Genomic DNA, 288,358 nt, shown 5'->3' on the forward strand with positions numbered 1-288,358 from the left:
GATTTAATTTATATAGAAATTTTGATTTTTTTTTGCTTTAAATAGACAATAAATTGCCCATTCTCCATTTGCCCGCCTAATTTCATAATCTGTTTAATATTGAATTCTTTATTGCGATTGTATCAGAAATATTAAATTATCAAAGAAAAGTGTATGTATTGCATCTTAAGTTAATATCTATCCTTTGTAAGCTTTATATATCTGTTACATTCTTTAAAAAACTGTAGTAATATATACATACATATATATATATATATATATATATATATATATATATATATATATAAATAGACTTAAAAATAATTCTCGTAAATATGGAAATTAAAATTATATTATTTTCATAAATTTTACGTAATAAAGGGCATCCGCAAATTTTTTTTCAGAGAAGACATAAGTCAGATTGATTGAAATATATGCTTTAATATATGTTTTAATATTTATACATCTTTTAGTATTAATATATAGAAGCATTATGATTGTTTTTTTTTTCATTTTCCAGAGGGGGCATGTGCCCCTCCTTGCCCTCCCTTGCGGACGCCCATGCACATAAATATAACTTATAATAGAAGCACGAAATTATCCTAAAAATTTAAAATTCTGTTACATGTGACGTTGCATCGATTGCGCACAAAATTCAGTGCATAACATTATTAATTATTCAATAAAACTCGATCGGGCAGCAAAGCTTCATAAATCAACGGAACATAAATCTACAGGGACGAAATGCAATTTCTATCTAGCCTCGATATCGATGTGACGTATGTCGCATTGTTAGCGTGATGTAATGGTGCAATGTATTGCATATACAACTGCAGTTCTCTAATAAGTGCGATATGTATACGAAAACAGAGATATTTTATACAATTGCTGTTATGTGTTAGTATAATATAAAATATTCATGCAACGTTTGCCTACACAAATACCGCTCGACTATTTATATAGAAACTATATAAAATTATATTCTGAACAAAGATCGTTAACTTTTCAGTTTATTCGTTTATTAAATAATAAAAAATTTAATAATAATTTGATTAATTTTTTCAACAATAAAATAATTGAAGAAATGAAAAGACAAACGCTTTTATTTTAAAGTAATGTTATGTAAAAAAATATATGTTATACTTGAAGCTATTTTTACTACAATTCACAATTGTAGCTATTTTAATGTTATCTCGAAAGAGAAAACAGATATCTCTCCTGTTTCTCTCTCTCTCGTTTAAACTTCACCTCAGAAGAATTTCTCTAATTTCAGTTATCAAGTAACGAGAAACTGATACTGTTCATCTCATTCCTGAGAACATACGATGTATCCTGCGAATTGTTCCCGGGTATACTGTGTCGCAAAGCATATAACTGTTGATCTCATATAGCGTCATATTTGAGAATTTCCATCCGAAAACTTCAAATATCACTTTTGTTAACTCGCCTGAATAAGGAAAGGATGATATGGCAAGTGGTGTTACATACAATGATAATAATAATAAGTTAGCAATACTTACTTTTCAATGGAGATACCAATGAAAAAGAGGAGATGACAAAGCAATTAAAAGACGAGTAGAAATGAATAAAGTAAAGAAAAAATAATTTTGATAGCTGATTTTGTCAATAACTGCTACTTTTCCAACTGATATGATCTGGAATTTTTTCAAGAAATTCTTATTAATATATTTCTCTTTTTATGTTTTTCTAATAGTTGTCTACTTCATTCCTCTTTCTTATTTCTTTTAGAGATTACTTTCTGTCGTTTGATCTCTCCGCAATTGATTGCCAAAACAAAAAAAAAAGAAAAAAAATGGCAATAATACACGACATTGCTTTCTTTTTTTCTCCCTCCTTTTCATTTCTCATATAATATGCGATATAAGATATCGAGCCGAATCACATGTATAGCATTGTAACCATTCAAGGAGATGTAAGCTTTATATACGATCAGATGCGGTAGCAATTTATTTCCTTCCACCGCTGCCGTTACCCTACATCCTTTCGAATGCAACTTCCCCCCGAATGAGAAGGCTTATTCAAACAAAATAAATATCATATATAGCATAATTAATTCGTACAATATTTACAGATATCGTGGTATTCGCATAATTGAGGTAAAAATTAATAATTTTTTTTTGGATATGAAAATAGAAAAAATATTTGACGAGAGCAATAATGAATCATTTAATGGAATTCAAATAATTACTCGGCTTATCAATTTTTTACGATTTGCTTGAATATTAACAATATATATTGGCCACACAATATTAAAAGTTAATTCATTCAAATTTTTAAAAACAATATATGTATTTTATATTTCTTGAAACATTAAATAAAATAGATTATGCATTAATGCAGAACTGAAATGTCGCACAAAACAATTTTTAATATCTTTTTAAAAGAAAATATTGAAGAAAATATATTAATATATATTTATATTATTAATTTTTCCTGCGGTTAAAAAATATAATAATTTTAAATTTATTATATTTAAATTTATAATTTAATAAACATGTAATAAATTTTTAATTAAATTTATTATTAATTTATTCATACTTGGAAAAATATTTATTAAATTTATTAAATTTTTAATTATTAAACACTTTTAAACGTGAATACTCTCTTAAATAGAAAGAAAAAAGAAATTTTTATATTATTGTGAATATATCTAATAATTATATCACGTTTTTTTTTCGGATGAATAACTTTGAAACAGGTCAATGAATCCAAATGAAATTTTGCACAAATGCTCGCTTGTTTTGTTAATAAATATAAAAAAATATACTAGCAATATTTCTTCCTTTGAACCCAATTTGTCAATAATGTCCTGCAACGTACGATTTTTCACAACATCAAATATAAAACATAATTTTCAAACCTCGCAGCATATATAATAATATAGCGATTTCTGTGTGTGCGCGCATTTAAACATATGTATGTATACATATTTCGCATATGCAGATCGCGTGTCCAGGAGGGGAAAAGCTGGGCACGGATCGTAACAGCTTGCCTAAATTCCATCTAAATTCAAAACAGGCTTGAAATTACCACACAGGCGCGCAGGAGATCCTCGACGCTTGCGACAAGCAACGGTTCTAGCTGGCTAGACATGTCGGGTCAAAGGCAAACAGGAACATCCGTTCACCGTTTTTTAAATACCTCCCTTTCTCTCTCGTGTGCGCGAAGCTCATCCGATATGATACAGCAATATGTATGGCAGCATCCCCCGTGGTCGGAAAAAAAATAAGTTGCTTCTTCTATGCAGAGAAAAAGGCGCCGGTGTCGCTTACTCATATGACGCGACGGACGTTTAATTAAATTGCGAGACTGTATATTTAAGCGGAACGGAACGTAATATTAAATACGCATAATATAGAACGCTATCAAAAAGACACTGTGTTAAATATTTCTGTTTTATGATGAAATTATGAGTTTCATAAAAAAAAAGCATAAGAGCTCGATAGAATTGAATTTTCGCTACCAAAGAACACAGCAAATCATCATCCCTTTGGAATTATAAGTAATAATGACAAAGCTTCTTTGCATATCGAGTTTCAAAGATACAAATCTAAAGAAAAGTCTCGCGATTTAGTCATCGAAATATTTGAATTGTTAATAATGTCTAACAGAGTTGCAAAGGAGTTTAACATTCAAGTCCGGTGTCAAGATGTCTTCACACATAATATTTTGGTTAATATTTAGCAATTTCTTTTTTTACGGTTACATTAAAAATAAATTATCTTTCCTAAAGAAAATCAGAGTCTGTCGTTAATGATTATATCACATTCGGAAACATCGTGTGGTGTTTTTTTTTTTTTGCGATGCCATTTTTTTTATTAAATGAGATTATTCTGACTTCAAGATTATTTTTACTTATTCCATCATATCATTGTTATAAATTTTTTATTTACGTAATATTTACATATTCTTCTTTTTAATTAATAAATATTGGTATAAGCAGTCTTACTACTTAGACGACACAAAAATTGAAAATGAAAAAAAAAGATTGATCATTAAACCGATCGAATCAAGTGCAAAGAATTTTTTTTTTTTTATTTCGAGAAAATAATTTCACATAGGAAAATTATAATGAAGATCTCAAAATGATACTTGTAAGATTTTGTTCGCTTTTTTATGTAACTCTGTTAAATATTCTCACATTATTCGTACTTAACGCAGTTGGTTTAGTATATTGTAATTTATTTTTACCAATACTTTTAATTATATTACCTTTGCGCATTATATTACCCTTGCGCACATAGAATTATACATTCCGTTATCACACGCTATAAATCTGAAGAAAATAATAAATTCATTACGTGCCAATGCAATGACTAAGTATATTTAATCTCTAATATATATATATATATATATATATATATATATATATATATATATATATATATATATATAAAAAATCAAAAGTTGAAATTCTAATACAAATATATCACATGATATTCATATATTCTGCTATGGTGTATATATATATATTCATCAATGACGAATACTGTATATCAGAAGCATGATCACTCATAATTAAAGTACAATATTTAAAATCATCGTTACGCGAGAATTGTACAAAATCACCGTGATAGTCATTACGATTCTTGATGATTCAGATGATTAACCATTTCCGGATAATTCAATATAATAGCTGTTTTGTCGAATAAAGTTTCGACAGATGTCTTGCAAATCAAATTGCTTATGATAAAATTCCTCATCAGTGTTACTTGCCAGAGTAATACAGTATGAGTGCTTGCTCATGTAATTAGTATATAGTAAAAGTCAAGAAATTTGTTTTCTGCAGTGTTTAATTAAAGAAATATAAAATTCTATAAACGAGATACACGAGTTTGATTTTTTTATGAAAAGACTACAACACTTTGTTTAAAAATTCTATTATCAAATGTCAAAACTATTGGGTTGAAACGAGTTCCTTCCGATAAAAAGAAAACAGATTTTTTTTATTCAATATTATAATTTTTAAGTGAAAAATATTTAAAATTGATTAATTAGATTTTTGTCCCAATAGAAAAAAATTTGCCATTAATTAATATCACGGGAAGTCTTTGGCATATTTTGTATAATAACCGATTTATGTATAAATCTTTAAACATTAAAATATAGAAACTGTGGCAATAATAATAATAATAATAAAAATAATAATAATAATCGATGGTAATGTCAATCCTCATATATTATTGGCCAAATATTAATAATAATGGATAACATTTCAATGTATCCACACAGTTCCAACTGCATCACAAATATTCACAAAATGTAATATTATACGATATTATATATATATATTTTTTTTTAGCAACTTGAAGATTTCCTCTTTACATGCTGTATATCTCCGATCATTTATAGAAATTTGATATAATTATAATTTATTCCGACGAGATACACAGAGAGCAATGTATTTAAGCAATGTATTATCGATGCGCTATTTCTAATAATGATATAAAGAATTAAAATTCAAAATATTTTAGCGATCAAATATAATACTTGATTCAACTTCACATATCGCAAAAGCAGTAAGAAATTAAAACAAGAATATCTGAAGTAAATCTTAAACAGCTAATCTTTCTTCTGTACAGTAGTACTGTAGCTATTTGCTATTCGCAAACTCAAATAAAGTAATACAGTTAATGTTTGTGTACCCAGATCTCTCTACATATATAGATTTATAATAATATTCACGTTATCTATCACGAGTTTTACTAATTAAAAGTTTACAATGGTACAGCGCGTACCGTTTTATACCTGCCTAAATGATATAGCAATATTTTTCTCTGCTATAGGTCACATTCCTTGTGATTGTACTTTTAAAAGATTTTATTATATTAACATATTATAACGAAATTTTAAATATAATTCCAAGTAAATACTTAAACTACTTTACTTATATATTTCTCGTCGTCGGTTCTTAAAAAGTTATATTTTTTAATTATCATCCGCGTCATCGTCATCGTCGGATATATACTTCTTAGTAACTCTCTTTCTACGACCGCCTCTTCCCTCGCCTTTTCTTCCTTTAAGTTTAATTTTCATTCTTACACTAGAATCTGCGTCTGAGCCTTCTTCGCCATCTGCGTGAGAAAAAGAAGATTAAAAAAAAATAGCATCCCGTCATTTAAATTTTAGCTTTTTTTCGTTAAACGATTACACGATGCAAGCAAATATAGATAAAGCATATATATATATACACACACACACACACACACGCACACGCACACGCACACACACACACACACACACACACATACACACATACCTTTATCATCTCCGTCGGAATTATTACCCTCCTCCTCAAGGCGCTGACGTGCATTTGTAAAAACGGATTGCAATACTATTGAATCTTCGTGAATCAAAGATGCTTCTTCGTTATAAATTTGAGCATTCTTACAAAGTTGCATAAAATCCTTCTCAAGCTCGTCTAAATCAGCATACTTGAGAAAATAAAATTATCAAATTATATATGCGTGTTTAATACAAATATATAGGAAGGAATATAATATGTAAAATATACTTACTTTGCCTTCCTCGATTTTTTGTAACAATTTATTAATAGTCAAAGGTTTCTTAATGATTTCGTAATAATCCGGTAATTCTCTTCGAGAGGGTAATTTCATAAAAGGTTCACTCAATAATCGGCCATCACTGCTATCTGTATAATTAACGACCAAGGTAATTAATTTCTTCATAGCTCGTTTCATTTTAGGATCGACCAAAGAACTGCCTCCTCTTCGTTTCTTCGGCATAGGCTCGTCGTCCTCCTCGCCTTTCTTTTTTCGTTTTCGGGTTTTTTTCTTCTTTTTATCGTCTTCCTCTTCTTCTTCGTACTCGGCGCCATCATCATCGATCGCCTTCAACCATTCTTTTTCGGTTAAACTGTCCGTATAATCAACTTCTTTACGTTGCCTCGAACCTCTTCCGAGAAATCTGTCTTCATCTTCTTCGTAGGTCCATCTTTCAACCTCGTCGTCATCCTTCACTAGCCAATCAGGCAGCTCAGCTTCCTCCAATAACCGTGATTTGCGATTTGGACCCAATTTGGCCTCCTCGCGTCGTCGTTCCAAATCTAATTTCTGGAATATCTCGAATTCACCTTCCGTCCTAGCGATCATTTGATTCACTGTCTCGTCGTCGGGCACTTCGTTTTCCTCTTCATCATCAGCGTCATCTTGATGTAAAATACTCTGAAGGAACTGCTGTCGTTCCGATCCGGTGGACTTCTGATCGAACATACCAGCTTGAATAACTTTCTCGTCCATATTTAACTTATATCTGGCCGCTGCTAATATTCGCTCTTCGACAGAATTGACAGTCATTAATCGGAGCACGCGCACTTCGTTCTTCTGTCCAATTCTGTGCGCTCTGTCTTGAGCTTGCAAATCCTACAAATGAACATTATATTATTTTCAAATTTAATATCACGTTAATCAGCATTATATTTTATACACTAATATCATGTACCTGATGTGGATTCCAATCGGAATCGAAGATGATGACTGTATCGGCAGCTTGAAGATTCAAACCTAGACCACCTGCACGTGTAGATAATAAGAAAAGAAAGTATTCCGATCCGGGATCGTTGAATTTTTTTAACAGATCTCCTCTGTCCTCTGCCTTTGTTGTGCCGTCCAGTCGCAGATACATAAATCCACGCCAACTCAGATAATCTTCCATAATTGTCATTAATTGAGTCATTTGACAAAACAGTAATACTCTATGATTCGTAGCCTTCAGTTTGGGAAGAATACGATCGAGAAGTTCGAATTTTCCAGATGCACGGTATAAATCGGGGCTGATGACAAATTAAGAAATTTAATAAATATTTAAAAAATATATGAAATAAAAAAATACAACATAATACAAAATAATATATAATATGAAATAATAATATAATAATATAATATAAAATAAATCAAAATATTTAATATTAAACAACTAAGTACATAAATATTTTATCTTTATATACAAAATCCTCTAAAAAACTATCAAGATAATAATTACCCAGTAATAACACCAGAGCCTTGTGTGCCTACGTGTTCGCAATATTTCTCTTCAATAGCTTGAAACATAAATGGATGATTGCATAATTTTCTCAGCTGTACGATTGTATTCATAAGAGCCTTGGCACCGCCCTTTCCTTGTTTTCCCTTTTCCGATCCGTCGGTTAGCAATACACCTTTACTCTGCATATGTCTGCGGCACAAAAAGAGAATTTAAGCGGGGAGCACACACTTTTGTATAAGCGCATAATTATAAGCATAAGGAAATTGATTGGTTCATTTCCTTATGCATATATTTGTGGACCAATTAATTTCTTTATGCTTATGGTTATGCGCTTATGCAAAAGTAGGTGCTCCCCGCTTTACGCTTGTATATTACATTTACACCTCATAAGCTTCATAATATTAGAAGCCACACAGACACCATAAATTAACGTACTTGTAAAGAACTTTTTGTAAGCCAGACATGTCACATTTGATGATGTATTCCACTTTATCGGGTAACTGTGACTCTACCTCTTTCTTCAAGCGTCTTAACAAGAAAGGTCGCAAGACTTTGTGCAAACGGCGAATAATCAAAATAGTTTCCTCTTCATTGAGTTCCACCTGTGTAACAACATAGTGACAGCATAATATTAGATAAAAATATATTTTAAAAACATTGAAAATATTTTACTTCATACAAAGTACTTGCCTTCTCGCCGGTGGTCGCGAAAGGAGCATTGAACCATTGCTCGAACGTACTGCAGGATTTGAAGATCGAAGGTAATAAGAAATTCAAAAGAGCCCACAGTTCTGGCAGTTTGTTTTGCAATGGTGTGCCGGTTAATAACAATCGATGAGGGGCTAAGTAATGCGTATTTAACACTTGAGTAAGTTTGCAATGATGATTCTTCATCCTATGTCCTTCGTCGATAATCATATATTTCCATTGCAATTTCGCTAATACACCCTTATCTTTTATAACATATTCATAAGTTGTTAATAGAACATTAAATTTTGTGGCTCGCATCTGAGATTGTATAGCTCTTCTGCCAGCCGGAGAACCTTTATACGACACCACGACAACACTCGGTGCCCACTTTTCAAATTCGAGAACCCAATTCGATAACGTTCTAGAAACAATGCATTGAACATGTGATAGAAAAATAGTTCTCGTAACAATCAGCTTTAAAATATAGAGAGAACTTACGATAATGGAACAATGATAAGGAATGGACCATTGACTTTCTTCTTTTCCATAAGATATGTTACCAGAGCAATGGTCTGAATTGTTTTACCGAGACCCATCTCGTCTGCCAAAATGCCATTTAAATTATTATTAAATAGCGAAACTAACCATTCCAATCCCTAGAACCATTAATTAAACTCTTTTATTTATAGAGAAAATGCAATAAGCAATATAATCACGAAATTAAAATCGAAATGAGTAAAATACCTTGATTTGATATTCTTTTAGTTTTCCATTCACCATAATACTTGCTTGTTCCGTAACTACTTCGTGCACAGTATGAGCAATACTGTAGTATGTCTGTTCCTCTGTTTTATATTCATCATCTTCCACCTTTGCCTTGTGTATTGTCTTTTTTACTTTTTCTTCTTCAGAATCACCCGTAGACTTATCCTTGCCTATAATTCGCATTTCATAAATAAAGTTAGCAAAAAATATGTGAAAGAAGTTTCCAAGAATGAAAAACTTACTATCAGATTTATCCTCACTCTCATCTTCATCATCTTCTTCATCATCTTCACTTTCTGATTCAATTGGTTCCCATCCAGGATGTGCCTCCAAGAAGGCTGACAATTGACTCATCAATGGTGCTTCATCGCCTGTTAATGTGCGACCTGTGGCTGTATCTATTACTCCGACACGAGTATCATCATTGGCATTACCGTCTTCAGCATTCTCACCATCTTGTAGTTTTTTCTTCTTTTGCTATCATACATAAAGTTTCATTATTATTACAATTTATTCGTTATATAATAGTAGTTATATTTTTAAAGAGTACATACATGTGAAAAGCATTTATGTTACCTTCTTACGCTTTTGTTCCTCAACTTGTTTCCTCTTTTGCTCTATTTTGTGTTGTTTAACCATTTCCGTGAGATTGCTGATATACTCGTCCGTTTGAGATAGCAAGAAAGCTAAACGTTTATCTTTCTTCTGATCAATTAATTTTCTATACCCCTCTTCATCTTCCGCCATAAGGCGACGCATACGCTCCTTCTCAATGCGTTCCTGTTCTTTCTTCTGTTCCCGTTCAGCATTTGCATGATAATTGAGCACTGCCTTGTTAAGTCTAGCCAACTTTGCGACATTGTTGCGATGGAATTCTTTGAAATCTTTGCCATGTTGCAGCACGGAACTAAGAAATTCCTATAAACGTACGTACGTATCACGCATATATTCATTCATTGATAATAGGGTTAATCATTTGGGTTATATCATATTGATAATCTTTCGGAGATTTTATATAATTTAAATATGAATAAACTTACTTGATGTTTTTGTCTTCGTTTACGTTCTGCTTCCAATTTCTGTTGCTTCTCTAATTTCTCGGTGGCTCTAGCTTCGCGCAATCCTTGCCGTTTCGTACGTTTATAAGCTTTCACATTCACTGCGGTTTCTAAGGTAGTGTCTTTTCGGGTACACGCTATTATCTACGAGATACAAATTAAACGAAAATTTAAAAAGAATGTAAGTAAAAATTCCTCTCAATTTTACACATAAAATGACAAATCTATATATAGATACCTCTGTTCTTAATTGCCTTTGGAAATTCAGTACTCTAAGCATACGCAGTTCGATTTGAGCTTGTATACGAAGATCTTCTGGCATATTTGTTGGTAGATTGCTAAGTTGCTCCATTCTAAGCGATATACGAGCTGCTACTCTGTTTATCAAGCGTAATGTATATTTAGTAATATTTAGTAGATATTTAAGTATAGTTTATTGTCATTATTATTTATACTTTGCTGATAAATATGTAGTGTAATAGCCATATAATAAGTCATATGTTCCTTATATAATACAAGTTCGCCTCTATACCTGTTTTCTCGTTCTTGCAATATTAACAATGGATCTAATCCAACGGGTTTTGCCACGCTCGTCACTCTGTTGGTTTTAGTGCCAGGCTGAGGTTGCTGCTGTTGCTGTTGCGGCGTTTGGCAACCGGGTCTAGGAGTAGGACCTGCGGGACCAATAACATTCGGACCTGGTATTTGTGGCCCAGCTGTTGTAGCAGGGCCTTGAGACGGATCTATAGGGCGTTGACCCATCCCTGGAGGAGGAGGAGCGCCACCTATCCAAATCCGTCTTAAATCAGGATCATTCTACCCTATACTTTTGTAAATACCACAATCACATTCATCTTTTATTTTTCTTACATAATCTACAAATATTAAGCATTAATCTAATTAATAAGCGTAATCTTTTTATAATTGCACATTCTCATATATAATAAATTGAGAATTCAAGTTAATGCGACAAATATATCTTCAATAATGCAACACGAATTTAAAAGCGCTTGAAATAAAATATTGATATAGAAGCATCGTACACGAATATCTAGTACATTACGAGTCGACAGAAAATACACAAAGCATAGCTCACATTAATACTTTATGTGTATATACTTTTATAATCTTAAAGGCATACAGTATATATAAAAATAAAAGCAAATAGATGTAAAATAAGATGTAAAAAAGAAATAACATATCAACTAAAAAGATTCTATTTCAAATAAGCAAAACAAACTTGTGTGGCAGAAAGCGATACAAAAGATAGAGTAGTCACCCAGAACGCATAAGTTTATATGGAGATACTTATGAAAACTTACCCTGCGCAGCTACTGCAACTTGTTGAGGTACTGGCTGATTTCTTGCCAGAAATCTGTATGCCATTATTTGAGCTCTGCAAATGTAAATTGAAAAAGCGAAATTTTAAAAATACTATACATAAAGAAAATATTTATATTCATTATTTTAGTAAACTTGTTAAAAACATCTTTATAAAAAATGTCTACACAAAGCAAAATTATAAATATATAACAGTATATAACTGCCTAAAACACTTTTATTTTACAAAATTAAAACACTATGTGCAAAGATATCCATATAATTTTTATCATCATATTTCCTTCATATACGTAAATCTTTGTCATCATATTTCTATCCAATTCATATTGACCTTTATATTTTTTTCCTTAATTCTATAGTCATCAAGACTTTCTTTATATTTAATAAACAAGTGTTTATACGACCAAACTGGCAATTTATTGTTTGATTATTATATCACGACGTTTCGACCATATGGTTTTGGTCCTTATCAAGTAAAAGTTATAATTAAAAAGTAGAAAGAGAAAAATCGAAATGTCAAACTGACATTGTGTCAACCACTATGTTTGGAATACTGAGATCAACATAGTTGATCTCTATGTTGATCTCAGTATTCCAAACATAGTGGTTGACACAATGTCAGTTTGACATTTCGATTTTTCTCTTTCTACTTTTTAATTATAACTTTCACTTGATAAGGACCAAAACCATATGGTCGAAACGTCGTGATATAATAATCAAACAATAAATTGCCAGTTTGGTCGTATAAACACTTGTTTATTAATTTATTTACTGGCGACATTTTTAAAATTAAACATAATAATTTCTTTATATTATTATAAACTATTAATGTGCATGTGATATTTAATTATTAAGACATTCACATACCGTAATTGCTGTAATTGCGATGAACTAAAGGGTTGTTTCTCAATGCCACTGCCTTGACGAGCTCTTAAAGCTAACAATTGAGAATACCGTGGATCTTCTTGTAGTCCCTTTTCTTCCATAGAATCAATCGCTTTTTGAAGCGCATTCAGATTCTCTTGTCCTGGAGGTCCTGAAGGTCCAGTAGGGCCAATTTGTCCACTCCCAGTTTGACTCATCTGATTTACCGGAGCACCTGATCCTATTGGTGCCGTGGTACCAAGAACTTGACCTTGATTTTGATTACCGGGACCTATTTGCGTGGTAGGAGGTTGATTGGTCGGACCGTTTGGACCCATTTGTCCACTCACGTTTATATGACTGATTTGATTATTTGGACCGCATGGTCCCATTTGACTATTCAGTCCGCCAGGCCCCATTTGATTGCTAGGAGCATTCGGACCCATTTGAGCACCCGGACCTCCTTGCATCATTTGTCCTTGACCAGATGGAATTTGTCCTCCTGGTCCCATTTGACCAGCGGGGCTGCTTCCTGGTCCCATCTGTCCACCAGGTCCGCTTCCTGGTCCCATTTGACTTCCGGGCACATTACCGGCATGTCCCATTTGTCCGCTGCCTGGTCCCATTTGCCCTCCGGGACCACTTCCGGGTGTCATTTGGCCTGGTCCGCTACCGGCATTCATTTGCACACCGGGACCGTTTCCTAATCCCATCTGTCCTCCAGAACCGCTTCCAGGGCCAGTTGCGCCCAATTGTCCTCCGGGACCGCTGTTTGAAGTTATTTGTCCACCAGGTCCACTGGCTACACCTACGCTGGTAGGTCCATTAGGTCCACTCGTCGGACCCATAGATACCGGTCCACTATTTGTCATTGGCACGTTTCCTGGACTACTTCCCGGACCCATCTGACCAAGACTATTCGGTCCCATTTGACTGACAGGACCACCTCCTGATCCCATTTGTACACCTGGACCGCCAGGTCCCATTTGATTATTTGGCGCACCTGGTACAATTTGGTTGCCTGGTGTGGCAGGTCCCATTTGATTACCTGGTCCACCAGGTCCCATCTGTCCGCCTGGTGCATTCATACTCATCTGTCCAGGTGGTCCGCTCATACTCATCTGCGTAAGTCCGTTCGGGCCCATCTGCGACGGTCCATTATGACCCATTTGTCCAGGTCCATTTGGCCCAATTTGTCCTGTCGATACTACGGGACCCATCGGTCCGCTAGGCCCCATTTGCGCTTGGCTGATAGGTATCATCTGATTCGGACCACCCGGACCCATTTGATTCGGACCACCTGGACCTATATTGTGACCAGCGGGACCACTCGCGGACATCTGACCAGGAGCACCTGGACCCATGTGACTTCCTGGGCCACTTGCATTCATATGCGCGGACACTGGCGGACCGCTCGCGTTCATATGACTTGGAATTGGAGGACCGACATTCATATGACCACCCGATCCAGGAGGTCCACTAGTGTTCATGTGACCCGGTCCAGAAGGACCGCTAGCATTCATGTGTCCTGATCCAGGTCCGCTGGCGTTCATATGTCCTGATACTGGAGGTCCTGCACCGCTCATGTGTCCCGGTCCGGGCGGACCGCCGGTAGTCATATGACCTGGTGGGCCGCTTGCGTTCATATGACTTGGAGGTCCACCCATATGCCCTGGCCCAGAGCCTCCCATCTGCGAGCTTTGAGGGCCTCCGGTGCCCATCTGTCCGCTACCTGGACCCATTTGCCCTGGTCCACTCTGTCCCATATGAGGACCACTGGGAGGACCTCCACCTTGTACCATGTGAGACGGACCCATTTGCCCAGGACCTCCTGGACCCATTTGTCCGGGGCCACCCGGTCCCATCTGTCCAGGACCTGCAGGACCCAATTGACCAGGTCCACCAGGTCCCATTTGTCCGGGTCCACCGGGACCCATCTGTCCAGGTCCATTAGAACCCATTTGATTCGGACCAGCTTGCATCATGTGTGATCCGCTTTGTGGTCCGTTCGGGCCCATTTGACCGGGCACCATTGGTCCTCCGGGACCCTGCTGAGAAGTAGGTACTTGCCCGACTGGACCTTGATTCTGTAAAAAAGAAAAGAAAATTTCGCATAAGTCATAATATTTTAAAGTAAAAAATATTAAAAAGTAAATTTCAATTAACTAATTTATACAAAATTTTCTTTAATGTTAAATATCGTAATATATTCTAAATTTGAATTGATGAAACATATGAGATACGTATAAAAAATATTGTTGACAAAAAAAAACTAAAAATAAAAGTATCATGAAGATAATAATAATTAAATTTTGTTTAAATTACTTCAGTGTTACAAAAACTTCCAAAAACGCGACAATAAAACCAACATGTGTTCATCGCACGTTATGATGGCAATATCCTGCGACACGATGATAGCGATAATTTTTAGCAGTGACAATCGGTAACGATCAGCGAGACAATTTCGTGGCGCTGATAAAAGATGTACCGAGAAGCACGTGGACAGATGTAAGAGAAACAGTATGCAAGGATCCGGATACACGAGCTTGGACATTTAACTAAGGCATGCTTTTTTTACTACAATCAGACTGAGCAAGCAAATCCAGACATCCAGGTCTCGTTCACGCCATTGAGCGTGCGATGTCACGTTGTTGGAGCATGTTCCACCGGTACCAACTCCAATTATCGTGGGAGACAATAACTAAGAGCGAAGCAGTTAATATCCTTTAATGCTTTGTCTGCTATAGTTTGCGCAACAAGCTTGCAGTAATACAAGAATGCCTTGTTAAAAATATCAAAAGATCTTTCGTCAAATCTTCCCAACACATTTTTCGATTTTTGATACAACTTTTTTTTTCTCTCTCTAAAATTTCTTCCACGCGTTATAATTTTCTTATTTTTAATGCCCCTCGCCGCTATAATAATAATAGAAACATATTTTGATCGTTTAAAAGTCGTTTAAAAATCGATATTAAGGCATTAACACACATATGTTTTTAATAGATATATGAAGATTTAAATATACAGTCATATAAAGTATTTTCAATTTGTAAAAATGTTATCATAACGTGCCATCTTTTATTTTAAGATGATAATTATTTTTTCTTTTTCCTTAGTTTCAATCAAATATTTGTCCATACAATTTAATCAATGCATATTTGCTCCGACATTACAGCCAGATCAACCTTTCTTGCTGCATTATGTCCACTGCAATATAAAAATATGATGTGTAATAAAAATAAAAAAAAACATTGTCTATCTACTCGAATGATTTTTATAATATGATAAATTTGACATTTAAATGCAATGTAGCGTGAAAAGTTTAGAAAAAGCAAAATTATCAATGTAACGGAATAATTTCAAAATGTTATGCAACGCGCTTTTCTATACAATTGAGAAAACAGAAAATCACTTGTATAGACAATCATTTTGTATAGAAATCGCGCTAAATAAATCGTACCTTGATTTAAAGCTTAAATTATTAATTAAGAAAGAAATACGTGACGTCATTAGGCTGAACTTCTCTATGACAAGACAGCGATAGGGACTTCGAGTCCTTGCCAATACGACACATTACAGAGAGCATGGAAAAAAACTCGAGAGTATCCAATATTTCTATTAAGAGTCGAGTAGATGCAAACTTATAGTGGAGGGGATGACGATCGTGCCATAAGAACGCTCCCGCGATCCAGACGGTATTTTAACTGGAGCGATACATTTCGCGGTACATTATTTGCAAACTTGTTGAAGAAGCTGGATATCGTGCAAATTCGAAAAAAATCGTGAAGATGACGACTCGAGAGGAACTCGATTACTGCTACGAATTCGTCTTGGATCTCATCATAGAATCTGGAAAGGTATATACATATACATATATATATATATATATATATATATATATATATATATATAAAACACACAATACTGATAATATTGTAATAATATAAGACAATACAGAACATTTTGATCGTTCGGGCTAATATCTGCTAATATATCTGCCAACAATTGTTTACTTGTACAAAAGCTCTATTGTTTGGTATAGAGCAAAATAATAAGAAAATGCACTGGAATTTTAAGGATTAAAATATTCGCTATCAATATAAATTTAAAAATTCGATAAAGAAGAACAAATTAGAATCGTGTGCTTCTTTAAAATTGGCACTTTATTTTTAAAACCTGGAAGTTTTATCAACATTTACATTCTATTTACATCCAATAATAATTCTATAGTTCTTGATAGGTTTTATAAAAAAAAAGTTCCGTCGATTTTGTTAAAAAAAAAAACATACCCGAAAGAAATGTTAACTACACATAGCATATTACTTTAAAAAAAAAGTCACTTAAACGATAGAATTCTATAGTTCTGAAAGAATTCTATAATTCCTGATATGTTTTAATAGCTCCAACCTTTAAATATTTTTAAATAATTCTTTAATCTTAGCGCTGGCACCAAAATATTTTATTTCATTACCTATTTTTGTAAAAATGAAACATTGCGTAATAACACACGCGTAACGTTATTTTTCTCAGGTGATACGTGATGCTTTCCAAGAATCTAAAAAAATTGAAACAAAAGCTGGCGATTGGGATTTAGTGACGCAGTACGACCGAAAAATCGAAGCGATTCTAATCGATAATCTAGCAAAAAGATTTCCTACACATAAGTAAATTATCAATTTTTAAAAATAGATTAAATTTTTTCAATATGCATTTCTTATATAAAGTACATATAAATAAATAAAAAGTTATTATTTAGAAAAATATACTTTCTTACATATATAAATTATATATATAATAGCATTACAATATGCATATATATTACATACATACAAGTATAAACAATATATGCATCCAAAAAAATTTTGACAGTTTTATCGGCGAGGAAACAGTGTCACATTCCAATTTTCTGCCGGAGCTTACAAACGCGCCTACGTGGATCATCGATCCGATCGACGGTACAACGAATTTTGTACATTCTTTCCCACACACCTGCATATCAATCGCATTAGCTGTGAATAAGGAACTGGAGATTGGAATAGTTTATAATCCCGTTTTAGAGCAGTTGTTCACCGGCAGACGAGGCCATGGAGCATTCCTCAATACAAAACCGATCAAGAGCTCAAATGTGGAAGGTAAAAAATCTTTTTCTTTTGTTCTAGATCATTTCTGCTTTTCTTTCCATCGTTTCGCGAACTCTCGGAATTCTAATGTCTGTGTCATCAATCAAATAATTTATTAATAACGCGTACGTAATGTATGTATCGCGCATGTTCTTTGATGTAAGATAATTTAATGTATATTTTTAATTTGCGACTCATTTGTGATAAACAATATTCCGATTTTTCCAGAACTCGAGCATTCCTTGCTATGCTTGGAGGCCTCGTACGCGACTATCGAGGATATTCGCGATATCATCTTGGGAAGATTGGAAGCTTTCGTCTCGATAGCGCATGGAATAAGGACTATGGGTTCGGCGGCTTTAACATTATGTCATGTAGCTATGGGAGCTGTCGAGGGTTATCATTCTGACAATCTGATGCCGTGGGACGTAGCCGCGGGTGTTCTTATCATCAGGGAAGCTGGCGGTGTAGTGATAGATACAAATGGTAAAGATTATCTCTCCGATATAAAATTTATAAGCATAAGAAAACGAGTATTTTTTCTCGTTCCTTGTTTAGGTGGAGAGTTCAACGTTATGTCACCGAAAGTTTTAGCAGTTGGTAATTACAGACTAGCGAGAGAACTCGTGAAATTAATAAAACACGCAGATCTCAAAACCCACCAAAGAAGCCTGTTGTTGCAAGCAACGAAATAATGTTCCTACATATATTAAAGACAAGTCTTGGAATAACTATATCATTTACAAGAATATGTTTTATATTTAATATTATTTAAAATTATTGAAACATTTATATATATATATATGTAATTGTTGTATAAGATATATTATCGTAGTGAATTGTGTGTATACGTATTAATATTAGATAACTATACTACATATATAAATTATAAATTAATTGTGTAGACAAATATATGTATATATATATATATATATATATATATATATATATATATATGTATTGAATTTAATTGTATATACAAAGCATCTTCTGGTTTAAACATTTTCAAATTGGACGCATCGTGTCTATAAAGTCAACAGAGTCTTACGTAATTTTGTTTATTTTCCATTCGCTGATAACATTGCTAATTCTTCTCACTAAAGTTACGATGCACGAATATCTCATTGTAAGATACGACGTGTCATGATATGAAAATGCTAAACCTAGAAGTGAAGATGTTCTTGACGCTTCTTATAGTGTATAGCATCAATTATTAAAAAAAAAAAAACAAATAAATAAATGAAAAAAATGAAAAAGAATGAGAGAGATCGCACATTTTTTTCTCTTTTTATATAATCCACCAAACTTCAAGAGCTTTCAGAGAGTGTTTTATAAACCTCAAAAAATTGGTTTTATGACAGTTTGCTCCACGTGCGAAAGAAAATTTGCGCAAGAGGCATGTATATTAGTTTTTCCACATGTTAAAATTTGCTTATTTGCGCAATTTGCGCAATCTTATATTACTTAGAGAGATAACGGATAATACAAGATATGCCTTCTATGCTTGGTCAGTCGTACCGACAAATCTTTCAACGTCAGCTATTATGTCGAGTGATTTGGATATCGCAAAGTGCTACAAGTTCGTGAAGGAACTCACACTACAAGCTGGTAAGGTGAGATACAATAAGTCAAGCATTTCGACAATAAAATTAAATAATAACATTTAATAATAAAATTAAATAATAAAATTTGTAACGTATCAATGAGTTTTCGAAAATTTTGACTTGAATAATAATTCTTCCACCTAAGGGAAGTGTCTTACTGATAACGCTCGCCTCGTATTTAGAAATTCTGCGAGCAAAATATTTAATATATTCGGATTTAAAAATTTATCAAATTTTTATTTATTTATTTTTTTATATTAATCGTAATCTCCTCTCGTTGTTTTTCTGCTTCTCTTTCTTTTTTTCTACATATATTAATTATATTATTTATATAGATAATCAAGAGTGCTTTCGAGTCTGAAAAGATTGTTGTATATAAGAAACAAGGAGACTGGGACTTAGTAACCGATATTGATTACAAAATTGAGAAAATGTTTATTGATAGTTTGTCCACGGAATTTCCAGATCACAAGTGAGTTGCTATAATATCATGCATTATTAAATAATGAAATTTCAATCTACCTAATGCAATTCAATCTAATATAATAATTATGTAATTATTCAGTACATTGTAAAATTTAAATTGGAAAATTTAGTTTAAATATAACATATATATTGCATGTCCCAAACGGTCCACACAAATTTTTGTTTAAATTTAATATAATATGACTATTTTAAATGATGACATTAATATTATGTTAATATTTCAAAATAAGTGCAAATTTTATAGTAATTAAAAAAAAAAACATATTTTTAATAACTTGAAAAATGTTATTGACGATCTGTAATCACTCTCATTCCTATTGTTGAAATCAATATTTTTTTCTATTAATTTTAACAGTTAAATCCTGTTATTAATAATACGGAACATATTTATTGTGTAATATTAAAAATTTGTCCACATTTTGTTATACACTTATTTATACTTATCACAGTTATACACTGTTTTACATTTTTTTTCATTTGCTTTAATAATTTAACATTTGAGTTTAATTAATACAACTACAATATGTTAAATTTAAATAAAGTTGAATGTGTTAAATATTTAACATATAAAACTTTTAACCGGCATATTTTTTAACAAGAAAACACAGATTTTCCAACAGTATATAATGCTGTATTGTGTATATATTCAAAATCATATTAAGCCTTACTAACGATTGAAATATTTCGCGCTTCAGAATTATCGCGGAGGAAACGGTAAATACGATGCAGGAAATGCCGGAATTGACGGATGCGCCGACCTGGTTTCTCGATCCGATCGATGGAACGGTCAATTTTGTACACAGGTTTCCACAGAACTGCATATCCATAGGTTTAACTGTCTGCAAAGAGCCCGTCCTAGGCATCATCTACAATCCCGTATTCTCGGAGCTGTATACCGCGATAAAAGGCCAGGGCGCGTTTCTAAATGGAAAACGGATTCACACTTCCAAAGTCACCGGTAACAAATAATATTAAACGGAAACGATCACCTGAGAGTGAGTACACTTAAACGTAACTAAAATATATATCAAAATTCTTTTATTTTTTTAAATAGTCTCTTAAATGTAGACTCTGGTTTACATTGTTGAAAAAAAATTTGATGTGTTCGAAACATTATTCTCATTGCTTCCAATTTTCGGTAGAATTGAAGAAAGCGCTGCAAGTGATCGAGCCAAAAATTATGCGAAGAGTATATAAAAAAAACATCTTTCTCGGCAGGATAGATGCTGTAGTCGAGGCCACGAGAGCGTAAATAAAATAATATATATATATATATACGATTGTGTATAATTTAATTATAACAATGATAAATTTATGCCTTTTTTTAAAAATATATATCGTCTCTAAATATATTTCGCATTGCGATATATATCTATTCGATTTAGTAATGATGTCGCGGTATATATATATATATCGATATACATATAATGTATAAAGCGTGAGATATTTAAAAAGAATTAAGATTATTGTTTATAGTAAAAGATACATATTTGTCTATTAAATTCAGAACCAGAAGTATGGGATCGGCCGCAATGAGTATGGCGTACGTAGCGCGGGGTGCAATAGATTGTGTCCAAATAGATGGTCTGCAATCCTGGGATGTCGCGGCGGGAATAGTTATCGTTCGCGAAGCGGGTGGAACAGTTATGGAGACAAAAAGTAAGAAAATCCGGATGAATAAACAAATATTCTGCTCTATATAACACTCATTTTCTTCCATAATATATAAATCATGAAAAAATCTTTCGAGAAATCTATTCCAAAACTCTAAGTTTTATTTGAGATATTTTAATGATCGACGGGATGAGTGATATAAACGAAACGACTCAAGCCGCGCAAAAAGAAAGCATCTTTAATATATTAACACAGTCGTTTCAAAGTTTCATAATAAGAGACTAATTATTTTAAACGAGCTGCGCGCTAAAAATTTTTAATCGGAATCAAGATTGCAATTTCATGCAGAGTCTTATTTAAGAAAAAAAGAAGACGCCGCGGAAGGATTTATGTGGCGCGCAATTAAAGCAGATTAATTATTACTATTATTTTCGCAGATGGTGTCTACAACATTATGAAGCCGAATACTATTGCAGCGTCCAACGAAATCTTGGCATGTGAAATGTCTAAATTAATCATCGAAACTGACTTAAATATACAAAAACAACAGCTTGAGAATCAGGCGCAATGCAAAAAAAAGACGAATCACGTTAAATGATTGAGAAGCTGAATATAAAGTAGGAGGCGTATCCTCTCACGCGGGAGGGAATGTATCTATCACGTAACACAAGGAAATTATTTATGAAAACCAATCTAAAGAGGTTTCCTACAAAAAGTCCTACTGACGCATTGGCAGCGTGCAACATATCAAACCGATTACTTTAACGTAAAAGATGTGTTATATCGTCGCTATATTGCGCAAAGAATAACATAATTTTTTCCAGTTTTCCTCTCGATCGAGAGATCTTTCTCTCGTCACTGTTTTAAATACACCTTACAACAATGATAAATTTATCCATCTGTCAAAAATATATCATCTTCAAATATATTTCGCAACAAAACAATACTTTTTTGCTCTCAACACATAATTTTTTTTTTTTTTTTCAATATAATCTTATATAAATTTAAAAATTCACAAATGTACATTTACATAATTAGGCGGCAACCTTGAATAATTATATGTGTTACACAAAACTATTTACTCTTATTACAGAAAAAGAAGAAAACCATAATGCAAATATGTAATATGCTATTATCGATATTACCGTTATTATTATTATCATTGTTAATATCATTGTAATTACTTAATTACTTAATACTGTTATTGTCTTCTTTTCTGTTATTTTCTTCTTTTTCTGTAATAAGAGTAAATAGTTTCGTTTATTATTCAAGGTTGCCTCCTACACAATATATGCCTCATTTTTCAATTCAGTTTTCAAATAAATAATTTTATTTATACATTCATGATATGTGTTTGTGTGCGATCAAAAAAATAATCTTTCTTAATTTAATATCGCGTTTTATAGATTATAAAGCATATAATTTGCGAACGAATACAATGATATTTATATATTTTAATAATTTCGCTCACTAAACACTGTAAATTATGTAAATGTACATTTGTGAATTTTTAAATTTACATAAGAATTTTAAATTTATATTGAAAAAAAAAAAATTATATCCTTTGTCGTTAATGTCGATATTGTCGTTATTCTCAATTAATATCTCAATTAATATCAATTATTCGTCTGCTTTTCTCTCTGCAAATATGATTGCGTAAGTACTTAATATTCTCTAATGATCAGCGCGATTATCAGTGTCTCTATTTATTCTAGTAATCGTGCTCTTTTACAAATAATATATTTTGCTCCCTCTCTGTAGTCAAAAATAAAATATTTTGTTTCTTATCGAATTTACATGTGTTATATTCAAATAAGCTTGTGTCGAATTTTTGTATAACTATAACAACAACTGTTTATTAGAACAACTCGATCAAAAGCGATAATAACGATAATAACGATGATGATGATCATAATTAGATTATATTTAAATTTTATATTTATTTATTAAATCACTTATTACAATAAAAAGCGCGCGTCAGGTTTATTCTAGTAAACAAAAAATCGTTGTATATGCCGTATGATGCATGTCAATAAAAAGTTATTTGTTAGAGAAAAAGAAAGCGATATTTGTGCGATAGATTCGGCAAACAAAAAAGCAAATAATTCAATAAACAACGAATATAGACGAATACGATCATCGAAAACCTATTGAATAATAACATTGAAAGATAGTTAAGATTAAGGTAACGAGCCCTGATAATATCAATGAAAAATATTAATCAACAACGCTGTATATTAATAGGAGAGACGCATAAGAAAACTAATATAACTGCAAATCGAGTCTATTCTTCTCTCAACATATTTTCTAAGAGACTTTTCGCTATCGTAAATATATAACTATAATCTCATCAATCAGAATGAGATATTAATTGGAAAAGTGTAAGCGTAAGCACAACAAATGTAATAAAGAATATACTTAGCAGCACGTAAATCTGAGCAATATATATTTTTTCTAATGCATTGAGAAATATTTTAAAAATTAAATAATATAATCAAATAGACACAAATATATTTCACGCGAAAAATATTGCGGAAATTATTAATAGAGTTATTATCGCGTTTTTAACACACAAGATTTGCATATCTAATTATGATTTTCATATTTATTGTCGCACCCAAGGCAACTGATCACGCCCATACATACACAACTATCTTAATTAAAATATTTCCCGAGATTGCTAGTCGAAAATTCAGAACATTATTAAAATTATGCAGATTTTAAACATTGTGAGAAATAAATCAGCAAGATAACATTACATCTTATTCCGTAAAACAGTCGCGTCGTAGAGATGTATCATGGCGGCAGGTGCATACAATTAAAAATAGCCGGAATACAGAATCAAGGTCTATCTCGGAGAATGGCATTACATTGTTATCTTGCAAAGTATACAAGGGAATCGTAGATACCTCACTCGCAATACGTCAGTAATATTTCATTTCGTTTCAGCCAGCAATCGCGAAAAAAAATTAATTACCAAGTATAATTACATTTACGCAATACAATTAAGGATATCTGGTAAGGTAAATTAGTCAAGTTTACTATCTGAGATTTGTCAAACGTTCGTTATCTCGTTGATAAGCAGTGACAAGTATGGAAATTTTAATAGCGCATTTCTGGACAGGAAGAGCGAGAAAAATCTTCGGCTCGTCAACTGTTAGCCGCGATCGTCGTCCTCGGATCATACCACCTACATAGGCACCTGTTTGATCGATCCAAAGTGAAAAACACGAGGTGCCGGTGCAGGCGATACAGTACTCACTCGAGCCTTTTCCCGATCAGATCGTAGCGGAACGACGCTCGCGTTCACCAGGTTGCATCAAGAGAGGAAATGGCGCGATACGCCGAGGACGTATACTACGAAACCGCCATCAAATTGGCACGCGAGGCTGCCCAGGTAAGCATACTCGATCTCATATCATCCTGAACGAGGATCCTCCCGCGAAAACAAACCAAAAATGCCACACCGAGATTAACGCGTCGGGAGATAATTTGCTTGGAAAAGCATTGCTCGACACAGACGCTCCTGCGTGTGTCGACTATATATTACACCTAAGGATAACGTGAACAGAAAATCAATATATGTCACAACATGAAATTCCTCGTAGATGACTTTCGGAAAAATATTTTACATGCCACAAAGCATATACATCAATAATCTTTCATCTATATTAATAAAATTTCTCTGAAATTAATTACTAATTTTCTATCGCATCACTCATATTTGTAATAAAATTTAAATAGAATAAATAATACATGTAATCATATTCTAGATGATCTTGATATTTTTTAAAATTGCATATCGATTGCAATCGGTATGTCTTACAATTGCAAAATTGATTTGTTAAAATCGGTATGTCTTACAATTGCAAAATTGATTTGTTAAAATTATGTTAAAAACATAAAAATTTATGTTTGTAAAATTGAAACATATCAAGTGCTATAATGTGCTATAAAAAAAGTGTTATCTTCATCATTTAGAAAATAAAAAAGTTTTAAATATCCTACAAAATTTAAATTAGTGAATCAAAAAAATTGTTAAGACACGAGTGTCTAATGAACGTGAGTGATTCGCGTTAAATTCGAAGAGTAATATCCTGATATCTGTAATGATATATATTTCTATTGTTGGGAACAATAATTTTTCCATGTTCGAAACTAGGTACGACGGAATTCGGACTAATTGTAAAATTGTAAATACTACAAATCAAGCACGATCGTCTCTGCACGCCATTTAAAAATGTATATTGTAGCGCGTTTACCTCGTAGATATCTTCGATGCTTTATACATCACGGCTATTTACGTTATCCTTCACAATCTCTTTTATTTACATATAGCGTTCAATATTTTTTAACGACCTGATATAATCCGCGTCAATCCTTAATAAATACAAAGTGTCAATTAAGATTCTTCGGAGTTCCATCAACGATTTCAAGCAAGTCGACGAGAAGCTGGGTAATTGGGATCTCGTCACCGAATACGATCGCAAAATAGAGGAAGTTATCATCGGCAAACTTAAATGCGCATTTCCGGATCACAGGTAACGTCTTTCGAGACGACTCGCATCGAGATGCGGAGATAATAATGTAAAAAAAAATAAAAGAATTAGCAATAACGTTTATCTCTCATTTACTATCAGATTTATCGCGGAGGAATCTACCGGCAAAGAGCTACCGGAATTGACTGATGTACCTACATGGATCATAGATCCCATCGATGGTACCACCAATTTCGTTCATGGATTTCCGCACACATGTGTGGTCATCGGTTTGGCCGTCAAAAAGCAAGTGGTTCTCGGTATCGTGTACAATCCCATTCTCGAGCAGCTGTTCACAGCTAGAAAAGGACGAGGCGCGTTCTTGAACGGGAAACCGATTCAAGTATCCAAAGTTCAAGGTAATCAATTCTTATCTCCGCAATTCACAATTTGACAAAAAATACAAACGCGAATAATAAAAGAAGATTTAAAAATTGTTATCTAAAGAAAATAAAATGAAAAATGTAAAATAAAATAGTTTCCCTACTTAGTACTGTTAAAAGAAAGAATGTACGAGATGATACACGATATCTTATTTCACAATAACAAAAGATCTTTCAGCTAGTCAGTTTCTCACGTCTAAGAAACGTGATTTTACAAAACAAAAGATAATTTTGCAGAATTAATACCGCGTGAAAGTAGGACGATCAATGCCCTTCAATATGACTACAAAAATAAAAAGAAAACGAAAAAGAATATCTAATGTCTTTTTACCTTCTATCTGTGGTGTGCGATGACAGATATCGATAGAACAATACTCGCTAATGATTGTGTCGCAATACATCAAGTATGTGGCAGCAATGATTCAGAAAGTATATAACTTGTAACTTGAAAAATTTGATGTCAAGGATAAAGTTAGAAAGCGCGTTTATTATAAATAAATATTAAATATTCTAATTCCACACGATATCGGTATTGGTAATTAATACTGTTTTTTTTTTCTCGTAGATTTGTCGAAAGCTCTAGTCTGCATGGAATCTGGCTTCATAAAGATAGACGATCTACGGGAAAAAATGATAGAAAGAATCCAGGACGTCATTAAAGTGGCTCAGGGGTAAGCTTCGATAATACGGAACGATATATATAATCTCTCGCACGTGTCTCGTAATTCGTTTTGCGTTTTCTCGCACTACTTGTTTCACCTTGAAGCATTCGTACTCTTGGCGTGGCAGCATTAACGTTGTGCTACATTGCGCTGGGGATCGTCGAGGCCTATTACATCGAAGGCCCCGGCATTTCGACATGGGACATAGCCGCGGCGTCGCTCATCATTTCAGAAGCGGGAGGAGTCGTCGTGGACCGCATAACAGGTTGCGATATAAAGTTATTATAAATCGTCATTCTTATTTTTGTAAAACTGAAACACATTTTGCAGAAAAAAAAAGAAAATAATATTTATTTGGAATGTAGATTGTGGTAACATAAAGTATTGCGCAGGTGACAGCTTTAATACGAAATTGATTTTTATATTGTTATCAATTTTGAAGATAAACCAAAAAAATCCCAAAAATTCCATTATTAATGTATACAATCACTATTTCAATCAACACGGCCTGTAATTATCGCTTATTTCGGCTTTCGTTACACTTCAATGGCTACTTCCTTTGTCTTTTTCTTATTTTAGGCGAACCAATCGACATCATGAAGCCAAGAGCGGTAGCTGCGTGCAACGATAAAATCGCCCGCGATGTCGTTAAGATCATTCGTGAGGCCGATCAACGGGTGGACATGAGGGCGAAATAATAATCTCAATAGTTTCAAAATATATATGTTTAGAGATTAAATGAAAACTCTGCTATGTCATTGAACTATGTGATCATAATATGCGTAAACTTTGTGTCACATTATAAATTAATAAAAAAAAAATAAATAAAAATTTTACCTTCCCAAAAGAGATATTCTTAACCAAATTAATGCTTGTTTAATTTATAGTTCATTGTTAGAGACGCAACTCAAGTTTGTGTCTTACAGAGATTGTTTCGATAGTATAAGATCGGAATCATATAACGCAAATTTGCGCAACAGTAGAGCGAATCAAATTAAGATTAAAATGATTGATTTCCTCAATTACGTTGTTGTGTAAACAGCTTATGAACTTATTGTCTTAATCGTAATAATCAATAAAAGATAGGAAATTGCATAATGCCAAAGCAATATATGGAATATTTTGAAATTATACCCGCAATTAAAAACGCATAGTAAGATGGTTTTATAATTCGTTTTTTTCCCGCCCCTTCCCACTTCTTATCGAAAACGACCACAAATCGTGTCTAAATGAGAATTTAAAGTGATGCCCGCAGGGAAATTCCATGCTCCAGGACTGTATCACCTAATTATATAATCGACAAATGCACAGGATAATGTAAAAACCGTGTTTACGAAATATTATACGTGGAAACTTGATAGAAATCCCAGAGACTCGCTTTAACGGTCATGCGTAATCAACTTAATAACGGTGTACATCTATCTCTTTGACGTCATATCACCGGTTTGTGTGCGGAATTTTTGCGATCATCGACTGAGATAAATTTCGGCCGTTTCTGCGTTTGACGCTCATTCATTCATCAGATCTGACACCGTTGACAGTCGGAGTCTTTCGCGGTCCGTGCGTCCTTCAGTCCGTCAGTACTCGAATACCGCGAACCGTACTAAGCGACCAGTTTGTTCACCGGCCAGGCAGAAACGTGATTGTGAGAAACATGTGCGAGGCAAATGACTTGGACGAATGTTATAAAGTCGCCGAAGAATTGGTTTTGTACGCAGGAAAGGTGCGTTATTAAGCGAAGAAAATGTAATGGCAAGAACGTTTCGTGATAGTGAGATCACTCAAGATAGAGTCACGAGTGCGAGATAATGAAATTGATTTTATTCAAAGTCTAGTTCAAAGATCTGCTTAGTAAATTTTTTTTAAACGCAGATTTTTTTTTTTTTTGCACATACGCTGTCAGATTGCGTTCATACAGTTAAAAATTTTTTTTTTTTAAGATCTATATTCAAAAAAATTTTATTAAACAAATATTAACAAATTTTAATTAAAACAAAATTATTATAATTTGTTGAATTAATTTATATCAATTTATTATTTAATAAATTTATTAGATTTCTAATCATATATTTCTATAATCAAAATATGTGAAAGTTCTTTTAATGATCAATTTGAACTTGACTTCTCCTTAATAAAAAATGTCACTAATAATTTTTACGTTATTATATTTATAAAAAAACATATTTGAAAAATGCTCTAAGAATATATATTTAGAAATGTATATTATAGAAAAACACTTCGTTCTTTACAGATAATAGAAGATAGCATCGACACTAGGAAGAGCGTCAAAAGTAAGGGGATCGACTGGGATCTTGTCACCGAATACGATCGCAAGATAGAGGACAAATTGATAAAACAATTGTCCGCGCGATTTCCATCGCACAAGTAAGTCATTGTAACTAATAGATGGTTTTAATGGAGTGACTATAATGAGACTTAATCTTTCAGATTTATTGCTGAAGAAACGGTAGCGAAAGAAGGTCGGTTACCGCAGCTGACCGACGATCCTACATGGATAATAGATCCGATAGACGGTACTACCAATTTTGTCCATCGTTTTCCGCACACATGCATCTCTTTAGCTTTGCTGGTGAACAAAAAGGCCGAAATCGGGATAATATATAATCCTCTCATGAGACAATTCTTCTTCGCGAGAAGACATTGCGGCGCCTTTCTCAATGGGAAGCCTATAAAAACGTCGAACGTGAGAGGTAAATTACTCAATGCACTTTTTATGTCAAAAACAGTTACGTATAATGGCATGTCTATTTTTATGTAATTCAGCATCTAAGAGCGTAGAAATATATGATAAGGAATATGTGATTTTCGCATATATTGCTATTACGTTGTATCCTTGCTGAAAAAAAAGTGTAAGAAATGCATAATTTTACGGTCCAGTGGAAGGTTATCTAATATCCATCGGATACCGCAGACTATATTATATGTACATCGGTTAATGTCATGTCCTTCAGTCAAAGTAATCTTTTTCAAATGTCAGATGTATTACGATTCCGTTCGTTTACTATGCCCAAATAATTAACTTTTCAAATAATTAACTTTCTTTAACTTACGTATGAAAGATACACTTTAAACATAAAAATATACAGGGTGTCCGGAGCCAATTGCATCGTCGTGTGCAGATAGAGCGAGTTAAATTGAGTAGGAAAGTTCTTTACCATTTTGTAATTTTCATAATTATTGAGATATTAATTAAAAAATATGGAACAATTCGCGTGAATATAATAACCGCACAATAAAAAGATATAAGGTGTGTGGTTGCTAGGGGCGAGAATCCATCTTATATCGCTCATACGTAACGTTGTCCCTTGTAGAAGATTCTTTCCAAAATTTTATTATGCGCCTAGCGACCGAAAACTTTTGGTTGCCTTTGGGCCGTTCTTTCTCGCCCCACGCTTATACTTTCGCGAATTGGTCGATCTTTTTTTATTAATTTCTTAACAATTATTACAAAAATCGCAAAACAATAAAGAATTTTCTTACTCAGTTTAAACTGCTCTATTTACACACGATGAATGATGTGATTGACTCCGGATACCCTGTATAATAAATGATATTTTGCAGATGTATCTCAATCGTTAGTGGCCATGGAACCGTGGCTTGCGAAAGATCCTCAATATTTAGCCAATGTGTACAGTAGAATGCACGCTCTAATACAAGGCACTCATGGGTACAATATATTTATATAAACAATATTAATTTAATATTAGAAATCTCTATCTCAGTTAATTAAAAAACTAAATAACAAATTTTCCCTAGAATACGATCATTAGGAACAGCAGCGCTCACATTGTGTTATGTAGCAATGGGAGCTGTGGAAGCGTATCATATCGAGAGTATAGATGCTTGGGATGTTGCAGCTGGGAAGCTAATAATTGAAGAAGCAGGCGGAGTTGTGATAGACACTGCTGGTAAATATCGCTTTCATCTTTTGCCCACACAAGAGAATCCTACACAAGCATCGCTAATTCAATACCCTTCAATCATTCTGACTGTGAAATATGTCAGATTTTATCTTATCATGTAATATAAAAATCTCCATTAAATAATAAAAATTTGCATTTACAGGGGGCGAACTAAATATAATGACACCCAAAGTTATAGCAGCGTGTAATCAACAAATTGCACAGCAGCTCGTGGATCTTTTCAAGAAAGCTGATTCTGAGATACTTAATAAAAACTTGTTGAATTAATCATATGCTCTTTTTCTGAGACACACATATGCAATGTATATATTATATAACTTACATCATATAATTGCGCATAAGTCTTGTATGTAGCTTAAAAAGACAGTCATACTAAATTATTAGATAGCTGCACTTTTATTTACTTGTATTAATCAAAAAAGTATACGTTAGAACTGAGAAATGTACACATATTTAGTATTTTTTTATGTATATGTTATACTTCTTTTATCTGATGTAATTATTATTTTGCAAAAAATAATAAATGTAACACATCAATAAATTACTATTAAAAATAATAAAATAAATATTGTTCACACAAGAAAAAGATCTAAATTATAAACCTTACTAATGCCATAACAACAAACACTTCTCTTTTCTTGTCTCATAATCTGTGTTTAGTATTTCAGGCATACATTATTGTAAATAAGAAATGCAACTATAAAAAAAAAAAAAAATGGTTTTTGATAAATCTATCCTACCTGTGGACCCATATTAGGTGGCATTTGCTGTGGATGAGGCGGATAATTCTGTTGCTGAGGTGGAGGCTGTTGTGGCGGTTGCGACATAGGTGGTCCTCCTGAGGGTATCTGTGGACCACCTTGATAACCCTGTGTTGGACTGTGAGGATGATGCTGTGGTGGTCCCATTGGACTGCCTTGCGCAGACGGAGAGGGTGCCTGTTGCGGAGGGCCCATCGGACTAGGGGCTTGCGGAGGTGGCATAGGCGATGACTGGGGCGAGGGGCTCGCCATATTATTATGCTCGAAGGATTCCAGTTTATTCAAGTAAGAAGATCACTATCTGAAAATTGAAATTAATGTTAGTATAAAAGTCTGTCGTGCCTTTGCTTTCTCTCGATACATTTGAGCAAAAATGAGAAACCTGATTTCACGCAATTATTCCTATTCTCTCACAGATGCGAGAAACAAACATATAATAACAACTTGGAATAGAGGCGCTTTTCTCTGCATCTCGACGAATTTATTCAGCTTCTTATCGAATGCTTTCGATTGCTTTTCGCATATCTGAAATCGGTCAAACACCTTCCCGTGGGGATAAATTTATTCGATATGTAAAATACATTCAAATCATATCGCACGGTATTCGAACCGTGTCGACCGAGAAGATCAGGAGAGAGGAGGGGAAGCTGTCAGGAATCATCTAATAACGAGTTATAAGAGATTTTTCGTGGATAATGCAAAGCCGAGAGAGAAATCAGACAACTAGACAGAGCCATTGCGGTTTCTCGTGCGTCTCTCTTGCAACGCTACTAGCCACCACTGAAATGATACCGATACTTTGCTCCCAGGACACGAGAGTCTTCTCGTACACATACCTTTACAAAGCTTCACGTTATCGCCGGATTCGCTCCCACGCGTGCCATTACACGCGCGCGCTGTCAAAAATTCACGCGGGAACCTGCAATTGCCCGCGAAAAAGCTACACGCTACACGACGATGCCGAACAATCCCGAGAGCAACACGCTATCGGCCATCTTTCCACTTTTTCGCTCGCCTCTCCGAACTTCCGGACTAATCCGGGAGTCGGATAGTCATCATCCAATCCGTCGGAGAGTGTGGCGCTCGCATCGCGTCACTTCCGCGATATGAGATACGAGATGCGAGAAGAATGAATTTTACTTGGCCCCGTAAAATTTTCGCGAGGAAAAATTACTCACAATTACAGTCAAATGTGGAATGTAAAATAAATATATGAAATGACAAATCTCCTTCGCGAAGGAGAGAAAACGCGAGGAATTGTTAGTTAAAGCGCACGATCGAAAAAAAATTAACGGGGAAGTTCCCTAATCGCGAATCATCGCGAATATATAGTTGGAAAGTTACTTCTGATGTAAATAAAATTGCAATATTTTACCCAGGATCACGGCAACGTGTTCGTAGTTTTAGTATACATTACAATCTTGACGTATCGCGTGTATTCGCGCATTGATTCTTCGATCAAGTACGTTTACGACACAACGACAACCTGCTTCCATCGCGAATAACAAAATGGCTCTAGCAAGTAAACTCTGTGGACTGTCGAGTCAATTGTTTAGAAGTAAAGTGTATTTTTACAGCGCAGTGAGATGCTATGCCGACAAACGTAAGTCATCGATATACTCGTGTACATTTATTTTCATCATAAAATAATATTTCGCCATGTGTATCGTTAAGAGTATCGATAAGAGGTTAAGTTACTGTTATTATGTAAGTAATTATATTACTATTATTTGAATTTCATTTCTCTCATCAGCGATGCCGTGGAATAAAATTTGGCAACCAAGGATATACTCGGAAAAGAATCATGATAAAATTGCTGAAAAGTATAATCTGCATCCAAAGGAATATAAACCTGCTCCCAAGGAAGAATGTATCGGTGATTATCCGGACATGCCAATGATAGGACCAGCTGCTAAAGATCCATACTATCCATATGACATACCAACCTACAAAAAAAATTATAAAGAGACGGTGAGTATACACGTATACAAAGAATTTCTAAAATCTTGCGTTTCATTATTTTATACATTTCTTTCTATTCTTCTGTTCAGGTGCATCATAAGTTTGAGTTAATGGGCGAAGATCGTTTTAGTTATGGTTACAAATATAGAATCGATTTACATCTAGCAACAGCGGTATTTTTCGCATTCATGATTACTCTCTTTACAATTTGCTATTTATTAGAGGACTATCCTACATTCACACCAGTGGTAAGCATTTCTATGGCTTTGAACAGTATTTAACATTTATAACTTTTCAATCCAATAATTTTTTATTTAACTAGATAGTTTAATTATAAAATATATTTCAGATGCAAAAGCAATATCCTCAGAAAGATAAAGTACATTATACATTTGAACCAGCAAATCCTAAGTAATATGATTAATCTCGAATAGATATAAGCTTATATGAAAAATAGAGCAGTGTTTGACGTTATATACATATGTATTGTAATATATGAATAGTTCTTATTACAACATATGCCTTTTTATTATAACAATATTCCTGTATAACAACTTTCCATTACTCGTTATAACTTTGATAAAAATTCATGATTCCTTTATCAGTAATATAGATTGATTCTTTTGTATTCTTTCTGTATATTTTTTTTAACAAAGATATAAACACATTGCAATAATTAATATACTATTAGGTTATTACATTCTTTTCTTGCAATTAAATCTAGATAATTCCTTAATAATGATCAAAACTACCAATATTTTTTAAAGTATAGATTCAAATTTGTAACTAAAAATTGAAGATAAAAATTTATAATAGAATTATACAAACTATATATATATATATATATATATATATATATATATATATATATATATATCTATTTTGTGAAAGCCTGCTTCAATTTTTCTCTGTAAATCAGAAGTAAGCATATTATGCATATAAATAGCTATATGAAGTCAATGAACATATAATCATTGTTGCAACGATTCTCTATACTCGCATTTTACTGAAGATGATAAGTATAGAGAAATCTGGCTTATGGTTATAAAACTGTGAAAGTACCATCGACTAACACATTTTTATTTCACTTCTTCGTACATTCATTACAAAAAAAGCAATAACATTAGTTCCAAAATTTTTATGCATACAAATCTTCAATGTATTCACATAATACATAATATAAACAAAAGAAGAAAAATATTTCATATATAAAAGATTGTGAGAGTGAGAACATTGATTGCATCGATATGGAAAAACTTCATATTCTTCATACAAATTGTACCATGACATACTTTACAGTGTGTATGTATATATGTAATTTAATATGGCCATACTAAAAATATATATAGATCGAGAATTAGGATGATAGGCTTATACAGAAAAAATTGTACAATTTAAATGCGTGAGCACGAATATATGTATATTTTTTACGTGTCGCTTGTGTGTTAAAACCTGTCACCACTATCGTTAATAAGTGTATTTAAGAAGGACGTCGAATACACAACACACTTATTAGTAATATATCATGTACTTACAAATGATTGATATGCTTAAGCAATTGTTTGCCTTCGTTATTTCCAATGATTCATACATATTTCATCGTAATGTTCACAATCGAAACATTTCGCAAGATCCCTATGAATGAAAGAAATACATATTTAATTGCCTTTTATATTTGCCTTTTCTTGCCGACGTCTAACAGTAAAATACATTTTTATATTTGCTTTGACAGAGATTTACGCGTATCGCACATTGCATAAATATATAAAGCGATGTAATGTTGTCAATCATTGAAAATAATTAAGAGAATCTGTATATTTCACACATATATGAATATCGCAGCATGTATATAATGTACATATTAATAAATTCCAAAGATTACACTCTTATATATTTGTCGCATGGCAATTGCGCAAAATATATTCGAATGGGATGAGTCCGAAGGAATTATTAAATGCAGCGAAATATTGCTTATTTTTCTTTTTATATTTAAAATATAAGCGTTTGCGGCGAAATATCGGTGTTATTTTCTGTAATACTTTATTTTTATATACCAAAAATCGAATTTTGTTAATTATTGACTAGAACTCTACACGGACACCAAACTATATACTAGACAAAAATTCAGATCTGTGCATCTTCTGTATATATCTTTTAAAAAATTATTTATTTCTCAAAAAGCATTAATTTTTAACTCAATTCCCATAATTGATTAATAATTTTTATTTCTCTTGAAATATTTTTATATTTGAATAAGCTGCAATTTATTAGTTTCTTTTAGTTTTTTCCGCATTGTGTATCTGTATAAAAAATTTGTGTATTACAATATTTCTTTGCTTTACTCAGTGATGCATAGCATATGTAATTAAATCAATATTATTTATGAAATCATTAAAAAATTATATACTTTAAATACGATATTTCTTTTAATATATTTCTCTTATTCATTTTCTCTTTCTTTCTCTTTTTATTCTTTATTGCCCTATACTAAAGTAGTGTCTTGAGTGGATATGTCATCTTTTTGTTGCTGTAGGAATAACTATTTTTACGTAACATAAATCGCACGACAAAACATCGGATACGCGTTTATTCTTTTATGTACGTGTGATACTTTCTAAATACTTACCGTAAAATCTATGTGTGTGTGTGTGTATGTATGTAGGTGAGAGAGAAAGAGTGCAAGTTACATATATGTATCTTTCGAGACAAAGAATTGGTAACACATCGATAGCGATTATAAGTTTTTTTTTTGGTATTCATCGGTCATTCGCTATAAATAAAATTTGTCGCGATGAACTAACACAATATATGCTTCTCCTATATTTTAGGAATTGATTTTTCATCGCATCTATGATGTAATGATTTTCTTACATCATGATCACATCCTCGCGTCAGTTTGTATGCTTCATTTCTCATCGTTTCGACGATACACGCAGAAGAAACATTAGTCCATTATATTCGGCGAGAGTTATTTGATTCTTCATTTTATTGAATCCTCGGCCACGTCTGACCGATAAAAAGGAAGCCCATGCGCGATGGGGCGAAATAATTTCGATACACGAGCCCATCTCTGAAATCTATGTTTGTTTTTAAAACTTCAAATATTTCGAGTGCCGGAATATATGTATATGTTTAAATATTGATAACATAGTTTGTTCCATCGTTAGACTAGATTAACAACATGTTTGTATGTGTGTGTATATATACAATGATAATAAATATACTATATGCGATTGATCTTATGAGGAAAGTGTACAAATAAACCTCGCCTTAGGGAGTATACGCAAATTACACGATATTACGCGTATTCAATTGTAACTTGATTAACAGCAATTGCTTTAGAGATTTTCCATTTTCCATTACAGAATATCCTTCTGGAAGCTAAGACATTCACAAGCAAAGACGATTAAAAAAAAAAAGAAATAAAAAAATACAGTTACATCAGTGTATGCCTATACTACTCAAGTATTAAGTGTAAGAAGAAAGCGATCGCGATAATTATAATTGCCTTCTTAGCGATTCAATTTCCTACATACTTGTAAAGCAGCGCTTAATTAATCTATGTAATCGGTAAGTCGAGTCTATTTTTTTCGTTGCACATTCAATGGATCATCTCACTCGTATTTTGGTATAATATAGTACTTAAAAATTATTTGCTTATATATTCGTTTATAATAAATATATATATATAAAGAAGAAATTCTGCCAATAGTCTAACAAAATTCTCGCGCAATTATAGAAATTATATGTGATATAATTCTGATGCAAATATGATAGTCTTGAGAAGGTCTTCACCTATTACCAGAATTTCCAAAAATATTGTACATAATATAAACAGTTGTATATCGCGACATTGGAAGATAAGGATATCGTTAAAAAAGCTTACATATGTAAAAATATATATAATAGCTGCCTCAAGAAATAATGTATATAGGTGTATCTGACTCGAAAATAAAATTAAAAAAAATAGATAAATTACAAGTTATAACTGAATTCACTTGTCATTTAATTCGCAATTAAATGGAAGATAGTATTAAAAAATCATATATATATATATATATATATATATATATATATATATATATATATATATATATACATGTGTGCTACATGTGACAATATGACAATGATATTTGATTGGCTTAAAAATTACTAACTCAATACAATGTGCTGTACAATTCACAATTATCGACATAATGATAGGTACACATAAATTCATGTAAAATCATGTATACAATTAAATTATTTACAGCATCAATAGATGTGTTCACTTATTTCTACATCAAGTAAATCAGTTGATGTTAGCTCTAGAATGGACAAAAACATAAGACACGCGCACATACTCGCTCGCACTTATTCTTGGTACATTAATCTAATATTTATGATATATCGAAGTAGTACTAATACTGTGTACTCTACTGCTGCTGCATATCTGTCTACTGCTGTATTGTGTGCGTAGCTAGTTGCGTTTCTCCAAGAAAGATTCTACAAATAATGCCTTTATATCATAAAAGTTTACGTAACATGAATACATAATTTTATCTATGCTGCATATTCATTAGCCAATTATATCACATTAGTTTTTCGTGAGGAATTTTTTTTTTTTTTTCACACACAGCTATCGCAAATCAGTATAATCAAGGATAAAGAGATCTACTCACAGTTTATATTTTTCTATCTAAATCCGTGTGGATACACAAAAGCAGGCATGTGAAAGCTTATTTTGATTTTAGAATCCAAACTATTGATATATTAACTTTTATAATTATATGGCAGCTTTGTAACTACTTTTTAAAATTTCACATATTTTATCCTGGCAATCAATTCTGGATTATTATTTTTATACCCGTGATTTGTACTAGAATGATACTGTCAATTTTTAACTTAATGTGTTTAGGCCTTTTTTTGGTTGCTGTAGGTATCACTTAATATTACAAATGGATACTACATGCGTACACATCGGGAAGTGTGAGAATCAACGATTCACGTTTTTACTTGAGGCTATTATTATACAAGTGAAGCATAATTCGTTCCAAATAATATATCGACGAAAGATTAATATAGACGGATCCATTCACTTGATTCATTCTTTAAGAAACGAGGCACGCAAACTGCTATATATTAATAAATTCACTATTATTACATGGCAACATCTTCCACTGTTATATCTAAGAATGAAGGCTGCGTCGTCGCATTAAATGTTAAAAAGAAATACACAAAGACACAATACATTCTTTTAATGGCGACAAAATTAATCCGACGATTCTTTTCTTTTACGGAATGTATTATAAAACAGATTAGTGCGTTTAATTTTCGAGAGGTTGTGATTTAATTGAAACAACTGCCTGAAACCAATGACATGTTATCAAGTTAAATTAAAGTCGTATTTAATTTTTTTGCTATGTAGTTTATATTACAGTCCTAAATAATGTAAGACTCTAGTTTATATTTGATTTACCAAATCACGCTAGATAATCATGCATGATAATGTGATTTACAGCTGAAAACTTGAATATCTATCAACAAGTTGCCAACAAAAAAAACTTTTCTTCTATCATCATATACAATAGTATATGTAACAGTTGCGCTCAGTCGTACCATGTGTCCCGATACGCGCGTACAGAGCGCTAACACGAGACTACAATGGCCCTACATTAATCAACGTAATTGGTGTTCATCCTTGTGTAATCAACAGTGTTCTGTTGACGCTCGAAATGTCATTTATCTACATAAATGTGTGGACGTTCACATACATCTAAATAAATTAAAAAAGAAAACGCGTACACATATACACTATACGTGTGTGTGTGTGTATATATATATATATATATATATATATATATATATATATATATATACATACAATTTGCTAGCAAAAGGCAAATAAATAAATTTTATCTTAAATGTACCTAAAACAGAATTAAAGATCGGGGTTTCTCTCATTAATTAATATTATCATAAACATCGTTACATATAATTGTAGTTAAGTATAAGTTGCTTATTTTCTCAGTGAATATGTTATGTATTGTATCAAACGTAAAGACTACATTGAAAATGCATGGGGATAGATATTGATTCACTTAACGTTTCGAAATTTTCTCCAAGTTTTGGCGTTTCGGTCTCCAATTGATTATATGCAAGTTGAAGTTAAACAAGACGTTAAGTTTATATATTGAATCTGATAAATATCGAATTTACGCGCGCATGTGTTTGAATATTAAACTTTTCATACAAGATTTAATAATATAATAAGATACAACCTCACAGAGGTTGTATCGAGACGGGATAAACTCGCTAACCCTTTCACTGCTTTTAGAGCATTGTAGAAGAAAATATCTTTCCCTTCCGCAAAAAAAGTACATACCCACGCATAAATATAAATCTTTTAATCCATTCGCATTTCAACCTTTCGACACACAGGCAGCGAAAGGGTTAGTTATATTCTAGTTTTGCGGCTGCGCTTTCTTGCCACCACGTGGTTTAATGCTTTCGGAAATCTGCCACATTGCCTCCTCACAGAGGAAATCACTAAAGTTGTTGAAAAACGTTATGATGCGTTCGTGCTTTTTGAAAGAATATGTGCTGTAAAATAATTACACAATTAAAGCATTAAAATTTATCATGTATCGTGTACATATTATGGATAAAACAAAAATGCTTACCCTTTCTTAAATCTTTTCATATTTTCAACAATATTAAATTGTTGCCATCTTTTCGAGAAATTTATAGTGCCATCTGGTAATAAATCGTTATTTCCAATATGCACAAACGTAAGATCTTGCAAAACAAGTCCGCTGAAATATATATATATATTTTTTGATAAGTAAAAAGGTATGAGATATTGTATTTTTGAGATGGAGGATAATAATAATAAATACTTGCGCTCTTACATATAAGGAATACATGGCGGCTGCGTTTCTGCCAGAGCTTGTCTATAGGCTCGGAAACTGCTAGAACTATCGATGAGAGCGCAATATTCCTTGAGACCTTCCGTAATATGTTTTTGCCATTCAAGTCTCCTAATAGGCGCACTGTCTAACGCAGATAATAACGCGAGATAGCTATTAAAATTATTAATTTTCCTAAGATGTTTCATGATTTTGATGAACTTTACGACATATTTCTCCCTATCTTTTGCCTCGTTTTCTAATCGGTGCTCCAATATCCGAGATCGCGCCCAATACGACATTTTATTAAAATGTTCGGTAAATCTTGTGAGATTCGGACTTCTCTCTTCGTTCTGTTCCTGCGCCCAGATCAGCACTTCCGGGATTTCTATTTTCATAAACAAATCGGCATCGAGTAACGTCATTTGTTCAGCAATCTGTTCGCTCTTAAAGTCCAACAGAGAAGCCTGTTTCGTTGTTACGCTTAGAGATGAAAGAATCGGTTGGGCTGCTTGTAACTGCTTGATAGTGTGCTTCTCTAAAATCTTAACTCGCAATGCTTTGGCCATTGTAAGATCTCCACTGCACACCAGTTGTTGTACAAATTCCATCAAAGTTTGCAGAAGAACGTCGTCAAGATCAGATATTCTGTTTAATAGAGAATGATATCAAATATTATATTCAGAAATACAAAAGTTTTAAAATGTCAATACGCTACACTTACGTTAAATCACTAACGACCCTAACTAATAAGGAGAATGCTTCACGCGCGGCTCTTTGTTTCACGACATCCGGAGAACATGAAAAACGTTGATGGCGTCTATGTAGTTTTCGAATTAGTTCTAATGGCTGCATGAAGGTTCTGTACGTCGTTAGAAACGCTTCTTGGTACAGGAAGTCTGCAAAAGATGTATATTGTTTTTATCGATTCATTCATTTTCATTATTAATCGCATCGTCAATGATCATCTATCAATTTATACGCGATTTTGTATATTGTATAATTATCAATATGATATTTATTCATTAAAAATATTATGTCAATTACCTGATTCTTTTTCATCTATGCAGCGTACAAAAAAAATATATATTTTTTTTTTATGTTTAGATATTTTTTTATTCTAATTTTTTTAATATTAATTCCAAACATTATGTTTAATAAATTAAAAAATATATACCGTGTTTATTTGCTTTCGTGGCGTGAATTAATAAAGCATCTGGATGTCCACCACGTATATCTGGGCCTTCTTCATCGGATTTTTTCAACACTAAGTATTTGTTAATATCTAATTCATCTAAAATACTATCATCTTGATCAATATCCCTTAGTTCGAGGGTATTTTCATCAACTGATATGGAAGAAAGAGCATTACTAGCAGGTCTAGACGATGATAATATTGTGTCCATAATGTTGTTATTCTGAAATAAAACGATTATGTTACGCGCATGCTTCGAATGCTAATCGTGATTTGTCCATAACGCAATATGAATTTATTACATTAATGTTTACCAATTTTACTGGAGTCGAAGGAGTAACATCTTTTTTTTCATGTGCGTACGTTGGCTCTTCCAACTTGAGAGGTGTCGATGTCACAAGAGGATCCGAGTTGTGAATACTTTGCATACTGATTGTGGGTTTTGGTGATATTGGTGGAGGTGTAGCATTTGATTTAATGGAACGAGATCTCTTTGGTGGTAATGCCGGGGGCAGACTAGAATTATTTGTTGTCTCTATCGAGCTCGGTGTAGTAGTCATAGAAAGACTAAAAAAAAAAACAGAAAATAAATTTTTGATCATCTTTATTTCTCTAATATTACTTACTAAAAATATCTGCATAATAAAAGTGAATAACGATATATAATAAGTATACATAAATTATGTATCACGATATACTTTGAACTATCATGTAGAGCAGTCACAGTACGCGTCACAAAGGAACATGATTGAGTTGTGGTGAGAGACATCTCGTGCTGCTGCCACTCTGCTTGCATCGAATTGTAAGCTGCTACAGAATGACGAGTACCGAGACCCGAGATGAAATCGTTATTACTGTGGGAGCAATTCCCAAACATCTCCATGTAAGCCATAACTGAAATATATGTACAAGTGTAGCTTTAGAATCTCATGGGAGAATATCGAAAGAATAATCTTTGTTACTATAAATTATTCTGAACAAAAACTAAATTTTTTAATGACATAATACAGTCGATGAATATAGCAAGCATGATGTATGCTGCAGTAAAATATTAAAGCGCACAATGTATGGATTGTATGGAAACACAAGAGAATGTGTATTTGTTATTTCGATAAGCCATATGTAAAAAATTAAAAACTCACTGGAATAAGAATGAAATCTTTTAAACAGCATCGTTCGTATCGCTGTATTACGCATTAACTATTGAGCTATTGCACAATGGGAATAAGTGCGAGTAGTAATTACAGGCTCATTAAATGTGTCAAGTAAGTTAAGAAGATTTCACACACTATCGATTCTTTCGTTTTTAGTCCGTTTGCCTCGATGCAATGATGAAAACTGAGTTTTAATTCTTGACAACCGATGAAGCATAAACCGACTCTCTATTAAAAAGGTCAAATTAATTAGAAAAAGATTGCAATGCCCACGTAAGCTCTGCTCTACTTTTCACTCATTTGTTTTATAAGCTGCAGAAAACCCACAGAATTTTTTCTATCATAACATAAAAAAATGATTTGATATATATTGGGGTTGTATGTTTTGTAATTACATAATAAAAAATTAATTTTTAATATAATAAGACGAATAAGTCAAATGTAGAAATAAGTAACAATATAAAGTAATCGTTATGATATACACATATATATATATCTTTTTTTATAATTAGTATAATATTTAACATCATATGTAAAATCTTTGTAATATTATTTATGATGCGAATTAAAAATAAATTACGAGTAAGCTGCTAGTATCAAAAATTCAAGCTCAAGTCAAACATAAAAGATTATATTCTAAAAATCTGCAATAAAAAAAAGGAAATATCAGAAAACATGCCGCAAGAAGCCTGGAATTTAAAATCTGATGTAAATATATGAAACATAAGACATTAACTTAGCGTATAAAAGTGTTCGCTGAAGGGAGGGAAAAGTAGTTGAATTATGTGGGCAGGATCCCACTTACCGGAGTATGCCACTGATTGGAACACTGGGGGATATACAAAACATTGTGTCAGTTTCATAATCTACTACGAAAATATATTTGTGTGGAAAAATGTCTATGCTATTATTTTCTTTAATATCTATGTGTACATTTAGACATAGTAAACTATAAATCGTACATGAATTTAAAAAACGTTATAATTGCTTTATGTCGTACTCGCGAGGAGTATTCGCTAAAGCAAAAAATCGCTCACAAAATTCACTAAAATAAACCGCTAAAAACTTTCTCAAAATTCATCTTAAAACTTGAGACAATAAGAGAGAAATAAAATGCCAACAAAATGTCAATATCGTTAGACATTTTATTGACTTCTTTCATCTCTCATCAACAACAATAATTCGCTAAAAGAATAACTTACTATGCCGCTTCTTTAATGGCAGAGGAGGTGGTTTGTTGGCGTCTGAACTATCCCCATTACTGGTGTGAAGAGTGCAAGTGGATAAATGCTCGTTTTCCGGTACATTGTCGTACTGCGACGGCTGCCGTTCCTTTCTTCGTTTGGATCGCTTCTCTGGCAATGCTGGAGGTACTCCGTTAGAATCGGATATAACTGTCGATTCCATTTCCTATGTGAATGAGGAATGTAAATCAAGTGACTGTATTGTTCAATGTACAAAGATTAAACAAAAAAAAAAAATGCAGTAACGAATGCAGTAACACCCACATTTACCAATTTCTCTAATAATGCTGGGTCCCCATTTCCAGACACGTTAGTCGTGCTAATAGTACTTTTCGAGCTGGTCATCGTCTTCTGTGCAAAAATAGAGCCGTTACTATCCGAGGATAATTTGGTTTGGGAGAACGACTGTTGCTGCTGTGCACTAAATGATTGAGAATTATAACTAATGCTGCTCTGTTGTGACGATCTTTTAGACGCGGTGGTGTAACTTTGGGATGAACTTCGTTGAGAATGCATTGAAACAAAGCCCGATTCCTGTGTTTGCGTAGACAATCGCTCCATCTTTCCTTCTATACCTAAAACAAAATAAATACGACTCAAGCTTATTCAGAATAATCTAAAGCAAAGCAAAAAAAGTGATAGAAATAATGCACAAATCAATACTTGTCAATGTTTCTTTACGAAAAAACATTTTGATATTTTTCCAACCGAAAGTAGACTCATGTGATATTATTTGATATATCAATGTTATGAAATAAAAGAGAAAAGAGCAAGATGCTTTGCTCGATCTTGCTGCGTCTTGACCGAAGATCTGTAAGATACTGTTTAATCATACGGCCAGAAGGTCGATGTCACCCACGCAATTTGTTCCACTAACTATTTTAAGAATTCTTGCATAATTTTAGATCTCGAATATATATTCCTTTGCGTTTTCAATATTTATAAATGTGTGCGTGTGTGAACTTTTTTATGACAGAAATATATGTGTAATTTTAATTGAACAATTTCGCCAATTTAGTAATTTTCTTTAATATTAACCATTTGTATAATGAAGAAAGTACACACCAGTGAATGGACTAAGCATTTCCTGAGGTGTTTGTTGACCTAACAACATAGTACTTGGTATGCTAGTTTCAGAACCATCCCAGCAATTACAGTTTGATGTACCATTCACTTGCATGCCTACAATGTGATACAGAATATATATTATATTATGTAATTAATTTAATACTCTTATATGTTAAATACAGACAAATAAATGCATAAATAAGCTCATTGTCAGTTTGATCAGTTTGAAGCTCAGCTACTTAAATATGCAATAATTTTCAGGATATATTTTCACTAATAATAATAGTTCTTCGTAAAAATAGCATATATTGATTATATATATGAATAGAAATGATATACTCTCTCTCTCTCTCTCTCTCTCTCTCTCTCTCTATATATATATATATATATATATATATATATATATATATATATATATATATATATTGTACAAAATTCTTGAAATACCTTTATAATTTATATTGAGCTTCACATTTTACACAGTTATTATTAACTGCGGTATATATAAAGCGTGAGAAAATTCTGGATTCATTCTTATCGCGGACTTTATTTTCGATATTAATAAAACATGTTGATTAATCGTCGATAGAAACACGTTTGTATGGTTCAGACAGACGTTTGATTGTAAACTCAACTCGATGAAAAGACCAAGACACGAGTAAAGCACCAAACTAATATGCTGAGTAAGTGTTGACCATGAAACATTCCTCTCACATGTGTGGCATGCATTCACAACGATTCTATCAGTAATTGAAATTAAAACGCAATCGCGAAGCATTACGATTGATAGTATATTAATAAAAATAGTGTTGCGCCTGTATTTGAATTGTTTTTTTATATTAAATAATAATACAATATTTTATCCATGTATAAAATATTAAAATAAATGTATGAAATATTAAAAATTATATTTAAACAATACACGAGAACCTTATTAAAAATAAAGTAAAATTATAATTCGAAATAAACATTACCTTGAATAGTAGCCATGAGGCTTAGGTCCATGCTGTCATTCAAAGACTCGTCATTTGGTCCCATTATAGCTCGAATCTCGTCCTCGTCTCGGGAATGATTCAGAGCTGAATCCAAACTGCCGGCGGACGCACTGAGAAGAGACGATGAATCCTCTGGAGATCGACTTCGAAGGGATACTCTATCAAGACTAGATGCCAAAAGACCTTCCGATTCGTCGAGAAGCTGTTGGGTTCTCGTTCTTCTTTTCGGCGGTAACGGAGGAGGTGTACCGGAAGAGCTGTTTTCCTCCGACAAACATACATTTGTTCTACAAGGGATCGTGCAGTTCTACGTTCAACCGCCGACAATGACAAGTGATTTATTATCCTCCTTTCTTATAACAAAAAACAACTATTACCTGTCGGGTAGAGGAGGTTTCGGCGGTGGACTAGAATCCTGCAAGATCGATTCAGAACTATGCGAACTACGAACCAAGCTACTACTCGCTGCTGTTTGCTCCAATATCTGGCGTTCTCTTGGTGTTAAAGGTATATCCGGCAGAGAGTTTCTTTGCGTTAATTCCGATCCATATCCGGAAGTTCTAACAAATTTAAGTTTTAATAAATTATTTTTTTTATATTATTTATATTTATAATTTCTATTACTGAATTTTTCTCAGGAAAAAAGAAAAACGTTTCAAGCACGACCCATATCGCGATATCACTTATAAGTCAACGCAGATGAAACTCTTCCAGTAGAATTCTCCCAATTTAGCCCTAATATTTTCATTTTTACATTTTAATGTTTACATTTTATTCCTCTATGATATTAAACAAAATATTTCATATATCATATATTTTATAATTGTCAATTATATAATTTTTTGATACATATCATCGTATATAAAAATTGATATAATTTGAAAATTATTTTACATTATCTTTCTATTAATGCATTAATAATTTATATCTATTCCAATATTCGCTCCTCGTATCTTGATTTTGGTGATGTAAAAGCATAGAAATTATTTTCTCTTTTCATTCGTTATTTCAAGGCATACCGCATTGAAATTCTATTTGTTTCATTGCTAAATTACCTATTATTATTCGCAACGGACGCGGGTTTCTGCTTGTTAGCAATCTTCTCGTGCGCCAGGGCCACTAAATTTTTCACCGCCTCCTCGACTAGTCCGATAACATGCGTCACGTTCTCGGTATCCAAAGCAGAGGATTGATCACCGTGCAGCAATACATCGTCGCAGAGTTTCAGCAATTGTGCTAACGCTTGGTATACCTGATTCGTAGCGGATCCCAATGTGGAGCTGCAACAATGCCAGAATAAAAGATTAGCGCCATAAAAAACATAAATTGATTCTGCTTCGCGCAATAATTTCAATCCAAATTATATATATATTACCTGTTCTCGTAGAGCAAATAAGACTTCAACGCGTTGTGTATCGTAGTAACGGTATCAAGGACGATCGTGCCATTCCCAGGCAGCATCTCGAGCTTCTTCTTGGAGACGACATCCCGAAAGTGGAGCAGCGCCAGCTGGACCTGTCGCACATGGATGTGTAGATCACGTAGGGGATTCTTATCCAGTGTATTGCCGGCATCGTTGCAGCCCGGGACGCTCTTATCCCGCGACGTTCGCGGTGACGAGGGCGAGGCGGCCCTCGTGCCCGTCCCGCTGCCTCCGCCAGCTCCGCCCCCACCCCCGCCACCGCCACCACCGCTACCGCTACCGGGAGAACGCATGTGAGAGAGCTTCTCCAGAAAGTCCTCCTTGAAGGAGCGCGCACGACGCGCTAATTTGCCGCCGCGTGCCTTCCCGCTGGAGCGCTCCTCGACCTCTGCATACAATAGAAAACACATTCGGAAAATTATAGAGAAAATCTCACTCTTATATTTTTAATTTTTATATCTTCTTAAACAGTTGAAAAACAGTTTTGTTTTTTTGTTATAAAAAAAATATGCCGATTAAAATTTTTGTGTTAAATATTTTACATATCATGTGTTAATTTAACAATTGTTACAAAGTTTAATGAAACTATGCAATGTATTACACAAAGACATGACAAAAATACAAAATATTATACTGAGCTTTATCACACGGGTGAAATTTTTAAAATCACTTATATGTATTTTATATTTTAAATGCAACTCTTTTTGTATTTTGCATTAGATATGCGTACATACGAATTAATGAATTCGCACATTATTTTGCTGTAATTCAATATACTACATTTGTGAAAATTTCTTACGGTAAACAACAATATTTTTATTATTGTAATTTTCTATATCTCTGTTTTAATTCGTACCATGCTTGTAAATGAATTTAATTCGGAGATGAAAGATAAAAAACTAGCATAGAGAGAATATTTTTCATTTATTTATTGTATTATTTCTCTCTTTTTTTTTTTAAATATGATACGCATACGTTTTTTCGCAGACTAAATGCAACGCATTTACAAATGGGATTAAAATCTTGCTCAAACTTTTTTCGATATACATAACTTGTCAATCTAGCGAGCTCTTAAAGCTTTTTAAAACTTTTTATGATATTATACGATGCGGGATGATTTTCATAATATCTACTACAACGAAAATTCCAAAAAATTTAAAAATCTTTTTAAGCAAAATCCTTAGATATAAAAAGTATATATCAACTACCTCCGTACCTACCATACTACTGAATGATTTTCTTAATCATTCTATTAAAAAAGCTTAAGCAAACTCTCCTATATTTTATTTATGTCATTTTTATTTAATCCTTTTCACATCTCCAATTACTCAACATGCCCATTTCTACATCTAATAAAATATTCCTTCTTGTTTATAAACACACGCACACGCACCTTTCTTGTTAATAACTTTTTAAGAAAGACCTGCTCCCTTTTAAAAACTCATACATTTCACTTTTATAATAATTTTGTTGATTATTGTCAAAAAAATTTGAGTTTTCGTTGGAATGGCACTTCTAGACATTTACCCAAAATAAATATAGAAACTTGCCACGTGTACACGACAACCGCATTCAACATGATCGTTTATCGTCGTAAGCGACACAACGGAAAAACAATCTTGTCCGCGGGACTTTTACGATGTACGGGCAATATTTTTCCGGGATAGATACTACCACATACATATGGAACTTTACCATGGGATGCAATTACACTGTCAACTCCTGCTGCACACCACATGCACACGCGACGAGCGTTGCATACCGCCAGGCGCGGCCGCTCCTCCTCAGCTTTTTTTCATCCGGGTGCTAAATGCCAGCCGTGCACTTGAATTAAAACGAAAACGGGCCGCACCCGCGCCCGGCAACCGGTGCACCGGACGTATAATGCATCTGCGGTGTTATGGAACTAGATCTAAGTACCAGGAAAACGTCCCCCCCCCACCCCCACCCCTCTCTTCTCCTCCTCTGGCAAGGGTACCCAACCTCATGCTTTTTTTTTGCCTGCCTCGCGAATCGACAATCAATAATACTCTCCTCTCCTCTCCCCTCTATCCCTACGTTATGCACATAGGATCGTAATGTAAGAGACTTTTAGCCTTTCTTCTGAAATTTATCTGGTGACCATGAAGTAGCTAATAAAAAATTAGCAGGAAGAAAATATAAGGAATATAATAAAATAGGAAATAGTATTCTGTATCAAATTGCTTACGGGAAGAAAAAAATCACAATATTTCGTTCGACAAAAAAAAAATAGTTAAAGATAGCGAGACAGTTATTTTCAAGCTAATGCTCTGCGTAAATAATCATCAATTTCTGAACAGCAGTGTTTATAATTATACACGATACATATATAGATTAAATATATATAGTTCTCAAAGTTCTCTCCCGAACTTCGATAACTTTCTTCGTCGGCATCGATATTGCGTTATCGATCGTCCGGTTTATTAAACAAACTATCGAGGCAATATTTTTTCACACTATCATCGTGCTCGATGCATCCCTATTTCGTAGGACGCCAAAAGTAATGGAAGCGATAAACATCGTCAGAATGAACTTTGTGAATTTATTACGCCGCATAAATTTCTCCTACAACTTGGTTGTTTCACGTCGCTTTCCTGAACAAAGGAGGCTTGCAAGAGACTCGAAAGTGCTTACGTGGAGATTACAAGGCGTCGTGAGTTTAAAAAAAAAAAGATTTCAGCGACCATAAAATGTTAAAAACGTATACCGCTCTAATAACTCTTTATTTTAAGAATATTTTGAATGTATAGTAATAGCAAAAGCTTCAAAATTAAAAAAAAAATATATATTTTTACACTGTTATACTGTTTGAAACATGAAATAAATAAATTTGGATTATAAAAAAATTAAAAATTGAAGTATCACAAAATAATATAGTTTTTAACGTTTTCGTAAAAGAAAATAGTTGTAATTAATATTTTTCCTAATTTATGACAAAAAAGTTTATCGTGAATATTCCCTGAAATTAAAAAATGCAAAAAAATTAAAAAAAAAAAATGAATAATTTACAGGAAGATTTTGGATTATATTATTTCAATAGATGAGCGGATTAAAATCAAGTTTTGCACAAATATTTATACTTTTGTCAATGTTGTTTTGACATATACATTTTTAAAGAAAGTGACTGTCAAAGGTATAATCAGCGAGATGCAGTTTAATGCACCCGCTGCCGTTGGCAAGTTCGCTGTCAAGGGAGATCAGTAGATACGCATACATATAGGCCGATAAATCAAGTTCTATTCACGAATCCAGCCTGAAATCTCAATCAGATGTAATTTGCACCAAAGGCACATTCGACAAGCCGATAGAGATAATGGAGATGAGAACACATAGAGAGGAGAGGAGAGGAGAGAAGAGAAGAGAGAGCTGGGAAAGGCGATGAAACATGCGGCAGACAAGAGAGATGCAAATTGCCATGATTGACTGTATTCGATTCCCGCATGCGTTATCCGTGGGAATACATAGGAGAAAACACGGTGTAAAATCGGCACGCGATGCGGTTATTTGCAAACCGCGACCGACAAAATTATTTTCATCCTATACAATGGGCGCTTATATGCGTCTGATATTGCAAAATATCAAATATCAAATCATACCAAATCGTTTCATATAGGGATAGCAAATCATCTGTCATCTATCATCTGTTATTTGTCATCTGTCTCTTCAGCGTCAAATTTTCCACAAAATATATATGTAATTAATGAGAAGATTTCTCACAATTAAAAATGATAATTTCACCAAACATGATAAAATCGCATGAAAAAAATCATCGATATAATATAGAAAATTCTACTGAATTCGAATAAAAAGAGATTTTTAGGATCAAAATATTATCCTCAAAAATAAAAACAAATAGGATTGACAAGTTAATCGCGTAATCCGATATGTACACGGCCAAGCTGTTGAACAGAAGGTCGGAGGACTCAAATTAATTAACCATTACGAGAGCTAATGATGTCCGTGCAAATGCTAATAGCGTCGAGATTCGCGTTTACACGATTCTGGCGGGAATACCGGATGAGATTTATATGAACATAGCATTAGCTCGGCCAGTAAACAACGGTAACTCGGATATAATTGTTTTATGGAAATCTCGCGGATCTGCATAGTGGCGTGCTATCCTTTCTCCGTTCATGGCGAATTAGCCAATGCACGTGTGTCTTAACTTAAGGTCCATTTATCCATTTTGCAATTACATCATGTTACAATTATTATATATGTATTGAAAATCATACGATACTTTTTCTACCAATATACGTGAAAATAACGCGTTTTTTTTTTTATACGACGTGTCACTCGTATTTGATATAGTACACTTGTAAAATGTTTTCGAATATTCCATTTTCGATTCTTGAATTAATAAATGTCTGTTGAAACTTTGATCAATTGTCGCAGAATCCATTTTCAATGGAAATGGTATTTTAAATTGCATTATTAAATCGTATCGATATAATGTATTTTAATGATGCAAAACAAGAAAGAAAGCACCTTTCATAGATCTGTTTTATGAAAATCAGAGTGTTCTCTAACATAAAAAAAGCTCGATTAATTTCAATGAAACATAAAATTCACTTAAATTACATACATTTTTATGATTATTTAGTAATAAAGAAAAATAAAAAAAAAATTATTGCAGCATTCTATAAACTTACTCTCTTAATCCTTTAGCTAAAAAAAAAATTGTATACATTTTTAATGTAAAAGTTCAACATGTAGTTGATGATATTCAACATGACTTTCTGCACATATAATATATATATGAAAAGTTTTAAGACGCGATTATATGATCGGATATTGAAATCATCTGCATCTGCTTCAAGGTACAATATATAGTTATTCCATAAGTCTGCCAACAATTTCGTGCATTACTCTCAGGGATGAACGATTCCGCGTTAACAGTTGCACTTTGCAAAAAAATGAGGAGCGCGTGCGATGGCCGGCTTTCGGCCGGATCCGTTGATTACACGCAAACGGTTCGTTAAAGCTTTTAATGATTCGTTCGTGAGATTCAACGGATGAGCGACGCGCAATCAAAGCGAATGAGAGGTTTTTTTTATATTTTTTATATTTTTTTTTTCTCTCTCTCGTGAATTTCAGTCAAGTCTCGATATTCGACCTTCGTCGGCGCGCACACTGAACAGTTCTCGAAATGTTTAATCTATCTATATTTAATCTGGTTACAAGCATATAAATTTCCGCTAACCGGAATAATGAGAAAAGTTTGATTAAATATGAGAAATGTCCAAAAAACGTCAGCTATTTAAGATCCCTCTACATGTAAAACAACAATATTTTATTTCAAATACCTACCATATAATTAAATAAAATTAGAAAATAAAGTTTAAGACTTATTAATTTCGATATACTCGTACATTTGATAAAAAAATTGTAGAGATTTCTCACTCTCTTCACGTAAATCCAACCAATATTTATTGCAATGATTAGATTCCGAGTCGCAATTTGCCGAAACGTAAGATTTTTATCGTCGTTTGTGTCAGTGCCAACAAAACTCAACTCGTAACTTGGCGCGAGAGAAATATGTGGACGGTAATCCGTCAAAACTGACAGTGGAATATTAAGAATCGGGTGAAAAAGTAATTTCCAGACGAGCGATTAAGAAAGTGCCGAACCCGATGAATGATTACTGACGTAATAAAAGACGAAAATTTCCCACTTTGCAGCGGGGAAAATTGATATTGCCGGAGCGGCAAGGGAGGCGAGGAAAATTGATATTAACTATCGAGGAGAGAGTGCAGGGGCATTAAAGGATTTCGCGTACGACGGACACACCTGCAGCGTGGAGGCCACTTCGCTCGAGCAAAGCTAATAATTGCCTCCCGAAAATTGATTATCCGCGAGTTCGTTAACGGCGGCGATAACGGCCGCTCTGTGAACTAATGGATCCCAGATTATTGATGGGAGCGGAATATAATCGTGATGGATCTACACGTTCGTAAAAAAAATTCAAGGAATAAGGACGATCTCGTCGATGAATGAGAAAACGTGGCTATAATGCGGCCCGAATTGCTAAAGCTAGCGATGTAATCCGCGGAAATACACACGCAGTATTAAACGAATTCAGCAAAATACAACATGAGAGTATAAACTCAAGATATTTAAATAAGTATACGGTAGAAAAATAAATTAAAAATATAATTAGATTAAAATTAGTTAATTTTGTTCTATAAAAAATTTATATATAATTCCCTTATTTACAATAAATAATATATTTATTGTAATAAAAGTATTATAATAATAAACTGATAATTATTTTATATACAAATTATAAATGTGTGTGTATAATTTATATTAATATATAATGATAATTATATGTAATTTGTGGATTGTCTACTTAAGAATAGTTATATGTTTGATTGGCAAGCTTATATCTATGACTGAAAAAAAGTACATAATTTATGTAATGTGTGTCATCTCATACAACAGACAACGTAATAGAATGCTGTTATCGCGGTTTGCGGTTATCGGTTGTGTGCCTAATGCGATTTTACAGCGAGTAGCACATTACACCTAATACGTATTTTACGGATGTCCGACCAAACGAAATCAGTGCTCGCGTCCTAATCCGACCGAAATGGCCTGGTAATTGTTGACGAAATCGATGATGCCATTATAGTAATAAATAAATATTTTGTAATATGTGAAAGAAATATATACGTGGCTGATACTGTGAATGTAAAAATTTACATAAGAATGTAGAAATTTACATAATTTAAGAGTAAATTTAAGATTGTCACTATATCTCTCAAAAAATTATCAAATATATTTGTTAAAATTTTATTTCATTTTTAATTCTCTTTATTCTATCTTTATTCTGTCTTTTCCCTCTCTCTCCCTCCCTCCCTCTCTCTTTTCTCATTTCCTTCTCATATATTACATATAATATTCTATCTATCAATTTTTTTATTCATAAACATTACAATTAATGTATAATTCAAATCGTATGCGATTTAAAAATAAAAATTGCGCAAGCGAGTAGTCACTTTGAAAGTATCTATTCTCTAGAGAAGGCACAGAGAGAATAGAAAGATATTTATATATTAAACTCGCATAACCGCCTTTAAACTTTTCATATATCGATTTTTTATTTTTTCCGTCCTTTACTTCTCTCGATGCGGCAATAAAATAGGTTCTTCTTTCATCCCTTTTTTTTTCTATCAGGTCTTTATTAAATTATCCTCCGATGAGTACCACTTCGACATGCCATTCAATTTTTTCCGGATATTGCGAGTGTTAACGTATATACTTCCGTATGCGCAAAGTCAGATTTCCGACATCCGGCCGATTAGAATGAATAGTTTGTGTATATACATATATGCATCCGAGGCGAGACCCGGGCGAATTAATTTTCCGGGAGTTACACGCGCGTGTATCTCCCGCAGAGCCCGCGCACGGCCGCGTTCCACGACACGACCCACCCCGAAATAACCACCGGGAGGTTGTTGCACTGTTCCGCGATATATGGACCGTGAATATACGTCCGCGGATTTCAAAAAAATGCGGTAGACGAGTCGAACAAGTCTTCTTTCGCAGCGTCTGTTTTGGCCGATATTTATGTAAAACACAATCCGATAAAATAACGCTCATGATGACCTTTTAATCCTACTAAACAATATTACGACTGTACGGAAACGAAATAGTTTGATATCGCAACTAAATATATGTATGCTGTAAAAAACAAAAAATTGACTAAAACTTCAGGTGCAAAGTGTGTGCAGCTTTTTTGCGGACGCACTGTCTGAAGTTTCAAATAGAAATAAAAAATATTTTTATAAATATAAATATATGTATAATGTATCGGGAGATATATTTGACAGATTATCATTAATTTCTCTATAATATTAGTCAATAATTAATATTTTTTTACTATTAAGAAAGATAAATTTAGACAAAGATGTAAAATAAAATAAAATTTTTTGAATATAGAATAGAACAATATAATTTCTGTATTACTTTAATGTAATTATTAAAATAACATTATTTTTTTTGCACGAAATATGATAAGAAATTTCTAAGATATGTTATCGGTCAAGTGATATATAAGAGCCAATGAACTATGATAAATTGAACATCGCGAAATATCGCTACAGGGAATCACGAAATCTCATCACGTACTCGGGATCATTATGCTATGCCACTAAGTACTTGCGTGTGAATCAGTTTTTAAAGTCCAGTCCTTGAGATAGAGAGCAACGATGAGGGATATGAAGGAGCATACCCGGAGTTTAAAGAGCTTTCGAAATAGCTTAAACACCGAAAGAGGATTATTCCAAGATGGTTGCTTCGGACAACGAACTAAATTTAGTAAGCGAGGCCGAAACCGGCAGCCAAAATACAACGAAACTCTGCGAAAGACTCGAACGAAGAAAGGATTTCTCGGTTTGGAAATAATTACGTCACGCTATTATTAAATAAATTGTAGATCGTAATAATTAGTGCTATATCATATATCGAATGATAAAATTGCTTACACAATAATAGTAAACATAGCTATCATTTAACAGATATATAAAAGAAATAAATTTATATAATAAAGAAAAAAAGATCTCATTTTTATTATTTGTACAAACCCAATAAAATATATATTTTATTGGAATCAAATCTTTATCGACACTGTAAAAAAATTGACTGAAACTTCAGACAAAATGTCTGCAGACACACTGTTTGTATTTTCAGACAGAGTGCTGTCTGAAATTTTCAGACACGTTCTTCTAAACTTTCTGAAAAACGATTCTGATAATTAAGATTGTCTAAAATTTTTTTCACACACCCAGAAAATTCAGACAAAAATGTGCCAAAGTTTTTTAGAAAATTTTTTTAAAAGTGAACCTTTCAATCGAATAGAAACTTCTCTTCTATCGTATCTCATATCGGAGGAATTCATATTTCTCTCACGTGCAAAGTAGATCTAACGATAAAATCTTCGCGGGCGCGTTCACGGTTAATTAACATTCGGCGAGCTAGCATCCCGAGAAGATAATGTGGAAATGCGCACTGATCGCCGCGCTTTCTCGAGAGTAGGCGACCATTTCGTGCATTTCGCTTGCGACGATGCAATTACGGGGCTTTAACGTCCGTGGAATACTGCGAGCCGTTTCCAGCTGGGAATTTCATGGTCCGACGATGATATTAGTGGGCACCGGTCGGTGTCGGCGGCAGGAGGGGGTGGTAATGTCGTTTCCCCCAAATTAAGAGGGAGACAATCGATGTTCGGTCGCACAGTCTCTCTTAATGGCCATCGTGCTCTTTCGGAACTTGCTAAAGCTACCGAAGATTTATCGGAAGCGTCGATAAAAATGTGACTCTTGATAAGAATCACGACATTTAATGCTTATTGCGGTTGTACACGCGAATGGGAAAGACTCGGCTATGAAATTAGATTTAATCTACTTTAATCTTAATTTAAAGAGCTCTGCAAAAAGAATATTCAATTATACAATATATGAGACGCAAGAGATAAATACATTTCCTCCGCGTGATATTATTTACAGAGTAAAAAATTATAAAAAATTTCTTACTTTATTGAAAGTTTAACAATTGGAACAAAGTATATTTTATTAGACTCTTGCCGCCTCCCCCTCCTTCCCAACAAATATCTCTGTCATATATTTTCTAATTCTTTATTAGTTTTCTCGCATCACATCTCTATCTATTTCATGTGTTTGAGTTTCGTAATTATATTTTTTTTACAATACATTTGTAAAAAGTAACATGTTTTTCTAGTTTAGATTAAAATCGATGAAACTACATTTGTTGCCGAATATTATTATCGCATCGATTCACGATTATTTCTCCTATTTTCTTCTTAAGATGTTAAATACGCTAGCAGTATCCTCAACAGGACAAGCTTTACTTTCGATCATCACAGAAAAGCCGGTAATGGAAAAGTAATTAAAGAAAAATAATGAAAGCCGCTTTGTGCGACTAGTTTCCGCGATGCGAGTTGTTCTCTGAACTTACGGCGCGAAATTTATTGTCACAAAATTAATTGCGAGTATGGTCTAATGGAAAAGTAAGAGTTTTAATGCGACAAACAATGAAATCAATTTAATTTATAGGACAAGTTCGCATAAGGCTAACGTCGAACTTCTGTGTGTGTGTGTTTCGGCGCGGAAAATCAAATTACGAGATCTCATAATAACGTATTACGGATAAAAGCGTGTCGAGAGATAGAGATAGAAAGAGAGAGAGAGAGAGACAGAGAGGGAGAAAGAGAGAGAAAGGCACCAAACAAGCATTTCGTGATGAAATTTATGCAAAATGTTCTATGGAAATATTTCAAGTAATTACGCTGATCAGTAACGAGGCAATGGATATTATCATAATTCGAGAACAAAGCTGATTTTAACGAGATGCGCAGCGCGATGCATCGTTGATCTCACTTCGTTATTAATATTTTCGAATTCGTCAGTCTTTTAAATTTAATTCGCATATCTATCTCGTTATAAGCACAGAGAGAACTGCGAGATCGGTCATATGCAGTATTTGCCATTCAGCGAATTATATTAGCTACAGTCGTAATGGTGCATTGCGTTTCATTCCATATTTTTTAAAATATCTGAAATACACTAAATATAAATCATGATACTTGAGAAACCGCAAAAAATCCGTTTCAACAAAAATTGTACCACTGTAAAAAATATATTCATTACGTACAAGTATAATTTATGTACTCGAAGAGTACTAGAAACGTCAAAAATAAAAATAAATTTCATATTTTGCAATATTTATTATATATATATATATATATATATATATATATATATTTTTTTTTTTTTTTCCTCCAAAATACTATAGATAAGACTTCGTGAAACAATTAAATTTTTTATTTGCCTAGAGCGTATTAAAAGAATAATTTCCATGTAGTAAAAATATTATAATAAAACATCTTTGGTTCATCTTACAGATTCGTAAGTGATATTATCATAGACGATTCTCATAAACATCAGGCATGGCGCCGTCTGGTTCGGGACAATCGATCGAAGCGATTCTGCAGAAACGAATCGCAAAAATGCGGAGCGGAGATGCTGCTCCGCGATGCGATAGAGAGAATTGATTTTCCAAGTGCGACGCGATTGCGAAAGCATCCGCCGATACTCGTTCCCGGGATGTAAACAGTAGATCCATTAAGGGTCCAGAGAGAGCTCAGTACCCTTACAGTGTTTGTGCACCGTTCGTTCTCTCGTCGAAAGAGAGTACGGCCTCAAACGAAGGACACAAGCGGATAAAGAGATACGAGATTCGACAGAGAGAATGGTAGTTTTCCTCTCTTCAAATATCGCCAATCAATATAGACACTCTCTCGACGGTGATATTGAATTTCTACTGGTATCGCGTTTAATGCAAATAACGAAAAGTACACCTCATAAAAAAGTTGAGCCCGTCATACAATTTTGTTAAATTAATTAGAGAGCATTCATACATATGTATTTTAATGTATTATATTATATATTAAATATATTGTATTATTAAAATATATTAGATATTTTAATTATTTAATTACAATCTATTAAAAAAGAATTTGTATTCCAGAATATATGAATAAACAAGAACGATGGTGAGGAAAAATAATCCTCTGGCTATATTGTTTTGTATTTTATATGAGATAGCTCTGCAATGAAACAATGGAATATTTGCGCGTAGTATTCTTTCCTAGACCAAAGGCAGCAGCCGGAAACGTTGGCTACGTCTCGTCAATATACTCGACACTAGAAACAGTGGGTTCATTAAAAGGCAAACTCAATCTCCGCGATATTGAAAGAGGCAAGAGACGGCTTGCTTCTCCAACGAGAAAGGAACTTGCCGTAACTTGAGAGAAATACCTAATAATGAGCCCCGTTTATGCGCATCTAGGTGACATGGGATACAACATCTCAAATTTTAATTACAAGCAAAAAAGATTTTCAAGTATGAAGGTAAAAAAATATACACTATATAAAGAGCTATTTTGTTGTTCATAATTAATATTAAAGACTCTAAATTTGAAATGGCAAAATAAAAGCGGATGTTTATGCAGATATTATCATATTGTAAATGCCGCACATTTCGTTATTTTAATATTAATATTAATAGAAATAAATATTATATGCAAATGTTTGTTAGTTATGATATTACAAATAATACATAAACTTAATTAGTTTATTATCAAGCATGATAACATTATAACACATTATTAAATATAAATGTTTAATATTTAATAAACATATATGAAAAAAATTTATTTCTTGACTTTCGTTTTATCATTCGCATTACTTTTTAAAGAAAGATATTTGATAACATTTAGTAAAGATATATTCACATATATGTTGTGCAAATATATAATTTTATAGATTCAAGAAAAATATTTTTCTCTCTCTTCGAAAACACGCTAATATCTCGCAGAAATATTTTCCAGCTGATGATTTATGTTAACGACGGTATCTATCTTTATCCGGCGACGCTCTTGGCATACCAAAGTCCCTTCGCCGTTCATGGATTTATGCATGTGTTAACGATTGACATAATAACGTGACACGTGTGCGAAACATGTGGTTTAGACGCAAGAGAGAGAGAGAGAGAGAGATCCCACCCATATACAAAACTACGATCCGAAAGCCGGTCGTTGGTTAACTTTCGAAAGGAAGCGATAACAGAACAAGGTCCTTAACGGCGGACTAAAAATAAAGTCAAGTGCGTAAAAGAATTTTAAATCGCGCGAATAGATGATTGATATCACTTCTAAGTAATTTTTTCATCATATGTTCAACGTGATTATTTTTCTAAAATTAAAAAAAAAAAAAAAAACAGGATATCTATACGTACTCAAATGTTGTAAAAAAATTCCCTGAAAATTCTCTGATCTTTCAAGTACTTTTGTTCAAAATTAGTTTCTCTGAAAACGAAATTATAAAACGGATTATTTTCCTTTCAATAATTTAGCGGCGTAATCTGAGACGACTTTAACAAGTACGCTTAAAATTAAACTTATAAAACTTGCGCGTCAAATTTTACTTTCTGTAATGATATGTAATGATTGTACAAATAATATCAAGATAAAACATACTCCGCGCGCGTATCAAGACTTCGTAGAGAGATTCAAAAGCTCAGGAATTAATTTTCTCGCTTAAGGTAGAACTTTTTAATTTGCATATCTGATGAATGCATTAATTAACTGCTTCGTTAGCCAACGTAACAGGCAGCATTACGGAAGCATAGACGATTTTTGAATAAGTTCTCGCAGTGAAACAATAATTATGATGTCCGAAAACAATCTGATAAAGTGCGGACAAAGTTTCGACGTACCTATAATACCTACAAAACGTATTCCATTAACGCGGAATAACTTTGAGCATTAGTTCGAGATCGTTCAATGAAGTGGCGGCAAATTTGCATATCTGATCTCCTCGCTTAATTAATTGCCATGTTGCACGATACACGTCACGTTTCGGTTAACGCAAAATCTGCGACGGTTTTAACATAATGAGATTTATCGCCTCCGGACAATGTCGTTTATACCCAACAAAGCATAACGTTGTGATCAAAAACTGCAAGCGGATTAATTTCTCAGATGCATGCACAAAATGAGCCGAAATTCTGCATATTAAATGATATAATGTGCCCATGAAGAAACTAACTAACGCGCAAAGTGAATATTTTCGAAAATATTAATGATGTAAAAAATGTATTAAGTATATGCTGATAATCTCACCTGTTTGTCATTAAGAATGATATATAAGTAACTAATGAAGGATTTAATGTCGCGGCTGACGCACAGAAATTACGAGCAACAAAGCGTTGAGTCAGATGCATTTGATATCTCGTTTTGTAACCTTGACAACGAAATTCACGTAATATATCGCTACATTTGCGCGAAAAGAGTTACAAAAATATCTACTCAGCTCGCCATTTTATTAAAATTAAGATTAAAGTTAATTTCATTCAAATTAAAATTAATTTTCATTAATATTTAATATTATCTGAAATTCTTGTTTACTAAATATGTCTCGGCAATGCGCGAGAGTAAACTGTAATTAGTTAAATATAAGTTAAATGTAATTCCGAGTTTTCATCATGAGAAAATTTTAAATACGGAAGTGATGATTTTAAACACGGGAGAAAGCGATATACTTATGAATAATAAAGTATTAAATTTAAAGACAGAAATAACGTGTCAAATTATTGGAATGACACACTAAAAGTAAAATTTCTTTCAATCAAATACATTTTGTTAATTTTAATATTTTTGTTACTTAAATAAATATATACTTGTTTCCTCAAAAATGTTTTGGTGTATTAAATAAATTATTATTTGCATGTAAAAATTATAATTTCTAAAATAATTTATTTCAAATTGTAATCTAAAAACACATTTATTTGGAAATGAAACATTATTACACGATAATATTTCAATAATATCTAGCCTACACAAGAAAGAGTAATGTTTCGGTAAGTGATATGTAAAATAATTTGTCAAATAAAACGTAACGTTGCAGCGGCGAATTTTATCGCGAAATAATGAGAAAGTAACAAAGTTCTGCCCGACAAAAGATACCCGCAAGTTTGTGGCAGCATAATCTACACACGAGGAAACCTATTGCTCGTCGCGAAGACAGATGTGACGCAAATCTCACTTGTCGCAAGTTAATTGGTTAATTAGCAGCGTCTTAAGTTGCGACGGCCGTGACAGTGGCTCGCCTCCGTCACTGTCTCCGCATCTTTGACGTACGTAACTTCGTAATCTATTCGACTCCTATTACGCCGGTGGTGGTGATATGTCAGCGGCGAGCCGAGAATAGTTTTCGTAAACACGTTGGAGCTCTCGTCACGTCTGACAAATTGGGGGGTGCACATCGGTGCGCGGGGATTATGCAAATAATGCGCGGATAAGAAAAACGTTTCTCGCGGAAACGCATCTCCCCCGACTACCGAGATAGGCAATACCATCTTTAGCCATGCATCATTCTTCGACGGGGCGGGAATAAAAACGTTAACATGCTCGATGACTTAAGCATGACCTTCGGTCATATACTGCTCATTGGATCGTCAAAACGCCCACTTTCGTGCACATGCGATGATATCATCTCTGAATTTCGCATTTCTTTCTCGTGCTCTCGATTTTATTGTATAATATACATATGAGATGGGGAGAGAGAGATTGTGCGAGATGTTGAGATGATGTCAACGATTGATTGACATAAGCAACTAGATTGACGAAATCAAAAATGTCTTTCTAGATTAAGCGCACTCCAAGCTTATGCAAATCTTTTTAAAAGAATTATTATTCCTTTACAGACAAATTATTATTCCTTTACTACGAAATTATTTGTAATAAAAAATAATTATGTGGATAATAATATATACGCGCAAAAAAAATTATTATTCATTATTAATTGTGATATAATAAAAAATATTATCATTATTACTATTATTACTATCATCATTATTATTATAATGCCTATGCATGATTTTGTATATAATAAGGAAGAAAATTTTATATATTTTATCAGTGACATTTTATATTTTTCTATATGATATATAGCGCAAATAATGTTAAATAATAGAAAAATAAAAAAATCAACTTTACGATAATAGAAAATGATTATCGCACAAATAATATCTGACGTGGCTGACTCATACTTAAATTACTAATTTCATCGTGTGTTCCTGAACTTTTTCTCGAACTTTTCGAAAACTGATGATATCATCGCAAGGAAACTTGTTTCCGACAACAAAGGGATCGATAGCGTAGTAGCGCATATCATGCTCTTCTCTTATACGTCAAACTTTTCTGCAGTAGCCGTGAAAACGGGTGTGTCGTCTCCTCGCGACTTTTACGATTCGCGGATGGAGAATTACATCGCGCTCGAGAAATGGTCGATGACTCACGGTCTTCATCTCGCGAATAATCTCGCATTAAAAGGAGAGGCTTCATTACACGCGATTCAAGGAATGACTGTGATTTATTGTTATGTAAGAAAAAAAAAAAAAAAATAGACGAACTCGGCGCATCTAACAATGTTTGGAGAACACGGTGCGTATCTACGCACATGTGTCACTTGCCTGTCACGAAGTTATTAATAAACGTCATCGCCGGCATTACGCAATTGATCTACGACTAACGTCGAAGAAGCCGGAGTATCCAGATCTGTCTCCGAGGTCCAAATACTTTGAATATCTAATATTTTTTTATTAAATTTTTATTAAATTTTCCAATATTTTTAATATGTATCCCACGGTAAAAAGATTTAATGATATCATCTAAAATTGAGATAAGAGACAGATCGTTAAGATCCATTGACAGTGATAACAGCCATATCACTTGTCTCTTCTCTTCTAATTTGCCTAAGCATTAGAACTGTGCATTGTCAGCGATTGCTGTTATACACGCGTTAATAATTATTTACCTGTAGAAAATATCTGAAATATTTGCGCTGTCTTAAAAAATTCTATAAATTAAAATGGATTGTTCTTTACCTATTTATAACTAGCGAAATCTGTCACTTCGCTCGTTCTGATCCTTCTTCTCGACGAGATGCTGTCACGTCTTACAGAAAACGTATAAAACGCATACTCGTGATACGAACAAAACACAATTCTAAACGCACACCAATTTAATCGAAAGATTAACGCGTAATTTTGATGTCGGATTTGCTTTACGATGATCCTTCCGCACAATTTCCGTCTCTTCGAGCCGGCGTCACATCGCGATCACGATTTTGCCAACCGCTTTCACTCGAGGAAACTCACTTTCGGACGTGCTCTGTTCGACAAAGCAACGACACCGGAGCGCGAAGATGGAGGAAGAGGAGGAAAAGGAGCGGCGCCGCGACGAACGTCCGGACCGCGTGGCGTGCGCGCATCGACTGCTAACTAACTTGGGACTTGGGACGGGCGCGAGCGGCGAGAGCTCCGAGTTCGGGGTTCGGGTGTGATCGCCCGTAATATCACTGTCTCTGTCGCTGCCGCGCCATCTCGCTCGCGCCCCCTTATCTGTGTACGCGCCTCTATATGCTATCTCTCTCTTACCCTCATCATCTTCTTCGCCACTCGCTCGCTCTTTCACGCTCGTCTCATACGTCAGTGTGGCTTCGTTCTTTCTTTCTGTTTTTCTCTCTCTCTCTCTCTCTCTTTTCTTTCCGTTCGTATTACTCAGTCAACATGTATCGACTATATCTTATGTTAGATCCACGTTAGACACAATTGGAAAATTCTCGTTAAAAAATGTGCCGGTTAAAATTTTTGTGTTTGAAATTTTGTGTTTGTGTTTAAATTGAAGCAATATGTAAAATATTTAACACATTCATGTGTTAATTTAACATATTGCTTCAATTTAAACCAAATTTTTTAACTGTGTATCTTTTTTCGGTGTCGCATTTAAAAGGAACACTACATAAATTTAGCTAATCTTAAAGATATTTAGAAATGAAAATAATCAATAACTAACGATATTTATTGTTTTTCAACTACATCTTGCTTATCTTCGGGTGTTTACTTCCAATGTATTGAAACGCTGTAATGGGAAGGGTGTTCCGTGTATACATATGTAGGTGCTCAAAATGACTATCCTATATTGGAATGCACGCTTGTAAATATTTTCATTTGGCTTTTACTTGTAGGATATGATGAAATCTACTGTTTAGAACGTCAAACAATTTAAGGTTTCCAGCAGGTCCAAAAAACACTTGGAAGATTTGAAAGCATTAAAAAATCAATATTAAAACGTTTACAAACATACATTCAGGTAAAGTGGACATTTCAAGAATTTTTTGTGAAGATAAGCAGATACAAATTGCTAAAATACAAAATTAACTTTAATAGAAACAAAACCAAATTAAACATGTTGTTTATATAAATTTTCTTTATTTTTAAGTATACTAAATCTATTCTTAAAATCCGATATATTAATCGAAACATTCTATATATATATATACGCATTTTTAATTTCTCTTATTTGTCGTACATCATTTTGTGAAAAAAAAATAAAGTTTTTTATTTCAACTGGCGCTTCTTAAAAACTGTATAGATTTCCGCTTTTTCTTCTTTACTTTTCTTTTGAATATCGATATCTTATTTTATTTGTCGTATATCGCTCGCTAGGACGCATCGCTGTTTTCGTAATTAAAAATACATTTTTCGGTAAAGTTGCAATACTTTGATCGATGTCCTTTGTTGAACGTGGTGGCGGGGATTAAATAAACGGAGCGGCAAAAACTGACGAAAATTTATAGCAATTTCGTGTCTGCACTCGAGCGCATGTCACTATGTCATCCTTAAAAGTTAGCGTTTCGAAGTCGCACCGCGGGTATTTTATTCAGAATGCAAGACCCAGCCGGCAAGCACGGTTTGTGTGACGATTTCACAAACTTCTCGGGTTCACTAGTTTCACCACCCACAGAATGGAAATCGAGAACATGACCCTCGCTTTTTTCACAAGCACCCCCCCCTCTCCTCTTTCTTGACATTCGATTCTCAAACGTCATTTTTCTATGTTCCTTTTTAGCTCGTTTCATTCAAAATGTATTCGAATAAAATATATACTTATCACAAAAAGAATAATCAAAATACACTCTCAGCAAATTTCTGTCAAATAATTTATGTCTTCCAATTACAGATTTAGCAAGCTTAAAAATGTGATTACTTTGCACACTGTTATTTTAAATTTTGTCATTCTTGTGTAATTAGAGAAGAATTATAAAGTATAAGAGTTTTTATGTGTGTGGTCTTTTTTATAATAAAAAATAATAAGTTATTGAAATACCACATATATACACAGACGCATAAATTATTTGCAAAATCATAAAAAAAATTATATTTTTTAGCAAAAACAACAATTTCTTCATATTTCCGTCGAAATTTTTCCGTTGAGATTTTTCTGACCAAACCTTTAAAGGACATTTGACCGTGAAATTTCGCTTTTATTTCGTTTCCGCGGAACGTCTCACGCTGTCAGTATGTGGGCAGAGAAACGGGTTTTCAAGAAACGTGCATACACATGTGTGACAGCATCAGACAAAAATGCAGAACAAATAAACACGTCGCTTTCTACACTCGTATTTATAACCAAATTTAGACAAAAATACTTATTATTATTAAATTTCGAAAAAAATATCGCAATGGCAAAACAGATAATTTTCGTGAAATTGATAAGAAAAATTAATATATTACACGTGTATCAAATCGCACTCTCTTAAACTGAATCAATAAAAATGTCACTGATTAAAACAGTGATACAATTAGTGTATTTCACTTGATTTTGAGTGAAAACATTTATGCTTTACTCTTTCGTTTTATGTTTCGCCAATTATGGCAATAAGATTTCATATAATATTCAAATTCAGAATTATATTTTTTTATTTTTAAGATATGATAAAAAAGTAGAAACTCTCACAACTTAGATTTTTTTAACAAAATATATTGCGATAAATTTATCTCATAAATAATATTATAGTATATATAAAAAAATGTACTTTAAAATATCACTGATCGAAACAACCATTACACCTAACTGATCCTTTTATTAGTTGCTATATTTATAACTGAAAGCACCACTTATCAATAATGATACACTTTCCATTCAGGAGAGAGTAATTCCCTGTGATTTATAATTTCATGAAATCGAGGATAAATCACGAAGGCTCGTTTCTTGTGTTTCGAGAGATTAAATCGAAATATTCAACGAAAAATTCTATAAAAATCTTATATCGCAACGCTCGCTCGAAATTACATACATTCACTCTATATTCAACTGTAAGCACAACTGTGAGTCACATAAAATGATAACAATTGAATATAATTGATAATAGTCGAAAAGGCCCACCTTTATACGATATGACAAAAATACCGTTCTTTTCCTATCTTCCTCTTCTCTGGAATATATTTTTACGTTATTTTTCCAACCGCTTCGTAATCTGGTGCAATCGTAAAATTCGGAAGAGTACGCTGAGCCAAGATCATAAAATCGCGATCCTATGCTCTTTCTGATTTAAGTCTTACGATGCACGATGCACCGTGGAATTCCGAGATTGTGTTCTTTTTCTTGCGATACGATGGACTGAGTGCCCATAAAACGACCAATATCCTGTCCCTGCCGTTATATTCTCTCTCTCTCTCTCTCTCTCTCTCTCTCTATCTATCTCCCTCTCTCTTACTTAGAATAGAATAGAAACTTTTAATAGAAACTTCTCTCTATGAAAGTTAGATAATGAAATTTATAGCTCGATAACAAGGCATAATCATTTGTGATACGAGAACGTATACTTCACTTTTAATTATTTTATATTCAAAACTACTACGTAATGATATCTGTTCCTTTTAGAAAAAAAAAATTAAGTAAAAATAAAGTTAATAAAGTATTCATATAATATTTACGTTTCTTATGTTTCAGAGTATAATAAAAATATAAATTATATGATACAGACACATCATATGAACAATTTATTTTTTTCTCGAGAAAGTATGTACCTCAAATTTCAATCTTATTTTATATTTGATAAAAAAATATCCCTAATACGTTAATTCTCTCTCTTTCTTTTTCTACTCCCGTTTACGGTCCACGATTTGCTAAATTGTTTTGCCTTGCACTGCTTTATTTCAGCTCTTCTTCACTTCATTTCAATTCTTATTCACGCACGTGTGAATAGACAAGATATTCCATAATACTGAAGGAAAATTGCCTCTTAATTAAGGGACCGCGGCCGATAGCGCGGTGTCGACCGGGTATAGAAGGGAGAAGCGAGAAGAAATTTGTGGTGGCTGCAATTTGCGTATTAATAGGATTCCACAAAGGCAACGGTGCCGCGACTTTAAGAGGTGATAAACGTATTTTACGGAGCGCTTTCTCCGGCGTAAATCGCAATTAACGGTAAAATGGGATGAGAAGAGGGGGAGGGGAGGGTGTTCCGCTGTTCGCGGTAGATACCTGCGTTTATACCTGTATCGCGCGACAGTAAATAAAAAGCTAATGGCCGCCCGCACGGATTATCATTTTCATTTTTGCCAGTCGCTATCGTGCGATGGAGCGCTCTCTCGCAAACGTTTAATAATACGAAAGCTCGTTTATAATAAATCTGATGCGTTATTTTTTTAAAAAGATTATGAAGAATATTTTAGAAACGATATATGCAAAAATAATTTATATTATTTCTGTTGCCAAGTGTATTGAAATAATATAATATAAATATACAGATTGTATTATTTAATATAAAATAACATAAATATATATTTCTATTAATATATTATCTTATTTTCAACAACGATCCTGTGTATTTATTACTGAATATTTTAATCAATCAATCAATAAAACCAATAGCTGTTTCAAATATAAATCAAATCGACACACACACACACACACACACACACACACACACACACACACACACACACACACACACACACACAGAGTTTTATATTTAAAAAAAAATTAAAACCAGTAGTACAACTATTACAATTTAAGAAGATGATTAAGATGTAAATCATATGTTTGATGTATAAAATATGGAAAAAATTTGCATCGACAAGAGTGGAGAAAATAATGAATCAAAGTGTGTTCACATAATTGATATTAAACTTTTAAATTGTCGGAAAGCGATAGAATGAGTTTATTGAGGATTAATTGACAGCGGTAAAGATAGAGAAAGAAATTTATGATTTTCTTCATTCTCTTTTCCTTAATATCCTTCATGGATTTATTCCATCTGGCCAATCATGCGGTGCAATATTCGTAATAAAGATCTCTCCATTTATTCGACTGAATTTTATTAGATAATCCGATTTCTCTGATTTAATCGTCAATGCTATTATCCAATATTTAAAAGTATTATGTCATTATGATGCGTGAGATATAAGTGACTTTTAGTAATAGAATTTATATATGTATTTTTGTGGTACCTCAAAAGAGCAAAAGACAAACAAAGGTAGAAAAGAAGACATCAAATGACAGTTGTGCAATAACAGTAATTTATTATTTGTTATTTGTAACATTAATTGTTCACATATCTTGGCAATAGCATTAGCTCATTTTACATTATTGATAATTATTGATAATGAATCAATAATATAACATTGATACATTTTTAATTTTTCGCGACTAGAGCATTAAGAAATTAAAATAAAGATCCTCGGCGATTTTTTTCGATTTGTGACCCTCTTGTTTTAAACGATTTATCTTCGAAGATAGAAAGAACGTAAATGATCGGCTGCAAGAGAAAAAAAAAGAACGGAATCGTAAAAGTTTTAATCGAAAAAGTTCTCCAACAATGCATCCTGACTGGTTTTTACAATAAGACCAATGCGACAGTCGCAGAACGCCGGCTGCGCGTTAAGCGTTTTATTATTCCGTGGAATAGCGAGATATTATTATTGATTGCTCTCTCCGGCATTGATCTTCGCTGTTTCGCTAGTATCTCTCGTAATGTCGCGTAGAAATAACCGGGATTTAATTTTTCCATTTATTCTACCTGCCAGATCTCCCATGCCGATCATTCCGCTATTAAAAAGATAAATAAAGCGTGCAAACAGCACTTTGTTATTTTCAGTATCTGTCTGGGAAAAAAAAAAACAGAGTTCAACGGTCGAAAAATGCGTATTCCCTACACTGTCGTTTCGCCGTTGAATAAATTGACAATCCCTTCTCGATTCGAGCGAAAAGGGACGAGATAAAAAACGTGAACGATCGAAATTATAAGGAACGAAGGAAGAGCGCGAAAGAGCTTCCTCGCACGTCGTTGCCGCGAATGGAAAAACGGTGACACATGACTCGGCGAGGAAAGTGTCGTCGTAAATCGATGTAACGAACATCGAAATCGGACAAGCGATAGTTGAAGGAAAAAAAAAAAAAAAAAAAGAAATCAAAGATAGACGGAAATATATAAGAAACTGTGATCCTGCCTTGGGACTTTTATCGATATATATATATATATATATATATATATATCACGAGCGATATTATACGTTTCCGATAAAAGCTCGACGTAAGGCGATATCGCTTCTCTTCCTTCTCTTCCTTTCTTGGCCCGTACCTGTTCTTGCTTCTTCCGAGCACGGAGATTTTCCTCGACGTCCCGAGCCGCGAGCTCGATAAGACGGCGAGAAGATATATATCGATATAATCTTCGGAGCCTCGTCACGTCAAAACTTTCGTCGGCTTCAAACGAGATAAGATCCATAGTCGCTCGAGCATGCCGGAAGACATACTGCGCATAAATGATCAAAGGAAAAAAGGAAAAGAAAAGAAAATATGCGAACGTCGAAATTACGCGCCACTCTCGCGTGATACCGGTGGTATTTTACCAGGGAAATCTTTAAGCCGACGTATAATATACAAATCGTATCTTTTAAACTCTATTACATTGAATTCGACAAATTTATGTGAAGTAAAAAAATAATGACACTTATACGAATGATATATTGAATATTTGCTGTAGAGACCCTGGTTATCGCAATTTTCAATGCGGAGCGACATAATTCATGAGTTCAACATGGCAACATTTGCATTTTGATGAATTTATCATGCTAATATATCATAAATTATCATAGTAATATAGACATATTTTCATGTATAACAAAGAGAAAATTCCACAAATTACTACGTAAATCTTCCGTTTACCGTGTATTCTTTAATAATAAATTTGAAAAAGATATATGCCGTTTTCGACATAAATCGTTTATAATTACAACGGAGTACGGGAGTACACGCCATAAAATGAAAAAGATCGAAGACAATTCGACAAAGAGCTTCAGATGACTTCGAGCAAAACATTCAAGTGAAAAGTCGAGTTCTTGTCTTGTATTGTTTTGCGTTGATTTTATTAACAATTTTTATTTAATATTAAATTGTTTAATTTAATACTCACTTGTATAATCTTCAATTTATTATAATATATATATATAAGATTTAAGATAATTATTATTATTTATATCTTTCGTTTATTTCCCCCAAAATCGCTATATATTAAATAGTGACTGTATAATATAGTAATTTTTTCTCATTTAATTTACATAAATATGGATATTTTAGCTTTTTTAAAAACCAATCTTGACTGAATATTAGTCTTGGTATTGTCTTGATAATTAAAAATCTTGTCTTCATCTTGTCTTGAACTTCGACAAGGCAATATCAAGATTATCGGAGAATCGTTTTTGTCTCAAGATACTATTGTTGCAAAAATGCATTCCGGAATACCTGAGACACGGAGAAACACCCCGGGCCAAAAGTTAAGAGACTCGAAATCTTTCTACGCTCTCTCTCTAACTCCGCCGCAATTTCCGAGTAACGATAATAAATGAGCTTGCAACAGCCTTCGATCGTACTAGTGTATTTCTTCGCTGGCGAAAGCCAGCGAGGTTTGTGATTAATGTTTATGTGCTTTCGCTTATGTGAATTCTGTCTCGCGGGGATAAGAAAAGAGAAATTGCTGATAATGGCGAGCAACAGTATACTGGGTTATCATCAATTATATGCAGGATAATGGAATGTAATAACTCTCGATTTCGATCGCAGTATCCAGAATAAATCGTACTTGTGATATAAAATAGATATGTTCAAAACACGTAAAATGTTATCTCGAGGAAAAACAATCGAGTCGAAAAAGAAATTACAACTGCATGTCGATTCTACGATGTCGACTTAATCGAGTCGATTGAAAAAATGGACATTATTGTCGACCGAAAGAGTTGGAGCTCGAGGAAGTCGTAACCATCGATTTTACTTGACTCGAAGTAACATTAATGGCATTCTACGTCGAATCTATGGCCACCGTTGAAGCCAGAAACTGTCTTACGATTGTCACGCTATAAGCTGCAATGTCGATTTAATCGAGTTATTGTACCAATCCGATTCAATGAGCATCGGGCCAATAAATGTCCCGCGTAATCAAAAATGACAATGCCATGAGTGAGTAACTCGTGAATAATTTTACACAGCTGTCTTTTCCAAGCAAAATACATAACCGGAATTATTTCGCGCAGCTGAAACATCTGTTATCGCGCGTTTACACTACGTTTATATCACTTTAATATACTTGACGTGTTAAAAGAAGAAAATGCGTCTGCTAAAATCTTTTCCTTGTCGTCCCCTCCCCTCCTCTTCCCTATATATATTCAAATGTTACGAATAATAAATCACTTGACGTTTTAATGCAACGAAAGGATATATATATATATATATATATATGTATATGAGAAATATATTATAATGGAGTATATATATTGGGGAAAGAACAAGAAGAATAGCAAGCAAGCATTAATATCACCACGCAAAAAAGGAAAATAATCTACGCGAGTGCTTTTTCATTAGCCGCGTCTTTAAATGGCCAAGGATTATATATCGTTAATTAAGATGAAGTCCCGAGTATCTTGAGGATATTTCTAAAATCGATACTGTAGATATCTTATGCTGGATACGATATCAACTAGATTGAATTGCATTGGACTAGATACGTGTATCGCTACCCCGATGTAGTTTATTTCCGGAAAACAATAACCAGCTGCATTACCAGGCAGAACATTCTGCGAATGGCAATCGCTGGCTTAAAGGAAGAAAATCCAATAGAGCAAAGAAATAACGGTATTAAAAGCTAATACATTTTCAAAATAAATTTATTTCGCTGATGAAAAATTTTCTTAGAAAGAATTACTAGCGGTTTCATAAATCTTGGAATTTTTAAAAAATATGTTATAATTTGAAATTAAAGTGTTTAAATTTGCTAAATTTTTGACTTATAATAAAATATATATATATGCGCTCCAACTGCTGTGCTGGCTTTTATATGTCATTTCATTAATTCAATTTTATTAGTTTATTCTAAAGAACCTGTATCTTTTTAATTTTTTGAGTTTATACACGTTCTTAAGCTTTTAATCCGTAAAAATATAGTGATATTTTATAATTGTCTGTTTACACATAAATGGCACATATGAATGTTCACCTATTTTATCTCAATAGTATTTTTCTTTCGAAATAAAGCTCGCATAGTATATCGCATGACAAAATTTCTTAATTGCGTATTTCAACATTCATTCATGATATCTTTTCGCAGTCGATGTCTCGTGCAAATCCTAAAAACTAAATCATCGCGCAATTTTCCGATGAACAATGAAATGACGCGTGTACTCGTCATTGGAGAACATCATGAGCCGGGAAGAGAAGGAGTTAATGTCGACGAACACGAGACACAAAAAGAAAAAGCCAATCAATATCTCTATTTCTCTCTCTCTCTCTGTCTTTGGGGAATACGCGGAGCTCTATTACAAGAGCTGTAATATCCTCTTGTTTCCTCTTGTACGATCCCTCGTTTCTCGCCGCGGTACGGTCTCTGCAATTGCATCTGTTTTGTTGTTGCACTATGCATATACGCTGTGTACACTAGCATAATTAGCCGGTTCTTCCAAGCGGACGGACAGCGCTACATCAGCTTCCGACGCATAGAAATCACGCGTGTATCGCTGTGTCTACATCCTATTCATCTGGCGAATAACGAGTCGGGAGGCGCAATGTAACTCGGCAGTCTGCAGTTTCTCTCGATTACGGAGTCTATCGACTTTTCTTTCAACAAGAAGATAAATTTTCAAACAATAGCTTTTAACACGGAAATCATTACGTTATATTTAAACGTCGACACGTTGGAGACATATATAAAAGTAGAATGATGAAAATTGTCTGAATAATCATAATAAAAAAAAAATTATAATAAAAATTATATTGTAACTTTTACTACAATATTTTCTCCGTGTATCTCGATACGTCAATCTTAGAGCGTGGAATTATTCGCCTAGTGCAAAAGGTGTCTAGCGTATAACAAACAAACAAAAATCTTTGCCGAGAAAAAGAAATTCATATTGCGCCGGATCGGACATTTTGTAATAGGAGATATGAGTCGTGCAAATTATGCAAATTATGCGAATGGCAATTTTGGGGGGGTCACTGTCATTATCGATAAATACGAGCGAAAGGGCCGTCGACATCGGCACCCACGGCGTGTGTCCGGGAGACGCGGCGCAATATTCTCCATCGGATAAATATCACGGTGGTGCACGTGCGAATGTGAGCTATGCCTCCTCCTCCTCCTCCCCTCCCCCCCCGTGCGCGGTTTATCGATTTCCCGATAAACAGTGGCATCCATTCGATTATAGGAAATTTATAACGTAGCGCGACTTCGAATTGCCAGTCACGTTTAAATGCGCCGCCGGATGCGTCGCGTTCTCGTACGAGCGGGACGCGCCGAGAAAACAGAATCTGATTGATCCGAATTAACATTCCCATTTGCATAAACGAACGAAGCAACGAGCAGACTCGGCATCGGTCGATCATATGCCGCGATGAGCGGTGGAGGCATGAACGTTGCCATGGAAAATTTTCATCCCGCTTCGAGTATGCCATGATAAAACTGGCGTATCATAGACGCGTCACGCATCAATCGCAAAATATCCCGAGAAACTTTATATCGTTTATATCGAGATAAACTCGTTTTTCAAAGCTCCACTTAAACCCGTCGTATTCGCCATCGATTTAACTCCGATAAGTTTGCGCCTAAACTTTTTGCACCTGCTCTTGGAATCTTTGATCAAACGTTTTTTTAAAAATATCTTAAATGCTCTCAATTTAATTAATAATAATATAATTTACCAAATTAAAAAAATTAAAATAATAATCTTCAAGACATGCAATAGTACATATAATATACAAATGACACAAATATATTGTAAAAATTGAATTTTGTCGCAATAGAGTAATTCAATTAGATAATTATGAGCAAAATTGCTCGTAACAAGAAAAAAATATAATCACGTCTAAACGTATCTCTTACGCACGATAATTATGGATTAAGATAGAAGATTATTAATGAACTGGTCTCGTTATTAAAACCCTGCTGTCGTGGTTCCATCCGGCATGTCACAATATTGCCTACAACGGGATAATTAATTTCATTAGCATCCCGACAAAGATCCCGCGCTAATGACGTGCCATTTTTTATTAATGATTCATTAAAATTTCAACTTTAAAATAGCGTATCTTTTCTTCGTCTTCCTATTAACGAAGGGCTTTCGTGTATCGTCGTTTTCTATCGCTTGATCCGGAGGCTGTTTTCCGTTTTTCGCAACTGTTGCGCTAGACGCCTTGCAAAAGAGCGCGCGTTCCCGAAAAAATGACAAGACGGAAATTTCGCGGGGGCGGCGCCCGTTGTACGAACGCGAACGCGGAGTTCCTCTATAAGGGTTTCCTCCACCTCTTCGTGTATTTCGCTCTATCAGCGTCTGCATCGCGTTCTGCATCCGTTCCCGCAAAGATTCACTTGAGCGGAAGTTCTCGCACGAATGAGGATCGACCGGCAAGAGAGAGAGAGAGAGAGAGAGAGAGAGAAGAAAAAAAGCACGACGAGAAGACGGGCCGACCGGAAAGAAAGACGATTCGGCGGAAGACACGCATAGAACGAAGGGAGAAAGAGAGCTTGGAAAAAGAGAAGGGGAAGGGGAGAAAATGCCGGTAAGAAGTAGAGGATGGGTAGCTCTTTTTCCATTTACTTTCCTCGTATCTTCGTCCCTCGACGAGGAATTTTGCATTTGTCGCGAAGCCGCGAATGCGTCTCGCAGGCGAGCTTCCGAATTCAACCCCCTAATACGGTCCTTTTGCTTCGCTCCGCTGATTCGCAGGACAATGCTCCTGCCAAAGCCGTAACTTCTTACACTGTAAAAAATTTTCTAAAAATTCAAACATATTTTTGTCTAAATTTTCAGCACAATTTTCTAGATATTTGAAAGAAATTTTGGACAATCTGTCTTATCAGAATCTAAAAGAGTTTGTTTAAAAATTCAGACAGTGCGTCTGCAAAAAAGCTGCAGACACTTTGTCTAAAGTTTTAATCATTTTTTTTTACACGCTGTTAGAAAAATTTCAAAGTGTCTAAAGTTTTTTGCAGACACACCGTCTGAATTTTCAGATACATTCTTTTTTCAAAAAAGCGACTCTGATGATTAAGACAGATTGTCTGAAATTTCTTTCAGATATTCAAATCTAAAAATTCAAACGAAAATATGTATGGATTCTTAGGCAATTTTTTACAGTGCAGTATTATGTCTCGACATATATTTTACAGTATAGTGTATGTCTCGATGTCCGTACGGTGTCTAAAGCCCGGCTAGAATCCCCGAATGAAATCCCCGCGTAAATACTATGCCTCGCCGCAGCGAAAGAGAGAGATTCTTCTTTTCTCGTTGAAAATTTATCGGCGCGACACGCCGCATCGCTAAGCTCCCCTTTCACATGCGGAGAAGCGGATTTCTTGTCATCTTCGCGCTTACCGTTTCTTCGACTCTTAAAGAAAGTCGATTTTATCGTCGATAATTTACGAGTGGCAGTTCGAGATACGCGTCCGTCAAATGTCATTGTTGAAAAAATATTACATAACAATTAACTTAAAAATTACATAAAAACATCCAAAGATTTATAATTTTTTATAATATGTATCGATATTTTGTGAACCAATGGCATCTAAATTATTCATCCATTATTAAACTCGAGATTTTCCCGTGCAACAATAATAATAACAGTGTCTACAAAGTAACTTGCATTACACAATATGTAGCTGTTGTTAATAACAGTATCCAACTCAACCCTTTACTACTTGTTGAAAATTCCCCATATGGAGGTAGCACCGTGGAAGTTTATACAAACATCGGAGTAAATAGTTGCCCCTGCGCGCATTTATCTCGTCGTCGTGCACTCTCATGCTGTTTCGCATTCATTAGATCAACAATTAAACTGCATACCGTGAACGCGAAATTCTCTTTTTTCTGTATAAATCACTAGAAAGCATTTAAATGATTTCATATATATTCAATACCTAAACATCGCGATCGCTAATCGCGTGATAATGGCGTTGGCGCTTATCACATAGACGTTATCTTATGTTAATGTTATCTATGAAACCTCACAACGTTTACCTCACGGCGTTTAAATTCGCACGCGTATTCTGCACAGTAAGATTCTCTAGTTAATTTAACGTTAATATATTTTTTCTTCAAATATTAAAGCGTAACTAAAATCTTAAGACTCAAAAAGATGCTCCGACATTTTTATTAAAAAGAAATCAGTTCTAAATCATCTTCTATGATATTATTTATTAATTAGGATGGGATATATATATATATATCGCTGTGTAGATAATGCGCACAAATTCGCACAAATAATTATTTCATATTTACGGGAGTCGGAGGAATTCCGAGAGATGTATTTCAGAAAATATAAAAAATATACTACCGGTTGTCGAGATACGCCATGAAAAAAAAAAAGAGTCCTTGAAGCGCAAACATTTATATTGCAACTCCGCGCGCGTGGCAAAAAAAAAAAGATTTATTTTGCGCGAAAAACGAAGATATATAGCCACTTATTTGCGAACAGCTATCGATAGCTCTGCTCTATCCATAGAGAATCGATTTTCGCGAGTGGAAAGGGTGAGCGTCCTGATGGGGAGGAATGCCCGAGGGCCCCCTTTGCCAGGAGAGAACTCTCGTGTAACGTCTTGATTAAGTAGCGGTTCGCACACTCTGGAGTCGCCCTCGTAAAACAGGGGGCCCGCGCATGTATATATATTTCTAACTGACGCATTAAGCGCCGATCTACACCCGCGGGACCTGATTTATCTAAACGCGTAACCAAAAACGCGTAAACAAGAAATAGATTCCGACCAACTCTAATGCAAGTTTCTTATGCGATATAGTTGCACTTAATTAATAGCAGTTTGCGGATGAATGCAAGATTTAACATATTGACACGTTATCCACGTTAGAGAGATTTATTATATATAGTTGAAAAATTTTTCTTTTTAAAAAAAATTTTACACAATTTTAACACATTTTTATACAATTGAGAGAAATATTGAGAGAAACTCAATCTCAATTTAATTAGCAAGAAGCATCGAGACGAATAATTATTCTTATCATATCTATATCTAATGCAGGGAGATTGGCTTTATATCGTATATTTATATCGACATCGTGTTTTCGTAGCAGATTATTATTCATGAAAATCCCCCGGGATCCCTCTTGGCAATCTTACGCGAAGCTTCTGGAATTCTACGGATTAAAGCGCTGCGGCAAAGTTTCATCGAGAGTGTATTTATTATAAGAGGAAGAGTTTTGCTGAATGTTGTCGAAGAGGCTCGTGCACATTCCCCTTCTTCCCGTTCATGAATATGAATTTGCTTGGGCAAGAAGCACAAAGACTTAATAACAAAGAATTTAGCGATGCACTGGAAAGAAGTCTGAAAAAGCGACAGCCATCGAATTTATTTCATAAACAGTCAAAACATCTCTAAAAAGGGGACAAGATTTCTCAGAAAAGAAAACTAATAACCTCTGTGTGCATTTTTTTGCTCCTTTAAATTGACGTTGTTTTAAGCTTTCTTTAGCAAAAGTAAAATTCATTGCAACTTTAAATCGTCACGAGACAATAATTAAATAATACACAAAACAGTCTACATTTGTATGTTCCAAAATCACTTGTTAAAATATAACTCCCGATTCCAATAAAATAAAAATTGAGTAGAAATTAACATTGTTATATATTCATTTTCTATATATATTATAATAATATTATTATAAATCTGGATACAATAATGGTATATCTTTTATGCAAAAGTTACATACAACAAATGCGCGAATTATCGACTATCGTAATATATGGCATGAATCGCTTGTTGCCGAAATTGCGAAATTTACAATGTCATTGACGCTCGAATAAACACCGTCCGGTGTTTAATTTCCAGGAGACACTGATAAAGTTTATTTCATCGGTAATTACGACTGGCCGTTCCGCTTCGCGTTTATCAAACGCCGTGACTTACACGCGCGTGCAGTGATGATGATAATAACAACGCTCCGCATATATGTACTACCGCGCCGTTTATATATGGATCCCGGGGTAAATTTATCCGGTTAAATTTCTGGTATCAAAAGCTGCGATCCAAAGTACCGTGACAACCAGTCCCGCCGGATATTGCCCGCGGGCTGACACGTCAGAAGAGCCGGGAGAGCGCCGGCGAGAGAAAATGAGCTGCTGCGGCAGCCTGCAAGTGACATTGACCGACGAAATTAGCGAGTCTCCTGCAAGCCGATCGAAAAGTCACAGACCTTAAAATTGCGTCTTTAAATCTCTCGGCAAACGTATCTTATACATCTATCGATCTATATGTTGAAAATTGAGTTCACCGAAATTCTATTAGTTTCGACATAATTTAAATGATTAATTTGTCATTAATTTTCGGTATACGATCTAAAAGATTGTTATGTGGAAGCTTATCAGCGTTTTAAGTCTTTAGAAAAAAGACCGCAATATTCTTAGCAACAATAACGTAAGGAATGACTTAAAAATTTGTCATCGTGAAAAGTGTAGTGGTTGAATACGTAGAAATTATTTGGCAGACTTTGCTGTAATCGTGTGTGCCAATCTAGGTGAAGAAACTTGGCAAATTCTGCAACAGTACTGTTGCATATTGTCTAGTTTTTTTTTAGTTTATACGGTTCTTTTATCTTGTCAAAGTATCATGTAATATGTATATATTCCGTTATATTTTTATCCACGCGATTAATTTTTATTCACACTTCAACCAAATTACACTTATAAAAAAAATTGAAATAATTTTTAATCAAAATTTTTGATTAAATGATTACAATTATTAACAAAAGAAAGAGTTTGACATTTATTAGAATATATATTTTTTTAAATATATATAATATTATTCAAGATTAATTGGATATTCTCTAATTAAAATAATGTCATCTCGAAGTTCGTAACAAATGTATGCCAGCGGCACCGAAAACTCACGTGCCAAGATTCTATTCCTACTATCCATTCAAGCGAAGATATCCTCCATATGCAGCTTCTTCAAAAACAATTCGCGTACATGATTCATCTGAATAGCCTCGTATTCCAAAACCAATACAATTGGAGAATGAAATAAATAAATGAAATATGTCAATTCGATAACTTCAACAAATGATAGAAAAAATATAATAAAATATTTCAATATTATATTGAATCAATCGTATTGTTTTTCAATCATTGACAATGGGAAATTATTGATTCCTCGACATTTTCGCTAAGAAAAAACTATCCTTAAATTGATCAGAAAAAATCTACTATTAAATAATATCCGATATTTTTTTGGAAACGCCCTTTATATACTTTTCATATATACTTTTCTGTCGATTTCAAGTTATCAACGCGTATACATCTTTAGATAATCGATGAAATGTCCGATTCTCCTTTGGTTTGTCATTAAAGCTTTGTGTTATTATAATCGCTCGCCATCTTTACACGACCGTGGATGAAAATCATTTTATCGATTAATTTGCAAGTCGAAAGCATTTCGCGGTTCCACGCAATGGCGGGTCTCACGCGAGATAGCGAACGCAGCAATTTGCTCGCGCCTCAAGCCCAGAGGGAAATCACTAGACGATGTATCCGTTATGCGAGATATATACATATATGTAGAGAGAGAGAGAGAGAGAGAGAGAGAGATGTGTGTAACAGCTAGGCGCTTAATGATCGGAGGTGTGATGTACCTGCGACGAGCGTGCGGTGCTTAATATGATTGACAACGAACGAACTAGTAATTATACAGGCCGAGATGTATTCGCGTAAGGATTAACGTGGTAATGCAGACGACGTAGGCGTTAATTATTAACACGCTTACGAGGATGTAATTATTTAAATCCGTCAATGCCTCCGGCAGAATAAACGAGCCGTTTATTCTGCCCAAACGTGACATTAGTCTGATTCTAAAATATGATGATTTTAAACTCAACGACATGTTATATTATAGTTATCGCAAAAAAGATATCCGAACGACGTGTAATAATGTCAAAGAGAATATAAAATTGATAATAATTAAATCTTGATATGTGAGAAAATTGCGATTTTTCGGAATATATGAGAAGTAATAATTGTATTATTTATTCGTCTTATTAATAAAAAATGACCTCTCAACGTTTTTGCATTTCTTTTTTTCGTCCGAGCAGTGACACGAAAAAACATCTCGCGCCCATAATCCAAATTTTTTAATGTAATTACCTTTCAAGTTGCACGTCGATAAGGAACCGGAAAGTGTCCTGGCATGATTGGTTACGGCCAGCAGCAAAGGTGTGGTTGTGATGTGAAAAGATTGCGATTTCGGCAAAAACCGCTTTTGTACGGTATAACTGCGAGTTCGTCGCCGAAATATCGGCGAATCGAGAAAACTATCATCGTATTGCGGCATTTTTTGTTTTTAATAATATATTATTATAACGTCACCGGAAACAGAGAATCGCAATCGATTCATTCTCAAGTCCGGTTTCGCGTCGTCGCAATTCGTGGCATCAACTCGCGATGACATTTTTAAATTCAATTTAATTAAATTTAATTTCCTTTCATCTCACGATGCACTTTCACTGCCAACTGTCACTTTTGCACTATTCACGACTTAATCATAGATAATTATTATATATATAAATTTAAATCTTAAAGAATGGATAAAACATAAATTTGATAATTAGAAAAAAAATGCAAAAAGGAATGTTCACTTAATATCTATGAAAAATTGACGCTAGTAACATTTGTTTTTTAGGGAAATAATTTCGCATCGCAAAAAAAAAAATGTAACTTGTAAGATTGTTATCGATGACTTTTTTTTTTCTTTCTGATAAACCTCTCTAATTTGCTGCGAACATTCGATTTATACATCTAGATCTGTTTGCGAGACGCGAAAAAATAAGATGTTGATTTTTTTTTCATGAATACATCGGATTATCAAATGACTGAGCAAGACTACGATTATCGATGGACAATATATAGAGAATCACAAGCTTGGATGACTCTGAATGCATTGTAGTGTAGGGCAATATTGCCCCATAAAAATACCGCACGCGACAAAACGGATTCTATCTGAAACAGATAATCGACTCGCGGACGGTAATTTATTTTGTTATCTTCCAAAAAAAAAACTCATGTTTCGCTGATATGCATTACGTGTCATATACATCTATATTTTCATGAAATAGACATTCTGCTGCAATATAATAAAATACATAATTGTTGAGATACGTAATGAATCTATTACGGTCACTGATGTATGATCATATTGCCTTGATAATTCTGATTGAAAGCGCGAGGCCAAATGGAAATCTCACTCTCTTTCAATAGATCGGCTGAGACCGATGACAGGAGACCTATATATACACGTGCAGATGACACGCGATATAGATAGATGTAAACGTCGCGCGACCTCGGTTACTCTATACCATTGGTAGTTGGTGCGACTAATATTAAAGCATCAGTTTCTAGGGTGTCTATTTTAACGCGTCGGATGTTCCGTCATGATCTCTATCATCTTACCGCTTCCTCGTCGTTGCCGCAATATGTGTCAGACGTAAACTTATCGTGACGCCATTAAATGGCTGCCGCGACAAGTACTAGCGATAGCTTCGTTCCTCAAAGTTCTTGCACGTGGTGCGGGATAGCATGCAAAATTTCTCTCACAAAGTTCACGTTGATTTAAGGACGTATGTGTCACATGTCAAAACATTGATAAAAGTATGGAAATTTCCTAGATTGTTCTATTATTTCTTCTGAATGTATGTGCAAAAGCTGAGCACTATTCTCTTAAACAATGCCTCTCTATTAAATTAAAAGATAGAGAATCATGCAAACTTTGATTAATTTTATTCAATTTATGAAAAACGCTTGTTATTTATAATTTCTTAGATATATATTATATGTGTATCTCTCACGTTGCAAAAAGTTGATACATATTCGTCGCGGCAAGAAGAGTATGGGCGAGGAAGAGTATGAAACTTCTTGAGAGTATATCGGTATCTCGAGGAACAAACGATTCGCGATTACTGGAGCGAGAAGTCGACCTCTCCTCCGCCTTTCGACCACCTACCTCGAGGTCCTACATTGCTTTTATTACTTTCAGAACGATGTGTATAATCCGATACGGTACCAGGAGATCGGTCGTGTAACTCGCGCCACGGTACGGTAAGCACAAGAGCCAGATACAGTTCTTCTGGACTACTTGTTGTGTATCTCTCTAACAAAATTATCGAATTTTCTCCAGATATTATATTCGACAACGGTAAGCAAAAGCTTTGACGCAAATTTTAGACTCGAAGCTCGGTTTTCGTTCAAGAACATTCTATATCTATATAATACGCGGCGAAAAAGATTATCGCGAGCATGAATTTTTATGAAAATATAATGCACTGTTGAAACATTTAAATACATGAAGTGTTGCAATTAACAATAATTAGCATTTATGAACTTGCGACCCAGTTGCGTTACATTTTCTGTGACATCGTTATTTCCGGATTCGCGGGCATCACTATTTTTACGCTTGATGACGATCGTGTGTCTGAAAATTATCATTCGCGCCAGACGATGTGTCTCAAACGGCATAGCGAAGCGATATACCGCGAACGACTTCACGTCCGAAAATAAATAGGAGAAGCGCAATAAGGTAAAAAAAAATTTATCGTCGCACGTGAAGAACATGCTGACTACGTGCCGTCTTATCGACCGTTACAAAAAGTTACAGCTATAAGTTGTACTTCGATATAAACACCGTACGTAATATACCGTTGAACGGAGCTAAAATACAATTCGTAAAATATAATTAATTCATTTTCATCTAATATATTAAATGGCAAGATACATTACTACAGTTTCACGGAGCGATCATTGCGAATAATTCTGCACGCGAAAATAATTAGAAGATGGATTAGTACATGTCGCAATAATTATACTGTAAACAACATCGAGGCGATTAAATTGCGCCGTCCTTAATCGACGTTCTTATCTCGACTATCTACCATTTAATCAATCAACTCTCGCGCTATCGCGCATTCTATCTTGTGCAAAATAATCGAGCAAAAGATGTTCGCGAGCATGTCTCACGAGCATGCATTTTAAAAAGCCATATCGCGCGCGCGATAAACACCCACTTCATCTGCACGCAATTACCGTACGCAACATCGAGTGACGAATTGACATTTCGATGCCCTTTAAACGACACCGTTAACCGAGATGCGAGAGACTTGGCGCGATTTTTTATTCGCTCCTCATGTTTTTGCTTAGACGCCACGTTATCGCATCAGCAAGCGTCGCACTATTCATATTTTTAATCACTATCGATATAAAATAGGTAACAATAGTTGATCATTCGCGAGAGCGTTTATCTTATATTTTTATCTCGCATATTTGATATCGTGCAACATTCATAGATCTGTATCGTGATATATTGATACCTCAAGAGTTATCGTCGATAAAAGATAAATTAAAGAAAGATGACAAACTCAAAGGTGAAAAATTGCATTCGATTGTTATAACATTAAAGTAAAACATAAATTGTAATGTAGATTTTTACAGAATTAATCGCGCGATGTTAAAAACATGTTCGAAAGAAGAAAAAAAAAACACAGAGAAATTCGCGGCAGATAGGCGTCTAGAAAACTCGAAACCGATCATCCCGGAACTCGGAATCCGACATGCCCGTCTGCGAGATGAAAGGCGCCGAATCGTAAATCTGAACCGGACAAACTCCGAAACAAGTTCGCGAGTTAGAACCAACTTCGCCGCGGATCGGAGGTGAACTGTCGTTCTCGCGAACCCGGCCGTTGGCAAGATCGGCCGGCAATATCTGCGACTTTGGCCGGGAAAGAAGCCTCGTCTATTTTAACGGGTCAAAGAGAGAGAGAGAGAGAGAGAGAGAGGGACGGGCGAGTAAAAGACATACGAGAGAGGGAGAGATGATGGTGAGAGGGTTAACGACGAGAAGAGGGATAAAAGACCTCGTAGAGAGAGGCAGTGGCTCTTATATGGCACCGTTCTTTATTTCGAGATAGACAGAATTGACGAGCGGCAAATTATTTGCGGATCTTCGTAAGTTAATACGGTGTCTCTCAAACCAATACCTTTCTATTTATAGGAAATTATTAATCACGAACACTTGAGGAAAATTGACGAATGAAAAACATTCTATTCGCAATAGATTCTTTGAAAATTGATCTTTTTCTAAATTTCATAATTTCTTAATTACTTGATTGTACATATTGAAATATTATAATCGACAATATCTGAAATTTTCAATTTAATTAAGCCCCCATATTTGTCCTACAGATTTCTTTTAAAAATACGACAATTCAATAAGCTACTCTTTTCGCGAAAGATCTCGCGCGAGACTATCATTGCTGGCATCGTTGCTTATATCAATACACGAAGAGAAACTTTTTGTCATTGTCATCGCGTGTTGAATTGGCACGCATAGGAAATCGACAGTGAATAGCTCTTCGCAGCCTTAATGGATCTCGAGGTGTCTAACTGTGCGAGTACAAAAGTAACGCAAAATACAAGCGAATTTTTCATATAATTTTAATACGTTATTCAATGTAAATAATAAAATCTTTTTCTCCATTTCTAAGTAATAGACTATTTTCATTTAACAATAAAATTAAGTGAGAGTTGATCAATTAAAAAGCCAGTATAAAATTTTGAGATACCGAAGCGCGATTCAGCTAAAAATAAATAATTTAGATATTTATACTTATTACTTAAATTAATAATAAAATGTACGTTAATATAGTGGAATGCGTAATTCTGGAAATCAATTTGCGAATTTTGACAAGACAATAGCACCTCATATTTTTATCTTCTATTTCTACGATTATTTTAAAATTATATTAAAGCGTATACTAGAACGAAATAGAGACGAAAAATCGGCAGGACGAACATGTATGTGTGAACCGGTTTTAACACGTGCGCATTCGCATAGCGAAAACAGCTGTGCATATTCATGAATAGCGAGTTAACGTTACCGCATCTTGTGCATCACCCGCGTGTTTCTGGCACGAGCCTTGCATCATCGACCGGTTGACACGAGGCTTGTAGCACTCGGGCCGCGGATTTGCATACATATTGGCGGGACTGGCGTAGGAACGGAAAGTTGCGCACGATTGCGGTTCCTAAACGATTTACGGACAGATCAAATCCAATAAAGGCGCTAAACCACGTGTGCCGCACAAGTATCGCAAAGTGATCTCAGAATAAAAATTGAAATACTACGAGCTTCGCGATCGATTCGACAAGATGAACACGAATGACCATGAATGACCATTTTTCTAAGAACTGCTTATACATACAGTTTGAAAATTTATATTTTTGTTTAAAATATAGCGGTTAAAATTTTTTTTAACTTTAATTTAATATATTGCTACTGTGTTAATTGAACTCAAATATTAAATTATTAAAACAACTGAGAATGTAAAAATAACACATATTTTTAATTTTACACAATAGATATATTCCGTATTCGTCATCGATTTTATAAAAAAACGCTGTTCGTTATATATAAGTTATATATAACTTTTCAATTACTTCTTACAAACTGTAATGGCTTACAACTTCAATGGCTTTAAATTATATGCTTTGCTACATCACGAAACTCGGTCCATTTAAAAGAAACTTTCAAAATAGAAAGATCAAAGCTCGAATTATTTTACAAAAAGTCTTAATTTAAAAATAATGAATTACATCGTATACGAATTTGTATTACTTTTAAACGATTCGTTGCTTTTTGCAAGAAAGAAATAGTTTCCATTAAATTTTAAGCGTCTTCCTCACATAGTCTTTATATCTTACGATGTACTGATAAAAATTTATAGAGCGCAATAATTGTGGTAATAAAGTTCATCGACGAGAGCAAGCTCCGCCACGCTAATTACAACTCTGCTGATATCATTTCAATATTAAAAAAAAAATAAATAAATAAAAAAATAAAAAAATAAAAAACGTATCTTTATAACCGAATTTCGTTACTTTAAAATAATACTCGGAATATCTGTAAGTAAACTCTAAACATATACAATAACGATTATGGATTTGTGAGAACTTGCGCAAATTTATTTTAAATAACTCAATTCTTCATGTATTACATATTCATTATTCATCCCCGAGTGAAAAAATTTATTAAAACATTTTTGTGGTAGAGCATTTTAACAATCATCTCATGTAAATCCTTTTTACTTGTCAAACAATTTTTGCAAACGTTCATAAATTAACGGTCGAGAATTATGTATCCAATACTCTCTCTGTGTTCACAACCACATTAATTACCAATACACGTCGATTGACCATTGATTGAAATACATTTTGAGCTCTTTATATCCATTTCACGCGCGAGTCCCTTTTCATTGTATGTAGAAAAATTTTCAGTGTTTAGAAATTATTCGTTATCTGATTATTTGGCAACAGTCGCAAAAACTTTCACGCGCGAATTTCACATATTTTTACTTTTAACGACAAATTCTCTTTACAGTTGCAATGAATAACGAAGAGAGAAAGCTACGATACACGGATAAAGCAAGACCGCGTATACAAAGGCCTGGATGAACGTAATGACAACAGAAAACAGAAAATAAAAGCGGACAACAAACAACAAAATGAAGCGGATTCGAGACGAGATCCCGATCTCGCGCTTCCATCTCGCATTTTCTCTATGTCTTTTTCTCCCTTTCTCTCTCTCTCTCTCTCGAGTAAGATTACCCGAGAATACCTTTCAGGTATTACCGGGCGCATTCAATGGCATCGCAGGTTTCCTGTCATTTCGCACGACACACGATACACTCGCCACTATAGAATAATTTTAATGTGATCCTTTCCTACCTGGAAATTAATTTAAATTTAACGAATTCGCCTTTCGGAGAAGACTACATCGCAATGGATTTATATTATTATTAATGTTATTATTAATTGTTCTCGCGCCATTAAAATCATGATATAATGTTCCTCGTCTTAAAATTGTAAGACATCCTCGTATTCTCCTTCAGTATCGTAAGAGCGAGATGTTTCGAGCAAAAAATACGGGAAAATCATTTGCACAATCGCGCAAACGAAATAATTAATCTTTCCTATTGAAAAGTATTTTTCAATATAATATAAGATTTATTCTATACATATTTCAATATCTATTAAAAAAAACATCGAAATAATGCTTCCACAATTCGTTAGGAGTAATTAAACTAATTCGCTTATAGGAAAGTATATCGAATGAAATTATTTTTAAAAGGTATCGCCTGCCTGCCTGCCTTCCTTCTCATCGAACCAACAAACGCGTTACGTATTGCAGCAGATCAACTTGAATTAAACGCAATTACGCGAAGCAGATGACGTGGGATAAAGTCGGTTAGTTGTTTGAACCAATTTTATCTGGCGAATTGATCAAACTGCCTTTACTTAAGTATCTCTATCCGTCACATATCCCTTCGAGGTCGAACATATCAACTCTGATAAGCTATACCTGTCACATCCTACGATAAATTATCAATAGCACAAATCGTTCGACTTTAAACACGAGATCTAAGACGTCTATCCTAGTTTCTTAGTAGAAATTGTTTACACGCAAGAGAGAACGTGTTTACACGCAAATTTGTACGCAGGATGTTAATAATGGAAATGTTTTCCCAATAATTTTAATCTTTTCGATATTAAGTACAAATAATACAGCAACAAGTTTTAAAAGGACATAAGAATGAAATATTTTGCGAACCCGATACGTTAACGATAAATCTAAATTAAGAGTAGAACGCGCAATTTTTACGCAATGTATGTTGCGTTTGTAAAATACATACAACTAGAAAAACATTTTTTTTTTTTATATATCATCGCAAATATTCAAAATATTAATCGCGATTAATACTTGTTTTAATTGATTAATATAAAATATTTAGTTGTTATAAAATGCGCTAAATTGCATATTTTAGCCTTGCTTGAAAAATTATTGTGCTCAATGGATCGAAAATTATATTTAACTACAAATTAATATACACATATATATAATTATTTCTATCCTTCTTTCTCGAATATTCAAATATTTGAAGTTACTGGAAATTTTTTTCAATTCTAAAAGTTCGAGCTTCTTTAGTCTCGTTTTTGGAAAACCGTTAACCAAAGGTGCGTCAACGAAATGCCACGTGCAAACTAAAGAACGAACACAATAATGAACCGAAAAATGTACGACGTAAAGCATATGCATTCGAGAAGGAGGACTAAAGAGAAAGTAAAACCGACACAAAGAAAAAGAAAGAGAGAGAGAGAGAGAGAGAGAGAGAGAGAATTCACAATCATTACGAAAAGTACAGTCCCTCTCGACCGGATTAGAAACAGAATAAGGTAGGCTTTTGTTCGAAAGGGACGGAAAACTCGCGACACGGCCAGCTGTTCGAATCAGATTCGGAGCCCGTCGTCTAGACGCGTGCACGATTTATTGACACACTTCACCCTAGCTCATGTTATTATCGTCGATGAATTTTTGCACTGAAAATACGCTACGAAGAAAGAAAAGCAATGATCTCAAAACTGAAAATCGAATTCACCCACTGAATTTTTTCGGACAGTCCTGCTTGAATTATATTCTATCAAATATAATTAACCCAATATACTATTTACCATAATTGTACAAATGCTTCAAAAATAAAATGTATGATAAAACCAAAAGGAAATTAAAAATAAAAGAATCGTTGCAAATTTCTCGGCAGTGAAAATAATGTATCACTTAAATTGAATTTTTATTTTTTATAATTTCTTCCATCGCTTTTTCGCATATTTGCATTTCGTAATTAAAGTCAGTGGTATGATTGTGAAAACAGTGCCCCATAAAAGAAAAAAAATGGAATTCTTACGAAAAGTGAAATCTACTTTATTTGCATAAATGCTTATGCATTATAACGCTTAAATTTTATCAGGTTTAATGAAATCTTGTTATAACTAAATCGCGTTTTAGAAAGTAAATATCGGTTATTGTTTATAATTGCTGTATATATATATATATATATATATATTTAATTTAACCAATTAAATCAATAACACTTACAACTGAGATTTTAACAAAATATTCGACAATCGTAAAGAAACATAAAATCATTAAGCAAAAAAACGGAAATTCCGCGAGAGGTTTCTCGTATAAACGAATAAACTAATCGAGCACTTTCTCAACATTTATCATTACATGAAAACGGCAGATATCTTAAATAGAAAGCCATAGAAATACCCACTTCCAAAAAAATGGAAAAAAAAAATCACGCATGTACGTTTGACAGACAATACATATATACTTTTGACATTTGGCATCCGGTAGTCGGATAGCTTCACCGAACTGACGTTGCCGACGATAATGCGCGCATCGATACCTCAGCCCGAGTATCAGCCAAAATTCGAAATATCGACAATGTTGATAAACAAGATCAGCGCCGGATGAGTAATAATTGAGATCGCACATTTGTTTCTCGGAAAGAAACCGCCGAGAAATAAGCGTACATCGTCGCACGCGTTGGTCGCGTATACGCGACTCTCTCTCTTTCTCTCGCGTCAGTCACCGTTCGAGAGCGGGTGGTTATCTCTTACCTGAATGTTTCTCCGTCTTCGGCGTGGAAGCCATCGTTACCCGGTTGCGTCGCGTTGCCTTTGCCACGATCACGCACACTACCTCACCATTCCCACGCACTGCAGCATCGTAAACTATACACTGGTGGCCGCCGCGGTGTTTTCAGTCTGATGTAAACTCGGCGGGCACTGCTACATCTCCGCACGTCGGCCATTTTTCGGGCGCGCGCGCGCGCCGCGCCATCGCGCGGCCAAAACGGGAAGGCCGAGGACGCTATGGCGGACTCGCTATCAATCGCGTGACATTTCACTGTCGTCTGCGTATCCGTAACCGCGTTCGCCCTCCGTACGTGAGTGAGCGTCGCGGCGTGCTGCACGCGTTTTGCGTTCGTCGCGAGGTAACGAAACGCCGCGTGTGTTGTACGGTGACGAACGACAAACGTCGGGCGACGACGACAACCCGGGTGGTTGGTTATTCGCGCTGCGAAAATCTCGACGACGGAAACGAAGGACGGAGTGAACACGATCGCCCTACGCCACCGCGCACCGCACAGTCTCGCGCAAGAGTGCAGGTGCAGCACCGGGAGAGTACAGTCCGCGCAGGGTGCTAGTCCCTGGCCGCGCGCACCGTCGAAATTCGCGCGCTTTGACCGCCAAAACATCCCCAACCACGTATGCTCACTATCATCCTTTTTCTTTCGCTGTTCTTTGCGTTTTCTGTAAGGGAAAAATCGAATAAATAAATTTTATTAATATGATTTATAATAATAATATAATCGAAAAACAAAATAAAAGACTTTAATAGTATATTTAATATTCGAACCACGGTGAGATTTTTAAAAAATAAATAACTATTCGAGAAAAAGTGACACTGTAAATTCATACAATTAATTTTTGCACTAGCTAATTGTTATAAGAAAAGATTCGCCCGTCAACGTCTGCGAAGATACCGAGACGATATGGGCAATTCTGGCTTGAAGCAACATTATGAGACTGCGAAGAAGACCGGCACGCTGAAACTATCTCGGCACAAGTTGGATGAGTTCCCACAGAATCTCCGTGCCTTGGCGCCGCTGCTGCGCACCCTGGATCTATCCGAAAACAAGTTCACCACATTGCCGAATGAGATTGGTGACTTTACAATGCTAAAACAGCTGACCATTAGTCATAACCGGCTGATCGGTTTACCCGACACGCTAGGAGCGCTCGTGAAACTGGAAAGTTTAAATTGTTCTGCGAATCAAATCAGGTCGATCCCGTCGTCGCTGGCAAAGCTGAACCATCTGAAGCAGGTCAATCTATCCGACAATCAGATCTCTGATTTCCCATTGGTGTTCTGCGGCCTCCGGCATCTGGACGTCCTCGATTTGTCTAAGAATCGGCTCACGACTGTTCCGGATGCCGCCACCAGCCTCCACGTGACTGAGCTCAACCTTAATCAGAATCAGATCGCTACCATCTCCGAGAAGCTGGCGGATTGCCCGCGGTTGAAAACGCTACGATTGGAGGAGAACTGTCTTCAGTTAAGCTCGGTACCCATCAAGATCCTCAAGGACTCCAAAATATCAATATTGGCGCTCGAAGGAAATCTTTTTGAAATGAAGCAGTTCGCAAACCTGGACGGTTATGATACTTATATGGAACGCTACACAGCGGTTAAGAAAAAATTGTACTGAAAGATGATTTCGTGCTGAAACGTAGAAAATATAATAATTTTATTATATGTATATTTGAAATATATATCGCACAAGTGTTTGTGATGAGATTAATATATTGTTTATAAGAATGAATTAGAGTTTGATCAACAATGTCACGAAGGAAAAAAAGATTTAATTATTATATGTCATATATTTGATGTGTATTTTAGATGCAGCATTATTGCCGATTTAAGAGCAAACAGATATCTAAAAGATTCAGATGATATACTTAAATCTAAATATAAAAGGTATATATAAGATTTTACAGTTTTGAAATATTTCTTTTTCCGCATGTTATAAATTAAAATTTTGGTGAAACGAACTATGATGATATTTCTATAACTAGATGATTTATATGACGGTTCAAAAGTCGAACTATATACATGTTGATATTTTCTTCGATCTCAAACAAAGAATCTTTTCTTTCATAATGAAAATTATATTTTGCAAATATAAAATAATTATTACACACCATAACAACCAAGAGCTTACATTTATATTGCGTTTATATATTTATTCTATGAAAACATTGCATGTAACAATGCAATCATCAATCATCAATGCTTTATAATGTATGAAACAAATATGTTTTAGTATTGATATATTTTTCAAAATGAGATAAAGACGCATGTAACAGTATAGAAATGAGATATTAAATTGGGATATAAGTATAGATAGAAATTAATTAAAAAATATGCGTATTTTAACCATTCCTGAAATTAATTAAATTTATTCAAGGATATTGAAGGGATACAACACTGATAAGCAAAATCGAACCAGTATAACGTCTGTTTTTTTAAAATAATTTAAAAATATGTCTGTGCATTAGAAACTTGTATCAAGTAATAGGATTACATAAAAAAATTTATATTTCAATAAATCTTTTCGTACGATATAATATTCTTGCTGATGCATATTAAATCGTATAGTATTATATAGTATAGACAAACTATTAATATTATAATATTAATTGTTAGAGTAATTGTATATTTTTTCTATGTAATGCACCGTGTTGTGTTCGCACAATTGTGGAAATAATGAGATCGTTGAACCTTCTTATACGGTTAACCGCGTATTAACCTTCGACCGAGCTGAGAAATGATCGTAAGAATTCGCAGTTACGAATTATTGCATAAAACAAGAAGCATTTTCCATGAAAATTCGTCGACTTAAAAATTGCATTTTTATATCTATTTATCTCGAATAAATTTTATCTTTCTTATCCCATATAACGAAATATAAAGAAATATGCAATTGCTTTTCTTTGTCAAAATATCGCAATTATTTATTATTTACAATTGTTTGTTTTATACGCAACGTTGTTGCGATCGAACATTCACGGCGAGTTATGTATGTTGCAAAAAACATCGTTTTATGAAATTTTCTTACCGATAGAATTTTACTCGTGTAATGGCCATTTGTCATAAGCAAGAAAATTAATTTCCTCTATAATTAACCGTATCGTAATAAAGGGCCAATAAATGGCAAGAACAATCCGTTTTTGCAATATATTTATTTAACAAAAGATTGTCGACAAAATTTCGTAAATCGAAGATGTATATTTAAATCGATAAGATACACAATATATTACAAGTTATCAAATTTATATTTACCAGCATCTAGACATACACGCATTTTGAACATTTTTCGTGTATATTTATAATGTAATTGTACACTACTTTATATATGTCTAATACATAATACTTGTCTAGAAAATTTCCGAGAATAAATAATATATTTATTTTTATTCTATTGTGCCTTCTAATGTCAATATAATTCTTCGACTTTTCTTTCAACAGTGACAATAATTAAAAATTTCAAGTTTCAAGATTTAAGCGCGACAACTGAAAGTCTATTTACAGCGATATGATTATGTAACCAATTATTTATCTGATGTTTTCTCTAAATTATTATTGAAAAATAGATGTCTTTATTTGTTAATATTAATAAAAGAAAATATAATGTCTTTCGTTTTACACGAATGAAATAAAAATGGAATGAAAAATGTCAAAAATTTGAGTGATCAAATAAACGGTTAAAATTTCACTTACGTACAACGTTGCAACTTTATAAACTGCACATCTATCGCCATGTGAGAAATATAATATCGTTGTATATTCCATAAACATCTTCTTCTTTTTCTTCAAGTAAACGAGAATGAAAGAAAAAGACATATGCATGTTTAATGTTAACTGCAATTTTCAAAAAATATTATATACTTTACACGTAACGTCTGATTTAACGAAAGAAATCACGCCTGAAGTTTAATTACATTAACGATACTATGAAGATTAGTAAATGTATAACGATCATAGAGAAAATAACACTATAAGATGGACGCATAAACTTGCATCTAAGGTTTCAGCCACTAATGTTTTGATCAATGTTTATCGACCGCCTACTGTCAAACGATAGACGGGAAATAAAAAATAAAGGAGAAAAACCGTGACGAATAAATTTTTGCAATTCCACGATACGGTTAAGAGTGTATTGTTATGGAAGATTACTACTCTAGTATTTGACATGTTTGCGCCTCATAAAAGTAATAAAATTAACTAAAGACAATCGCTTTTTAAATAATAATTTTGATCGCTCGTATTTGTCACCTTACTTACAGATGATCGAAGGACAGAAATATCGATTGTTTATGTTATGTCTGCACTGCAATAGGATGCCCATATGCCCAAATGTTGCCCATCTCCGGATACTTTGAGTCGAAGACCACGTTCCAAACTGACTCATTCCGCGGTAGATCTGTTATAATGAATTTTCAGGTAAATCTTTATTTAATTCATCTATCACTCGTACATGAAAAAAAAAAATTTTCCAAGTATTTAAAAAAAAAATATTTAGATACTATTTATAAAACAATCAATCTCTGTGAAATTATGTCTAAATTGTATGAAATTATTCTCTCTTTCCCGTCATTTAAAATAGTTGTAATATTTTAAATATCTTTCTCTCTCTGTATATGATTTATAAGCATATAATCTAAGATATGATATATTTAAAACCTATCGGACATGTATGTATCATATCAATATTTATATATTGTAAAAATGAGATATACAATATTTACAAAATAATTGTAAATGTCAGAATAATGCTGTAATAGCATAATGAAGAAAAAAGAAAAAAAAACAAGAGAAAAAAGAGCAGTACTTTTCGGTGAAATTTAAGCACTGTCCACTGTGCGGAATAAGGGCTTGGTGATCCCTCGCTACGTCCCTACACGCTTCGCAGTCTCGTCTCACCGGTTTCACGTCTCACGGTGCACGGTGGTGCGTTTGATCCGCGTAGTTACTCACGGCAAGTGTGTTTCCTCGAGCATGGCGGACGAAGCTCGTTCGAATTTCTACGGGACGCAATGAACGTGCGCCGAACTCGCCGAGCGGTGATGCCGTGTGTAACAATCGAGGGAGTCTAGTGATCGTGCGGTGCCCGGTCTACAGAAGGTGTCCGGGGCGTCGCGTCATCGTCGTGATCGGCGCCGTCGGCAGCGTGCGTGTCGCCGACGTGTCGCCGCCGTCGTACAGTGGCCACCGCGCGGAGTCTAGGTTTTTGCCGCCGCCGCCGCCGCCGTCGTCGTCGTCGTCGTCGTCGTCGTCGCCGTCGCCGCGAGTGCGCCGAGCGAGCGAGCGAGCGAGCGAGCGAGCGAGCAAGCGTGAGTGAGCGAACCGACCGTGGCGGGACCCCCCACCTCCCCCCCCACGATTGTTGTAAATGGCTGATCGCGATCGGAGAATGAGGCCCGCACGTAGCAGCGCGTGATTCCACGGCCGAGACGCTTAAGTCTGAGGTACGGATGGATCCGGGCCGCACCGGCACGGATGAAACTTTATTTACAACGCGTGGCAGCGTCCGGAGGAATGAGCGCGCGCGCGCGTCCTAGGGAATCATCGCCGTCGTCGCGTTAGTCGGGGCGAGCGCCGCCCCGATACCGTTTGTCGTTTGTTTCCCGGGGGTTGTTGGTTTCTCTTTCTCTCGCTCCATCTTTCTTTTTATTCTCTCTCTCTCTCTCTCTCTCTCTCTTTCTTTCTCCCTCTCTCATTCTCTTTTTCTTTATCTTCCTCTCCGTTCCACGCCATCCTCGTCAATTGATCGTTGCCAAACGCTTACGCGGGCGTCCGAGTATTCGGAGTCGAGTGTCATTCGCATGGCGTAGAGAAGCGCGTGTCCGGCGAAATTTGTTTATATGACTCGTCGAAATCTCGATGGATGATTCGCGATATATCCGTGAACGTTGCGTGACGCGATCGACTTGGAATAGCATCATCGCGGCGCTCTCCTTTGGCGACGAGAGTGAACGCACCGTATTGTTTTTTTATTTATTTCTTATTTTATTTTATATCAACGATACACCGATCATATGGTCGCAAGCATTCCTCCGGGCTAACCCTCGTGCGAATCGCACAACGTTATCTGCCGTGGCAGGTGGCGAGTAGCAACAGATCGCGAGTTACCTGGCGTTTTTTTAGAACAGAAGGGATAGAGAAGCGTGTGCCTCTCGTTGGAATTAGACGCTTCTCGGAGCATCGATGGTAATATTTCGAGATCGAACTCTAATATCGCCATTAGTTTTTCTCTTTCTCTCTCTTCCTCTGCAGATAGCTATCAAATGGCGGGTTGTGAAATTATTTGGTGATATTTATGTACGATTTTAATTTCCAAATAATAAATGAAATTATAATTAAATACGTACACGAAAATCGCGAAAATATAATTACAATTTTATAAATTGTCAAGATAAATTTAATAAATATTTTTTCACATGTTGCCCTTTATAAAAAAATATTAATCCAGAATGTGCCAATTCAAAATGTTTTAGAGAAAATCATTTATAGGGCGCGTATTTGAAATAACCTATCAATCTCTCTTGTTAGTTTGTTAATCTATAGATATGATGAGTTTGATTTCATTTCTAACAAATATATGTTTGGAAATGTTATCATGTGTCCTTTTATTGTAAATAGAAGTATTTTTGTTGCTTTATCGTATACTGTTTGTGGTTTAGAAACAGGGTAGAAAATGTCAGAACCTGAGGAAAGTCTGGCAGCGCCGGATAGCACTACAAGGGAACAACGGATTGGCTTCTCCCATGGAGATGATGTTCTTCAACATAAAGATGACAAATTTTACCTTGGTACAGTTGTCGAGGTATGTAATTAAATCTGTACGGATTCTCTTTTATTAGAATATAAAATTGACACAATGGTACAACAATATTCTTTTTATATAGGTGGACTTGGCAAGGGAAAGATGTCTTGTCAATTTTATGGACAACACATCTTCCTGGTCCTCGTTTAAAGAGCTGACAAAGCTGGCTATGCCAGATTCGGATGTTATGTGTGTTCTTTGCAAAAAATCTCAGCCTAAGACTGATAATGACATTATTGTTTGCGACAAGTGTGGTCGTGGCTATCATCAAATGTGTCATCAGGTATGTACGAAACTATATAGTTAAGATTACAGAAACATTGATCGAATTGAAATTGGAATGATTGGATTGAAAAGAAATCTGGAGATATGAAACATTAGCTTAATAAGAAAAAAACATGCGTTTGTAGCCTCAAATACCAAAACAAGAATCAGGTGCGGACACTCACTGGATGTGTAAAAGATGCACAGATAGTCAACCGCGTACGCGTGAACCTTGCGAGCCAAAAACTTCTATGGTTAAAGTAAATATCAGAAAAGTTTGCAGCGGTAGGGACCAACCTCAACCACCACCTGACGACATGACAAAACTGCCATATGATGTAAGATTTAAATATAAAATATACGTTATTAATTTGGCAAATAATTTTAATTTCTCTGATTATGTGACATAATTCATAAGAGGAGGATAACAGATATCTTTATTATAATTTCAGCCTGATATGTTAAGTTGGGATGCGCATCACAGAGTAAACGCCGAACAAATTTACTGTTATTGCGGACTTAACGGTGAATGGTATGCGCAGATGTTACAATGTGCTCGTTGTAAGCAATGGTTTCATGAAAAGTGCATCAGATGCTTAACTCACCCCTTGTTCAGCGGTGATAGGTGAGTGCAAATAAGAAAATGTCAATGTATTTAATCAAATTCAATCTATTTCAATTATATTATTGTTCTGCATTTTTGCATGATTGAATCACACTAATGATTGCAGGTTTTATGTATTTGTTTGTTCAATGTGCAATCATGGGAAGGAATTTGTTCGGCGTTTGGAAATGAAGTGGGTAGATCTGGTGCACCTGATGTTGTACAATCTGACTGTTTATAACGCTAAAAAGTATTATGATTTGGACACTGTTATTATACCTTACGCAAATGACAACTGGTATACGTTACAACTTCCACCACGGGTAAGAATTTTGTATTTTTATCAGAGTACAGTCTATGAAACCAAATATTTTTATATATAGACATTTTAATACTTGATGTAATGTTTGTTGTACACTTTCAGATTAGAGATGTTAGTATTGAAATACGCAGGGAATCGATATTGTCGATATTGACAAACAACAGAACAAGATTCAAGTGTGGTAGAGAAATAAAGAAACGCACTACAATATGGGGCCTCCGTGTCAGACTGCCACCACCCTGTCCAGTCGTAAATCTTCCAGCATCCGGCGAAATAGACGATTCCGTGTTACGTAGATGCTGGTTGGGTGTTAACAAAAGACTGCAATATCTTTCCCCACAAATAGGGTTAGTTTAATTTTACATCTCATATGGCGACGTCACGTTTGTAACAATTTATATAGCATATATGTTAGTGACATTTATGCAATGTACAAATTTAATTATTTTAGCCCTGTAAGTTTGCCAGAAAGTACAAAACAATTGATCGCATTGAGGCAAAGCGTGGCCGAGAATGTAGAAATTCCTGTGAATCCCTCAGATTTAGTAATGCGAGGTACAATTTATCAAAATTCGGAAGCGGAACAAAGCTCATGTCCGAGTCCAAGTCCACCCAGTCAATCGACGCAGTCGTTAAGAGAAAGGTATTTTATTTTTTATTTATTTTATAGCAATTTATAAAGTTACTTTCTCGACAATAATAGGAATTTAAGAATTTATATTATATATTATATATTTACATATATACAAGTATAATATGTTTTTATATTTTATAATGGATTTTATATCAGAGAATTTTCTTTATTTCTGTAGGTATAGCGGCGGCGGTTTTGTAAAAAAATCATTCCCATTTCCAAAGTTAAGTTTACAAAGAAGACGTCGTCTAATGGCGTTAGGTAGTTCACGGGAAAGAATGTTACGTAAACATAAGAAAAGGGAGAAAGTATGCGGAGACGGTACCATGGGAAAATCGCAAGGAGTTCGAGAAGCAAGATATAGAAAAGCGAGAAAATTATTGAAAAACGCCATTGCCAAGGTACAGATAAGATTGCTCTCTTATATCATTTCGTATTCGTGTATATAAATCTGGTAAGAAGAACAATACGATCTAATCGCGCGCGATTAGTCTTTCAATTATCTATCATTACTGGAAAAGCGAATTGATCGGCTGTTGCATCGCTTTTTACCACACAAGTTGCATTCTATTTAATGCTAGATTTATGAATAGGATTATTCATCTTTTTTCTTTTTATTTAACGCAGAGTAAATCACGAAGTTCAGAAGCATCCGATTTACCACCAACACCTCCGACTTCTGTTTCTGGACCGCCGACACCACCAGCCGCAACGTCAGGCATGTCCGAGTTATCTGTGCCTAGCTCTGTGGATTTGATGCATCCTTTGCCACCTTCGACACCCGCGGATACGAGCGGGGATGAGACTAGCTCAAGAGGGACTCTCGATTCGTTTATTCCACCACCCAAAGATTTTGAGGGAAAAAATAATCCATTCAGTGATTTGGTGGGTACGCCCTGTAGCCTTAATCAAGGAAATTCGAGTACGCCGTTACCTTACAATCAGTGTCCCATCACGTTGCCTCTACCGTTGACACCTGTGATCTCGCAACCGCCAGTGGTACGTCCAGCCAAGAGGCAGTTATCTGAGAAGGATATTATTATTGACAGAAACGGTCAAGTGAAGCGCAGAAGGCAACATCGACGAGGACGTCCGTCCCAGCAGCAGTTACAGCAACAATTTCAACATACCGCCAGTAAGACGGCGGCTATTTTGCCGGCTCGTAATAATGAAGTTAAAAGTGAATTTGCCAGGAATTTAAGAAGTTCATATAATGGTGCCTCGAGCAGTGCGAGTAGTCAAATTGGGAATTGTGTGGATTATGCCTTAAATGGTAGGAGATTAAGACAGCGGCAGAATAATGATAAATTACCTCCTCCCGATTCTCAACCGCAGAGAAAAAGCAGCATGCCTTCATCTCCAAAGTGTTCGCCTGTGAAGCAAAGTGCGCCCGACATATCTCTGGATGATCTAAAATCATCGGTGAATATTTACTTCGGTGCAGCTAATAGAATAGCTGCTGGTGAAAAGTTTATCATCAAAGCGAAGAGAATAGGACCAAATGGTCAGACACAATACCTCATCGAATGGGAGGGAATCAATACTTAACGGTAAATAATAATCCGCTTACTACGAATATATTGCAATCGTATACAAATTTTAAGTTGACATCAAGTGTATAAGATGGAGATCAGCTATTGAAATCTTGTAATCAATTCCCGATGTTTTACAGCAAAATGATTGTGATGAATTGTTTTGCGTCACATGCACTGCCACTTGTTACATACATTTCATAAAAATGTATGTATTTATCGGCGTATAAGAATATATGAATGTTCTTGTAAATGTATGTCGCGCGTTTTATCGAATTATTAATCTAAAACTTTTTATTATGATTGACAAATTTTATTGCTGGATGCATCTATTTTGATGCGTTTTATCTATTTTTATCTATTCATCTATTGTATATTATTCCATAAAAAGCATACGTTCCATATTAATTATATACCTCATCATTTGCACATCTATTTTAACAAAGCAAGTACTATTTTAGTAGGCAAAAAAAATGCTCGTCTTAAAAATATTTACAAGAACAATCAGATGTATTGCTTATCAATTGTAAATAGTGTAGCATAGTAGATTTGCGGGGAGGGATCGATGATGTTAAGCCGCGTGAAAATGAGATTCCGTGTGCTTTATGTCTATTTACAGAACGATTGGCCAATCATTTCTGAATATCAGAGATAAGACCATGAATTATGACATAAAAAGTGAATTGTAACAGACAGTTGTTCCTCTCACTTAAACTAATGTACTAGCGAGAATGTTAGTGGCTAGTGGTAAAAGAGTAAAACAAAGCAGACGCGCGTATATTGCGAAGATTATTTTTCAATACACTTGTGTAGAGATAGTCTATGGCTTCTGTAACTTCATTGTCTTAGTTTACATTTTACTTTTCAAATAGATGACAATACGATGCAAATCAAAATTTTTCAAGAAATAAATTTATTTATTACTATAATTATTATACGTTTATATTTATTCAGTTTACATATGCGAAAATAACATTGAATAATGTGTTAAAAAAAAAAAAAAATAGAATTGTGCCAATCAGTAGTATTTTTCGTACAGATCAGATTCAAAACGATGTACTTGAGACGATGAAGGTGCAGACTTAGCATTGCTCACTATTATACAAGACTAAAGAAGGCAAAACGGCACACCTTTTCCGTATCATTTAAAACTAATTGCGAATTGACGCACTCGGTGAATATGTAAGTAAATTGGCCAAGTTATCTGTGCAAGGATAACATCGTAAATTTCGACTACTGAAAACTGTGTTAACAGGCAACTCACAATACTGTGAGCTCATTATATCATGTAGTCGTGCACTGTAAGAAATTAATCTTTGTGCATTAAATCATTAGATGCTAAATTGCAATTGTACATAAATAGGTTTATATATCTAAACGATCGTGTAGCACACAATTTAGACACAATAATCACAGTAAAATGTAACAGTGTCACAAATTCTCTTACAATAATTTTTGATACAGATTATTTTATACAACTTTGGATAATCCTACTGGGATTATTGTATAAGAAACATTTTTGTACCTCAGACTATGCACAGAATCTATGGTCATGACTTACTAATCAGAAAATATCTATAAACAACTCTTTAAGCGATATAATCTAGACATTGCAGTTGTATAGCCACTATTAGAATTTCAAATCAAAAGAGCTTATTAGAAAATTTAAATAAGCATTTGATATTCGTTTATAATAATTTTATTATCGAGATTCGCTCTCATGAATTTTGTTTTATATATATTTTGCAGATACATGTGTTCGTTTGACATATTAACGGGAAATTAGCATAATGTGTGCGGACTCTTTATCTTTTTTACGAAGAATCTGTCCGGTATAAAGTTTTAATTACTAGCTGATTTTTATATATGATCGTAATTATATTTTAAATTTTAATGTTTTAGTACAATTAAATGATTCTCATCGATTTTTTTAAGTTTACTGGATAAATATAATTATTCTGGAATATATATTTCTCTTAGATGCGTTTCCCGATATTATAGTGACAAGTCCATAAACAGCTCGCGTGCTTGAATCAACATTTTAAAATGTAAGCATTTTTCTTTCTTTTCTTTTGTGTATCTGCTATTTATTTTATACGCAATGCAATAGTACTTTTGCATTTTGATTTCTTGAAAGAGGCTTAAACAATCCGCGGTCACTGTGGTATGAAATGAGAGATCTTTTACGCGCGAATTGTCTTTTTATCACATAACCGTATAAGATATTGAACGAGCATAAATAAAAAATTCGGGAAATCTTCCTTTCGCCAATTCTTTAGGCAAATAATTTTTGTAAAACTTATACAATAGCAATAGTTTCGGCTACGACGAATCATGTTTCGTGTAAAAGTTCTTGCATCGTTCGTAACATGTTGCTTATGATATTATTTTAAGAAATTTCTACTTTACACAAATCATACGTTCCTTACGTAGTTGAAGCAATTTTAGGAACGTCTTTTTCATACCACAGAACATTCTATAGAGTGGTATGTAGGTAATATGAAGACAAAAGAAATGGACACTGCCAAACGTCTAAGTTATATTTAAGAAATGACGTCGAACAACGTTGCACGCTATGATATAATAATTAAATGACACATTTTCATTCGCGTTTATATGTATCGTCGCTCACATTATCCTCCCATATACGCGAATGCGAATGAATGGCTCGAGCGCGGGATTTTCGTGACACGTTGCTCGATGAAGTTTTGACAAACCGTGTACACGCGATATAATTCTTACAAAAGTGTGAAGTGTAGTATAAACTTGCGTTTTCCGCGTTCGAGATGTAAGAGATGCCGCGAGAGAGACGTAAAACCTTGAACATTTATCAAATTGTCGAAAAAGTTGGAAAAATGTATATATTTAATAGTTTTTTTTTGCTGCGTGATACTCTTCTAATTCTATAATGATACTGGAGGGGATGAATCTAAAGTGTACAAAATATGAGAAAGACAAAATATTTTGCGAAGACATAATTTGTATTCAATACTCTATTCAGTAAATTGCAGTGAATCATAGAAGCTAACGCTATTGCACTTCTTATGACCGTGGCCTGATATTGGCTAATACCTTGTTTCTCTTATGCATATTGATTATATCTATCTCCATGTTCTACTGATACGGATATTCTTGAAGCGATAAAATAGCAAAATGATGAGGTACAATGACAATGCTAAACTTTATTGATAGCGGAAGTAAAATAACTTAAATAATTTAATTGACGAAGGAGACACCGAAGGCAATCAAGACCTTTATTAGTTACCTTAATTAACGCTTTTATTGATATTGCTAAACAATATTACTTGCTAATACTTTTTCCCATTTGGTGCCGCAGATCTGCTACCTCCAGTATCGTTGTATGTGTGCGACTAAAGTTATCTTATATTCGAGATAAATTTTTTTTTGTATCATGAGTTAACTTTGCCATATCACTCGTGTTTGATAATACAGATTGATAAAATATATCGAAGATTCTTTTCGGAATTTTCAATGGATTAGTATAGATTAGGTAGATAGCTATAAATTTTGATAAATTGTCCATCTTTGAATTTTATAAAATAAAAATACATACGCGGACATAATTATACATTTATTAGAATAAAAAAAGAGAAAATATAATTATGCATTTAAAAAGAAAAAAAAAGAGAGAATATATTTACCAATCTGTATTATATAGTCGCAAATTAATATACCTGGGTTAAGAGATTAAGAGTTCCGTAACACGCAAAAATTACTTAAAATTCTTAAATTCTCCCACGTCATCTTCTCTTATTTATGATTTATAATATTGAAGCGATGTGAGGCACAGAGTTCCGGCGACGATTCCGTTTATTTTCTCGTATTATATGCTTAAGTAGAATAAAGGAGCAACATCCGGCGAATGATGCGCATTGCGCTAAAAGTGATGCGTTAGGTTACAAGGCAATCGATCACACGTTGCAACAACGAGCGTCATCTTCGCGATATCGCAGTATTTTGTACCAGAGTTCACATATGATTTCTACAAATCCAAGGATAACGATCTTTTATAATCGTCGAGAACCAATCGTCGGGTCTCCATCATCGAAAAGAAACTGTTGTAACGCCATCAAGATAAAACGGTGTGCGTAAATTTTAATCGTTTGCGAATGAGACAGAAAAGAGAGGGAAAGCAAGAGAGATTGTCTTAATTATCGCGGCAAAGTTTACATTCGACTATCATGTCGAATCCAGAAGAAACGCGTGCGCGGTGAGGGAGATCGTGAAAGAAAGAGAGAGAGAGAGAGAGAGAGAGAGAGAGAGAGAGAAGACGAAAGTTAATACTGCCAGTATCATATGTATATATATGCATATACATATTATGACTCCCCCGCATCCTCCTCTCGCCCATCCCCTTTTTTAACATATATAGATATCCTACCAATACATCTTCAGAGTAACGCGAGCCGTATACCGTTTGTATGGCGATTACAGTGTGCGAGCTCGAATGGAAGTTCGGCATCTCACTTCCAGAGCGTGTATTGTCCGCGATCAGTGTTCTGTATGAGATTTCAATGAAACGTAGAAATTCCGATCTCTTGATATATGTGTACACACAAGACGCACAGTGTTCTCCGCCGCGTCGATTGTCAAGAAATCTATAATGGCGAGCGTTTTAGGAGAATTACTCTTCATTCATTATATTATATACACAATCCGGAGAAAGAGAAATGTTTATACGATGGTGATAATCAATCCCTCTGATTTGATCCTCTAATATATGGAGGCGGAGGTCTCGCGTTAAAGTGAAAAATTTTTGAGATGCTCCTCTCGCGAGAGAAAACGCTTTAGTCAATACACAAAATTAACAAACTGTTATTTGTAAATTTTTAGGATATTCACTCGTTGTTGATATAAAATGTTTTCTGCGATCAATCGGGGACTATTTGACAAGATCAGGTTTTAAAGCGAGGAAAAAGATGTGTCAATCGCGTTCGGAATTAATTTTGATTGTAAAATGTATTTTAGGTAATTTTCATAAAATTAAGAAAATGAATTGGATTTAAGTTATCAATTGTACGATATTATTAATGGAATAACACAAAGGCCGAGTCAGTGTATATGCACGATATACATCGATTGATTAGTGGTCGTTCTTCATTTCCGCCGATATCTTGTATGATTCGAGTGCTGGTTGCCCGAATACGTTGTCGTCATTCGTTACTTATTAAAAAAGAACGCTCATTTATCACGATCAAAAGTATTATATTTAGGAAATCTATTTCCATTTATCTCGAGAGGATTACGCTTTCGATTGGAAAAAAGAATATTGCTTGTGTAAAATGGCAGGGGAAAAAAGATTATTAGTTTAATATAAGTAGCGTATTACACGTTACCGCAAGTTTTCGTACCAGCAACGTGTTCGTGTAATAAATTTTATCTTTAAGTATATAAATATACTTTCGACAATATTCTATAATGTAAGTCATTTTTCACGGGAGTGTTCATAATTTTTCGTGTACGTGTGACGCGTTAGAATGGAACGATAACACAATTGATAGTCTTCGCAAAATCTCTTCATATATTATTTGACAAAAAAAACCGCTCGCAATCCAAATTTTTGTAGCAATTATTCTTCTTAACAATGATTAAGACTCAACACGCGATTGCAACTAGGCAGTAAATTTCAGGAGTGCGGAGATGAGCGAAATTGATCGCCGAGCCGAGATCGATTCTGTAATCCTCGTGCGCAGAGAGGGATGATTGTAACACGCGCGAAAATTTAGGCAAGAGTATGCGTGCGTGTATCGTGCGAATGTGAATTTAATATGTTTATGCGTGTATATGTGTATATTTGTGTATGCGCGATAAATTCTTAAAATGAAATACAAGAAGCGAAATTAATTTGTCATCACAGAAGCGAAAGAGAGAGAGAGAGAGAGGGAAACAAATGAGGAATGAGATAAATGATGTCTGTTTTGATTATCGGGATTTGATTAAGTGTAAAACTTCGCTGGAACATCATACTTGTATGATTTCGTGTTTTTTTTTTTTTTTTTTTTTTTTTTTATTGCATCAGGCGAAAACGCTCGTCTCTTCGCGAGATCACGCACGAAAGAATAATCGTTTCGCCAAAATTGATGTGTGATAGAAAACTTCATTTATACATACATACACATATATATATATATATATATATATATATATATATATATATATATATATATATATATATATCTCCGAATACAGATCTCCGAATTTTTACGTTTCTCTGCGTACATTTCCATTTTTAACATTAATTCAATAATAGACTCTGTATATACAATACATCGCCTACGCTTGTACGAATATTTGCGTTCGTCGCTCTTGCCGACACCCTTTCGGTTCTTCCCTCCCATCTTCGAGAAATAGATGCCAATCGACATATCATATCGCTACTCCCGACTGCATTGTACATATATACAATCATCTCTGTGAAGAAGAATCTCCTCCAAAATAAACTGCCAGCCTGTTCGAAGAGTCATTTTCATATGGGAGTCACTACGCTTATGTTGAATTTTCAGTGAGTATAAAAGACACACTATCAAATTTTAGTTATCTTGTTCCCTCATGATAAAACGTGCATCGTCATCTGTCTTGCGATGTGTACAGTTAATTATTTCGGTACGCATTTGTCAAGCTTTATGTCAAGTTGGTTGAAGAAAACGGAAAGGGAACGGCCAGAGCACTTATACTATATACATATGTGTATACAATATCCCAGAACCATCGCCGATCGATTAGTTCTTATGGATCCTTTTAAACAATTCAAGACTAATTAGTCCTTGATGAAAATGTTAGCGGCCGCGATTTTTGCTTTTCAACTGTAATCTCACAAAAATTTATATATTTATATACTTTATATATATATTTACTTATTTATATCTCATAAAAATCCAATTTTAGCTACAGAATAGAATTAAATTCGAATTACAATGTATCAAATTGGAAGATGACATATCAAATTTTTAACAAAAATGATCTATATGTTGTTTATGGTTAATTCTCAAAATTAGTGAAAAAAAAATTCATAGGAGAACTAGACGATGATTTTGGAATGTATATGCATATATATATATATATATATATATATATATATATAAAATTAATTTTACTGAATATTATTATTTTAAAACGATCCTGTCTTTTTTTCGAGCTGTCATTGATAGCGCGCTGCCAGTCGTTATTGCGTTTAAAACTACAGAGCTCGCATGTCATTCGATAACGTTGTCACACGACACGACGGCGCTTGTCTGTCGGAAAATCATTTATTCGTTATTGTTCAATGCTTGCGTAAAGAGACTGATTCATGTAAATTTCTTCGCATTTTTTTTATACTTTATTCGTTTTCATCAATCCGAGTAATCGCGGAGATCCACGTGTAAGAAGAAAAATTTAAAAAAAGGGGAAAGGAAAAAATTAAAGCGAAAAGAAAGAATGGTTGTCGATTTCTCGATGACCGATGATGACAAAATCGCTGCTGTAAAGAGAGAATAATAAATGATACGTGTAGACTTAATGAAATGGGCAATATTTCGGCATCCCGACAAAATCCTGTCTCTTATAAATGTTAATATATTGAGGCAAACTCTAAGAATATAGAAATTATTAATAGACGGTAAACTCTACTTTTTCATAAAACGCGAAAGTTTGACAATCAATTTTATTATTTACTATATGATAGGAACGGAAGATGCAATTTACTTTTGTAGCTTGTGACATTTAGACAAAATTGATCGAGTCCCTCGAGAAAAATTTACATTTCTAGCACATTCATTATTTTGCGATTTATACTGTGTGTTAAAAGTTATATTAATTATTCATGAGAGTGGGCCAGGTCAGGGAGAGGCTCAGAAATTAGTGACGCATGAAGTGTTTCTGGCCCCCCGGATGCGTTTCGTCATGTACACACATACGATGCTCTTCCTGAATGTAACAGTGGTTCTCAAATCTTTTTTATGTCAAAATTTTTTATGCTTTTTTTGCCACAAGACATAGTCATAGTAAAATTAACTGTTTATTGCAAGAGGTAACTATGACATTCTACTATTATGTCAATTGTTATCGTCTTTTAAATTATTTTGATTAGTTTCATTAAATTAGAATCTATATTGTGAGCTGGGATTGTGTGGTAAGTATATGATAAAAAATAATGAACATTCAATAAGAAAAAAAAATTTTTGGTCGTCTCATACAAATTCTTTTCAATCGTAACTGTATTTTTTACCAAATATATACAATAATAACACAGATAAACAACGTAACAATCAGAAGAAATTTATATAACTAAAATTGATAATTAAATAATCTTAACATTTTTTCAACATTTTAAATATGATATGGATATTATTGATAATAATTTTATAACTTATAATTTTAGTCACGCATATATTAAATATTTTAAATACGTTACGAAGAAATGAGATAAGCACATAGCTTCAATCTGACTGTATTGGCATATTACTTATCATTAGAATACTCTTTCATTTATGCGGCGTATACAATAATCAAAAAATGCAATCATTTTATTATGCATTAAAAAATTTAATGCGAAAACACAAGCGAACGGAATAAAATTTTGAAACAAATAATTTTCTGATGCATCAAACCGCAAAAGATTCAATTCGTAAAAAATACATGTTATTAATTAATTTAATATAGTAATACATAATATATCTTACAGTATATAATTTACAATAGTGAGCACAAACAATATCACTATGGATCCGTTCTTCATAGCTGAACTGAGTTGAACTGGCTTCAGTTTAGAGTTTATCTTCCTCCTTCATATGTCGAGAGAAAAAGATAAACTCTGATCTTGTGCAACTAGTTCAACCCATTGTCAGTTTAATTATAAAGAAAAGACCCTCTATTGCATATATAGATTACACTGTACAAACTGATAGAAAACTTTACAAAATAGCTAAATGTATCCACTAGGATGTAACAGCATTAACCCATTCAACCCTTAGGAGTTGATATAAATAATTTTTGTATATATATTTATTAATACTGCATCTTCATTATGAAGATGGCAAAAACAACTTTTCTTTGTGAGCATATTACAAGATGATTATTCATTATTCATTTTAAATAGCCTACATAGATTGTCAATTTAAAAGTATACAATCCTAGATATCTTAAAAGCTATATTCATATTAATACATATTGACAATCAGATTATATACTATCGTAACTAATTTACTCCAAGCTAGAATCCCTCATTTAATAAATTATACCTGAAGAAGAAGATTTGATTTTGTTGCCGACCGATCACTTGTATAGATATATATGTATATAATTACTGTTTATGTCAAGGTGTCATCACCGATGCTAGAGAAGGGAATATTTCTGCTTGCAACGGTCCGTAATCAACTTCCTCGCCGTCTACGGCTATGTGTCCATTCGTTCCTTCTATAGGTTCTATCCGGAATGCCTTTACCGGTATCATATCAACACCAGGACAAGTCACATGAGTCCCGCTACTTAGGCCTAGTAAAAACTAACAAGCGGACATAGGTGGTAAATACTATACAGTTTTTTCTCTGATCTTCTATGCTGTTTTTGCATACAACTACTTACTTGAACCAAGTTAGACCGTGTGATACCGGCTTTAACTATTAAAAGCCAAATAACTCCGTCTGCCAGCCTAGCACGTGGTGCAAAAAAATAATCCTGTCCCAAATGCGTTTGATAGGCCGCATGTACCATTACGAATTCTCCTGAAATTGTTGAAACATGAAATATCCATTTATCCGAGCCTATTCGAATCATATATATTATCTGTAATAATCATAATGTATAGCAACTCTATAAATTTGCTTTTTTGAATGCATCGTATTACAATTGAAATTATGCTACATTATATGAAAAATATTTTTTCAATCACTATCCACATATTGTATTCGGCATTTTATTGAGCGTTACATGTGACGTTGCTATAAATTTAACTGGAGTTAAACCGGAATTAAAATATGACAATTACAAAAAAATATGTGATACATTTATATATGATGATTTGCGTAATTTAAATAATTGTTCCAAAAAGTCCATATATAATCATATATAATTATATATAAAATTTGTCCTTTTACCTTGCACCGTTGTCCAGGAATCTGAGAGTTGTGTAGTCAACGCTGGAAGCGTAGACGGTGGTCCATACATAATTTGGTTCTTACAAATGTTTTCCGTATCTAATGCCACACGAGATTTATCACTTAATATAAATCTTATAAATTCGATAAACATGTCCGATTAGTAACGTACCAATCTCCGTGCTATCATTCTCGCCAATGCTGTGATAACTCGAATTAGCCGAGCCTGTGCTAAAGTAGGTTGATTTCGCCGATACAGCGGAATAAAAGCTGCCTAGTCTGTTTCTTCTATCGATTTGTGTCTCAAGAGCCAAATTCTCAGTTATCACATCGTTATCATCATTTAATTCGTTTATGGATGATTCACCGAAGGCATCGTAGTAGCTCTTTGATTCTGGTGTAGTACAATACCTTCACACATATATATACATCTTTCATATAAACACATATCTTACAGATGTCGTAAGTAAATTTACTAAAAAGCAGACGAGACATAGATAAAATATATATATGTGTGTGTGTGTGTGTGTGTGTGTGTGTGTGTGCGTGCGTGCGTGCGTGCGTGCGTGTGTGTGTGTGCGTGCGTGTGCAAATCACTTTCTCTCCTTGTTATCTTAGTATCTAATGCAATATTTTATGTAAAAAATTCTTAGCAGTATTCATAGAATCAGAGAGAGAAAAAGAGAAAGTGTCAAATAAGAAATCATTAAAATTCATATTCGAAATAATTGACATGCGACATTATGTTTTATTTATACTTAATATATAAAACTATAAATTTTTTGTACTTGTTTTAATGGACTTTAAAAAATATTAAAATTATTACGTTCAAATATGATTGTAATGAAAAAAAAATGAAAACGTTCGAGCGAAATCATTTTTAAACACTGATTCAATTTTCACATCTCCCTAAATATGCGAAGTTTCAAAAACTCGTTGATAGAATTTCCATGTATTACGCATGTTGAGATCATTTAAACATTGGCACTTCGTTCATAAAAAGTTGCGTTGATATGTATGAATATTTGTAATTATTTACATCATTAGCATAACTGCTATATTATGATAAAAAGTTCGTTATTTGTTAGATATTAACGTACAACTATTACCTGTCCAATTCATCGCCGTAACTTCTCGAATGCGACAATATATTCTCCGTAGGATAGTCCTTGCAATATATTTTACCGTTTTCTAACGGGGAAACCTTGTTGCAGGGTAGATATGATACTTTGCCCTTATACGTCCTTAGTCCTATTAGACGTGCCAAGCTCCATACGGTGAATCTTTGGCCTCCGATGGCGCGCAATCGTTCACTCTCGATGTCAATATCGGCCAGCAGACCCCAACCCACCGATAAAAATGAGAAAAGAATCTGATTCCTAGTCTCTATACGTACGAGGTCCATCGGTGTTCTCTTGCACTTGACCGCCGATAACGCGCTGATAAGCAAGGGATTACGATCGTACGGTTCTCTGGAACATCATCGTTTTATTTTTAAGATGGCATAAGTTTATCAATGTCAATAAAGGTAAAAATATAAGGACGAAGATTAAAAAAAAAGTTTTAAGCAGATGTAATCGGTATAATATAATATATTATTACATATAAGACGAACTACGCGACAACATAATTCAACTGAAAAATTATATATACATATACGGTTAGTAAAAAAAAAACGACGATTATTATGCCATATAAGATTCGAGACGAACATATAGTAAGTAGACGTACTCTTTAGCATAAGCGATGGACTTGGCTAATCCGTTGCCGGAACCGCATGGTATTACTCCGAGGGGTAATTCACGTAAAGCCTTCTCCCAATCGGGCCTCTGAAAGAGTCCGTTTACCACTTCGAAGACGATCCCATCGCCGCCGACCATCAGCAAGCCGGACCACTGATAGATATCTCTCGTGCGTACGAACTCGCGGGCATAATTGGGACACTTGGTGATGTGAATCTCGTAGGATCTCTCCGCCTCCGATAGAATCGGATGGATCCTCTTCTGGAAGGTTTCCCTGCCCCTGCCGGGTCCTGACTTCGGATTCAACAAGACCAAAAGTTTCCGATTCTCCCCCGGACATGCTGAAACATTAACGTGGTCAGAATCATTTATAAATTCGCAAAATTATTAATATAGATCGTGCATAATTATTTTTTTTTAAGACATATATTAGGATAAATATTCTCTTATATTTACTTGTCGCTGGGCAAGCTTCTTCCAGTCGATACGCAATTAATTTAAGAGATAAATAACAGTTTAATAACAATTTTGTTTTTAAGCTGCGAGACAGAAATGTAAACATTTGTCACATATCTAAACGACATGCAATATATAACGAAAAAAAAGATTAATCTAAAATCAATATAAATCAATGTCATATTAAAACTCCGCGGTATCCCCCTCCCCCTGCAGTATGTGTTATGACGTCAAAAGCAAGAAATCATATAAATTCTCTTTCTTGCTAAATACAGAAGTTTTTTCCGAAATAAATAATTTTTTTTTATATTCCATCACTTATGTTCGATAATATGAATAAATAAAATATATCAAAAAATCCTTCTTTTGTTATCCAGAATGCATGTATGATTCATTTTCATATATTTTACGTTTTTGGCAAAAGTAGACAAATTGACCAAGAATTATTAATATAATCACGATAATGACAATGTAAGAAAAAACACATTTATATGACGCATTTATATTATAATACATTTATATAACACATTTATATTATCTAGCAAGAAATCGCACAACTTCTTGCTTTTCTCATATTATAATTTATTGTAAGCTATAATGACGTTCTTGTCACACACAAAATTTATTCATCACGTAAAATTTAATGTGCATTTATTTAATTTCTGCGCATATATTTAATAATATATTTTTATACATAATACATGATATATTTTAAATAATAATATAATATATTTTTTAAGTAATAAGTAATGCTACATGCGCACGCGCGAATGTACATAACATATACAAAATTTCTAAAAACGCTATTTGAATTTTTATACGCGAATAATCATTAATTTATTATCTGATTTACGTCAATACAACTTGATTTACGTCAATATAAGTAATATAATTGCTAATAATAAAGCAGAAAATATTGATATTTGAGGAAGTCATTTAGAATCGTTTCTAAAATAATGGATAATAAAAAGTCTCTGTTTTCTTTTATTTTGCATGCGCTGTTTTATTCAATATGTGCTTATATATTTTTATTTACTTTTAACTTTAAGGACTACAAAAAGATCCAACTATTTTCTAACCAGAGAACATATTTTACAATTATAATTTGCACAATCATCCGCGCAAGATTCTTTCTTCCGAACGTCACTTGCGTTAATTAACTCATCAATATCGAAATCAGAGTGTATTTTCAGATGCAACAATATTGATTTTACAAACGTACATTTTTAAAAAGCCTGGATAAATAATAGTACTAGCTTACAAAATAAAGACTTGTTTTATTGAGAGATTAGCATTAAATTACACATCTTTACATAACATTTCTAATGACAAGCGCAAGCTTAACGTTTGCATAACCTGAACTTGTCATGGAATATTACGGCCTTTTTTGCTAAAATAATTAAATTTAATCATTGGTTAACTTGTAGGATGACAACATCAAAAAGGGAAAGAGAGAGTTTTTAAACATTTCTATTATATTATACAGAATAATTATTGTAAAGCTAGAAATTTTGATGTATTATCATCCTGCAAGTTAATCAATGTTTTAATCACATTGATAGAAACAGATATAGACATATTTATTAGAATATAAAAATATTAATAAATAACAAAATAGATCTACAAAAAAATATTAATTCTTTTTATTATGTTATTCTCTCTTATTTCATTATTTATCCTTTGTCTAGATTATTTTTTATTTTGTTATAAAAGATAAATAAAAGCTAAGTTATTAATCTGAAACATTGAATGATATGAATTATCTGAAGATTAGTGTGAATTATCTGATAATGCGGATGATGCATCTGATATTTTCTCTAAACTTATCAAGAAATCTGCGCTATTGTGAAAGTTATTATGTTGATAACAAAAATGACAGAAAATGCCACAAGCTCTCTATGTTGAAATAAGAATAGTCTTGTTCAGAAAGTTTCAAAAACAAATTCAAATGTTCAGAAGTTCGGAAACAAACAACTTTAATTTGCCTTTAATTTCATAAGTAATAAACGATTTATAATAATAATTGCATAACAGTTTAAATATCCAGAATTTTTTCGATAACATTAAATGACATTTGAAATCAATTGAACAAGAAATTCTTATGAGTATGTGTGTATTTTATTTGATTTTATTTTGACAGATAACTTGTAAATATACGATGAATTACATACGATGAAAAAAAAAATTCAACTACCGTTAAAGCATATTTTTTTTTTAACCACTCTGTATATCGCGATAATATCATACGGCTTGCATAACTTGTTGAACGCATGCAACTCGACGGTATTTTTACGAATACGTTTGTCTAATAAGCCTTTCTATGATACTTTCGAACATCTAAAATTATTTAAATCGACACAAATTGTGCTTGGATGAAAAATCTGTTACGAAAACTTATTGTTTTTTGAAAAATGTGATACAAGTGTTAGAGCTAAAGCAAAGGAATCTCTTTGAAAATCTTCGCAGTGCTAAATCGCTTTAAGCAATTAATCGCTTATTGTTTTCAATCTTTTGTGTTGGTTTTATCGGAGAAAAATGCTTACGTAAATGCAGACTGCGACTCGTGCTCAAGGATGACTCGTTGCAATTATTTCCGCTTTCGTGTCACTCAATAAAACGGATACAAACTAATATTTCAAGTTTGATTGCGTCAATATTATATAATTAAGGCAGATAAAACACCAATTAAACGCACCATAAAAACATGGTGTCGGAAAAGCGAAACAAAATGTGAGTTTGTAATGAAATTTACTTTCCAAAAATTACTAACAAAATAAGGAGATAAAATTATCTTTTTTATGCACAAAAATATCTACCAATATATATGTGTAAGTGCTTGAAAAAAATTATGTGGCTTGCGACTCATGCATCTAATCTATGCAAAAGCGTTCCCGCAACCGCATTATGCAATTTGTTGTTCTCTGTTTTTTAATTATTTTTTTCAAAGTTTATTTTTAACGATTACAGCAAATTTATTGCGAATGCTAAACCAATGAATATCAAGCGATAATCTTCGAAATAAACATGTCATCTGATTGATGATTTTACACAAATGCATTTCACAAATGGACAAATTGACCATTAAGTTTTACGATCGTATTGTGTACTCAAAGCTTCATTAGAAAGACTCCGGACTTTGTCACCGTTGTTGTAGGATAAGTGTTATTCTCGCAATGGACTATTGTCGTTCGAGTTCGCGATGTATTGGATTCTTGGTTTTTGCATGTGCGACAGGTAATGGGAAAATAAAGTGACAGAGCAAAATTGAATCACCAGAAAGAAAGCGCGACTCGATTACGAATGTTAAAATTCTACAATGTCGCAAAAGAGGAGGAAATTAAAGCCGAAAATGATGTTGGGCAAAAATGTTTCGTAATCGCGAAATGCTTTTACACAACACACGTACGTCACAATAAATGATAATATTATTGTAACAAGCGAATTCACAAACGATCTTGGACGACTATAAAACTCAAAGTCATTTAAGCTGCGACTTATGTAAATCGTACTGCTAAACGCAGCTAAACGTACGATCGGTGTAGAAATCAACGAAATATCGCAATTGTAGACAAAGCTTGACAAACTAATCGAATAAAATTGTATGCGCATTGCATTATCATACAGATCAATTATTCGTTTAATTAAACATATAGATAACTAAATTTACTCACACTATCTTTTCGTATAATTAATGACTTTATCATATAATTACATAAATAACCAATTAAAATAATAATCATTTTATCGCACAATCTATAAGTCGAAATTAAATTGAAGCTTTTAAAAAATAATTTTAAAACAAACTATGTATTTAAACAAATTTTGTTAGCCGTTGATTTAATTCGCCAAAATTCTAACTTTCGATATTAATTAATCTTGGAATGCGGTAAAGAATATATCAAAACAACAATAAACTCGTCCATTGATGGCTTCTAAATAATTTCATGGATTTTACATGAATTTTTCGCGGATAAAGAATTGCATCTTAAAATTTTATAATTATTAATACATTGCAAATAGAGACAGTTTTAAGTTAAGTTTTTCTCTCATTTTCAAGATTTAAATATATTTCATAGAATTGCATTGCAAAGAACATGAGTCATTGTTTTCAAGATTTCAATATCTCTCTACGGAGTTTCTGAACAAGTGAAATATTATTCGCATGCTGCATAGACTGGACGTCTTTTCATAATATGAAAAATATCACGCGCGTGTACATGTTCTTATATCTTCATTGTTGAAATTTATGAGATTACGACACACGTGTAATTACATAGATTACGAGATTATATAAGAACTAGGGAAAACGGAAGCAATTTACAGAAATTTTAGCCGGTGGAGTGTATTGCTCCTAAATACGTTATTAGCTCCCCCCCCCTTCCCCCTCCCTCCGCTCGATAAAATTTCTATTTGCATATAAAAGAATATTATATAAATGAGAGAGAAAATATTATAATTTTATAAGAAATATTTATATATAATAGAAAAATATAACATGAAAAAATGTAGATTGTTTACAATATCCTTGATAATCCATTGTTTCCCGATATGGCAAATATAGAAAAATATAGAAAAAAATATCATAATCATATTTCTCGAAATGTAAAACCATCGAACAAGATTTTGTACGCTAATTTCGTAATATATATTCGGGGATTCTCTTGATAATTTTAATATTGATAATATTGATAATACGCAATAAAAATTATTCGCGATATTTCGCAAAATTAGCATGTTTGACAGGTGAACAGTTGATAAGAAATTAGCGAATATTATTCTATATATACTAATGAAATAATCTATTTATATACACTCAATATTAGCTAATTGTGCTATTAATACATTTCGATCTCGCAAACCGAGCTTACTCAGAGATTCAAGAGACAGTTCGAACGAAATGTTTATATTTTTCGGATCTTTGTTTACCGACGGATGTTGGTATTGTTTTTGTACGTTGAGGAAGAGATGTCTTGGAGAAATTGTCAACGCCAATTGGGATCAACAAAGATATCAATTGAAATAATTTAATGTCCATGTCACTCTCCTCTCTTACTGATATAGATAATTAAACCAACATAGGATTTGCGAGTTAATTATCACGATTTGTTTGTTTTTTTCTTTTTTTGGTTACTAAGTGAGGAAACTGACGTATTAAAACCATAACCCGCGCAATAGCGGTTGCTACAATCAAAAATCCAGATTGATATCAGTAAGTGACAATAAGTGACGCTGAAGAACGACTCTCTATCAAAACTCTATTATTTTTCTTCTTCATCGAAATGTGTATATACATATACGAAACTCACCCCCTATCAATGTTTCCAGATTGCCGTGGCTGGGGCTCATCAGATTCTTGGGCACCGGCACGTTGGCGACTAGACATTTAATCGCCAGCCGCCACCTGCTGGCCTCGCGCAAGTTGTCCTCGTACTTGTCAAAACTACGGAAGCGCAGAGTGATGGTCATGCGTTCGCGTCTCATCGCGCCCTTCATCCGCATCTTTTTCAGCGTGTACGCGTATATGTAGAGATAGGCCGAGGTGTCGTTCTCGTCGTACTGTTGCTGCTGGTGAATCTCGCCGGATTCGACCAGCTTGAGTTGCGACTTGGACGCGCCCGGTCGGCAGACGCAGCTTCCCGCGTTCCTGCGCTTCGAGCGCATACACCTGCATCCGATTATGTCTCCGAGAGCGATAGTCTCGGTCTTGGCGGTGCCGTTGTGCTCCTTGTGCAGACTCAGGCCCTTCTCCGTTAGCCGGACTTTGTAATATGTGTTTTTCCTCGACGTCACGTAAAAGATCTCCTCGAGGACGGCGCTCGAGTTTCCCGGTACGTTGTCCTCCATCGTTCGCCGGTGATGCTTGCTCTCGACCATTTGACAAGATTAGAAGGGACGGGAGGGGAAAGGAAGGAAATAGAACAGGACACTTTATACACTATATACGAATCAATTTCTTTCTCACTCCCCTCTCTCTCTCTCTCTCTCTCTCTCTCTCTTTCCCTTGTCTCTCGTGTTATCGGTCGACTGTTATTTTCGTCAGACGTATATATTTCGGAATTCTTATTATCTTTTCTTCCCGCCGATCTCCCCGTGTGTACTGCATTCGATGTGATGAAGATCGAGTGGGAATTCCGACGGGAACGAGTATATTCACGATAATACCTCGAAACAAATGATGCTCGTCGACGTATGTTATCGGCACACGGATGTTTACCCCGTGACGCTCGGTCCTCTCAATAACGTAATTAGCGATAACCGGCTGTTTTGGCGGCCGGCGGCCCAATATCGATTCCCCGAGGGTAGCACGTGCAAAAGCGAGCAAACCGGGCGCGAGTTGCTTTTCCGACGACGATTATCATCGGGCGAGGAAATCCTTCTCGGCGAGACGGAGACACGATCGAAACGTTACGAGAGCCTATCCCACTGTATCTCGGCGATGCACGTAGTTCCGTGTGACAAGAAAGGAAATGAAAAAATCACAGACGTGTTTCATCGATGATCTGGCAAACGGACAAGCCCGCACCATCCGTGCCCCTCTCACTTTGACAATAAGTCGCGCGAGATCGAGAACGAAATGATCCTGACGCGGTCGTTCTTCCTTCTCGATCAATTCCTCAACGAAGTGTGGCCGACCGATGCCCGCGCGACCGATGCCACTTGATGCCAATCAGAGAAATGCACGCACGGGCAACGGGCACGCGAAGTGACGCGAGGCCGAGAACCGAGACCGGGATCTCTTGCTTTCAGGCCCGTATTTATCGGGGCTGCTAACTCTGCAAACCAGCAACGGCGTCTCTCCCACCATCCAGTTACCCTCTCTACAAGGTATATGTATGTACATTGTATATATATATATATATATATATATACGTACAATCTCGCACTATACCATTCCGCCCCTTCCCTTCCGCTCGTCCATCTCCCCCACTCCCCGCCCGTAACAACGAGCACTACCATTATAAAGCGCACATTCTTAAGGTCGAGTCATACTGGACTTAAAGTACAGGATGAGAATCATCGGCATACTGAACTCTATATTTTTTTGTAAAAAAATTTTTAATGAAATCCTTTCTGTGAGAAATAAATCTTTTTTTATATAGTTATTTTTTTTTTATTATTTATTAATTACTTGACGTATTAAGTATCGCGAGAGAAATGTTTTTTGGCATCGCGATGAAAACTCGAAAAACCACATCAAAGAACAAAAAGTTGCTGGATACACATTAACATTTATTTCCTCATCTTATTGTTGATTAAGATATGAAACCTGAGACAAATGAGAAGAAAACCGATGGTCGATCTATTAAAAATAGATTAATGATGCATTAATATATTATCTTTGTTGCTTTATATTCTCACACTGTTTTTTTTTTGTTTTTTAAATAGTTTCATGCAACAAAATAAAGTATAATAAGCTCTTGTTTCGGTAAAAAATTATAAATTTTGTTTAAGATGAAAAAACATTATTTTTAATCAAAGACTGTATGTATTTTAATCTATGATAGAAATCCATCAAAAAAAGAAAGAATGATATAATATTTTTGTGTGAATAAAAAATATTAAAATAATACGCGCGAGAAAATTAATCTTATTCGTATAGCGTGAGAATAAATTGAGATAACGTGCAGCATTTATATTTGTTTATACTTTTAGAGACGTGTCATGTTTGTACTATAAAATAATTTCCAATCTGCAATGTATAATTGATTTATAATAATAATCGGAATAAATAGCGCAATTAATTTTCGGAGGCATACGACATTGTTACTTACAGATCTTTTCGAATCGAGTTAAGTTGTCGAGCATTTGATTCAAAATTCGAATCCAGGTAATCGATATATCCTAGTAACTATTGTGATGTTGATTACTCTAAATTTTTTCGAGTGTTTCGCGCTTTCGATATGCGCATTGAACTCTATAGTATTAGAAACGATCCTTTCTTATATTATCCTGTAGAAAATCAGAGTCAGAATTAGAAAGAAACATATCTTTGAATAGATTTCTCTTTTTACATTATCCATCAAAACTAAAAGCATTTCTCATCAGATATTATTTAGCAATATAAAAGCGACGCAATTTCTAAAAAAACATTAAAAATTGTTGTAAATTATTTATTTTTCTTATATTTCGCAAAATATACATATGAAGAATGTTTCTGATTGTGATGACAAGGATACCTACCTGACAAAGATAGCGATCCACTCAGCACATATATGCAATACTTCACATCAATTATGTCACATATTTTCAATACACTATTTTCAATACTAGCGATGAATATCGGAACGCAGCCATAGAGTATTACATATATGATCCTGCATCCTTCTATGTATCCTTTTCTACGATTGGTTCATTATGGATATGTAACCAGATAAAACATGGCAGTCGAGCAGAGATTCGAGTAACTAGTGTAATCGGAAACAAATACAGTAATTCAAATCTTTCGATATATCTCGCGCACGTATTTGCTTTAAGATGATTATTTTCCTGTAAACTCTCGGAAAGGAATCATTTTTATCTCCACGCAGTTTCATTGAGCGCACGAATAATATTTTTACGCACATAACCTATAAATTCTATTATGTCTTTTTTCAATCAATCGAGATAATCTTGTGGTTCAATTTTGAGAAAAAAAAAAGAAAACACTATTCCCCCTATCCTCCCTCTCTCTCTTTATTATAATCTATATTCTATAATATATATTTAACATCCCACAATTTTCTATCACGTATTCTATTCTTTTCTGGCGAAAAATATTCAACATTCGAAAATATTAATATTAACATTCCAATCCGAGAATACAAGCTATATATTTCATTTCGTCGCATGCTCAATCGATATTAGAATACTTAGAATTGCGTGGTGTAAACAAATGTCATATATAATACGCATTCATACTCGATTGTAAGACGGTGCAGACCTTTATCATGGCGATCACACGCTCTTAACACGAACAGCTGATTCGGCGAGTAATGTTTTCCCGCGTGGTATAACATAACAAAACGTACGGTTCGTGGAGAGTGGAAAGCGCGACAGATCAAATCTATATTGTTCTGGAAGTCTGTCTCTATCTCTCTTTCTCTTGCGGCTATCTTGTTTTTGTTGACACGAGCGGCAAGATGTGTATTGACGTGTCCTGATGACGTAATTGGTCGAAGAGGCAAGACAGTTCTCACGAATGTCCACGTATGTACATACATATGTGCGATCAATCGCGCACTTTGTATATCGCGTGCCTGCTGGAACGATGAGCATGTTAAAGTCACCGGCATTCGGTGTTTTGTAATGTGAGGAATCGTGTTGAAAGAAAAAAAAAGAATTTCACCGAGCTATGAAGTCCAACGGGGGCGCCGTGTTCCTGCTGTTCCTAGCGTTCTTGTCACTTGCGTTGTGCACGGAATCGGAGAATGGCTCGAAGAAGCGCGGCGATATTACGCGTCAAAAGTCAAATTCAAAGGAGGAGACGGAGGAGGAGACCGCCGTCGAAGACATGGAGAATGCCTTCGAGCGTCTGCACGAGCTGAGCGTTTTGCGCGATACGATATTGAAGCTGGTACCGGCATCTGATCCAATTTACGAAAAGATTAGCAAGCAGGTTGGCAGGAAGGACGAAGAGAGCAAGACGGAGACCTTGGAAAGTTCTAGCAAGGAGACCTTGGAAAATCCTTCGGGAATTCAAACTAATGTATGGACGAAGACTATGATAGCCAAGACGGAGGAACAGGATCTAAGTATAAATGAGAGACAGTTTGATGATGAGGATGTGGAATCCTGGGAAAATCAAGAACTGTTTGATATGATCGAGGAAGAGATTCAAGAACCGTTGTCGCCGGAACAAAGGACAGGTAAGTCAAAAAGCTAAGTATATTTCTTATTTTGATCACAGAGATACTTTGCCGTTCTTGTGTATCATTTCTTCGTAACTTTCCTCTATTGTTACAAAGTAATGATTTTTTTCAGCCGAGCAGTTATTTGAGAATGCACAGAATATCTTAAATGCAATGCGTGCTAACAAGTCTGAGGGTTATGAATTGCTCATCGGAGCAGCTAAGTTGGGTCATCGAGAAGCCAGATCTATATTGGCATGGGCAAGATTACTTGGATCTCGTTTGGGTCCTGCGTCTCTGCGAGTATCTATTGACGATATACCTAGTATATTTGAAATATTCAAAGAGCTTGCAGACACCGGACTTCCATCTGCTCATATGGTATATACATAGTATGGTAAACGAAATGTTAAACTTAGAAAATTTTTAATTCACTAATTATGTATTTGTATACAGGGAATGGGATTTTTATATGCGACTGGTATTGGTGGCGTTAATGCGTCTCAAGGAAAAGCTTTACTTCATTATACTGTTGCTGCTCTTGGTGGAGATACTCGGGCTCAAATGGTTATGGGATATCGCCATTGGGCAGGAGTAACAACACCAGCGTCTTGCGAGAGAGCTCTGGATTTTTACCGAAAAGTGGCGAAGAAAGTCGCGGAGGAAGTATCGTTAAGTGGCGGCCCGGTAGTCCAACGTGTTCGATTATTAGACGAACACGAAAATCCGGGATACAGTTCCGGAATCTTCGATCAGGATTTAATAGAATATTATCAGTTGTTAGCCAAGAAGGGTGATACTCAGGCGCAAGTCGGACTAGGTCAGCTTCATTATCAAGGAGGCAGAGGAGTTCCTTTAGATCATGAAAGGGCTGTACAATACTTTCAACATGCTGCTGATGCTGGCAATCCAGTCGCTATGGCTTTCCTTGGAAAGGTATCGAACTCTAAAGCAATAATTAGATATATCTGGACATGAGATTATTTGCTACATGTATAGACTTATATTCACACTATTCTATGTAATACATACTTTATCACCGATATTGCTTTAAAATATAATTGTAATTAATTTTTTTCTTTAATTTATATGTGCTTCTAATTTATATCAAAATATATTTACAGATTTACTTAGAAGGAAGTGAAATCGTCAAACAAAATAATGAAACAGCATATAAATATTTCAAGAAAGCTGCAGAATTAGGCAATCCAGTAGGTCAAAGTGGATTGGGTCTGATGTACTTATATGGAATGGGAGTAGAAAGAAATACTGCTAAAGCGTTGCAATATTTCAGTCAAGCTGCAGAACAAGGCTGGGTTGATGGACAACTGCAATTGGGCAATATGTATTTTAGTAAGTATCACAATTTACATCTATGTGTGTGTAATTATTTTATCATTTATATAAGATAATTATTTATCACTGACCAATACGAATAAATATTTGAATATAAAATATTTCAGGCGGTACAGGTGTCAGACGAGATTACAAATTGGCAAATAAATATTTCAGCTTAGCCAGTCAATCTGGTCATGTACTGGCATATTACAATCTCGCTCAGATGCACGCCACTGGTACTGGAATGATGAGAAGTTGTCCGACAGCTGTAGAATTAATGAAAAACGTTGCCGAAAGAGGAAAATGGAGCGATCAATTGATGATGGCGCATAATGATTATAGAGACGGCAGAATAAACGAAGCCTTTCTGAATTACGCTCTATTTTCCGAAATGGGTTACGAGGTCGCACAAAGTAATGCGGCGTTTATTTTGGATAAAGGAGAGACGGATGTTCTATCAGAAGAAGAAGGTTTAGTTAGAGCTTTGGCGCTGTGGGCGCGAGCTGCCGCGCAAGGATATTCTGCGGCACAAGTATAGATCCTTATTTTACTAATAAAGATATGCAGGTGAAATTTGAACATTTTCAGCGTTTTATTTTGTTTCAGGTAAAACTCGGCGATGCGCATTACTACGGCAGAGGAACGAAAATCGATTATGAGGCCGCTGCGGGTCACTATCGTTCAGCATCCGAGCAACAGCACAACGCTCAGGCCATGTTCAATTTGGGATACATGCACGAACGTGGTCTAGGTTTAGCAAAAGATCGTCATTTAGCTAAGCGATGTTACGATTTAGCCGCGGATGCTAGCCCTGATGCCCGAATACCTGTAGCGCTAGCCTTGATCAAACTTTCCTTCCTATTTGGCCTCGATTATTTGCAGGAATTCAGTTTGGTCGATCAATTGGATAAGTGGGATCAATTGCTGGGACAAAATTGGGATCTATATCTTATCGGATTTCTCACAGGAATGCTCAGTCTTATTATATACTTCCGCAGACCGCAACCACCTCCCCCACCGAGACCTCCTGTTAACTAAATTTTATACTTTCATTCATTATATCTCATATACATATATATATAAATATACATAGATTTTTCTAGATTAAGCTTGGAAAGAATTTTATAAGAGATTCGTATTCGCGTGCGAGAAATCATTTTTGATAATACGATTCGTCTTTCCGATGATGCAGGTAAAACAACCTCGCGTTCACAATATTTGAGTGTTTTAAATGTGTGTATCATAGTAATTTATTTCTAACACATAGACTATTGGAAATAATTTACTTTTAAATTTGTCGAGGATCATATAACGCTGCCTTTGACATTGGTAATTTTTATTTTGCTTAGCTCTACAATTTTCTTGTATGTTTAATTGATTAATACGCAGACTTTGAGCTTAGTTCCTAGTTTATCAAATTCCATTACTACGCTCAATGTATGTCGTGTGAATAGAAATATCTGTAAATGAACAAGTTTATTAGAAACAACTGATTTTTTTCTTTTGGCGAAACAATATAATCAAATTCACTCCATACATCATATTACTTTTATAAAGATATAGTATTGATGGTGATGTTTTTGCAGCAATATAGTTTTTTGCAATGATTTTGTACTATGAAATCAATTATAACTTTCTTCTGTAATACAAATTTATAATTATCTTAGATTACACACATAATATATATATTAAGACATTATAAAACATTGCTGTAATATAAATACGAATTAAAAGGTTGTTGATTATTTATCTAATAAAATTGTTTTATTGCCAAAGAATATTATAATCTTGATACGCACGATATTATAGCGATATATTGTTGTACAAACGATTGTGATCGCGCAGTCAGATAGATTTGTCTGCAAAATTAAATGAGGCAAACTGATAGTGATATGTAATACATATGTTAAATGATGCTAATTTTATTACATATTGTTACACAACTTGCATTGTTCTATTGCATTATACATGCAGGAATATACCAGAATTTATGATGCCTTTACAATATTGCTAAGGAAAACCAAAACTAAAACATATTTGTTTATTTCATTGTTGAATTATAAGTGAAAAAAATGTTATTAAAAAAAAATAATTTGGAATATTCTGCATGTATATAAACATTATATATTATTTATATATTAGTTAATATTTTGTTAATATTTTCTTATTTTGTAATAATTTATAAATATTGTATGAGAATAGTATTATTTTAATTAATACTATTAATTATTATTTTTATTTGTGTACCTTACATTTATCTGTGTATGTTATATATTCTTGTAGAATATATATTTGGTTCATTATCTTTACTATGGCAACACACAAACGGAGACATATTAAATCAGAAGTTGACGTTTAATGTTGTGGAGATAATGTTCAGTACAGTTATGAGATCGAATTTAAAAGTTTTTCCGATTCGATCTTTAAATCTCGACTTGACAATATGTTTTTGACATAGTTCAAAATACAAAGTTGTAAAAAAAAAAGTTCGATAAGCATTCTGTGCAATGATGCATAATTAATAAATAATGATATTAAGATGATTAGAAGAAAGAAGAGAGGAAATGAGAAACCGGAAAGGAAAGAAAAGAAAGTGCGGAAAAAGTTTTTGGACGAACACGAAACATTGTCCTATGAACAGCAAATTCTAGACAACAATAAGCAATTGTCACGGTATGTTTGAGAATAAGAATGATGCATCTTGCAGATTTAATTATATATATTTTTCTTTTCAGGCTACGAAGTCGAAATGAAGAACTCGAACACGAGGTAAAAGTTCTAACGAAGAAATTCGAGCAGTTGAAGGAGGATCAATCTGACGTCATAGCACACTTGGAACGAAACTTGGAGGCAAAGATAGAAGAATCTCGAGAGCTGAGCGAACGTTTATTGGCTTTGGAGGAATTGCGAAAGCAAGAACAAGCCGAGTATAAGAAAAAAGAAAGCGAGATGGAGTTTGAATATCGTACTATGGAGAATAATTTAAGCGCGGAGGTGAAACTCGCAGGTAATATACGTTGTGGATAGAACATGAACAAAATAGAAAAATTATATTATTAATTATTAAAATGTATTATAATTTTTCTACAAGTTTTATTTTTTTTAATCAGCCGGAAAGTTGAATGCTTTAGAAGATTGGAGATTAGCCCGCTTAGATCTAATGAACAAGTTCGAGATACAAGAGGAGCAAATCGCGAAACAAGAAGAGTTGCACAAAACGACACTCTACGAAACGGAGAAATCACTTATTATTGCAAAGGCTAAGTTAATAACTTGTCGATTAAATATTCATCATTGTATCTACACTGGAAAAAATTTTCTACAAATTCAGATATATTTTTATCTGAATTTTCACATCTTGGAATCTAAAAGAAATTTCAAACTGTCAATTTTAATCTGTCATTTTAATCATCAGAGTCATTTTTCTAAAAGTTTAGAAGAGTATGTCTGAAAACTGAAGTATATCTGAAAATTCATATCTGCAAAAAAACTGCAGACGCTTTATCTGAAATTTTAGTCATTTTTTTTACAATGTAAGAAATGTTTGAATAATATACTATGAAAAATTACTAAATATCGTTTAAAAAATTTTCATTAAGTAATTTTATAATAAATGGAGAAAAATCAACGTTCTTCCTCCTAGTTTATCTATTTTTTTAAACTTGAATATTTTTTACACATTATTTACAGAATGCAAAAAGAGATGGAAGAACGGTTAAAGCAGCTCGCTCAGGAATTTAAAGAGGCGACGAATATCCGCATAGCGAACGTAATGCGGAACACGGTCAGGAGAAATATCGCGTTGAATCACGAACTGAACACGATGCTGAAGGTCTGCGAAGACCTGGAATCGCAGAGCGCGGAGTGCAAAGATAATGATCGCATGCACAGATTACAATCCGAATTATTCGAGATGGGAGCGAAAATCGCGATAAACGACGCAATGAGACAAAAGGATGTGATGCACGAGCTTGCCAGGGAACACATAGACACGATCCTCGAGTACGGGCGAGTGCAACGAGAAAACGCTAGATTCAAAAATTACGAAATATTGCTAAGCGAACACAAGATGAGTTACGAAGCGTCGGAGCAGAAGATAAAGATCCTCGAGCGACAATTGCAAGAAACGAAAAAAGCCAGACAGAAAGTTCTGTCGGAAGTGCGCATTAAATGCGAGGAGTTCAAAAAATTGGAAGAGACTCTGAAGGAAGCCAAACAATGCGTCCTGGAAGCGTTACAGGTATATCTCTTATATACGCGTGTATACATGAGATATAAGAGATATGATACAAAATAAAAAAATATAATTAATTTTCTTTCTTTCTTTTTTTCAGTTGCAAGAAGATGTCTGCACGAGCGACATTTGCGCTTCATGTGGCGTCGATACAAAACAGAAGCTTATTTATTCGCTTCAAAATATCCTGGAAAAGAATGATAATTTCGATGTAATCAAAGACGATAATTCATAGGTGAAGTGCAATACATCGTCATATTTATAATATGCCTTATGTATCATGGAATAATTTTATATTATTTAGTTCATTTTGATTATTCAATACATGTACGTATAATATTGTCATATTAATTAAAATTTTAACAAATGTACAGATTAATATATTTAATTTTTGCAAATATTTTATAAAAATGATAATAGAATAATATTTGTAATAGAATATTTTCAATATATTTTACACCATTTTTTAGAACTTATCCAGAAAATAATCCTATTTTCAATAGAATGGTATAAAATGTATGTTGAATTATATAATTTCAGATTGAATCTGGACTAAATTGAATCTGAAATTTTAGAATAGATCTTCCATTTCATCTTCATCCTGCAGAAAAGCATAAGAGAAAAAACTCGTGCTTTTTAAATCGACATTCATGGAGTATAGTGTATGCACGCAATACTATCTCATAAAAAATGTAAAATTATCGTACGTCGTACATTCGTAAATCAGTCATGTGATAGAATATTGTGCGTATGCGCAGACGATCGTTCAAAAAATTACAATTTCATGTTGATGATTATTCGAAATATGATCGCTGTTACCAGCGAGATTGCGCATCTCGTTGAAAATATATCTCATAAAAGAAATATGATTTGCAATTTCGACATTGTTCAATATGGATGAACCGCATTTACAGAGCGAGGTTACGCTCAATCAGCTGTTGCTAACAGCTGTTAGCTGCATCAGACCTAACGCGGTCTCGGACCTAAGGTCATCAAGTGGGAAAGTATATTATATGAATATGCGTTGACTTTGACTCGCTAACATCATACGCAGACCGACACCTGCGAGATTCAACACGATCGCGCCTGGCGATTCGGAGAGTCACGAGATTCGAATCCGTCATAACAGACCTATACATCCAATAAAATGCGACGTGATTATCATCATGGAACGTGAAAGTATCACAATGGGTGAAACCGGCGGGATGGCCGCAATTTTGAATAATGATCTGGAGTTTTGGATGACACGACTTCCGGCACCGCTCAAGGATATATCTATAATACATCTGGCGATACCCGGTACGTTCAAATCGTTTCATTCGATCCGTATAGTAATTTGGAATGTATAATAATTGTATAATAATAATAATGGAATTGTATGATTTAGAAAAATTTTAATATTGTCAAGCAATGAGATATACATCTTTCTGAAAAAACTAAAAGAAGATATTTATATACAACTGAAATGTTTTTTTTACTCAATTATCTTTGCTGTAAAACGCTAGATTTTCCAAATACTTTAGAGAGACTATGTTGAAATTTAATTATTTGTCTCGTTCTTATTTAGAATAATGTGATAACAGTTTTCTAAATATTTTGACACTAAAGCTCCAAATTTTATATCTTATTTCATAATTTTATAAGAATCGGATTTTTTAAATTAGTAAATATTTCGTGCACAGTAAATAAATACTCTCGTTAGTAAAGGAATAAGTTTGGAAGATACAAAGAGAAACTGTATTAATTGTACAAATTTCATATATAATTATTTAATTAACTTTTAATTTATTTACTCTAAAAAAGCTAATATGAACGAATAATCGAATGACTATATTTATAGCATCCAGTATACGAACAATTGATTATATTTTCAATAGGTTCTCATGACACCATGACTTATACGATTGAAAAACGCAACGACGTGGGACCGGACGAACCAGCCTTCATTCGTACGCTCGGCCGTTACTGCTCCTTCATTGCCAAGCCCATTATTCTAAATTGGTCTATTACACAACGCGACGATGTCAAGCAGCAGCTCAACGGCGGAATCCGATATCTCGATTTGCGTGTCGCTACGAAACCAGAAAGCAAGGACGTATACTTCCTTCACGGTTTGTATGGCTCGGAGATTAGCAAGCCGCTTCTGGATGTTGCCGATTGGCTTACCTCGCACGCGAATGAGATCATCATTCTCGACTTTCAACACTTCTACGGCTTCATGGACGATGATCATCATCGTTTCATAGAGAGGATATATCAGATCTTCCGCGAGAAATTGTGCCCGGTTTCCTCTACATTCGATCACATAACGCTGAGATGGCTCGTCGCGAATCGATATCAAATGTTTGTGATTTACAGGAACGTTTACGCGCACAATTACGCGAACCTATGGCCATCCGATCTCTGGCATACCGTGTGGCCCAACACTGTCCGCGTGGACGAACTGATCGATTTCTTGAATATCGAGCTGCAGAACAGATCCTTGGACATCGCATTCGTATCGCAATGCCTATTGACGCCGGATACTTCTTACGTTTTAAAACATTTGTGCGGTACTTTGCAAAGGGATCTGGTGCCCCTCTGTCAGAAGGCGATTCTCTCTTGGATAAATCAGAAACGACCTGGCCACGGCGGACTGAATATAGTTATAGCGGACTTCGTATCAGACAGCAACTTTCTATTTTCCAAAACTGTAATTCAGAGCAATACAAAACTCCTGTCCAATTCTGAAAGTTTTTTAGACTAATCTCATGTCTACCGCTTAAGAGTACAAATGTGCAACACAGCCTTTAAATATTAACACATCTCGTTCCACTTTATATATATAATATATATTCATCTGGTGATGAGTAAATATCACCCAAAAACTGTAGATTATTCAACATATGATAACAGTGATAAAACTAACGTGAAACAAGTTGAGGCTATTTAATATTTAAATTTTTAAGATGTATATTTCTAACTTACACCGGTCTATTGTAGTCGCAGTTATACATATTTAAGCTAAACACGTTATTTGGAAAACAGACATTTAATTAATCTTATATACAATAAATAATATGTATATTTCTGCCGATTTGCACTCTAGGATAAGCTCCAGTCTGATTCTTATTACAATACTTTCTCTTCATATACAATATGTTTGATGGATTCTTAATAACATAAAAAGATACTAGATTCCAGATACGGAGAAGAAAGTTTCTTGAAATATTAGTATGGATATCTTTTGAATATAAATATTACTTAAATGTTAGCATTAAAGGGAAACGATTTCATTGCTATCTTATCATATTGTTGGTATGTAACATCAAAAGAGATATAGCAGCATTTCTAATGTATGAGTAGTAGTAGATGCTAAATTTTTATTATAATTCTTGTTTCAACAGGAGAAATATTATATATCTCTATCATACTTAAGTATACAAGCTGGCAGTAGAGCAAATAAAGTATACGTCACACAACAAACTTACCATTCGCAGAATATTTGCATTCACAGTTGTTTGTACTTTCTTTAATAAGTTCAATACTTCGTGTGCGAGAATGCCGAGTGAATGTGTGAATCAATGAAGATATAAGTTTTGCGTAATTAGTAGATAATTTGGACGAAGTACATCTTTTAACAAATTTTCCTTTTTGCGAGTATTTCAGCAATAGTAAATGTTATGGTTCTCTAGAATCTGCGACCAGCTCATTAGTTTTGATCATAACTGGTCATAAAGCTTTCACCTTAAGTTGCTTCATTCTGGGAGCACGTTTTTTCGCCAATCTTCGTTGTTCCTTTTCTTCCCATTTCCTTTGTTTATCGGGATCCTCCTCTTGGAGAATTTTCTCTTTCTCGGCTCTCCGACGCTCTTCCCGTCTTAGCGCCGCGGCTTCGGCCCTTGCGGCATGTGTCGTTTTCAGGAAGGCCTCTTCCACTTTGAGTCTGTTTTTATCCGCCTTATTTTTACTCTATGTACAATAACATTTTATTTCCAGTGTAATAATTTTCAAGAATATTTCCCATTATAAAGCACAAAGAAATATATACGAACCTCTTTAGATAACTTGAAACGTCGCAGTTTATCGATTAAATAAAAAGCAAGTTGAAGTAGAAGTTTGAGTCTCTCCTGAGTTTCCGCGTTACACGTGCGACCCTTAAGACTTATATTCAGGCCCATCAACAATACCCTTTTTACTTCAGGCATCGTTAATTGAGTAGTATCTCTGGAATGAAGCTACAGTTATTAGTATCGTTAATATTACTTATGATTTAATATCACATATAAATGGTGCGCAAAAAAAGTTGCATTTGTTATATTGCATCTATTTAAATAACTCTCTCATGTAGTGTTAGTTAATATACATATTTAGTAATTTTTTTTTTTTATGCATTTTTACTTACTCTTGTTGTTTGCGTCCACTGAATTGATCACTAATATGAATATAATCTATATAAGATGCAAATTTTGAGAAGGTTTGCAGAACTCTGGTGTCCAAGATAGCTGACGTCGTTTCTGCAATCTCGGACATTACATAAAAACCTGATGGAAGACCGAATTTTTCCCCAGGTCGTTTTTCCGGGCAATAAACACTAATGTCAGCCATATCGCGCACCAAGTGCATTGCTGTTCGTTTTGTAGCAACTGCTAAAACAAAATTGTCTATTTCGTCCTTTGAGAGCTCTATATGTATGTGAGCTTGATCATTTTGCGGACGTACTAACTGAGCTAATACAGCGACTAAATCTTGCCTCTTTATTAATTTCAATTCGATGAGCATTGAATCGCATCCGACACGTCCTGAACAGTATAAACTATACTGTGATTCGCTCTCTTTCATTAAATCATTGTCGTTGGCGTTATCACCTGATTTACTTGAATGACCAACAAGAGAGAAATTATCTAACAAAAGTTGCTTATGATCTATTAGCCATTGCTCGGCTATACGGGCATTCCTCGAACGTCCTACTATATAATTTATAAAGTATACCAGCAGTCCAGTGATCATTAATATTTCTAAATAAAAGCTATCCCATCTATCTCGCAGATGTAACGGGACTTTTGTAATGGTCAATGTGGAAGGTTCATCAGTTTTTGGACCAGCGTTGCTTCCTGCAACATCCAGCCCTTCAAACTCTTCCTCATCTTGGAAGTGATCAAATTCACTGTCTCCATCTGCCACTAAGACCTCATCGTCCTCAAAATCCTGGTCTTCTTCTTGTATCGATTCTGATACACGTTCAATCGGTAGACTTGGCTTTTCCTCCTCGAAGTCTTCAAACTCGGCAAATTCATTGTCTTCAGGTATTTCTTCCTGAAAATGCGCTGTAACCCATAAATTAGTAGCTACTAATACGATGTGCGCTATCACAATCCACAATTTCATGTTACCTGAAACAGAAAACAGGAGAGTAAAAAGATATAGTATACTTTATATTTCACTTTATAATTGCAATTTAAACAAGCTTGTTATCAATCAAGATTTCTTCTACTAATTCTTCCCACTCTCTATCTTGTTAAAATATTTAATCCATATTATAAAATCTATCACGATAGTGTCAATTCTGAAAATAGTTGAAATAAGTAATAAAAATATATTATTGCAAAAATATAGAAAATATGTAGGAAAATTCTTTAAAATATAAATCTAATAATTACAATAATAAAGTGATAAAAATCTAGATATATCAATAATTAAGACTATTCAATAATTTTAATTCATAGAATTTCTTGATATATGATTTGATATTAAAGTAGCGCATTTAAAAAAAAATTAATTACTATCTCCGATAGATAAAAAATTTTTGTTTTATATTTTAGCAAAATATATGCGTGTACACTGTCTTTTTAACTGCGTGAAGACACGCAAATTTATAATTAACCTATCATGAATTGTAGAATTGATATGATATCTTACCGGTGAATATAAAAGATTTTATATATAAAAATGTGGATTTCTTGTCATCGATCTCAGTTATGAGACGTAAACGGAAGTAAATTATAACAAATATTACGATATAATGACACTGATTGCTCCTCGACGAAAGGACAGATGATTCGCATCACTTATCGCATGTGACGTGATGAAAGTGCATGCATATAACATATATATGTATACTAAAAAGTTCACTATGTGCGCGAAATCATTTCCTCTAAAACCGAAATATTGACCGCAACTTTATTTTTATATAAAAAGCACACGATAAAAACAAAATACTAGAAAGCGTTACATTTATATTATAAAGAATATTTTACAAGGAATATAATATATACAGTAAAAACAACACAAGTTTTGAACAAGTAAACGAAAAAAAATTTTATTTGTTGGAAAACTTTTACATTTAATATAGATTTTTTTACACAAATGTTATATGTTCGCGATAGAGTGTTGGTAAAATTTCTATCTGCAAATTTTGACAATTTTTATATATTTGCAGACTTCTCATTTCTTCACGACGATCCCACCGGTCGGTAAAACAGACTGCTTTGGGCACGCTGAAAGCGCGACTTTCCCTACTCTGATCTGGACATTCGATGACGTAACGAGATATTGATTCGGCGTACCCGGCCCCGGCCCCCAGCCCCGGCTCCGGCGTCGCAGGCGACCAGCGATAGACGTGGTGCTCGCGCGCGCACGCTTGACGTTTAACGTCGCGCGTTCTTCTTCCTTTCCTGTCAAAACAGTTATGCGATCACGTTCGCGTAACGTATCGAGTGTCGTAGCGAATAATAATAATCCGTATACCGACTAAACATACGCATTCTCGGTGCGACTATCGGTGCGATTCGGTTCCTCCCGCGAGAATCAATATGCGAGAGCGTCATAGCGGCTGTTTCGTTGACAGCGAATCCTTGGGCTAAACAATGGATCAATACCGATACCTTGCGGCGGAGAGCGACTCGTAGAAACGGTAATGAATCGCCGTTTCCCTCCTCTCGTCTCCCCGCGAGCGAGATTCTTTAGTCCGCGCTACACGTATCGTTTCGCGATAGGCGAAACACAGAAACGCTAAATCTTACATTAGAGAGAACTGTACTCTTCTCCTCGGTTTTCTCTCTTTGCATCACGCACGCATACACGCACGCACGTACGTATTATTTAACCCTTAACCCTATGCGAATATGAATTGACAGGTGTCTTGTATGTCTTATTAATATAACACGAAAAAGATAAAAACTTTGTTTAGTTTTCAGATCAAATTACTCACTTTAATAGATGTAACGCAAAAAAATGAAAAAAAAAAAAAATGAATGCAGATGAATCCTAATAAGAATCAAATTTGGAATTATATAATATATATATTATTCGTATTTTTTGTGGCAAATATTTTACGCTACGCTATTGTATTTGAGATCAAGGAGGGTAGCGGTTGCACGCACACATTTTATCGACGAAACGTTCCGTGAAATTAATATGTGATGATTCAAATGGAAGACAAAATGAGTATTTGATTTTTCACGCTTAATTTGAATGCGATGTCAACGAGATTTCTTTTTTTACCTATGAAGACGATGTTTCTCGAATTTTATTTACGAATATATCTCTGCTATTCAAAATACAACGTAATTAAACGCATTTAAAATGAAACTGTAAAATATCTGCAGGCAATTTTATTGATTCGAGTTGTGAGCATAGCAACGCAAAGATTCACAAAAATAATAATAAAATTGTAGCAGTTTGATTGAAGATTAAAATAATATTATTCAATTGCATCTCTATTGACAATATAAATGTAAAAATTTTTCAATTTCCGTAATTGTTTATTGTTTGCAGTTTTAGTGATACGCTGTTCATTTTTTTTTCTTACTTTAATCTTTATCGCGTGTAGAGACAAAAATGCTATCGTTCACAGAATATATCCAATTTTTTTTATTTATTTTTTCAATACAATTTTTTTTTATTTTATGTAAACGGAGATTAAATGCAAAAACTGATTGTCATGTGTGGAAATAAACATTGACATTATGCAATATAAAAATCTAAAAAGTCGTGAAAAATATTAAAAAGACTGTAATGACATATTTTTTTGTTAAAAACAATCGCTTTAAAAAATTAATAAATTGCAAGAATCTGATTTGTAAGGGAAAATAAGATAGACAAATTTGTTGAAAATTAAATAAAATATTTTATATGTAGACTTTTTTATTTACACTTTCATAACGAGAATATATAAAGTTTTTATAAACATATAAATTATTTGCAAGTTTAGTTTTTTTAAATCCTATTCGAAATTCGTATGTACTAAAAAACAATTTAGACGATTTAAGTAGAAAAATACTTATCTTAAATCTTTACAATTTGTGTTTTAAGAGATATATAATTATTAATTATCATCATAAACTTTACAGTAAAATACGATTATTAATATATATATATATGTGTGCGTGTTTGTGTATATAGTTATTCTTAAAATATTATTTGTATATAAAATATTTTAAGATAATCAAAATCGAGATCTTAAGACAAGTAATATGTATTCCATCTATATGTACAGAAAAGACGAAGTTATTAAATACAATTTAAATTAAAAATTCTAGTCTAAAAGTTGATTAAAATAAGCTACTTTGAATCTGGAGAATAAAGTGTAAAATTAAATCCGTTGTCATTATAGACGAGAGCCGCCAATATTCTTCACCGCCGGTATGGAGAAATCCGACAATCAGCAGAGGACCTGGAAAAAGAAAAGTATGATGAAATCGACTCCTAACACCGAAGTGGTGGCAACGCAATGCGTAAAAGTGGTCGTACGATGCCGGCCGATGGACGAGCGGGAGATCGCGCGCAATTATAGCCGTGTCGTCGACGTAATCCCGTCCAGAGGTGTCGTCGAAGTACGGCATCCCCGCGACGATCCGTCCAGCGAGACAGTCAAGGTATTCACCTTCGACGCGGTGTATGACTGGAACTCCACCCAGCAGGAGCTATATGAGGAGACGGTCAGGCCACTGGTGTCCTCGGTACTCGATGGCTTCAACGGCACTATATTCGCCTATGGGCAAACCGGCACCGGCAAGACGTATACGATGGAAGGCTCGAAGATGGATCACGAGAGACGCGGTATCATCCCGCGTTCCTTCGAGCACATATTTAATCACATCGGCCGATCCGAAAACATGCAGTATCTGGTAAGGGCCAGCTATCTGGAGATCTATCAGGAGGAGATACGCGATCTACTGCATCCGGATCAGAGTTTGCGCTTCGAGCTGAAAGAGAAACCGGACATCGGGGTGTACGTCAAGGATCTATCGACCGCCGTCTGTAAAAGTGCGGCGGAGATACAGCATCTGATGAACATGGGTAATCAGAACAGAACGATCGGTGCGACGAATATGAATGAGCACAGTTCGCGGTCGCACGCGATTTTCCTCATCACAATCGAAATGGGCAGCATCGGTGATTGCGGCGGTATCAGAGTTGGACGTTTGAATCTTGTTGATCTCGCCGGCAGCGAAAGACAAAGCAAAACCGGTTCCTCAGGGGAGAGATTAAAGGAGGCAAGCAAGATCAATCTGAGTTTGTCGGCTTTGGGTAATGTGATCTCGGCCCTAGTGGACGGTAAAACGACGCACGTGCCATATCGAGATTCTAAACTTACAAGACTACTACAGGACTCGTTAGGTGGTAATTCGAAAACAATTATGGTCGCAAACATCGGCCCTGCCAGTTATAACTATGATGAAACTCTGACGACTTTGCGGTATGCCAGCCGTGCTAAGAATATTAAGAATAAGCCTAGAATAAACGAAGATCCAAAGGATGCTTTACTGAGGCAATATCAGGAAGAGATAGGTCGATTGAAGGAAAAACTCGCGCAAAAGGGTGGAACGCAACGAAAGAAGAAGAAGTCGAAGAGAAAGAAAGAGGACGATGCAATAGATTCGGACTCTGAGGCGGATGATAATAGTCGCGGTGAAGACAATAAGGTAACCGAAACTGATAAGAAACTCATAGCGGAACAGTTGAAGGCTGAGAAGCAGGAGACCGAGAATCTCGTGCAGAGAATAAAAGACCTGGAGAGCAAAATGCTCTGTGGCGGCAAAAACATAATCGATCACACAAACGAGCAGCAAAGAGCACTGGAGCAAAAAGCGGCCGAAATCGCGGAACGTAAGAGACGAGAGGTCGAAATGCAGCAGAAGCTGGAGGATGAGGAATTGACGATGGTTGGCGTGAGAGAAACGTACACCACATTGCAGCAGGAGGTAGATGTCAAGTCTAGAAAGTTGCGCAAGTGTTTCACCAAACTGCAGGCCCTGAAACAAGAACTGGAAGATGTGACTAGTGACTATAACCGAGACAGACGGGATTTGGAGCAGGAGCAACACGAACTGATGAAGGAGCTCAAGCTCAAATATCTCATAATCGAGAATTTTATCCCCGAGGAAGAGAAGACCAAGATCCTATCGAGAATTCACTTGGACGAGGAGGAGGACTGCTGGGTGATGAAGGATCCTGAACCATCAAGCATAGACATCATCAAGCGACCTACTTCCGTACCAGGTGCGCGCAGACCCGTCTCGGAGTACGCGCGGATCGCTCTCGCGATGGGACGTGGATGTCGTTACGCGGGCGAGAACATTCTCAACTTGGATCTTGACATGCCTGCGCGAACAACATTGGATTATCAAGGACCTGCGATCGCTCCGACGATTCAAGCCGTTCTCGAGGAGGCTCTACGCGACGAGGGCGATATAGACGTTGACGCATCGAGCACAAAGTTGAGAACCAAGACGCGCTTGCAGTCGGCGCGAGTCAGGCCGAAGAGCGTTACCAAGATGCAACAGATTCCGGCGCCGGTTTACCCCAAAACGAGAGGCCTCGTACCGAAGTAAATGGGAAGACCCCGCGCGCGTACACGCGCTTCTTTTCTTAGTTTTGTTCGAGAAACGTATGTACATATTGTATGAATCGCATCTCTTGTGTGCTTTATTTAATTTCTCGCGATATGTGACCTCGAAGTACGATGGACAAAGAACAGAATGTGTCTTTACAATTCTCTAGTCATTGTGCAATGCGTAAACATACGTATATCGAGCGTGTAACTGTTACAATAATACAATATAAGATAGATCTTCAATTGAAATCTCTCTTCTCTGATCTCTCTTTACATTGTGTAAGAGTTATTTTGAAACGAACGATATAGATATTTAACGATGTAGGATTCTTATTTTTACATTTATTTCGTTTATTTTATTATTTTATGATGTGATTATGCGATATTATTCGTGTCTTTACAAGAACACGAATATATATTTTCGAGGAAAGGAAGTATATTACAAATGTGATACTCTTGTGTTATATTTATTAAAGAATTACATTTTATTCCGTAAACGTCAAACATTTTGAATATCATCTGCGACATATTTTCTTCCCTTTTTTTTTTTTTTTAAAGACCTAAAACGTCTTTTACACAATTATTGCGAATCAAGTTTTGCCGTTGCGGTTTCTACACAATACACATAAAAGCGCGGAGCAATAATTATTCGTTTTATCAAGTATATTACAAATGAATAAAAGACCAATTTTTTTATATCGATAAAAACTAAACGTGACATACAATGTGTAACACAAGGATAGATTGTTTATTTACTTTACTTACTTTTGTTTCTGGTCGAAATCGCGTGTACATAACAATGACACATGTTCACTTCGTGCATATAGTACAACTCACTCGCAGGCAACGTAACATGGAGACATATCACTGTGCACACACCCGCGTGACACACATATATGAAGGATGCATGAAGATTCGCGTTTAGAGACAAACTTTACTCGATGTATGAACGTACAAAAAGATCTCGTAACATTACATATTTAACGACTATATTTAATGCGCACTTTCCCATATACTCGTCGTACATTGAAACGAGACTCTATCCCGTTTGCAAATAGTACAATATATAACAATTTTATGCGCATCTCGTAATATATGGATTTTATCAAAATAAAGTGCGGAGAAAGAGATTACGCGCAGACAAAAAACGCTTGGATACACATAAAAAATGTTTTCGTAGTATAATTTCATATAAATTGTATTATATGAATCGCTCGCGCGGAAAAAAAAGAAAAGTATTATCGCTGCTTAATCTCGAAATAGGATCTAATTCATTTTGTTAAAGATACATTCGCGAGTAAACTTGCACAGACAATCGTACAACTACATGTATAAAAAGAGAAAGAAAGAGAGAGAACGAGATCTGAAACGTCGTTGAAGTTCGCCATAATGTTCGCGATGCGTTATAACGCGAATATTCGGTAAAAGCTGCGCATCATTAACGAGTTGATATTGATTCAATAAAATCGCGGTTGCTGCATATAAGCATCGTATTGCTGCGACTGCGATTGCTGAACGTAGTTAGATGGATGCGCGGCTTGTGGCGGCGCGACGTAAGAGCCGTAAGGTTGTTGAGGGTACTGATTCGACGATATCGATGGTCCACCGTATTGGCCTTGATTACCCATATTACCATAACCCTGATAATTATAACCGTCGTCTACGTAACCTGAATTATTGGGAAATATCTGTTGCGGCTGCTGATAGTTCGCGAACTGCTGATTAGACACATTGGGATAGGCCGTCAACGGCTGTCCCTGCGGCCGCGGCTGATTATTTGGAAGAAAACTTTGATTGTAGAAGCTTCCGGTTGATGGTATCTGTTCGACGGGATTCGCTATCGGTTCGATTGTATCACTAGTCAAACTCGTATGCGACTTGGGAACGTATTTGTTGGGCAGATCGCACATAATATTCGCGATCAGCCGTTTCGTCTCGTTCAGTATCGCGTTCGGATCGCTCGTTTTCGTGGTTTCCTTCTGCCTCGGCACCGGTGATCGCGATCTGGATCTCGATCTCGATCTCGAACGCGACCACGATTTCGGCGATTTGGAAAAAGCGCGGGATTTCTTGGCTTTCTCATTTTCGCTCACATTTTTATTCGCCGCTTTGTAGATATCTTCGTACGTATAATCGTCATCGTCATCAGACAGATCTATCTTCGTCTTCATTTTGTCTTGATCGTTATCCTTTTTCGTTTGCTGCTCCTCGTCCTCGTCGTTCGCGAACATGTCCACCTTAGGTTTCCATTTGTCGTCGTCATCAGTTGGATTTTGATTCCCCTTTCGAGTGGAAAACGGAGAGATGCTCTTCCTGTTTCTGCCAATCGTGGCTTCGATCTCCGGAGTTGGTGATTTTGTATTACCCGATATTACGCCAAGATTGACAAAATTCCGTAATTTCTCCACTCTAATCGGATCGCTCGCTTCGAGCTTCTTCAGAAAATTGATAAGACCGTGTTGCTCCTGCGTATTTAGATCTTTAAAGTTTTGCAACTTTACTTTCAGATCCATGTCCGACAGATCCTCCATTTTCGAGGCTTGCCGTTCCGTGGAATCGTTTGATACAATCGTGACCGTTTTTGCGGGTTCCGCTACTTGAGAGGCAGCTCCGACATTGCCGGAATTACCGGTCAGACCTCTAACAAAGTCAGCAGTGGTCACGGGTTTATCGGAATGCTTCGATGCCTCAGCCATGCCGACTACGGCATTAATGAGAGTCTCCAATTCTTCCTGAGAAACATTTGTTCTACCTTGCGCGACGAGAGCCGCGGCGATTTGCCGAGCGATAGCAACTTTGTCGATCGTACCGATACCCGGTACGCTCACCGGTTCGGATTTAATGGACGGTGTAAGAATATCTACCGATCTTGTGTATGGGGTCCTATTGACGTAACTTGATGCAGGTTTAGATGCTTCCAGAAGCTCTCGTTCCTTATTTTTCTTCTTTTCCTCTTCAAGTTTTTTCTTACCCTCGGAGGCTCTGTGCAGTAACTTGGCGATGTTCTGTATAGCAGTTTTAGTGGCCGTAATCGCCATCTTTTCTACCATGCCCGCAAACAATTGGCCCTTGAGCTTTTCTTTAACGGTTTCAAACAGAACGCTTACTTCCTCATCGTACAATAATTCCTCGGCGGAATTCGGCTTGGCCTTCTCGGCTGCTAAGGCTTTCGACAGAAGCGATACTATCTTAGGACCGAGAGAACCAAGCTGTCCCTCGAGCGCTGTAAGCAATCGTAAAAGACTAACTACTTCAAAATCCTCTGTCAAGCTTTCGTCTGCAACAGGCGGAGTGGGCGATTTTTCCTTAACGGGATACGGCGTCGCGTAATATATTGGCCTGGAACGGGATGCCGTTCGTGGATAACTATGGCTGTACACGCTTCCCCTTCCGCGCGCGTATGTAGAATACATGTATTCTCGCTCCCTGAGCTCGTGGCGATCGTAATAATCTGGCTTGATCATTTTCGTTCCAACATATTCCACTTCGTCGTCACTCTCTATACGATGTCTGCTGCGCTTTGCGGGGGAACGCTCTCGCTCTCGCTCTCGCCTCGGCGGTATCCATTTCTCCGGCGGTTTATCCTCGGGCAATTCCAATCTTTTTCTAATCTCCTCTTTCCGTTGTTGAAGTTGCTCGTTATGAATCTCGCGCATCCTCTTATTCCAAAACTCGATCCATTCTGGCTTGAAGTCATGCTTGCTCGGATCATTACCCTCAGCTTGGAGCTCCTTGTATCGTCTGTTCCAAAATTTCTTCCACTCGTCCGGATAAGACGGATGTTTCTCGGGGTTTTTCTCGTGGAATTTTAGAGCACGATCCAGCGTTTCCTCGGCGCGTCTAATTTGCTCGCGGTATTTGTCCCACTTATCGCGTTCCCTGAGAGGTTGCAACGAGCGCGATCGTGATCGCGATCGTGATCGACCGCGAGTACGTTCGCGCGAGTATCGTGAGCCGCTACGATACCTGCCGGCGCTTCTTTCGATGGAGCTTCTTTTTCTACCTCGACTCGGTGAACGAGATCTTGAACGAGACGGAGACGGACTGCTAGATATACTCGAAAGTGACGACAGCGATTTAGTATCGTCTGAAGGACGTTTAGGCGATTTTTTTACAACCTCTTCAGGTTTCGGTGAAGTTTTACGAAGACTCATTTTGTCTTTGTTAAATATACGCATTTTGAAACCCCTAAAATAAAGATATATTTTAAATTTAGAGTTATTAAAAAAAAAAAACGTTGTTATAGCAAAGAATCAAAAAACAATCAAAAAATCTGATTGACACAGATTCAACTATTGTTCAAATGAAAAAAAAAAAAAATGTTACATTCTATTCAGAGAGATTAATATGTTAAAATATATTTTAAAATTTGCAAATATTATTCTTATTTCTCCATAATTAATTATATTTTTGGCTTTACTGCCTCGTTTACTTACGATTTTGAAGTTTCTCCTTTTGTATCTAATTTTTTTAAAGGCGACTTTTCCTTTTTCTTGTCATCCTTTTTAAATTTATCATCAATCTTCTCATCAACAATATTGGAATCTTGATAGAAATCAATGATTTAAAAAATGTATTTTATAATAGTTTTATCCACAATACCCACTTATATACAAGTATATAATATAAGTATATAAAATGTATATGCATGTTATACTCACCTTTTTTTCTAACATTACCATTTATTTCTGCCATTTTTTCATCAAAATTTGTCACCCATCGCACATCATAAACTTCCATAAACGTACACTCTGGCGTTTCCCTGTATATAGGAAACAGCTACATTGATTTTTATATAATAATGTCAAGTAAATAATCATAGAGTTATTATTAAAGGGAAACTTCGGAAATGTCATGTTCGTAACTTTTAAGTATTGCAGTAAGTAATGAACATAAGTTAAAAACTGAGAAAATAGATTTTGATGATGACAAACATCATTAATAAATTATTAATTGGTCTAATGTTCGGACTTACCTAAAATGAACATCCTGATAAACCCTCTTGATATATACCATCTTATTTTTTTCGAACTGAATCTTGTCGACTAATTGCGGCTTCATTCTTCCAAACTTCTCTTCGATCTTCTTGGCCACTAACACCGATATTTCATTGGCTCCGCGCTTATAATTAGGCGTACGCGGTAACTCTGTAATCGCTCGCGATATAGTCGGGAAGTGTCTATTGAGGTATGTGATTCGGTGATTGTAACTGGTAATGTGGGCCATTACTGTACGTGGATCACCGCGTTTATCGCACAAAACACATGTATAACTCGGTTCGCACGAATCATTGTCCACTAATTCCAGCAAATACTCGAGACCGACGAGCGGCGAGCTCTGATGCCGGTCCAAACTCATCTGTATCGATGTGATCCGCGTAATTTGATCCTCCATGCCAGGTGGCACTGGTTCGCCAGGTGCCAGAGTGTCGCCGATAGTCGTAGACTGCACCGGGGCGACCGTCTTGGATACGTCTTGTGGTCGCTTGGACCATAGCATAACTGGATATGGCCACTCGTCCAGTTTCATCTTGTGACGATTACACAGATTATGACTTATCAACTTATGTGCTCCAAATAGGGCAACATTACAGATATGACACCATATATCACCGTCTTCGGTCTCGGAGTAGACTGGTCTCAGTGCACCATCTTCGGCGGTAACGCTGCATCGCATTATACGCTTGCGATCATATTCTTCCTATAGAACATAAACGATTCGTAAGATGAACGATGTTCCGTTGTTGAAGTTAAAGTCTCAAAAATGTTCATAATAACATTCGGCTGTACCATTTTTGGGGGTAAAATGTTAAACCCGTATGTATCACAGTCGCATTAAACGATCCTCTTTGAACATTTGGATGATCAAATTCATTGCACATAATATTTGATAAGTTATATTTGTTTGCAATTAATGCATGCATAATTTGCGACACCTTGCTTATTCTTGCATCCGCTACATTCTTTTTACCTTTTCCTTATCCTCTTCTGATAAGTGAGAAGGATTACGTCCCTCTATATCGAGATCATCAAAGTTCTGCATGATATGGCTGTAATTAGCGGGCGAAGAGTCTCCACCGATGCTTTCTGAAAATATTGAAATCCTATAAAGGTCAAGAAAATGACAATAATATATATATACATATGACAAGGTTGGCACAAGATAACAATTATATTTCATTTACAACAAAAGTTCTAAAATTTGAAAAAGAAAAATTTTTTAGATTGCTATAAAAGTGTGTTAGAAAAACGTTATGCGATGTAATAAATATTAGCAAATTACATTCACAGATAATTGAATTTATCTACGAATATAATTCCACTTATTATCATCAGCCAACGTTGTAGTAGCAATTTCTGGTAATTCACAGTATAGCAATTAATATTATAATTATTATAATTTGTGATGGAAAATGTGAATTAGCCGTATTTACTTACCATGCTGTTGTTGTATGTGCTAATATTTAATTTAATTAAACATTTATAATATTGCATGTTTAATGTATATAATATGATTATTAAATAGAAAACAGAGACATTTCTGTTATACTTAACTTTAATTCTAAAAAATATAATAAAACTATGAGTTTGTATTCAATATGCACATATATGAGACACACATATGGCACAAAACATATCATAAAATTCAATATTTTCAATAAGCTTTGTAAATTTATTCAAAAGCTTTTATAAGAGATTCTACCGTGTACATAAAAAAACTATACATAAAAAATAATGATACTAACGCACATATTGTACGCTTACAATTATCACAGTTAAGATATAATTTGTTTCACATTATATACGTACACGCATAATAAAACTTGCGACATCTTAATTACAGAAAATAGGATAAAGCATTTATTTTTACCATCTATATGCGATCGCTAACAGTATTATTACTATTTCTACTATCTTGCTGGAGGATATGTAAATAATTCTCCAGCTACTTACCAATTGTAAAAGAATCTCAGAATTTCTCTCAGAGGAGAGAGAGAGAGAGAGCAACCAGTTCCACTACCAGAAACCACAAGTATGTACCACAGAAACTGAACTAATTTTCGTAACGCAAGAAAAAAAAAGAAAAAAAAAAGAACACAAGTCGAGCAAAGTTAAGAACTTAAGCCTTTAACTTTGCCAAATCGATCGACAAGAGAGAGATGTTGATTTCGCACGAGGGTGTCGCCAATCGCTCGCGCACTTGGCGAGCACGAAATGTTATTCATATTTCTGACTGTCGCTTCACCGACAGAATACCGCGTTCTCGATCCCGCGTTAACGAAATGATGAAATAATCAAATGTGGGAATGATGGGAGGTTAGACGAGCAACGGCGGAAATCTTTTACGCGACTTCGCGTGCTCGCGGAAACGCGCTCGTAACGCGAAGCATTCGCGAAAAATGAAAAAATTGTCATCCTGAAAATATCGAGGAACGCGCGCTCGATTAAATCATCATCATCATTATCATCGCTGTCGTCGTCGTCTTAGGCCTCGACACCAACCTTGTTGATATCTCGTACCCGCTATATCGCGAACAGACAGAATCGACTTACCTAATTGCCAGATCGTCGTTCGCTCGATGAAATTTCTCAGCGTAATCTAATCGCCTCTCAATCTCGTTTACGAGTCAATTCCTTCACTGTTCTTCACCGCCATGTCAGGTAGGCCGAACATTATTATGACTGTAACCTGTAACGGCAGAAAAAATTACATGCAGCGAAGCACAGAGCAGAGAGCGGCCATCGCCATCGCGGCGTTTTTCAAAACTTATCGACCGTCCTTTAATATCCGCCACCTACATTTATTATGTAAGTACATAATTGACGAATAATCGTCTGATGATAATTCAGAAATGTAAGCATCGTTGATAAAAGAAGTTAAAATGTGTACACATATATGAAATGCATTTATACTACAGTGGATAAATATATCATACACTTCTTCTTGTATACTGTATAAGAAATTTGAAGGATAGATAAAAATCTTTTGCTATATTTTTATTGGAATCAACTTTCTTTTATTTTAGAATATTCATAGATTTTATAATTTTTGATTGTGATTTTATCATGAATTAATCTTTGACAATTAATATTTTTTAAACTTAAAATAATATTTATCAAAAGCTTTGTGTACTTTTCTCTGTTTTTTATTAATTTTCAATTTATAATCAATTTTTTTTTTTTTTTTGTCGAAATCCTCTATCTTCTTTTTTCCTTCTCCGTTTCTCATACATGATATAACTGTTGAAAAAGATGTATTAAAATATATATTTATCAATAAAGCGTTACACCACCGTTATATCATCTTGACGAAAATATAAACCTACATATAAAAATATGTCGGAGAATAGAAATGCGCGGGAAAATATATTGCGGCTGGTGGCAGGAGTGGGCCCCGGACGCGTGGGCCTGACGCGCGTGGGGTTCCGTTGACAGTCAGTCGGTAGTGCGGTATTCGGAGTTAGCGCGGATGAGTTCTCGCAGCCGTCGGGAATGCGATATCACGGGCACCGGTGACCCAGTGGCGCGATTATGCCTTTACGCTATCATGGGATATTTGTTGTCTTATGCGTCGGTGTTACGGTGGCTAAAGCATCGTTTCCGTCGAATGCGGGGGGCGGCGTCCGGTGCACGCTGAATAATGTTGGCTTGATGCTTTTCTTGCCGGAAATAACGCATCAATGGTCGCTCTTAGGGCTAAATCTCTGGCCGAATCGCGCGGCAAGTAAATCTGTGTCGAACGAGCTGCTTGAACAGGACGCGACTCGATTTTCCAGGGGTGAGTAACGCAAAGACGTAGAAAGTGGCGAATGTTAAATTCAATATATACATATGGCATATTGCTACACTAGATTATGCCGGTTAAGGTTATAATGTAACGTAATGTTGCGTCCAGAATATGTGTTATTAATCAAAACATTGAAAAATTTGAAAATATATTGTCAAGTCATTCCTTCAATCAAGACACATTATTCTGCTTTTAAAAAGACATGTACATGTATTATAATGATATAATCGATTATTTTTAGATTATAAGTTTGAGAAATATGATGCAATTAAATTTTCATTGAAGACCTTGAAATGTTGTCTTTTCGATGTAAATAAATACTTAGTTAAAATAGAAAAGGGAGATGTTGAATCGTAAGTAACTATTATTTTATTGAATTTTACAAAAGAGAAAGAAAGAAAGAGAATAACTCACTTATTTATTTTATATGCCTGAAATTCATTTACACAGTGACCGAAAAATAATCGCAAAAAAATGACATTACCGAGTTAGAGTCTGAGCAAACATGTGGTCTCTTCTTCGCATTTATTGATTCGTTTTGCGCAGTGTTAAACTTCTTTCCCGTTCCGGTGGAGGAGGAGTGCATGTCCGAGGACAAACGACGCCAAGGAACATGTATGAACACATATGAGTGTCGCATCAAGCGTGGAGTATCTCATGGGCCGTGTGCACTAGGATTCGGCGTGTGCTGCATATGTGAGTTCTTCCCGTCATTCTCATCATAAACCGCGCCGGTTTTACCTGTCATCAAGAGCGATATCTTCGTAAAATTCACTCTGAGCGAGAGCATCGATCTGTTCCGAAAAAGAGATAATTTGAATATCGCCTTTTTTCGATGTATCTCCGATACATTGTAGGTATCTCGAAATATATTAAATATTTTTTTTTTTATTTGTGATCTTGCTTCTCTTATCTACGACGGTTTGTATAGGCTATTTAAATATGAATGATCGTATTATTTAAGTTATCCGAAAGTACGCGCAAAAGTCTTTTGCTAGGGATGGTGCTTTTTTTAGCGTCCAAAGACGATTGCGATTTTCGGAATTGATGCCAAATCGATCAATGAGGTTTCCCGCTTCTCAATTTAACGGTATCAGGATGGCTGGGCGTAATTCCGAGACGATCTCTTAAGCGGCACACGCTCTCTTCGATAGCGTGAAAGGGAGCACTCGAAGAAAAAAGCAAAGAGGAGGAACGGTATACGAGAGATCGTACGACGAGAAAAAACTTGAAGGTCAAGTTATACAGTTATTTAATTAATGCCTTTCGGCACGATCATCGAGAATCGCGCATCGTGAGGTCCAAGGATTCCAAGGGACCCAACAGGTCTCTTCTACGTCTTGTTCATGTCCTATGTGTTTTCGAAACTCACGATCAATTCGAAAGGTTTTTATAAATTGCAAAGCATATTTTATCATTGACCTTTTTAGTTGATATTTGACTTTTCTAATTAGATGTAAAGCAGTTTTTTTTGCTTCCGATAAATTTCTTCATGAATTTCAAGATGCTTTTCTCTTATTGATCAGGCGTGATTGTATTTAACAATTTTTTTAATTTTTAACGATAAATTTCTTGAGAATTTAAAAACTTAATATTACATTTTATAAAATCCACTTGAAGTTTGTTGAAAAGTGGGCATCTTGTCGTGCATTTTTAACTCTAGAATTTAATTTGTCGCAAAATGTTTTAATTTTCAAAATATTAGACTTAATAATTTTGTAATTAACCGCTACTTCAATTCAAGAAAGGAGCGAACTTTAAATTAAAATTTATAAAGTAATGTACTATTTATGTGCATTAATGGAACATTTAATATTAGAAGATATTAGTAGTATTTTTATAACGATTTTCTTTTTCAAGTATATATTTCAGATTGTGAAATTCATATCAAAAAATAGATGGGTATTTCCGCTTTAATTTTTATGCCGCCTCTTTTTTTAAATCTTTAAGAATCTCTTAGCGCGGAAGAAGTTCTTGTACGGCTAGCCTTTTCGCGACCGTTCCATCTTCCATCTCCGTTTCATCCAATTGTTCCTTGTTGCTTTTTATCCGGTCTGCATCCATTCGCTCTTTCCGCCACGGTGCATGCTCTGTCGAAAACAGGGCCATACCGTACGTACGGATTCTTGACCGATTTCCCGAACACCACTTCCTACCAGTACCTCTGCTTCTCGATGCATCTCGCATGTCCGAGTTTTGCGATCGTGAATGCGTTTGTGAATCTCGCGATAATTTATCGATATGAAGCTCGAGGTGCAATTTGAAGACAATGTAGTACATATATTCGCTCTCACCTCGTATGTATGTGTGCTTTATGTGAATTTCCAAGAGCTCTACAACACGAGTAAAACAAATTTCTGATGCTTTCACGATCGAATATATGTGGACGTGACCTTTAGCTATAAATAAATTCTTTATAGCTTTTACGAGATTAGAACAGTGATTATGTAATGAGCGGCGAAGGACGATAGAAAAGAAAATATATATTATATTTATAGATGTAGATCTTTGTATAACTTATAACCGTATAACATTTTTTTATCTAAAATTTTTTAATTCATGGATAATATATGGATTTATGGATTATATTTTTGTACTCGAGCAAAGCTTACTTTTTCAGAATTGTAATTTGCGTCTATTTAAAATATATTTAAAAAATTTTTACGATACAAATAAGCCAAAAAATGCCAAATTTAAATTTATGGAAGAATCATAATTGTTAGAATTAAAGATAGATGATTTCGAGAGAAATATTCTGTATTCTATATATCTGATATGAGCACAAATAGAATCTTCAATATTTTGTGTGCGATACACATTGTGCTTGCGAGTGTTTCGAATCAAAAGCTAACCGTCTGTATCTCTTTCTTTTTACATTCTTTTTGTCGAATCGTTGAATGCAACGTGCGATGTTAGATGTTCATACATTTTTTATATTGTCCACACCAAGTTGCTATCTCAAGTTACGAGATGTAGGAAGTAAGATTTACATGCAAAGGCGGTAACTGCTTCTTCTTAACCGGAGCGGTGGGTTGCTATTGAATAGCATCCCGTGATTCTAAAACGGTCACTGAATACCTGAATGAGAACTCGTTATCGAAGCCGGAGGCTGCTCGCGAGAATATCGCACGATGATGCCTACGGCGAATAGTTCGCGAAAATTGGAATGTTTGGCATTCACATTTAATCCACGAGAATGTGAATTATGATCAAGAAATTTCGACAAGAATAACTAACTCTCCTCGTGTAACCATTAGTAATTACGTATCATAATTCTAGCATACTTCTAAGTTTAAGATCTTTTTTTAAAATATAGATTAATTTGCGTAAAATTAATCGCAATTTTGCAGAAATTGTTTTACGGGAAAATTATTATAATTAACGCAGTATATATATTTAATATTTTTGCAGAAAAGTCAGCATCAAACCCGGATTTTTTATTTTATATATAAAGTAATCGATATAAAATCAATCTATTTCAGAAAATTGTTTCGAAAAAAATTATTTAACGCACAGAATACACATGAGAAAAGTAAGGAAGCAGCAGCTTATAGATATTACTTAGAGAAGTTAACTCTGTTAAGAACTCAGGTGTCCGATTTCCCACTTAACTTTAGAAGGCTAATACGCCATTATATTGGTGACAATATTGGACGCGCGCCAATTTATTATTTATACATTTATACAATCCTGCATTAATCACGAATGATATCTTAACGACTTTAAAAAGATGATCGATGCGGTATTTGTCCCTTTCCACCGATGTAGAAATATACAGGCGCGCAATAAGAAATTACGAAGCGAAATCGCGTTAGAGTGATTAACGTTTAATTAAATATTTTAAAGCATACGGCACCGCAACTCTGCGTATCCCGTTAATGTGTCGGTCAATTAATGTGGTTTCAGTTACGGCAAGCTGCGACAACGAGGTACAGAATAATCTGACCTACGTGACCAGTCCTGGTTTTCCCAACCTCATCGACCGGTCTATGAACTGCACGGTGGTCGTACAGAAGATCGATACGGAGGTCAGTCAGTTGAGGATCGACTTTATCCATTTTAACATTGTAAGTTTCAGGGATATGTCTTATTGTTATCCACCGATATAAAATTCGCTTAGGCTAATGGCACACGTCGATTCCCCTGAATGTCGCTTAATATGCAATCTAATATTCCGCAAGTGTCCAAGACAATGTCGATGCTAACACGAAGCATGTAAATGAAACACTTTTCTCCTAGGGATTGCGACAATGCTTATTTGTTATCGGGAAATCGATATTTAGTTGTATTTCTATAAAAGGTTCGATTTTTTTCATTTTATTAAAATATTATATTTTATTTATTAAATTTATTTTATCTAAATATATTAGTGTTTAGTATAGTCCCAAAATCACTAGATATCCATAATAGATTCTCTGATTCATTTTTTGGAATCTATTTTTTTTAACGAAAATATCGAGGGATATAATTATTTTTGCTAATTTTCAATTTGTTTCTTATAACAAGGTCTCAAATTAAAATTCTATTAAAGTAAATTTTATTTAAAATTAATTGAAAGAAAATGTACACTGTAAAAAAATTATACAATAAATAATGGAAATTTTATATTTTTCTCTATTATTATATATTAGCTCTCCTTTTTCAATCACTTAGAACTTAGAAAATTATTGACGCCTCGATATTTTTGTTAATGAAAAATCATCTCCAAAATCGTCTCCTTGTAATCTACTATTAAAAGGGCATCCGGCTTTAGAACACTGTATACATAATCTTGTAAATAAGTCAGAGAAAGAGATAAAGAGAAATTGAAAACAAATTTCAGGGTCAACCGAATGCAATGACTGGTGTATGTGACGGGGATGTTATGGTGATTAATAATAGCAGGACATCTTTCGAACTGTGCGGATGGAATAGTGGACAACATGGTGAGAAACTTTATCGCTTCATAGCCTTTGTAATCTATAGCTTTTTCTTTGCAATAGAATCCATCGTTCGCGTTCACGATATTTCTCGAGCGATTTAAGGAAGTAATTTAATATAATAAATATAAAAATTATTAATAAAATATATTTTATATTTCACTAATTCAAATATTTAATATTTTCTGTTTGATTGAAATAACTAATTTCTTTGCAGTATTTAAATAAATAATTTTTTTAAATCAAAAAGAATTTTTTTGGATTTAGTCTATTTTTTTAGTGTATATATACATATACACATATATTTTTAATAGTGTATGTGGACGCGAGCGAAGGCAACAAACCAATCACTTTAAACTTCCGGCTGCCAAGCGGCCTGCAATCACGAATGTGGGAGATGCGCGTGGTGCAATTGGGTTTTGAGCAACGGGCGCCAGTCGGGTGTCTTCAATATTTTCGCTCGCCGAATGGCACGTTGAGGACGTTCAATTATCTGCCGAACGGCCGATATCTCGCCGGACACGATTACTTATTGTGCGTGCGTCAGGAGAGAGACATGTGCGGTATTGCTTATCAGCCGTGCACGCCAGACTCTTTTAGGATAGGACCTGACCAGTCCAACACGACGAACGTCCTTGCGGCTCCCGCTACGGCGAGCAATGGAAACGCCTCCGCCTCCGCTATCGTCGATCTCAACAACGTCGCGAATAATTCCGTTGCGGATGTCGTCGAAGGCTCGGGTGCGGGATCGCCCGAGCAACAGGAGATGGTCCTTACCACCGGCACGAATTTGGCATCTCCGATCGGGAGACGGTGCAAGGATAGAATACTTATCCCCTGTGATTTCGAGGAATTTATCACGGTATGTTGCACGTTTAATTTCATTCAATCATTCGTCGCGAGTGATCAGTAACACAACTAGTTTCCTTTCTTTTTTTTGTATCCCTAGCATAACTATTAAAAAAGGAATTTGATTAAATTGAATTAAAAATTTTAATTAAATCAAATTAAGCCAGAAGATATTATTAATATATAATGCAAAATATAAAACGCGCAAGAATATCAGAGTTGACAAGAAAAGTCTAGTGAATGGAACTTTTTTTCTGTCCCTTTATCCAATGGAATAAACTGACAAAAACTTAAAAAAAACTAATATGTAAGATTATAATATACATTTATATAATGTTATGCAAAAAAAACTTTTTTGCTTTAATTAATAAATCATATTAATTATTATAGTTTATAAAAAAATGAAATTAGTATAATATTGAAGTCTTTTTATATTCAAAAGAAGATTTTTTATTTATTTTAATATTTTTAATGGAAAAGACCAGTTTTTTTATAGTTTTCTTCGAAAAATATCGAAAAATATATTTTGCCACTGGCATGGATTTTATCTAAAAAATATGAAATTTTTTTATCAATTCTTCTCAATATAAATATCAATTTGAGCGAAAGAACTTCAATCATCTTCGAAAACTTTCGAATTTGATAAAATAAAATATTCGAATAGGAACTAGCTAGTTTTCGAAAGACTCGTTTATTAGATCTCAGCGGAAAACGTGTGTCTGTTTTAGCCGGGAAACAATGTAGCGGGTATCTGCAATCTGGAACGTTGCGGCAATTCGCTGTGCAGACGAGATGAACTCGACGCGGAGAGTAACTGTCGGGTAGAGACCTGGACTACACCCTTCCGGATAAGGGTGGCTTTCGGTAGCAACGCGGACGGCGCATTGGTGGACAATGCCGGCATGTGTCTTACCTATCAGCAGTTAGCTTGCGTAGCTTAAGAGATCGCTTTATAATTAATTTCCACTCTCTCACACACAATTTGTATAAGCGTGTGCGCGAAGGCAATATCGCTCTCGAATGAGAGAGAGAGACAATATTGACTTTGTACTGCTCATAAATTGTTTTCATCGTTTTGCGCGCGATATTATTTCTACGACATAAATATCGGAAAGAGATCTTGGATCGTAATAAAGGAGATTTCATCTTCTCATCCATTTGGTTTATATAAGTCTCAATGGACATAGGAGGGAGACTGAGGGAGGTAATTATGTATATAGAATCAATACACCATACAAGAAATCAAAGAGTCAAATAGTTTTTATTTACAAATGAACTAGCTTAAATCGCGTAAACGCAGCGCACAACTCTCGATATAGTGTGATAGATATATAATTATATTTAATTCGCCTTTTGTGTCCCGCTTCTTTTTTTTCTGGTTCGATTACACTACGATCATCATCGGCCGCGATACGCAACGTTTATGTGTGTGTGTGTGTGTGTGTTAGTCACGAGACATTGAATCTATCCGTCCAAACTATTCGAACGTGAGATTTAGCTCATCTGTAACATATAATATGTAAGGGGTGGCTGCGTTTCTTCGCCGCGGAAAGTGCCGACGATGATCGCCGCAACCGTTAGCGATAACGATATATAATGACGTTACAAGAATAAATTATAATGTCGTCAATATACGATAATATCGACGATGGCAACATCACTTCGAATCGCTCTCCCAGAAGAAACACGCTCAACCGTCATCCTCGCCTCGGAAGAAGGCCGAGATCGCGTTGCAGCCTTGCCTCTTGCATGAAGCTACTTCACATTATGTATATCTATAAGTGTCGCGTGTATAATAATAACGATAATGATAGTAATAATAAAATTAGCATATAATAACATAACGGAGACATAACTTTCGACGACGGTGAATCTAAACTGTTCATTCGTCGACGAGACACGTCGCTTTCGTACAATTCGAAATCATATCGCTTTATCTACCTATCGAAAGTCAAAAAGATTGTTGAGTAGCGTTAAAGAGAGGGCGGTGAAACGCGAAGGTGAATCCCGTATACAGTGATTGCGCATGTACTTTATGGTCATTTGGTGCGAAAGGGTGGGAGGAGGGAAAGGGAAGGGATGAGGAGGGAGCATATGTTTTTTTTTCTTTTTTTTCTTTTTAATCTGCTCTAATACTCTACCGATACAACTGTGGACGTTCGCGGGGCGTTTAATCCGCGAGAGAAGTATCGAGGCCGTATATATTGGATATAAATCCCATATGTGTAAAAATTATTTTGAATATAATACATATATATTTATATAATTACGCGAAGAACGATTTATTTATTTATTTATTTATTTCTTAATAGGGGAAACATGTTGATTATTTCTGTTACGGCCGTTACGTTGTGCCGTCGTCTGTGAATCTCGAGGACGAGAGAATTGAAAAAAGGAACCGTCGAAGAGATCGTACATCTTCGTTTCGATTAAGCACCCCGCCGCGTCCGATTGAGCTACGTGTTCCCGAAAAAAAATCTGTCGGACGTTCGTCGTTGTATTTACATCGTCGAGCGATACAACGGAGTACTGTACAATTCGTGATGATCGATGATGAGTGCAGACGATGCGGGAGATTCAAGTATAAACGAATATTATATCCAGGAATGTAGCCACCAGAGAAACTCTGCGACACGAAAGATTCGAGATCCGAGGCAAGTCTCTGTATGAGAATTCGAATGTTTAGCGATATCTCTCTCTCCGCACGTACATGAGTTTTCTGCGTATTCAAAATATTTGTTCACGCAACAAAAAGTTTCTAGATTTTTTTCTGGATAGAAAAATTATCGAATATAAATCTCCGAGCATTTGTCGATATGTTTTAATTATTTCGGATTAACGCTCGCCATCCAAACTGCATAGAGAGAGAATTCGGCTCGCACATTTTGCACCTGCATCATCTGCGCACATCTTGTTAATATTAATTATTAATTAAATTCTACGTATTATATAGAAAACTTGGTATTAGAAAATCACTGGACTCTTTTTCCATCTTTGATCTGGATAGTGGACGACAGCAGAACCAACGGAAAACGCTTCGGAAAGGCGACGAGAGCCACAGTCGATTAGGATCGCCAGATTCTTCGGGTCCTTTAAATCGATTTTCAAACATTTGCGGGAGATCTCGCGCATCTTTTAAATCAAATTTAAACCGGCATGGAAATGTACGATATTAACAGCAATAACAAAACGTATATTCGAAATAAAGTTGACGTTTTTGTGACAAAGCAAATAAGTGCGATCGATATTTATTATGTTTTTTTGGTTAAAAAAAATATGTTAGTTAAAATTTTTGTTTTAAATATTTAACATAATTTGGCAATCCCCAGGAGTCTGGTCAATGTAAAGCAAAAGGAGTGAACGCGTACAAATTATGCTAATAATCTTTATGCTGTGGCCATCACGAAAAGAGTTAGATACCAGAAAATATTCGCTACCGCAATTAGTAGACAACACTGGTGGGGGAGGGGGTCCAACCACGTGTGCGCGCACACATGTCTGTACACACTCGCTCTTTTTTCCCTTAAATACTGTTGTGCGTGTGCGTGCTCATTGTATGCCGCCGATATGCATCGTTATTTTTTTTCCTTTAATCTCTCTCCTTCCCCTTTCGCCTCTCCATTTCTCGTGGTTTTAACGGGTCATTTGAGACGCGGGGGAGAAAAACTTTAGATATCGATGACTGTATCGCGCGTAAAGTAAAACGCCACTTGCATCACTCTACTCCGCTTCAAGTGCCACATTTGACCTAGCCCCGAACTTAAGAACTCTTGGATGAAATAAAGATCGCTTTAGGATCGAACAACAATGTATCTTTATATCCTTAGAAAATTCGGCGTTCACACACACACACACACACAAATAGCCACATCGGTCGATTTACAAACGTATTGGGATTTATTTAAGACGAAAAGATTATACTACGACGAGAGAGCCGAAAATATCAGAGATTCAGTTGTGCATTACAATATCACTTGGAAAGATTGTTCTCTTGTAGCGTAGATGCATTTCGCCTTTTAATTAACGCGATTGGTTTTTCTATTCGGGAGGAAAGGAAGGGCATTTTCGAGTCTCTGCGGCATCGATCCTCCTGACGCGAGGCTTTCTCTCTTCTTTCTTATTTCGAATCAACAGTGTTGAATATTGCAACATTCATGCATTGCAGCATTCCGCGAAATGTATTATATGTATGTGTGGATGCGCGCGTGTGAATATACAATACTTGTACGACACGCGATATAGTCTAGTCAGGGTCGAATTATTATGGCTGACTTCCATTTACAGGGCTGCATGACGATTAACGATCGTGTAATACCCGTCCTGTTATTGCTACATGCAGGAAATTGCGAGCGATAGAAATTTCTTTCATTTAAACGATACATATATGTACCTATTCGCGCCCGTTTCAATTTGATACGCGATCTGCGATCTGCGGCTTTTAAAGTATATTTGAATAGAATATATTCTACACTCTATTATATAGCATTAATTTAAATATTTAAAAAATTTTTATTTTCAATTTTCAGTGGGAATTTTCCCTTAATTTTTTAATAAAGGATATGTATATTTTCTAAATTAAAATGATGGGCTGGGATGAACGGATTAATTTTTCTGCATTATCTGTCTCCAGTGTTGTTCAACTTAGCAATCGCGCAGACAGTACGGCACAGACATTATCGTATAAAGTCTCCCTAATGACAATTCGGGGTAAGGAGAACGTAACAGAGAGTCGATGCACAACCCTGGATATGGAAATTCAGTCTTTATAAGGCACAAAGAATCTGAGCGATTGTGAACGGCGAGCAAACTCAAGCAGCGATAGCAGCACTTTTAAATGAGGGCGAATGTTGAAAACGGTCTTCCAGCATAAATTATTCATACACCTTATTATCAGGCATTAGACCGAAGGGGGATAACATAGGTATTCGACTTGGTGGAAAGTGTAACGCGCTATCTCCGAAACAATTTGAAATATCAAGAAATTTTTTTATGTTTTATGTGTGTGTGTGTGTGTCGTGTGCGTATCTCTTGTACAACGATCAACAAATTGAAAATTTAAATATCAAAAGATCCGATATAAAACATAATTAAATACTATTAAAAATTGGAGATTATTTGTTTGCTTTCGATATACTGATATTATTCGTAATGAATCTAAAATTATAAAATTGATAATGTCAGAGCGAGAATATATAAGTGAAATAATCGGAGAAAAATATTATTTATGAATGGAAAATATATTAAATATAAACACAATCGAAATAGTGTAGAAAGGATTTATTGAATATTTTTTTATTCTATTTTCCACGCAAACTGACACGTGTTTCTGTTGAAGAAAGCAAATCTTTTCGCGTGGGTGTTTCAAACAGGATTTAGAGTTCATAGTTTAATTAATTGTGTGTGTCAGCTTCATCTCTCCGCACAACTATTTAAATGCTAATTTGCTCCCAACTTTTCACATTAGCCTGATTTTCATAAGAGAGAGATTTATTAATCATTTATATTTATAATATCTCCATTGTTATATAATAATTTAAATAATTTTCATTCATCCGTCTAAAGATACTTTTTAATGTAATATTAACGTATATTACGTTTTGTATACGATTTTTACATGAAAGCAATTATGTCGTTTTGCGCAATGGGGACATTTATAACATCGTTTGAGATCAATTTCTTTTTTCAACGGCATAGCAATCATTTTTTTTATCTCGCTTTATTATCAAGCTATTGCCATAAGCAGATTTAACATATATATGGCTTAGGAAAAATTATATGCAAATGTGGGCAGTAATTTTATTTATTGTAAAATGAGAGAGAGAGACACGCGTAAAACATTTTGCGCGTGCAAATTGTTAAAAATTTCAAGATAATATCTTATTGCTAACGTCATTATTGCAGAGATGCGTATTTTAAGATTTTATGAAGCTGTGAAATTTTTTTCGAAATCAAAATGGGAAACGACAATTCATGAGAAATATCAGGTACTCGGTGTATAAAGTTGGAGTTTTAATTACAGAATAAACACATATACGTATAAAAGTAACAGATTGTGCGTAATAAATAATATCAAGGCTGTAACGTGATAGCCGATATATAATTGCTATATAATTATAATATTCTACGAGTGGAGTGAAACGCGCGATTGCGTTTTCCTTTGCAAATTAAAACCTGATGAATTTGCACGGGTGTGCGCGGGAAAGATGATATTAATCCAACGATTGAAATTTCTTAGTAGGCTTAAGATATTTTTTTACAGTCTCATTAACGCCGGTAATGAATGCGATCAATTTCTCTCGTCGGTGAGAACCGAATCGAATAAAAAAACAAGACAGACGATACGTGTATTCGGATTCGTGACTTGTCAAAGATGCGATGGAGAAATTTTGTGGGAAAAGAACGCGATTGTCTCCCTCGATATCGAATGGAAACGCGTAATGCGATTACATATACGTGCGTAATACGATTAATTTTGTCGAAGAAACGACGATTGTCTACGAGGTGAAACGCCGACTGTATATGTATATTTACGAGATCCGTATACACACACACATTCTCTCTCTTTCTCTCTCTCTCTCTTTCTCTCTCGATCGCACATATGCCTACGTGATATGCTTTTGTCATTCCTCTCTCTGCGCTCTATTCTTCCTCTCCCCTTTCCATTCCCGCTCCTCTCTCAGGCGCAAAAAATATACATACACATATACATGACGCAGAAGAAGATATCCTCTCTACGCGAGCGCGCAGTGACTCTTTCGCATGTGTGAGCGAACGGAAGAACGGCCGTTGAGACTATTCTTTTTCCCATTGATATTATACATATGATGTTCTGAATATTAGGAGGGCATAGAGGAGCTCGTGTGGATTGGTCCCGGCGATATTCACGGTGCGCGAAAAGTGATACAGGCCCTCACGCGTCCTCACCGCATTTAAGAGCGGTCGTCCGAAAAGAAGGTACGTAGGGAGAGATTAGAATAAGGATTTTCCACAATTTTCACCGCTCATTTAGCGATGATGAATGTGGCCGCGCGATTCTCTCTCCGAATTTCGTTCGTCTAATCTAAAGATCGACTTAAAGATCGTGTAACAATGTCGAAAGAATAGAGGGAAAGCGTCCACGTTTATCGCTAATTACACTGTAAATATTTTTCTACAAGTAGACACATTTTTATCTGAATTTTCAGATCTGCATTGTCTGAAAAAAATTTCAGACAATTTGTCTTAATCATCAGAGTCATTTTTCTGAAAGTTCAGAAGAATTTATCTGAAAATTGAAACGTGTCTAAAAATAGTTTGCTTGAAAAAACGCTGCAGACATTTTAGTCAATTTTTTTTTTTTACAGTGTAGGCGGTGAGAATCAGGCAAAATGCATGCGGGGAAAATAACAATCGTACGATCGTGAAAATGTACGACGAGCAGAAGTGTCTATCGATAACCTTGCTACAAAACACGTGCTGCAATGCGGAGATGCAATCTCCACTGTCGTTTATTCGTTCAATCCGATTACGCGAGTTTCGTGGGAAAAAAAAAAAATGGCGCTAACGATGGAAATAATACAATTGCGCGATAGATATATATATATATATATAGATTACAGACGATGCGCTTGCGGAAGCTAGGAACGCGGGGCTTTCTTTGTAATGAGTAATCGATTTTCTTTTTTCTTTAATCGAAAATACATGATGTATAGACCGTTTAGCGATGATATCGACGATGCGAAAATATATAGCGTCGACGTAATGAAGTTTACGTTCTCGGATTTCTACTGCGCGCGCGTATCCCTTTCGCCGCGAGTGTATATTATCTCAGAGATCTCTCATCATTTTATCTTAAATTTAGAAACCACGCGGCTGATGCGCGATGTTCACGTGAATCCAAACATGATGATGGTCTGATGGACGGTATAAGACATTTCGGCTGCACTTTCTTGTGGGATATTTCCGTTTGCCTATTAATCACCAATTACTCGGAAATTAAAGACAACATTTTAAAAAGTAGAGAACAAATATTGAAGACATTCTTGCATCTCTATATAAAAATGTAATATCTGTAACTATAGTATTCGATAAATATTCAAAATTATCTAGTGCGATTCGACGCTAAGAAACAGACGAAAAAAGAGAGATTATGATTATGTTTGTAATAAATGCATACATAAGAAGAAAATATAAAGGGGAGAGAAAAATAAATTATAAAAATATAAAATATATTCTCTCGTCTAGAGCGTGGAAATTGTAAATTTATATATCATGTGGCGTATTTATATATACATGTGTGTATATATATATATATATATATATATATATATATATATATATATCTTTCAGAAAGTGCAAAAGGAAAAATCTAGATAAAATTTTTCTCGGAAAGATCGACGATATATTAGTACCAATATACATCGATTCGTTTATCCGCTACCAAAAAATGAAATTACTTATATTATTTATTTTACAAATATGAAAACAACTATCAAATCATGAAGCGAAGGAAGGAGGAAAATTTTCTATTTACTACACGAGTTTTTCTTGATTCTCTCTTTCTCTCTGTCTCTCTCTCTCTCTCTCTCTCTCTCTCTCTCTCTCTTTCTCTCCCTCTCTTTCTCTCTGTTTACATACACAGTTTAGCCTATTATTTAGTTCGATAAATGACTCGTGCTATAACCGTCGAGAGACTCTCTCGCATTCGCTTTTATCTTCTTTTTTCTTTCGTCCCGATAGCATATATTTAATATTATTTGGCATCTAGAATTAACGAGGAAGAGATACGTAAAGTACAAAATGCCTTTGCGAGCAGCCCTCCCGGTGATTACACCTGTCGCGCGTGCGGACAGAGCGATTCCGAGAGCGGTAGAGCCCGCTCGTTTTCCCTTCTCGATTAATTCTACACGTTCCCAGATAAACAATAGATATATACTCTTTGCGGTCTGACGATAGCCGCTGCGCGGGACTTTTACCGGCCTTTTTATTTTCCGGTCGGAGCTCAGCCGCTGCGCTCGCCACGGCAGTGTTTATTTTGCCTAGCCGTTTGTAAAATTGTGGGCAACAAGAAGCCGCAAGTCTTCGGCGATGCAACGAGATATTAAATTAATTTTCCCACCCCCTTCCCTTACTTCATTTTCCTTCTCGCTCTCTTTCTCTCTTTCCAAAGCGCGTTCCTCAATGATAAAATGTTTTTTTTTTTACGGATCTTACGGGAGGGAGGGGACAATCTTTGATTAGGGGTACACGCCGCGCCGTTCGCTCCGAAATTAATTCTGACCAGTGAGCGATAGCCGTCTGTGAGCGTGGTACGATCGCAAAATGGTTAATCCAAACCTCCGGCTCTCTTGGTCCCGTTGGTTCGTAGGTTACAATTCCTCCGGTCTTCCTCTGCAACCCACCATACGAAGAAAAAAAGAAAAAGAGACACTAAAGATTGGTCGGTTCGGTCGACGCTTGAGATTCGTACAAAAATTGCGAACTCTGTCTAAATCTTTATCATACTTCAATGCAACGCATTTTTTTTCTGAGACTCGAATAAATGGCACCGATAACCATGCTAAATATTCATTTTCTGCAAGTGCATATTGTTTTAAAAGATGAAGAGAAATATGGAAACGCTAAGTAGCACACATTAGAGAGGTGAAACCGATACGAGTATCTGAATCTCGCGTTTCACTTCATAGTCGGTTGTACTATATGCATTTAATATGTCAAACGCGCACATATGCACTTTCTGCAACGTTTTACTTTACGTCTCGCGCACGACATAAGCATTAACACGCGAAGTTTGAATTTGTAAAGAATATACGAAAGATTATTTAGATAGAGAGAATGAAAACTCGTATGTAAGTGATTGTATAATTAGGATTTTGCAAAATTGCGATTTACGTTATCTTTAATCACGAGATTGACCTGTTGTTTGTTTTCTTCACCTCGCGTTTTTCGCAATTCCGTCTATTAACAATAATGATTAAACAATTGCTATAAATATCAATACGGTCAGTAAGATATCACCTTTATGCGCTTAAATAACTTTTAGATAAGTCATCAAAAAGTCCAAGTAAAATGTATCGCGTAATGATTTCCCGTGAATAAGCAAAAGATATAAAGAGCACGCAATATAAACGAATGCGATAATGGCGACATATAAAAAAATCTATATCTCGAATTCAATTGGACTTAGTTTTTGTATCGGATTATAGCGCGAGTGCCAATTACACCGTCTTCATCTTTCATAATATAATTCTCATTACGTAGCGGATAGATTAAGAAGAGATAAACGAGAGTCGAGCTCGCGAGATTTGTGCGGGATAGAATATTTCGTTTTTCCTTTTAATCGAGCTCGTTCGAGTTACCTGTTTTCGTGGCGAACGGATCCTTGGGATGATTGGTCTTAATGGCGTTCATTCGGCGATTCTGCGGTCCCTGGCCGGCACCGGGGCATCCGACGCCGGGCGTCTGGCCCATGCCGTGGGGCCCAGTGGCGACCGTGCCCCCGGCGGACTGCGACAATTGCTGACCGCAGCCAGGGGGTCCGACGGCCCCGGGTCCGCCGGCCAAACTGGGCGGTGCACCTGGTGCCCTCACACGTGGCTGCTCGACGGGCAATACGCGGCGCCTCTTCTTGGGTAACTTGGCTCGCGCCTGCGTGTGACTGTAATACATCGCAAAGTTGCTAACGATCACGGGCACCGGCAGGGCGATCGTGAGGACACCGGCCAGCGCGCAGAGCGCGCCGACAAACATTCCGATGTACGTTTTCGGCACCATGTCCCCGTAACCGACGGTCGTCATCGTCACCAGGGCCCACCACAGACCGAGCGGTATGCTCTTGAAGTCGTTCTTGGGATTGTACTGAGTGCGCTCCGCGTAGTACACGAGACTGGCGAAGATGACGATGCCGAGAACGAGGAAGAATACCAGAAGCGTGAGCTCCTTGGCTGAAGCGCGAAAGGTCTGTATCAGGATTTTGAGGCCCGACGAGTGACGCGTGAGTTTGAACAGCCTCATTATTCGTATGATGCTCAAGAACTCGAGGATGTCGGCGTTCTCCAGATGGGCGGCGAATCGCTGCAGCGCGAGGTCGACGTAGAAGCTCAGAGTGGCGACCATGTCGATGAGATTCACCGAACTCTTGATGAAGTCGCAGCGATTCGGGCTCGCGGTGATACGTATCAAGAACTCCAGGGTGAACCAGGCGTTACAGATGCATTCGATGTAGAAGAAGACATCGTGGGCGTTGGTGCGAGTCTTGTCCAACACCCAGGACGTTTTGTTGTCAATCTTTACCGAACGGTTCAAGATCATCGGCACTCGCATGTCCGGATGGGTCTTGAGGCAAAACGAGAGTATTGAAACGCAAATGAAGAAAACGGAGACTATGCTGATTATCTGAAAGATATCCAGACGTACGCGCGAATTTTTTAATAATTGTTGCATTTAGCGATTGTGCATAATATCGATGCGTCTAATTCAAACTTGAATTGTACCTTGGCTGCAACGGAGGAGTAGGGTTCATCGAATAGTGACCATATCTGAGGCTTGAGCTTCTGCCACCACGTAAGAGTCCCCTCGTAGTATGCCTCCTCGAAGCCAAATTTCCTAGCTAATTCCTCTTCGGTGGGTTTCTCGGTGTCGAGGTCCAATCTATCGAGGACTGTCAATGTCTCCTGCGTGTCCCGGTGCTGCAAGGTGCGTTCGGAGCGAAGAGGTTGGGAGAAAAGAGAGAGAGAGAGAGAGAGATGCAACAAGGATTGTTATTCGTACGTGCGTAACTCTTTTTCGAGTATGTGTTGTTTGTCTTTGCGGAAATAAAGCGCGCGTGAAAAAAGCGAACTGCGCGTTACGTGCTTCTTTGCGTGAAAAAAAAAATGTCTGTTTGGCTTCAAATAGCTTACTAACTAATCATTTTTGTGACTATATATACTTATTTAAATTAACTCTTGTTTTATCCAAGAAGTAATTTCCAGATTCAAAGCATAATTAACGATTAATTCTCAGAATTATACTACCGTATCTTTCAGTCATATGCTTCATATCTTTTCAAGAAAATGTATGAACAAAATGGTTCCTATAAGGACGATTCAATATCTCTCATTAAATATCTATCTTTATTTATCATGTTTTTTTCATCTCTCTATATATTTTTATTATTTTGAATATCATAATTTTGTTTAGGATGATTTGTCTGGAAGATTCAATTAAAGTAAAACATGTTATGTAAAATTAATCACACATCTTGAGTAGATTTTTAAAATTGACTGATATTAAAAAAAAAAAAAACATTAATAAGAAAGAGCACTTGAATGAAAAAACATCAATGTTGTGCGTTAAAATCGTAAAGTAATTTAAGCGTGATTCATAATAGAAGACATACAATATTTTTTGACGATAGGATAAATCAGTGATATTTTTTTCCAACGTATCGGATAAATGATTCTGCATCAAAAGACATATGTACTAGTCCGTTTTCATTCGTCATCTTGATCCGCTTGATAAGTCGGAAAAATTTATCTAGCGGAATATTCTATATGTATACTCTGCTTTCCATATATAGATCTATTCATATAATGCATTCTATATTTTATATATATATATATATATATATATATATATATATATAAATATATAAAAATGTAATATATTATTTATTATATAATAAATTATATAATAAATTATATACGATATATATATAATTATATATTTATTATTTATAATATAAAAATATATATATATATATATGTATATTTGTTTTTTACTCTGAGATCTCAACTGCAGTTGTTAGTGCACGCTTAGGCGTGATTAAGCGTGGTTTAGGCGCGGGTATTTGAGTCAGACATTGTTCACGATATACCTGCGTATAGGTCATCCAACAGCAAGGCTCGACCTGATTGGAGTCGAGGCCCCAGAAATCGAGCTCTTCCTCGAAGAGCGGTCCGCAGACGTCCGTGGGATAGTGCAGCTTCCCGGTGCGATAGTAGTTGAGTACCTGGGCGAATACGCCCGGGTGTCTGTCGAAGAAGTACTCGTTGAGGATCGGGTCGTAGTTGGCGAGGGCCTCGGTCAGACGCGAGAGCCTCGTCGCCGGGATCTTCTTCAGGGTCGCCTTGTACGTTTCGTGCCGGATACCGCCCACGTTCAGAACCACGCGGTTCTCCGCGTCCATGTTTATCAAGTTCATTTTGATCACGGCTCTGCTACCGCCGGCCCCGACTCAAAGAAACCCATGCGATCTGCAAACAATTAGCGCAATTGCGTGATCCGAAATTGGATCTATCGCTCCTCGTCAAACCGATTGAATTTTCTAGAGTTAAATCATTTAATTTAATTAATTATGATTATAATATTATGATCATATTAATTATATTATTCAATTTAATAATTTGATTTTATTTGTCTCTTTATAAAGCGTGAAAATCGTTTATTAATTTAACAATTTTAATTTAAATCTTGTTTCAAACGTGCATACATAATTCTTTTTGTAGTAAAAAAATTTGAGGAATTTCCAAAAGCTTTATTAATTGGACGATTTCTATTAAAATACGACGAAAGTTGTTTTCTCTAAATTTACGCGACGATTTCTGATTAAACTACAAGATTAAAATTCTACAGGCTATATAATCTTATTCTCCGTTACATTAAAATCACATATCCATGATCCTAAAAGGATCAAACAAAGAGAGATGCAAATCGAATTTATCATAATGTATTATCCTGGTTGCTTTGACACCCCCGTAATGTCATTTTACGGATTACGTAGCATGGCTCTCATCGCAACGAGGAATATGCCATAAATAAATGCTGTTGCCGCTTTAAATTCTATCCGTTTCAAAGACCATTTCAGAGGCCGTGAATTGGGATACAAACTCCGCTACATTTAATATTACGATAATTGTACGTTTGACATTTAATCAAAAGCCGCTTATATGGCTCAGCAGTACACGCCTCGTAAATAACTGGCGCCCGGAACTGTGCTGGATCTTTAAATTTTGTATGTATGTGTGTGTGTGTGTGTGTGTGTGTGTGTGTGTGTGTGTGTGTGTGTGTGTGTGTGTGTGTGTGCGTGCGTGCGTGCGTGTGTGTGGTGCCTCTGCGAGAATTGCACTCATTCAAGTTTCATCTCGTTTTTCTCGCGATGTAGCGAACAAAGAAAAAAAAAGTGTAGCGTTGCGAGGAAAAGAATTTGTATCTTTGCTGCAGCGGAAATATACAAGAATTACAATTAAATGTGTCATACACATTGTAGAGTTAAACTGGATTAAAAAGTATTATAAATAGACATACAATTAAAATCATCGAAGAAATATCTATTACAATTATATGCGCACAATTATTTCACTGGCGTCCACTGTAAAGAAAAAAATCAGACAATCTTAGTCATCAGAATCATTTTTTTGAAAATTTTTTAGAAGAGTGAGTTTGAAAATTGGAATATGTCTGAAAAATAAAAATACGTTTGTCGGATTTTGCCGGGTTTTGACAATTATTTTTTTTTTATATATTGAGCTATTTATACATAAGGAATATTCTCAAATAACCTTTTCTCGGTCGTGTAACATCGATATATTTGCGCCAAATTATACACGCATGTTTAATGTATCGATAACCGCGTGACGTGTAATAGAAGGTCCTCAAATATGACATTTCAGTCCTGAACCCGAGCTGGGAGAGAATAAGCATGTGATTAGATTTTTTAATTATTTTAATGCAAAGGAGTAACGCGTCAATTAATGACAACGAAAACCGAATAAAAGTTTTTGAATTTATGTCATGGATGAAGTGAAGATTTGGCAAGCGCTATAAAAAGAGAAACAAGCAATATATATATATATATATCTGAAGAAAGAAAATTATATTGAAAAAAGATATTAGATTTAATTCTCCTCTTGCTGTATTCTTTTTTATTCAAATTCAGATTCCGTGACACAGGTTTCATAATCGAGTCAAGTTTATAAAAAAAACGAATTCATGAGAGAGAGACATATTTGTATAGAACATTTACCATGTTCTGCGTGATCTTTTACAGCGTAAAAATGGAACTGTATAAAAAAAAAAGAAAAAGGTGTCGCGTGAATCAAAGGGGGACAGGTGGTATCGGTTTTTCAATCCCGTGTCGCTTTGTATTGTACATATGCGTATGTGTGTGTGTGTGTGTGTGTGTATGTGCGTGTCAAGTTATACAGTTATAAAAGCTAACACGATAGCTCGCGACTGTTTTTCCTGCGTGACCGGAGTTCCGCGATTATCAAATCAGATCCCGCTCGTGGGATTTGTCGCAAGGGGAAAAATCAAATTGTTGGAGGGACACGCGTAAAGAGATCCGAATTCCGGCGTTATGAGACGCGAGGTCGACGCGCCAGCGTCCTCGAATTAGTAGCGCGCATGAACGCGATTCTAAATCAACCCTGATCGCTTGGAATCAGCCGCCGACGGCGGCGGCGGGAAACGTCTAGCATCGATAAAATCCGATCGAATCTTCGAGGCCGGTGCGCATTCCCGATGACGTCATATCGTACATACCTTGTATTTTCGCACGTGCACGAGCAGCGGCGTTTCTCGGATGGGGATGATCGACCGGGAGGGGCGGAGAAAGGGAATGATCTTGGGAAGCGTCCTCGTTCTCATATATATTACACGAATCCCTTAACGAGGCACCTTTTTGTATGATCGAACTACAAATTAGCGTCGGAAACGACGACGATGACGACGGTGGCGGTGACGACGGCCGTCAGGCGGCGTCGACCAACCCCTTGTCGCGCGAGAATCGATAGTCTGCGTGCACGAAAGGCTGATAAGCGCCCCGTAACGGCATTATCGTCTCGTTTATTAGCCTCCGCGAATATTCATCCTCTCGACGAATGTTGGTGCTATGGGACGAGTCGCTCCCGGTGAAAATCAGACTCGGCGACTTGAAGATTAAAGTCAGGCGCGCGAATTCAAGCAAGAGCGATTAAAAGCGAGACGGACGATCCGAGAAATCAATGGGCGTCAGACTGAACGTCAGAATGTTGAAATACTGGAGTAGGTCGGACGCGAATCGACTGGTCTCGCGAGCAGGCCTGTATAGTAACATGGACGAACGATTTGACAATTCCATATCGGAGAGACTTGAGATGATCCGTTCGAGATAATTTTATATTGGCTGGACGAAAAATTCAAAAAGATTAACCTTCTGACGATTAATGGACACACTCGTCAATCGGGGGATGCGTGTTTCAATACCCTCCCCCTCTCCCTCATTTTTCCTCTCCCAGATATTCCAAAGGAAAGTGATCCGTCGTGATCGACACATTTCCACTCAAGCGCGCAAACATTCGACCCTCTCCCTTCGTGACAAATCCCTCGTGTTTGCCTCTTTGATGAATACCCACCTTCGGTCGCGCTCTCTTCATGTCTCGGAGATCTTCCGCGACATCTCGACGGCACTGCTCCGGTTCTCCGCATTCTCCATGTCGTCGCGATGTGACGATGGCGCTCCGCGAAGACTGGCGCACCGGCTGATATCACACAATAAATTGTAGGCACTACGTCGTGTTCGTTTCGTCCCTGGATTCGCGCGAGCGAGTTCCTCTCTCTCTCTCTCTCTCTCTCTCTCTCTCTTTCTCTTTTCGTCTCCGGCAGAAGATCAGGTCAGGCAGGGAGAACGCACCGCGGTCGCAGAGGGCGTTTTCCCCGTCGCCGTGCTCGCGAATGGACGATCATCGGCGGCGGTCAGACCTTCATCGCAACGTCATGCAGCAACACCAGCACGGACGACTCATCGTCATCGTCGTCGCCGGTTCGCGTCGTTGTCCCCGTGACCGACCGACAGCGGATGAAACGAGAGGCACCAATGGGTGACTTGATTGCGGCGCGTATGGAACTGATCTGACAAGAGGAACGACGACGGCGGCGGCGTCGTCGTCGTCGTCGTCGTCGTCCTCGTCATCGGAGTGGGGAGTCGGACGTCGCGAGGGTGACGGAGAGTGCGGAAGGTACGGAGGATGAGCGTGCGCACCCCGAACGCGTTTCCCGAAACGTCGCGACGACATCAAGTGGCTTTTGAGTTGCGTCCGAGTTCGAAGCGATGACTTCTTGATTTACTTCTAGGATTATATTAGACAGAGTTCGCGATTTTGATACGAATCTTAAAAATATTATCACGATTAATTTTTGTGTTATGCTAGTCATCATTATTACTTTGTATGTTTTATAGTATTTGAATTTTTATTGCTTGAAGTGAAGATGAACGTAGAGAAAAGAGAAATTAAAAAAGAAAAGAGTATAAAGAAAAACGAGGCGACGATAGTTAATTGATAAATCTAAAGAATATTGTACACACATATAAAAATTAAATAACAGACTTTATATTAATTGATTAAAAGTGTAGAATTAAAAAAATATCATAAATCACTATAAAACATATTCGATTCATCTAATGTTTAAAAGGAACATATTCTCGAAAATGGACAAAAAAAATATTCCACGATTTTGATTTATCTTTGCATAAATTTTATTCGCCACTTTATTAACATTACGATTGCAGCCGATATATCTCATTTATAGCATATTTTGTTTATATTTTAAAATACATAATAAATTTTATCCAACGATAAACATGAATAATATCAATTCCGACCGCGTTATTACAATTAATATATGCTTGAAAAAGAAAGCTGGATATTCAATTGATATTTAATTTGTGAGTATATGCATTATAAATGTAAGTCTATCCTACGTAAAATTGAAAAAAAAAAACGAATCAATGTGCTATTGGATTACGAACTTTGCAAGATTTATCTCTGCGAAATTTATGATCATCTCCTATCCCCCTTATATCATTTAAGATATCGATCTACATATGAAATTATCTGTCTCTCCATTTTTTTCCCAAGGCCTCATTCACGATTAAAATCATGTGATTTTAAAGTTCTCGCTTTTTAATTTTAAATTCGACAAGGCTAAAGCCAAGGTATTTTTCCTTTTTAGGTCACGCAATCATCCTTTTTTACTGCCACTTTTTCTTCGATTTGACGTATCCTACGAGATTGCGATTTTTCACTACGAGACGATCAAAACCCGTGGGGAAAAATCCGAGTTACCCCTGTCGTTCCGCGCTTTTTATAGCTCATAAAACACCTGTCTTCATCTCATTCTTCTTTATACTCTTCCCCTTTAATCCTTCTTCTTTCTTTTCTCATCTCTACTTTAGACCTCGAACCTCATATAAATGAGTGAAAGAAGAGTGGTCTCTCGATAGTAAGAAATGTAATCGATTTTCAACATTTTCTTCAACTTGTGGTAAAAATCATTATATATCGATCATACATATATTTTGTTGAGTTGCAAAAATGCCGTTCATTTCTCATTCTTTTATATACAATCTGTTCTATAGAAACTGGAAGTATTTGACTGGAAATATTACAAATCTCTTCCTTTTTCATCAACAGAGTTTTTTCTTTATCATTTATATATTATCTCTAATAAATCACAGGTAATTCTGAGATAAAATATATCAAACAAAATATATTTTTTTCTTTACATTATAATCCTTATTTATATAAATATAAAGAGAAAAATAAAATATATATTCAAAGATCACGAAAAGATCAATATATATTTACATATTTAATACATTAGTTGTTTTTTTTTTTTTTATAATTTTCTTTCTCTCTCTCTCTCTCTCTCTTTCTCTCGATTCAATAACAATCAAATTTTTCTAAGAGACTATAATTAGAAATGTCTAACAATAAATTATATTGCATCTAACAATTTCAAAGACGATGTTGTAAAATCATCAAAACATTTCCTTAAACAAACTAGACTAACATCACAAAATTAGTAGAATAAAGTTTATTACAAAAAGAATTTTTTATAAAAGAAAGAGAGTTAGCCATTACAAGATGGTATACGGTTATCATTTTTGTTTTCAAAATTAGATGAAACTATTAGATGGCCAAAAAAAAGATAACAGTTGCTTCGGAAGATCAGGCAAACTGGATAAAAAATTAAAAAAGGCAGAAAGAGCTAGTGCAAGGACACCATACGAAGCGTCGCGCAAACGCATTACAAAGTACATATGGGTTACAAGGTACATGTGTCCCGAGGCTCGAGTGGGTCGCCGCTGCTCGAGCGGGGTCGTCGCTACTCTCAAGCGAATTTCTCCACCGGTCGATGGCTTACGCTTGCGCGCTGGCGCCTCTTCAGGAACAGCCTTTGACTCCTCGGAGCTCTCCGCGTACCGAATTATACGCCCGTGAGAACAACCCTGACACTCTTCCATTAGCCGCGCTTCAGAGCCAGAAGAGGATTAACGTTCAATAACCCGGAGATAATACCGATCCTCCCGCGGATACACTATACTTTTCGAGACGTCGCGTCGTCTTCCTTTGTTTGTCTCGAACTTGGCGTCGAGGGACTTACGCAAACCTGTTTGAGAAAATTTTCTTGTCATTAAAGGGATTAATTTGACTTATGGATGCGCGAATGTTAGAAATAATATCAATAATCGAGGCGATTTTTTTATTCTAATTTTCATTTTTCCTTTCATTATTTTTTAATTACATTTTTTAACATATTACATCCAATATGTTAAACAAATAATATTATATATTAATACAAAATTATTACAACAAATTTTAATCAAATAAAAGATGCTATTTTCTTTATCGACATATTAATACTTGTTTCTTGACATTATCGTAAAAGTATCAGAAGCAACTATACGAGCAAACACAAATGGCATTTTGTTTTCAAACTCCTGTCGAGGACACATTTGTTGATTGATTATATCTTTTCCATCTGAATTGAAATTTCTATTGGATGCGAAAGTACCCATATTCACCGATTTTGTAATTACCTTTGTACGTATTGCCGGCAGGTTTATCGCTATGCGTGCTATTCGGCTATAATATATAGTGATTTAAATTATGTAAAAATATGAGAGAGGAAGGCAATAATCAATTATAAATTATAAAATTCGTAAAATAGTGTAAAATGATATTAACATGAAAAATATGTATGTGATTGTACGATGGATCTAATTATAACGTACTGTTTCTAATCCACTAGCACTTGATCGAGATGTTAAGCTCGCTAGTGACTTGGAAGCTAAACTCCTCAAAAGTTGGTGATCCTTGATGTCGGCGTAACTTTAATACGATGGCCTCGTTCGTCTCGGAGTAACAGGTAGAATTCTCCTTCTCTGTTTCGGTAGTTTGCCACGTGCCTGAAAATTTACATTTAATTTCTTTTGTGATATTTCTGTTTAAAATTTTGAAATCAAACTCCAGTAATTGGCTGTGTTACGTGTGAGACATTTGTGATGTAAAAATATTGGTAAACGAGGACTTGTTATAGCGCGAGCACCTGCGTATGCGAGTAGAACATGGAAAAATTGCTGACAATAACCGGAACCGGAAGAGCGATAGTGAGGACACCCGCGAGCGTGCATAATCCGCCAATGAACATCCCGGGGAAAGTTTTCGGTGTCATATCGCCGTAGCCTACGGTGGTCATAGTGACCAAAGCCCACCATAAACCACGCGGTATGCTGTCAAAATCGTTGTTGGGATTTTCCTGAAAAGTGTTAGAATCTGAGATAAAAAATCGCGGCAGAATTAAAATTCTGCTTTTTTTAATTATTAAACTAGATCTCTCTCTCTCTTTCTCATTTTTCGAGATTTGATCTCAGAACATCAATTAATCTGATGGAATCACAGATTTCTTTAAAATTTATTTTATATTTCTGCAGCCAATGCTTGTTCGCACGCGATCCGCATTAAAAAAAATCGATATCAAATCGGGTTCCGCAATATTTTTTTAAACCGAGAATACTTTCAAGAGATTTTAAAGTCTTCTACCGGAGAATCTTACCAGAGAACCGTCCTCAAAATTCTGCTTTTATAAAACATTTACTTTTCTTTTCCTCGCAAAACTAGGAGCTACGAATGTACCTGCAGGCGTTCGGCATAGAATATGAGACTGGCAAAAAGCACGATTCCCAACACAAGAAAGAAGACTAGTAAAACCAGCTCTTTGGCGGACGCTTTAAAGGTATGGATGAGTACTCTAAGTCCAGGCGAATGTCTCGTCAACTTGAATAGCCGTAGAACGCGTGCTATCGACAGAAGCTCCAGGTAAAGGTTCGGTTCTGCCAGGAACTCGGTATAGAAGCTCATCGTCGCCACCAGATCGATCGCATTGACCGGCGACACGACGAAACGCCTTAGGCTAGGGCTTACCTGCAATTAAGTTAGAGTAACATCATCCTAGTGTGTCCGCTACGTTACATATCATCATGGACGGAGATAATTTCGGTTTATCGATTAGGAATAGTTGGCATTACATCGACTACGAGGCGAATCGTGTACGATGATTCGTACACGATTCGGCTGTTTCGCGCGAGATGAAACTGTAACGTTTAGCAAAATGTATCTATACTAAAGATAAAACTTTTTTTATCTAATAAATACATTTTGTTGATTTTGATTTTTTTTTTACTGAAGTAGATATATACTTTGTTTCCAAAAATGTTTCATTATATTAATAAATAAACAAATAAATATTTTTTCCAAATAAAAAAAGATTTAATTCAATATAAATTTTTTTTTTCAGTGTAATAATGGTGATTTTGAAGAAAATATATTATAGTGAGATCATACGAGGCAGCGGAGCGCTATTTCTATGGTGAACCAAGCGTTGCAAGCGTGTTCCAGATAAAAAAATGCTCGATGGGAACCAGTGGCGATATCGTTCCAACGTTTCTCCAGTAATTCTTCACGATCGTGCTTATTCTTCGGCATGTGGCTCTTCAAGCAGAAACATAAAACTGACAGACAGATGAAGAATACGGAGGCGCAGGCTACGCACTTGGCTGTCGACGACGAGTACGGTTCGCCGAAAAGAATCCAAACGCGAGATCGTAATCTCTGCCATTTGGTTAAGGTACCCTCGTGGTACTTCCCCTCGAAGCCGAAAGCTCGCGCGATTTCCTCGTCGTCGAGCTTCTCGCCCTCGATGTCGAGCTTATCGAGGATTGCCAGGGTGGCTTGCGTGTCTCGGTGAATGCTATACGTGCTCCAGCAGCATGGTTCTACCTACAGTAAGTCAACTTAATTAAAGAACTATTAAATTACTTCGCAAGAGCGATGTAATCAATTTATGCGAATCAGTTATGCTAAGTTGTGGGTCACATGAAGCATGAACTTAAAAATGCGAATAAAAGTAGGATGTATAATATTTTGTTTAAGGAATTTCTTTAATTTGGACTTAATAACAAATTTATTTAATTTGGATTTAATAGCAATGTATCTGGTATTTAGGATATATCTGTTTCATTCAAAAGTTTTATTAAAAAAATGTTAACAATAAAAAAACAAATAAATCTGGATTATAAAAAGAATTAAAGTCTCATAAAATAGTTTTCAACGTGATTTTTATAAAAGAAAATTGTTGTAATTAATATTTTTTTTAATTTATATAACAAAAACTTTTTGAATATCTCCTGAAATCAACTGCTAGAAATAAAAAAGAGTAATTTACAGAAAGATTTCGAAAATTATGCTCACATTTTGCAAATACAATGAGAAAAAAAAAATGGAACAGTTTACGAAATCTTTATGCTTTTAATTAATGAAATATTTTAAATTAAATTTTGCACATATATTGTGTAGTATAATTATTTTGTATTCTATTTTATTTTTTTTAACGAATGCATATAATTTATGATCGCTAATAACGAATAACATCATGCATATGACTGGATAAGATATCAACCTGATTTGAGTCAAGACCCCAAAACTCCAATTCCTCCTCGAAGAGCGGACCGCACACATCCGTTGGATAATGCAGCTTTCCCGTGCGATAATAATTGAGCACCTGTGCGAAAACATCGGGATGTCTGTCGTAAAAGTATTCATTCAATACTGGGTCGTAATTCGCTAAGGTCTCCGTCAATCGCGATAATCTGGTCGCCGGGATTTTCTTCAGTGTCGCTTTATACGTCTCGTGTCGAATGCCACCCACATTCAATGTCACCCGATCGTTCCATTTACCGTCCTTCATTCTTTTCACCCCCTTTTTTTCTCGTAAAACACGGAAGGAAATATATTCTTTACATAAGAAAAATTTCCAGCATTTGTTAGAGATATCGTCGGAGCTTATCGTGAAATATTAATCTTCTCTCTATACTTTGTTAATAAATAGATAGATAATTAATAGTAAACACTATTTAACAAATTTTGCTTTTACTCAATTTATTCATAAATATTTTTGCAAAAGTAATTTTTATGAAAAAAAAAAAAAAGAGAATCTTCAGAGAATATCTCAGTCGCGCACTCTGCATCATCGAGCTCTCTTGATGACTGTTCGATAGCGCGCGAAATCGTAAGGTTTCGGTAAAAAGGAATAACCCGTGCCGCACATATGTGGCTTTCCCGTTCTATAAATTCGCTCGTGTTTATTTGTGTGGCACGTCGCACACATTCGAATCGCCATTTGTTCGGTTAGAATGCAAAGTCACGCGATAGACGGGCGGTTTATTACTTCCTTGAAATTCCGTTAAAACGATGAAAAAAGAAAAGAAAAAAAAACAATGATCTCCCTCATTTCTTTGCTCGATTAAGACGTGTAATAATTTGTGTATAAATAATAATAATTTTTTATAATAAAATTGTATTAATAAAAATTTTTATAATAAATTTTTATAATAAATAATAATTTTTTATGTCTAGTGGACAGAACTTTTATACTATTGATAAAACATATATTTCTGCGATGAATATCAAATATAGATCTGCGTATATTACGTCTGTTTAAAATCTTTCATATGCGTGTCGATCCATGTTTATTTTACTAACATAATTTACATAGAAAAATGGGACACCGAATATTTCAGGAACATTTTAATGTTTTAAAAATTTTTCCAGATGGTATTGAATTTTTGAATTCATATAACGTGCGAGAAAATATAATATCATAACATTATTTATGTTTCGGATATTACGAGCAATGATGTCATCGACCATTAGATGGTTCAAAAATGATATACACACATTCTACTTAATAAAAAAGATTTATCATCTATCTTTTTGGAACTGATAATCACAATATAATCATTTGAAATAAATCTCTTTTCTCTTGATATTCGCGATCATCAAAAGTTTTATTAATATGATAGTTATGTCTCGTAATAATAATAGCTTAAAAAAATATTTTTTTTAAATTTTTGCATGTAGCTGCACAATTATAACAATTACTACATCAATAATTTATGATTATATTCTTTTGTTAATCTTTTTATGCAATTGACAAATCATTTTTCTAATTTTATACTTGTCCAGATAAAATACAAATATAGTTTGTGAATAACAAATATTTGTGCACAATTTAAATTATAATTTGAATTTTGCAAACTAATTTTTTTTTTAATAAGTAAAATGTAATCATGGGATTAAAAAAAAAGGGGATATACTAATATCCCGTTATAATAGGAATTTGTCGATATCTATGAGATCTGCATCGACTTTATACTTATCAGAGAGAGATGCACATTTGTCATTCATGCGACCTCTGTGCATCAGCTAAAGAACTACGTATATGGGATGCTTCAAAAAAATTTACGTAATCAATTTATGGATATAAATGTATGATAAAATGGATTGTAATATATATAACAATTAATGGCATATAACAAATTTTAAATGAAATTTAACAAATTTTTGAATTATAAAACTAATATTGAAAATATAGTGCAATTAAATAATATATATAAACTTTGCATAAGATTTATCAATTGAATGAGTAAATGTTGCATTGAAAATAATATAATATTATTCAGATATATATGCGTGTCATAGAGAAATAGAAAAACTACAGATTTTAATTGAACGAAAAAAAATTTCAAAAGTATTTCGATCAAAGGAATGATAACGAGACTAAATTTCGACTAGCTGATTAAAATAGTTTGTGTCGAACGAAAATACTTTAGCTTCGCGCGCGTCGCTTGAACTTTACAGAGTAGTTCGCTTTCCGTAACAAAGAGGGTGTGATGGCGAAACGACACGCAGAAGCTCCATCTGGTAGCTCGACGTAGATACACTCTCTCTCTCTTTCTCTTTGTCTCTTTCTGTCTCTCTTCCTCTGTCTCTATTCTCTCCCCTCTGTGTCTCTTCGTGCTCTCGTAGGCGTAACTTCCGCGCGCATGTACGTTTTCCGTAAAACGTCGTGGGCGTCGCAGCTTAAAGGACGGCGCCCGTCTATGACGTCATATTTGTTTCATTTTCCGACGTGCCAACGTGCGTCCGGCTTGTCTTTTCAATATTGCAACTGTGTCATCTCGTTTATCTTGTTTCCTCTACCCTTACCGCACGCTGCCAGCCTCTACCCCTCCCCCTCTCCCGCCCTCCCCCTCCCCCCTCTCCCCCGACTTTCCTTTCCCTCTCATTCTCTCACGCGCTGCGACATGCCAGTTTTACCGGTATGTTTAACATGTTTTTTTTATCTTCCTTCTCAGCTAATGCCATTGTCCCGCGTTATACGCGCACGTGCTCTCGCAGCTGAACAATTCTCGCGTTCATTTCCTGATTTATCTTTGATTCCGCGACATTCTTATTACAGACTGACCTAACTATATATATATATTTATTGTTTCGTCATTTTATTATTGGGACGTTTTTTTAAGCGATTACAAAATTTCTCAGACGATTAGGCGAGTTAAATGTAAGAGAAATATGAAAAAAGTGAGACTAAATAAGCCGTCCGTCCCATCTCCCTCCTCCTCCAAGCGATATATCATTTAATCGGAAAGAATCAAGATCTTCCCTTGGAAATTTTTAGTAGAAATAATCGTGATTTTGTTGCCAATTAATCCGGTTCAGGGGGAAAAAAAGTATTCGCGACACGTGTTCTCACCCTGTTGGTATTATAAGACGCGGGTAAATATCACGGTATTAATACGCCGGATAGGGAGGGAGGAGAGGATTCACCGTGCTTACAAAGCGAGAACGTTACACGCGCTCGAGAACGGTTACAAATACTCCCACTGCTCGCTTACCTCGTCATCGTCATCATCGTCATCGTCATCATCATCATCATCATCATCATCATTATCATCATCATCATCATCTTTTTTCTCCCGCGCAATATCCGCCACACGATTTTCCCTCTTCTCCTCCCTGCCCAACCCCTCGTCTCAATTTCTCCCACGCTTTCACTCCCTTCATTCATCCCCCTCTATCCCGCCGCCGCTTCCTCCACACCCTGTCTCTCCCGCATCCACCCACCCCTATTCCCGTTATATCCGTCTCCCTCATACGCACCCTCTCTCGGTCGCTTCTCTCCGATTACTCGTCGAGAGAAGGGCTCGTCATCCCTCGCGAGGACCACCGAGACGCGTCGCTCCGGTCGCGTTCGCGTCTGCCAACGTCGCGTCGCGGTAGACGGTCGTCGTCATCGCCGTCGTCGCGCTCGCCGTCGTCGTATCAATCGCCAAGATCCCTCGCGAGGACGACCGATTATCGCGGACGGATCCGTATCTCGTGTCGCGAGTGCCGCGCGAGAAGGACATCATCGGGTGGCAACCGACACCATGAACGTCCCACGGGAGGACTCGCCGACGAGATAGTCTATGAGATTAGCTGGCTGGCTCGCCGTTCACCCTCTCTCGGTCTTCATCCCCAAGAGCCGGGAGACATTTCTCTCGCTCGAGAGGGATAAAGCGGGATAGATCGATAGGCCAGCTGGTGTTCGCAGCGTTTTCGCGAGTAGGCCGGTAGGTCGGTGGTGGTGGTGCGCGGGGTGCGGCCCAGGATGGTGAAGGCACCGAGCGTGGGACCCACCGGCGGCGGCCCGGCGGCTATCAGGCGGATCCATCCCGGTCCCGAGATCGCCATGAATCCGAGAAATCTGCCCACGGCGTCCGCGAGTATGCCGCCTGCTATGCGAGGGGATGCCAACGCCGTCGACAGAACAACGTCCGTTTATCATCCCCAGGTACAGATCGAGGAGTTTCCAGTTTTCTTTTCATAGATATATATAGATGTATTTATGTTGAAAAAAAGAGAGAGAAAAGGAGAGATAGGGATATGTGCATGTCTGATTGCTGGAGTCGGTTGAGTAAGTTGCTTTTTTCTCGCGTTTTTTTTTTAATACAAAGACGAAATGTATAATAAATGGAAAAAAGATGAACTGACTAATGTGAATTAATCGATTAATATCTTACAGAGATATTGCGTCTCGCGATATAATTTGTACTTAATTCATGTAATTTATGAGATTATCATTCTGCGAAGATGATTGGAATTTTATTCGTCGTAATATATGTAATAATTCTGTAATATAACTTGATTATGCTGATTTAAAAGCATAGCGTTATATTGCATAGCAGATAATACTTTAACACTGTTATTATACATATCTCGCTAAACGAAATAATACAAAGATCTCACTTTATAAATACATTTGCTTCTTCATATATTACAATTACGTTCATATTTTAAAAAGTTATAGCTATTAAAGTTATAGCTATTAACTACATCGCTGCGCGTGCCATTATGGATCTTATTTCCGATAATTAAATTTCATTTAATCACGTTGTTAAAGCATATCTTATTAATATCAGATAATTTTATTTATTCCAACTTATATCTACTTTTATAGTCTGATTTTCAAGAGAAAAAACTTTTGAAGAAAATATCTTTATTTATACATGTAGTCTTGTTTCTCTCTCTTTTGTTATTCATTCTTGTGTATATCTTCAATGTTCTTATATATTTATTTACGTGCATGTGTTTACAAACTAAACTACTCTCGCGCATTTTAATTAAAGAAATACGTAAACATAGCTCAAACATCGAGATGACGAGCTCGCTTTTTGATCAAGAAAGTAATATTATTCCAGTTGTCCTCTTATCCTTTGAGAATAAGGACGTTGCTCGCGCTTGAAAATCCGTTTTCTGCGATCGAATGTAGGTCAGTCTCCTAGAGAGAAATGCTCTCTCTCTCTCTCTCTCTCTCTCTCGGAGGCTGAACGTTCATTTTCCTTGTCCGTGTCCCTCCTCATCGTCGATCTTGTCCGCTCAACAACGGGTGATCCGTCTAAACGAATCTCATTACCGGAAACTGATAATACGATAACCATTAGGCGACTACAATAGTAACTCCATGACGCGGGGTGGAAGATAGCGGAACTCCATGTTTAGCAAGGAATAATGCAAGAACGGTAATGAAGTCCGGGAAATTACAGAAGTTTAATGCAGCGTCTATTACGATTTCCGATAACGGCGGCTCGACACAATGAGTCCCGTATAGCGATGAAACTTCGATGAATGAAGCAGTTTATTGTACTCGATCAAAGAGCTATACGGTTTTTAAATGCCCCGCGGAAAACAATAACTCCTCGGCACGGCGAGAGTTTCGTATTTTTTTTTTTTTATGAAAGGGTGAAATTAGTATATTTTATTACAAGTCTCATATTTTTGAAGAAACGCGTTAAATTTTTCGAGCTACATTTTTCCAGACAAATTCTGTAAATTTAATATTGATATCGTTATGAGAAATATATGATATATATATTTATATATACAAGTATTTTTGTGATGTTTTAAGTAGACAGATCATTTTCTTTTTAATCTTTAGCTTTGTCAAAAGCTCGTCTTTTCAACTTTTAACTGGGAAATTGTTTGTTTATTGTCTATTTGAGATATAAAGGGAGTTCAATTCCTATAAATTGAACTATGAAAATCTTTGAAAAGATTCCATAAACGTGAAAAAATTAAGTCAATAAAAGCGAAATTCTAACTCGCGAAAACGGTACAATTTTTTTCTTTAATTTTTTCATCTTTTTATATTCAGTTTTTTTTTTTTTTTCAAACGCGAGATTATTTGATTTTTGGAGAATACAGTCGTCAAAATATCGTTCATCGACAAATTACAGGCGAATAATCTTGCGCGGCATTCCGTTTCAAGATTATTCATTTCTCACATCTCATGAATCATTTCGCGTATCAATCAACGTCTCAGTCCCGGCGAGACGGAATCTAATTCCCGTTTCCGGGAATATAAATTTATATGTAAGCTCATCGGGATTACGACATTTCCAGGTGGACGTTTCCACGCAAGTGGATCTCCACGGTGTCTACGGCGCTCCGGTCAACCTGGACTCGTGGGACCGTCGAGCGACGCCGTTGTACTCGCGCGAGGACATTAAGGAACAATATTGTATCACCAGCCGGCAGTTGGACGCCGTTGAGAAGTCCGGCGGCGGTTTTTTCGGATGCCTGTCGACGAGGGGCCCGTCTCCGTGCAGCTCCACCAGGAACTCCATCCTCTCGGCGTGCGTGCGTAGCGTGCCCAGCGACGAGAATCTTTGTGATGCGCCCTATCCTCGGAAGCCTCTTCAGATCATGTACCGCCAGCCTTATCCGACCTATTCCCGCGGCCTGTCGCGCTACGATCTCGAGGACGAGGCGGACTGGATCGAGAGTTCCTACTTCAGGAGAAGGCCGAGATCCTTCTGCACCGTGCCCGATCCGAAAAGGTACGAACAGAAAATGTAAATCTAAAAAAATTGTTTTTTATCTATATTATCTATTTTATCTATATTATACTAAATTACTTTCTTTAAAAAAACATTTTTTAATTTTTGGCTGATTGTTTCGAAGACGCAGATTTTCTTTATTTTAATAAATAATTTTTTGTCTTCAAATAAATATTTTTTTATATTAAAATTTTTAACATTTATTTTAAAAATTATAATTTTTATTTTAAATAATAATTTATTTAATATAACAAAATATTTTTGAAAACAGAGTATATATTTATTTAAGTAAAAAAATCACAATTAACAAAATGTATTTATTTGAATGAAAAAAAATTTTTCTTTGTGTGAATATAGGATCGATCTCGACAATAATTGCGAGATTTAAACTCTTAAGTATCGGAAAACTAGCTGTCGATTCTGCGAATATAATATGACGCGGTATCTGCATCTATATACAATTTTCTGATGTACGAGTATTTTTCTCACGTGTATGTGAATTGACAATTACGTTTTCAATACATTTGTAAGACACATAGTTTGATCGTTTTGTTAAAAATGACGAAATCAATTGCTGATGAGCATAGTATACTTGCACATGCATCGACACGTGCAAAGGGCAATATTTGATCTCTCGGTTATGTGGAGGAGCCGAGTTCCTCGGATATTTGGGGCAAATTACTCCGGCGGGACGCGTTCAGAATGTATGTATCTAGTGATCGATTTATTGGTAAGGACTTTGGTAACGTAATTGATGGAAAGGCGTGTCGCGACGTAACGGCAAGCGTGCAAACGGAAAGGCAATGAAATTGAAATTTAAGAGCGAAGACCTTCATACACGATCATATCGTTCTTACCTTTTCTAATTAAATAAAAAATTTGAAAATATATAAAAGCAGTTAAAGAAATGCGTTGTGCGTTTGACTTTCTGTTAGAAAAAAAAAAAAAACATGAATTTTTGGCAAGAAATCTGTAGCAATTTTTTTTTCATATATCCATAATCCAATAATATATTCATAGTCCATAATCGTTATTTCGAAAATTTACCTTTGCACTTACATTAAGAGAGAGAGAGAGAGAGAGAGAGAGAGAGAGGAAGAGAGAGGAAGAGAGAAAGAGCACCCTATGGCTTTAGATAGATCTTATATAAAAACGATATTTATATAGCACACGATGTTCCATCGACTGTTACGTGTAAAGCCTTCCGTGGTCTCCTCAGTGTATAGCATGTGCACCTAAGGGGTAGGGTTTATTTCTGATTAGCATGAGTGCCGCAACGCCCCTTTATCAGCTTTTTAAGGTCAACGGAAAGCGGTCAATTAAAAAATTATGGTTGCGCGCAAAATCGCTGTATGTATGTGTACAGAATATATAGAAGAAAATCCAGAGGCAATAAAATACATTTTAGTACGACGGTATAAATAGAGCGCCTTTTGCGTGCGCCAGCGATGTTATTTTAAATTTATCATCTTCTTTATTAACTTATTCGTTCATTTTTCACGATTGTTCTGCAATATGATATAAAAATTAATTTTGCAGATTACACAATAGCATCGAAAATGTTCTGGTAATTAATACATGTACGATATACATGTATGCGCGTTTGAGGTCGTCTATTTCTCGATAGAATGACATAATGTCATTCTGTTTCCTGCGATAATATCCGTAACACGTGTAATCGAGTTATATTTGCAACAGTGTCTGTGTACATGACCATTATCTTTCGATAATGTACCTTCTATTTAATCCATTTTCTTTTTATATTATTAACAATAGAATATAATCAATAAATTGTTTAATTGATTAAAATAATCTTTAATAACACAGTCATACATGAATTATACTTTAACTGAATAATTTTAATAAAATTTCAATAATATCTTTTTTTAACGGTTTTAAATTAATAATACAAATTTTTTTTTTATATCAGTTACACTTTCAGGAAAAATTGCCTCCAATTTTATTAATATTAATTGATACATCAAATCAATCATAAGACAATGTTTAATGATGTAATGTAATTTAACGAAACATCTGATTCTCCTTTGCGAAGATACACTTGGGTGCCGGAAGATGAAGAATCCATGAGGTTGGAAGGTCCGCGGCCGGTGTTACCACCGGTAATACCTTCTCCCCCCATTTCCATGATGACAATGCAAGGACCGCAAGCTCCGAAGACGAAGCATGTGAGCTTTGCGAGATCGCACACGCTCACGTCGTTTGAAGTCCCGAGAAACAGAAGCCCACCGAGGCCACATAATCCGGAACGTCTTATAGACTCGCAGCCGACAATGCAGAATACTATACTGCCTTCGTCCTTGCCCTTAGCGCATCCTTATCCTGGCATTGAGCCACGTGTCCTCGTACTTGGTAAGTCTTGTATGTCATTTCTTATCGTATCGTATAATACAATCGCGAAGTTTCTCGCTGCATCCGTGCGTAAACTCCCTACATGTATACGCAAACATACAAAATATAAATACAAGAATTTTAAACGCTTGGATTAATTTTATTGGAAATTAATGTGAGATATTTCGTATCGTGCGCGCGGTGACCCTATACGAGAGCTGTTTTGATCCCAAGCCAAGTATCACAGATTAAGCCGGGTGAGTAGTAGTTGGGGCTATTTATCCGTGGCCGGCAAAGTTTGTTGTAAGCTAGATTAACATTCGGAAACTCTGACCTAAGAGAAAAGAGACACGAAATGGAACACAGATGTAAGATGACAGCGAAATAAATTTGTATATAATTATACACCGATTCATCGAGAAATAGGATGGCCTATCGCTGAATTCTATATTTTAACAATTCTTTTCTCTACTCTCTTACCAAACTTGAAGAGTTAATTTTATATCGCAAAATAATTTTGAAGAAGACATTTATATAGATTTTTTATATTCTTATAAATCGATATTTAAAAAAATAATACATTTTTGGGGGAAATGTCGATTCACAAGATAGTTTGTAGCGATCTCTTTTATAGTTGCAAAATTTGTATTAAATTTAACATATATTGCCAAACAGTCCACATAAATTTTTGTGTTAATTTAACATAATATGGATGCTAAATAGTGATACTAAATGTTAATATTTCAACACAAAATGGATTTAAAGCACCTGAAAATAAATTTTCTGTAAAATCAACATTTTTTAAATGATACAATTAAGAAAAAAAGTTATTTATTAACAAGAAAATACAAATTTTTTACCTGTGTTTTTCTAGAAAAACCACCTAAACGCGGCGCTATGAAGACCCAGGCGACGCAAACCGAAATTCCGGCAATGTTTCGCGGTCGCGTACTCCCGGTGACCTTGAGTCCCAGAACCATCCATCGTGTCAAGATGGTTTCGCAGGGTGCTCAAACAAATGGTATTTTCAACGGGAGAAAATTGACCAAGAGCTATTCGGAAGCCGGACAATTGGGAACGCCGCTCGGCGGCAGCCAGGTAGGCGCGCCGACGAAAGAAGAGACCGAGCACGAACCGCTCCACAGAACACAAAGCGAAGAACCACCGAGATCGCCCTTTCTCGTTTCGACGACGCCACCGCCGCTTCCCTCCAACGCTACCGTCGTTATTGAAGAATCCTTGCCAAATGGAGACATTGTTCCCGCCGGAATTGTGAGTATTCCGACACTTTTTTCACATTTTAAAGAAAAAAAATGCCCTCTCTTGTTTTTGTCATTGAAAACGTTTTGCTTAGATAATTCTCTAAATTATCTAAAGGAAAATGAGATAAAATACCTGTAAATGTATTTTATAGATAAGATAGAGATAGACTTCTTTTTTATTTATTTAAGAACCATTAAGAAACTATTTTATCGAAATAATTTAAAAATAGTTAAAAGAAACAACAAAATTGGAATATAAAAATAATATATTCAAAATTTTCAGTTGCTTAAAATAAAAGATTTTTTAATTTTGTATCAGACAAACAATTTGTACGTGATACAGATATTTTAAAATTTGTTATGCTTATATCGATGTATATTAAATCTATAATATTAAATATTATCTTAAATAATTTACAAAAGATAACTTTTTTATTATAAAATAAAGTTAAATATAATAAACATAACAAATATTTTGATATTTTAGATAAAGATGAAATGAAGCAATTACTTCACCTAAATGATTATCTATCTATTTTTATCCACAGATAGAAGAAAAAAAAACATTGGCCATCAATCAAAAGTTCTTACGACATGTAGGTGAGTGGAAAACATAATTAATCCGTAATTCCGCGTCCGTTTCAGTCTCGGGAGCATCGTAAATCCCTCGATATCGACGACCAGGAGATCTTTATAAATTTCAAACCGGCACCGGTATCACCGGACGCGCGGGCGCTCCTCAGTCGGATCTCCGAGCCTACGCGTAAATTCCTACCCCTCCAGAAGACCTTCTCCGACGGCGAAATCCGTATCGAGAGACGCGAGCTGATCGGCGAGAGCAGCGAGCCAAGTTATCCTCACACATGCAGGAGGAATCAGCAGGACTCTTGGGGCAGAACTGTCAGAACGCCCGTCCAATTTTCCTCGACACCGGAGGATCTGTCCTTGTTGCGAAGCCTCTCGCCCCAAGAGGATCATCATGAAGAGGTAAGAAAAAAAAAATACCAGATTATCTTTTGTTAAATTAAAAAAAAAAAAAAATAGATTATGAAAGAACATTCCGCCGCATTTTTCAGGAATTCCACGAAAATCTGATACGTCGGGGTCTCTTCCGAAAGAGAAGCGTATCCCTTGAGGATGGCATGCAAGGTCTGTCATCAGACGACTTTATGCTTCCTAGATCACTTCCTACTTCACCCACATCGCCAACTGCAGCAGCAAGTGCGTCACGTAACATAATTTTTTTTATTCTATTAGTTTCCATTATTGTTATGAATTTATGTGCATAAAATAGAAGACTGTCAGTGAAATTATTGAAATAGTCTTTAAATTCCATTATTAAATTAAATATCACAATAAAAATTTTCTAAAAATTTAGATATAATTTTATCTGAATTTTCAGATTTGGGTGTCTGAAAAAAAAATTTCACAGAATCTGTCTTAATCATCAGAGCTGTTTTTCTAAAGGTTCAGACATGTCTGCAAAAAAGCTAGACATTTTGTTTGAAATTTCAGTCAGTTTTTTTATAAATATATCTCTTAATAATAATCTTAATACTATGAGAATGTTCACTGCAATGTAACAAATGGATATTTAGTTAACATCACATCCATAAACATCGACGATATTCTTTTCAGCGCCACGTAGGATCTCGCAGACACCGAAGGACGATTCGTTGCCGAGCTGCACCTTTTTGCAAGCGACGGTCTGTCCGGTTGCCTTTAACACTGGAGCAAGCATCACCGGTACCGGCATCATCGGCCAGGTTGCTTCGCCGTTCGCGTCGAGCGATTCGCTAACCAACGACGTCACCAGGGACCACAGCGACGGGATATGGAATGAGTCGCAGGCGACGGTTCTCCAAGCCGACTCGTTAGCTCTATTGACGCCGTCTTCGAGGAGGAGACATCTCTTGTTACTGCAACATCAGCAACGTTCCTCCATGGACACCGAGGCTCTCGATGTCGAAGACGAGGCAGAGCCTTGTCCGCCGAGTCCACGAATACGTCTGGAACCGGCTACTCCGGTGCAACCTCTCACACCAAGGTAGGTTACATCAAGTTGATCTGTTTTTAGAGAGTCCCTTACGGTTGACAGCATCAAAATCATACGATGTGTGCAAAGGATATATCGAGAATTTTGTTTGAAAGATATTAAATAAGATTTTTGTATCGGCGCTCTGTCTTGTATATTGCTTTATTTATAGAAGACACTTTTTGCAGACACCATTACAGAATACAAGATCTCTTACCGGTACAGTTTCAACAAATTTACTACAATGATGTATCCGCAACAGCACATTTTTATGCCTACGATATGTAAGACTATAATTAAAAAGTATTTTGATCCGATCTTGTAGTAGTACCCCAAATTTTGAGTAGAACTTTTGATAAATAATTTTTGCAACACTTTTTGTATTATCTCTAGATGTCTCCGGAAACAAATAATCAATATTCTGTCAATTATATCGAAAATCTATAAATAAGACTGAAAGTAATACTTATATCCATATCTGCGTTCATTTTTGCAATCATCCCATGCTCAAAAATCGATATAATTGACAGAATGAAATAAATAATTTGATAAATAAAAATGGTTTCACTCTAAAGAAGAATTCCTGATACGTTTCACAAAACTAAATTTCAATAATTAATACTCGAAGCCTTAAAAACAAAGAAGAAAAAAATTATGCACATTTTTTAATTTTTTATTGGAAGATTGATTTCTTTTTTTCTTTTTTTACAAATTTATGTGGATTAAATTATTTTTCGCCATTATAGCATTTTATTAACAATATAACCCATATTATTTTTTATATAATTTTTTTTCACGTATTAGTTAATAAAAACTTAATATAATTTTTTATCCATATTAATAAAATAATATTAATAATATATTATTTGATAGATTAATCACTGATTAAGTTAATTTATTTTATCGAAGCGGTTCTTAATCACCATAATTTGTTTCGAGACGTATCAGAAATCGATATTTTTTCACATCCTTCCATGTATATAAATATTAAGATAAAACCATTTCTCTCTCTCTCTCTTCTTCTCCGTTGGAATATTATACGAGATATTTTATGTTAGGATAAAAAAAAAGAAAACTATAAAGTATCTCGTAAAGTATTTGCTTTTTTTACAATTTGACATTAATAGTTTTATATGAAATAATTAAAAAAAAATCGATTTATGCAAGAAATATGCAAGAAATATTCTACTTAAATAAAAGTGAGCGGAGACTTGCCTCCCTCTCTCTCCTGCCCCGTAGAAAACTTGGCAACGAAATGCTCCGCTTGTTTCATAAAGAACAACAACAAATCTTAAAACTCCAAAAAGAAAAGTTATTCTTTATATCTAATAGTTTCCGAGAGAAAACATTGCTTGAAACATTTTACATGGATATATACAACATTTACTGTATATACACCTACCCCCATACTTCTCTATCTACTTCGATTTATATATTTTAATCGTCAATCTTTTATTATTTCGCATTTGGAAAAAACATATTGCATAATCATAATCTCATCTCATAATAATATTCTTAATATCGTACATAATGGATATCACTGTGATTAAAGGATCTTTCAGCAATGAAAGAAGATCCTCCCTAAATTTCCTTCTCTAAGAAATATCATTATTAATACACATAATTTCTCTCTCAGTAATGATTTATCAGCATTCATGTATATATAACATGTCTCCCCTTATATATTATAAAAATATATATATGTGTACATATATTAAAGTTGAAGTATCGCTTTTTCTCTAGACCTTCCTCCGTACGTCACTGTAATAAAACCTCTACGTTTTTTTCTGCAGTATTGAGTCTATTTCTGCAAACAACGGTCGACCGAGAAGCGGATTGCGTCGTGCTAGTCCAGGTCCGCCGTTGTCTCAGCCCCAATCACAGTCGTCGAGCGAGTTCGGTTTAAGCCTGGCGAGGACCGACTCGGGCGGCCGCACCAACACCGATCTCTCCGAGACCTCCGAAGATTACGTCACTGCCAATACTTCTACGGAAACTGGGACCACCACTGGAACAAGCGCCACGACCAGCTCCTGGTCGAGGCCGCCACAGACGTCCAGCGCCGCGGCGTCAGCGGCATCGGCGCCGGCTTCAACCACCGCGACTGCCGCGGAAGGCAGCTCCTTCGAAAGCGCCAGTTCGATCTACAGCTTGGCGAGGAGCGAGGTAAGCTCCATCATCTTCCGCACAATATCCGGATTCGTTATTCCGATATTAAGGATATATGTGTCATATGTCAAATGTCATGGTCGTCACTTGCGATTTTCTTCAATTTCTTTATAAAATTTAATTTTCTCTTAGAAATTGTACGAACGCTCGATTTAATATCTTGTAATCTTATTTTATATTGTTAATCCTACTTTTAAATTTATTTATAGTTTTTCAGGTTAAATTGGCTTAAAATTAATCGCAGGATAGGATAGGATCTTAACATATTTATAAAAAAAATCTGTTTGGTACATTGTACTTTCTTTCGTGTACTTTAGGCCGTCGTCGAGGAGCCGTGTAGTCCGCCGCCGATTTTAGAAGAAGCGGAAATCGCATTCGGATTAGAACTACCTCCGCCCTCGATGAGATCCAGCAGTAGCAGCAGTTCGGGTAGCTACGATCTGAAGGACGCGATGACGGATCCGAATAATGATCTCGAACAGGTTGCTTCACCTAGCGGGCATACTTCAGAGACTGAATTAGGTCGAGATGTAAGTATACGCGAGATTATATCGAAGAATTACCACTATCTTCTTGCAAATTTACAAAAAGTTTAAATATCCAATAATATCTTAGATAAAAATGAAAGAAGAGAGGGCGTAAAAGAGAAAAATAAAAATTGCGGTAAATAATTTTTTTCGAGTTATTTACGACTGAATAGACTTATTAAAAAATTATTGTCTAAGAAAAAAGAGCTTCTATATTAATTAAAAAAAATTTATATTATTTTGCGTCGATAGGAGGGTCACCGATCATCGTCCGGAGGTTACGCCGAGTCGCCGCCTGACATCCGCATGTGGAGCGAGGAGGAACGTCGCCGGAAAAAGAAGACCTTCAGCCTAGACTTCCTCGGGACTGCGTCGAATAACGTCGAGTTAGAGCACAGCGCGGAACCGGCCTATCCGGAGAATGTCGAGGTCAGCCCGACGCCGAGCCACCGTCACCGATCGCGAAGCAAGCCGACGTCGGCGCGAAGTCCCCATCGAAATAACAGAAAGCGAGACGCGATGCAACAGTCGACACAACAGCAGCAGCAACAGCAGCAGCAGCAACAGCAACAACAGGCACTCAGCAGAAGTCCACAGAAGGAGGAATGGAGACTCGAACAAGTCGAGGACGGTCCTCACGCGCCGACGTCTGATGATTCCAGCTGCAGTCATCATTATCACATGCATCATCATCATCATCATCATATGCATCGAGACGGTGTGGAGAGTGGAAGGCATCGTCGGACTAGGGAAAGCCCGAGGAGAAAGACCAGCGGTTACCTCTCGACCAGAAGACGTAGTAATGAGGTAAAGATTACGTTCGTTTTATTATCGAGAAAAAAAAGAGAAAGGAAGAAATTTAAATATGTGTTGCGCTGTATATTTTACAATTCAGCTATATCTCTTTATTTGATCTTGCTCACTTATTCAATGAATTAAAGATTTTCTAAAAAGATAAATCAATCAATGACAAAAACGTATTTCTCTGACATTTCACAATATTTTATTAAAAGATTATAACCAGTTGAGTGAATGTTACATGATGTAGAAAAATAGGGCATTTTTTAACATTTTGTAAAATTTTCAAATAATTAAACTAATAAGATGTTTTTAAGCGATTTTTAATAAATTTTTAATCAAATACTTTAATTTAAAACCTTACTTTACATACTTAAATTAAATTTAAAATTGAAATTTAATTGCATTGCTAAAAATATATATTTTTAATTAAAAAAGCCTATTTGTTTGAAAATAAAAATGTTACATGATGTAGAAAAATATTCTATTTTTCGATTTGCCAAACTATCATAATTTTTTAATAAATTATTAATTACTAATATAAATTTTGTTTGTTATTGCGAACGCGAAACCGCGTTGCAGGATAAGAACGCGGCGTTAACAGGCAGCTTGCCGCGAAGAAAATCCCGCCTCGCGGACGACATAGTTTGCGCGAGTCGTCTTAGTCCTGGCCGTTATCAGCGGAGTCCAGGGCACAACGGTCATCGGGCGATTGTCATCGAGGCGCAGAGCCCGGAAGCGAGACTGAAGGCACTATCCGCGGAATCGTTGAGATCCGTCAGCCCCGGCAGCGATAGCGTCTTTTACAGCGAGAGCGCCGATCAGCCCTGCATCTCGGCCGTTGCCGCTTTGGACGCCGCGCACTGTCATCATTGCGGCAGAGAGGTGATATATTACTTATCGATGCATCTTTTGTTCATTTCCCCCGCATGCATTAACCCTTTGCTCTCGGTATAATCTGTTTGCCGCTTTTTACTTGGGAATCCATTAAAAAAAAAATGAACGCGTTTGATTTTACACAATTTATAATTACACTCTTGATCGATAGACGCAACATTGATAATTATAAACAGCATTGATGCGTTATAAGAATAATACTATATAGAGATTAGCTGACGACTTTGGCGAAAAAGATTTGAGTGTAAAGGGTTAACAAAGTTTAAAAACATTTCTATCAAATTCATTTACGATCTCATTTTACAAAAAAATTTTTTAAATTTATTTTGTTTAAAAACTAGGAGAATAGACATAGAATGCATCTCTAATTTTTCTACAGCTTTCTTGTAGCTTTAAATTAGACTTAATTGCGAACCAAAGATTGCAAATTATACCTGTTTCTAACTCAAACTGCAACTTTCTAAAAATTAACGTAGTCAAAGAATTATTATTATTATTAGTTTATTATTATTTTCTTAAGGGTTTGCTATTTAGAGAGAGTCGTAGAGTTAATCCTCTGGATAGTTGCCTTTGTCCCCTTTTATTTTAAAAATAGCATTTACTTCTTGTAGTTTGCTTTTCACTAGCAATTAGACAAGCGACTTGCTCTTCCTCTTGCTTAATAAATCAACTAAGTATCAACTTAATATAATCAACATGCGTTATATGGATAAGTATGTGGACAGTATATAGATTTACATTCTAAATTTCGTTATTTATCAAATATATCTGATAGTTTTTACATTAAAAAAAAAAAATTAAAAAAAAATTACATTATAGATATAATGTGGAAACTATTATAATATTTTTAAAATTTATCTATGTATAATTCCTTGAAAAAGTATACACATTTTTTGGCCATAATTGAAAAAATATCAATTCATATATAATATACTATTTTTCTTTCATTTCTGTTTAATCCAATTAAATAAATAATATATAACTACCTCAAAAATTGAGATAACTGAAAATATAAAAAAAATATTGTTGGGAACTGTAATTACATAGTAGTCGCATTGATTTTTCCATCGAATGAATGCCCACGAATGAAACATGAAATGTAATAGGAATGCAAAGAGTAGTAGATTCTTCTTTCGATCTATTTCGATCTGTCCATCTGTCTGCCTTCTTTCTCTATCGTGTATGCCCTCCTGTTGCTTCATCCCGAGGTGTCGGAAGAGATCGTTCGACCACCGGCAGGTTTCGCGGACTCCCCGGAAGGACACCGAACATCTTCCAAGCACGTTACAGGGCATCGGCTGTACAAGAAGTTTGACAAGAGGTACAGATCGGAGGATCGAGGGGACCGTAGACATCGCCGTGGTAGTGCCGGTAGATCGGACATACGAGCAAAATCGGAAGAGAGAGCCACCCCTCGATCAGGGAGCAGAGGTTCGATCGATGACACTGGTAGAAGAAGGCTGCAAGCTCGAAGCACCGATGTCAGTATGGAGATTCTCACGGGTAAATTTAATTTATGCAAATATATAAATAATAAATATACAATCGTATCAAATTAATTATAATAATAACAGTAATAAGCTTAGAGTACAAATAATTAAGTGGGAAAAATGACAGATAAGAGCCAAGGCGCGGATATTAATGCGCGAACTTATTATTGTTAAATTTTATTAACAAATATGCATTAAAAATGTACGTTTCCGTATGTTTTTGATCAATCTTCAGTATAGATATAAATATATAAAGATTAAATTGGAATTTTAAAACTTGATATTTCTTTTCTTTTAATGACAGGACGAGAAGACGAAGATACTTATGTGGAACCGTACACGAGCAGCGAATGGATTTATATCGGGGATCTCGAAGAGAGCCACGTGTGGAAAAGGCCCGACAGCAGAGACGGTGACGATGACATCACGGACAGTGTCCATAAGGACAGACGGGACTCTCAAGAATCCACGGAAAGCGAAAAGAATTTTAAGAAGAGATATCAAGCGGCCACGCATAGGATGGTGCACCGAAAGAGTAGCGTTGAGATGTACAAGAGGATACAAACAAAGTGTTTTGGTGAGTCAAGCAGCGTTATTTTTATCTGACACACAATCAGTACAGCTTATAAAAAAAGTTTAGTCGCTTTAAAATTTGATGCAAAATGTGGTCATTATGAAATTTTCATGATCTTTGTATGTTTCTCTCAAATTTTATGATTTTACTTGAAATATAACAAAAGCACAAATATTTGCAGAAAGAATCCAAAGAAAAAATCTTATAAAAAATAATTCACACAAAAGTAAAATCTTTACTTTTGGAAATATTTAATAATACAAGATTAATAATAATATGAGATATTATCCGTGTGTTCTAATATATATATATAAAAGATTATAATTAAAAAAAATAGTTGTAAAATACTAAATGTTGTATAAAATTCTATAAACTGCTTTTCTGATTTTAATCTTATAAATGCAAGTCTATTAACGCCTAATAGCTCTATCGCGATCGTTGATCATAATTTTAGCAATGCAACTGTTCTATAAATGCTCATGTTTATATAGAAGACTAAACCACATTCCAAAATTTCACTTCCACGTTATAAAATCATCCGGCATAAACGATGCGGCACAAACGAGCCGCTTTAATGTCGATTTGCGCATCGCCGAAGAATGTTCTTAAATCGTCTCACGAAGACATTCCCGCGTTGGATCTGCCGACAAGGGGGGGGAGAGTTGGCTTGGCGAATAAACGAGGGCGAGATAAAGAGAGAAAAAGAACTAAAAGAGAAGAAGCAATGATTAAATAAAAGTGAGTGTCTGGAATGCCGTGAAATAGCGCGAAAAGATAAATAAACAAATAGATCAGAGAATCAGAATGTTAAAATAAATACGATTTATTCTTGATATAGATTTATCCTGAGAAAAATCAAAAATTACAAGTAGAATAACATATTTGAATGAAATATCTTTATGGAAATAAAAAGTATAGCAATGTTTTATGCACATTTAGAGAATTTATGTTCTCTTATTAAAAAAATATGCCGGTTAAAATTTTTGTGTTAAATATTTAATGCATTCATGTGTTAATTTAATAGATGTTGTTATGTTAATTCAACTTAAATGTTAAATTATTAAAACAACTGAAAAAAGTAAAAATAACAATGTGCATATATTTTTACACAATAGATATGTTTCCTATTATCAGTGACAGGATTTATTTGCTAAAATGTTTCTGAAAAATGTTGATTTTATTCTATAATAGGAGTAAAAATGATTATAAGTGTTAATAAAAAAGTTATAGTCGCTAACGGTAAACTGTTATAAATATTCAAGAATATCTAAATTACAAAGAGAGAAAGAGACAGAGAAAGGGATTAAGAGGGTAGGAAAGGGAGAAAAAAGGGAATCAGGTCACGATGTAAGCGGGAAAAAATGCGGGTAAAGAGAGAGAGAGGGAGAGAGAGAGAGAGAGAGTTTCTTTCCGATTCTTTAAATAAACACGGCGTAATACTCGGTCTAAATATAATCCATCCGACGAGAGGCAGAGACCGACGTCTCGCCTCGACGTCAAGTCCGACTCCGTACGAAAGCGGAGTAAGAAGAGCGGAGTATCGGGGGAGAGAGCAGGACGATATCCGCTCGTGTAAAACCGACGGAAAGAGGAGGACGCGAGTGCGAGAGAGCACCGGGGATGAGGGGATTCGCGACGGCAGGCCGGTACGTGACTCGAAGGAGCTTTCGGCCGGCCCAGTCAGTGGGTCAGGGCGCCGAAGCGCATTCCACGCGGACTTCGAGGCGTCAGTCGTCGTCTTCGTGGATCCCCACCGTTTTCGCTGCGCGAAAACGAGTTGATCCTCCTCGAACGAGAGTTGATTCTCCGATATACCGGCGCGCGATACCGAACAGAAGAAAGTTGTAGAGTAACAAATTCGTTTCCTCGAATTTTCCTTTCTTTTTGCCTTTTTTTAGTCAATAACCGACGATGGTGTGTAATTCCGCGAGTTCCGAGTGCGCGATGAAAGTGGACAGAGACGTGACGTTGAAACAAGCTCTGGAGGAGCTGCTCAAATGCATGCTCAGGGTCTGGTGCAGGGAGAGTCAAGCTCTGGCGAGATTTGGCGCATCAACGACAGGTAACCAGGAGGACGAATGCCAAATTAATATTTCCACTTTCGTCGACCAAAATTAAAATGTTTCGGAGAAAGAAGGAAAAATGAGACGATTGCATTATAATAACGGTATTAATCTTAATAGAGGCTAATGACATTACATTTTTGAAATTGAAATCTCGAAAATAAATTATATTAAGATTAATTAGATGATTCTTATATGATATTTAAAATATTAATTAATTATAATCTATAAAATATTTTGTTTACCTTAGGAAATGTTTTTATATAAAAAGCGATATTCTTTTTTTTCATATATTTTTATGTGTAAAGATGCATTGTAGGAGAAATATATACTTTCTTTGTATTATTTTGAAAGTTGACGTCTTGATCTCGCAATTCTTAATTGCAATATCGCGAGGCTCACTTTAGAGACAGTTGTTATCATTTATAGAAGTTACGAGGATAATATCATTCTGTATTCATGGTTTGATTTCTATTCATGAAACATCGCGCGGCGCAAAATTAACGACGACATAAATAACTGTAGCGAAGACACGGATCTATATCTGGACAAGAAAATATTGGAAGGTGTAAACACACACTTGACGAGACAATCGAATGTCGGCCAAGAATCGTTAAGATGTAGGTCTGAATATCCTAATGAGAGTACTTGCCGTCATCAAACTCGCATATCTATATATATATCATCTCACGTAATTGCAGCGGAATATATAAGAGGTCTTACACATATCTCATTGATGAAACGTGACGTTATTGATACTGCGATACTTATGACATTATTGATACTGCGACGTTTTTTTTCATCGTGTTTAAATCGGATCAGAGAATCCACGGATGACACACGGTGAACCTGAATTATACAGGATGTGCTACACACACATATACACATACTCTCGGTTCTAGTGTATCTATGTATATCCACCGAACCGACAATATACTTATAATACTGTATACGGTGAACTTCGCGTGCACAATAAAGTAGCGCTCTTTTTCCAGCGTCTTTCACGTTCATGATCAAAGGGAGGACTAAAACGGGCGAGCTGTCAGTGATGCAAAAATAAAAGTAGCCGGTGACGGTGACGGAGTGTGTCACCTCTGTCACTTAACGAAGGGAAAGGTCTGAGCTCGAAATATGCTTGATTACGTTTGTAGTGCAAACGCAGACCGCAAACCTTTTTGCGTGAAACGTCGCGCGCGCTCCATCGTCGATCCATTTTTTCTCTTTCTCCTCTTCTTCTTCTTCTTCTTCCGCCTCGGACGATCTAGAGCGGCCTGCTTGTGCTCGCAATCGTTGTGGCACATAATCGGTGCCGCAACTATTCTCGTGTGGTGGTCGCTCGATACCGCACGTGGCCTGGCCGTAAAACGCGCGAGGCTTAACAATTTACCACCTCGCATATATGATTCTCTTTTCGCTCGCATATAACACAAATGCTCTTCGTCTAAATATAATCCATCCAGCGGGACGGATTTGCACATTAAAAGCTCGTAAGAGAGAATTATAAAACGCATTAAATACCTTTCACTTTAATCGTGAAAACATTTTTATTATAAGCATATATTTGTAAATAATATATTAATTCTATTAATTACAATAATATGTCTATAATAATATATTTATGAGTAATTAAAAAAAAAACATTTTTTTTAATTATTTATATTTAATAGAAAATATTTTAAATTATTTGGCATAAATAAATATATATGCATTTAAAGTAATATTTTTTAAAAGAAACACCAATAAATTTTTAACAATTTTGAAACTCAATTCGCCCAATAATTAACATATATTGTCAAAATACATATATATTGTCTACACAAATCATTGAAACCTATCTTACAATATGTCCGCATATAGAGAGCGACAAGAGAGTAATCGTGAAACGCGAGGCTGGCGGCGAATTCGGATTCCGCATTCACGGCTCGAAACCCGTGGTGGTTTCCGCGATTGAGCCGGACACACCGGCGGAAAGTTCCGGCCTCGAGGTCGGCGACATCATCATGTCGGTGAACGGCAGAAGCGTCATGGACGCCACACACTCGGAGGTCGTAAGGCTCGCGCACTCTGGCACGGACGTCCTGGAGCTGGAAGTGGCGAGGACCTGCAACGTGCTGGCGCCGCGTATCACGCGCACCGGAGCGAAGGAGGGCGCCGAGGAGGCGCCGCTCTGCTCGGGATACCTGTGGAGGAAATCCACGTCGTCGAGCACGGAGAAGTGGGTTCGCAGATGGTTCGCTCTTCGTCGTGACAACTGCCTGTATTGCTACAAGACTGATTCGGTGAGTTACATCTGGCTAAGAAAAAAAAAAAATATATATATATATATATACATATATATTTTTTTTTATTATATAAAAAGAGAATTAATTGTTTAGATTTAGAAATAAGAAAAATATACAAGGACAAATTATAATGTGACTTGGAAAATTTAAAGTAAAAATTTAGGACTGTTTGTGCAACTTAATCCTTGAAATACATATATTTATCGCAACATGCAGGATTCGCAACCGGTGGGGGCGGTGATGCTCCTCAAGTACGAAGTGGAGCAGACGCCTGAATTGAGAGTGCACAGTTTTGCGATAAAGAAACAAGGCGCACCGACGTTACGACTTGCAGCCGATACCGAAGAAGCGGCAGCTCGATGGACCGTAGTTATACGCGAAGCAGTCGAGAGGAACAATCAGGTACGCAAAGTGAATTGCTTTACACGAGCTTAGAATATATATGAGCGTAGAATTTATTTGAATATATGTCAAGTAATTTCTTTCCTAGATTCTGTTTTTTCGATCAAAATTCTGATGATTAATATAAAATATTGCGACTCAATAATTCTCCTAAGATTGACACTTGGCTGGACTCTTCGCTAAGAATGAGAGAGATGGCCGCGTGCGCTATCGCGAGGCCCGACTGTTTTGGATATCTGAGCAAACAGCAGGAGCACGCACGAAAAACGTCCTCACCCACCGGCTGGTCCAGACGATATTGCGTGTTGAAGGATGCTGCGTTGTACTTCTACGATGACGCCAATGCCGAGAAAGCATTCGGCGTGGCGTGTCTGCACGGTTTCAGGGTACACAGCAGCGCGCCCAGCTCCGGCGGCCGGAAACACGCTTTCGAGCTGCAGCCACCGGATCCCACGCAGAGAAGTTACATCTTCGCCACGGAATCGGAAATGGATAAGAAACGGTGAACATGAAAAATTTATGTTTTCCTGTTAAAAAAAAAAAATGAGCATTAAAGTATCTTTCTTTTGCACATAGAATTGTGTTTACATAATCTATGTAAATTTTGTAATATTCTTTCTTTCTTGCGTTTTTTTTTTATTACAAATAATCTCTTGCGTTATTTCAGATGGTTGGCTGCCCTTGAATACTCAATTGATCGATGGATAAAAATAGGTTGATGCGAAACAATCCGCCCTACGACGAATCCAACGAGTCGCAGTAGCGAATATCGTCCAAGGAAATCCTCGTCCGTATCCGTTTCCGGTTCCTAATATGTCGCGAATCGCGACGATCGCCGTTGGTTCCCTTCGACGATCATTACACATTATACATACATACACAGATACACACGTACACATGACTTGAATGTTTCGCCAAGATTTTCATTTCAACGACATTATTGAATCTCATCGTGTCACGATCATCATTGTAACTGCTGATTAACAGTGACGTTTACGTGAAGTTGTTCGAATAAAAAATTAACGCTGAAAAACAACTCGGCAGTCTGTGTTCCATTTTCTACGTGATCAGCCTTGCCGCTGTCGTCGTTGCTTGTCATCGGAATTGTTTATCAGCAGTAATGCAATTTCATCGAGACCAGAGACTAAAATTGATGACTATAGTCCTGCAGAGCGAGTTTGGTTTTCGATGCTACAGAGAGAGAAAGATACAGCTAGAGAGAGTGAGTGATTGCATTTTCTTCGTCGCGAATAAACGTAAACAAACGCATTTGCACTGCTCTGCATCGGAATCCAAGCTCGTTGACAAGTTATATTCGATCTCGATTTTTATGATTAGACTTTTTTTAGAACTTATCGCTGCTACGCGTCAAGCTTTCATTTAATCCAACATCCTATTCACATCGTACATCTCATCTCATATTGGATATAGCGTTTCGCTGAATTTGGGTCAGAACGCGTGGTTGTAAAGAAAAGAAAAAAGAAATTACGGATACTATAAAAAAACCAAATCTCTTCAGAGTTTTATAATAACGAGATCCATTCGCGACGGGGTCTCCTCTGATACGTCTGTGAAAACGAAGAGTTTATGTTTGTCGCTGAAACCTTATACGCACATAAAAAAAAATTCTATAACTGGGAAGAGGAAACACAAAAAACTTTTTAAAAACGCAAATCTCGAATGTTTAATAATTGTATAACAACGTGAATCGGTAGAGAAAAATAGAGTACGCTTCGCGAGCCGCGACGCATGTACGTACATTCGTAGCGATCGATAGTTATGCGTACACGGTATACATGTTATGGAATTGCCATTAATTATAATATATATCGTTATTCTTATCAATAACGCCAATATTTGTCAACAATCGAAAAAAAAACACACCGCGAGGGGAGAGATATTATTGTGTGCAAATTCGTGTATTTATCCATGCGATGGAAATAAAAATCGAACATGTTGCGCATCGCTGTCAGAAAGTCGCGCGAAAGGGAGGAAGCGCGAGAGAAGATCAGTGTATATACATTTTAAAAAGATAACCCTACACTGGCACATCAGGTTCAGATCCTGTCCGCTCCTACTGGTATATACAGAGTGTTCCAGAATTACCGGTACATATTTTACAGATAGTGGAAATTAAATTTTGACAACAAACATGCAATGGATTAATTTTTTAACATATCTTATAATAATACTTATGTATATATGTATACATATTTTTAAAGGGAAACTTATACTTTTGAGTTTATTCCAATTTTACTTTGAAAAAAAATTTTATACAAAGATTTAGACAGTAAAGTTTTAATGCCAATTTTATTTCATATTGCAAAAATTTAAAAACGGATTCACGATTCTTTTAAAAGAAAGTCACAAATGATGTGAGCAAATCGTTAAAATATGTACCGAGTGTTCAGAGAGAGAAAGATATAACATTTTTTAAAGATCTTTTCATTTTTAAAAACTTCTTTCAGATTATATATATGTATATATAATAGTAAAATTATTAAACTTATTTCTTCTTTTAGACACGGTTTTATTAGCCTTGTATTGTGTTTTATTCATGTTGATCGATAAAGAGAAAACGCATCGAGAACAAATTAACGTAAAATGCGAATAATAATGCAGGATTCTCGAATAGTGTCAATCCTATATTCTACGGAAAAAGATAGATAAAGGGTTAAAAAGACGAGACAAAACGCGCGGTATGATGCTGAATTAATTACGTTCCTTTACAAACACAAAGAGAGAAAAAATAGAAGATGTAGGCGTGAAAAATAAGGCATGTAGCGATGATATCGCTACAAAGTGCACACACATGGTTTCATGATCTACTAGGATTTGTCGGGGAACGATACGTTTGAAAAAAAAGCTTGTGTAAATCGAAGAGAGCCTGGTCAACCGCTCAAAATTTCAAATAATAAAATAGAAAGTTTAATATAATTTTCTGCTATAAAATGTCATGTCATTTACCCATTTGAAAAAAATCAGATATCGACTTTGAATTTCCTAGTTCATATCAATCGACAAAATGTCATATAACAATATCAAAATTAGATTAGTTTTGATATATTTTGCATTAATTAGGCATTGTTCTTAGATCTCTTATTTAATTATAAATATCTTATTAATCATCACAACAGATTGACACAAATTCATTTTGAAATGTACTTTAATTGCAAATTCCTTCAATACATCATACATACCGCGTATCTATATCGTTATAAAATACATTAAAATAGCTGCAATTTTTTTTGCATCTTTAATCACATTTCTCAAAATTGTGACGTGACGTCGAGCATTTTGGAATCGTATTTGGCATCGAAAGAGCGCCGAGAAATGATTATTCTCCTTTCCGCGTTTTTTTTTTTTTATCGTTCAACTGCATCATTAATCAAAGTGTGTGGCGGACAAGAATAAAATGGGCAGCGGCTGGTTTCTGTTTTCGTATCGAGCTCTCTTCGTAGCGAGAATCATCGTCAGGAATGATGATTAAGACTCGACGGCAATCGAAGGGCACGATCGATCGCGATGCACGATCCGCTATACGGCGTTAACCGAACGAATAGCTGAAAAGCCACAGGAAGATCTCAATTACGATGATCGCAATGAAATATCGCGAAAGAGAGGGGGAAGCGGGGGGGGGAGGGAGGGAGCGAGAGAAAGGAGGAAACTTTTTCAGAGCGGAGCAAGACGCGTGCAAGATAAATTTGGGGGAGCCCCTCGTGCTCCGGGGCGGGCGCGCTGCTCGCTTCATCCGCGGCTGCGAGTATCCGTTTGATAGCAGATAGCAGGCCGAACGATGCTGCTATGTTCTCATTACGCGTCGTGTAGGTATGCGGTCTGGTCCGCGTGTTGTTCCTCCGTAGAACCCCCGGTACTCGGAGGCCTGCGCGCCGTTGCATCTCTCGCTTCTCTCCCGCATCCCCCCGTTGCGCTTGCTTACTCCTTCTCTCTCTCTCTCCCTCTCTCCTTTTTGTCTTCGGCTTTCTCCTCTTCGTTTGGCTGAGAGAGCCGTGTGCCGCGTCTCTCCACAGTGGAATTTCCACGAGGTTTCTTCCGCGACAAACATAATAATGCGATAAAGAGAGAGATCACGCTAAAAGTACAACGCGGATAATTACCTCAGGAATATTTTGTATCATAGCGGACAGAGCTCGCGCATACCTTTTCCCGCTCGAAATTCCATGGTGATTCGACGGAATCCTCACTTAAACGCTCGCCATCTCCCTCTTTCTCTCTCGAAACCGCTTCCACTCTCTCATTCTGTCTCCCGGTCCGATGGTGATCTCCATGACGTTGCTGTGGGCATCGCGCTGTCGTTGAGGACGTAGTAGTGGTAGTGATAGTAGTGATGGTGGTAGTGGACGGCGGCGGTAAGATTGTGAGCCTGGTAGTGATGTGGAATGAATCGGCGAGGTAAGAGGAGAGGGAACTAGTTCAGTGAACAAAACGACGTGAGAGGCAGTTGCACGCCGTAACAACGCTTCGGCGCTTGCACTCGCGCCACGGCATGAGAGAGAAGAGAGCTGTAACCCTGATATTCCGTACCCGCGACATACGTATAAAGAGCTCTTTTAATTTTATATTTGGCTGCCGGATAATCTTCTTTTTCTCTTTCTCTCTCTCTCTCTCTCTTTCTTTCTCTGTCTCAACGGCGAAGTTTAACGGGTTACGGTGAAGGAACTCTCGCGACACCGGACATCGCGATCATCAGCTTCGCAATCATGTTACAAATGTTGAAGACTACGTCTATATACCGTACGCGTATTATGTTTTTATATGACGTAGCGCATTGCGTTTTCTCTTCGAGTTATATATTATAATTTAGAGGGATAGCTAAATAATGACAGAACTTAAGAGTAATGTCGTAGAAATGGTCATCTTTTGATCTACAAAAGAGAAAATTTTTTTTTTATTATTCATAATCTTATAAATTTATACAGATTATAGAATTATATTTATAATATATTAATCTATATATTAAAGTAAAAGAAGTTAAATTTATTATATTAAAAAGAAAAAAAAATTGCTTTTTCTCAATAACATATATTAAAATTATTAAAAATCTTATTTTTATAGTCTATATTATTTTGTATATTATATCATTATTATAGATATTATTAAAATTAATCAGGCTTTTTGTTAGAATATTACAATTAGAAGCTTATCTTTTTCGTATAAATTATTTAAAAATTATCAATAGCCTTTATATATACATGTACATATATAAAATTAATATTTGACAAATTTCTGCAGAGTATAAATAACATTCCACATATGTAAAGTATTATCATAGAACAAGAATTTAAATTTACATAGTATACATAAGTTATTAACAAACTTGTTATTCTAAATCTAAATTTTAAATTAAGAAGCAACATTGTTGGGCAACTAATTTAAAAATTTAAAAACAGAATTACAATAACAATGTGACAAGTTGTATGTCTAATCCCAAGGTTTCACCTTCGTCCCGTAAATTTCATTCATTCAAGACTTCTGGAATTTAATGCTCAATGAGCAAAACACTTTTATTTCATGCCGATATCTTAACTGATCGACTACAATCCGCTAATTAGCATCGGTGGTCGCTAATAAAGACATGAAAGAGAAAGAGAGAGAAAGCTATCAATCAGAGCCCAAAACAATGGCGGGATGCCATTCACACGTTGCATTCCGCTACAAAAGGCTAATGCTATGTAAATATAGAGTCTCGCCCATTGAAGAGTGATTTTTTTTCTCACGAGTGGATAGTCAAGATGGCCTTGTACTTGGCATCCCGACCTTTTAGGAAAAGAGATGATGTACGTCATCGCGTACCGTTACGCGCGATGCCGGCCGATTCGTCAACGTTCCTCGGTCTCTTTGTCCCCTTTCAAGTACGCTGTACCGGAGCAAAACAAGTCGCGAAATGAATTCACAAAATGAAGATCGTTTGAAGATTGTCCGACGACGACGAGAGAAAAAAAAGAGAGAGAGAGAGAGAGTTGACTTTTTTTAGCGTCAACTATGTCTCAACTCTCGCGCGAGAAGAGAGCAACTAAATCGGCTTTGAATAGCCGATATATCGGCGTATATAGAGAGAAATATATGCTCTATCAATTTCCATACGCGCTCGTTTTACGAGAGGTTAGTTACTACGCCGACTGAATTTTACGACGTCGCATTCTGGTAGCTTAAATCCAGTCTCCAGTCTCCCTCGCCCGCCCTCAAATGTGAGTTTCTGCTAAATAGATTTGAATTTCGAGAGAGATACGCAGATTATAATATGTATCATAAAGTAATATGATACATTTTTTTGAAAATGCACATGTTTTCATAATAAAAATCGTCAATAGGAAAAAGAGAATCGAAGAAACTCTGATACCGGTTCACCGGTCTTTACATGACACGGATATCACGCTTGCAAAATCGTATGAGAAAAAAAAAATCGATATGTAATTACGGAGACATGTTCGAACATTCCTGCTGGGTAATACTTTCGTTCGCTGCGGCCTTTTATCCTCGACGTTGTTGCACACGTGTTTAGTTTAGACTTGCGGAATGCGACTTTGCGTTCGCCAATGGAGATTTTTATAGGATTTCGATGCAGTGTATGAAGGAATTTCAAAGTAATATAATTACTACAATTATCGAAATGTAAGAGAAAAAAGAACCAATCTTGTATTTTGTCTCTCGTGCGTAAAATTAATTTTCAGAATCTAAAATTTGTGTTAGAAACATTAGACAAAAAGATGGCATCGAGCATGTAGAGCGGCCTGGGTCGTCTTACAAAAACAAAATGATAGCCGCGTTGAACTAAATAAATCGAAAGCCAATCGCTGTAAGTGGCCGCCGCATTTCTCTCTCTCTCTCTCTCTCTCTCTTTCTTCTCTGTATCTAACCTCTATTACTCAATGCACATAAAAATGGCCAGTTAAACGGCGGAAAAGGGCCATTGAGCTCGCGTATCGGCGACTCATCCAGGATGAACAATCGCGCCGCTTATTCTATCCAACTGGAGCAAATTCCGGAATCCGTGAACTAGAACCGCGCTCGCTCCGGCGAGACGTACGTAAGGTTGAATCGATTTGCCGGTGTAAAACCGGCTGGGCGTCGGCGACTGCTGCCAGTAGAAAGAGAGAGAGAGAGAGAGAGAGAGAGAGAGAAAGAGAGGAAAGGGAAAAAAAAGGGAAACGCGCCGAAGGACAGCGGGAACGGGACGGGAAGCGGGAGATGAACGGTGCGCCAAGGGTAGTGCGGGGGTATCGAAGGGACGAAGAAAGTGGAAGCGGGACGGAATGCGACCGAGAGGAAGAGATCGAGAGAGAGAGGGAGAGACGAGGACCGAGACTCGATCTCTCCGACTGCCTCTGGCTGGCGGCGAAGTGGCCGGACCGCGCTCCCCTCTTTCCGCCGACCAACAACCGATCTCCTTCGTCAGTGCCGTCGTAGCGCGGGTTTCCTACAGGTGCGTTTACAACCTGCCTCACGGTTTTTTTCATCCATCTACCTGACAGAAGCGTAGTGACGGAAGCGCGTCACGGCGTCGCGCTGGTCCCGCGTGCGAAATGTGCTACCTGATAATCGGGGATGAATTCGAATCGGCGAATTAACTTCGGAGTTTATACGCGTGAAACATAAATGTTTACCGGATGTAGGTAGAGTGCTCGTAGATACGACGCATTTCTCCCTCGCTTTCTCCAACCACCGGAACTATCTCGTATCTCGAATCGGTACATCGTTAGGTACGGACAAGCATTGAATATGTAAGGTGAGGAAATTCCATACGGTAGCGGCGGCACCAGACCGTAGATCCATAAAAAGAAAGAGACAGAGAGAGAGAGAGAGAGAGAGAGAGAGGAGAAAAAGGGTGCCCGGATTCACATTTACGCACCTGCTCCTCATACCACGTCCCTACTCTAAACCTCCTGCGTTCAACCTGCCTGCCTCGCTTCATAGTCTCACTGGGTAGATAGGAATACCGGCAAAGCTCCGCGCGCGCCCTCAGCCTCAGTCCGCCCTCGCCGCTCACGGACCTGACGGCTTGGCTGTCCCGCTCTGACAGCCGCGTGCCGGCCGGAATCCACCTCCGTCGCGCCTTTGGCGCAGAGAGCTCTAGAGAGCGAGGCAGTCTTGCGGCCGCAGCATCCAGCGGCTACTAGCGCTACTAGCGGCAGCCAAACGGAAAGACTCCCAGGCGAGTCGCCCTGCTGCACGTATACGTGCACGTGTATGAGTCGTGCGTGTACCTCACCTGCGTGGGTGTGCGAAGCCGTGGCGAAGCCTACCTGGCGGCGTCCGACACGCAGTAACCCGCGCGCTCCTTCGCGTTCTCCCGCGGGAAAGAGCGTCGTAAACGAGTGATCCTTTCTTCCGGTGACACGGCCAGCTCATTTCTCGAGAACCGAGACCTTGATCCGAGCCCGGAATCGAAAGTGCGACGAGGAAATACGTTGTTCGAGCCGCGATTCGAGCGATCTGTGCATGTGTGTTTACGCGAGAAAGATAAAGAGTGAATACGCGAGGTGACCGCTGCGATTTGTTATCGGAATTTCATAAATACAACGGATGCTTCCGTCGGACTTTCGGTAGCCAATAAGGGATTTCAAACGGAGAAGATGCGTCGGTGGTTCGCCGGAGGAGACTAAAAGGGAGACCTGCACGGCTTTCTCATCAACATCATTCTCTAGGTGAGTGAACGAGAAAAAGAAAGAGAGAGAGAGAGAGAAAGAGACGGAATCTATCGGAAGAGTTTCCGGAGGAAGCGAGTGGAACGATCTGAACCTCGTTGCGTCCCTACATTCGCGATTCCAACATGGCTGCTGGGACTAGCCGTGACCGCTGAGTCCGCGGAAGCCATGTTGGCAGGTGTGCTCGGCTCGGAGAGATAACCAGTTCACGTTCGTAAAACGCAGCCGATACGCGAGACATTGTCGAGTCGTAGATGACTGGAACGAGCGCGTTACGATTGAATTATCATTTAAATTGACTCCCCCTTCATCGAAGAGCGCAACCAGTGAAAACAATATACGCGCCATACCACAAGTAAATCGGATACGCACGCAATGTGATTGATAGAAAACCTTCTTGTGAACGTATTGTCCATACACATTTCCTACACGATTGCGAAAGTTTGCGGTGAGCGAGCTGGTACGCAGTGGTTCTCTACTAGTTAAATATTTCGTAAAATCCACGAGTATTTAAACTGTTTTTAATTCAATTACACGAGATTATCTGGGTTTTTTTTTCTTCTCTTTTTTTGTTCAAATAAACAGAGAGAAATCGTGTATGCTGAGAGGAAATTACTTATTTATTTCAAAATTTCAAAAATTATCTATACTTGACAACTGTCATATTGAGTCTGCTATTTTAAATTTTGTAATTTTGATCTCAAATTTGTAGCATTAAAAAAAATTTACAGTTATTAAACTGTGTGTGATTAGAGTTCAAAAAATTTTTTCAGAGCCGCAAAATATTAATATTTCAAAATTATTAATATATTAATATTTCAGTGTCATATTTTGCGACGAGTTATCTATCAAATATATTGTTTCTTAAAGCCAAGTTATTATGATTTTACGAAAAAAAAAACTGTCATCTTTGAAAAGTTAAATAGCATTCTAAATTAGCGCATTCTTCGATTCGTCGATTGTACGCAATATGTTTTTTACATGCTTAGTCTTTATTTTTTTATACGAATGAAACTCGACATGAATGAGTATATTATTATATTATATGTGTACAGTATTGTATGTGAGTGTGTATGTGTGTGTGTGCGCACACATAAAATTTATGTGAAGAATATATAACAACTTAAGACACTGTCAAAACAGACGCGGTTCAGAGTTCGAGAAATATTTTCCATATATTGTATGAATGTTTTCGATTCTTATTTGAATTTCATATACTAGGGAGATTTAAAAGAAAAAAAAAATGAAGATATATGTGTGAAAAATTCAGCGTTTTTAAAAAACTTTCTTCTTAATTTTGTTTTAAATGCCATAAATAAAAAATTATATCTATCTTTATACATATTTCTTAAATAATTTTTTAAATAATCTCAAACGTAAAACTTTTTTATATATAATATATATTAAATCAATTTTTATAGAATTGTTTAATTATGATATAAATGCTTGCAATTGCTCTCGGTTTATTTGCTATACATATGTTTTTAATATCTATTAATTTTAAAATTCTTCTAAATTGATTAAAATGACAAAACATTTGTTTTGGAAAGAAGATATTATTAATTCTATCAATCTTGTTTTTATTTTTTTCATCAGTGAAATTAACGCATATTTGTCTTTCAGCAATCGATATGCCGACCGACATCGTAGTTACGTCGGCCTCGGCCACGGTCTCAGAGGAGACGAGCAGAGGTCGGGACTTGGGTCTCGGACCGTCTTCAAGGTCAGCTCCCTCTTCGACGTCCTCGTCGTCCTCTAGTTCGGGCACGGCATCGACTTCGAGAGGATTTGATCCAGCTGGCACACTTGCTGCTTATCACCATCATCGTCACAGCTTGGTGAGCAGTCTGGGCCATGCGCACCGAGAATCATCGGCTTTCGTACCTGTGGTGCCTTCAAGATTACACCTCACACCGTATCCAGGTGAAATGCATCCCCATCTATCCGGTCCTCCGCCTGCGTCCTCGTCATCGACGAATTCGGAGCACGAAGTTGGTTCCGAATCGTCGGTGGCCAGAAAAAGCTCCTCGAGTTATGAGATTATGGCCATGATGGCCGATAAAAGGAAGGAATTGGCAGCTAGAGCTCTTCTGTTACCACCACCCCCTCTTCTAGAACCCCCTCCTGGTTATCCAGTCTTTGCCGGTCCTTTTCCTGGCAGTTCCGCTCTGTATCCCCCGGGTGGTCCATTAGCTCATCAGCATCTCGATCGGAGGCTACTCAGAGCACCCGGTAGAGCGTCTAGGCCGAAGAAGCAATTTATTTGTAAATTCTGTAATCGACAGTTCACAAAATCGTACAATCTTCTCATTCACGAGAGAACTCATACCGACGAGAGACCGTACTCCTGCGATATTTGCGGCAAAGCATTTAGGAGGCAGGATCATCTTAGAGATCACAGGTATACAATGCACATTTCTTTTTTTTTTTTGTTAAATTAATCAAAAACAATTTATTATTGTATAAATTAAAGTATGAGGAAATTGTGTATAAATTTTATTGTATACTTATTGCGACAATTTTTTTATCCGTAATATTAAAAGTATCTGAGATTAAGCATTAAAAGGATACAACAATAAAATATAAAATTTATTATTTCTATAAATTATTAGAATATAAAGTTTTAAAAACTGTATCACCTTCTCATCTCTTTTGCCCTCAGGTATATTCACAGTAAGGAGAAACCTTTCAAATGCAACGAATGCGGCAAGGGCTTCTGCCAGAGTCGTACCCTAGCGGTTCACAAAATTCTGCACATGGAGGAATCTCCGCACAAGTGTCCCGTCTGCGCGCGCAGCTTCAACCAGCGCAGCAACCTTAAGACACATCTTCTAACACACACGGATCACAAGCCTTACGAATGTACGTCGTGCGGTAAGGTGTTTCGCAGGAATTGCGACCTTCGGAGACACGCATTAACGCACGCCGTCGGCGACGTACCACCTGAGGCGCTGGAGGAAGCGTTGAGGGATGATGACAGTCCTGAGGAGGATTGTCCGGAACCAGGACCTTCGTCCTCTTCATCCTCCTCAACGACATCGTCCGCGCCATCCGCAGCGTCTTCCAGCTCGTCCGGGTATCTCTCTCAAGGACCAGCGGCACCGTCAGCATCGGCGACACCAACGGCCGCGCCATCTTTACCGCAGAGACCCCAACTTCAGATAAGAAGAGATCTACTACCGATGACGAAGCCATCTACGATGACTAGCGGGGCGTCCGCCACGCATTCTCCAGTCACCCAAAATCCACCAGCTGCTCTCCCGCCGCCACCGCCGCTCGTTCTGACTTCTTACCGACGAAGGATCAGCTCTCCGGGTCCCTCCAGAGTGCTGCTAGAACTCCAAGAGCGCGAGCGCGAGAGAGAACGCGCGGAGATAGAACAGAGCAAAGAAAGGGAACGCAACAGGGAACGCGACAAGGAAGTAGTCAGACCGCCCAGGGCACCGACACCGCAGCCACCACCGCCACCGCCGAGACCGACACCGGCTCGCCAGGGCTTCACTATCGCGGACATAATGGGTCGATAGAGAATGCGCGTTTGTCGTCGCAGGTAGTTTTTTTCTTTTTTGTTGTTGTATCGTTCGCAGATCGGGATTTCATAGACACTGTGAGATTATGTGCGAAGCATAGGAGATCTTAGGAGCAAGGAATGAGATCTTCCTGTGGATATTTTGCATGGTTCGATTCTTGGAAGAAATATAAAAAAGATACAACATACAGATAATATTTTTGTCGAAACTGTCGGAAAGTCTGCGCGGTGTTTATGTACTTTGCTGCCGTATATTTTTTTCTATACATATAAAGAGATTATGAGGAAAACTTAAACACGCAAGAGTGGCGAGGTAACATTTCTCAAAAGTATCTTCGAAATTGTTTTTCAAAGAACCTGTGTGCGCGATTCTGATTTATTAAATTCGAAATATTTGATTCTTTCATTTCAAGTATAGTCACGTGGTAACGTATTATAGTATATTGGACATTTTTTATGTCCAATATATATATACACGCATATATAAACACTCTAGAGGAATTTTATATATTGTCACACAACTTTCTAACATCGAGAAGTAATTTTTCAGGAATGATTTGATAAGCGAACGCGTATCAAAAAAATGTGCCTTAATCAAGATTGCAATTAATATAAAGATTTCGGAGAAATCGTCTTCCAAAAAAAAAAAAAAGAAAATGACGTAAGCGCGAATACAAGAACCACTATTAAAATGGACAACGTTTCTAAACTCTATAAGCGTGCGCGCAAGGAAAGAAAAAAAAATGAACGAATAAATGGTGCCTTAGAGCGGTCCACAGAGATTTTCTCCTTCGTCCCGGAGAGACGGTGAACCAAAACCGGAAAGGTGGCATCCCTCTGGCTTTAATACAAGTCCGCTCGCTCGCTTCTCGAGCTTCGCTCGAAAGTTCTTCTTGCGATCGCCTTGCAATAGGGAAAAGAGTAGTTCACAAGGACAAGATTATATGGAACTTTCTCTCTGCGTGAAGCATTCTTTTGTCCTGCACTCGGTTGAGTCCACGGTTGGGATAATGCAAATTTTGCGGTCGGAGGTAACAACCGGTGGTGCCACCGTGGCAGGTGCAATACGGCGCTTTATATGTACCTGCCTGCCTGCCTCTCCGCGTGGATCCGCGCGCGCGAAATACCTGCTCCCGCTACTGCTTTTTTCCCTTCTAAAAATATTCCGCCGACCCTAGACTGCGAATGGCATTAATATTTTTTTTCCCTATCCTTTCCTTCTTTCTCCCTCTTCTCCTCCCCTCCCTTTGTCCCGCCCCCGCGGCGAGGAAGAAGCATTAATGGTCCTTTTGTCGGGACCAAAGTGTACACCGTCCGACCGCAGAAAGAGAGAGAGAGAGAGAAAAAAAAGAGGCGATCCTTTTAGGCTACGCGCCGACACAAAGGTATACTTTCCTTTAGGTTTGAGATTCTTTTGAATCTCTCGAAGAATCCATGTGTAAGAGCGACCGTTAATCGAGAGAGAGAAAAAGAGAAAATGCATTATATAGCTTATCGTTTTTGAAACGGCCAAATTGTGATTAAATTAAATTTTGACGTGCTTAAATATTCGAATAATTCGTCCGATTAATACGCGTTAATACACATTGCGGGTAAAGGTTGCATCAGAAATAGCTACAAAATGAATACATTCTCAAAATTCTATTGACTCTATGTAGACTTTTGTAACAGCAATTAATACAAAAAATATCAATATTTCGTTTTTCATTATACATATAATCTTTTACGAACACTGAAAATTTATATAATGGCTGTTTATACGAAAATATGAACAGCTATTCTTATATCATTTTACTTTGGACGAAATTGTTAGAAATAAATTAAACTGAAATAAATTTTTATATATTTGTTTTATGCAAATAAATACGCGTTAATATAAAACAAAATATAATTTAATTTGTTTAAATTTTGTTCTTTCTTAAATTTAGTTAAAAACTTATCTTCCAGTTATTTTAATCGAAATGAAACGTTGTGATAAGAATCTCGTGATTTTTATAAAATTTGGCATATTATGCTAAGTATTTATATTATCGAGTAAATTCAATGGGATAGATCAATCGTCTGATAAGCAAAAAATCCTTTGTAGATTCGATTTTTGGTTCGCACAGATTGAAGGGTAAACAAAATTCGAGATACACAAAGATCTACACTGTGATAAGAACAAAATATATGAGAATAAAGAACGAATCTCATTATAAATGTATAAACGGCGGAGAGTTACTATGAAACATTATAAAAAATAATTAAAGTAACTTTATGATCTGACCGGTATCGCGACTACTATTAGCATTATTTTGCATAGCATGTGAAACAAGCAGCAGTGAAATTGCAGCATTCACTTTAGGATGTTTATATTAAAAAAAAAATGAGATGTGATGAGATGAGAAAACGAACATTGAATATTGTATTATTATATATATGCGTTTGACATTATGTAGGGCTATTTATGCATCTGATTGACGGTTATGTTAACTTGCACATTCGTAAACTTCTCTAATCCTGTATTTAAAAAAAAATTAATTTTATATAGATTGTATAAAATTAAATGTTTCTTTTTTTGCCGTTTTAAAACCGTAAAGCCATAAAGACATCCGATTAGAAAAAGGGACAAAAATTCGCAAACTCTCCACTAATTAATAACTTATTAAAAAGAAGACTCCGTGAAATCCCCTCTCGATATGTGAACGGTAAAAAGAATTCTCCATATAAAATATAATTTTATTCTGGCGAAAAGATTGTACATCGTCGAATCAAAAGATTGTGTATCATCGAAATTTTTTGTTAAACCAACATTTCAAAATAACAATTTGAATTAATTAAATAATACATTACAATATCAGATGTAAGAAAAAAAGCTATAATGATAAAATTCTTTGAATTTAGTTAATTTTTTTTATCCTCACAATAATAGTTGAATAAACATGTCTATCAAACTAATTGATTTAAATGCACAATTGCATTACAGGATATTAAAAATTTAAATATACAATATCAAGAAGGCGTTATTATTTAAACACAAAAAAGAAATAAAAAATTTATTATATTATCTAAAAAATATATTTTTTTACCTGATATATGTGTAATATTTACAATGTATTCGGATAGTAATGCGTGAGACTATTTGCGTCATGTTTCATACGTGTAATATTATGTAATTATTATTTTAAGTATATAATACGAAAATTGTCAAAATGCTCGAAATTTGGACGTTACAATATTAAGTAAAATTGTGAATTATAAAATAATAATTAATAACTTTGTATCATGTTGAGTTTATGATAACTACGTACAAAATCTATACATATATATATATATATATAAACTTAGCGAAATTGTATGTATGCGCATTTTTAAAGTTTATTCAGATCGTTTAGAATGTGAAAACGTTAGCAATTTACGTCATAAAACAGGAATGTAATTTTTTGTGTATGTGTATGCAAGAGAGATAGAGAGAAAAAGTGAAATTTTGTAAGTGCGAGGAAGCGTGATAGAGATAGAAAGAGAAGAAGAAAAGACAGCGAAAAAGAAGACAGGGCGCAAGAGGATGGAAGAAGAAACACTTGAGTCGCATTTTGCAGAGACTCCATGTATAGCAATATATACAATGTACAATATATATATTATGTACAACGAAAGTCACCTGCGGCATAAGCTGCAAAATGTGTGCTAGCAATCAATCTCCTGTTATTTTCCACTTGATTAGTTTATTCCTTGTGTATAAGTGCCTATATATTTTTAGATTTATATACGAGAGTTAAGCGTAACTTTGTAAATTATATATTAAGAAAGATGAAATAAAAGAAAGATTCTTTTGAAGAAGCATTGCTAACAGACATACGTACAACATATTCATATATAATATTACATTAAGAACACTGCGATTTGCAATACATTCATACAAAAGAAAACAGTATTTGTATTTATTTAGTGAAAAATGTATTGCTTAAACATAACAGAATTAATAATAATTTGATTTGTGTTACAAATATAATTTAATATAATCTTTAACTTTTTAAACGTTCTAATATTATCGCTATAAAGACTTATATTTTTTGCTTCATGTAATGGAATTTATCCCGAGGCGTCGCGCTTATGTTTACGTTCTGCTTTCTTATTGTCTATCCTTGTTTATTTATGTTTCTCACTCTTTCTTACAAAATATTCTCGAAGTCACGCTTGTGTTTACGTTTTGTTGTCTATCCTTGCCTATCATTTACGTTTCTCTTTTTTTCTTACATCAAGTATTCCCGAGGTATTGTCTCACGGAGTTAGTCGATAACAAGTCGCGGAATAGATCAGACGTGTCGTTCTCTGGTGAAATAGTGCTTCAATATTTATTCAAACTCATGTACATTATTTAAACTTATATACATATTTTATAAACTTTTCTTATAAACACAAAATCAACAAAGATTCCATTATGTCAACTTTCTTTTTTATCTGAATAATAATTATATACACAAAAATTATAAAATTGCCTAGACAAATTTCTTTCTAATTCGAGTAAATTTTTCATTTTCGATTTAGTAAATTGCATAAAACTTTTCTGAATAGCTGAAAATTATATGGAAACGAATTTATTATTATAGAGCATGAGAAATCAGTTTGAATATTAATTTTTTTGTAACCAATTTTTTTGATTTGGCAAAATAATTCACGCATACATTACATATACAGCGCGTAAAAATCGAAATATCGACTGAAGCACGAAATTTCTTCTTATCTAAAGAGATGATGCTGCTAGAGATATGTTACCGACAATGGTAACTTAACTTATCTCTCACTCAGCTAATAATTTGAGATTATAAAATGAATTTTTTCAAAACAATTAATAATTTTATAACTAGATTAATACTTGCATTATAAAATAAGGAAAAAATAATCTATATTTTTATTTTACACAATACAACGATTATGTTGGATTTATCAGCTGCTAGATTTTCATTCTGTCTTCTGATGCTCTTGACAGATAGCGCGGATAGCTTCTACAGACACACGGTATGAATATAAAAAAGAGAGAGAGAAAGAGCGAAGAAATGGTTTTGCACAATTTAGATTAGATTCATGAGAAAGTCTAAGGGGGAGACGTGAACTTTTGAAGATATAAATATTCATAGTTTGAAAGAAACATCGCTAGCATTCAAGGTGGTCTAAAGGTGCAAACTTTAAGCGTGTCTTTAAGCAACTTAAAGCATATTGACAATGTCCACTACGTTATCTTAATCTTTTGTAAAAGAAAAGAGAATTCTGTTTGACGGGAACCATCCGTGCACTATGGTTCAAACAGCATGTAAGTGAATAAACAAAGATAAGATAATTCCGCGATGTGTCTTTCAACTTTGTGCGCGCGTTGCGTTTTTCTTTCTTTTCCCCTTAAACAAAAAGGAGAATTTGAATATTTCATGTAGCAGAACATATAAAAATATTAATACACAAAATGTATATCACGTTTACATTGTCCAATTGCTAGATTATATAGTTTATAGATATATTTATTACATTTTTTTTTCATTGAAATACTTTTTTTATCGTATTATAAAGATCAGAGTATTATTTTACAATATTATGTAATATAAATATATATATGAATATATATACTCTGTTTGTATCAAAACCGAGATATTTCCAATTTTGATGGAAAATAGTGCCGATCGTTAAAGTAATTATACGAGCGACAAGAGTCTCTATTTAATCTAAAAGGGGAAAAGAAAACAAGACTTTTATTTTTCACATAAGATTAAGAAATTTAGCGCAAAAATATCGAAAGAAATTTTTGAGCGAATTTTCATCTTTATCGGAAACGAGCGCGATTATTGAGCTAATTATATATATATATATATATATATATATATATATATATATATATATGTACAAGATAGTTTGTTTATTACAGATAAAGCGTGCAGAGAGTACCGCTGGCAGTTCGGCTCATACATTTTACGAGCCGTGCTCTGCCGCTCGCAGACGGCTTTATGGCGGGGGAAAAGGAGGTGGTGAGTAAAAAATATCGACAAACAATCTATTTCGTCTGTACATATCGGGCGCGGCCCCGCCGTCGTTACACGAAATGATAAGTCCTATACGAACACATCCTCGCGCTGTGTCACTTCCACTTCCTCTTCGGCCGCCCTCCCCCGCGTCGCGTCGCGTCGGTCTCTCTGTGTGACGGCGGCGAGCTCTGTGAAAATTTCGGCGTAACTCAAAAGCTAAGTCAAACATGGGCGTGTTTCACGAGGTGTCTCGGTAAATCCGGTAAAGCCGCGAAGGCAAATTCCTGCGCGAGCGACACACGTCACGCTTTGCTTTACGCACGTGTATGTATACACTGTATAAACGGATGTGTCAACGGGTTACTTGATTGCTTCGCGTGTTCCAAGATCGGAGATGTAGCATAAAGTTGCCCAAGAAAGAATCGAGCATCTCAGAAGCTATTCTTTTTCTCTTTTTCTTTCTCTCTCTCCCTTTGACCGAATAATATTTTATTTATTTGGCATAAATGCAGGAGAAAATATTCTTTTTACGTTTATGTCTCGAAATCTCGCGTAAGCTTATCGGAAATGACAGGCCCAATTTTTTGACAGCACAGTTTACAAGCGCGCACATTTTTTTTTTCAATAGAAGATTATTTTTTTTGAGACTTGCGATTATTTTGTGCATCGAGTTTTTAATTCCGTGATATAATTTTGTTTCGAAAAAGATCTAAACAATTTTTTTAACGAGACTGTCTTGTCATTCGTGACATTTCTGATATAATCGGGCTATTAAATTATACATATATTAATACAAAATTCGTAGAAAATTTTTTTGCATTTTTGCCCTCTTATTCCAGTCAGAATGCGATTAGATTATTACGGATCAAAAGTAACATGACTGCGGACGTATCTATAAGACGATGCCATTGTGGAAGAGGTCGAATTTGCGCGTCCGGCATTATGGTGGTCGCAATAATCTTACGTCGCCCGTACATTTGCGGGCGTAGCATTATAGCGTGTGCGCGTTGCATACTTACGTGGCCAGCAGAAGGTGCGGCTTCAGTCCATGATTCTTCTTGGGTTCGTCCTATGCCCATTATGCGAGCGAACTCTTCGTTCCGGTGCCTCTTCAAACCTTGGGGTAAAGTCTCGCTCACAACGTCGTCCGTTTATCATTAGCGGAATTTCACACTGATTTTTTCGAGTATGCCTTGTAATATTAAAATTTCAACATAACGATATAATTTTAAAACAATCCCACAATTAAAAACATAAACGTGTCATTACGGATTAGTTTTTAATTGACGCTTAACAGGGTTGTATAATATTTTATAAAGACTAAAGAAACTTTATTAAAATTTGTTAAAGTATGGAGTTAGATACTTATAGTTAGTTGCTTGTTTTCAAGCAAATCAGATAAAATAAAATAATAAAAAAAAAAATAGAAAAAAAGAGAATTTAATATTTGTGCATTATTCCCTTTATTCAAATTTTTGCAAAATTTACTAAAATATTTTTATTTTCAATTTTTCAATATGTAAATTAATCTCAATAATATGTATCTATGTGACTTTATCGTAATTTTGTTTAGAATTAAAATACCAATTTCTCGATTGTAATAAACATTTCTTTTAACGCTTTTCTAAATTAGAGAGAGAGAGAGAGAGAGAGAGAGAGAGAGAGAGAGAGAGAGAGAGAGAGAGAATGAATAAGATTACATAAAGATTGAACAATTTTCTATCTAATACAAATTGGCGATGATATGCAGAATTTGAGTAAACTGAAAATATCTAATTAATCCTTCTAACTATAGTAAACGGCTTTTCCTCGCGAAAACAAGTGCGCAGATGATAACGTGTAATAAAAGCTGGTAAATCCGGGATTCTAGAGTAAGTAACGTATATTGCGTTCGTAAATATAGAATATGAAATCATCATAGTTTCTGTAATAATTGGATAAATGTTCTCGAATATCAAATATGTGAAGAAAAGAAGCAAAACCCTTGGAAGAGAATTTCAATTTGTAATGGAAAATTCTTTCTCCCTTTTTCTCTTATAACGAGAGAAAGAGAGAGAAAGAGAGAAAGAGAGAGAGAGAGAGACTGTTAAATTTATTTTATGCAATTAATATTATATGTATATAAATATATAAAATATATATATATATATAGATTAAAAAATTAAATAATCTTCGGATTATTATTATAAAGAAAATGTAATAGATTCTCTTAAGAAGATTTCTCCAACTCGTCTGTGCATTTTTTTTGCTCGTTCATTATCAAGATTTGTCAAAGAAGCCTCAGAAATTAGTCCAAGCATTCCAAACTCGACGCTGCCTATCTTTATTGAAACGATGGCTAAAGCTGTTACAGCGTCTCTCTCGACTAACGTTCGTAATCCTAGAATTCTAGAACGCAAAATTCGTACACGCTCACAAAACGATTGTCAAACGATTACTAAGTGATATGAAACATTGTCGTGTGTGCACACACACACACCTTTCCATTAGGCACATCCGCGTATCTACGAGCTGCGACTTCACGCCGACGAAGAACGCGAGTAAAGCTTTGATGTGACCGCCATTACTGGGGGGGAGGGGCATACTTATCATCGTATATATATATATATATATATATATATATATATATATATATATATATATATATATAGTCGACAACTTAGAATCCGTGACAAATTCTTGCCGATGTTTTATATTTTGTATAAGGTATAAGCACTTTGCGCGAACCACAACGCATTTATTTATTAAAAGCAATTCATTAAAAGAATATTCACTTGCATGATTTTTCGATATATCTCTTTTTTTTAAACATATCCCGCTATATGATTTGTATTTATTTATTATATAATGCTTTTTGTGAGACTAATTAAATTAATATAATAAATATATTAATTAATTAATTTAGTGGTTAGAATTTCGCATGCGTTCATGCTTTTTCAAGCTATATAGAAATTATTAAATTGATTATTTCCATGTAGAGATATAATATAGTTTATTTTTATATTAATTAATATAATCAAAATAAATTATGTTAATATCTTGTAGAGTAGAAATAATTGGTTTATGTCGTTCTGTGTGGCTTAAAAGAAGATAAAAATTATACAACTATATAAATACGTTTAAAGTATAAAATCGATTGTTGGTGTTAAATCTGCAAAAAAACCATGATACGATTGGTACTTCTTAAACTGTCGTTTGTACCGAGTCTCGCGGTAGCTACTGTCACTTTGTCAAATGCATCAGAAAAATGATTTCGGAAAGAAAAAATTTCACGCTGTCCTTTCCGTTCGCATTCGCAACGCACGATCAGAAAGGAAGAGGGGGGGCGTTCCACCACTTTCGGGGCTCCATTCACAAATTTTTCTTTCGGATTACGTTATCTTAAGATCGGCGCAAGCGATTTCTCACGCTCGGACCTGTCTACCTACCTATACCTGCTAATTCGACACAAGATCTATCGTAATCGGTTCTCGGTGGTTATCTCTCGCGGCGACGTCGTTTATACGGTATCACGGCCTCGGGGCCCCCTAATCTATCGGTTGTCAGAGCCCCTCGAAGACGAGACACGGTGCCGCTGTCGTTCCTTCTCTACCGCGGACGTGACAATATTTGTCGCGAGACCGACGAGGCGAGAGAGAGCAATAGCGAGAGGACGCGCGTTATTTGCTCTCGTAACGTTCCCCCTGTGAGAGATGCCGTCTATTTGCCGAGGCTTTGTTTCCGTCAGTTTCCGTTTCCTGCGCCAACAGAGGCGGCGGCCTCTCTGTGATCCGCGCGATCACCGAATACGCACGGTCGTATCTTTCTCTTTTTTTTTCTTTTTTTATCTTGAATATCAAGATAACGCGACTTCTCCGTACAACTTTCGAACTTTTGATTAGACAAGAGAGATATCTGGATCTCTGCGTGTATTTGTTGACCACCGCTTCTAACTTAACGTAAAGTTGGGAAAAAAATTTGAACCAACACCGGTCAGGCGTTTTGGAGTTTTCGTAAAAAGAAAGCTTTATTATTAGAATACATCGGATTGAGGAAGCAGTGTGATTATTGGAAAATATGACAAACGTTATGATAATTTGAATTATTTAGGATTGTAATTGTCAATGAGTTGAATCACAATGTTCATAAATTCTTTTCAATGATTATTATTTTTCGGTATCGATCCAGTTATAGTGCGTCATACATTTTTATTATTTTACATTTATTATTTTATCATTTTTGGGTGATATACATATATTATTCGTTTATTTAATACAATGTTAATTGCAATAGAAATAATTTTAAGAAATATAATGATCCAAAGGAAAAAAATGTGACAAAATTCAACAAATTTTTCGCTTTTAAAATTTTTTGTGGATTATTATTGAGAAAAATGTAGGTAGAAAGAAGGGAAGGAAAAAACAATTTAATGTAATTTAAAAATTCTCTTTTGTATTAAAGTTTACGTTACTTTCTATTAAAAATGGAAATATGTGTCGTTCACACACTGTAAAGACTGTTTGTCGGAAATTTAAAATTTATATTAAATACTCAACGTCATGTGTTTATACATAATTAATTTAGTATCTCTTATAAATAATTAATAAGAGATTTTCGAGATTTAACATTGCCATATAAAAGTTAATTATCTCACAACTTAATAAAATTGCGTTATAAAGCATGGAATGTTTTTGTTTTTTTTTTTTAATTACAACGAAAAAATCAAAAACTTATTAGCTTCACTTAAACATTGCATTACGATACAATCAAGTTAAATTCAACATATACGCTTGCGCAGAAACGTACGAAAACAATATAATTAGCAATATTGAATCTGTGGCTATCGATGTCTCAATTCGTCACATCATTATTTTGTATCGAAGCAGTTACATTTACTTTCGACGTGTCAATACAATTTCTACAGTAATCAATATGTATTTCTACGCCGCTTATATGAAAGATACCCTCTGCCATTCAAAATTTCTCCATTAAAAGAGATATATTCTCAATTAATACTATTATCTTCAAACTCTCCCCTATTGTCGTTTCGATGCATCTCTCCATCTTTGGCGATGCATTTTCGCAAGTCTAGTACGGTTTACCGCATGCCAGGCTCGTCGGCGTTCGCCTTTGTTACCAATCGGTCTCTTCCTTTTCATCGTCCTCTTCCTCTTCCCATCGTCGTCGTCGCCGCCGTCGTCGTCGTCGTCATCGTCGTCCTCGTCGTCCTCGTGGTCGCCGTGGAATTTTTCCACCACCCGATTATTCCGCGCGAGGGAGGCGCGCGCGCGATCGTCCCGTCCGGATTGGGATTGTCCAATGAAGCGATACCGCAGGATCTCGATGGGCGGCGCCCGGAATCTTGGCGATGGCTCTCCGACTCTGCCGACGACTTCGTGGTGGGGCCCGGCGGGGCCCGAGTGAGCCGCCTATGGTGGGGGGATTGACATCGACTACTGTGCATTTCCCACGTGCCCTGGGAACCCCCGCGGCATCGTGTCAGCCCCCGCTCTTCGCTTTTGCACGCTCCTTCCACCTCCACTTTCTCCCACACTATCTGCTTCTCATCGTCAGCGAAGTCTCTCCTTCTGTGTCTACCACCAATCTGTCTCTTTCTCTTTCTCGCGTCTTCTTTAAATCTGTCTTTCTCCCGGTCTTTCCTACCGCGGCAGAAATGAAGAAGTGCGTTCTCGCGTCCGCAAATTCTCTCCGCGATAATCGCAGATTCGTCGCCTCGCTTTTGCGCGTAAATAGATGAAATAGCTCGCAACGTTTATTCGGAAAAATATCAACCAAAGATTCTTCTCCGAAGATGAATGGATCGGCAAGACATTTCAGGCCTATGCACAGGTAGATAAATAGATGAGTAGATGGAACGCGCGCGCGCCGGCAAGAGTCAGTGGCTCTAGCTTTTGGATACGAGCGCTACCTTCGTAGCCTTTACGGCCGAGGTTAGCTACCGCCCCCGCGGGGGGTATCCTTTCGGGATAGAAGACGGAAGGAAGCGGCGGTATTCGAATACTCGAAGAGAAGGGTAGGGGAGATATGCGAGATTATAGACCAGAAGGGGTCTCGGCGTGGGTGAAGAGGGATGCTCTCGCCTCGCGGTTACGAGGGCGGGCCCAGACGCCGGTCGCGGTGGTAGGGATGCCGAGAATCCGTGGTGCGTGGAAGAGAGGGAGCAATTGAACGCTAGGGGACAGTCGTGGGGAAAGCGGGGAGGGTGAAGAGCGGGTACTCGAGCGGGAGCTCAGGAAGCTGCGTCGACGAAGGATTTGTGAATAACCGCGCTGCTATTCGGGGTCTGGGTGAGACAAGGACGCACGCAGAGCCGGGACAAGACGCGCGCTACCACTTGTTTCCCTTCTTCGTCGGCTCTTCCTCTTTATCATCGGTCCTTGCCGTTTTCTCTCTACCGACATCACCCGCCGACGTTCACCCTCTTCCCTCATTTTCTTTCTTCTCTGCTCCCGTTCCTCCTCCGCTTCCTTCTCTCCACCACCACCACCTCCTCCTCCTCCTCCTCCTCCTCCTCCTCCTCCTTCACCTCTTTCTCCCTCTTCCTCCCTCGCCGCTTCAGCCGCCTCTTTTCTACCTCTACCACCGCAACGAGGTCGAGGAAGGAACATCCTGGACGTTCCCCGTGGAATCGAGGGAGGCTACCTTCACACGAACGACAACTGGTGAGTATCGGTGAGTGGGTTCGGTAGGGAGGTGTCTCCCGGTCCTCCAACCAGAAGAAGCGAGACGACGACGACGACGACGACGAGGAGACCTTTGGCGGTTACACACTGCGTCCTACCGTCTTCTGGTGTGCCTACCTATTCGGGCTACCAGCCAACCGACCGGCCAAACGAAGCTTCAGTCGACGCCGCGCACCCAAACGGTCCAGACCTGTCAGCCCGGAAGACACACGCGCAGCATCTTCCAACACTTTCACGAGTCACCGGAGTCCCGTTTAAGTAACACGTTTACTGTTGGCGGGGCGTGACACGCCATATACTCGCTCTAACGCGCGCTTTATCTTTCACGCAGTTCAGTCTAGACGCGTTTCGCGAGTTTCGTTCTTCTTCGTTCGCCGAAACCCTTACAGATTTATCTTCGCGGAAGAGTACTACTGCTCGAGGACAAACTTTTTACTCGCATTTCTCCTATCCCTCGGTAAGTCAAAGTCAATTCATTTATTACTTATAATTTTAATTCATAGAGAGTATAATGTCAATCATATTCTAATCTATAATTATACAATTTAAATTTGAGATAGAAATTAATTGTTTTTTAGTAAACGTACATACATCTACGTCAATCGTACCGTAATAACATTATTATTTTAATAACATTCGAAATGACATTAACAATAAGAGAGAGAATAGATCATATAGCGTTATAAATCTCCAACATAATCATTTGCAGAAAGAGTGAAAGGGAGATATCTGTATTATTGAATATATCTCTCGGAATTTTTTCACACATTTTTCACTCGCGTGCATGAGGTATTAAGCGGGTGGGAACACGTGTGATTCATATTTGTTCGCATATCTCGAGCTTCGCAACTTGAAATTAATAGTAGATTCGTAAGGCGGTGCACGGTAGTTGTTGCATTTCGATTAGTCGTTGAATGGTTTCTCTTTCTCATAAATTGTCACAATTTTTATATTCAATTTTTTTTTATGAATACGTTCGCAAGTGTGTATCCTATATTTTACATCATGTAAACAATCATTTTTATTCTGATTCAATAGCCATAAGCATAAGTTTCATTAAAGCACAAATCAAACGTTAAATAAAAAATTTGTCAATCAAATTGTATCGATTAATTTTGATATTATTTATATATTTCTCGTTATTCAAAGAATTTAATATTTAAATCTCTAGTAGAAATTTTTCAAGTTCAACTCCATCCGTGGTGGGTCGGGCTACCATTTTTCCCTCGCAGCCGCCGCGAATCTTCCCGCGTGATAGGGAACGATCTCTCGGAGAAGAAACGCCCTTGCGCGTGAGATCGTCCGCGTACCCGCCGCGAGTTCCGTGATACGTCTCGCGTTAGGAGGGGGAGGTGAGGAAGGGTGTGGTCCATCCGCTCTCGGTGGACTTCTCCTCCGGCCGCGGTGCGGTAGCGACTGGCCGCCGAAAACCGGTAGTCGGCGGTAGGGCGGTGCACAGTAGCGACTCTTCTTTGGTTGGCTACCGGCCTTCCACGCTGCGGCGAGGAGAACGAACGAACGAACGACTGCGAGGGCTACCGCTCCTTCCTTTATTTCTCCATACACGCGAGAACGAGTGCACGCACGTATATCGAGTCGGCAGCCCCTCGGGTTGGTCGCCTCTCTTCGTTCCACCTCGATTGGCTCTGCTTGGCTTCTTGTTCCACTCCGCCCTTCGTGTATTACCGCGACGCGAAAGGAACAAAAGGGCACCCGCGACTGCGGCTCACGGGTTTCTCTCAATTTTAACCCTCCAAGACGGCGAGACTGGCAAATATACATATAGCGTCGCATCTTTCATCATTCTCAGATCCCTTGCGTATTTTTCCCAATTTAGTTTGTTAGAAAGATGTGTCGATAAATTCATTACATATTTATGTATCTAAGAGAATGTTACGGTATTTAAAAAATATTTAGGCCCATCTTGGACGCATGCATTAGCTTTACTTTATTAAACAAACTCTTTGACAGTTATTAAAAATCCAACTCTCTGTTTATTCATTATAATTATTTCGAATTACAGCGGAAAGATACTTGATTGATATTCGTTGCAAAAATTATATCGCGCAAAATTTTTTTCAATCGCATACCTAATCGCGCGATATTCCGTTCACGTTGCGAAAGGAGAAGTCCCACCTGATTATTCCAAGCTCTCTCTCTCTCTCTCTCTCTCTCTCTCTCTCTCTCTCTCTCTCTCTCTCTCTCTCTCTCTCCCCCCCCCCTCTTGGCACAATAAAATTCACTTTCGCATCGTAGCTTCGCGTACATATCAAAAGGCTCCTCCGTCTATTCACGAGTCTTCTGCCAGTCTACATAAATATCGCATTATCATACATTATCGTACATTATCATACCATTAAATGGAGGTGACCGCGCACGCTCTCGCGAGGCAAAAACATAATAAACCGGCACGGATGTTTGCCTTCTTGTCGCAGAAATGTCATTATTCTCGATGCTACTCATCTTATATCTCGTTACGCGCGCAATTTTATTTTATTTTTTCCTCCAGAAAGTATCAAGACTCGGAATAATCGCTTCTCTTTATTCGCCTAACTCTGTTATTTTAATCGCGGTCGAATTCTCAGACGCAGACTTGGCGGTTATCGGAGAACGCGATCCATTTATCATCGCCTTCAACGGATTATTTGCGTGCCGCATCATCGCGCGCGCCTGTGTAATGTAAAACCTGAGTGTTTACACGGTTAAATGTCGCTTTCCTCAGCACCCAACTCATTAACGCACAACTCATTAACCTCGTCTCGCGCGCAAAGTGAGAACCTGTTCCTGCCACATGTGTCTCTTCCGTCTCGGGTAATACAGGCGTATCGCGACCTCATAACTCTTCGACAAGATTGCCATGTAGTAGCCGTGGTGTATCGTTCATTTTCACGTATATCGATATCTCGCGACAGAAAGGTCTAATATAAATTTGCGCGATTCCAAGAAATAATGATCAAATTTTGGGGGAAGGAAACGTCATATTAAGAGCAAATCGATATTTTCGTATCAAGTTAAAATTTTTTTTCCACCTTCACTTTTCCATCTAATATTTGTTTTGATACTTCGAGTAGATCGCTCATTTTTCAAATTATTTCAGATACAAAGTGGAAATTTAATTTTTATATAAATTAAACCTGTTGAAATCTTTCAAAATACACACAAAAACATGAGAAAATTGAGGTAGAAAATGGCAGGAAAATTTCCATTCTTCAGATAAAATATTATTCCTTATAGCTATTATATTCTACTTGAACAAAAATGCTGTATGCGATTAATAAGATTATCAAAAATTACAAAAGTAGATGCTTAACCGCGAGTTTTTGTGTTTTCACCTCCCCCGAGACGACAAAATGATACGAGCCGTTGCGTTTTTGCGATAGCGCGAATATCGTTGCTACCTCGCGTATATCGTGGCGACGATTTTTACGCCAAGTCATCCGATTTCGATGACAAAAGCGCGGTTTTTCTACAGAGAAGCGGCAGTCTTTTTATAGAACACGCGCGGTGCTGGCGTCGCGTGTAACGCGCAGTTCCAAGTTAGGCTCCGCCGCCGCGTTAGGGGTCCACGGCTTAAACCAATCTGGGTTACGCCCAAGCACGCTTATATTACTCATTCGGACACGCCACTTTATTCGAGCGTGCGCCGTGCGTTTAATAATACGCGGAACCCGGTAGCGAGACCGAGCGAGGGGGCTCCCGTAACAACGGTTACGCGCGCCGCCATTGGTTCCTTCGGGCTATTTTTTTTTCTTTTTTTTTTTTTAAACGCACATTGATCCCAGCCGTGTTATTAAGAGCTTTCCTCTTCCGATTTCTTCATTTGCATCACTCGACGAATTTCAAAACAGAGAAAAAGAGAAAAATTAATAATTATTTTTTTTTCTTTATTTATTGTGTTTCTTTTTTTATACGGCGAACGATAAAGTAAAATAAATTATAATTTACGACGCATGAAAATGTGTGGCTTCTGTGTGGAATTGGCTTACATCAGACTTCAAATTATTTCCGAAGTTTAAGAGACATCTCAAGGGTAATAATGTTGAAAGTTACATATAAATGTGTCAAAGATGTAAGAAATTGCTCACAAAGAAGTCGAGAATTTCACTCGGTTTTATGATATCTTTGAAAAAATTCATCACACAGTAGAAAACATTTGTTTAATGTAAAGAGAAGATAAGTAAAAAAAAATAATATAATTATAAATATTTGGGCAAATTATAGTTCTTTTCGCATCAATCTTATATAACACCTTATTTATAAATTCTAAAAATTCTTAAAAATTTTAAAATAGCTCACATCGGTCGCATAAAAGTATTAATAGTTTTCGTGTGTGTTTTTCTTCGAGCAATGTCTCGAAATGTTATCATAAAATTATTTACAAAATTGGGTGATGAATAAAAATTATGGATATCGCATTCGCAAATTTAGCACCTGTTGCTGCGCGTTCTTTCTCGCTTATCTCGAGCATACTCGTGTGAATAAAATTTGTATAAAATTAGACGATTAAAATTGAAATATGTTCCGGAGAAATACGCGTCAGGAGCGATAATTTAAATTATGTATTCAGCAAAAGCATCAATGGAAAAATAATTTTTTATTCATATTCTTTTTTATATAATTATTTACCGTATTTTTTGCAGAAATAATAAAAGCGAGAATTTTTATATACAATATTAAATGTAAATATAATATAAATAATCTTAATTTCACAAAAATTTCGCAAAATTAATTGTGATTATATTAAATATTTAATGCAAAGGAGACATTTAATGGTGGATTAATTCTACTTTATTTGAAAATGTAAAAATCATATAATATAGTTTTTATGCAAGTACAATTTTGCAGAATAGAGAATTAAAATATCAAATTAAAGATACTTGTACAAATTGAAGTAAGATGAAAAAACGACAAAGCTTATTTAATATTTATTTGCAAATTCTATGAATTTTCAAATTTATTTATTACCCATCGATTAAATTGACTTTTTATGTGTTTTAATTTACTTTTGTGCAAATACAGAATTTAAGATGCATATTAATCGTTTTCCTCATCGAAAATTATTCAATTTTGATTCGTATCAAGTATGTCTCGCAACAGGCTTGTCTCGCAAAATCATTTCTACCCTCCTATATTAGTTTTAAGCGTGATTGTAATAAAATATCGAGCGAATAATTCGATGGAAGACGTTGCGCGCGAGGCGCATCGATACGCGCACCTTCTTTCGCCTACGCGTTTCGATAAGGAATGCAAAATACTTTACACAAGCTGCTTCGAGACATTACTAACCCGTTGCTCGTAGAAGGGCGTTTCGCGCCGTAGGTTCATCGTCAAAGATATATGTATACGCGAATACTTTGCTCCGCGCGACGCGGGCGATTCCGTCTCGAGGCGCGCGAGTCAGATCGAAGGAATCATCGATTCTGTGCTCTTTTCAGGCAGAGAGGATCCTCTCGCGCCGTGCTACAAGCAGTGATCTCACTCCCAGGAGATCAGCCGCGCTCGAGACTAGCTTTATGCGGGAGGAGAAGAGCGAATCGAGGAACGACAGATAAAAAGAAAAAGAGAGAGAGCGTACGAAAGTCTCTGTATGCGAGACTGAGAGAGATAACGTGACAGAGAGTACATGACAGAGTAAGAAAGAAAGAGAGAGAACGAACGTACCGAGAAAGAGGACAGAGGGAGACAGACAAAGTGGTGGGAGTAACTCCGGGCGTCGGCGAGAGAAGAGCGAGAAAGAAAGAGAAAGAGCGAGAGAGAGAGAGAGAGAGAGAGAGAGAGAACGAGAGACGGGTAGGAGGGAAAGGAGAAGACAGAGACTCTCGACCAAGAGAAGGAGCGGTGGGAATTTATAAGGATGTTCGCGATAATGCCGATGGAGACAGAGGGGCACGGCAGGGAGTTCGGCCGGCGGCAGAAGATGCGCGCCAAGTGCACGGTAGAGTTCGTCTGCAAGTACTGCCAGCGGCGCTTCACGAAGCCCTACAACCTCATGATCCATGAGCGCAGCCATAAGGACGACGTGACCTTCACCTGCGAGGTCTGCGGAAAGTCCTTCAAACGGCAGGACAATCTCAAGCAGCACAGGTACACTATCGTTTTATCCTCTTTTTTTTTTTGTCGTTTTCCTCGTTTCGTACTGATAGTTGTTTTTTTTTTATTTTTTTTTTCTCAATTTCGTCTCTCTTTTTATTTTTGCGCGCTTGCACGGGACATGCGCGATCCGATCACCGTGATCAATCGCCACGATCTCCAAGGGATAGGACCCTTTAGGGGGTCTTTTACAAGGGATCGTTCTCTTTCGAGTGTACGGGCGATTCCAAGGGACACATATCCGTGACATTGGTGGATGTTCCTACGAAATATCGTGATCGTGAATATGTGATTCGCATTCGCGAGAAGAATAATTGGAAGCATCGGAGACGTTTTTGCGCGACGGAGACCGATTCGATCAGGGCTCTGTCAACGGACTCGAAAAATCGTTAGATTTTGCGTCATCGACTATCGTGGAAATCGTTTTATCGCGATTAAGTATTTTTTCTTTCCTCTTTCATATCGACGAATGTTACTTCGCTTCTGTGCCGAGTTGTAATCGATCGGTATTTCGATAAGAAGTAACTCGAAGTTTTCAGCGTCGCGTATTATGTATAAAGATTCTTAGTCGCGCGCGTAAGCTTTAAGCTAAGACTCGACGTAAGCGCCTCGAGGAAACCGGTCGGGTCACCGGTTCGACCTTTCGTAAAGTCGAAGAAAAGAGAAAAACGATCGGTTGATCAGTGAAGTCGGTACTTCATTTTGTGAGTCACTTCGAAACTTGTCGATTCTTCGATCCATTGTCGAGTATCTTTTGACGCGACAGAATCGCGAACGAATAGTTTTGTGCAGTGAATTAAAGATACGTCGAATACGAGAGAATTAATATTTCACGGAAACGTCTCACGATGTGTTAATATACTCGATTAATTAATGACACTCGCAAAGCGTTCCATGCGTAAGAGGCAGAGTTAAAAAAATTCCATATTTTTGGATAAAATTCATGCCAGTGGTAAAAGCCGACGGTATTTTCCGGAAAAACTGATAGAAACTGGTCTTCTCTATTAAAAATGTTAAAATAAATGAAAAAATCTATATTTATCAATTGAGAGAGTGTTTTTTAATTTAAGCTTTACTCAAAATATATATAAAATTTAATAGATATTAGGAATTGACGTAGCAAATATAATAAATTAAATTTTGTTAGATATTGAAATGCGAATCAGATCTATGTCGATGAAAATTTTTAATTTTTTTCTATACTATTACTATTATTTGTAAACTAAAAATTAATATAAAATTTAATAACATTTATATCTCTAAAGTTTTTGTTTTAAATATTTCATATATTAATTTGAATTCAAAGACTTTAATATTATTTTGATTTCATTTTTTTAAACTATAATGATTTATTGCATTAGAGAAAGTTTGGGACAATAAAAACCGGAATTTACCATGTTTTTTTCCACTTACTGGACTTTTTCGATCGTAAAAGGTGCCATAATTCTAACAATAAGATAAGAAAATACGGTATATATAAAATAAACAAAGAAAGTATACACAAAGAGAGACACACAGACCATTCACTCGAACGCCATTGTTTCTAATAAATGGTATTTTTTTAAAGTAATGTTTTCTTATGTTAAAAGATATATTTCACGTTGTTGTTAAAAGGAAAATTTCAACGAATAAAAAAAGAATACGTTAGTTTAAAGATATGACTGGTCACGGAGAAAAGATGCGACTATATGACTCATTTTTACGAGCGTAAAATTAATTTAGGTATACGTCAGAGAGAAGGTGATGACGATATTATGTCGCAGTAGAGGAGGATTTTATAGTTTTGAAAACGGCACAATGAGAAATTTTAATGGAATATAATTTTTAAAAGTGATCTCTCTATATAAAACTCCGTCGACAAAGAAAGAGAAGCTTTATTATTACGCAAAGTTACTTGTTTTATATTTTATCGATTCTCTTATCAAGTTTCGATGAAGATACGATTGAAAAAGTTACACTGTTGGAAAATTTGTGTTTTCTTATTAAAAAATAAACCAATACAAATTTTTGTATTAAATATTTAACATATTGCCGTTTTGTTAATTAAATTCAAATGTTAAATTATTAAATTATTAAACTGAAAAAATAACACAATGTGCACATATCTTTAATTTTACACAATAGTTATCTTCTGTATTAGTGACAAGATTTATCTGTTAAAATTTACAGAAAAAAAAAAGTTAATTTTATTCTACAATAGAAGTGAGAGTGATTATAGACCATCAATAACATTTTTTCAAGTTTATTTTATTATTAAAAATATGTTGATTTTACACAAAATTTATTTCAAATTACTTTTGTAAGTTTGCATTCATTTTGTGTTGAAATATTTATATAGGCCGTTTGAAACACATTTGTAAAATTTAGGTCAAATTTTCCAATAGTGTTCAGAGAATCAGTCGACTATCGCTATAAGCGGTCACGGTGTCGGCCTCGAGAAGGTCAAAAGCGTCGGTTCGGTCGACTAGGAGGCCGCTACCGCGTTGACCTTTCGCATCGATAGCCTTGTAATGTTGCAACGTGTCACCTTCACCCGCCTCTCCGCTGGAGGTGAGAGAATTGGCGGTGAGAGAAGATGTATCTATTGGCGAGAAGAATCCGCGCGAACTTTGCACTTCTTCTCTCGGCGCCTACGGGCCACGACGTCGATAGTTGATATGCGGCGCGCAAGCATATCATGCCTGGTATAGGATCGGTCTGACCCATAAATCAGCCTGAAATAATGCTCTGCCTCCGCATGGAACGCGCGAGCGTGCGAGCGAGCGAGCGAGCGAGCGCGCGCGCAAGAGCGTTTGAACGAGCAAGCGATAAAATAAATCTTCAATACTGGTGGATACTAATGGATACCTTGTATGTAACGGCGGTGGTCTTGTTTTCTGTTCTGTTGTAGATGTGGGTGGCGGTGAGCGGGAGCTCTCTGAACCTCCTGCACCTTGACACATACACAAAATGCACACGCCAGCAACATGAACAATTTTACAATAGACAACAGACAACAGACAACAATTAAAAAATTGCACCTACAATGATAAACTGCAACCTACACGCACTCTCTCTTTCTCTCTCTCTCTCTCTCTCTCTCATTCTTGATCACCCGCACTTTTTCCCCCGATCGACAACTATATGTACCGCCACCACAGAAAAAGCTCCGGCATGAATATTTCTTCTTTCTCTTCTTCTGCCTTTTCCATTATTTTGTCTGCGATTTTTATTACCCTCTATACTATGACTTTTTCCACCTTTTTCCTTTGGCTATTTCTTTAACTAACACACGGCGCGCACGGATTCCACGGCTCTAACGAGGCGGCGGGAATGATTGATAGATAGAAGGAGAATTTGTGAGAATGGGAGAAGGGAAAGGGGGGAAGAGAGAAGAGAGCGAGAGGTCCATCCCGGGAAGTGTGTACTTTCCTCATTTTCCGATTTCGACCATCTCTGTTCCAGGAGCATACACTCTGTTCCCTACAAGGGCTCCAACGGCTACTCAAATGGCTATTCAAATGGCTACTCTAGGTATTAGAAGCCATCCGGCCAACTATTATCCTAAATTCCCGTAGACGCGCGTTTCTCTTTCTCTATCGAATGCTATATACTTACTCATCCACCAATTGATCCTGATCTTCCTCCTTTATTAAAGCGATAATCCTCCGCCGTCGATCCGTCGGCGACGACGTGTCATATTTGCCGGAGATGAAGAGCCCGTCTCTGCGAACAGCAGGGGAACCGCGAAGCTCCATCGATCTTTTTAATATTTTTTTCTTTTTTTTTTATTATCACCACCTCGCCTACCAACCTCGCATTTTAGTTTGTTCGTCCACGCTTCTTTGATTTTTTTCCGCTTCTCTCATCCTCCTGTATCCCCTGAGCCTACACCCAGACGTCAAAAACATCTTCGAAGAGAATCGTCGCAACCCGACCAACACGAAGCACCGTCGCAGACTCATAAACGATGGCAGCGACCTGGGATACGAAGAAGCGAGCAATTTCACTAAACTTGCTGCATAATTCTACCAAGTTAAGTTGGAATGGGTAACTGATATTATCTTGTAAAATGCGATCGACAAAATGTTCAAAGCGTACGAAATTAATTAAAAATTTCTTCATCTATGCGGGATGATTGGATCGATGACGGGAGTCTTTTCCCGATTAAGCTATTTAGATAGCTCGAAAATTTAGCGTTGCGTGCGATTAAAGGGACAACATATCGTGCATAATTCGAGAATTCATATTATACGAGAAAGAAAGACAGATACGACGCTACCGGAAAATAATTTACTTATCAATTTAAATCGCATCTTAAATATTTTTTTCTGTTTTATACATGCACTATCTTTAATTAGAGACATTGTAATCGATAAAAATTTCCGCGATCCTTTCACAATAGACAATGAAAAAGATACACACGATATTTTTTATCGATCAAGGAAACTTTAAGGAAATGATTCTTCATTGATTACACGATGATTGGCGAGAGAGCAAACTGGGGAAGAATCCGCAAGCAGACGATCCACTTTCCCCCGCGTTTTCATAACGGAAGCTGCCGCGTTGTTGCTCGCAGCCCTCCTCGGGCTAACGTCCTAAATTGGACTACGTAATAACCTACCTACTAGCTCTCTACGGGAACACGCCGGTCAGAGGATGCGCTCGTGTTCGTTTGCTCGCGTGCTACCGTGCGACCACGCCCAGGCCCGAAGCGACGTCTTCCTCACCTCACCACCTGGTAATCAACCGCGGAGAGCTACTTGGCTTCCCCGTTGAGAAAATCCGTATAATCTCGCGCTGATGATGATCCACGCAGAGGAAGAACGCAAAATGGAATCGCTCGCGCGAGCGGACCGAGATTGTCGCGAAGATTGTTCCACGACCGGACAACCTTGGCTTGTCCACGTGGTACACACAAGGTGGTATCGCTGACGCAAATACCAGTCAGCTGAGATCGGTTTCCAAGTGGGTGAACCTTCGGCAAAGTGTCTCTTCGATTCCGGCCGAGACAAGCGACCAACTCAAGTGGAATAAGGATCAACCGTTATTCTCCGAGCGTCTCTCGATCGTATCTCTCTTTCTTTTTCTATGTATATGTCGTCCCGTGTTTTTTTTTTCTCCTCCTTTTTATTTAAGCCCGTGCGCGGGATAAAGTGTCACTCTCGAAAAACGCGAAATCTGCGCGATAGATGGACAGAGATATCCGCTTGGAAGTCGGCGAATAAGCGACACGGTGTAGGTGGATGATGGCCGATTCCCATTTGCTTCTCTCGAGCGGGACGCTAAACGCGAGTACACCGTGTGGGATAGTGCGCGTGTGGCGAGCACAAATATAATCATCGTGTTTGAATATGTATTGAGTAAACGGCGGAAACCTTCAGTTCTCGTTTCTCGAGGAAACGGTAGGAATACAAGACGTTTATCTGTATAAAGCGTATAAAGAGTCGAACGGGAATATATCGATGATTTTATTTATCGTCGATTTTATGTTATCCGACATTTGAAATTTCATTCGCATTTCGACGATGTAAACGCAAATGCAAATTTTATACACAAGACTAGATATTTGTATTTCTTTTTCCGAATGAAACAAAGTCACATTTCCAGATTTGTTTTACATATACATATATTTTTGCCTCTTATATTCCTACCTTCTTCTCTAATATCTACAAAAGATTTAGAATATCTTAAAAATATGGAAATTTTTACACTATGATAATGAATTATTACTGTCGTTTTAATCATTCGCTCTAATCATCTTTCGACTCGCGTTCCTTGCGATACACTGTAAAAAATATATTTTTCGTGCATTGAATTTAATATATTTTGTGCGGCATGTTTTCTAAACTGTATATTAAAAGGAGAGAAAGCGTTTGGGAGAGGAGGGACATGTATGTTAATGAGGATTAAGAAATTTACGTGAATCTGGTTATAAAAACATATACATTTTCTTATATCGCTAAATATTTTTCATTTCAACACGAGAGAAAATATCTGTAATGAATAACAAGATGCGTATGAGTTTGGGCTAGGGTATCTCGAGAATATCGAGAGCTGCCATTCAGCTAATTGAAAAACTCGCATAGTGATCGATATGAGAACGAATTTATATGAAAAGATCCACGATGTAGCTTCGAAGAGTACAGACACAAGATTTCACCTTTCTTTCTAACTCTGTTTCGATTCCCCCCCTAGTGGAATGAAATCGCGGTAGTACTTTGTACATAGCTTGCAAAAATTGCGCATCTTACTGCGTCTTTAATATTATTATTATTATTATATTATATTGATTATTAATTATTATTATTATTAATTATTATTTTATGAATGTTATCGAAATATAGCGCTTAGTCATTCTGTATTGTAGCCGCCGATAGGCCACACGAGAGCTGCGTAGAGCTGCATTCCGTTGTACGCGATATAATAGGAGTGATAATAATGTTATTTTATTTTTTATTATAATATTAAAATTATTGCATTATAGTATATTATATATTGCCACACATCGATATCCATGCATGTATCGCTAGCTTTACACACAACCCCGGAGGTGCACGGTCGGCCCGTTAGGAAGGTTCATGTTTCTGTCTCTTGGAGAGAGATGAGATAATATGATAGGCGCGCGACGATGATTTCATGTATGCTTTCCGCACATAGTATTGTATTAGTGGGAAATTTCCACTCTCCACAACGGACTAGAAATAAATTCGCCAAGTTGTAAAACGCTACATCTCGCCCGTGCTCCTTTTTTTTTATTAATTTCCTGCACGTTAAAATCTCAATTGTCAATGCTCGAAAGGTCCTTTCTACATGTATCTTGCATCGTCGCATCGTACAGCGATGATTGAGATAATTCCGTTGCCATTTTTTTTTTTTTTTTGTAAACAATTTTCGAATTTCGCAATATGTGTATAGTCACTGAGTTTACTTGTAATTTACGAAAGATTTTTCTCATTTCGTCTAGAGGCATTGCATCATTTTCTCGAGTGCACACGGTGTATAATGAGAATCTCTCATAATACAGGATAATTATACTACAAATTATACGACTGTGACTTACAATTAATCTGCATCTCGTTTGAGGCCAGAGCTATAAGATGACTCAATCGTAGAAATTATCGGGATAATTCATTCCTGAGGATCGCTCTCAGAAACGGTCGTCACGCAAATCACGGCGAGTTAAGCGACGGGCCATGCCAGCACACAGGACGAGAAAGAAGGAGACGGAGAAGAGAGTAGCAATCCTGATCAAGACAGATCTCCCGCAGGCGTGAAATAGCGGCTTGTATGAAACCATCCTTCTTGTCACAATAAGTCAACCGACAATTAACGGTATATATCTTGATCCAATTGATGTGCAAAAACATAATAAGTGCACATTAAAGCAGATTAAAAATACATAGGATATTTTTATGAAAAGAATGAGTGATCGAAAAATGAGACGCGAGATAAAACCGTCATTATATATATATATATTCTATTTTCCTATTAATTTTACATCTGCTCTATAACATTTTTTATTCATATATACGTTTGAATTTGTTGCATTCAAATCATTTTTATGCAATCAGTTATTAAATATCCACAAGCTGATATCGATTGCTTTTTTTTTCTCAATAAAATTTAATAATTATCTCTCGTTAATATTTTCTTTTATATTTATCGAATTATTCGTTGATATTAAATATCCGTACATCGCTTTGACTTTGTTAGCTCGAGACAAGATTGATACTATCGTTCGGCAAATTCTTCCATTGTGCACTCCTGCAATTGTGCAACAAACGTGGAGTTCGTATTCTATGAGCGTATAAGATTGCGCGCGATGCATCCTGTTCATTTTATGTTGTGGCTGGAAGCTGCTCTCACCTCCTGGGGCAAAAGTCGTGAGCTGAATGTCACGGTGATTGAATACGACCCGCTGATGTGCTTCCCGAGATGTACGAACCGAGCTGGTTTTCCGCGCTAAGAGATCTTCTCAACGTGTAGTTTCTGTAATTTTCGTCTCTAATTACTTGAACCTCAGGTAACAAAATTTAATTATTTGTATATTAAGGATTACGTCTGTTTGCGGAAAGTATAAAAGAACGTTTCCTACAAGAGTTTCTTACATGAATAACGCAAGAGAAGGGATATATATGCGGGAGATTATCCAAATTTTTTTAATCGATTAAAAATGTAGATAAAATATAAATATAATAATATATGTATAATCATAAATAATATTTTTAATAACAATTATACAATATATAAAATAATAATAATAATGTATAATAATTGAAACATAAATATAATAATGTATAAAAATCAATGTAAAACTTGACATAATATTAATATGTCAGATATATCTCTTTGGAGAAAAAAAAAAGACACGTTAAATATTAAATAAAAGTTTCATTCTACGGAACGGTCCTTTTCTCAAGGAGAATTTATTCTCGCACCCGCGCCTTCGATCTCTCCGTTTTATTACAGCTTCCACGCGGACTCTCGGGCATGTGTGCGACTGATAAAGCGGCCGTCTCGCTTCTCTCATATGAACTCGCGTTTCCACACACACTTATGTTAGTCATGGGCGTGCGCGCGGAGAGTTAGAGGCTAGCGGGCAGAAGCTTCCCATGAAACTCTCACCTCCGCGGGCGGAAAGTGAACTTCGCGGCCGACGCGACGTTCAATTCAGTCAGCCCGTCGTGCACACAGCCGCGATTTTTTTTCTTTTTTTCGGGTGAAAGGTTGACGAAAAATGCGACAACAGCTACCGCGGTAGCTCCAATGCCACGGTTCGCTTTCACCGCGGAAAAGATCTCTCTTTCCTTTTCTTTTTTCTTCGATTCGATAAAATTTATATGCATATTTCAATATATGATAATTTCTTTATAAACTCTCGACACACACGCGTGCGTAAAAAGACGTATTACAAATATCAGTTTACAAATTTCGAAAGAACATTTTATCACTCGTGAAAGTGACAGCACAAAGATCAAGATCACAAAGGAAAGGAGGAGAAGAAAGGAATGCGACAATTATATTATATTATTTTGCTACGCGTAATGATAATTATACAGGAAGAGACGCAATCTCACTGTAGATGCCGTTTTTCAAGGATTTTTCCAATCGTATTGACAAGCATGCAATCGTCCAGATCCGCGCCAATTTTTTTTTCGCGAAAGGATCGAAGCGAGGCCATCAGCGATAAAATCAACTTGGCGCATAGTCAATCGATGAAAGCGATGAGACGAGGTCACGGATGGATATAGATATAGTATACGATAATTACATTTACGCTATAACATATTATTAAGAATCGAATGGAAAAGAGGCGCGAAGATAATCGAAGACGGTTACGTGTGAAAGCGAGTGCGATTGCGAATAGTAGCTAAAGGTGAATGCCTAAAGGTTAAGAAGGTTACTCGTTAAATCATCGTCTTAAAACGCGATAGAGATGAGATGAGATGAATGTAAAATGCGCGTGAAACCAAAAGCAAATGGGGAGTACGAATAAGAATGTATGATAAATTGTCGTCTTTTCTCTTCAAAATAGATAAACATCGGAGAACATTGAATCTCGTAAAAAAGACTTCAAGTAAATTATTTTTTTCGTTTCACACAAAATAATAGCATTTTGGAGGAGAGTAAACTAGTCGCTCGTTCTTTATTAAATTTCCGCAGAGAATCAAGCGTCTCGGGAATCATTTTTGTATTAAGGCGATCAAATTATAATTTCACCGGTACAAAGATAACGCTTCGTCTAAGTGTAAGAAACTCACGAGAGGCGCGAAATGTGCAAAAAGAGGAAAAAAAAAGGCGAATAACGCAGCCGGGGATGATGCACTGTGCGCGGATATAGCGGGACGGAGAGCACCTAAAGGTTACTACCGCATCATCGCCACGTCAAACTACCAGCTAGATTAGAAGTCCCCCTTGGGCGAGCACGAGGTATGTTTTGCTCGACTATAAAGGTTTCCGTCTCTGTCAGACTCGCTCTCGCGCGTACACGGGTTTCGCGACGCGGTATAAGCGTCGCCCAGCATCGGTAGGTTGGTAGGTAGGTAGGTCGGTTGGTCGCTCAGTAGGTATATTAAACGATCCAGTCCCTCTCGTCCTCTCCCTCTCCCTCTTCCTTCCTCCTCCAATGCTCCATCCGACTCTCTCTCTCTCTCTCTCTCTCTCTCTCTCTCTCTCTCTCTCTCCCTCTCCTTTCCCTATCGCTCTTTCTTTCGTCGCTGGCGCGGCTTCTAAGATCTGTGGGAGCGCCTTTCACCTAATTGTTGGCACAATATGTGAAGACGAAGCCACCACGGTTCCCATCGACTTCTGGAGATGATACTCCGACTCGTGGCGCCTAGGTACAATCGCTCTCCTAAGGATCTCCAGAGGTCGATCGCGGAATCGCTTGCGACCGGAGGGGATTAAGTAGTAGGTAAGATGATATAGCGCGTAAGAGGTCACCTCGCAAAGAGCACTGTGCGAACTGCTCGCCCATTCGATTTAGCGATATTTAGAGTCTTGCGAATAATTGCATTTTGTGTCTTCATTGCATTTATTGTTACATTGTTTTTATTATACATTATATATTATAATTTTTTTATTTAATTTTTCATTTGCAACGATAACAATGCGAATATACATTTCTTTCAATCTTCAGCTGTTATCTTTTCTTTATAATTATTACAAAAAATTTAAAAATATATTTGACTAGACTGAAAATAACGCATAATTAAATTTAAAATTAAATTAAAATTATCTAGAGAATAAATTATATAATAAAAGAGCCATCACACACACACACAAAATTTCACAATACTGATAGGATGAGAAAAATCTCAAGTTTTTAAATGTACTTTTGGGTTAGCACTTTGCAGAAAACAATATTAATCGAGCCGAGCCGAACCGATGGAATCATCCCACGCGAGGATCTTTACTCTGGACTGCAAATAAAAATGGCAACGTTCTCACGCGACATTCGTGACGACCGTGCGCGAAAATGATCGCTCTCCTCCACGAGGAAGAGCTCGCGACATGTCGATAACGACGACGATGACGACGAGTCTTCCGTTGTCCCCCTTCGGCGATTCGCCATGATCTATAAATTACGAGACAAGAGCCACCTCCGCGTCGAGTGAGGTCCCGTTGCGACTTACCAGCGCCGCAACGAGAAAAAGAGGTTGCACCGTCGCGCTGCCGTTATTGTTGCTACTGCTGCGCGAGCTTCAACAATAACGATTATTGACGCCGGCGGCGTATCGACATTGACGTTTAACGTACCTCCCCCACCGTGACACAAACGCGATCCGATCGCGGCTCGGCTCGGGAGCGCGAGGCAATTATGACCCCTCCTGCAATTAATTCCAGGTGACGAGATGAACCTGCTCCGATACTCATGCAGCACGTTGTCTTTATTATTTGACAATTAATTCTTATCGCGTTGAGGATTTAATATCGCGCAAACGCTTGAAACGTAAATATATTAATTTTATTTTGTAGTTGTAATATAGCAAACTATCTATTTTTACTTATGTACAGATTTCTTGCATTTCGCGAATGAACTGAAATGAGAACTTTAAACAGAGATAATGAAAAAGTTTAAACAAAGAATAAATTTCAAAAGAAAATTATACATGTATATATATGTATATGTATGTGTAAACCAAAATGAAATTACGTGTTTGAGAAATCACAACAAGAAAATAATAAGAAAAAGTTTGCATTAATCAATTTATATTAACTTGAAAACTTGGTAAGAGACATAATCTTGTCGCTAATTAAATAATAATTAAGACTAATCTTGAGACGAGAGTGTTATATTTCGAGTATAAAAATTCTTTTTACGACACATACTTCTCCGACACGAGAGCGAGAAGAAACGGTAAGAAACGGTGTCGGTGAATGAATCTGCAACGGATAGCGCGGACAGATTGGCCTGCGAGACAATCGCCGCGCTATCCGCAGCTCCAATTTCGCCTCGTCATCGGAGAATGTGGGAGTGTCGACAAAGGATCATCCGCGTCTCGAGAGCGAGAGGAACGATCGGTGACAGTCGGTCGGGGAGGTGTCACGATGGGGCGTGGATGTTCATTCCGCGCTTCGGTGTCGCTCTTATCCCGCCATCCCTCCTCGTTTGGCATAAATGTCAACGTAGCATGACAATCGATTTATCCAACACGCTTGTATAAATTGCCTATAATTACAATTACAACTATATTACGCGATCTTATATGATTGTAGCTATAATTATAAAGCAGATGATGTAAACTCGCGTCTTCAACATGTCATTGACTGGATTTTCGTAAAGCGCTTCGAGAGAGCGGATAAAAATAGAAGACACGCACACATACACACGTCGCGGATCTTGAAAAAAAAAAGGAGCGTCCCGCACGTATGACTCAGAGATATTTGGGTTTCCAGTGGAGAGCCTCCGGAATGATCGCGTTCCCGTTTTCAGTCGTTCCGCGGGCACACCAACAACACTTACTTTATTCTACGGCTGCTCATTGGCCCCCGCGGTGGTGCTGGGCCAACCGCGTCCCATTATCCCATGCTAATTCACCTGGGCTACGGCTGTCATTGCCTCGGGGCGAGGACTGACAAGTAACACCTCTTCTTGGCTCGTGTTCTCTTCAGGAGAGGAGATTCCGTAGGAGTGTCTCCTCTCTCGCTCCCCCGCACACAGTTCTTCCTCTCGTCACTCGTCATTGGTCGCTGTGTATGCGCGCCGCGTCTCTTCTCCGGAGGCTCCTCTTTCTACATTTTCTCTCCAACTCTCCCCCCCCCCGGACCCCTCCTTCGCCCCCTTCATTCTCTCTCTCTCATTCTCTCGACGACGTTTGGCGTTATCACTTTCTCTTTCTCAGTTTCTGGTATGTTCCCGGTCGCTCCCTCTAACGGGGCCCCGCTCGCGCGCGAGCATGAGCGAGCGCTATCCGCAGCCCCCTCGCCTCACGGTCCTGCACACTCCCGTGGCGACCGAAAATCAACTCGTCATGCTCGCTTCATTTTCTGCCCGACGTAAAACAGCCATTTGTTAGGTCGTGTCAAGCCCGCAAGACCGTCCGCGGGGTGTCCCGTTTCTTGTCTCTCTACGAATGGCATATCGATTGGCAATTCATGCGATCGACGCCCGATAATAAATATCCGAGAGCTAGAATGGTGTAACGCCCGGTGAGAGAGAGAGAGAGAGAGAGAGAGAGAGAGAGAGAGAGAGAGTCTTTTGGTCCGCGCGGGCCCCGTGTATCTCGAAGCCTTAACTCCTCGTATTAATAAAGCGCGGGTACACGCGAGGAACGAGAGGGAGGGGACGACGTTTTAAGCAACGGGAGAACATAAATTTCTCGACCAACGACTGTTGGAGCGCCGCCGCGACATTTATTTCTACTTTACGTTGCCGTTATACCCGTCTCCGCTGACGATCGATCGCAAATTAACGTTACGCATAGCTAAATTCAATTTTTCGCCGGCAGCCGATACCGAAATTCGCATATTCATACAAATCGCTCGCGTTAGCATATACCGCGTGTGTATACGACCTGTCAATAAATTACATTTAAGCCCAGCTTCTTCCTTCGCTTCCTTTTTCGGTCGCTACTAAAATAAGAGACGTATCGATCCTCTCAAATATATTTCTTTATACAAATATACACCTGATTCTTGTTTTATTCGCGCACACGCGATAGAATTTTGATTAGCCCTTATTAATAATAGTATACAGGGTGTTTCAGAAATAAATGCTTAAACTTGGGAGCATATTTTACTCACCGTCTAAGAATGGAAAAAAAAAATGATAAACATACAAGTTTAAAAACATTGTGTATATTTCAATCTGTGTTTGTTAATTATTTCGAATCTCTTTAAATACTTCCTTTCTCTCTCTCCTTTTTTTTAAGAATAAAAGTTGCATCTTAAATCGCGTTCCAACAATCGCGAAAGACCTATTCCCGTCTCCATCATCTCTTCGCACTCGACGTATAATTCAGTTTTGCGATGCTCTTCCTCCCTTTAAGGGAGGAAGCTCTCATTAAGGGTAGGAAACGAGCGCTCTTTGCGCGTTCGGGGACTCTTTCTCTCGTCTGTACATCTGTTTCGCGAAATTTCGCTATGTGTCCAGAACAGATGGTGTCGCGCCGCTCACAGTCGTTCGTTGGCCTCTCATGGACGCTCGTTATGCCGCGGAGCTGTCTCGTAAATAACTGCCTTATATTTTCCCTTCCTCTCCCTCTCCCTCACCCCCGCCCGTCTCTCTCGTTTCTTCTTACGCGCGCTCATTCACTCGTTTCGGCTCGCTGTTTAGCCGGCCGGCACAAAGGCGGGGGAGGAGGAGGGGGAGGAAGGAGTTTATGAAAGGCTTAAAAAGCGTAGTAACTGCGCTCACATGCCGCGCTTTGCGCAGAAAAGGAAAAGTGGCGGGAATTATTGTCGAAATAGACGGAACGAATGACGCGCGCGCGCGTAATGACGCCGGCGTCTTGAAAATGTTCCCGGGAACGTACGATCTTATCGCGCAGTCGGCGGTGTAATCGTCGACGATTTTTCCCATCGACAAACGACGGCGTTGAAAAGCGACGTGTCTCCTATTAAATTTAACGAATTTGTCGCAAAAAGCGGTTTCGTATTTTTTTTTGTTAAAAAATATGTCGGTTAAAATTTTTGTGTTAAATATTTAACACCAACACTTTTAATTCTACATAACAGATATGTTTCATATTACTAATGATGGGATTATTTATCTGTCAAAATTTACAGAAAAGAAATGTTGATTTTATTCTGTAATAGAGATTCATTATAGACTGTCTAAAGCGAATGATATACAATAGTAGATATTTTTTTATAATATTAAAAGTATCGCGTTTTGTCAAGAAAACATGATGCAATGTTAAATTTTGTATTAATTCTGAGTTAAATTCGCAACGCGGACGCGATCTGTGAGTCGTCTCGACGATTCACTGATGTCATGAAAATATTTCAGTCTCACTTCAACCACGATTGAAAAATGCAATCCCATGACGTACGCCTTTAGATTACAAAGAACAAGAACGGGAGGATGTCTCTCCGAAGAGAGACGATCTAAACTTTTCTCTCTCTCCGAGAAAGACAGAGAGAGAGAGAGAGAGTAAACAGAAAAAGAGATCTACTTTGTTATCCGCGGCGGCGTTGTTGCGTGGTCAGAACAGCTTTGGAGTTTTGGTATGCGCACCGTCTTCACACTCGACTTGAATCAGATTTATGTGGCACCGGGAGCCCCGAGAGAGCACGAGAGGGTGCGCACATTCGAATCCAAGATGAGACACATTCATATTTTTTTTCTTTACGACCGTACGCCTTCAACCGCATGCCGGATGTTAGCACGCGACGCGACGCGACACTTTTGCGACGCACGGCGCGGTTGTGACCTCGGCCACGCAGAGGGGCAGGAGGAGGAAGGTGCAAGAGGACACGCGTTTATACTTCGGATTGCGAAACCGCCGAGCACGGCATAATGCATGAATGCATGAGTTCTAAAAGTCTTTCAAGTACGATTTCACATACGATTGATCCTTGTGCTTCCTCATCTATATGTGCGTAAAATATATCGAGAATATCGTGTATGCGTATCGTTGCCGCGTGTTTAATCAATCTTTTCGTTGGCACATGTCGAATGTAAAGAAAAACATTTATATAAAATTTCTTTTCCAAGCATGCCGCAGTCGTGGAAAACATTATTACATATGTGTTTCGTGCCGTATGTATTTGTGAATAACGAAATTCTTTTATTGTCTGCGGAAGAAAGTTTTATCGTCTTGCGCTGTTTTGCATATAAATTTCTATGCGTATTCCCGTTCTTGATTTTTTTAAAGTTTTTCTTAAAACAAATTTTTATTAATTCATTTTAAGACAGCACCTGTCTGTCATCTTCTCTCGTTGCGAAATTAAACAATTTATGCTCCAAAACGTGTAAGAAAGTGCCTCATCGATTGTTACGTATTTCTCATATATAAGAAATGTTTTTCGCGCCTCTTTAAAAACCCGACTGTGAAACGCGGAGGGAAGAGAATCTCGTCGAGTAGCTACACGGCACATTCGACGGGATCCCTTCTCGTAGTCGTTGACAGAGTCGCGGACGACCGGCTATCAACAGGCCGGTTATATTGTCGCTCGCGCAGGCGGTTGCGCCCGCGAAGATATATACGAGTCGCTGTCACAATCTTTCGCCAGATTCGGGAACACTCGTGAGAAAGAGAAGGAGAAGGAAAAGAAGCGAGAGGGAGAGAGAGTGAGAGAGAGAGAGAGCTGCCGAGGGTCGAGGAATCCCGACCTCCCTGCGAACGTTTAAATCGATCTTCGCCCCTTCCCTGACCGACCCCGGCGGGTGTCGTGAAGAGACGAGGGAAGGGGGGAGGGACCACTCGTTACCGGGCCCAGCAGGATTCCGATTACCATTTCTCGGACAAATCGTCGCCTCGGATCCCGTCGTCGCGTCGCGGCGTACGCTTCGAGCGATAGTCATTTTGATGCTGGTAGGCGGATGAGCGAGTAACGAGCTGATCGCCTCGCGCAAATCATTTAAAGGGAGATAATCTCGCTTATGGGATGACGCTGTGTTCGAGTAGAGATGCGCTGCGATGGGCACGGAAATAGTAACATCCAGTATAAATGTGACATTAACGAATGATAGTGAGAGAGATTGACGGTGAGGGATAGATATGAATAGAAAATGAAAATGAAAAAGTCGATTGATTTACCTGTGATTAATTAATAAGGCAATAAAAATATTTTTTGTCGAATACAAGAAAGAGAGAGAGAGAGAGAGAGAGAGAGAGAGAGAGAGAGATAGCGTTATTTATTAAGCGCTCTGGGACAAGTCCCCTCAAGCGCAAAAAACATAACACAGTTGAAAAGAACAAAAATGGAATAACTACATATGTATAATAATTAGTAGTGTGTGAATATACGATGTGTCATATATATAACACAGAAATAATAAACAACTAAAATAATAATACAAGAAGAGCAATAAACAAAAACGAGTACAATATAATATAATAAAGATGCCATTACAATGAGATAAACAAAACAAAAAATAAAAGAAAGAAGATGTAACGTTAGAGATAGAGTGCGAGAGAAAGAACAGATAGCTCAAGATCGTCGACGAGCGAGCATGTGAAGGTAAAGCTATATTTAAAAAAAGTGAGAGAGGGAGAGAGAGAGAGAGAGAGAGAGTGTGTAATCATTTCCTGGTAGCTTTTCTGAATTGAAATAGTTCTTCTTCGTGCAACTTTAATTGTGATGAAGTAATTAAAAAAATAAAATCCTATTTAGTTCGTCCTGTCAAAAAAGCTACAGAAACTAATTATTTTCTTCTTGTGTATTTTTTTTAATTATGTAATAACAATAATGAAAGGTACAACGGGGCGAGCGAGATACTAGATATTAATAAAAAGTGAAAAGTGAGACGAGATACTCTGTCGACTTATTTATACCTCAAATTAATTAATAATTAATCATTTTCAGTGAAGTCGCACCTAGAGCATCGCGGTAATACCAGTTACAAGTAATTAGACAGTAAATTGATTATGAGAGTAAAACCGTTCCGCTCTAACGAACACCAGCTCCTCTCCCTTTCGTAAAAATAATCTTTATCTCGCGACAGCAAGACACTTGGGAAGAAATGAAACAGTATATTCATCGGTGAAAAATAAAGAGTTTTTTTCGTATAAAGTTTCTATCTCGGAAACGAAGACTCATATAGGGGCATAACTTTATATAAGTAAAATCTTTCACTGATAAAAGACATCGTTTCATTCATTCCCAACCCTTTTTGTTACACCTTGTATAATCTCCCCTAGCGAGTTATCTCCGCTTAATAAGTCTTATGCGAATCGGCACCGCAGCACGATCTGTCGCGAGTATACAAGACACGCGCGACGATGACGAGCGGCCGCCAAATCGGCGCGCGAGCGAGTGAGCGAATAGAGGCAAGCGCGGTAGGATGTCGGCCGTATATCAATCGCTTTATCTACTTGTCGACGCGTGTGGTCGACGGCGGGTTATGTCGCGGTTGGGCGACCAGGCCCGAGAAAAACGGTAGAAAAGGAGGAAAGACAAAGCGGCTCCTCCGCGCGCGCTTCTCTTGATACGCTATTCTCTCCTCCTCCCCCCCTCTCCCATCTCCTTATCACCCCTGTCTGCCTGCCTGCCTCTTTTCCTGTCCTTCCTCCTTCGTGTGTCAGATAACGCGTTAAGGAACGGAAGACGTGAAACCGAACAACACGTTGAGAGATTCGGCCGCGTTTCTCCACTCGCGCCTTTCATTCTCCGTTCTCTTCCTTCTCGAATTCTTGTAATCTCCTTAATCTCATGCTCTTGTCCTTTAACGATTCCGTTGCGTTTAAAGATAAGGTGTGATAGACATGGTAATTATGTAATCACATATATAAATGCGGAAATGTGGAGAATTTTTTATTAAAAAATTCATTAAACTTGTGTTCGATTTGGCATTATTTCCGTATTTATTTCCTATTTTAATTTGTATTATTTTTAAATGCTAAATTTATTATTGATGTAGATGTCGTATCATGGAAAATTACTTGGACATTGATTTTTTTTTTTGTTTAAAGCATTGTTATTGACATTCAGCTTTTTTTAATTCGTAACTTAAAAAATACGAATTTATGAAACAAGGCAAAGTATCCAAATTTTGATGAGAAAGATATTTTGTATATGGAATGTGTGTTAATCACATTTTCTAAAAAAAACTTTTTCTCTAATAAATATTCTTTCAGAAAAAAATGTGCTTTCAGAATAAATGCGATTAATATTTCACGAAATGTTCTCCTCATCAAAATCTAGATACTGTATTTTATTTTATAAATTCACATTTTTTAAGAATTGAGAAAAAGTAGTTCAGAGTATCGATAAAAATTCATATTTTCATTCAAAAACTGATAATACGTTTGCCTTACTTGTTAGCCCTTCATTTAATATGCCGCGATTTTTGTCCGCGCCTCTTTCCCGCGGCTTCCTTCGGTCCGCCCTCCGTTTCTCCATCATCGCTCTTTTCTTTGTCATCACTCTCACGGTCGTAAAATTATTCGCGGGTTCCCTTCGCCTGGCGTTATTCGCGGCAACGGCTGGATGATTCATCGACCATCGCGTTTTCTCAATTAGGTAACGCGAGGCGCACAGTCCTTCCCTCTCTCTTTCTCGCAAATTGCGACCGATGGCTAACGTAATTTCGAATAAATCAAGCCTCTTTTTCCCGGAGCCTCTCGACGGGGGGTGGGGGGGGGTCTTCCGCGGCCTTGAGGACGGCGCCGCGCGGCCCCAAAGTCGACCGTCGCTCGTAAAACTATCCTCAAGGAGGAGGGGGGGAGGGGGAGGGGGAAGGGGGAAGAAGATCGCGAACGATTATCGCTGCGTTTCATTGTCGCGTAAAGATCTGGTTACACCCGGTATAAATGCGTCCAGGATTTTACTGTTGGATTCGCGTCTCGGATAAAGAGATCTCGAGCTTCGGCTCGGCTTCAAAACCGACCGAACGATAATGGAGACGTGGACACGGGAGGCGAACAACACTGTAAACACCCCCTCTCACCCCCTGCATTTTATACTCGTGTAATAAAGTTCATTTATATGTACGCATGCGGGAGAGAGAACGCGTCCTCTACGCGCCTTGCTCTTCGGTGAGATTCACACGAGATTACGGGTTCTTCCGCGTGCTGAAACGGCTGCCACGACAAGGAAAGTCGACAACACTAGCGTAACTCTAAAACATTTGAGAGATGAGGACATTAAGTACACAAGGAGCGCGCAGCCAGCGTCAGCGATCCATAATTTACCGCTCGAGATGCTCTCTCGTGCGGCAGTTTGCGTCTAATTTATGTGTTTTTAAAGGAGCGACCTGGCGGCTCCTACAGATTTCAATTTTTGACGGGATTTCATGGTAATCATCGTTGATTCTCCCGCCATGGAATTTCAATTTCCTTCTCGACGCGAATGCGTTTTGCTTACAATGAATCGTGCTAATGTCCGCCTATTATTAATTAACGCTATTCGATCATTATATTTAATACCGCGAATTGTATATCTTATGTAAAACGTATTATATTCATTATTTTATTGTATAAAAATGCCATTCAACAAATTCAGTAATTTATTCTCATTGTTTATTTTTAAATATTAAATTATGTTAAGTATTAAATAATTAAATTGTAAATTATCCTCAATTGTTAAATTTGCATTAATCGTTAACATACAAAATTATGTTGTCACTCATTATGCATAATGAAGGCAAACGAGATGTCGAAGAATACTTAGGACACAATACTCTGCGGGTGTTTCTGATTTCCTATTGTGATTTTCCATTAGCTGTTGAGGTAGCGTTTCGAATACACGGCACGAAAATATTATACACAGGCGTATATCCACAGGATTGTGACTGACTCACATTTCAATAAATTATTGCGTATTTGCATGGCAAGGCGAACCGCGAGCGGTTCGCTTCCCGACGGAACACCTGGTGGATATTGTATGCATATTCGACTTGAGGCAATATTACTTGGGGCAGACGTCAAAAAACAATATGTCGTCTGTCGACACTACGGATCATCATCGAGTGTTTTCATCAAATAATTTTTGTACTTCTGCCACATTATAACGTGACCGCATTACATTGTTTTACAACGTTAAAATGTAAATGCAATCTAAAGCCTGCTTTTGAAACGAAAGAAAAAAACTAAAGTTGAAATATCTAAAAAAGAATTTCAATTTTTGAAGTTTTTATTTGTATGGCCTTTCTTGTCTCCAATCGCATTTCCAAAATCTCAGAATTTTAGTTGTAAGTATTAGTATGGAAAAGGTTGAGCCTACAGGGAGAGTTTTTTAGCGGGTGCGAGTCCCGCATATCCCACCGGACCGGCCGGTGGGAATGCATAATGCATTTTTCTCTTCCTACGTAAAAAAAACTTATACTCTTGCGGATTTTGACGTTTTAATCTTCATGCTTATTGAAATTTTACCTTCTGCCACCTCTTTGCTGATTATGTTCTCCTGATACATTTGCGGATTTCAAAACTTTAAATTTTTGCGCTTTTTAAAATTTTAGTTAGTGCCACCTCTTTGCTGATTATGTTCTCCTGATACATTTGCATATTTCGAAACTTTAAATTTTTGCGCTTTTTAAAATTTTAGTTTATGCTACCTCTTTGCTGATTATGTTCTCCTGATACATTTGCATATTTCGAAACTTTAAATTTTTGCGCTTTTTAAAATTTTAGTTTATGCTACCTCTTTGCTGATTATGTTCTCCTGATACATTTGCATATTTCGAAACTTTAAATTTTTGCGCTATTCAAAATTTTAGTTTATGCTACCTCTTTGCTGATTATGTTCTCCTGATACATTTGCATATTTCGAAACTTTAAATTTTTGCGCTATTCAAAATTTTAGTTTATGCTACCTCTTTGCTGATTATGTTCTCCTGATACATTTGCATATTTCAAAACTTCAAAATTTTACGCTATTCAAAATTTTAGTTTATGCTACCTCTTTGCTGATTATGTTCTCCTGATACATTTGCGCATTTTAAAACTTCAAATTTTTGCGTTATTCAAAATTTTAGTTTGTGCTACCTCTTTGCTGATTATGTTCTCCTGATACTTGATTTCTAAAAATGCAATTTTAGAAATCCCACGAATAAAAGAATGGCAAAAACGTATCAAGAAAATATATAATTAACGAAAAAGCGTGTGTAGTATGATATGTGGGAATGGATGGGTAGGTTCATTCAGAAGACATGCGTTTTGTATTATTAATAATTTATTAGATTTTCAAAAATTACAAAATATATTTGACAGACATTATCGATTATCTTATATGTATACATATATACAGCGTATTATACATAATTCTTTTACATTTTGTGTTGGTATTGAATCAAACAATAAAATAAAATTATTTGGAAACAAAAATAGTGTGTTTAAAAAGTATTAAATAATATATTAACCTATGATTTTTTTTGAAAAGCACAATAATTTATGAATGTTTTTATTTTACATATACTGAATATTTCAATATATATAAAATAAAGAAATTCTCGTTACGTAATATGAACACTAAATGGATATTATTTTCAAATCTTAAAAATAATGATTTTATATGCATTTATGAGTAAAAATAGATTAATTATTGTCATTTTCAATTACATTTTACACTTGCGCACGCATACACACACATACACGCAATCATTTTTATTATTATATATACAATAATACATACAAGCATTTTATTACATGTATACTTATATCGAATATCGGACGCAATCGCTTTCGCTGTTACATTACATTTTGTATACACACACACACACACATACCCATGCACACACACACACACACAATCGTTTTTGTGATTACATTAACAATCTTATTACGTGTATACATATTTCAGGTATCGCAGGCAATTGCTTTCGCTGTTATATTATATTTCGTACACATACACATACGCATATACACAGGCATCTTATTATTTATATATATGTACATATATCAACTATCGGATACAATCGCTTTCGCTTACATTACATTTTGTACACACACACACACACGTGCATAAAGTAATCATTTTTATTAAACGCAATCGCTTTCTCTGTTACATTACATTTTATTAAAAATTTATTTGCTATTTGTAATATTAATAAAATAAATATACGCTTGAGAAATTTTCTTTATAAATCTATTATATATTTTTGCGTGTGTGAACATATACAAATTATTGAGATCCCTCATGAATATAAAAAGATCGCTGGAAAGATCTCGTATCGCAGACATCGATTATCGACTTCTTCCTTGCGGATCGACGTCAAAAAACACTACTGCCTATTAAAAGTTCGTTTTCCTGGAGAACGCATGAGGGAGGACGCCACGGTGGATACCCCTTAATTAAAGAGACCCTCTTTGACAGGAATTTCCTTGAAAGGGCGCGGTTTAACTTAAGCGGTATTTAATAACGTAACAATTATATAGTAGGCACTAGACTTTCGAAACCGCGTTCGGAGACCAATAGACATCATCGGTCTACCCTTTATTTTCCCCCCTCTGTCTTCTCTCAAAAAAATCCAACATCCCGTTTCCTCATCTCCGTCCATATCCCTTCCTTCGTTTCGTTTTCTTTCACGAGGCCTGTACTACGGAGAAAATCTCTCACCGAGAAACTGGGCCGCGAGGCTCAATTTTGGGAATCACAGACTCGTCGTGAACGTATATATAATTGGTCGTCAATCGGCCCCACTCTCTCAGTTTATTGGCCATAAACGCGTAAGTTCCGGCATAAAACAGAAGGATGATGCATGTTTGGTTCGTTTAAAAAATTTTTTTGTCCCCCGAAAAATCTCGCATCAATTATAAAATCATGTATTCTGCTTCGCGATAATCGAAGAAACAGATATGGATAATATTCGTTATACGCTTCTGATATTTCTTTTGTCGATTGATTTTATCTCGTTATACAATGATATTATCTGTCTCGAGTATCGAATTAATTTCTGAATCTTCGCTTTCAAAATGCAGTCATTTGAATTTATTTTCGCTATGCAGAATATATATCGTAGTAAAGTGTCTTAAAATGTTCGTAAAATCGTCGTCGTTATGCCGAAACTTTGTGCTATCCGTCGCACTTGGCTCTACCTTGTCACGCCCACATTCGACTTCTTCTCTCGGTCGTTGAATAAATTTATGTAAAACACATCGGCCACGGTGGAGTGTAGTTATAAAATTCGCCGGGCTTCTATTAACGCGTGTATAATTGGCCATCGATTGAGCCCGCCCAGTTTACCCGGTCGTAAACACGCGGGTCTCGATTTCGAATGTGGGTTACATATATATATATATACATATACGATATACAGGATTGCCTATTTCGGCTGCCACAATTTTTCTCTAAATTTCAGCGGACCGTTTAGAGCGCAGCACAACGTAAGACTTAACAACCGAGCCCACGAAATCATCGCGGTGTAGCCAATTAAAATCAAGAATGACCACAATTACAACCCTGCATTTTACGAAGAACTACCTACGCACTGATACCTTTTTTACGGTATATGATATTTCTTCTTCCTATTATATCCGCTTACATTGTGTGCGTTCTATAACAATATTTACAAAGATATATACAATGACAAGAGAGAGAGAGAGTTGTAATAATTTTTGTGTGCACAACATATTATCTAGGATTTTATATTCTTTAAATTTATCTTTCAAAGTCCAGATACCCAAAGATACATGCAAGTGAAATTTTTTGTCGCTTGAAAACAATAAAAATTCTTCAAAAACTAATCCTTTATTTTTGTAGGAATTTCATACATTTAAAAATAACATCTAATATTATCTCAAGATAATAATAAAGTGCTCCATGTGCTTTACGGAAAATTAAATTATGCGTTCAATTTATATCACTGATATTTAATTTCGAATTAATCTCTCGTCAATATAATATATATATATATATATATATATATATATATATATATATATAATTGAAATAATAATACATAATTGATAAAAGAAATTCTTACCTTTCTCGAAGGCGTCGACGATTAACGAATGGAGGAGCACGCTTTTTATATATCACACATCCGGCGAATATCCGTCTCACGTCTTAAACTACGACGTAGTGAGAGCCTCCGAGCGAAAAGAGAGTTCTGTAGCAGTGAAAATGAGGGCTGCCGCAGACCGGTGGAATCGCTGGGCGTACCCCCGGGATTTTAGAGACGTTGCTCCCGTCGGGTCGTAAACACAGGGCGCCGGGTTACGAGCGGCCTCGGGTCGTTTTTCGAGAACGATACGTTTTCGACCGCGGAAGCTACCCGAGGAAGATCCCCGGCTTTGTGGACTCGGGCCTTCTCCTCCCTCCCTCCCTCCCTCTCCGCCATCGAGCGCCCAAATCGATTCAGCTCTACGAAATTTGGTAGACGAATGGACCCGTTCCGGGAAGCTGTCGTAAATCACACGACCTGTAACCAATATAGTGTGGCGTTTCTTTCAATTTAATATACGTCTCATGCAACTTCATTCGGTTCGATATATATTTCGGTAACAGATATTTTCTTTTTTCATCGCATGCGCTTTCTTCCGTAATAAGAAAATTTCATGTTCAAAGAATTTATCATCTCTTGGAAATTGGAATAACGATAGCAAATTATAATTGCAATATCAGATTTTTGCAATACGCGTTTGCAGAGAGTATCATAAATGTAGTTTATAACAATATTGTGTTGAGTAATAAAAAATTAATTATACATATATTTTGTACAAAGCCAGAAAATATCGTTGTTTAGTTTTATGTTTTTCCATAAGAAATAAGAATAATAAAAAATTAAAAAAAAAAAAAAATATGATCACTCAGCGCTCCTAAAATTTAATGACTACCAAACATCGGAGCGATTTATTAAGCGACTATATAATTCCTACATTCTTTCTCGGCTCCCTTTGGCCGAAAGACGTTACAGAAATTTCTCAACGACGATGAAAAACGTACGACGCGTCCATAAATCGCGCGTAATCTCGGCTCGAAGGAATCCCTCGGACTCGCGCGATATATCGCGTCGAATTCCGATTCGCTGTCTGTCGAAATTGCCTTCAATTTAGCAATTAACGAGGAGCGGTGAGGGCTAATAGGAGGGTAGCTAGACACATCGGGCCGCTTGAGTGACAGCTCTGACCTCTCCCACCGTACTCTATACGCGTCTCTCGCATACTCACCCTCCGAGTCTCGATGCGATCGAGTTCACCCACACACGATCCCGCTCTCCTCGACTCCGTGTGCTATTTTTAGAACGATTGGCATTACGAACGGGTCGCGGGTAATGTTGTTTTCCCATACTCACTCCAAAGCGCCTACCTTGAGATCTCTCGTTGCCTCTCTGCATGAGAATCAAATAAGCCGATTCTCCTCAGACAAGCTGCCTAATGTTTTCCAATATATACCTTTTTTGGAATAAGTTGAAGAAATGTGATCGAGAATAAAGGATACAAGAAAAAAGTGGTTTTCAAGATTGTTAAAATGTTGCAAACATTAATTTGGCGCAATTAAAATTTTAATAAATAAATGAGATAAATAGCTAAAATATATATTGTCATAAATAAATTATTTGTTCCTCCAGATTATCCGATCTTGCCAGTAATCTTAACAAGAAAAAAAAAAAAACTAGAGCCAAGGGAATTGTTCGGGTAATCTTCCTGCGATACAAAAGCGAGAAATTCCAAAGGTGGATGAAGATCTTCGCGAGAAACGCTGTTCCATCGCGATGCAAAATGACGGTTGACGTTTCAGTTTGATATTCCCGCGGGAGCAAGTGTTTCAAAGACGATCGTTGGCGAATGGAAGAAAAGGGAACAAGGAGGTCCCCTTTTTCACCCTGAATGCCCTTATTCCGAGGCACGAGGGCAAATTCGACTCAATTTCGACGACAGGTAGAGATGGGTAGGTAGCAGATATATCCGTTGCAACAATGGCCTCTCTCGAGCACGTCCCACGGGAGTCCTCTTCACGATCCGTTCGTGGAGTTTGGGTATACTCGAGAAGCGATAAATGGCCGTTGCAGATACACGGCAAGACTATTTATACCTATTATCACGTACTTATTGAAAGACATAAACGAAACCTCTCTAATCGAGCGCCTGCTGTCAAATCATCCCGACGCCATTAAAGAATCCGCGCGTGTCGCAACATCGACATTGTTAAGAAAATAAATACATAGATATTAAATATAGAAGACTCAATAGAGAGTATATTAAGAAATGCTCTTATAAACGCGACAGTTGCGTAGATAGAAATAAGTTTGAAATATTTGATATTTCATAAAATGCTAACTAAGGATAATCCGTTTTTTTTTTTCTTCTTTTCTTTATCGCGAGTTTGTCGAGTACGATTTTGCAAAGTCAACGCGGCGCTTCGCATGCTGACAAAAATAATCTCATACCTCCCGTCTGTTTTTTACGATTTTTGGAATTTTCGTTCCCACAGCGATTCCCACACGCAAACAGAATAAATCTCGCAAAGAAAGAGGAAAACGACAGCGGTGGTCTAAAAGGCGGAGACACCTCTCCGGGACTACCGGTGGCACAATCCACGGGGGGCCTGTCTTCCATCTCGGGCGCCGCTTTTGATCGAACGCGGCTTTTGGGAAGAATTTCACCACAAAAGGCAGTTAACAGCGTCCGCCGACTAGAATCCCGGTTAGAATACTACGCGGTCGGAGCTACTACACGTGTTGAGACCGTGACAGATCTCGAGGGTAAAACTCTCACGGGCCGGCGAAACGTTTGTTCGGCACTAATGTAAATCTAATCGTTGGTAAACCCGTATCAATATAATCGATACACTTTTCGTCTTGTTATGCATATTTATGGAAATACAATGTGCGTGCAAAAATATATTATTAAATTAGATTGAAAAATTTTATCGACGAAATTCACTCTTATCCAACGTATAAAATATAGTGTTTCTTTTCTTATTTAATTTACATACAAATATACATAATTTACCTTTTTTTGAAAAACCATAATCTTGATAATTTTCGTATTGTCTTGATAACTAAAAATTAAAAATCTAGTCTTGATTTTGTTTCAAATTTCAAGACAAGATTAGAATATCAAGATTAGTAGTCTTGTCATCTCGTGCATAAGCCTACCCTTCAAGGATATATTTATGTGAAGGAGATGAGTTTTGCAATCATCGTAATTCGTTCGTTGAGATAAACGCGTATAAAGCGAGGTCCGATCTTTGGTCCACGTTATAAAGAGTTAATTAGGATGGCGTGGGCGCGCGGGGTGGTAAACATTCGCCGATACGAATGACATTAGGAACCCCGCGGCGTCGAATCCTATATCTGTATTGCGACTCCTATGCCGCCTGCCGCCACCCCCGACGACGTCCACCTTACCGCTCGCATTCGAAGGCGGAAAAGATTACGAGTGCGACAAAGCCGCGAGTGTCTCGATTCGACGGCGATTCAAAGGGACTCTCTCGATGAAATAAACTCGGGGGGCCCTCGTACACAGGCGCGTACGCTCACGCATACATACAGGTCGTTGGCAGAAAAAGGAAGATAAGCCCGCCTCCTCGAGGACCCTCGTGAACCCTCCGTGGACATGCCGGCATAATAGGCGGCGTCTTTACGATTAGCATTGTGAGTTTCTCGATGAATGTGATTGTTGTCTAAGCGGGGCCCTCTCCGTCCCGTCTCGTCCCGTTCCGTGTGTATCGCCGGCCGCTGTGACGACGGGGCCCCGCGCTATATAGGGTCCCGTATGGCCTCGTGCTGGGCCCACAATGCGCGCAGCTATGCCAAGCACGCGTCCCTTGTGTGTTGCGTGAGCGTGCGCGTCCTCTCTGCGTGCCTATATTTATAATGCATTATTTACAACTGCGAAACCCCCAAAGATTCGTCTCTTTCTCTCTCTCTCTCTCTCTCGTTCTCTTTCTATCTCCGTCTTTTCTCTTCTTCGAGACCAAGTCTCCCCTCGGCTCCATGTCTCGCTCCTTCTCTCCCTATCTCTCGTCTCTTTCTCTCGCCCGGCGTCACGGTTTCTTTTATACGAGCGTCGCAGTTGACCGACACAGCATTGTACCTCTCGGTCTCACTCCCTGTTCCTTTTGTCCCTTTTATCGAGACCCTTCTTCGCACCTCCGTGTTCTCGCATTAACCTCGCACTTCTCTTTTGTTCCTGTAATCGATACACGGATAAACGAGCGGGAGATGATTAAGTTTGAAAAAGATTCGTTTAACGCCATATATACCTAGTTATGCACGTGATTGTCATTTAAATATTTTATTTAATTAAATTCAAATAAATATACAACATCTAATAACGTTAGAGACTCTTAATTAGCCCTTACGGCATCGTAAAATGATTGTAGATCCGAGAACTTTTATCCCCGTCGGGAAAGTAAGATATTATTTTCAAATCATTAAAAAAAATGTTTATTCTTCTTTCTAGAAGAAAATGCATTGCGAGATATTAATCTTTTTTTTATGAGAATATGTCGATATCTTTACGCAACACAAATCTCTCTCTCTCTCTCTCTCTCTCTGTTTTTATAAAAAAGTGCATCTGTCTTATTTTCTGCAATCTTTCAACCCTTCCCCTTTGAAAGGACAGTTTTATCATCCTGCTTTGTGGACGCTCAAACGTTTCTCTCTCTTCTCTCTCCTTTCACCATCTACCGCACACACGTGCCCGATTTAGCATGATGCTTCGCCATCTTGTATCCCTCGAGAGAGAGAGAGAGAGAGAGAGAGAGAGAGAAAGATTCACCTTTAAACTCTCTCGCACGATTGACGTAGATCGCATCCCCGATTCGATTAAGACAATTTGTGTTGGGACACGCTGTATTAAGAAACACGACGCCGCGGAGCGAACGATCAATCTTCGGGAAATCTTATCTCGCGCCCGATCCGACACTTCTCTCTCTCTCTCTCTCTTTCTCTCTCTTCTTCTTGCGCCTTTCCCGAACGTTAACTGCGTGGAACTGCGGAAACTTTGGAAAATATTGTATTACCTGAAGCGAGGCCGCCCGTAGTTGGCAGTAGATTAAGACAGATAGCTGTAATAGGCTTTTAAAACGCTTACACACTTATCTGGACTTCTGCAGTTCGCCTCTCCAATAATCGCGGAAATCTTTCAGGTCTACCCACGTCAAAAGCCACGGCTGGACGGCTATGAATGAGAGGTAACACGATTCATAAATTTCCGTTTACATGAGCCAAGAGTACCGGTCAATAAATAGCATTATGTTCATATTTATTTCATTGTTGCGATAAATAATTTCGAGTCTCCCGCTTGTCACAGACTTCACTCCTTATTCTTGAATAATTTATATTTAAATATTCTTTATTCTCTCTTTTTTCGCATCAACGAGGAAAAGTGTTTCCGCAGTGTTCGCAAAGTCTTCGATACATCAGCGTGAAGTTTTTTTTAAACACGATTTAATAGCGATTCCGAGAAACGATTCCGAGTCTATCCCGGGACTCGCACGTGACTAGCGGCAAAGGAGATAAATAAGGTTTTGGACGTTTTACGGTTAATTGTCGCTACGCAGAGAGAGAGACGAGCGGTTTAACATGACCGACAGACAGACACGAGAAAACCTCGGGAACGAGGAAAAGAGAGATAAGGCTGGGATAAGGGGAGGTAGAAGAGAGGGAGAGAGAGAGAGAGAGAGAAAGATGAGGAAAGAGAGGGAGCGAAAATGAGCAAACTCGGAGTGGGTGGCCGTCGTCTCAGATCCTAATCTTCTGCTTTACGAGATCTTGGCCTTCCTTCCTTCCTTCTCCCAACAGTCTCATCGCGTATGTACCCCTCGCGACGACGTTGCATCTCACTAATCTTTGCTTTCCCCCCGGACGCCATACATCTTTATTTCGCCATCACCGATCAAAAATCGTGCGTTCTGTCCAAAACTTGATTATGTTTCAATCAAGAGTGACACATTGTATTGTCTTCGCGAACGCATTAATCCCTGTCGCTTTCGTGCGCTTCTTCGCCCCCTCGCTCGTCCTCCTTCTCGTTATTCTCAGAGTAACGAGCCGGGAAAGAACGGCCCTGTTACATGCATCTGCGTCGAAAGAAAGTAAAGAGCGTGGGGGCAAGGAGAGGTAGGACCCAGTACATCCTCGGAGGATATTTGTGCCGAAAGCAGTATGAGTGGTAGATTGACGGGGGACCACCCGGACCCAGAATGGCGCTCTCGCGTGGATCTCGAACGGCGACAATCCTCCTCCTCCTCCTCCTCCTCCTTCTCGTCTCTTCGCTCTTTCTCTTCGTCCCCTTGGCGCGCGAGTCGCCCCATCGCCTGCCTTCGTGTCTCTACAATGTGCTCCGAGCGAGATACATCATCCGTGGAGTCTACGATTAATTTTGTAGGAAAAAAACGCGCGTCGATACGGAGATTAGATTTTCAATGATAAGGAGAGCTTAATTTGTCACCAAGGAACATTTGATTTGCCGTTATCTCTTTACATAATTTTCAAATTTTTCGAAAACTCAAAAAATATATAATTTTATTATCTTTTTTCAATTTTTTGTTTTTTTTTTCTTTTTCTCTTTATTTATTTTTACTCTTAAAGCTTGTATGAGTAGCAAATTTTTCAGATTCTCAATTATAATTTAAAGACGTCTAGTCTTTCAATATTTTTTTCTAGAAGGCAAATTTACTCCGAATTAATCTGAGAGAAAAATGCCGAAAATGCCCGGGACACCCTGTATATACGCGTTTTCGCTCCCCGGCGTCGTCATTGTCGATGCAGAAACGTGTGCTCTTTGTTAACGCGGCGAGTCAACGGCTGTCCCTTTACTCGCGCGTCATCTGTAGATCTGGTTTTCGCATAAACGCCTCTTTTGTACAGGTTCGTACGATCCCCGCGTGTGGCATAAACCGGCGTCACGCTACCTCATCGTTATTCGCGGCCGCACCGATCGCTAAAATACCAACAAAATCGCGTTACGAATATTAATCTTCGCGTGTCTGTTCGTGCGCGAGCACGAACCGTCGTTGCCATCGCGTGTGTGTCGTGTCCTTTCAAAAATATCCTATATATTGTATTATCGTCAGCGGTCATCTCGTCGCATTGAGTGAGCTGTCCGATTGCGTATCCTGCCGCGGAACGCGATCCCGAACTGCCGACACGAAGGAAAGAGACGGGAGGAGACGAAGAGAGAAGGAGGTGAGGAGGTGGCGGTAAAACGGCCGGAACCAGTTCGTCAAATTTTCAGCCCAATCAACTGGATAACGATAAAACGTCAAGGACGTCACCGGTGGTCCACCGTACTCGATCTTCCCTCCCCCTCGCCTACAGTCACTCACCCTCTTTACCTCATCCCGGCTCTTTCCCCCTTTGGTCCATTGAGCCACCTCGCTCGGGACACAATCCTCTTCCTTCTCCTCCTCCTCCTTTTCCTCTCGTAATCTCAGGATCATCGAGGAGAGAAAAGGAGAAAGAAAAAAGAAAGAAAAGTGGCAGTGATCCTTCGGATATTTCTTACGCCTTGTTGCAGCGAGATATCCGCAGCCTCCGGAATGACCAAAAATTATCCGAGGATCCAGAAAATACACTCTCTCGTAACTGCTCTTGTCGTTGTCGTCGCACGTGTGGTCCCACCGGCGTAGATCTAGTCTCTTGTCAAGGATACACACACACACACACACACACACACACACACACACACTCTCTCTCTCTCTCTCTCTCTCTCTCTCTCTCCGCGTCCGCGCCCATGTTATCTCGTATTCTTCCGATATTTTCTACCCCGTGTTTCGTTCTGATGCTCGGGTTAACTTCGAGAAATCGCGTGGGCAGGTAATCGAGTAGGATCCCCCTCGCGAGAATTTAAGATCATCGTATCCACGCACTCTGCGTGCGTTTAGAGTCCCGTCTCGCGCCAGCCGAGATTAAGCCCTGATCTCTCCGTCCGCGAGAGGGTAGACGCATCTGGTTTCCCTGGAAATGTTACGTTTCATGTGGTCGTACGCCGCCGCGAGATAATGATGACACGCGTGTGGATACGATAACGGCAGCGACGACGGCGGGCTACGTGCTTTCGCTGGCGTCATTACTTATTTACAAAATACGATGACGTGACGCCGCTGCCGAATATTTCGCGTCTATTATTTTGAACGTGTAAAATATGTATAAATATATCTGAAAATATTGATGTTTTTTTCATATATGTGTCAGTTTTACATATTTAAAAATGGAATGTTTATAATTTTTGTTGGGATCCCTTGGAGAATGTTTATGTAGTTTGATATTTATTGATACTTGATTTTGAAAAGAAAGTATTTGAATATATATTATATGTATAAATAATTTTAAATAAACAACAAAAGTAAAACACAAAAACGCGAGAAGTGGCACTTGAAATTATTTTCAAGATATTTTCTCTATTAATATTTTGACGTTAATCGAGATAATATGAAGTAATATTATTATGTCAGAGCAACTAGTGAAAAATAATTGTGGAATTTTGCGTAAAGAAATTTACACGCGTCTTTCTACTTCCGCACAACTTTATTTATCCTCTCCGTCATATGTCTGATGATCCCGAAAAGAAGGAGAAGAGACGGAGAAGAAGAGGGAATCTCCCGTCTCTCGGGGCCCCTCTTCCTTTCGGGAGGATTACAGGTTTGCGAGAGATCAACATCTGATTTTTTGGTTCTGATCGGATGGATGGACGGACGGACGGATAGACGAGACTGGACCGGACGGTTCCCACACGCCGCTTAATTGATCGATTCGAAAATCTTGGTGATCACCTCGAGGATCTGCTGGAGCATTTACCGTAGATCGTGTCCAGATCTCTCTCTTCTCCGTCAGTCTTTACCCACAAATTCTCAGGAGTATAATAAATTCCTTCTCTCCGTCTAACTGTTCCTTCCTCGCTTCGTGCTCGTTCGATCTTCACACGCCGCCTTTTCCTTCATTCTCTTTTCTCTCTCTCTCTCTCTCTCTCTCTCTCTCTCTCATTCTTACTTCTTCGTCACTTTTCTCTTTCTATAGCTGTAGTATCGGCTTCGATCCACAATCTATAATCGTGGGCGGAAGGGAGAAGGAAAGGGGGCCGGGCGAAAAAGAACGAAGCGTCGCCCGAATATTTCTTAAGATTATGACGTCAGGCTGCCAGTTAGTCCAGACTTACCGGTGTAATCCCTCGTAATACTACCCAGTTCATCATGGTTTATTCCTTCGCGATGGACCGAGCTCCTTTTTTTTCTTCTGAACCGGCGCTAAATACCCATGAATACAGCTATCCTCTCATTCGCATCGCGTGGCTTCATCGCGAAACAAGTCTTACGCATTACAAAGTAATCTCCGTTTCTTATGGATTGAATAGTAACATGTTAGTAACTTAATGCATAAATTTATTAAATATTTCACACAGAAATTTTAATTGGAATATTTTTATAAGAAAACGTCAATTTTTCAATTTCTTCATGTAGAGAGACTTTTACAAAGTTCGCACACATGAATTGTCTTTCGCGTGTAAAACCGACGAGAAATTGCGTGTCTTCGTACACGGAGAAAAGAGAAATCTTGATCGCGAGAGGCTCGTTAATAACGTTTCCTCAATATGCGCTATCAACGCCGCGCGTCATCGCGCGCCGCGATTGATCGGTCCATCTTTGTCGCGGCAAACGAGCGATTAATCGATCGAATTCAGAAAGACGGACAAGAGGAGCAGATCGTGTAGCAAGCAGCGCAGTTTCACGCTGCGCGTACAAAGGAGTCGCGAGGAGTCCGCCTCACTCGATCTTCGAGAAGTCGAGGGGAGTCATAAACGCGAAAGTTTAGCGTCCGGGAGAGACTTTCCCCCGCGGGGCCCGCCGGTTAAAACCCCCAGGACTCGATAAATTACGAATCTTTTGTCACCGCTAACGACCGCGCGACAGTTAACTGCTCGCCGGAAAGATATTAGCGATAAATTTCGTCTGTTGATTTAGTGCCGCCGTTTCCTGGCTCGTCACCATGCGCGCTCGCGCGCATCTGGTTACGCGAGCATCTCGTAACGCGAAGGGGGGACAACGGCTCTCCTCCCCCCTCCCCCCACCCCATCGTTCGCGCGTATCGTCTCGATTTATGGCACGAATAAGCGCGGACTTATTCCGTTACGCGATGCACGCGTTGTAACTGTAACTCTCGCTGGGGGATTATTAATGAAGCTTACAGTGTATCTTAATAATTATAAAAAAATCTTGTTGTAATGTAACGTAACAGTTTTTTTAATTGCGCAATTAGTTTATTTAATTTCGACAATTTTTTTAATAATGACTATATATATATATATATATATATATTTTATGATTATTAAATACAATTATATTTTAACAGCAATCTTTTTTTGTTAAATGCAGACAAAACTCTCGTCGCTCTCTTGACTCGCATACGAGCGGACGTATGATTACTCGACGCAAACGCAAAATGTCGAAATATATTCTCGTTGACATGCCAAGAATTCGGCGTGTAACTGTACAGTCCGCTCCAAAGATGAGACCTCTTTGCGAGAAAGTCGGCGCGTTTCGTGGACCCACGAGCTCGAAGAGCAGTAGAGGCGAAAGAAAGCGCAAGCAAAAAGGGAGGGGAGGGGGGGGAGGGGAGGGCTAGGAAAAAGAAAGGAAGAGAAGAAAAAGGAGAAGGAGGAGGAGGAGGAGGTGGAGGAGGAAGAGAGAAGAGGCGAAAAGAAGACGAGGGCTCTTCGTGGAGAAGGATTTTCGCGTGGGTGTCGCTCGGTGGGCGTCGCGTCTGCCTCGTCGAGAGTGCGGCTGACCTCTGACCTCCTCCTCAAGCGCTTCCACTCCTTTCCCTCTTCGCCCTCCGTCCCTCTCGTCCCGCGCGCGGCCGCCCGGACTCTCTCTCCTTACGAACGGGCTTCTCTCGCATGCAGATGCTAACTCGCCTATATATACGCATGTACGCACGCACGCACGCATGAAGGCAGAGAGACCTAAGAGGGTGAGGGAAGAAAAGATAGGGAAGGAAGAGGAGAGAATCGCACACACCAAGGGAGAATCACGCGTGCAATTATCCTACGCGTGCGTGGGCGATCTCCCGTCCCACCTCCTTCCTCCTCTCTCCCTCGCCACCCCCGCCTTCCTCGCCCCCGTCCACCTTCTTATACAGTCTTCTTCTTGTCTTGCACGATTTTCATCTATCTTCCTTCCTCAGAGACGACGTTCCAGCCATGCGAGCCGACGTCGTCGTTGCGTAATCAAAGAATCTTCTTCGCTCAAATGACCTACGTGCAGCAATCCCCCCCCCTCCCCCCTCCCCTCATCCCTCTTGTATTCGAGAGATTCCGCAGACGACGACCGTAACGGCGAATGCCTCTCCACCACCGGCACGAAATAGTAGCGTGAAAAAAAAAAATTTATCAATCCCGATATCTGACGAGCGCGTGCGATACGTCGTATAATTTAATCTCTAAGATTTTACAACGGTTAATGTCCGTTCGTAAAACACGCGCGAAGACTAAACTCTCGCATCGCAAGTAACGGAAACGAAAGCATACATTATGAGACGAGAATCCGAATTAATTATATTATACAATGTGTATGCAGCGATGGATTTAAAGCGCCTCGAGACGCGAAGTCTATACTATCAATTTTGCAATCTGCTATCTCCAATAATGTTCTTTTTAAATTAGGGAAGAATCTCGTGAAAGAGATTAAATATTAATAATTGGGTATACCGTAATCTTAATTTCAAATTACATGTGTTGCGAATCCTATTTTTGTTTTTTATTATGAAATATTAACAGTGTTAATGTAACATAATATTATATTAAATTAACATAAAAATTTGTGCCGACTGTTTGGGACATGCGACATATATGTTAAGTTTAAAAAAAAAAAAATTTTCCAACTTTTCCAACAGTGTAAAAAATGCCGCGTTCACGGATTCTATTATTAATGGCGAACGACGACGGGAATCGGCCGAGGTGATTCCGAGTCAAGTCGACATCGTAAAGTCCTCCCCGCGTAATTAACCACGTATCGATCCTCGCACGCGTGGGATACACGCGCGAATAATGACGGCGGCCACGCGCTCGCGGCGAGAGACAAGCGTGATTCCCGTCCCGTCTGGGGGGGCTCGATGACCCACTTTTTGGCAGCTCGGATCACACAAACGTGCAATTTCACTCATGTAAAAAACAATCGTTGACGGCGCGCGAGCATGATTAATGGCCAAACTATCCGTGCATCGAGCAAACGCACGGTAATTGATTCCGCGAACCGCGTTCATGTACATTTTTACATCATTTCATGGGAAATGTTTCTTTTTTTTTTTTAGTGCGAATAGTCGCTGGCGGGATATGAAGGAGAAAGAGAGAGGAGAAGACGGTATCTCTTTTATCGAGTCTTTGAAAATAAGATCGCGATTAAGATGTATCATTCTGCACTTATTGTATATTCTCGGATTTTAATTTATTGTAGATTTCTAATAGATTATCTTATGTAAAAGGATAAACATGAAACTAATATATTAAATCAATAAACAATTAAAAATCTAAAATTTAAGAATTCTATTTATAACACAAGTTATATCACAAATCGTATATTCAACTTAAAGAGATGATTTTTTACGCTTTTATAAAAAATCTAATCTAAAGTTTATTCATCGAAAATATAAATTGTGAAGGGGAAAAAATGTCAACTAATCAAGCTTCCAAAATTAATTATTTATACGTCATTATATGACACACACATGAGAAACGCGCTTCTCAAACACGGGGATTATTCACGCGCGTCCTCTCACGAGGTCTTCATTATCCGGAAATGGCCGGGCGATTTCCGAGGCGATACGAAACAAAGCGCGCGCATTCTTCTTACCTGTAGAAGACCTCGTACACGCCACGGAATCCCCAAAAGGCGGTGTCAAGACGAATTGGATACAAGAATGGAGCCGTGCGCGAGGCTCGTCGGGTCAATTAACCGAGTCGTGAGATATATTAGCCACCCTGCGGCCCGGGATGTGTGCATCCCGACACTTTATTTACGAGTGGTTGTCGCGTCTAAGCGAGTTTAGGGTAAAAAGACACGCTCTCCACGCCCCTGCCAATCTCGGATCTTCACGCGCTTCCGGAAACCCGTATCTCACGGACAAACGGAGAGACACGGCAACACTCTATCCCTGAACGGATGGATCCTCGAGATGACGATCAGGCCGATAACGGCGACGGTGAGAGATCTCGCTTCGAGATATATGCGAATCGCAGACTATCTTTTGCACTGATTGATCGGAAATCAGTCTCGTTATTCGGTAAACCGTCGTACTTGTAATTAAAATCATACAAAGATATTATTTTATATGTCTGATTTTTTTGGTCAGATAATACGTTCAATGTTTAAATTTTTGGCAAAATAGTAAAATCCTTATATTAACGACCAAGATTGTTTTTTCTATTTATTGAAAAAAAAAACTAAATGACTTTTACTGCTATTTTTTATTTAATACGAAAAAGTAAGATTCACTTTAATTTTTAAAATTTCAAGAGCAAGATTTGTGTCTTTTCAGCAGAAGGAAGCTTCAATTTCCTCGCAATTCCTCGATAATCTCATATCCTTATCGACACGAATTATGACACGTCATTAACGGCGACGCGAGTCGTAATATCAGCGCTAAACGAATGCCACCGTAGTACACATCGTATAAACGTGGAATACATTATTACTTTGTCGTCGATCGAAACAATCCCGAACGGAGATACCGATATAGAGATAAGATACTCCGCAATGCGCCACGGATGCTTTATATTCGTCTACCTCATCTCCGCGGAGTTGGATGGCCAGCTCGTGCCGGAGAGAGATGCCTCTTAAGAAGGGTGAGAAGTGTCACCAGATTTTATGTCGCGTTGAGGGGGAGTGAGAACCAGAGGAGAGGAGAGAGGTACCTAATGCTGATGAAAGAAGGAAGACGAAACGATCGTGAGAAGATAAGAGACCAAGCAGAAGGAAAAGGGGTGGGAAGGGGGAGAAGAAGATCTCTCAATGGAGATAGGCCTACGACGGTCCCGACGGAACTTTTGGCTGTCGTGCGAAGGTTTCGTGAGAGTAATTTGTCGTGCGACCACCTCCGGGAATGTTTAAATGAATTACTCGGGGTGGGCTTCGAAAGGAGAAAAAAAGAGAAAGACAGAGAGAGAGAGAGAGAGATCACGAGCCTTCGGGAACTTTTATCGGCGCGACATCTTGTATGGGAATGCGGGCCCAACAGGAATAAGAGGCGAACCGAAACCACACGGCGGCGGATAGGAGAGGAAAAGAGGAAGGATCTCTCTTTTGCTCTCTCTTCGGGAGAGGAGGCGAGACGATGGGCCCGAGTCGACTTACCTCCCAGTTGGTTTATTGCTCAATCCGCGTTCACGGCTAATGGATTCGTCTTCGCCGAGGCCGATGCGTACCTACGACACGAATCGACCAGCACCTGCACTCTCGTTTCTCTCCACTCCGCTGTCTTTCTCATCTCGTTGCTCTCTTCTCTAGCACTCTATCTGCGGTTTTTTTTTTTTGCATCATGCCCAATGTATCCGCCGCTCGTAACGTTTTGTTCGAGAAATCGTGCGTCTAATTACGGCGATTAATAATTCAGAAATACGATTAAAGTATATGTCAATTATCAGTTGTAAATTCATCAAAATCGAGACGCGTTTTTGACAGATATATCTGTCTACGTCGCGAATTGTTAATATCAAGTTGTTTTATTTTTTCCACTTCTTTACGGCTTTCAAAGAATTCTATCGCATTAAGCGATAGAATCACCTCTGCCAACTGTCATGTAGAATTCTGTAGCAATAATCATTTAAGGCTGCTATAAAGAAAGATGCAATGTTCCCTCTACAGAATTGCATTTAAACAGACATTATATATATATGTCATTCTTTCTCGCGTTGTCGAGCAAGATATTTATGATTAACCGAGTCGTCATTTGACAATCCGAAACGACACGATAGCTATATCAATACATTTAGAATCGTCTAATTTTTTAAAATTTTGCTCATCAAGTAAGACGAGACGAAATTAGTTAAAAAAAAAACACATATGCACGAGAAACAAAAAATTATCAAATAAGAATAAAATATTTCGCGGAATGCGCGCTTTCCTCAGATCATCGCGAATATCGCGGAGAAGATCTGCCGGTCTCCGCGAAATCGAATATCTTTGCCCTCTAAATTTGCATGACTGCGGGGATTTTCAGGGATTCGCCGAAGCAATAGCAATAGAGTGAGGATTCGTTTCTCAAGGTGCGGATATCGGGCATCATCATTGCGATAGCGGATGATCGTCGCGCCGTTTTGCAACGCGTGTCCGAGAAGGATCGCGTACCTACCTGTACGTGTGTTACCTATATGCAGTAAAGTTTATCTGGTCCGACTCGGCCACCAACCACCATGGGGTTTTACCTGCGGTTCTATACCTGCTCGTGTTTATACGCACCTAACACCCGGGAACGGCCGGAAAGACAGAGCGAGCCAGGGGGCAGTGCAACGGAGGGGGAAAGAAAGAAGAGGACGAGGTAGAGCACGAGCCGGGATACCACACCTTCACTTCCACGACGGAGTAGAAATTCAGCTCGCGGTTAGCATCGGCAGCGGACCGGCCAATGATTTACCCAATTTTATGATTCCCGAGCTCGGTTCGGGCCGGGCTCACCGCGATTTTCTGTCTAAGAATTATCTTTAACTCGAAACGTCGAGGCAAAAAGAGATGAAATAAAGAGGAATAAATTTTTCTCCCCGACCCGACGCAATTAACGTCCACGGTAGCTATTGGTATTTCTACCGATACGAAAGAGGAAAAAGCAAAGGACATGACCGGGAGACATATCTCGCGTCGCATCTACATTCCTGCATCGGACGGAAGCCAACGCGAATCTGATTCAATACTCGCAGATAAAATAAAATTTTTCATATATAAAAAAGTCAATTCAAAGATCGGAAAATGATTTTTGATAAAAAAATTTCAGCCGAGCGAGAGACTTTTATCAAGATTGATAAAAGAGTTAAAGAGAGTCGGTAGAAAATTTTAAAATAACATCTCACTGATTTTTCAATCGACTTTGCCAAACTTTTATCGCAATATTTTTATTGTAATATTTTAAATTATATTATAATGTTAAATTTTTGTTACAATAAATATTATTGAAATTTTAATATTTCTCGATAATCATTCAACTCTAGATATTTCCGCAAACAACCCAAACGAATAATATATATAACTCTCACAATTGTTCATCGTAAGAGGTAGCCGTTTACAGGCGATTTTCTTACAATTGTCCACCGCGTATACGCGACACATGGGTGACGAACGGAGAAAGAAACGTATCGAACCGGTTCGTAACTAAAATAGAGAGAATGATTTCTTCTCTTTCTCTCTCCCCTCTTTCGCTTCGTTTCTCTTTCTCTTTATCTCTGTCTCTCGCCGCGACCAATTTCCTTTCGTTTCTCTCGAACGGACGGTGGTTCGCCATGCGGTGTTGTGACGACGCGACTGGTACCTATATGGTAATAATGTGACATGGATGTCGGTCGCGCGTCGTCGTCTCGCACCGGGAGGCCTTATCTTAGAGACGAAGAGGGCCTCCATCCGGGGGCCCCCTGTGAAGCCTGTACGGAGAGGGCCTCGAGTCTGGCACGCGGCACACCCCCGTATACGCAGCACGGCGCTCGACTCCGCGGGATTCCTGCGGGATTCTATCCCTCCCACTCTTCTATCCCACATCTCCGGTGAGTCGCGGTGTCTTTACCGCAGTTGGCACCAGAAAGCTCGATGCAACAGTGATTTAAGCGGACATTCCGTCACTCCGGCAAAGGAATATATGGAGTTTGGATTCATGTACTCATTAATGAACAAATGAGAAGATATTAAAAGGCGGTACAATTTTTTATAAAAATTACTTTATGCTATTATTTTCATTCAATAATTAGCAAGGTAAAACTAAGAATAAGTAAGATTTCTTTTCAATTGATGATGATAATGGATGGAAATTTGTGCTGCAAAATTGAAAATAATAATATACGAAAAAATTGATATTAAGTTTGATATAATAATATTTTCTGCTCCGTTAATCGACAATAAGTGATATTTAAATATTTTATATTTTAATTCGGTCAAGATTAATAGGCGCGCACGTATATCAACTACGCCTGTTCGCAGCCTCCGAGGGAGGCTCGCACCCCTTTTACTCCGCTCGAGAGACCGAGTGTCCGCCATTTAAGAGACACGGATATTTCATCTCATGCGCAGTCATCGCATATTTCGATTTCTTCCCTGTCATCCAGTCGGCTCTGTGGTACGGATGCTTTCAAAGGGCCGAGTCTGGGCTGGGATCTGTATGTAGATATGTAGATGTCGGTATCTCTCTGCCATTCTTCCGCTCGAGCATTGAGAGCCCGACGTTTTTCTTCGGCGCCTTGTTTCGAAACTCCTTTTTGCGGTTCCCCGGCCGGAGTGCGTATCGCGCGTTGATTAACGTTTCCGTAAATACATCGCCGCCATATATAACGTATTGTATATCCAGCGATACACATATCACATCAATGTAGGTCGCGCGCATTTACATTTATGTCTCACGTCAATAACTTTTTTTTTTAAATTAATTTTATCATTAAAAATATGTTGATCTTACGCAAAATTTATTACAAATTATTATGAATTTTTTTAATATGTTGAAACTAATATAATTGCAATACAATAAGAAAAATGTATGTTTAAATATATTTAAATTTATAAAGTAGATATTATAAACATATTTTTTATTTCATAAACACGCAGTTGATGAAATGGATATTATTAATCGGTAAGAGGAAATATTGCATTAAAACAAGATAATTAATAGTGATATTTTCTTTATACACGCCAATCGTTAACGCGTTCTTCTTGGTCTTGATAAACCTATCTTTCTTGAAATTCTTCGGTGAATTTGAATGGTGACACACGTTTGGGAATCTGTAAAAGGGACAAGTATCTCGGACGTAAGGAATAAAGGAAGAAGAGAGGGATCAAGTTTCACGAGAGGTTCTTAAGTCGATCCGAGTGCCATTCTAGACACTGGTATTCTCGAGAAACGATACAGTCCTACGAGCCTACTATGTCACCTTCATGTTTTCTATGTATATCTTCACACTTCCAGCCTCGATTAATCCGGCTAGAAAATGGAAGACAGAAGGAGCGATTGCTTTCAACTTTAAAAATTTCGAAATCAAAAATTCTCATTTTCTTGGATGAAAATCTAAATATTATTGATGTACTTAAAGAATAATAAGCTAATATAGTAGCGTTTTTGAATTTTTTTAAATAAAATTCTAAAAGTGCTGCTAAAAATCCTTCTTCCAAGGATCTGTCAACGCTTTTCTCAAAAATTAGCAATTTAAAATGAATAGAACAAGCTTTAAAAATTCTTGCGAATGTGTATAATATTTATCAATAATATTATTATTCCTCAGTGAAATCTTTCTGTCGGATTAAAACGGAGAAACTCAGTGAAATATCTATTGATTCAATTTAAGAGCCTACACTCTTCCTTTCCGTTCGTGCAGTCTATCGAGCGTATACGGCGGAGAAAACGCGACTCTACATATGCTATTTGAAATGATCTGTAATGGAAAGGCATATTTATGTACTCCAGAAGAGTGTATTCTAGACATATTTCTGTCTCTCTCTCTCTCTTGTTCGGCGGCGTCGCAGGCGGCTTCGACTAAGTCGTCGATCTGACATCTAACGAGTAAACTCGCCTCGCTTACTACCGCCACTCGGAACTCGGGGAAGAGGGGCGTCAGCGCGGAATTTATTCAACAGGTTTACGAAGTGACGATGCGATGAAACATCCATAATGGTGGGGCTCGCGCGGTCTCTCTCTTCCCGAAAGCACGCAAAGTCGGCCTCTCCCGCGCGCGCCGGTCGATTATAATATAAATAAGAATTTATCGGCGCCTCGCGGGCGTTAGGTTAAAAGGTTTACGTTTATTAATTTTCGTTAATCCTCCCCTGAATGCGCAGCTACGAAAGAGGGAGGGGAAGAAAAAAAGAGGAGGAAGAGGCAGACGCGTAAAATGTGGCATTGGCTCGTGCGTCGTCTCCCTATTTCCTGGATAATTTCTTCCTCCTTCATGCATCCATATTTATCCTTTCTTCTCTATCCTCATCATTCATTATTTATGAGAGATTTTATACTGTTGGAAAATTTTGTTTAAATATAATAAAAGCAAGCGAAAAATAAACTCTTAAAATAATACGATATCCTTCCCTATGTTCAGCGTTAATATTATCTTTGTAGATCTGATTTTAGGATATTATCAAGGAGTAACGCGGATCGTCGGTTTCGAGCATAATTATTTGACATGACAGACATGTAATAATTCCTCATACTATCTTAAAGCGCTTTCGAATGTAAAACGCGAAAATTCTGATATACATCCGCAAAGATTCTCAATCATCAAGTAGGTGCGCGCGGCTGTAGAAATGCAAGTCAATTCTCAGCATCAAAGCGATATTCTTAAGCGGTCAGGAGGCAGTTTTTTTCGGGAAGCGTGGGCGATGCGTGCTTTAATTAATAAAGGCATACACTGCCGGCCGCGAGATAAAGTCCGGAGATGAATCAGACCTGTAAATTATTGGCCGGCGTTATCTGAACCGGCGCTATTGGGTGCCCAGGTACCTGACGCCTCTCATCTCTCCACACACACGCCCCGAAGCATTCACACGTAAAATTACGTTATCTTCACGTTTTCTTGGGAGGTGAAAGATACGCGTCCCAACGAGTAGTACTCGGATACAGGTAGATAGATCGCCGTACGTAGACGCGCGCGTAAAACGATCGAGGGAACCGGCAGGATCGCATAAACTCTCGAGATTTAAGCGCCGCGAGGGATTCACGCGGACGTGGAAAGCATCTTCGACCACCACGAACGTGCTCTTAGACCCGCTCTGTCTATGTTTAACAATGTTTCACTCAAAGAGACGAGTCAAACGCCGCGCGTTCTAGCTTAATGGCGCACGGGGTGAAGTCGAGAGAAAATAACTTGTGGCAAATTAATATCTGTAGATTAACTAGAGAGTGTATGAGCAAAAGAGCGCTTTTGTCGCCAAAAAGTTTAGTGTGCTTAAAAAGAGAAATATTTAAAGCTAATATTTAAAATTAAGAAGAAAATGTTATCATAATTTATCGTTTTCTAATTTATACAAATATATACATGTATACAATAATATTTTTTTTATAATATAAATTATAATTTTGTTGGTTACAATATGCCAAAAAAACTTAAAATTCGTTTTAAAAGATTGGGAAATAAAATAGATTATTATATTTATTAAAATATTATTTATTAAATTTTTTTCATTCTATTAGAATATTATTATAATTATTGTTATTATTAATATAAAAATAATTTTTTTTTTAATAATATAGTAAGCTAAGATTCGCTTAAATTAAAACGATAATTTATGGCATCTTATTTTTAATATGTAAAAGAATATAAAAATTTTAACGAGTTAATTCCAAACTAGGAAAGATAATGTCTGTCTCTCTTTCTCACTCTAATCTTCTAAAATCCTTTTCACGCAATCGTTTTGATATGCCGATAAGTAATAAAGACTGAATATTGGTTTTACACATCGCCTTTAGCATATTTTATCACATGTTTGTAATATATTTCAAAAGCACACTTTTAAATCTGCGACTCTCGGCCCCGCTTTGTCACGGTCTGCGCGAAACTTGGCAAAACGCGACAAACAAAGGCCGAGAGAAGTCGAGGGCGACCGCAGGTTATAACGTATTGCGAGAGATCGCATATACGAGCAACCATGATCCGCCATGCTTTGGACGTAATTTCTGAATGCATCTAGACGATGTGTCTTGACGACGGTTGCGCGTGCCATCCTTGCGGCCAGCCGCAAGAATAAAGTTTCGAGCAATGGACGAAATAGCCTGTGATCGAGGACGAGAAACTCTGGAAGGGACCGCCGCGGCACAACTTTCATAAATAGTCAGTCTTCACAAATCGTTCGATCACGACAAACGAAAGAGAGAAAGAATATATTAATATTATTATAATAATTTATATAATAATTATATTATATATATATAATAATGACAGTTCTAATTTTGTACGATCCATTTTTCCATTTTTCCATTTTTTAAAGCAAATTTCTGCGCATTTTTGTTATAAATTTAGACAAAGAATAAATATTACTATTTATACTTTTGAATTTCATCTAATATCTCTTCAACAAAAAAAGATATTTTTTTCCTTTGTGCCATTTTAAAAAAAAAAAAGAATAATACAATCTTGAATGGGATGAAGCTTGGTTTTGGCTTTGCACAGCTTAACACAGCTTAACTCGACTTTCTCTCTTTTCTCTCTTTCCACCTCTATTATTCGACGTGACAGAAAATGCGTGATATTTCCGGAACATCCGCTGACCTCTCTAAACGGCCAAAAGTGTATGTACACACAGAAGGATTAAACGAGCGGCGGGGACTAATACGTAGGAAGAAAAGCGTCCGTATCTCTTCCGGGCATGCGGGTCCGTCGTGCAAGGTTGGAGGATGAGGGAAGGAAGGAGGTGGCGAGGGAGGAGGCGAGAGGAGGGAAGGCCGGCCGGCCGGCCGGCCGATGAGAGAGAGGATCGTTCGTGCTCTCGAGCCTGAAAATGCGTGGGCGAGTGTGAGCTTGTGTCGCGCGAGTCACCACTCTCGGTTGCCCGGGGCCTCCTGCCGTCCGTCATCCTGTCCGCCCGTCCGTATTTCGTAGCGCGCACGCACCACACACACACACACACATACACGGACGCACTGATTCGCACACGCACGCCGCTCATCGCGCGTCAGCGAGCTCCGCCAATCACGTATGTGCGTATAAATCGCGCTTTTTCGCCGCTCAAAGTGTCACACATTGTTGAAAAATTTGTATTTTCTTGTTAAAAAATATGACGGTCAAAATTTTTGTATTAAATATTTAACACATTCATGTGTTGATTCAACATATTGCTGTTAATTAAACTCAAATTGTAAATTATTAAAACAATAAAAAGAACAATAGTGGATGTCCGTTCATCTACTATATCCTTTATCATTTTTTATAGACTCGTGAAATGTTTTATTTATTATACATTTGCGAGTTTGAATTTTCTATAAATATCTATAAATTTGTTTGTCTTTAGTCAATTTGAATTTTGTATTATGGATTTGTATTATTGATGAAATATAAATAAATGAATAATTAATTTTACAAATAACACAATAAATTATAAATAAGTTATAAATTACTTACAATTAGCTGTCGATGGTTCTCAATCGATGCCTTTCAGTTCCTCATCCTCTTGTTCATCGGCTGTTCCTTCATGGCACTCACTCACAAAAATACGGTTATTAATAATTACAATCGTGCAGTGACACTCTCGATATTAATCGAACTCTTATTACGATTCAAAGAGATTAATATAAAGACAAAAACAATAATTGCGTTAGACTATTCGCTCGGTACTATTGTTTTAAAACATTATCAATCTACAAATGCTCTCCGAATATTTGTAATGTTGATAAGTAATTAAATTATGTAGTTAAACACGATTATATAGTTATTAATTATGTAAAAATCATAAAAAATTCTATTTTAGAAACATTAAATTATATAACAATATTAAAATAAAAAGAATGATGCAACGTATCGCTCGACTCGAATAGGAATCCATACGCAACGTTTCGTTAACGACCGAGAAATTCTTTAGAAGATATTAACATTTTTACGCACAAGAGTTGATAATCATTAATAACCATAAAGAAGGATCACATTATTTCGATAATAAATACACGAATAGAGAGGTTCGCGACACTACCTCTTCACTTGAGTTTCACCGCACGAATGACAATGAGACGACCGCGCGCGTAAACAATAACACGTTATACGCCGTGAAAAACAAACGCCGAATTTCGCGACATACCGTTATCGTTATTGTTTACGTTTTACGTTATGAGATTGCCTTATTGTCACGACTAGATTCGAATAATCATGCGCGAGTCGCTTTATTTATCATCAAGCTTTTTTCATCCAAACGTCATATTGTGATAAATTTTTAAAAGAAATGCGATCCCTATATGATCGTATCATTGTATACGGAAGGCGGAAGTCGTAATTAAACAAAAAAGGGACAAATTATATATTCTTTTTCTTGTGTCGGAAAAAGAATGATATTTTTGTTTCGAACTGCTTTATCAATCCGCGCGAAATTAAATCAATTCAATTCGTATGCGCGTCACGGCAGATTATTGAGACAGATATTTATTCATTTAAAATTAAAATGGAAGCTGCGTGTCATCATTGCGTGCCTGTTATCAATTTTTTTCCGCGCAATTCCGTTAAGCGAGATACGCACGCCTCGAGTATCCCATGTCGCGGGTGGTCGCCTTTCTTTCGCGCGCGCATCGACGACCATCCGCCGATCGTATATCGGAAAGTATCTACGTACAGCTCGGCTCTCCCGCATATGGAGATGTTATATCTCGGTGCGTAGATACGTTAAAGGAAAAAAAAAATGCATACCTGGGGGGACGCACGTGCCCGGCGAAGGATCTCGAGCGCTTTGAAAGATTCTCTCTCTCTCTCTCTTCCACTGACATACGCATGTTTTTACACAGTTGGAAAAAATTTGTTTTCTACAAAAATTATAGCATAAAGGAGTCAATAACTTTTTTTCTAATTTCTTAATTTTACCATTAAAAATATGTTGAATTTATGCAAAATTTATTTTATAATTATTATAAAGTTTGCATTCATTGCGTGTTGAATTAACATAGTATTATTGTCACCATTTAACATATCCATATTATGTTAAATTAAGTCAAAAATTTGTATAAACTATATGAGACATGCGATATATGTTAAATATAAGCCAGATTTTCCAACTGTGTACCAATCGCACGACCAGGCGTAGTTGCCAACGATATTTGCCTCTTTTTCTCTCTTTCTTTCTGAAATAAATTTACGGTTTACGCGGGATCATTCGATTTCAATTTGCATAAGTAGTAAATATGCCGGGGATTGAGTTACGCAACGAGGAGGCTGCGTCATTTCGGGAGACTGCGAAAGTATCGAAATTATTCGCGGGAGAGGCGCGCGCGAAGGAGAAGAGTATCTCGCGTTGTACAACTCGAAGCTCCGCGGATTAATGACCCGCGACTGAGGATCTCTTTTTATGATAATTTGCGGATGAAATCGATATAACTAGCATTACGCGGTCGTAATGTAATCGTTTTATTGCTGGATCGTTTTTCGGAAAAACTATCGAGCAATCGCTGTGTTCGTCACGAAAGATATTCTCTTGCGATATACGTATCGCGTTAATATTTAAAATTCTCTCCTTATTTCGTTGCCTAAAATTGTCTGATGGCACTAAAGGGTTAAAATGCAAGGATGTTGCCCTTTCTTTCTCTCTCTCTCTCTCTCTCTCTCTCTCTCTCTCTCTCTCTCTTTGTGATGTAGCGAATTGATGATATATTAATTCTTATCCAAGTGAGGAAGAGATTTATTTCTCAATTAAATACTAGAGAATTTTACAAGAGTATATTTAAAATATTATTTTTATTAATAATAATTTATTAAAATAATAAGTATAAATACAAATATATAAAATAATATATGTAATTTCTTTTTTAATAAATATAAATATGAAATAATGTTTTATCGTTGATAATTTCTTAATTTTAAGAAAAATTTTTATTGACTTTCAAGTAAATAATTTTTAAACACAAATACGCAAAAAATTAAAAGCAATGAGATCTTTCTTATAGTATCAATATATTCGAAAATGACGGATATCCATCGCGATACATGAATTGCCCACGCGGCGTGTGACATCGTGAAAAGTCTCATCTCTATGATCGAATTTATCCGCGAGACGCAACGTGCGAGGAAAAGAAAGGGAAAAGAGAGAGAGAGAGAGAGAGAGAGAGAGAGAGAGAGAAAGAGCGCGGCACGGTCGTCGCGTTATCGACGCTTCGTCGACTCCTTAAATCAGTGCAGATAGATCGGAGGGGTGAAGGGAGGAGCGTAAGTGGGAACACGGGAGAGAATATGCTCCTTTGCCCCTATCTCTCTTTCTCTCTCTCTCTCTCTCTCTCTCTCCCTCGGGACTCTTTTTTTTCTTTTTTTTTTCCGCTCCGTGACGAAGAGAGGACACGCGCATGCAGATCACGTCGGGTTGTAGCCAAGTGATAGCGTTCTGTGGGCGGCGCGTGCGTGTGGTCCTTCTATGTCCCCTTAGCTTCTCTCTTCCCCACACCCTCTCCTCACCTCTACGATTCCTTGCACCATGCTCGAGGAGAGTACCCTTGCTCCATTCGATATCGTCGCCAAACGCGCCGCATCCGTTTTTTTTTTTAATGTCACCTCTTTTCTCTTCTTTGGTATTTTTTCACTTATCCAAATTACACATAATTATATTATACATAATTTATTATACATGATTATATTTCATACGTATCTATTAAATTTAACCGATCGGTAAAGTACAAGAGATGGCTTCGATATTCATTATAGTACGTTCGTCTTGATTAGGGATGTGCGTCCCCCTCCCGCCTACGCTCTGTATAATTATATAAACGTTAAATTGTATAATCTTGCGAGAGGTGCGAAGTTTCTCGGGAATATAATGAAAGAGAGTAGGATAATGCATCAGTTGTGCGGAAATTATTGTGCAAACAGTTTTAAAATAATCTCCGCTTATGGACGCGTGTAATAATTAGGCGGTCAAAGCGAGCGAGTAATTTACGATACGACTTCGATAATATTGATGTGATATTGAATCTCATCAAAAATCACGTAGAAAAATTAGGATGTAAATAAAAATGTAATATTTCAACGCGACGTTGTGTCGTGATACTGTAAATAAATTTCTAAAAATTCAGACATATTTTTGCCTGAACTTTTTTTTACAGTATAGATGAATAGTGTCGTCAATCTATCTTTTTCCTTGAAATATCCGTGAATCCTAGAAAAATATTATTCTCTCTTCTCTCCATTTTACTTCAAGTTAAAACTTGTTCTCGCTAATATTTGCTAATATCTGCCTATTTTTATGGTCAAGTTAACCCGAAGCCGAACTCTCCCGAACATGTGCCCTGGTTGAGAGGAACACTTTAAGGTTCTATAGCGTCCTCGAACGTGACACAATCGTGGCCGAAACGCTACTTTACGAACGTACGCGACGCACAAAGAGTCCCCATCGAAAGACGATTCCGGCATCATCCAGGACATCATTCCCGAGAATCGGCGTCCTCTCCCGTTCTTCTCCTTCATATGTATATCTCGACGGCGACGCCGTAAACACGATTTGGCCAACGCGGGTTTTGCGGTAAAACGACGGGCCGTAATTCGCGGTAAAACGTCCGCCGGTGAGAATTTATGAAACTCGAACCCGGGAGTCTCCGGGAGTTACGTGCGCATATGCACGTTAACATACATACGTTCGTCGCATAGGGTGCCTTTTTTTCGAGACGGTCGACCGGTCCCGATGCGAGATTCTCCTTATCGACACGAAGGAGAGGACTGGGATAGATCCCCGAAATAGCGTCGTTGAGGGGTCTCTCTCTCTCTCTCTCTCTCTCTCCCGGCACCTTCGAGAAGAGAAACGTAACTCTAGACGTATCGCGGTGTCATGTCCCGCGCGCACCTGGCGGCCCCGTTCTTTGTAACACAATACACGTCGCGTTTCGTCCTCCCGCTCCTCCTCCACCTCCTTTTCCTCCTCCTCCTCCTCTTTAACTTGTCCAGCCGTGCTCTTTTGTCTCTCCACTTCTTCTTCTCCGGCCCGTCATCAGCTTATATCCTAGCCTGGATATGCGGAACGGATAAAAAAGGAGGAGGCGAAAAGATTCTGCTGGTTTAATACCAGAGAGATCGGAATTCGGTCGGGCCAAGGCATATTCTCGTTCGAGTAAGCCCGTGTGGCAATACTATATAACACCTAATTTACACATCTAAGAGAGACACATAGAGAGGACTTAACTGGTTGAAAAAAACATTTCGCGGTTTTGTACATAAAGATAGACCAATACTTTATTCACGCGTATTAAATTGAACGCGTGCTAATACTCTGATGAAAATAATGAAAATAAATGCAATCGATACTATCACGTCTGGCAACATCCTTAAAATGAACTTCTCATTTTTTTTTTAAATCAGAGTAAAATGTGGATAGGAAATCTCAAATATATAAAATTTCATTTATGGAAACTGAGTACTCAAAATTGAGCAATTCGATTCGTTCATCAATCGGTTTCGCGAAGAGAATAAATGAAGGGATTTAGACGAGACTCTGAGTTAAAAAATAATAATAAAAATGTTTATTTTACACACACGTACAGACAGAACACACGGACACGTACGGGATAGGTACACAGTTTAAGAAAAAGAGAGAGATTCCACTCTCGGCTATATGTTATCAGAGACTATCGCATAACATAGAACAATTACAGATCTAAACGTGCACGAATCTCCATATACGATATACCACTTATCGTAATATACATACATAACAATAATTACGTTCTAAACGTTAACGATAGATAAGTACAAGGTAGGTAGATACAGGTGCGAAACTCGTCATTATATGAACAGAGGAGATCGAAATCTGTCGAAAGAAAAAAAAAAACGGGTCGACACTAAGACGTCTCCTGAAGGACAATGGTGCTCGAACCGGAAACGGGTATGTCCGACGGCGGCGACGACGGTACTCCGAGATTATGGGTCAACGAGTGCCTCCTCAGATCGCAATTCCTGCGAAAGACCTTGCCGCAGGAGGCGCAATGATACGGCTTAATGTCCGTGTGCGTGAGAAGATGAGTCTTGAGGTTGCTCCTCTGATTGAAGCTCCTGGCACAGACGGGGCACTTGTGCGGCGATTCCTCCATGTGCAAAATCTTGTGGACAGCCAGCGTCCTGCTCTGACAGAATCCTTTGCCGCACTCGGTGCATTTGAACGGTTTCTCTTTGCTGTGGATATACCTGCAACGTAGGAAAAAGAACATTTTTCTTTGGCTTAAATCTTGCGTAATTTTTTTTATCATCTCTCTCTCTCTCTCTCTCTCTCTCTTTTTTCTCTTGTAAAATTCTACGATTTTTATTTTTTTAATTAATTTATAATTAATTTTTTTAATTAAAGTCCTTTAATGCTCGAAAATTAATAATTGTTTAAAAAAAATAATCATTAAATAATACACATCAATGTTATTTTATTAACTGAGACTGAGGGAAAAAAAAATAAGAATACTATCTATATGAAAAATGAATTTATTGTGACGTGTTGAACATTAAATGTAATATACACGTCATTCGATTATCGTTGTAATTACGCGAGGTAGAGAAGGCGTTCCACGGATTTATCCGTTCGTAAATCCTACGCGTGTAATTAATTGTGACGCGATAAAGAGATAAATTGATAAATATACGCGGCAGTCTCTAAATCTTCTCTCCGTCACGCGAAGGGAATAAATTCGATAAATACGCGTAAACCGTCATCGAAACTTTTTCGCACTGACGCCCAACTTAATTTTCTTACGTAACATGTCATCACAGAAATTTATTTCCTCCGCACATATATCCAAAAAGAATTGAATTAAAAACAATTATTTTAATCGATTATAAGTATCATTCTAGCATGTAATTTTTATACAAATGCAAATGTAAATTTACATATTACTGTTGTTAATAATTCGAAACATAAATTTTGTAATGTTATTTTAATAAATGCTGTTATAATTTATTCTCTATTGTTTATTTTATATTTATTATTATACTTTATTGTTGTAAAATATTATTTGTCCGTAAATATGCATTACTTATGTAACATGACATAAAAAAACGTCTATATATGTGAATAGAATTCAACACAAGGTTTTTGTTAGAATCAAGAGCGAAAATTCATCAATAAATTATTTTGGACACAAGTGCGTGTCGCGCAAAAATTTGCATATACTTAAAGTGCCCTCTCGTAAAGAAAAAATCAAGTCGTGATAGATATGCCCGTCGCACGTTACCTGTGATCTCTGAGATGATCCTGCCGTCGGAAGGCCTTGCCGCATATGTCACACGAGTACGGTCGCTCGTCGGTGTGCGTCCTCTCGTGGATCAGCAGATTGTAGCTTTTGGTGAACTGTCGGCTGCAGAATTTACAAATAAACTGTTTCTTGGGCCTGGACGTCCGGCAAGTCCTTGGTACACTCGAGTCCACCACGATCGAGGCGTGTTGCGCGGATGAAGAGGAAGAGGACGAGGACGAGGAGGAGGAGCAGCCAGAGGAGACCGAGGAGGACGACGGCGGGAGGATGCTCGTGGACGAGGATCGCGGGACCGACGGCGCTGCCGTCGTCGACGATGGGCTCGCGCGATTATTTCCCTCGGATATTCGTCGTAGGAGCAGCTCGTGATGCCCGGACGAGGAGCCACTTGTTCCGGATGTCTCGTTTGACAGGAATTCCGGGGATAGCAGGGCCAGCGCGAGATTATCGTCGGTTACAAACTCCAGCCGTGCCTCGTCGTCCTCGGCCGCGCGGAGCAGCTGATCAACCGTCGGCGCGTCGTCTTTGACAGTTGTTGTTGTTGTTGTTGTTGTCGTCGTCGAGGTCAAGATATTCGACGACGACGAACACCTTTGATTGATGGCCGTCGCCGCGGAAGTCGCGCCGCTCGCGTGAAGACGATGAAGTGTCAGGTACGTCTCTAACGCCTGGAGATTCAGGGCGGCCGCAGCGGCGTGTCCTGGCGGCAGGAGAGCCGCACGCTGCAGCGCGGAGAGGAGGGCGACGCTCTGGAGCCGCAGGGCGACACTCTGGAGCGCGAGATTGGGCAGCTCACAGCCGGCTGCGAGCCCGTCGATTTCCGTGACGTGCTCATCGGCCTCGCGCGGATCCGTCGCGAGCGTGGCCGACGAGGACGACGACGACGGGGACGAGGTTGATGACGACGGTACCATTACGAGTCTCCGTTGTTCCTGTTCCTGCTGCTGCCGTTCTTCTTGCTGCTGCTGCTGCTGCTGTTGCTGCTGCATCCTCCACCACCGTTCGAGTCGTCCCGGATTAACCTCTGGAACGCGTGTCTCCCGTATCCCGCCGATATCATTGGCAAGGCGATCGGTGATTTTCGATTTGATGGTTCCAAACTGATATTGATGCAATCGTCGAATCACGCCGGTGTCCTTCCGGTGCTCCTGTTTCTCCAGCGCAAAACACTCTTGATGGGATCTCGGGCGGCGCGTCACATGTTTTCGACGACAAACTCCGAAACGGTCGTTCCCCCGATACGGTGTACTCGAACGGTAACCGCTAAAGAGGATACGCGCACGCGATGCTGGCGGTGCGAAAGCGCCCCGAAGACTGCCCCTGCCCGCCGCTGCTGGGTACTGCTGGTGGAGCCACCTGGTGGCAGGTATCCGAGGCAAAATGGGCCTGTTCGCGGGGAACGGTCCTCGGATTCAGGGGAGAGAGAGCCACAGCTGGCCCGCGCGTCGTTCGCCGGCCCGTCGTGCGACGTTTCGACCCGGACCCCGGCTTGCACGGGGCCGCACGCGGTCTGACGTTAGGTGCTGGTTTGCGTGCGGCGACGGCGTGCACGCGGGACGCACGCGCGTGCGTCCCGCGGGGGGGAATCCGGAAACGTGAATCGCGATCGCGATCGTGGGGGTCAACAGCTGTTTAACCCGCGAGCGAATCTTCGCTTCGCCAAACGCTTCAAATGCCAAATGTATAAATATATAAATGTAAATATAAATAAATGTGTATATATATATATATATATATATATATATATATATATATATATATATATATGTATGTATGTATATAAAGCATTTTTATTTACAAATATTGTCGGATGCGAATACATGCGAGAACAGCTTGTAAAAAGATGATTCAATAATAAAGAAATAATTGATATTTTCAACGTAAATATTAAATATTAAAATTGTAAAATTGGAATTAATAGTTTGAATATTACATAAATTGATAGAACTTGAATGAAATTCTTACACATCACGGAAGAAATATTTCATCACGATATAAAAATACTTAATAGGGAAATCCATGCACGAATTAAAATTCACAACAACTTTTCAAGTAATGAAAAATACATGTCGAATGCTCTACGTTATTATTTATCGTATTACGTTTTTTCTCATTAATCTTTTATACCTCAATCAATGAATCAAAGATACGAATTTTCCATTTATTTCAAAAAATTATAATCAATTCGTGAATGTGTCTCACATATAGCATATAAATCGATTTATTCTCGACATTCTCTATGCGTGTTAACTTAGCTTATAAAAATCACAACTTTTATGTTTCAAAAAAATGAAGATTTCCAAAAATGTAATTTTAATATTTGTAGAGATCAATTTTAAATACATCTTTTGCATACAAAAATATATTTACGAGAGAAATTCGAAAACATGATCCACGCGATGCAAAGATTTTCCATCGCCTGAATACGGAGAAATAGGCACTTAATTTGAGTGTGTAATATCTCAATGAACGCGGATTGCGTATATGGAAGTTGAGATAAAGTTGAGTGAATAGTAAAATTTCGACGTTGAAAAAAGGGCATTTCTGCCGCGGTACGGTACCTCGTGTGCCGCTGGTTCGTTCCGACTCGGCTCGACTCAACTCGGACTCGGCAAAGCCGCAACAATTTACGATGGCAATTAATGCGCGCGAGTAAGCCGTGTATAGCGCCTATAGTTAGCTGCCTCTTCAGTGTCGGGCGCACCGAAAGCGAGGGAGAAAGAAAGACATTCCGTACACGCGCTCTCGCGCGCGCACACGAGACAAGGAAAAAAAGAGCGAGTAAGCGGCGAGAAAGAGAAAGAGAGCAAGGATGAGAACGAGAAAGAGACGGTGAGAGAGAATACGATGGAGTACGATATAGAAGGAGAGATCTTCCAAGGAAAGGCGAGAAAGAGAAAGAGAGAGAAAGAGAGAGAGCAATGATCAGAGTAGAAAAGGGTGCGGTAAAGGAGAAAAGAGGAAAGAGAGGAGGGCACGGTCAAGAGAAAGAAAGAGAGAGAGAGAGAGAGAGAAAGAGAGGAGAGGCGAACCGAGGCATCGGGCAGACTAAATAATATTAT

At 36.9% G+C, this 288,358-nt stretch overlaps 23 protein-coding genes and 3 long non-coding RNA genes across 55 annotated transcripts; 16 read left to right on the top strand and 10 right to left on the bottom strand.

The window, feature by feature from the left end:
• Positions 1–4,009: 4,009 nt before the first annotated feature.
• LOC126855211 (ATP-dependent helicase brm) lies at positions 4,010–32,832 on the bottom strand. 2 transcript variants are annotated; one of them, XM_050602641.1, is made up of 18 exons: positions 32,671–32,831; positions 31,814–32,135; positions 12,726–14,809; positions 11,840–11,913; positions 11,050–11,302; positions 10,756–10,894; positions 10,500–10,661; positions 10,036–10,377; positions 9,702–9,936; positions 9,439–9,629; positions 9,193–9,350; positions 8,695–9,115; positions 8,440–8,606; positions 8,002–8,193; positions 7,462–7,792; positions 6,519–7,382; positions 6,260–6,434; positions 4,010–6,074 (listed from the first exon to the last, which is right to left on the bottom strand). In XM_050602641.1, the coding sequence occupies exons 2-18, from the start codon at positions 32,084–32,086 to the stop codon at positions 5,929–5,931; spliced, it is 6,207 nt and encodes a 2,068-aa protein (XP_050458598.1). In that variant the 5' UTR covers positions 32,087–32,135; positions 32,671–32,831; the 3' UTR covers positions 4,010–5,928. The 2 variants fall into 2 exon arrangements, with proteins under 2 accessions (XP_050458598.1, XP_050458597.1); XM_050602640.1 differs by having other exon boundaries at positions 9,439–9,936; positions 32,671–32,832.
• LOC126855248 (inositol monophosphatase 1-like) lies at positions 16,413–19,104 on the top strand. The gene is made up of 5 exons (XM_050602717.1): positions 16,413–16,579; positions 17,253–17,386; positions 17,592–17,854; positions 18,071–18,328; positions 18,401–19,104. Exons 1-5 carry the CDS (start codon positions 16,511–16,513, stop codon positions 18,535–18,537), a joined length of 861 nt encoding a protein of 286 aa, XP_050458674.1. The 5' UTR covers positions 16,413–16,510; the 3' UTR covers positions 18,538–19,104.
• Positions 19,375–22,598, top strand: LOC126855247 (uncharacterized). Of its 2 annotated transcripts, none has more exons than XM_050602715.1 (6): positions 19,375–19,455; positions 19,782–19,918; positions 20,628–20,890; positions 21,075–21,180; positions 21,440–21,591; positions 21,984–22,598. In XM_050602715.1, exons 1-6 carry the CDS (start codon positions 19,387–19,389, stop codon positions 22,142–22,144), a joined length of 888 nt encoding a protein of 295 aa, XP_050458672.1. In that variant the 5' UTR covers positions 19,375–19,386; the 3' UTR covers positions 22,145–22,598. The 2 variants fall into 2 exon arrangements, with proteins under 2 accessions (XP_050458672.1, XP_050458673.1); XM_050602716.1 differs by having other exon boundaries at positions 19,398–19,450.
• LOC126855251 (uncharacterized) lies at positions 24,654–28,299 on the top strand. Its single transcript, XM_050602721.1, has 6 exons — positions 24,654–24,943; positions 25,954–26,087; positions 26,187–26,443; positions 27,033–27,138; positions 27,234–27,394; positions 27,709–28,299. Exons 1-6 carry the CDS (start codon positions 24,878–24,880, stop codon positions 27,825–27,827), a joined length of 843 nt encoding a protein of 280 aa, XP_050458678.1. The 5' UTR covers positions 24,654–24,877; the 3' UTR covers positions 27,828–28,299.
• LOC126855249 (inositol monophosphatase 1-like) lies at positions 28,623–31,638 on the top strand. The gene is made up of 6 exons (XM_050602718.1): positions 28,623–28,852; positions 29,381–29,514; positions 29,578–29,840; positions 30,712–30,817; positions 30,907–31,058; positions 31,216–31,638. Exons 1-6 carry the CDS (start codon positions 28,784–28,786, stop codon positions 31,338–31,340), a joined length of 849 nt encoding a protein of 282 aa, XP_050458675.1. The 5' UTR covers positions 28,623–28,783; the 3' UTR covers positions 31,341–31,638.
• Positions 32,833–32,976: 144 nt separating the features above from the next.
• LOC126855257 (NADH dehydrogenase [ubiquinone] 1 beta subcomplex subunit 8, mitochondrial) lies at positions 32,977–34,311 on the top strand. Its single transcript, XM_050602729.1, has 4 exons — positions 32,977–33,437; positions 33,588–33,805; positions 33,886–34,044; positions 34,146–34,311. Exons 1-4 carry the CDS (start codon positions 33,344–33,346, stop codon positions 34,209–34,211), a joined length of 537 nt encoding a protein of 178 aa, XP_050458686.1. The 5' UTR covers positions 32,977–33,343; the 3' UTR covers positions 34,212–34,311.
• A 5,289-nt stretch (positions 34,312–39,600) lies between these two features.
• LOC126855216 (guanine nucleotide-releasing factor 2) lies at positions 39,601–91,394 on the bottom strand. Of its 8 annotated transcripts, none has more exons than XM_050602653.1 (17): positions 85,056–85,389; positions 81,844–82,233; positions 47,715–48,150; positions 47,395–47,619; positions 46,717–46,899; positions 46,319–46,626; positions 45,342–45,458; positions 44,547–44,851; positions 44,235–44,442; positions 43,838–43,861; positions 42,577–42,772; positions 42,181–42,445; positions 41,861–42,101; positions 41,408–41,582; positions 40,687–41,331; positions 40,459–40,590; positions 39,601–40,378 (listed from the first exon to the last, which is right to left on the bottom strand). In XM_050602653.1, the coding sequence occupies exons 2-17, from the start codon at positions 82,028–82,030 to the stop codon at positions 40,240–40,242; spliced, it is 3,786 nt and encodes a 1,261-aa protein (XP_050458610.1). In that variant the 5' UTR covers positions 82,031–82,233; positions 85,056–85,389; the 3' UTR covers positions 39,601–40,239. The 8 variants fall into 8 exon arrangements, with proteins under 8 accessions (XP_050458610.1, XP_050458614.1, XP_050458613.1 ...); XM_050602656.1 differs by having other exon boundaries at positions 39,602–40,378; positions 44,541–44,851; positions 46,319–46,596; positions 85,056–85,388; XM_050602652.1 differs by having other exon boundaries at positions 39,602–40,378; positions 44,541–44,851; positions 85,056–85,388.
• A 52-nt stretch (positions 91,395–91,446) lies between these two features.
• Positions 91,447–94,626, top strand: LOC126855255 (leucine-rich repeat-containing protein 57-like). 3 transcript variants are annotated; one of them, XM_050602728.1, is made up of 2 exons: positions 91,447–91,901; positions 92,086–94,626. In XM_050602728.1, the coding sequence occupies exon 2, from the start codon at positions 92,142–92,144 to the stop codon at positions 92,856–92,858; it is 717 nt and encodes a 238-aa protein (XP_050458685.1). In that variant the 5' UTR covers positions 91,447–91,901; positions 92,086–92,141; the 3' UTR covers positions 92,859–94,626. The 3 variants fall into 3 exon arrangements, with proteins under 3 accessions (XP_050458685.1, XP_050458682.1, XP_050458683.1); XM_050602725.1 differs by having other exon boundaries at positions 91,447–91,854; XM_050602726.1 differs by lacking the exon at positions 91,447–91,901 and adding an exon at positions 91,958–92,009.
• A 125-nt stretch (positions 94,627–94,751) lies between these two features.
• Positions 94,752–96,328, bottom strand: LOC126855263 (uncharacterized). Its single transcript, XR_007688212.1, has 3 exons — positions 96,188–96,328; positions 95,495–95,633; positions 94,752–95,020 (listed from the first exon to the last, which is right to left on the bottom strand). It is a non-coding gene; the product is annotated as an uncharacterized LOC126855263 (long non-coding RNA).
• Positions 96,216–108,916, top strand: LOC126855225 (metal-response element-binding transcription factor 2). 3 transcript variants are annotated; one of them, XM_050602681.1, is made up of 11 exons: positions 96,216–96,678; positions 97,358–97,420; positions 97,894–98,036; positions 98,119–98,319; positions 98,447–98,638; positions 98,753–98,925; positions 99,032–99,227; positions 99,329–99,573; positions 99,678–99,869; positions 100,039–100,261; positions 100,488–108,916. In XM_050602681.1, the coding sequence occupies exons 3-11, from the start codon at positions 97,908–97,910 to the stop codon at positions 101,406–101,408; spliced, it is 2,472 nt and encodes an 823-aa protein (XP_050458638.1). In that variant the 5' UTR covers positions 96,216–96,678; positions 97,358–97,420; positions 97,894–97,907; the 3' UTR covers positions 101,409–108,916. The 3 variants fall into 3 exon arrangements, with proteins under 3 accessions (XP_050458638.1, XP_050458637.1, XP_050458639.1); XM_050602682.1 differs by having other exon boundaries at positions 96,609–96,678; positions 97,363–97,420; XM_050602680.1 differs by lacking the exon at positions 97,358–97,420.
• A 678-nt stretch (positions 108,917–109,594) lies between these two features.
• On the bottom strand, positions 109,595–120,485 carry LOC126855230 (sphingosine kinase 2-like). Its single transcript, XM_050602688.1, has 7 exons — positions 118,991–120,485; positions 113,218–113,569; positions 112,596–112,958; positions 111,659–111,897; positions 111,487–111,585; positions 110,975–111,114; positions 109,595–110,894 (listed from the first exon to the last, which is right to left on the bottom strand). The coding sequence occupies exons 1-7, from the start codon at positions 119,556–119,558 to the stop codon at positions 110,706–110,708; spliced, it is 1,950 nt and encodes a 649-aa protein (XP_050458645.1). The 5' UTR covers positions 119,559–120,485; the 3' UTR covers positions 109,595–110,705.
• Positions 120,486–121,220: 735 nt separating this feature from the next.
• LOC126855262 (uncharacterized) lies at positions 121,221–122,346 on the bottom strand. Its single transcript, XR_007688211.1, has 3 exons — positions 121,866–122,346; positions 121,457–121,634; positions 121,221–121,374 (listed from the first exon to the last, which is right to left on the bottom strand). It is a non-coding gene; the product is annotated as an uncharacterized LOC126855262 (long non-coding RNA).
• A 283-nt stretch (positions 122,347–122,629) lies between these two features.
• Positions 122,630–126,518, top strand: LOC126855227 (protein sel-1 homolog 1). Its single transcript, XM_050602683.1, has 6 exons — positions 122,630–123,529; positions 123,645–123,892; positions 123,968–124,447; positions 124,636–124,864; positions 124,975–125,381; positions 125,456–126,518. The coding sequence occupies exons 1-6, from the start codon at positions 123,016–123,018 to the stop codon at positions 125,885–125,887; spliced, it is 2,310 nt and encodes a 769-aa protein (XP_050458640.1). The 5' UTR covers positions 122,630–123,015; the 3' UTR covers positions 125,888–126,518.
• A 544-nt stretch (positions 126,519–127,062) lies between these two features.
• On the top strand, positions 127,063–129,531 carry LOC126855240 (golgin subfamily A member 4). The gene is made up of 5 exons (XM_050602706.1): positions 127,063–127,522; positions 127,585–127,856; positions 127,960–128,113; positions 128,540–129,089; positions 129,184–129,531. Exons 1-5 carry the CDS (start codon positions 127,389–127,391, stop codon positions 129,316–129,318), a joined length of 1,245 nt encoding a protein of 414 aa, XP_050458663.1. The 5' UTR covers positions 127,063–127,388; the 3' UTR covers positions 129,319–129,531.
• A 127-nt stretch (positions 129,532–129,658) lies between these two features.
• On the top strand, positions 129,659–132,548 carry LOC126855244 (PI-PLC X domain-containing protein 3). Its single transcript, XM_050602711.1, has 2 exons — positions 129,659–130,382; positions 130,961–132,548. Exons 1-2 carry the CDS (start codon positions 130,250–130,252, stop codon positions 131,827–131,829), a joined length of 1,002 nt encoding a protein of 333 aa, XP_050458668.1. The 5' UTR covers positions 129,659–130,249; the 3' UTR covers positions 131,830–132,548.
• Positions 132,411–147,645, bottom strand: LOC126855218 (PAT complex subunit CCDC47-like). Of its 3 annotated transcripts, XM_050602660.1 has the most exons (6): positions 147,453–147,645; positions 145,870–145,985; positions 144,875–145,599; positions 144,561–144,661; positions 144,336–144,444; positions 140,351–144,087 (listed from the first exon to the last, which is right to left on the bottom strand). In XM_050602660.1, the coding sequence occupies exons 2-6, from the start codon at positions 145,939–145,941 to the stop codon at positions 141,357–141,359; spliced, it is 3,738 nt and encodes a 1,245-aa protein (XP_050458617.1). In that variant the 5' UTR covers positions 145,942–145,985; positions 147,453–147,645; the 3' UTR covers positions 140,351–141,356. The 3 variants fall into 3 exon arrangements, with proteins under 3 accessions (XP_050458619.1, XP_050458618.1, XP_050458617.1); XM_050602662.1 differs by lacking the exons at positions 140,351–144,087; positions 144,336–144,444; positions 144,561–144,661; positions 144,875–145,599; positions 145,870–145,985 and adding exons at positions 132,411–133,034; positions 133,118–133,289; positions 133,468–134,455; XM_050602661.1 differs by lacking the exons at positions 140,351–144,087; positions 144,336–144,444; positions 144,561–144,661; ... (1 more) ...; positions 145,870–145,985; positions 147,453–147,645 and adding exons at positions 132,411–133,034; positions 133,118–133,289; positions 133,468–134,455; positions 134,982–135,213.
• Positions 135,698–140,142, top strand: LOC126855228 (kinesin-like protein KIF3B). 3 transcript variants are annotated; one of them, XM_050602684.1, is made up of 2 exons: positions 135,698–136,152; positions 137,677–140,142. In XM_050602684.1, exon 2 carries the CDS (start codon positions 137,708–137,710, stop codon positions 139,895–139,897), a length of 2,190 nt encoding a protein of 729 aa, XP_050458641.1. In that variant the 5' UTR covers positions 135,698–136,152; positions 137,677–137,707; the 3' UTR covers positions 139,898–140,142. The 3 variants fall into 3 exon arrangements, with proteins under 3 accessions (XP_050458641.1, XP_050458644.1, XP_050458643.1); XM_050602687.1 differs by having other exon boundaries at positions 135,698–136,148; XM_050602686.1 differs by having other exon boundaries at positions 135,698–135,975.
• Positions 147,646–148,317: 672 nt separating the features above from the next.
• Positions 148,318–174,605, top strand: LOC126855237 (uncharacterized). 2 transcript variants are annotated; one of them, XR_007688206.1, is made up of 7 exons: positions 148,318–148,677; positions 149,233–149,382; positions 152,593–152,753; positions 153,509–153,611; positions 153,920–154,467; positions 155,183–161,408; positions 174,486–174,605. XR_007688206.1 is itself a non-coding variant. In XM_050602700.1 (6 exons), exons 1-6 carry the CDS (start codon positions 148,431–148,433, stop codon positions 155,393–155,395), a joined length of 1,422 nt encoding a protein of 473 aa, XP_050458657.1. In that variant the 5' UTR covers positions 148,318–148,430; the 3' UTR covers positions 155,396–162,658. The 2 variants fall into 2 exon arrangements, 1 of the variants encoding a protein (XP_050458657.1); XM_050602700.1 differs by lacking the exon at positions 174,486–174,605 and having other exon boundaries at positions 155,183–162,658.
• LOC126855234 (potassium voltage-gated channel protein Shaw-like) lies at positions 162,782–171,306 on the bottom strand. 2 transcript variants are annotated; one of them, XM_050602697.1, is made up of 5 exons: positions 170,807–171,306; positions 167,290–167,668; positions 165,926–166,105; positions 164,792–165,827; positions 162,782–163,823 (listed from the first exon to the last, which is right to left on the bottom strand). In XM_050602697.1, exons 2-5 carry the CDS (start codon positions 167,614–167,616, stop codon positions 163,759–163,761), a joined length of 1,608 nt encoding a protein of 535 aa, XP_050458654.1. In that variant the 5' UTR covers positions 167,617–167,668; positions 170,807–171,306; the 3' UTR covers positions 162,782–163,758. The 2 variants fall into 2 exon arrangements, with proteins under 2 accessions (XP_050458654.1, XP_050458653.1); XM_050602696.1 differs by having other exon boundaries at positions 165,926–166,120.
• On the bottom strand, positions 174,504–177,746 carry LOC126855239 (potassium voltage-gated channel protein Shaw-like). 3 transcript variants are annotated; one of them, XM_050602703.1, is made up of 5 exons: positions 177,192–177,746; positions 176,078–176,512; positions 175,370–175,657; positions 174,783–174,992; positions 174,504–174,642 (listed from the first exon to the last, which is right to left on the bottom strand). In XM_050602703.1, exons 1-5 carry the CDS (start codon positions 177,477–177,479, stop codon positions 174,568–174,570), a joined length of 1,296 nt encoding a protein of 431 aa, XP_050458660.1. In that variant the 5' UTR covers positions 177,480–177,746; the 3' UTR covers positions 174,504–174,567. The 3 variants fall into 3 exon arrangements, with proteins under 3 accessions (XP_050458660.1, XP_050458662.1, XP_050458661.1); XM_050602704.1 differs by having other exon boundaries at positions 174,530–174,642; positions 174,723–174,992; XM_050602705.1 differs by lacking the exon at positions 174,783–174,992 and having other exon boundaries at positions 174,506–174,642.
• A 2,613-nt stretch (positions 177,747–180,359) lies between these two features.
• On the top strand, positions 180,360–195,256 carry LOC126855213 (uncharacterized). Its single transcript, XM_050602642.1, has 12 exons — positions 180,360–181,406; positions 183,515–183,951; positions 186,005–186,321; positions 187,175–187,572; positions 188,208–188,549; positions 188,639–188,783; positions 189,201–189,609; positions 189,786–189,881; positions 191,391–191,763; positions 192,084–192,296; positions 192,546–193,100; positions 193,674–195,256. The coding sequence occupies exons 1-12, from the start codon at positions 181,224–181,226 to the stop codon at positions 194,046–194,048; spliced, it is 3,843 nt and encodes a 1,280-aa protein (XP_050458599.1). The 5' UTR covers positions 180,360–181,223; the 3' UTR covers positions 194,049–195,256.
• Positions 195,257–197,533: 2,277 nt separating this feature from the next.
• On the top strand, positions 197,534–203,320 carry LOC126855241 (beta-1-syntrophin-like). Its single transcript, XM_050602707.1, has 5 exons — positions 197,534–198,114; positions 199,973–200,394; positions 200,614–200,799; positions 200,955–201,301; positions 201,467–203,320. The coding sequence occupies exons 1-5, from the start codon at positions 197,964–197,966 to the stop codon at positions 201,516–201,518; spliced, it is 1,158 nt and encodes a 385-aa protein (XP_050458664.1). The 5' UTR covers positions 197,534–197,963; the 3' UTR covers positions 201,519–203,320.
• A 149-nt stretch (positions 203,321–203,469) lies between these two features.
• Positions 203,470–208,845, bottom strand: LOC126855261 (uncharacterized). 4 transcript variants are annotated; one of them, XR_007688210.1, is made up of 3 exons: positions 208,670–208,845; positions 204,961–205,330; positions 203,470–204,849 (listed from the first exon to the last, which is right to left on the bottom strand). It is a non-coding gene; the product is annotated as an uncharacterized LOC126855261 (long non-coding RNA). The 4 variants fall into 4 exon arrangements; XR_007688208.1 differs by having other exon boundaries at positions 204,961–205,685; XR_007688209.1 differs by lacking the exon at positions 208,670–208,845 and adding an exon at positions 206,614–206,795 and having other exon boundaries at positions 204,961–205,685.
• Positions 208,846–209,039: 194 nt separating this feature from the next.
• On the top strand, positions 209,040–216,985 carry LOC126855233 (protein bowel-like). 3 transcript variants are annotated; one of them, XM_050602692.1, is made up of 3 exons: positions 209,040–209,465; positions 211,089–211,866; positions 212,128–216,985. In XM_050602692.1, the coding sequence occupies exons 2-3, from the start codon at positions 211,097–211,099 to the stop codon at positions 212,990–212,992; spliced, it is 1,635 nt and encodes a 544-aa protein (XP_050458649.1). In that variant the 5' UTR covers positions 209,040–209,465; positions 211,089–211,096; the 3' UTR covers positions 212,993–216,985. The 3 variants fall into 3 exon arrangements, with proteins under 3 accessions (XP_050458649.1, XP_050458650.1, XP_050458652.1); XM_050602693.1 differs by lacking the exon at positions 209,040–209,465 and adding an exon at positions 209,599–209,925; XM_050602695.1 differs by lacking the exon at positions 209,040–209,465 and adding an exon at positions 209,599–209,820.
• Positions 216,986–217,248: 263 nt separating this feature from the next.
• Positions 217,249–238,467, top strand: LOC126855260 (protein drumstick). 4 transcript variants are annotated; one of them, XM_050602733.1, is made up of 5 exons: positions 217,264–217,342; positions 217,964–218,284; positions 218,888–218,987; positions 231,103–231,751; positions 235,202–238,467. In XM_050602733.1, exons 4-5 carry the CDS (start codon positions 231,522–231,524, stop codon positions 235,275–235,277), a joined length of 306 nt encoding a protein of 101 aa, XP_050458690.1. In that variant the 5' UTR covers positions 217,264–217,342; positions 217,964–218,284; positions 218,888–218,987; positions 231,103–231,521; the 3' UTR covers positions 235,278–238,467. The 4 variants fall into 4 exon arrangements, with proteins under 4 accessions (XP_050458691.1, XP_050458690.1, XP_050458693.1 ...); XM_050602736.1 differs by having other exon boundaries at positions 217,266–217,342; positions 234,648–238,467; XM_050602735.1 differs by having other exon boundaries at positions 217,277–217,342; positions 217,925–217,992.
• Positions 238,468–283,144: 44,677 nt separating this feature from the next.
• Positions 283,145–286,745, bottom strand: LOC126855238 (protein sister of odd and bowel-like). Its single transcript, XM_050602701.1, has 2 exons — positions 285,276–286,745; positions 283,145–284,244 (listed from the first exon to the last, which is right to left on the bottom strand). The coding sequence occupies exons 1-2, from the start codon at positions 286,283–286,285 to the stop codon at positions 283,902–283,904; spliced, it is 1,353 nt and encodes a 450-aa protein (XP_050458658.1). The 5' UTR covers positions 286,286–286,745; the 3' UTR covers positions 283,145–283,901.
• Between the last annotated feature and the right edge of the window lie 1,613 nt (positions 286,746–288,358).

The sequence above is a fragment of the Cataglyphis hispanica genome, chromosome 15 (genome assembly GCF_021464435.1).
Source record: "Cataglyphis hispanica isolate Lineage 1 chromosome 15, ULB_Chis1_1.0, whole genome shotgun sequence".
Lineage (NCBI taxonomy): Eukaryota > Metazoa > Arthropoda > Insecta > Hymenoptera > Formicidae > Cataglyphis > Cataglyphis hispanica.

What these genes read in the sequence shown, in the direction of transcription:
- LOC126855248 (XM_050602717.1), top strand. Translation starts at nt 16,511, where the DNA reads ATGACGACTCGAGAGGAACTCGATTACTGCTACGAATTCGTCTTGGAT. An exon ending in TCATCATAGAATCTGGAAAG is followed by an intron (nt 16,580 to 17,252) that starts GTATATACATAT and finishes TATTTTTCTCAG; the next exon opens with GTGATACGTGATGCTTTCCA. An exon ending in TGTAGTGATAGATACAAATG is followed by an intron (nt 18,329 to 18,400) that starts GTAAAGATTATC and finishes TTCCTTGTTTAG; the next exon opens with GTGGAGAGTTCAACGTTATG.
- LOC126855247 (XM_050602715.1), top strand. Translation starts at nt 19,387, where the DNA reads ATGTCGAGTGATTTGGATATCGCAAAGTGCTACAAGTTCGTGAAGGAA. An exon ending in ACGGAATTTCCAGATCACAA is followed by an intron (nt 19,919 to 20,627) that starts GTGAGTTGCTAT and finishes TTCGCGCTTCAG; the next exon opens with AATTATCGCGGAGGAAACGG. An exon ending in AACAGTTATGGAGACAAAAA is followed by an intron (nt 21,592 to 21,983) that starts GTAAGAAAATCC and finishes TTATTTTCGCAG; the next exon opens with ATGGTGTCTACAACATTATG.
- LOC126855251 (XM_050602721.1), top strand. Translation starts at nt 24,878, where the DNA reads ATGGCGCGATACGCCGAGGACGTATACTACGAAACCGCCATCAAATTG. An exon ending in TGGCACGCGAGGCTGCCCAG is followed by an intron (nt 24,944 to 25,953) that starts GTAAGCATACTC and finishes GTGTCAATTAAG; the next exon opens with ATTCTTCGGAGTTCCATCAA. An exon ending in GTCATTAAAGTGGCTCAGGG is followed by an intron (nt 27,139 to 27,233) that starts GTAAGCTTCGAT and finishes TTCACCTTGAAG; the next exon opens with CATTCGTACTCTTGGCGTGG.
- LOC126855249 (XM_050602718.1), top strand. Translation starts at nt 28,784, where the DNA reads ATGTGCGAGGCAAATGACTTGGACGAATGTTATAAAGTCGCCGAAGAA. An exon ending in TGGTTTTGTACGCAGGAAAG is followed by an intron (nt 28,853 to 29,380) that starts GTGCGTTATTAA and finishes CGTTCTTTACAG; the next exon opens with ATAATAGAAGATAGCATCGA. An exon ending in AAAAACGTCGAACGTGAGAG is followed by an intron (nt 29,841 to 30,711) that starts GTAAATTACTCA and finishes GATATTTTGCAG; the next exon opens with ATGTATCTCAATCGTTAGTG.
- LOC126855211 (XM_050602640.1), bottom strand. Translation starts at nt 32,086, where the DNA reads ATGGCGAGCCCCTCGCCCCAGTCATCGCCTATGCCACCTCCGCAAGCC. An exon ending in AAAGGCAATTAAGAACAGAG is followed by an intron (nt 10,662 to 10,755) that starts GTATCTATATAT and finishes TGTATCTCGTAG; the next exon opens with ATAATAGCGTGTACCCGAAA. An exon ending in CCGATTGGAATCCACATCAG is followed by an intron (nt 7,383 to 7,461) that starts GTACATGATATT and finishes GTTCATTTGTAG; the next exon opens with GATTTGCAAGCTCAAGACAG.
- LOC126855257 (XM_050602729.1), top strand. Translation starts at nt 33,344, where the DNA reads ATGGCTCTAGCAAGTAAACTCTGTGGACTGTCGAGTCAATTGTTTAGA. An exon ending in AAAAAAATTATAAAGAGACG is followed by an intron (nt 33,806 to 33,885) that starts GTGAGTATACAC and finishes TCTTCTGTTCAG; the next exon opens with GTGCATCATAAGTTTGAGTT. An exon ending in ATCCTACATTCACACCAGTG is followed by an intron (nt 34,045 to 34,145) that starts GTAAGCATTTCT and finishes AATATATTTCAG; the next exon opens with ATGCAAAAGCAATATCCTCA.
- LOC126855216 (XM_050602652.1), bottom strand. Translation starts at nt 82,030, where the DNA reads ATGCCGCAATACGATGATAGTTTTCTCGATTCGCCGATATTTCGGCGA. An exon ending in AATGCTTAGTCCATTCACTG is followed by an intron (nt 44,852 to 45,341) that starts GTGTGTACTTTC and finishes ATTTTGTTTTAG; the next exon opens with GTATAGAAGGAAAGATGGAG. An exon ending in GCCATTAAAGAAGCGGCATA is followed by an intron (nt 43,862 to 44,234) that starts GTAAGTTATTCT and finishes TATATCCCCCAG; the next exon opens with TGTTCCAATCAGTGGCATAC.
- LOC126855255 (XM_050602728.1), top strand. Translation starts at nt 92,142, where the DNA reads ATGGGCAATTCTGGCTTGAAGCAACATTATGAGACTGCGAAGAAGACC.
- LOC126855225 (XM_050602681.1), top strand. Translation starts at nt 97,908, where the DNA reads ATGTCAGAACCTGAGGAAAGTCTGGCAGCGCCGGATAGCACTACAAGG. An exon ending in CCCTTGTTCAGCGGTGATAG is followed by an intron (nt 98,926 to 99,031) that starts GTGAGTGCAAAT and finishes TAATGATTGCAG; the next exon opens with GTTTTATGTATTTGTTTGTT. An exon ending in TGAAAAACGCCATTGCCAAG is followed by an intron (nt 100,262 to 100,487) that starts GTACAGATAAGA and finishes TATTTAACGCAG; the next exon opens with AGTAAATCACGAAGTTCAGA.
- LOC126855230 (XM_050602688.1), bottom strand. Translation starts at nt 119,558, where the DNA reads ATGGTCGAGAGCAAGCATCACCGGCGAACGATGGAGGACAACGTACCG. An exon ending in TCCATCGCTTATGCTAAAGA is followed by an intron (nt 112,959 to 113,217) that starts GTACGTCTACTT and finishes ATGATGTTCCAG; the next exon opens with AGAACCGTACGATCGTAATC. An exon ending in GAATGATAGCACGGAGATTG is followed by an intron (nt 111,586 to 111,658) that starts GTACGTTACTAA and finishes GTGTGGCATTAG; the next exon opens with ATACGGAAAACATTTGTAAG.
- LOC126855227 (XM_050602683.1), top strand. Translation starts at nt 123,016, where the DNA reads ATGAAGTCCAACGGGGGCGCCGTGTTCCTGCTGTTCCTAGCGTTCTTG. An exon ending in GACTTCCATCTGCTCATATG is followed by an intron (nt 123,893 to 123,967) that starts GTATATACATAG and finishes ATTTGTATACAG; the next exon opens with GGAATGGGATTTTTATATGC. An exon ending in CTATGGCTTTCCTTGGAAAG is followed by an intron (nt 124,448 to 124,635) that starts GTATCGAACTCT and finishes ATATATTTACAG; the next exon opens with ATTTACTTAGAAGGAAGTGA.
- LOC126855240 (XM_050602706.1), top strand. Translation starts at nt 127,389, where the DNA reads ATGATTAGAAGAAAGAAGAGAGGAAATGAGAAACCGGAAAGGAAAGAA. An exon ending in CTTATTATTGCAAAGGCTAA is followed by an intron (nt 128,114 to 128,539) that starts GTTAATAACTTG and finishes CATTATTTACAG; the next exon opens with AATGCAAAAAGAGATGGAAG. An exon ending in GCGTCCTGGAAGCGTTACAG is followed by an intron (nt 129,090 to 129,183) that starts GTATATCTCTTA and finishes TCTTTTTTTCAG; the next exon opens with TTGCAAGAAGATGTCTGCAC.
- LOC126855244 (XM_050602711.1), top strand. Translation starts at nt 130,250, where the DNA reads ATGGAACGTGAAAGTATCACAATGGGTGAAACCGGCGGGATGGCCGCA. An exon ending in AATACATCTGGCGATACCCG is followed by an intron (nt 130,383 to 130,960) that starts GTACGTTCAAAT and finishes TATTTTCAATAG; the next exon opens with GTTCTCATGACACCATGACT.
- LOC126855228 (XM_050602684.1), top strand. Translation starts at nt 137,708, where the DNA reads ATGGAGAAATCCGACAATCAGCAGAGGACCTGGAAAAAGAAAAGTATG.
- LOC126855218 (XM_050602660.1), bottom strand. Translation starts at nt 145,941, where the DNA reads ATGCAGAACTTTGATGATCTCGATATAGAGGGACGTAATCCTTCTCAC. An exon ending in TATCAGGATGTTCATTTTAG is followed by an intron (nt 144,662 to 144,874) that starts GTAAGTCCGAAC and finishes TCCTATATACAG; the next exon opens with GGAAACGCCAGAGTGTACGT. An exon ending in AAAGGAGAAACTTCAAAATC is followed by an intron (nt 144,088 to 144,335) that starts GTAAGTAAACGA and finishes TCTTTATTTTAG; the next exon opens with GGGTTTCAAAATGCGTATAT.
- LOC126855237 (XM_050602700.1), top strand. Translation starts at nt 148,431, where the DNA reads ATGCCTTTACGCTATCATGGGATATTTGTTGTCTTATGCGTCGGTGTT. An exon ending in CGCGACTCGATTTTCCAGGG is followed by an intron (nt 148,678 to 149,232) that starts GTGAGTAACGCA and finishes CGTTTTGCGCAG; the next exon opens with TGTTAAACTTCTTTCCCGTT. An exon ending in ATGGAATAGTGGACAACATG is followed by an intron (nt 153,612 to 153,919) that starts GTGAGAAACTTT and finishes TATTTTTAATAG; the next exon opens with TGTATGTGGACGCGAGCGAA.
- LOC126855234 (XM_050602696.1), bottom strand. Translation starts at nt 167,616, where the DNA reads ATGAACTTGATAAACATGGACGCGGAGAACCGCGTGGTTCTGAACGTG. An exon ending in ACTCCTCCGTTGCAGCCAAG is followed by an intron (nt 165,828 to 165,925) that starts GTACAATTCAAG and finishes GATATCTTTCAG; the next exon opens with ATAATCAGCATAGTCTCCGT. An exon ending in TCCGTTCGCCACGAAAACAG is followed by an intron (nt 163,824 to 164,791) that starts GTAACTCGAACG and finishes GGTGGGTTGCAG; the next exon opens with AGGAAGACCGGAGGAATTGT.
- LOC126855239 (XM_050602703.1), bottom strand. Translation starts at nt 177,479, where the DNA reads ATGAAGGACGGTAAATGGAACGATCGGGTGACATTGAATGTGGGTGGC. An exon ending in AAATAGCGCTCCGCTGCCTC is followed by an intron (nt 175,658 to 176,077) that starts GTATGATCTCAC and finishes ACTTAATTGCAG; the next exon opens with GTAAGCCCTAGCCTAAGGCG. An exon ending in TGTTCTACTCGCATACGCAG is followed by an intron (nt 174,643 to 174,782) that starts GTGCTCGCGCTA and finishes GTAAATTTTCAG; the next exon opens with GCACGTGGCAAACTACCGAA.
- LOC126855213 (XM_050602642.1), top strand. Translation starts at nt 181,224, where the DNA reads ATGGTGAAGGCACCGAGCGTGGGACCCACCGGCGGCGGCCCGGCGGCT. An exon ending in AAGAGGATCATCATGAAGAG is followed by an intron (nt 188,550 to 188,638) that starts GTAAGAAAAAAA and finishes CGCATTTTTCAG; the next exon opens with GAATTCCACGAAAATCTGAT. An exon ending in CCAGAAGACGTAGTAATGAG is followed by an intron (nt 193,101 to 193,673) that starts GTAAAGATTACG and finishes ACCGCGTTGCAG; the next exon opens with GATAAGAACGCGGCGTTAAC.
- LOC126855241 (XM_050602707.1), top strand. Translation starts at nt 197,964, where the DNA reads ATGGTGTGTAATTCCGCGAGTTCCGAGTGCGCGATGAAAGTGGACAGA. An exon ending in CAGTCGAGAGGAACAATCAG is followed by an intron (nt 200,800 to 200,954) that starts GTACGCAAAGTG and finishes AATTCTCCTAAG; the next exon opens with ATTGACACTTGGCTGGACTC. An exon ending in TCGGAAATGGATAAGAAACG is followed by an intron (nt 201,302 to 201,466) that starts GTGAACATGAAA and finishes GCGTTATTTCAG; the next exon opens with ATGGTTGGCTGCCCTTGAAT.
- LOC126855233 (XM_050602692.1), top strand. Translation starts at nt 211,097, where the DNA reads ATGCCGACCGACATCGTAGTTACGTCGGCCTCGGCCACGGTCTCAGAG. An exon ending in GATCATCTTAGAGATCACAG is followed by an intron (nt 211,867 to 212,127) that starts GTATACAATGCA and finishes TTTTGCCCTCAG; the next exon opens with GTATATTCACAGTAAGGAGA.
- LOC126855260 (XM_050602734.1), top strand. Translation starts at nt 231,522, where the DNA reads ATGTTCGCGATAATGCCGATGGAGACAGAGGGGCACGGCAGGGAGTTC. An exon ending in GACAATCTCAAGCAGCACAG is followed by an intron (nt 231,752 to 235,201) that starts GTACACTATCGT and finishes TCTCTGTTCCAG; the next exon opens with GAGCATACACTCTGTTCCCT.
- LOC126855238 (XM_050602701.1), bottom strand. Translation starts at nt 286,285, where the DNA reads ATGCAGCAGCAACAGCAGCAGCAGCAGCAGCAAGAAGAACGGCAGCAG. An exon ending in GATCATCTCAGAGATCACAG is followed by an intron (nt 284,245 to 285,275) that starts GTAACGTGCGAC and finishes CCTACGTTGCAG; the next exon opens with GTATATCCACAGCAAAGAGA.